Source organism: Gopherus evgoodei, chromosome 4 (assembly GCF_007399415.2).
Source record: "Gopherus evgoodei ecotype Sinaloan lineage chromosome 4, rGopEvg1_v1.p, whole genome shotgun sequence".
In the NCBI taxonomy this organism is placed as follows: Eukaryota; Metazoa; Chordata; order Testudines; family Testudinidae; genus Gopherus; species Gopherus evgoodei.
In genome coordinates, this window is record NC_044325.1 from 116047941 (window position 1) to 116261155 (window position 213215).

At 46.8% G+C, this 213215-nt stretch overlaps 3 protein-coding genes across 5 annotated transcripts; all 3 read left to right on the forward strand.

The window, feature by feature from the left end:
* The first annotated feature begins 4300 nt into the window (after positions 1–4300).
* PIDD1 (p53-induced death domain protein 1) lies at positions 4301–42827 on the forward strand. The gene is given in 17 exon segments (XM_030560673.1): positions 4301–4394; positions 6613–6978; positions 9013–9426; positions 10368–10571; positions 11711–11765; positions 12408–12609; positions 13931–14059; positions 16542–16721; positions 22360–22507; positions 27166–27301; positions 28019–28169; positions 36897–37020; positions 38271–38389; positions 38902–38947; positions 38950–39008; positions 40217–40422; positions 41015–42827. Coding segments are annotated over 16 exon segments (2664 nt in total). The 5' UTR covers positions 4301–4394; positions 6613–6713; the 3' UTR covers positions 41241–42827.
* Positions 42828–73503: 30676 nt separating this feature from the next.
* Positions 73504–204517, forward strand: SLC25A22 (solute carrier family 25 member 22). 3 transcript variants are annotated; one of them, XR_004000122.1, is made up of 11 exons: positions 73504–73591; positions 111058–111174; positions 119495–119620; positions 121150–121205; positions 130315–130405; positions 157857–157975; positions 160329–160500; positions 161737–161891; positions 164685–164760; positions 165582–166177; positions 204313–204517. XR_004000122.1 is itself a non-coding variant. In XM_030560676.1 (11 exons), exons 3-11 carry the CDS (start codon positions 111155–111157, stop codon positions 165733–165735), a joined length of 969 nt encoding a protein of 322 aa, XP_030416536.1. In that variant the 5' UTR covers positions 73504–73591; positions 74753–74825; positions 111058–111154; the 3' UTR covers positions 165736–173241. The 3 variants fall into 3 exon arrangements, 2 of the variants coding, with proteins under 2 accessions (XP_030416536.1, XP_030416535.1); XM_030560676.1 differs by lacking the exon at positions 204313–204517 and adding an exon at positions 74753–74825 and having other exon boundaries at positions 165582–173241; XM_030560675.1 differs by lacking the exon at positions 204313–204517 and having other exon boundaries at positions 165582–173241.
* CEND1 (cell cycle exit and neuronal differentiation 1) lies at positions 204515–204910 on the forward strand. Its single transcript, XM_030562145.1, has one exon. It carries the CDS (start codon positions 204515–204517, stop codon positions 204908–204910), a length of 396 nt encoding a protein of 131 aa, XP_030418005.1.
* Positions 204911–213215: the final 8305 nt, after the last annotated feature.

Below are 213215 nucleotides of genomic sequence, written 5' to 3' on the forward strand. Positions count from 1 at the left end.
TTTTCATTGCTGGTGAACCAGGTGGTATTTCAGGCTCTGGCTGAGCCTCTTGGGTATGGTTGTCTGCTGCTTCTGCCAGTTCAGGCTCGCTGGCGCCCTCTGGTATTGGGGTCAAAGATGGATTTGCAAGCACTGGCGTCAGTGCTGGCAACGGTTCTGGTGCTGGTTGCTTTTCTAGTTCCAGGTCCGGGACTGGAGGCACTGTGGCTGTTGCCATCATTTGCAGGGGATCCAGGTCCACCACATCTGTCTGGGTCTCTGGTAACACAGACAGGGCCCTTGTGGACGGTTCAGGAACAGGAATGGGTCTGGAAGCTTGCCTGCGTGTAACCATTCCCACCCTCTTGGCTTGCTTTACCTGGTTGGCCAAGTCTTCCCCCAGTAGCATGGGGATGGAATAATTGTCATAGACATTGTATGCAAGTCTACAGCTTTTGAAATGAATGGGTAAATTGTCACTTGGGCCTTTGGGTTGATGAATTTAGGGTCCACTAAGGATTGGTGGATAGCTGACACTTGTGCCCCCGTGTCTCTCCACGCGATAACCTTCTTTCTGTCCACTCTCAAAATTTCCCTTTGCTCCGAGGGTATTTGAGAGGCATCTGGGCCTGGGGATCTTTGGTGTGATGGTGGTGTAATGAACTGCAGCCAGTTGGGGTTCTTGGGGCAGTTGGCCATTATATGTCCCAGTTCATTACATTTAAAGCATCGTCCAACTGACTGGTCACTGGGCCGAGGTGGGTTACTGGAGACTGGTGAGGTGGGAGAATAGGGAGCCTGGGGCTTTCCTTAGGTTGTAGGTGGGGTCTTGGGTTGCCCTCGTTGATAGGGTTTAGTGTCTGTTTGCCCCCGGTGATATTCACTCCCCTTGACAGTGGCTTTTTTTCTTTTCAGCCACTTCCACCCATCTGGCTCCAATCTCCCCTGCCTCGGTTACAGTTTTGGGCTTTCCATCTAGGATGTACCTTTCTATTTCCTCAGGAACACCCTCTAAGAACTATTCCATTTGCATCAGGAGGGATAGCTCTTCTAGAGTTTTAACCTTTGTTCCTGATATCCAGGCATCCCAATTCTTTCCAATGTGGTGGGCATGTTGGGGAAATGATACATCTGGTTTCCACCTTAGGGCTCTGAACCTCTGACGGGCATGCTGAGGTGTTAGTCCCATTCGGATTCTGGCCTTGGTTTGAAAAAGTTTGTAGTCGTTCATGTGTTCCTTAGGCATTTCAGCTGCCACCTCTGCTAAGGGTCCACTGGCTGTGGCCTCAGTTCTACCATATAGTGGTCTTCAGAGATGCTGTACCCAAGGCAGGCCCTTTCAAAATTTTCTAAGAAGGCCTCAGTGTCATCACCTGCCTTGTAGGTGGGGAATTTCTTGGGATGGGGAACAATAACTGCTGAAGGGTTGTTAGGATTGGCTGTGTTCTTCTGCTTAGCCTGTTCTAATTCCAGGGCCTACTGGTGTGCCTCCCTTTGGAGCTGTATTTTTCTTTTGCGGTCCGCCTCTTTGGCTTCTTGCTCTCTTTTGTGGGCTGCCTCTTCCCTGGCTATTTCTGCATTTATTAGTTCCACCTTTCATTTATGTTCGTTGTCTCTTTCTATGGCTTCTAGCTTTGCTTGTTCCTATCTAATGGCTTTTTTGGAATGCATGGCTCCTGCTTTTTTGTGCTGGTTGCTCCCTCTGCTGTTGAGTGTCTGGGATGCTGCAGCTCAGGATTGCTTAGCAACAGAGACTTCTAACTATTACTATACCCCTAGAGTTAGAAAGAAAAAAACAATTAATTTGCAAATGTCTTTTGCTGGTTGTCTGCTGCTGACAGCTTAAGCCTGCTTTGTCTAACAAAAGACCCTCGTTAAGAACTTAACACCTTCTGCTTTCAGTCTGTCTACCTTAGCAGCCAGAAAGAAGAGAGGAAAAACAAAATTTCCCTGGCTGTAGTTTTAAAAATCCCCCTCTTCTCTGCTTACAAACAGCTAGCAGAGAGAAAAGAGAAAAAAATAATCCTACTGGCTTTTGGATTCTATTTATCCCACGGCTACCACCATGGGAAGGTATGAACCCCCACTCTGAACCTTAGCATCCAAAAGATGGGGTACCTGCATGAACCCCCCTAAGCTTAATTACTAGCTTAGAAATGGTAGAGCTGCCACCACCCAAAAATATAGTGTTTTGGGGCACTTTCTGGCCCCCAAAGCCTTCGGATCTCAAAACAAAGGGAAATAAACCATACCCCTCCTTTCTTCCTCCCAGATTCTCCCCTCCCTGGATAACACTGGGAGATCCCTGTGATTCAATTCCTTGAATCTTAAAACAGAGAAGAAATTCACCTTCCCTCCCTTCTCTCCCCCTCCCAGACTCTCCCTGAGAGAGACAGTAATCCTAACACAGAGAAATCAGGCTTTTCCTTCCCCCCCCTTCTCTCCTTTCTCCCACCAATTCTCTGGTGAGTGCAGACTCCCTCCCCTTGGATCTCACACAAGAATGAAAAAACAGTCAGGTTCTTCAAAAGAAAAAGCTTTTAATAAGAAAGAAAAAAGTAAAGATTGTCTCTGTAAAATCAAGATGGAAAATGTTACAGGGTCTTTCAGCTTATAGACACTAGAGAGAATCCTTCCCCCAGCACAATTACACGTTGCAGCAAACAGAGATACAATTCTTCCAGCAAAAATACACATTTGCAAATAAAGAAAACAATCAAAAGACTAAACCACCTTTCTAACTGGTACTTACTAAATTGAACAGGAGAGACTGTTTCAGAAAATTGGAGAGTCTGTATGCATGTCTGGTCCCTCTCAGAACCCAGAGGGAACAAAGAAAAAAACCAAAAAGCACAGACAAAGGTTTCCCTCCACCGAGATTTGAAAGTATCTTGTCTCCTGATTGGTCCTCTGGTCAGGTGTTCCAGGTTTACTGAGCTAGTTAACCCTTTACAGGTAAAAGAGACATTAACCCTTAACCATCTGTTTAGGACAGGGGGTCACACTCAGGCTTGCTGTGTGAAAGGGGTCACCAGTACAAAAGTTTGAGAACTACTGATCTAGACAATCAGACAAAGCACTGGTCTGTTACACGTAACCCCAAATGACCCTAGAATTTAAACCTTACTGATTGAAGTTTAAATATCTTAGGAGTTCATTGTATTAAAAATGCAAAAGTTTATATATTGCTGTGGAACTGTGTGTAATGTCTTTAAGGAGGAGACAGGACTAATGCAAAGCTTGGGAAGTGTTATGAGCTTCAAAGGACTCTCTTGAAAAAACAGACCAGACAAGATTTAGGGCTAGTCTACATTGGCAACGCTAAAGCACCAGCACTTTAATGCAGCTTTTGTGGTCAAAGGGGCGTAGCTGTGCTTCCAGCGCTGGTGCGCTGTCTACACTGGCACTTTACAGCGCTGAAACTTGCTGTGCTCAGGGGGATGTTTTCAGCTGAATGCATTTCCTAGGAAATAATTGAGGAGAATTCCATTGTCTGCCTGAAACAATGAGTCCTTGTGGCACGCTCTGCATATCAAAGACCCAAATTGGATAAAGGAGAGACTCACAGATTCATGGGGTGCTTGTTCTGAGCCAAAGCCATTGTGAATTTGTAACCACAAGAAAATCTTTTGGTGCGGTTTGAAGGATTGACTCCTACCAGAGCCCTTGCTGGAGCTGGGGTGATCTCCGGTAAGCTTATAGCAGGTGGGTAGCTTCTTTTATTATTTTTCATATATTTTCTCTCTAGTGCTTTTACACGGAGAATGTGCTTCCTTAGAAATAGTTGTGTGGTAATTTAGCTGTGAGCAATTATACTGTTTACCATCTCAGAGGGAAAAACATATGTCTACCTGGACAATAATAAAATGCCTGTTGGTCTATGTTAGCTGACTCAGGCTGTAAATTGCAGTGTGGCTGTTCACGCTGGGACTGGAAAGGCTCTGGGACTTTACACTTCAATATATTCACTGGCAGAAAGGAGGAGGATGCAAACTCATTGCTGGCTAAATCGGCTTGGTTTGGAAGTGTAACTCCAGTGGTACCCTCCTCCCACAAATATAAATGCCACACCCCCCCCCCGGTGTGTGCGCGCTGCTGCTTTAGGAGGGGGGTGATCCAACAGGTCCGTGCACCAGCGTCTGCACATGTGGCCGAGCAAAGCTGCCTGTTTCCCGCTTCCTCAAGCCGCGAACAGCCGCCTGGCGCACAGGTGCCTGGACCAGCCGGGAGGGGCCGGGCCCTAGGATGCGCCACACTTGGCTGCAGATCGCTTCCCCCCCCCCCCCCCGGACTGTCCCTTTAAGAGCGGGGCGGGCTCCAACTCGCGGTGCTGCCGGGTGCAGTCCAGGCTCCTGGCCGCGCGGGGGGCCCTGGCTGGGGCGAGCCCTGTCCCGGGCCCGTCTTCTGTAGCCCGGGTAAGAGCTGCGCGGGGCCCGCGGCCACGTGGGGCTGTGGCGGGGCTAAGGGGCGCTGCTCCGCGCCGCCTCCCAACTTCCACCAAGTACGCTGGGCGGCGGAAGCGGGGCTCGCAGGAGCCCTCTCCCCTGCCCCAGGCAGCGTCGGGAGGCGGGGTGTAGTGAGGCAGCGTTACCCCCCCGGGCTCTGACTTTGCCCCCCGATACCCGCAGCCGGGTGGCGGGGGGCACAAGGGCTCTGTTATTGGCCTCTGTGCGTTTCCTGCGACTGCGGAGCCGATGAGACCGTGTCCCGCCCCGCCCTGCTGTGGCTCATGGCTGAGCTAGTTTAGTTCCCTTCCTCCGAAATGTCCCTTGTCCCTCTCCGCAGCCTGCGTCCCCTCAACCGTAGGTGAAGCAGCGCTGGCTCCTCCCTCAAGAGCCCATCGCTGCAGCGTCTGGGCTTTCCAGAGTGTTACCAAACAGCTCTATGGGACTGAACTCCCCGTGGCTATGGGCCTTGCAGGGAGGCAGTACAGTGGGTAGAGCACTAGGCTGGGACTCAGGAGAGCCACGTTCCATTTCTGGCTCTGCCATGGGCTTGCGGGATGATCTTGGGCAAGTTCCTTCCCTCCCTGTGCCTCACTTTCCCCTTCTGTAAAATGAGGCTAATAGAACTGAACTCCTTTGAAATGTAGGGCTTAATGGTAACACCTGTGTAACTGCTAGCAAAGCAGAATGACTAGTTGTATTTCGCATTCAGATTCCACAGGTAGATCAGTGGGTTTCAACCTGTGGCCCATGTAGCTCTGGTGGGGCCTGCAAACTATGTCTAATGATTCAAACACAGTCTGCATGCCCTCTTGTAGGGGTTTGCAAATGGAATAAAAGGCTGAAAACCAGTGGTATAGATGACCACACAAGGTGAAGGGGGCAATGGAGAATTTATCCCCATTGGTCTTTCCCACTTCTCCAAAAGCAGCAATTCACCCACAAAAGCTCATGCTCCAAAACGTCTGTTAGTCTATAAGGTGCCACAGGATTCTTTGCTGCTTTTACAGATCCAGACTAACATGGCTACCCCTCTGATACTTCTCTCTTCTCCCCTCTCATAACATGTAAGGTTGTGTGTGCTTCCCCCATGGCATTCCTGGTCCCAGCTAGTGCATTAATGTGATGTGTTGGGTTTTTTTCATTGCATCACTACATAGTTACATCACAAGTTGTATTCCCTAGTCCTTATGTTGATGTGAGCCAATCCACTTCCACTTTCTCTTCTCTGCAATTTCATCTCATTGCTCCTAGTTACACAACAGTAGTCTGGCTTATTGGATCAGATGCTGGCCCAGGACTTACGCACAGAACCCAGGTCTCCTGGCTTTGCCCTTGACCTGCTGGTGACCTTGGGCAAGTTGCTTTGCCTCTGTGCCTTTGTTTCCTTGTCTATAAAATGAGAATAATAGTACTGATCTCCTTTGTAAGGCACTTTGAGACCTACTGATGAAAAGTGCTATAGAAGAGTTAGGTATTACTATCCTAAGCAAGCTTTCTCCTTTGATTACACCCTCTACATTTCTGGAGATGACTCTGTTTTCTGGCCAGATGGAGGGGATGCACCAAAGTGGCTGTTGTACCTCATTGCTATACCTAGCACATTGCTGCTAGTAGTGGCAGATCAGCTAATATTTCCAATGGCTGGTGATGAGACACTAGATGGAGAGGGCTCAGAGTTCTCTGTAGTAACTCATTCTCAGGTTTCTGGCTGGTGGGTCTTGCCTACATGCTCAGAGTCTAACTGATCACCATATTTGGGGTCAGGAAAGAATTTTCCCCTGGTTCAGATTGGCAGAGATCCTGCTGGGGTTTCACCTTCCTCTGTAGCATGGGGGACAGTCATTTGCTGGTTTATGTAAGTGGTGGATACTCTGTAACTAGAAGTCTTTTAAACCATGATTTGAGGACTTCAGTAACCCTGCCAGAATTCAGGGGTCTATTTTAGGAATGTGTGGGTGAGGTTCTGTGGCCTGCAATGTGCAGGAGGTCAGACTTACTAGATAGTCACGATGGTCCCTTCTGGCCTTAAAGTCTATACCAACTGCCCATAAAATCCATAGTGATGTACTGTATGTAAATCCCCATGCATCTTGTTGTGGTTGGAAGATGCTGTGTTTACAAGCTTCTTCTAGCTGGGCTCTGCAGAGGCAGTAGGGCTTCACTGTGTGCTTCTGTCCCCTTTCAGAGCCTCTTTTCTCGTCATCACGGCTGCCTTGTGGCACTGCCAGTGCCTGCCTGCCTGGCAAGTCAAAACATGCTCCGGCCCCAGTGGACTAACAGCAGAAGATGGCAGAGCTGCCGGAGGTTGGGGAGGCTTTGGGGGAGGGCAGTTTTGTGACTGCCGCACTTGAGGGCTGCCGCCTTGCAGGCAACAGGCTGAACCTGGATGTGTACCCCGATGGCTGTCGCCAGTTCCTCGAGCTGTTTGAGAAACGAAGGGAAGAGATGGCCCAGGTGGAATTCCTGCGGCTGAACTGCAATGAGACCCTCATAGACTCCACGCTGGGCAGCCTTCCTGTCCTGAAGTGCCTGAAGTCCCTGGTGCTCAAAGGTAAGACACAGAGAAGCATCCTTGCCCATTCATCCGGGCTTGGCTTTTTTTCTCTTCTCCTATGGGATGGATGCGCTTTATGGTTTCCATTGTGCACTAGAGCCCCTTGCAGCGGCTTTGGGTCTGTTAGCCTTAAGGGGAGCAGCATGCAGATTCAGGAAGATCCAGCATAGGGGCTGTTATTACCATCCTTTGTTTCCACAGCTGTTGGGGACCACTTTCCTCACTTGATTCAGTCTGACAGGTGCAGCCTTTTGTTTAAATGTCACTTGAATGGAGACTGGGTTGGATCTTTAGTTGTGGAGAGTCTGACTGAAATAATTGTTGGTGATTATTCCTCCCCCCCCCCCTTGAGATGTAATGATTCCTTTCACTGCATTTTGTTCTGCTGTAGCTTTCTGAACAGACCCTCGTCCTGTGCCCTGCAGCACAAGCTGGGAACATGGTTTGAGAAGGAACAGCAAAGAAACTAACTTATCAGGAGCACAAAAAGTATTGGCGTGGATTTGCCTATGACTTGTAGCCAATGGCATGATGACATTCAATAAATACCTGTTGACCATTGTATTGCTTCTTTGGCATCCCAGTTTTTGTATGCTAGGAGGCTGTGAATATGAATGGTGTGTCTTTAGCAATCTTGGAAAAATGTTGAACCACCCAGTCTTCTGGGGGGAACTGTATGTGCATATCAGAGAGGAAGGATGGTCCAGTGGTCAGGACATGAACTAGGTCTCCTGACTCTCAGGTGAATTTCCCCTGCTCCACCAGAATGTGACCTTAAGCAAGTATCTCTGGCCCGGATCCACAAAGGTATTTGAAATCAAGAGAAGTTAGAAGTCTAAATACCTTTGTGGATCTGGGTCTCTGTTTTCCCATCTGTAGAATGGGCATATTAATACTTCCTTACCTCCCATAGATTTATGCTGTGAAGTGCTCAGATACTGGAAAAAAAAGTAGAAAAACTTGGTTCGCTAAGAATTCCTTATTTAAACCGTACTATTTGCTAATCCAGGGTTTTTCAAATATTAATCTTTCTACGATTATACAACAAAAAATCCTGTGGTATCCCCTAATGTAAGTATTTAAAATTGCACTGCAGGAGGGTGGTAAGTAGGAGGGAGGATATTGGTATGTTTATGGAAGTGTGAATTTAAATCATATGGCTGCCACTCCTTTCTCCCCCCCCCCCCACCCATGGGTCACTTGCCCTGGTAGTCTCAAGCAAGTCAGAAAACCTTTTGAATGTGCTGGATTTGTTATTTGGAGCCAAACTTGCCCTTAAATACCTGAGCATACCTCCCATCAAACCTAGAACTGTTGAAGTTAGAGGTAGGGAAAGCTATTAGACCATGTAGTCCTCTGCCCTGCCAGTATGGGTTATCACTAATGTGCTGCTGTTCAGGCTAGTTTTGAATGTCCCAAGCAGTGAAGCTTCTATCCTTTCCCTTGGGGAAACTGTGCGACAGCCAAATATGCCTCCTTCTCAGGGAAATTTTCTCATCTTCAGCTAAAATTGCCTCTTTCTTAAGTGCATCCTATAACTCCTAGTTCTCCCTTCTCCCACTGTGTACCAGATAAATCTCTCCTCTCCTTGGGTGTTAAAATACCAGCATTTTAGGTGTTCAACATCCAGGGGTCAGATTGGACTGGAAAAAGAATGACTGATAAAACAGACCCCTCATATGTACAGTGCAGATATCCTGCTCCACAGAACTCCCCCTCTCCACAATTGATACAGCCCATTTTACAGATGGAGAAACTGAGATGCAGAGAGGTGAAGTCATATAGGTGATTCACCCAGTGACAGTGCTGGGAATAGAACCCAGGTCTCCTGAGTCACACTTGAGTGCCCTAGCCATTAGGCCATGTATACACCTTGCATGCACCAATCCCTGCAGCCCTGATAAACATTGTTTGAACTTCCAGTTTGCCATGCTGTTGATTTCAGAGGGAGCTGTACATGCCTATCTGATGCTAGTTTAGCAGAACCCATGTAACATGGAATCCTTTCTCTCTGCTTTTCCGTGCCCCCAGGTGGGCATGCCCAGGATGAATTCGGTGCTTGTCAGCAGGGTTCCCTGACAACCTTGCCAGAAGATTTTGGGAGTCTGCTATGTCTCACTCATCTGGATCTCAGCTTTAATAGCTTCTCCAGGTTACCCAGCTGTGTCACTAACCTTGCCAGCCTCCGTGTGCTCTTGGTGTGCCACAACAGCCTGGTGGAGCTGCCCGAAGACTTTGGCCAGCTCAGTAAGCTGACTTTCTTCTCTGCCATGAAAAACCAGCTCCGGGATTTACCACGGAGTATTGGGGAGCTGGCAGTGCTGCAGAGACTGGACCTGTCTGAAAACGCCCTGCAATCACTTCCCGACGAGATCGGGTGTCTGTATAACTGCATGGAGCTGGATCTCTCAGGGAATCAATTGATGCGTGTCCCTGACTCACTTGGTAAGAGTTGCACCTGGAAGAAAGAGAATGAATGTCCCTTGCTCCTGACATGGAATGGGTGGGTTTTAGGGAGTCTTTGAACAGAAAGACATGTAACACCTAACCTTTAAATGGGATTCAGTGTCTGTCACTGACCCCCTTACTTCATCACCCCCAAGCAGGGCTGTGGATCAGGAGGTATCTCTTGCACAACTTTCTAGGAGCAGGATATTGTCTATATGGAGCCCTGTCAATTTAGTCAGTGAGCAAACCGAGCACTTTGAAGATTCAGAAGACTCTGGGCCAGATCCTGAGTTGTTATAAGTCAGGATTGGACAATGCCATTGCCTTCAAACTGACATACATCAGCTGAGGATCCAGCCCTTTGGCAGGCTAGGGCACTGGCTCCTGAGAGGATCCCAGCTTCTCTGCAGTTGCTGATATGAGGCAACACACTGAGGGCTAATTATATTGATGGGTTGTTTGGTTTTAAATGACATCTGTGTTGAGTCCAGACCAATCCAGAAAACCGTTCAGTGCTGGACTCTGAGATTCTGAATGGGCCTATTTCCACAGCTTTGATTTTTGTATTACTGTGCCCAGGTTTCCGCTGTGGTTGTTATATTGCTGTAGCATCTAGAATCCTATGCATGGACCGGAACCCCATTGAACTAGACTCTGTATAAACAGAACAAAAGGACAGTCCCTGTCCCAAAGAACTTACTGCTCTCCCAACCTGCTAATTCTCTGAACTCGTGAGCTTTGTTCCTCTCTCATGATTTAAATATATCTATGCTTTGTGTGTGTGTTTTGGGGGTCTGGTGCAGGCAGGCTGGGGTCACGCTCTAGGTGCTTGCTAAGGGGAATTGGGGATGGATGTGTATGTTGTTGGGGGTTGTTAGAATCAGTATTCATGTATTTACCAAGGGGGGAGCAATTTTTCTTCTTGTTCTAACTTGCAGCCAATTTACAGTCTCTGCAGCAGCTGCGTCTTCACAGCAATCTCCTGGTGACTGTCCCCGCATCCCTTGCCAGCCTTCCCAACTTGTCCAGGCTTGACTTGCAGAACAACAGGCTCCGCTCCATCCCTCCTGAGATCCAGCACTCTCCCTTTGTGCACCTGCGTGGCAATCCGCTAGGAGAACCTGAGATCCCTCTGCAATCTGGTAATTGCATCTCTGGCTTGACTGGATCTCAGATAGCTGCTCCCAGGCTCTAGCAAGTGTCACAAGCTGGTGTGTGAATGTGATTGATGGAGATGAGGGGGAGAAAATGGATCATTATTGATATGGCATCATTGCAGGTGTATTTTGCACTGCACAGACAAACAGAAGAGTGAGCCCCTCGCTCAGAGTTTAAAATCTAAGTTAGATGTGGGCTTCATTGTACTAGCGCAGGGATAGGCAGCCTATGGCACGTGTGCCGAAGGCGGCACGCAAGCTGATTTTCAGTGGCACTGACGCTGCCCAGGTCCTGGCCACCAGTCCGGGGGGCTCTGCATTTTAATTTAATTTTAAATGAAGCTTCTTTAAACACTTAAAAAACCTTATTTGCTTTACATATAACAATTTAGTTATATATTATAGACTTACAGAAAGAGACCTTCTAAAAACCTTTTAAATGTATTACTGGCAAGCAGAACCTTTAAATTAGAGTGAATAAATGAAGGCATGGCACACCACTTCTGAAAGGTTGTCGAACCCTGTACTAGAGGGTGTATAAGGGAGAAGATGGCTATTCAGGAGTTCCTACACTAGGTTGCCTGTGTCTTCAATTACAGGCTGTGCTAGTTCTGTGGGAAGGATTCTAATTTTTTAGTCAGTTCTAAGGTGTAAAAAAATCTCTGGAGATGCTTTTGCTCAGCCTGATCATTGGAAAGGTGTTGCTGGTGATGCAGAGGTGGGGGTTGTGGGAAAGTCAATGGTCAAAAGGAAGTCAGCCTCTTGGGAAGGTCCTCAAGCTGCAAGCAAAAAGATCCCCAAGAGCATCTGCTATTTAGATCGTAAATAGGCAGGGGTAGGGAAGAGTCAGCGATGCCAGTACAGCCTGGCCAACGGCTGCTAAGTGCGGGAAAAGAGATGCATCAAAAGTTCACTGACCTCTGTCCATCCTCCTTTGGAACCCAATCCAAAGCCTGGGGGGAGTATGGAAAATGTTGCACTAACTTCACTGGAATTTGGATCCAGCCCCTGATGAGCACAGTGTTGCAAGAGGAATACTCCTTTATCACCTGTACCCCTCAAATCAATGGACAATCTGCATGCTACCCACCCCTGTTCATTTCATTTCTTCTGATTCACTGCAGATGAATCCAGCTCAGGAGAGCTAGGAAGAGTGTTCCTTGTACCCAGTGAGGACAGGTATTTCACACAGTGTCTCTATTGTTTTTGTTACTATTTATTATTTTGTATTGCAGTAGCACTTAGATGCCCCAGTTAAGATTAGGGTCTCATTCTGCGAGGTGCTGTACATACACATTATTTGGGATGTCTCTGCCCCAAATTGTTTCCAGTCCAAATAGACAAGTCAGAGTTTTACTCCATTACATGCAGGGAGTTCCTCTTGCCAGTCACAAACACAGGAAAGCAATAGTTGAATGGCGTGTGGTGTCACTGGAAGACAAGTTGGGTGAAGTAATATCTTTTATTGGATCAGCGCCTGTTGGTGAGAGCAACCAGCTTTCACGCTACACAGAGCTCTTCCTCAGGTCTGAGGAGTGTCACAGCTACACGCAAGATGGAACAGAGTTTTTTTTAATCAAAAGTAGTTAGTGCATATTCTAAGGGACCAGTCATGTTGAAGTGGCCCATTAACACCCCTATAGTCATAGGATAAAAAGGGGGGTTAGTGCATTACAGATTAAGTTGATCCAATAAAAGATAAGACCTCACCCACTCTGTCTCTCTAGTATCCTGGGACCCACATGGCTACAGCAACACTGTATACACAATGAATGTGAGTCATTGCAAGATGTTATTCATGCATCTCTTCTTTTTCGTAAGCTTTACTGTGACCTCTGATGGCTGCAAAGTCATCCTGGCCTGCGGCATCCAGTTTTACTTCCCCCCGGGTGCTGCCACCACCTCATTAACAATCCATTTCCAAACGCTGTCGCCTGACCCACAGTGGGTGAAACTGAGGCACCATGACATCCTGCTGAGTGAAGTCCTGGAGCTGCGGCCTCATGGGATTGTATTCCAGCAGGTAAGAATGCATGATGGGCAGGATGGGGCTGAGCAGAACTGTGTGTGTGTTTATAGCTCATCATGGGTCCATATATGCAAATATGACTGGCCAGAAAATCCTTGTTTGTGGCCTGAAAGGATCATGTGGTGGGGCTGCCAGGCCTCACTATGTTGACTGCTGGGATCCGTGAACCACAAATCACTGCTTGTAAATAGCCCCAAGGATCAAACTTGAAAGGGATTCTCAGCACTAGGGCAAATCCCCAAAAGGACAGTGTCTCCTCCCTCAGCAGCACGCTGTCCTCACACTTTTCCCGTCCCTTCTGCTATGATGCAGGCTGTTCTCTGAATGAGAACCTCCTCCCTTCCAGCTCATGAACTCCTCCTAAGGGGAGAGCTTGCTCCTGGGGGTGACCTCCATCTGCCAGGAAAAGGACCCATTGATGGACGCTTACACGAATACCCCTGTGAAGCCAGTCTTGGCCAAGAGGAGCTCACTGGCCTTTCTGGGAAACCATTGCACAACATCCCCACCTAAGCATTGTCTGGAGCGTAGCCAGGAAACTGGGGGCAGCTGTTCTAGCTGACTTCAGGGCTGGTGGGCTGCAGGAGAGATCAGTTTTCATAACCACTCCCCACTCTGCCTAAAATCTGCCTGTGGTAGATTGCACTTACTCCTGTGAGCATCCCCCAGTGTCTGGGTGTGGTGTTGCTGGCCTTGTCAGCTCCCAATGCCCCTGGCAGGCTGTCAGCCTACCTCTGTGGGTCTTCTGTGGCTTGGCCGGGTCACGCAGCTCAGATCCTTTCTAGGGTACAGCCAACTTGGATGGAAGCAGTTCCTTGCCCTTCAGGGCCACTCATAAATCAGATGGTTTCTTACCTTTCTGGGGCTTAATTCCCTCTCCAGAATTAAATCAGCAGGGTTCTTCCTGAGCTCCACCTGCTGATTTGTAGCCAGCAGTGGGCCCTGGCCTGTAGTCTAGGGAGCATCTCTCCTCATACCACCATCTCCAGCCAGGAGCTACCTTGCTAGCAGCAGGCAGCTCCTTTTCTTTTGGCCTTGATTGGGTGTTGATGGAGAAGAAGCTTTTATTGTTCTCACAATGGCTGTTCCTGCGATGCTTCCCTAGGTAAGCCTAGAGATCTAGTGCTCACTGCTCTTTTCCTCGCAGAACGCTGTTTCCAGGGGTGGTGGGTAGCAGAGCAATGGGGCCTCCTGCGGGGAGTGGAGAGCATGGAGGCTTGTCACACCCCATCGCATTGGCTTCCCCTGCTTGTCTCTAGAGTAGGGGTGCTGTTCTGTTGGTGTCTCATGGCAATACCCTGTTGTCCCCTGCCAGGAGGTGCAGATCTGGATGCCTTACGCCTCCCCTCAGACGCTGCGTGAGCGAGAAGTGGTAGTTCGGACCTTCAACGGGCAGAGCTGGAGTGACCTGCAAACCAAGGTGGAGCGGAGAGGAAAGCCGAAGGTGAGCAAGCTGGATTAACTCCTGGTCATAGGCAGGAGATGTGACTTGCCCTACAGCAGGGGCAGGGCTTGACTTTTTCCAGTCTCCAGGGCTAGCTTGGAAGCTTCTCATGAACCTGAGATGTGTGTCCAGTTGGTATAAAGGGATTGCACCTGCAGCCCTCATCTCTAATACAGAGGGATGTAGCTACTATAGCAGGGTCTCTCAGTGGTGGCCCCACTGACACTTTTTATTTTAACCTAAAATAATTAATTAACTTTAGGAAAAACAATTAAATATGCACAGATTCACATCCAAATCCCTGCATTGTGTATTTGTAGGGTTTTTTGACAGACTCAATAACAAAAATAATGCTGCCTCACCTTTTGGCCCTCCTGTCCCATCCAGGGCTTAGTGGGTCCTTGGGCTTGCTGTGAAAAGTGATATTTGTTAATATCACTGATTACTTTTGATAGCCCTCCAGGCAGCTGCTAAGTGTGCTGTGATATTAACAAACATACAAATTTCACTTTTCACAGCAAGCCCCAGGACCCATTGAGCCCCAGATGGAGAGGCTGAAGGGGGAGCCAGAGGGGGTCTGTGGCAATGGGGCAGGGATGGATGCAAGGCCAGGAAAGCAGAAGGGTCCAGGGTGTGGGGGGAATGGATACAGGACCATGGGAGGTAGTAGGAGCCAGGGACAATGGAGGTAGGTGTTGGACCCCACTGTTGCGTGGCCAGAGCCAGGGCCTGGTGTCTGCTGCCATGCGGCCAGGGCCAGGGCTTAGTGCCCGCGGCCAGAACCCAGAGCTGGGGACAGGAACTGCATGGCTGGAGCTAAGGATCGCGGGCTGCTGCCACGCAGCCGGAGCTGTGGGTCAGCGCGCAGGGCTAGTGTCTGCCACTGCACGGCCAGAGCCCAGAACTGAGTGCCAGAGCCCAGGAGAGTGTGGCTGGAGCCAGGAGTCAGCACTTGATGCTGCGTGGCTGGAGAGAGTGCTTGCTGCTACATGGCCAAGGCCAGGGGTTGGCACCCAGGGTCAGCTCCTGCCACCACATGGCTGGAACCTGGGAACAGAGCTATGGGTCAGTGTTTGCTGCCTTGCAGCTGGGACAGGGGATCAGCACCAGGTGCCAGGGCCGTGTCGCTGGGGCCAGAGCCTGCTACCGCACGGCTGGAACTGGGGGCTAGAGGCCAACTGAAGCTCCATGCTGGAGCCAGGGGTCAGCACCTGCTGCCTGTGGACAGAGCCAAGGACTGGCGCCCAATCCCAATGCTTGGAGTCCCATTGCCCTGCTTCTGGGGGCTGGGAGTTGGCATCTGTGGCCAGCGTCTGCCGCCACACGGCTGGAACCGGGGGCTGGAGGCTGAAGCCCCACACCTTGAGATCAGGGCTGTGTGGCCAGAGCTGGGGCGGGGTCAGTACCCGTGGTCGGAGCCCAGGGCTTCACGGCCAGGTTCCTGAAGTCCCACCACTGGAGCCTGCTGCTCAAATCCCCTCCACCCAAGATGGGTCAAGAACTCACCTTGCTCCTGCAGCGTTGTGTCCAGGAGCAACAAGGAGGAAGGGGAGGGTCTGATGCTTTGCCCCATCCCATCACCACCCAGGAGGCTGTCGTGGCCACATGAAAAGCCCCTGGTGCTGCATTTGAGAAATGTTGTCCTAGCGTAGGGGTCAGCAACCTTTCAGAAGTGCTGTGCCGAGTCTTCATTTATTCACTCTGATTTAAGGTTTCACGTGCCAGTCATACATTTTAACATTTTTAGAAGGTCTCTTCTATAAGTCTATAATATATAACTAAACTATATTGTATGTAAAGTAAATAAGATTTTTAAAATGTTTAAGAAGCTTCATTGAAAATTAAATTAAAATGCAGAGCACCCGCAGACCGGTGGCCAGGACCAGGGCAATGTGAGTGCCACTGAAAATCAACTTGTGTGCTGCCTTTGGCACGTGTGCCATAGGTTGCCTACTCCTGCCCTAGAGACTACAAGCTCCGGAATGCAATTTTCCATCTCAATTTAGCATTGGACTGAAAGATCTGCTGGGGTGGAACCTCATCTTACTCCTTGTTTTGTGAAGTGCTGCAGGGTACTGTGCTAAATTCAGTCTGTGCTCTCCCTACTACCCTACCAGCAATCAATCCCGGGAGCACAACATGTGCCGTAGGCTCTCATGTCCAAAATGTCTAGGCTGCTTCTGCAGTCTGTGCAGTGTGACTTACACCAGGAGTGGGGTATGAAAAGTCACCTCAAATGCCAGCTCTGATGGTGAAAAATATCTTCTCAGGCCTTTAAGAAAATAGGCTTTATTGGTGGTGGTGCTTTGCATCTAAATGTGTGCAATACATCTGCATATATACCGAAGAAACATTGTGAGCCATTGATTTATTTTTTTTCAGTGACTCCATTGACTTCAACTGGTGTCAATCAGTGTGTCTGAAAGATACTGTAACATGTCACTCAGCTGTGTTTTCCTTGTTCCCCACCTTTTTGTAACAGAAGCACATGGCTTGCTGTAGCATCCCCCATTTCTCCTGGTTCCTGGTCGTCTCTCGGCTTGTGGAGAATAAATGCAGTGTCCCATCAGAGGGGACGTTGCTTTTTTCCACTGTGGATCCAAGCATCAAAGTGACCTTCCCTCCTGGAGTCACAGAGGAGACTCGGAGCGTCACATTGCAGGTGTGTGTGCATGTTAAAACTAAAACACAAGCTCTGGTATTACTGCTGGCCTATGCTGGAGATGAGTAGGCAATAGGATACATGCACTAAATGAGAAAGAAGGATGAGCCAAGCATCAGCCTGGGAACTGGGTCTGACTTGGCTTTAGAGTGTCCCTATCTCAGTTTCCCCCACTGTGAAATGAACTGGGTCATTAGTTGTCTGGCAGGGGTTAGCACTCACATAGGCCATATGTGAAATATTTTAACTTGTTAGGTTTCTCCCAACAGATTTCGGTGGCCTCAGAATGTAGCCACCTACTCTTGTTGGTGGCCGCGATGACAATTTTCTGAAAAACTTAGTTAATTTCAGGAAAAACAAATAAATATGCGCACATACAAGTCCAAATCATTGTTGTAATAAGGTGGTTTTTTTGCAGACTCAATAATAACAATGAACAGTTGTCTCTCTTCTTTACTGGACATAAACAGAATAGAAACACAAAAAAGGTGCTTTGCATGTTCTTGTCTTTTTTTTTGTTGCTGTTTCTTTTGCTTTTTGGTTGCTGTTTTTTGTTTTTGTTTAAGAATTGGTAGCAAGTAGGTTTGCTTCTGTGAAAAGTGATATTTGTATGATTGTTAATGTCAATTTTCACAGCAGCAGACTTGTTAGCTAGCTGGGAGCAGTGAAAAGTGATATTAACAAACATACAGATGTAATTTTTTCACAGCAGACTTACTCAGCCCTGGCAAGCTGGAGGACAAATTAAGCCTTGGGTGGGGAGGGAGGCAGCGAGGGCCAGGGGTGATGATGGGGGTTGTTGAGCCCAAAGACCAGTGGCTGGAGCCTGCTGCCTGCCACCCCAGGGCTGAAGCCAATAGCCTGAGGCCCACGGGAAGATGGGGAACTCACGCTGACTGCTCTTCCAGTGTTTGTGACTCCAGATGCGGGAAGGGCCCATCCCGTCCTTGCAGAGCCCCCCATTCCTTCCGCGCCCCCCTGGCCCTCCCCCATTATTGCTCAGGAGGTTGTGACCATGATAAAAGCCTGTAGTGACCACATTTGAGAAACATAGCACATCTTGCTGAGGTAGGGCCTGGTTTAACACTCAGTGGAGTCAATAGGTGTTAGGTTGGGCCCTGAGTACCTCACATCTCAGTGCTGAATGAATGCCTGCAGCTGCCACTGGCCTCCATTTGTGTGCTGGGTGCTGAGGAGCTCTGCACTCATGCATTATGGCAATAATTTGCAGTGTTCTTCCCTTTGTGTCCCCCACCTCCTGCCACATTCTCCAAGGCTTTGACCTTTCAAGGCTATAACTGTATCTAGGCAGATCACAGTCTAGGGCCTGTAAGACAGAGGAGCTGGCAAAACTAATCCTGTACCCTGTTTAAAAAAAACACAAACAAACCTGTCTCTTTCCCCTCTCCCATACAGCCGTCTTTGATACAGTCCTGGCCCCTCTGTCCTTCTGTGGGGAAGGCTGAATGGGGTTCTGCTCAAAGCTCTGCTACTAAGGCTCTTGATAAGCCAGCAGGCAGCACTGTCAAGGGACGTGCAGCTTTAGTCTCTTGCTTAGTCTCCAAGAATGAAAAGCTGAGCTGGTCTGTCATGCGAGTGAGATTCAAAGGGTTAAACTTTACTCGTATTCATGCTGTTCTAACTCTGAAGCAGCGCCGTTAAAGTTAGTGCGAGGTGGTTGTGGTAGCTGTTTAATTAAATGTGTGACAGTAGCATCAAGAAGACTCAATCAGGATCAGGGCCCTGTTTGCTAAGTTTACACCAGTATAACTCTGAGCAGAATATGGTTCGGTGATTAGGATTCACACTCCCACTTGGCAGCCATCCTGTGCCACTCAGTCAGGCCTGGCATTTGAGCAGTTGGGGCCTGTAACCGTGCCGCCTTGGGTCATAAGAACATAAGAACGGCCATACTGCGTCAGACCAAGGGTCCATCTACCGACAGTGGTCAATGCCAGGTGCCCCAGAGGGAGTGAACCTAACAGGTAATGATCAAGTGATCTCTCTCCTGCCATCCATCTCCACTCTCTGACAGAGTCTAGAGATACCGTTCCTTACCCATCCTGGCTAATAGCCATTAATGGACTTAACCTCCATGAATTGATCCAGTTTTCTTTTAAATACTGTTATAGTCCTAGCCTTCACAACCTCCTCAGGCAAGGATTTCCACAAGCTGACACTGTGCCGTATGAAGAAGAACTTCCTTTTTACTTGTTTTAAACCTGCTGCCCATTAATTTCATTTGGTGGCCCCAGTTCTTGTATTATGGGAATAAGTAAATAACTTTTCCTTATCCACTTTCTCAACATCAGTCATGATTTTATATACCTCTATCATATCCCTCCTTAGTCTCCTCTTTTCCAAGATGAAAAGTCATAGTCTCTTTAATCTCTCCTCATATGGGACCCATTCCAAACCCCTAATCATTTTAGTTGCCCTTCTCTGAACTTTTTCTAGTGCCAGCATATCTTTTTTTGAGATGAGGAGCCCACATCTGTACACAGTATTCAAGATGTGGGCGTACCATCGATTTTTATATAAGGGCAATAATATATTCTCAGTCTTATTCTCTATCCCCTTTTTAATGATTCCTAACATCCTGTTTGCTTTTTTGACCGCCTCTGCACACTGCATGGACATCTTCAAAGAACTATCCACGATGACTCCAAGATCTTTTTCCTGATTTGTTGTAGCTAAATTAGCCCCCATCATATTGTATGTATAGTTGGGGTTATTTTTTCCAATGTACATTACTTTACATTTATCCACATTAAATTTCATGTGTCATTTTGTTGCCCAATCACTTAGTTTTGTGAGATCTTTTTGAAGTTCGCTTTGGTCTTAACTATCTTGAGCAGTTTAGTATCATCTGCAAACTTTGCCACCTCATTGTTACCCCTTTCTGCAGATCATTTATGAAAAAGTTGAATAGGATTGGTCCTAGGACTGACCCTTGGGGAACACCACTAGTTACCCCTCTCCATTCTGAGAATTTACCATTAATTCCTACCTTTGGTTAAAAGACAGGGAACAAGTTTTCAGTCCATGAAAGGACCTTCCCTCCTAGCCCATGACAACTCTAATTTATGTAAGAGCCTTTGGTGAGGGACCTTGTCAAAGGCTTTCTGGAAATCTAAGTACACTCTGTCCACCGGATCCCCCTTGTCCACATGTTTGTTGACCCCTTTAAAGAACTCTAATAGATTAGTAAGACATGATTTTCCTTTACAGAAACCATGTTAACTTTTTTGCCCAACAATTTGTTCTTCTAGGTGTCTGACAATTTTATTCTTTACTGTTTCGACTAATTTGCCTGGTGCTGACATTAGACTTACCAGTCTGTAATTGCCGGGATCACCTCTAGAGCCCCTTTTAAATATTGGTGTTACATTAGCTTTCTCCCAGTCATTGGGTACAGAGACCGATTTAAAGGACCCTAGTTAATAGTTCTGCAACTTCACCTTTGAGTTCTTTCAGAACCTTTGGTGAATGCCATCCGGTCCTGGTGACTTGTTAATGTTAAGTTTATCAATTAATTCCAAAACCTCCTCTAGTGACACTTCGATCTGTCACAGTTCCTCAGATTTCTCACCTGCAAAAGCTGGCTCCAGTTTGAGAATCTCCCTAACATCCTCAGCCATGAAGACTGAAGCAAAGAATCCATTTAGTTTCTCTGCAATGACTTTATCATCTTAAGCATTCCTTTGTATCTCAATCATCCAGTGGCCCCACTGCTTGTTTAGCATGCTTCCTGCTTCTGACGTACTTAAAAACATTTTGTTATTACCTTTTGAGTTTTTGCCTAGCCATTGTTCAAACTCCTCTTTGGCTTTTCTTACTATATTTTTACATTTAATTTGGCAGTGTTTATGCTCATTTCTATTTACCTCACTATGATTTGACTTCCACTTTTTAAAGGAAGTCTTTTTATCTCTCACTGCTTCTTTTACATGGTTATTAAACCATGGTGGCTGTTTATTAGTTCTTTTACTTTGTTTCTTAATTTGGGGTATATATTGAAGTTGGGCCTCTATTATGATGTCTTTAAAAAGCGCCCATGCAACTTGCAGGGATTTCACTTTAGTCACTGTATCTTTTAATTTCTGTTTAACTAACCTCTTCATTTCTGCGTGGTTCCCCTTTTTGAAATTAAATGCCACAGCTGAGATGTTCTTCCCACCACAAGGATCTTAAATGTTATTATACTATGGTCACTATTCCAAAGCAGTCCTGTTATAGTTACCTCTTGGACCAGCTCCTGCCTCCACTCAGGACTAAATCTAGAGTTGCCTCGCCCCTTGTGGGTTCCCGTACCAGCTGCTCCATGAAGCAGTCATTTAAAGTATCAAAAAATTTTGTCTCTGCATTTCGTCCCGAGGTGACATGTTCCCAGTCAATATGGAAATAATTGAAATCCCCCACTATTATTGAGTTTTAATTTTGATAGCCTCTCTAATTTTCCCTTAGCATTTCACAACTGAGAATGCCAAATTCAGGACTAACTTTTGAGAAATATGGCAGATCCACCAGTCTTGGAGTGTCTAATCCCTCACAGAATAACAAACTGGCAACAAAAGTAAACGTCTGCTTCACCACACTAGCTAACAAGAAGTCATAAAAGCAGTTTCCTTAGGTATTCCAGTCCTTGTATTACCACGGAAAACACTAGATTTGGAGATGAATGGTTCTTTAAAACCAATCTCTTCAAATAAAAGATTCTTCTGATCCCAAAGGACCAGCCACACACGCAGGTTAATATATAACTTAAATCTTACCCCAAAATCATGCTGGTACCCGTCCTTCAGTATCAAAAGGTTTATTCATAAAAAGAAAGAAAAATGAGTTAAAATTGGTTAGAGGAATCAAATACATGAACCTCCTTGGTTCAGGCTTGCAGCAGTGATGGAATAAACTGCTGGCTTGGTAAGTCAAGTCTCTGGCTGCTTCCAAATCATTGGAAAGTCATCTGTCCATTGGTTAGAATGCTCCCATTAACATAGTCCAGAGGTTTGTGCAGGAAAGAGGCAAAATGGAGGAGTTTCCAGGGCCTTTTATCTCTTCTGCCATGTGGCAAGAATCTTATTGTTCTTACTCTTGAAACTTACAGTAACAAGATGGTGGTTGGAGTCACATGGACAAGTCACATGTCCATGCATTTCACCTAGTCATTGCAGGAAGCCATTGCCTATACTTCAGATGGAATGTCCACAGGACAGTCCATTCAGTGTAGATGGGGGTCTCCCATGGTCCATTGTCAGTTAAGTGTTTCTTGATGAGCCACTTAATTTAAGTAGTCCCTTCAAGATATGCTGGCTAAACATCTTGTGGGCGTTACCCCAGGAGCAAACATTTGACATCCAGGTATAGAGTCAATACTCATAATTTCAAATACAAAAATGATACATGCATACAGATGGCATAATCATAACCAGCAAATCATAACCTCTTCACAGACACCTCACTTGACAACCTTTGTACAAGATTTGTTGCAAATATATAACAGTGGTTGCAACAATGATTGATATTGCCATATTTTAATCAGATAACATCACAGGGCAATTGTCTTCTTTCTGCCTCAATGAACTCCGGTATTCAGGCATCAGATGTTAAGATGATTTGATTATTGTTCAACCACCAGGTGTTGCCAGTGTCAGCAGAGGAGCTGGCAGAGATCACGGATGATCCACAGTCCAGAGCTGGTCCCCTACTCTGCCTCTCTCAGAATTCCACTGTGGATTTCCTCAGGCCAGTTAAAATTCAGCTCCCGCTACCTCCAGGGGTTACAGGTTAGTATATGCCCAGAAATGCCAATGGAAAGCTTCTGTGCTAAAATCACAGTAATTGGAAGGTTGTCTTTCAATTTCCCCCAGGGAACTGAGGTAATAAACTAAACTGTGAACAAACGTCACCTTTCAGTGTTTGTGCATTGGACCCTGATGTTCCTAACCACAAAGCTTAGTATATAAGTAGTAGAAGAACTGTAATAGGCTGCTAATGTTTCCCGCTGCTTTCTGAAGAGTATTGGTGGGATAGGTCCTCTTTCATCATAAAGGAATACTGACACCAATGCCATCCCATGGAAACAAGATATTCCTCCCTTATTCCAGAGTAACTGATCAAACGAGGTTGGGGAGGTGGGAAAACACTTATACTTTGCCATCTACAGAAAACACTCTCTTTTGATTTAATGCCTTCTGTCTCCCTAAATACTTAACAAATATTACATACTGTTTAAATGCACAAGAGTAAATGAAAGCAATGGTTTTGGTCCCTGATTCTGATCTCGGTGTGAATCATGAGTGACTCCATTGGAGTTTGAGGTAGAATCAGGCTTTCCAACACTGGCAGTTCAGGAAATGTAAAGATGTAGGTTCCAGCAGTGCGCAGAATACGGATTGATTATATTGTGAACCAACATCGGACTGACAAGCTGCTGTTTAGCTGCAACATTCGCCTAATAAAGGTGAAGCAAAACTGGACTGGGTACATCCTGGTGATGTTTGGGAAGTGGTCTTTTAATACAGGATCTAGACCAATAAGGGTGATCTCTGGTACATTTCACAACGTATTCAGCAAAAATATTATGGCTATTTTGGATTCCCAGTTCCCATTGATTTTAAGCAGTGCTTTAATCTGTTTTGAAAATCTCAGCCCATCATGGTAGCCAGGCTTACAATGTCTGTGCTCCAGTCTTCAATTGTTGGGTTTTTTTTTTTTTTAATGTGCATTTTTGTAGTATAGCCTTTGAGCAATTATTAGTGCTGTACTTAGCCACAGTTTTTCAGGTGCTTCTAGTTAACATCCATTAGGTTTAAAAGTACATGTTTAGCTGGTAACCCAATTTTATTTCATTGGAAAAAATTAACTCTCCCCAAAACATACACATTCCCAGAGCACATGGGTTAAATTAGCACTTGTTGAATCACAGCGCCAGCATTTGTCTGACTTAGTGGCACCTGTTTTGAAGAGTGGGAGAGTGATCCAAAACATCCTCTGTATGATTTTCTGCTGGATTAATCTTAAATGGAGGTCCAAGGAACAGTTTGAAGTACTGGCTAAAATTTGTTTCTGTTGTTGAGCAGACAATAATTGGCCTAGTTCCTCCTCCAATCTATATTTAATTCAAATTTGCTGGCTAAGTGTGCATATAGTGTGCCATAGATCTTGTCAATTGGAGTAATATTTGGAGATATGCAAGCAGTTCAGGTGGGTCAGAGGCATTGCAGGTATCAAAGGCCAAACAGATGGGAGATGGTGTGTTTAAGTTGGATATATTGCCACTTCTTCTTAGGCTCTAGACTGAACCTTTCTTTTAATATTGATAGTCAAAATCCCTTTCCTAATCCAGGCTCTCCAAATGATGGGGTTGCTTGCTAGAGTTTCAGGTTAGACAGAGACCAGAGATCCTGGTATGTAGAAGGGGGTTGTTTTTAAATTCAGTACACTTGCTACGCGGGGTATTTTTGCCTCCACAATAGCTCCTTCTTTAGCAGATTGGTAATTAATGTGAGTGCAGCACCATGGGGAAAGGGAAAGAGGAAAAGGAGCAACCAATTCTGCTTCCAGCTGGAGCCAGTATGGGACTCAACAGCATGAGGGAAGGAGCCACTGTGCTGCGTGGCTAAGAATGTCTGGCAGATGGTAAAGTTTAAAGTTGGGGAAATCTCAAACCACGTGTTTTGACAGGGAGCTGTACTCTCTGCAAGGCTACTTTTAGTTTGTTACCAGCATCTCGCAGAAAGGACCTGACCATGTCAATTTTGATAAAATAAAAAGGAGGACTATGGATAAGGAGGGAATTCTGAATACAGGCTCCTGAGAAGGGCATTCATTTTAATTGTTTGTTTTTTTCCCCCAAAGGGGAGAGGTAGTGCCTGTCATCTATTTAAATTGCTTATTATTTACGTGGCTAATTGGGTGAGGTTATCCTTGACTGTGTTTAATTTCCTTTGGGAATAGGATGCCAAGATATCTGAGGTTTGTCTGTTAACATCCACATGTCCCTATAGGAGAAGCCACTTACAACTAGATCTCCTGGGATCTTCACTGCTTCAGATTTATCCCAGTTTGTCCTGTAACCAGAGAATTTGCTAAAGTTGATTATTTGTAGGATGTTTGGAATGGATCTGGAATTTTTAATAACTGTGAGAATGTCATTGGCATATAGAAAGATATTTTTTTTTAGAAAATATTTTTGTCTTTTTGTTTCCTGAGTCCCTGATTTGATCCCTTGGTGTTGCTGGTCATAGAGGGGCAGCATCTCCTTGCTCAGCCATCTTGGCTGCCAGAGGGTTGTCTGACTGCTTCTGCTTTTGGGGATTTTATAGAAAATCTGGAGATGGAGCAGCATCCGTAATGGTATTTAAATTAAAAGAAGAGTTGTAGAATAATCTCTGATGAATGTTATATGTGGGGGAGGAGAAGTGATTCAGTTGCTGATGGTTATGGACTATAGGAGGTGAGGGGGAGCTGTAAAGCTATGCAGCCACCATTCCCCAGTCTAGAATGATTATTACAGTATCACACAAGAACCCTAATTGAGATTGTGCTAGGCTCTGTCCAGGCACTGTCCAGATGAGTTATAGGAGAGACAGTTCTTGCCCCAGAGCATTAACAACCTAGCTAGAAGCCAATTTGTAGCTTTTCCCAGAGTGCCTGTTGCTGGCTGCATGGGAGTATAACATAGTCACTATTCACTGAGGCTCGAACTTCCCTTCTTGTAGCTTAGGACAGGAAATGAGGCCTAATGCAGCCAACTGAAATGGCACACACAGACAATTGCCTTGACAATTTAATTTATCTTTGGTTAAATTGATTTCCTGCTCACAGAGACATTTTTCTGGATGAGATGGAGGTGGTGCCTAGGAAGGAACGCTAGCAAATGGAGATGTTTCGCTTGTCTAAGTCTATTAATTCCGGTTTTCCTTTGATCTCTCTTGGCTTTCTGGTTGTTTCTATTAGTGTAGCGCACAACAGGCTGTGACCTTCCCAGGGGTACTCAGGGTTGTGGGGTACCTCGCTTCCCCCTGCCCTTAGTGTGAGGAAACTTTGTCTGAATTTGCCATGGGTCAGCTCCCCAACTCTAACCATGGGCAACACAAGCACTTCCCTCTCAGCCCACAAGGGCTCCGCTATCCCTCTGCAGGTTAGTGATAGGCACATGCCAGCCCCTGAGTCCTCAGAGCATCACCCTGCAGTTTCCAACCCCTGTTCCACTGGAGACTCACAGAATTCATAGATCCACTGCTCCCAAAGGAACAGTACCCCCCCATCTTCCAGCTTGCCAGTTCCACCTCACCTTATCACGCAGCATGTAGAGATGATTACAGTGAAAACAAGTACAAGTGTATTTAACACAGAGAAGAGTCATATGACAGCAAGTCTCAGCTTATTAGAAACAAATAGTTGCCTATACAGTAAAATAACTTGCATTCTAGAACCTAGGCTTATTTAACTAGGTACTTTTTATGTCTTCTAGAGCTAGGCTCCCCCCAAATATTTCCAGTGTATTTCAGCCAGGCTTGGCTGCGCCCTTCAGTTTACCCTTTCAGTGAAAGATCCCGGGTGTAACTCTGTACCCCCAGTGATACCTCCACAACTCCATTGTCTTTACTTATAAACAGGATGCTCCCCATGCTGGTTTTGTTTTGTTTTTTGTTTTTGTTTTTCCCCTGTGAGATTTTTTTCATGTCAACTTCACAATCGTTTAACATTTGGTTCAGTTCTTCACTAGGACATGGACAATACACACATGACTAGACAGATACATGTCTCTTCCCTCCTTCCTGACAGGAGCACGTTTATCACCTTCTGGTGACCTGTCATAACTTGCATACCTTAGGAATGTATTTTTAAGTATGGATACATAACTCCTTAAATAGTATTTGTACATATATCTCAGTGATTAGGATGATTGCTGTGTTACTGGTTGTTGGTAGAGACTTCATGTGCCACCCTTTGGCACTCGATTATGTAGACATTGGGCCCAGGGAAGCCCTTTTAAAATCCTAGGCACCTCCTGTGCCCCCTGCCAGTTGGCATCAAGAGGACCCTGGGACACATGGGGGGGCCCCTGTCAGGATTGGGGCCTTTTTTGTGCCAGGTGCTGTACAAACATATAGGAGTCAGAGGTAGAAAAATACCTCTTAGGTCATGGAATCTATCTGCTTAGAAGGTAATCAAGTGGCTGGCACGTTAAGGCTAGGAGTCCCACTGGAACAGCAAATCAGATATTCAGGATATTTTTCAAAGGGGTGCCCTAGGTGAGCCAGAATTTGGCATTCCCAAATGTAAGCATTTGTGGCTTTTAAGGAAGGAAGAGGGGGAAAAAAAACTCTTACCTAATGCTCTAGCTGCTCTGCACTTGGATTTGTAAAGCAACAAGTGAGGCAAAAAAAATCCGTGTTCATCTAAAACTAAACAGGCTTGTGTCTCTTGATTGTAGGTCTCACCCTAAATCGCTCCAGGCTGCATCTTCTTCACGGCAACCTGCAAGCCCAGACCTGGGATGACATCACCAATCAGGTGGTTCTGGAGTTCACCCACCTTTACGTGCGGTTTGAAGTCACCCACTTCTCCTGGTGAGCTCTGACCCACTCACAGACAGTGTTTGAAGGAGAAACTAGAAGGTGTACAGCTGCGCCTTTCCCCAGACCAGGGGCCGTGCTGCTGCTGTTGCCAGTTTCCCTTCCACCACCTTCCCAGGGTTCTTCTTTCTCCTTCAGAAGGATAGAATGCCATAGCTTTATACCTCCAGTTAATACTCCCAGTTCCTCAGTACACAGTAGAGCCGCACTGGAAAAAAAAGCTGGTTTTGTGTCAGGGGACAGGGGAGGAATGTTCTATTTCTCCTCCCTTCACGTCCCACCCCGATTGCAGCGAGTAGATTCGTGGTTTCCCTTGTAGGCCCAGGTTGCTTTAAAGGGGCCTGCTCAAGCTAGTCCATTCCCACTCAGAACTGATACCCATTCAGTAGTAAAGTTCCTGGTCACCACTCCTCCCAGCTGCTGGAATCCTTCCCTCGTCCATAGGTGGCTGATGCAACCTTTGCCCCTCATTTGTAAGTTCTCTCACTCTTGGGCTGGGAATCTGCTTTTTGGAGGATAACCTGTGTCAAGGGGACAGGATGGTGCCTGCAACTAAGCTTCCTCAAAATTCAGATTTTTTTCCTAATTGTTGTCTTTTCCCCTTTGATAAAAAGGAAGTGTCACTTTCAGATCCACCCCCCCAGGTTCCCATCCTTGCCCTTGGCTTCTCTGCTGGCAGAGGAATCCCTCCCTATTTGCTCCCTTCCCCAGGTACTGGCTGTGGTATACCACCAAGACCTACGTCGGTGGCATTGCCAGGAAGGTGTACGAGAGGCTGCGCCTGTACCAGGTGAACTTCATAGCGCTGCAGAGGAAGAAGGACCCAGAGCAAGTCTTGCTGCAGTGTGTCCCCAAGAACAAGGTACTGCACGCGCTGCCCTGCCAAGGGCCTCAATCCAGAGCTGTTGGAGAGGGGTGATTGATGATTGAGGGTTCTTGTTGCAGTGGTGGGTTTTTGTGCTGGGGATACCTGTGTGAAATACACTGCTGTCTGGTGCAGTGATCACCAGTCTAGTTCAGCAACTTAAGGGTGAAAGCTGTGCTGTCCTGTTATAATCCCCTGGGCTGGTCCCACTTACATGTAATTCTTGTGCATTGGGCTCCAGTATTGAAATAAAACACATAGGTAAACACCGGAAGGGAAACTTCAAGCCTTGGGCATCAGGGGTGAAATCCTGGTTTCAGTGAAGCTAAAATAGCAAGACTCCTGTTTGACTTCAGTGGCGCCAGGATTCTGTTTTCCTAACAAGGAAGTTGGTCCCAGAGTTCACTCGTAGGATATTACAAATCCATGTGCAGGATGAGATATGCTGCACAGCATCAGCCTAACTCAACCTATCTTTGAGAAGTAAGAGTTTATAATCTTTGGGTATTTGCATGCCGCTACCCCATGATGAGGCTTTCAGCAGAGGCACAACAATCCTGGCCTCAGCTAAGTGGCATTGCAGTACAGGAGTAGTGTGCAAAAGATCTGCCCACGACTAAACGTTCAGGGAAGAGGAGAGTGAATAACTTCTTGGTTTTGAAGGGTTACTGACAGGTAAAATCAGTCTGCTCTAACACCCAGACACTACAGTTTCTAATGATGCCAAAGGACTTTGATTGCAGCATTGTTGTTGTCACGTTGGTCCCAGGATCTAGACTGTTCTCTGTGGTATCTGATGACAGAAGAAGGAGTAATGATCTCAAGTTGCAGTGGAGGAGGTTTAGGTTGAATATTAGGAAAAACTTTTTCACTCAGAGAGTGATGAAGCACTGGAATGGGTTACCTAGGGAGGTGGTGGAATGTCCTTCCTTAAAGGTTTTTAAGGTCAGGCTTGACAGAGCCCTGGCTGGGATGATTTAGTTGGGAATTGGTCTTGCTCTGAACAGGGGGTTGGACTAGATGGCCTCCTGAGGTTCCTTCCAACCCTGATATTCTATGATATGAGAGACAAAGTAGGCATGGTAATATCCTTTATTGGACCAACTTCTGTGGGTGAAAGGTACAAGCATTCCAGCTACGCAGAGTAGTTCTTCAGGTCTGGGGAAGAAAGTCGAGAGAGTCTGAGCTAAACAGAAGTTTGGCCCAACTTGTTTTTAGCTTAGACACTCTGCTTCCTTCCCCAGAGCTGAAAATGGAATTAGACCAGCCAGTTTACAATTGATATGCATCAGCACCCTGCTCATGTAAGAAAAGGAGGGCCAGCTGGACTTGGGCAGTACCATCCACTCTGGCACTGTCATAAACAGATAGCTAAGGGTTAATGTTTTTACCGTAAAGGGTTAACACAGGGAACCTGAAACACCTGACCAGAGGACCAATCAGGAAACAAGACTTTTTCAAATCTGGGTGGAGGGAAGTTTTGGGTGTGAGTTCTTTGCCTTGAGTCTGACCCTCTCGGCTCTGAGAGTGATCTTTCTATCTCCTGGCTTTCTAATCTTCTGTTTCCAAGTTGTAAGTACAAGGATAGTAAGACAATAGGTTTATATTGGTTTTTTCTGTATTTACATGTGTGTAGTTGCTGGAGTGTTTTGAATTGTATTCTTTTTGGATAAGGCTGTTTATTCACTTTTTCCCTTTAAGCAATTGACCCTGTATATTGCCACCTTGATACAGAGACTATATATTATGTCCTTTTTCACTCTTTTTATATAAAGCTTTCTTTTTAAGACCTGTTGGAGTTTTTCTTTAGTGGGGACTCCAGGGAATTGAGTCTGCAGCTCACCAGGGAATTGGTGGGAGGAAGAAGTCAAGGGGAAAATCTCTTTGTGTTAGATTTACTAAGCCTGACTTTGCATACCCTCTGGGTGAGGGGGAGAGATTAGATCTCTCGGTACTTGTGTTTCCAGGACTGGAAGCAGGGAATCTCCTAGGGTCGTCCAGGGAAGGGAGCCTGGGAGGAAGTACCAAGGAAACAAGGGGAGGGGGTTATTTCCCTTTGTTGTAAGACTCAAGGCATCTGAGTCTGGGGGTCCCCCAGGGAAGGTTTTGGGGAGACCACAGTGAGCTAGGCACTGTATAATTCCTGGCTGGTGGCAGCAATTACCAGGTCCAAGCTGGTAACTAAGCTTGGAGGTTTTCATGCTAACATCCATATTTTGGACGCTAAGGTCCAGATCTGGGAAGAAATGTTATGACATGGTGTGCAGTGGTGTGGAAAGATAAAATCCAGAAGCCAGTAGGATTATTATATTTTCCTTTTCTCTGCTAGGGGCTTTTAAGCAGAGAGGGTTTGGTTTTAAAAGGAACCAGAGAGAAATTTATTTTTCTGTTCTCTCCTGGCAGTAGCTTGCATATTAAGCAAGGAACCATTAAGGAACTATTAAGGGTCTTTTGTGAGACAATAGCACTCCGATTGAGAGTCAAGTACCCAGCACAATACACATGCAAATAAACGTGGTTTTTTTCTGGTTTACTTTACATTTAAAAGATTAGCTAGAGGAAGAAAGGGAAAAAGGCACTGTTGCTAGGCAGACCCCAGGAGGCAACAGAGAACCTGCAGTTCAGACAATAAACACCAGAGGGCACCCCAACACAAGAAAACAGGAACCAGAATGTCATGAAAACCAGAAGCAGTACAGCTGGAAGCAGTGGAAAAACAGATAGAACTACTAAGAACACAAATGGCCAGAGATGAGGCAACTCACAAACAAGAGATGGAAAGGCTACAAAAACAAGAAGACGCCAAAAATGCAGCCCACCACAGAAAACTACAAGAAGAAGAGGTGGCCCACAAAACGAAACAAGCAGAAGAAGAGGCAGCCTACCGCCGAGAAATGGAAAAACAACAACAAGAAAGGGAAGAGAGGGAAAAACAGAGAAAACATGAACTGGAGTTAGCGCAGGCTGGGCAGCATGCTCCAGCCAATCCTAACAACCCTTCGCCATTATGGTCCACATCCCAAGAAATTTCCCACCTACAAGGCAGGTGATGACACTGAGCCTTCTTAGAAAATTTTGAAAGGGCCTGTCTTGGGTACAGCATCCCTGAAGACCAGTACATGGTAGAATTGAGGCCACAGCTCAGTGGACCTTTAGCAGAGGTGGCAGCTGAAATGCCTAAGGAGAAAATGAACGACTATAAACTTTTTCAAACCAAGGCCAGATACAGAATGGGGATAACCCCGGATCATGCCCGTCGGCGTTTCAGAACCCAAAAGTGGAAACCAGATGTGTCATTTCCCAAACACACCTACTACACTGGAAAGAATTATGAGGCCTGGATATCAGGAACCAATGTTAAATCCATAGACGAACTGCACCTCCTCATACAAATGGAACAGTTCTTGGATGGTGTTCCTGAGGACATAACACGGTACATACAAGATGGAAAACCCAAAAATCTCACCGAGGCGGGGGAGATTGGAGCCAGATGGATGGAAGTGGCAGAAAGCAAGAAAGCTACTGTCAAGGGGAACGAATACCCCAGAGGGCACACCGACAATAAACCCTACAACCGAGGGCAGTCAAAGACCCCACCTACAACCCAAGGAAAGCCACAGACACCCTATTCTTCCACCTCACCAGTATCCTGTAACCCACCTCGACCCAGTGACCAGTCAGCTGGAGGATGCTTTAAGTGTAATGAACTGGGACATATCAAGGCCAAATGCCCAAAGAACGCCAACCGAGTGCAGTTCATTACACCACCATCACACCAAAGATCCCCAGGCCCAGATGCCTCTCAAATACCCTTAGAGCGAAAGGAAGTTTTGAGAGTGGCGGAAAGAAGGTTACTGCGTGGAGAGACACAGGGGCACAAGTGTCAGCTATCCACCATCCTTCGTCGACCCCAAATTCATCAACCCAAAGGCCCAAGTGACAATTTACCCCTTCATGTCACAAGCTGTAGACTTGCCTACAGCTGAACTGCCTGTCCAGTACAAAGGCTGGTCAGGGAATGTGGACTTTTGCAGTCTATGACAATTATTCCATCCCCATGCTACTGGGGGAAGACTTGGCCAACCAGGTGAAGCGGGCCAAGCGAGTGGGAATGGTTACATGTAGCCAAACCCGGCAAGCTTCCGACCCATTCCTGTTCCTGAGCCGTCCACAGACGCCTCGTCTGTGTTACTAGAGACCCAGACAGAGGTAGTGGACTAGGATTCCATGCCAACCACTGAAACAGCCACAGTGCTTCCAGTCCCAGACCAGGAACTGGAAAAGCAGTCAGCACCAGAACCGTTGCCAGCACTGACGACAGTGCTTGCAAATCCATCTTCAACCACCAACACCATAGGGTGCCAGCGAGCCTGAACTGGCAGAAGAAGCAGACAGCCATACCCAAAAGGCTCAGCCGAGCCTGAAACACCCTCAGGTGCACCAGTGGAGAGCGGTTCACCAGCAACGGAAACAACCCCATCACCTACATCGATTCAGAGGGACCAAGCCCAAGTCCCCAATCTGAGGAAGAACTGTGGACCCCAGCCTCAAGGGAACAGTTCCAGACTGAGCAGGAAGCAGATGATAGCGTTCAGAAAGCTTGGGCTGCAGCACGGAGCACCCCACCACCTCTCAGCTCTTCTCACCGATCCCGGTTTGTTATAGACCAAGGACTTTTATACAAGGAGATTCTTTCTGGTGGACACCAGGAAGAATGGCAGCCGCAAAAACAGTTGGTGGTTCCAACTAAGTACCGGGGGAAGCTCTTAAGCTTAGCGCATAATCATCCCAGTGGCCATGCTGGGGTGAACAGAACCAAAGACAGACTGGGGAAGTCCTTCCACTGGGAGGGGATGGGCAAGGACGTTGCCAAGTATGTCCGGTCTTGTGAGGTATGCCAAAGAGTGGGGAAACCCCAAGACCTGGTCAAGGTCCCTCTCCAGCCACTCCCCATAATTGAGGTCCCATTTCAGCGAGTAGCTGTGGATATTTTGGGTCCTTTCCCAAAAAAGACGCCCAGAGGAAAGCAGTACGTACTGACTTTAGTGGACTTTGCTACCCGATGGCCGGAAGCAGTAGCTCTAGGCAACACCAGGGGTAACGCTGTGTGTCAGGCCCTAACAGACATTTTTGCCAGGGTAGGTTGGCCCTCCAACATCCTTACAGATTCAGGATCTAATTTCCTGGCAGGGACCATGCAAAAACTGTGGGAAACTCATAGGGTGAACCACTTGGTTGCCACCCCGTACCACCATCAAACCAATGGCCTGGTGGAAAGGTTTAATGGAACTTTGGGGTCCATGATACGTAAATTCGTCAACGAACACTCCAATAATTGGGACCTAGTGTTGCAGCAGTTGCTGTTTGCCTACAGGGCTGTACCACATCCCAGTTTAGGGTTTTCACCATTTGAACTTGTGTATAGCCATGAGATTAAGGGGCCATTACAGTTGGTGAAGCAGCAATGGGAGGGGTTTACCCCTTCTCCAGGGACTAACATTCTGGACTTTGTAAGCAACCTACAAAATACCCTCTGACACTCTTTAGCCCTTGCTAAAGAAAACCTAAAGGATGCTCAGGAAGAGCAAAAGGCCTGGTATGACAAACATACCAGAGAATGTTCCTTCAAGGTAGGAAACCAGATTATGGTCTTAAAGGCGTAACAGGCCCATAAGATGGAAGCATCATGGGAAGGGCCATTCACGGTCCAAGAGCGCCTGGGAGCTGTTAACTACCTCATAGCATTTCCCAATTCCTCACTAAAGCCCAGAGTGTACCATGTTAATTCTCTCAAGCCTTTCTATTCCAGAGACTTACAGGTTTGTCAGTTTACAGTCCAGGGAAATGATGCTGAGTGGCCTGAAGGTGTCTACTACGAAGGGAAAAAAGATGGTGGCGTGGAAGAGGTGAACCTCTCAATCACCCTGGAACGTCTGCAGCGGCAACAAATCGAGGAGCTGTGCACTAGCTTCACCCCATTGTTCTTAGCCACCCCAGGACAGACTGAACGGGCATACCACTCCATTGACACAGGTAATGCTCACCCAATTAGAACCCCACCCTACCAGGTGTCTCCTCATGCCCAAGCTGCTATAGAACGGGAGATCCAGAACATGCTACAGATGTGTATAATCCGCTCATCTACCAGTGCATGGGCATCTCCAGTGGTTCTGGTACCCAAACCAGATGGTGAAATAAGCTTTTGCGTGGACTACCATAAGCTAAATGCGGTAACTCGTCTGGACAGCTATCCAATGCCACGCACTGATGAGCTATTGGAGAAGTTGGGACGTGCCCAGTTCATCTCTACAATAGACTTAACCAAGGGGTACTGGCAAGTACTGCTAGATGAACCTGCCAAGGAAAGATCAGCATTCGGTCACCCATGCGGGGTGTATGAATTTAATGTCCTTCCTTTCGGGCTGCGAAATGCACCCGCCACCTTCCAGAGGCTGGTAGATGGTCTACTAGCAGGACTGGGAGAATATGCAGTTGCTTACCTCGATGATGTGGCCATTTTTTCAGACTCCTGGCCCGAACACCTACTATACCTGGAAAAGGTCTTTGAGCGCATCAGGCAGGCAGGACTAACTGTTAAGGCCAAAAAGTGTCAAATAGGCCAAAACAGAGTGACTTACCTGGGACACCAGGTGGGTCGAGGAACCATAAACCCCCTACAGGCCAAGGTGGATGCTATCCAAAAGTGGCCTGTCCCAAAGTCAAAGAAACAGGTTCAATCCTTCTTAGGCTTGGCCGGGTACTACAGGCGATTTGTAGCACACTACAGCCAAATCGCTGCCCCACTGACCGACCTGACCAAAAAGACCCAGCGAAATGCAGTTAAGTGGACTGATGAGTGTCAAAAGGCCTTTACCCAACTTAAGGCGACGTCATGTCTGACCCTGTACTCAGGCCCGGACTTTGACAAGCCATTCCTAGTAACCACGGATGCATCTGAGCGTGGTATAGGAGCAGTTCTCATGCAGGAAGCAACGGATCACAACTTCCATCCTGTCCTGTTTCTCAGCAAGAAACTGTCTGAGAGGGAAGTCACTGGTCAGTCAGTGAAAAGGAGTGCTATGCCATTGTGTACGCCCTGGAAAAGCTACGCCCATATGTTTGGGGATGGCGGTTCCAGCTACAAACTGACCATGCTGTGCTAAAGTTGTTCCCCTTGGCAGTATGAAGCCACAAGAACCTTCTTCGTTGGAGTTTAGCTCTCCAAGATTTTTGATTTTGAAATTCAGCATATTTTAGGAGCTTCCAACAAGTAGCTGATGCACTCTCCCGTGAAAGTTTCCCAGAATCCAGTAGTTAAAAAGTGTTCTTAAAATGTAAAAGTCTGTTAGTTATATACTTAGTGGTATATGTAAAGGTGCATGTGTTGTATTAATCTGTTTATTTTAAAGTTCTAGGAGGAAATCGCCGCAAGTGAGGTTCCCCACTGTCTACAATATGGGGGCGTGTCATAAACAGATAGCTAAGGGTTAATGTTCTTTTACCTGTAAAGGGTTAACACAGGGAACCTGAAACACCTGACCAGAGGACCAATCAGGAAACAAGACTTTTTCAAATCTGGGTGGAGGGAAGTTTTGGGTGTGAGTTCTTTGTCTTGGGTCTGACCCTCTTGGCTCTGAGAGTGATCTTTCTATCTCCTGGCTTTCTAATCTTCTGTTTCCAAGTTGTAAGTACAAGGATAGTAGACAATAGGTTATATTGGTTTTTTTGTATTTACATGGTGTAGTTGTGGACTGTTTTGAATAGTATTCTTTTGGATAAGGCTGTTTATTCATTTTTTCCCTTTAAGCAATTGACCCTGTATATTGCCACCTTGATACAGAGACTAATATTATGTCCTTTTTCACTCTTTTTATATAAAGCTTTCTTTTTAAGACCTGTGGAGGTTTTCTTTAGTGGGGACTCCAGGGAATTGAGTCTGCAGCTCACCAGGGAATTGGTGGGAGGAAGAAGTCAAGGGGAAAATCTCTTTGTGTTAGATTTACTAAGCCTGACTTTGCATACCCTCTGGGTGAGGGGGAGAGATTAGATCTCTCGGTACTTGTGTTTCCAGGACTGGAAGCAGGGAATCTCCTAGGGTTGTCCAGGGAAGGGAGCTGGGAGGAAGTACCAAGGAAACAAGGGGAGGGGGTTATTTCCCTTTGTTGTAAGACTCAAGCATCTGAGTCTGGGGGTCCCCCAGGGAAGGTTTGGGGAGACCACAGTGAGCTAGGCACTGTATAATTCCTGGCTGGTGGCAGCAATTACCAGGTCCAAGCTGGTAACTAAGCTTGGAGGTTTTCATGCTAACATCCATATTTTGGACGCTAAGGTCCAGATCTGGGAAGAAATGTTATGACAGGCACTAGTTCACTGTGGGTTGGAATAGTTCAGACCATGCTGGTATTTGGTCCTGCTGATAGCAAGGCAAACATAAGTAGTTGCTTCTGCCCCACCACAAACCGTGGAGCACACTGTGTGTGCATGAACTCACTGGTTTTATAAGCATGCCAGGGGAGCAATGTGATTCTAGCTACAGTCACTTTTTTAATGACAGATTAGACTTTAGGGGAATGGTGGTTTTTTGTTTTTGTTTTTCTCTTGGAAAAATAATCTCTTTCCATTGAAAGTGCAAGAGAAAAATGTCTTGGACCTATGTCAGTGGGTGGAGGGGCAGTGAATGTGCAAAGCCTAAACAAACCCCCATGTCGCTTTCATCCCTGGTAGGTCGATCCTGTTCTGGGAAAGCTTCATGACCGCTACCAGGGCCCGGAACCCTCTGACATTGTGGAATTGTTTGAGGGAGAGCAGTTCTTTGCAGCCTTCGAGCGAGGCATCAACATCGATGCCGGTATGGCGGAGCCTTCTTGTCCAATCTGCCCTCCCTTTTTCCTCTGTCGCTTTCACCTTCAGTTCCCTCCCATTCTGTATTTGCTTAGTGCTGTCTGACAAATGGAGCTTACCACTGCTGCCTGTGCTGATCAACCGATGGGCAATGCAGTGGTCCTTCTGCTCTCTGGAGACAGAGTGAGAAGCCTGCAGGACATGCTTTTGGTAGTGAATTCTCCCTAAGGAATCACTGCTTCCAGGACCATGTGAACTCTGCTCTCCTCATAGCAAACCACAACAAGCCCCAGAGAGCTACAGTCTAGTGCACTGTATTTATTCTATAGGTAAGCGGTGTACATGATCTGTATACTAGCACACGCTAGCTGATCTAACAAGTTTCATCCATTTCTGATGTGGTCTACATACAAAGCCATTTCTATGGAGAGAAAGTCCTTGGAACAGTCCAGCCCAGAGAACTCCCTGTGTGGAGTTGAAATGCTTATTTGTATTGCTGGCTGTCCTCATTTTATTTCCCCCTTTCACTAACTCCGCTTACAGGTGATGGGACTAAAACTACACGACTGTATCCTGGGGCAGCCAGATGGGAAGGGGTGTCAGAGCTGCACTCTGAGCTTGCTCCTGATCTCTGATACCCTGGTGTAATTCCATTGTGACACATCAAAGACAACAGAGTCACTCTCGATTTGGCCCTGGGGTAGATGATCCCACAATCAGACCTTTTACTACTGACTCACACAGGACTCGGTAGCCTAGACTCAAGGCACCAGAAGCCCTTGCTTACCCTTTGTCACAGGCATTTGGCAGGATGGTACAGTATAGGAGTCCTAAGGCAACATGTGCAGCATTATTTTTTTCCTTTATCCCTACGCATATTCCCCCCCTCCACCTCCCTGTTAAGGAAATATAAAAAAGACAGATGGTTTATCTTGTGTAAACAAGTAAGTTTCCAGCTGGTTTCCCTGCTCAATAGTGATCTGTTCTGGGAAGGACAGATGCAATATTTAACCTCAACATCTTCACCTGCCACCTTCACACTCCTTGCAACTCCTCTTTCTCCGGTGGGTGATTTTCTTTGCTCCTGCATGATCTGCGTTCTCCATGGTCACAGGTGGCAGTCCTGTCCCAGAAGGGGATGAACCAGAAAATGGGGAGAAGTGGGTTTTGGTCTGGGAAGCGGCTGGTGTAGCCTTGCCTAGGAGCAGGAAGGTTTTCAGTGCACTGATTGATTTTGTTTTCCCTGGCTCCGCTCAGACCGCCCAGACTGTGTGGATGGACGCATCTCATTCATCTTTTACTCCCACTTGAAGAACATGAAGGAAATCTATGTGACTGCTGAAGTGGATAGGAAAGGCCAAGCAGTGAGAGGGCAGGTGAGTTTCTGGGGATAGTACTCACCAGCCCAAGAACCTTGTTTTCCTTTTTCTGCAGTCATCGGCTGTCTTGTGGCACCCTTTGCCTCAGTGCCTCAGCCTTGAGTACGTCAGTGAATCGAGTTCCTGCTTTTCCGCACCCAAAGACTGACCTGTAAAATATGCCCACAGGGGAGAGAGTGGCTTGAATACTAATGGTCACCCATTACCCAGGCTGGTGCCCTTTTCCCTTACTGCTAACGGACCAAGAGTTAATGACTGCCATTAACTCTTGATCCGTTAGCAGTAAGGGAGAAGGGGCTGGACTCTGAGGTGGATCCTTGTATTATTGTTAATGGCACCCACTCAATCAAACTGCAGATGGCACTCCAAGTGGGGATTGTGTGGTCTCCTGTAGGGTCGGGTGGGAAATGTCCTACATAATTCTTGCCAAATGGAAAACAAGCCACATAGATAGCATGGCCATTGAAATGTTATCTAGATCTTACTTTGTGATCTCCCCTGCTTGTGAGGTCTCCTTCTATCGTGGCGAAGTTCCAGACAATGTCCCTGAAGATGCCACCAAGAGAGGAAAGGGCCTGACTCCCACTGGCTGGCTACTCTGCCAATCAAACTGCCTGTGAGTACTTATTTTGCTTTCCCTTAGGTGGACCATGGATGGGGAAACACTTGTCTGTCTGCTAAGCTGAAGCCTCCCGTACTTAGCCCTGAAAAGAGTGGGATGGACTACAGCCAGAGGCGTTGTCTGCAGAAACTGCATGATGGAAAATGAAGAATTTATTTTCCTTTGAAAAAGGGAAGTGTATGTGCATGCAGCCATGTGAGTGTAAGGGGGAAGGACAGAATAGCTGTGCATTTGTTTTCATGTGTCTTAAGTGTGAGGGGTAGGGTGCTGGTGGTGAGATCACTTGAAGGTGACCAGGCACAATTGCACAAGCTTTCTAAAGCTCTTGTAAATGGCCATGGGCACTTTCTGTGCATCTTTCTCCACCAAGAGAGTGCTCCACTCCTCCCCAGGGAAGTGTGTAACTCGAATGTTCCCCATATCTCTAGTTTATCCACCTTCCATTTTGCACCGTTCTGAGCTGGCACTGATGTGATGAAATGTCGCAGAGAACAGATTGTTGCTCTGAGTGAATGAGGGTGCTCGAGGTGGAGGAAGCTGGTTACAACTGAGCATTGTTTCTGTCTTGCATATGAATACCCTGGTGAATGGGTATTTATTGGGAAGGTGGATTGTCCAGTGCATGGCAGCTCAAAGGAGTTTTGATGAAACCATTGTGTTGAAGTGTGCTGGAATGAGCCAAGGGTGCTTTAAAGGGACCTGGCTGGCCAAGCTGTGTCATGGCAAGTTTTGTTTCTCTTGAGCAGGCTCAAATCAGTAAATATCTGTCGTTCTTTGAACATCACTGTAAGGCTTACCCCAAAGTAAGCGCTGTGGATGCGGTCCCACTTCTGGTACATGCCCAGCCTCGGTTTGAGGCCTACAGCAAGAGCTCTCTGAATGCTGTGGGACATATGCTTGCAGAAACAATTGGTAATGAAAAGTGAATCTCCAAAGACAGGGCAAGGAGGGATTTCCTGCTTCAGGCTGTGGTTGTGGGTGCTCTGGGGACAGATTGCAGAGGTGCTGGGCACCATAGCTCTCACTGGAGTCCATTAAACAGTGGGTGGTCAGTACTTTGCACAATTGGTTCCCTAGAGTCCACGTTAAATCTGCCTCTGCACCTTGGGCAAGTAAAGTTCAACTAGATGACTTGGCACTGCCCCTTTAAAAGGAAATCATTTCAGCCAGGAGTATTTCTGTCATTCTCTTCCATTAAACAGAAACTGAAATCCCACTCGGGTGATCATTCAGAGCCCAAGAATGGCTTCTCCCTCCCTCCTCTGAACCTGGGGAATGCCGAGACTGGCTACCTGACACAAGCTAATCTGCTTGGTATTGCTGGGCGCATTGGAGCTGACTGGCAAACTATTGGCTTGAACCTGGGGCTGCCCTATCAGCAGATCGAACGAATAGGATACAACCACAGGTGAGCCATGTGTGCAGAGGTCAATATGGTGGCCCCAGGGATTAACACATCTTCAGGTAGGAGTATCTTCACTAGGGCTGGTGGAAAAATTGGGTTTTTCACTTAAAAGTCACATGTTTTGATTTTGTTTTAAATATCAAAAACCTAAAATATTTTGTCTGAAAACTGAAATATGTCACTTTGGAAATGCCCCTATAGTGTCTCATGGGAGTTGTAGTTTGGCTGCCTCCTATGCCCTATCTTTATGGGCAGGGGTCCCAGGTAGGATTATATCTCCCATCATCCACCATGGTTAGGGACTCTCATGATGCATTACCTCATCTCTCTTAAGAAGGGAGACTCTGGTGCATCCTGGGAGATGTAGTCTGACCAGGGAGTTGAGCCTGTTGACAATGGAAGCTTGAGGCAGCATTGTCAAATCAAAATAGTTTGGTTTTCAGCCAAAAACAAGGGTTGGGTAGTGAGAAGATAGTCCCCCTGAGGCATCTTACGGTGGCATGATGGCACTTTATAGGGTCTGGACCCAGTCACAGACTCAAGTAAATGCCATGAGGGATGGTGGGTTTGTTGTTTTTGTGCTTCTTGCTCTCAGGGAGGACCTGGATAGTCAGATCCTGAACATGCTCTTCTCCTGGGCCCAGCAAAACTCTGAGGACCACAACTGCGTGGAGAAGCTGATCACAGCCATGAAGGAGAGCGGCCGCCAGGACATTGCAGATGAGATTGAAACTGTCATCGAGCTGGGAAGGCAGAAATACAGGGCGTCCATCCGCCGGGTGGGCCTGGACCAGGAGAGCAATACTGAAGACTCTGCGTAGCCATGGTGTAGCGGCCAACAGAAGGAACTCTGCTTCTTACTGTGGTGACTCCTTCCCCTGTGCACGAGGTGGCATGGCTGCCTGGGAAACTCCCAACTAATCCACATGCCACCATCTGCCATGGGCGCTGGGGGGCACCAGCTGGATTGTGATCATCCACTACTAATCTACCATGCTCTGCGAAGGGTATGCTAATGTGTGACTTCTGTTCAGTCCATACATGCCAACTTCCCAGTATATGAGAGAGACTGGTGAGTCCTGCGTTCAGGCCCTCTGGCTTTAGATGTTAGGGACATGGAGAAATTTATAGCAGTTAATTAATGGAGAACACTGCTTTTAATAATATATTTATATATAACTTATGCCTAAACCTATGTTCTGCAAATGATTTGGGATATGAACATTCCCCATCACATCGGTTCCTTCAGCATTTCTGTAAGGACAGATTCATTTGTGTTCTGGTGTTTAATGTAAAACTTAATGGGGGAATCCCACTATACTAGCTTGTGCTGTGATCCTCCCAGATCTCCAAGCAAAGGTTGGGTCAGTAGTTGGATGGGGGACCTCCACTATCTATTTTAGGTACCAATGTGGTCCCCATTACCATAATATCTGAGCACTTCACAGTCTTTAGAGTGGGAAATTTAGCAACGTTTTCATTTCCCCTACATTTCCTGTGAAAACATGTCTTTCTTTCCACAAACAACCAAACCCTGAAAAAGAACTGTTTTTTTGGGGGAGGGAAGGGAATTTTTGTGTGTGGGTAGTTTTTGTTCTTCGTTGGTAGAAATTTTCCAGTTTTTCCAACTTCTTGTTTTGTTCAAAAACCATTTTGCAATTATTTTTTTTTTTTAAAAGGCTCAATTTTTTTTGCCCAACTCTAGGGCTCTGTGGGGCTGGAGGTCTTCTGGACAAGACCTAAAACCTGGCAGTTTTTGACCGTAGGTTCCATTTTACTTTCTGTAATAAATAAGGAGGTTGAACCCACTGTCCTGGCCAGATGCCAATTTGGATTCTAAGTTGCCTCTTTAAAGTTTCCCAGCAGTTTCAAGTGGATACTGTATTCTCCACTTCCTCTCTTACACTGTTTGTGTGGTGGGACTCTGCAGTACCGAGCAGGAGGTGAGGCTCAGCTCAGAGGTCACAGCACTCACTCCTATGTATAGTTTTCAAAGCACTGTGGGATGAAAAGCACAATATTCATGTGGCTTTTTAAGAGCTGCAGGACAGAGCAGAGCATTGTGGGATCTAGATGGAATGGTGCTGACCTCACCTTTAACCCTCCTAATCTGAGTATCGTGTAAATGAGAATTCTCTGTGGACTTTCCCAGGTCTCCAACTCATCTCATAATGGGCCTGAACTAAAGACAATAGGAGACTTTCCATGGACTCCCGCAAAAGCCACTGGAATCCCTCTTTTATTGAGGGTTCTCCTTAAGAGACCAACTTGAATGGCATATACTGAATCCTGGGAGCAATACTTGAAGGTATAGCATCAACTCGAAAAATCACAGTTCTATCTATAATTCTTATACCTACTGTCAAGGTTCCTTCCCCACTCTGAACTTTAGGGTGCAGATGTGGGGACCTGCATGGACACTTCTAAGCTTAATTACCAGCTTAGATGTGGTATCGCTGCCACCACCCCAAGCACTACTTTCCTTCCCTGGGTAGTCTTGACAGTCTTCACCAATTTCCTGGTGAACACAGATCCAAACCCCTTGGATCTTAAAACAAGGAGAAATTAACCATCCCTCCTCCTTTCTCCCACCAGCTCCTGGTGGATCCAGATCCAACCCCCTTGGATCTAAAAACAAGGAAAAAATCAATCAGGTATTAAGAAAAAGGCTTTTAATTAAAGAAAAGAAAGGTAAAAGAAAATCCTCTGGGAGAGATTAGCACACCAGCTACTCTCTCAGACAACAGGTTCAAAACACAGAGGATGTTCCCCTGAGCAAAAACTTAGGTGCACAAAAAAATATATCCAAATACCCAATTTTGATAATTCCCTTAATGGTACCAAGACAAGTTATAAAGAAAATAAATATAAACCTATTTATCCCTTTCTAAAACTTACTACTCTGATAAGAGGCTGGTTCCTTGATCTTTTTCACTCGAGCTGAAACTCTAAACAAAGGAAAACTTCCCTCCTTCCTTCTGAAACATCTTGTTCCTCTGGTCAGGTGTCCGCTGGCTAGGTGAACTTCTTAACCCTTTACCGGTGAAAGTTAAGGGTTAATGCCTCTATCTGTTTATGACACCTGCTATTACCATTCAGCTGGAAGAAGTTGGCAAAACCCACTGATTTCTCTGGGGGTAGGTTTTTAGCCTCTTTGTGCATCGTCACTTTCACTGAGTCTACCTCAGAGTCGGTCTGATTTGCATAGAAGACTTATAAATATTAACAAGGAGGCAGAAAAACCATTAATCTCCTTTGATATATTGAATGCTAAAGTTTAAACACTAACCAGTGGGAATTAGGAGAAAACTTCACCCTGGGGGAAGTGACTCCATAATTGTCCTCTTGGGCTTCTTGTATCTTCTGAAGCAACTGATACTAGCCAGTGTCAGAGACAGGATGGTGGGCTAGGTAGACCAGTGGCTTAATGTGATATAGTCAATGCTACTTTATTCTATAGAAATTGGAATTTTGTTATTGTTTGGTGTTGTTTGTATTAAGTAGCACTTAAGCCCCCAACTGAGATCAAGCACTGTACAAACTCATAAGAAGAGCTTACAATATACACAGACAAGAGGCGGGAGAGGGAACGGGCATAGAGAGAGGAAGTGACTTGCCCAAGGTCACACAGCTGGACAGTGGGAGAAATGGGAATAGAACCCAGGTTTGCAGTGCCGCTTTAAAGCTTATTTCTTCAAGTAGTATCCCTGTGGGTGCATCACTTCAGGTGCACATGTGCCTCCTGAGCCCTTGATTGGATATTTTCAGTTAGCAGTATCTGTTCGGCCCATATATGCGCCCTATGCCTCCTCATGCCAGAAACCGAGGGGTGGAGGGGGTGTATGTGTGTGTGAAGTGCCCTTTGTTCCTTCTCAGTCACGTTGCTCTGAGAGTAAGCCTGGTGTGCCCACCTTGAGTGTGCCTTGGCTCTTCTAATATTTCTATAGTGATAAACTCTCTTAATCTAGTTGTTAGCATAGTTATAGTCAGTACAGGATTGTTTTACTCCTTTCTTACCCTCTGGAGAGACTTTTTTATTTTTTTTCCTGGCAGGGTATAGCTGGCTTGCCAGGTTTCAGATGTTGCCTCTCCTGCTGAGAGGCTATCCCTGTGAGCAATGACCGCTGTAAGGGTGTCCATTACTTGGAGGAGTCCCATGTCTCTCAGAAATGCAACTTCTGCCTGGCCCTCAAATGCAGGGCACGGAAAACCAGAAAGATAAAACTCAGACTGTTAATGATGGATTGCTCCCTTCAGCTAGCTTCTGAGTCAGGTCAGGCGTCACCCCCACCCTCACCAACATACATCTGTCTCCGGACAGGTCTGGCCCTGCTTCTACCTCAGCACAGGCTTCCTCAAAGAAAAGGAAGACTTTGGAGGCTTCAGGGAAGGCTTCCAAAAAGAGGAGTGTGGATTCTCTCCTCAAGGAGCCAGCTCCAAGAAAGACCACGTCCCTGGCAAGATCTATGGTCTCTGAAGCCTCAATCTCTTTACTAGATACCGTTAAGCTGAAGGACTCTACAGCACTGCGAATACTCAAGGAAAAGTCCCAGAGCACGAAGGGGAGACACTGCTGTGTTAGAGCCTCGGGACCTTCTACAGCAAGGAGAGCAAGAATAGACACTTGGGACTGGCACCATTGAAGTCAGCCCAGCCTTTGGGACCCATAAATGCAGCACCCTCAGCACCGGGCAAGGGGCAGCGCCAGATACCATCTGCGTCTACTTTGGAATGCCCACCATCAGCAGTACTGTTGGCTTCAGCAACCATGGCCATAGCTACTCCATTGGTAGTGATTCCCTATTCGATAGCATAAGAGTTCAGATATAATAAAGACCTGTCGATAACAGAAGAACTGGAGTCTCCACTTCTTATGGGTACCAAGCATCTCCCTGTAAAGAGACCCTGGACTACCATCCTCTGGCACCACAGGACTCTCCACTGTTTTGTGCAGGTACTCCTCCCCTGGATGAGATGGAGGAGGATGAAGGAGACTTCGTCAGTTTCTTCTATTTCTGTTCAGAGTTCTGGCATATACCTTCAGGAACTCATTTTCTGAAAGACATAGGGAAGATTGAGCTCATTATCCAGGGTGGGGTGGAACCAACCTTGCATGCCACTCCCAGGAATCTGTACTAGGACCAGTGCTGTTCAACATATTCATAAATGATTTGGAAAAAATGGCAAGCAGTGAGGTGGCAAATTTTGCCTACAATACAAAATTACTCAAGATAGTTAAGTCCAAAGCAGACTGCAGAGAGTTTCAAAGGGATCTCACAAAACTGGGTGACTGGGCAACAAATTTGCATTTATCAACATTGAATTTCATCTGCCAAGTAAAATACATTGGAAAACCCAATCCCAACTACTCATACAAAATGATGGGGTCTAACTTAGCTGTTACCACTCAAAATAAATCTTGGAATCATTGTAGATAGGTCTCTGAAAACATCTACTCAATGTGCAGCAGCAGTCAAAAAAGCTAACAAATGGTTCACTCACACCTTGAATACTATGTGCCATTTTGGTCACCCCATCTCGAAACTGATATATAAGAATTGGAAAAGGTACAGAGAATGATAACACAAATTATTAGAGGTATGGAACAGCTTCGGTATGAGGAGAGATTAAAAAAGACTGGAACTTTTCATCTAAGACTAGGGGAAACTAAGAGGGATATGATAGAGGTCTATACAATCATGACTGATGTGGAGAAAGTGAATAAGGAAGTGTTGTTTAGCCCTTCACGTAACACAAGAACCAGGGATCACCCAAGGAAATTAATAGTGAGCAGGTTAAAACAAACTAAAGGAAGTATTTCTTCACACAGTGCTCCATCAACCTGTGGAACTCCATTGCCAGGAGATGTTGTGAAAGCCAAAACTATAATAGGGTTCAAAAAAGAACTAGATAAGTTCTTGGAGGAAAGATCCGTCAGTGGTTATTAGCCAAGAAGGTCAGGAATGCAACCCCATGCTCTGGGGCATCCCTAGCCTCTGATTGCCAGATGCTAGGAGTGGATGACAGGATAATTGCCCTGTTCTGTTCATTTCCTCTGAAGCATCTGGCATTGGCCATTTTTTGTAAGATGGGATACTGGGCTAGAGGGACCATGGTCTGACCCAGTGTGACCGTTATGTTCTAGATCCAGCATGGGAACTCGGTTTTGCAGTACTATCTGCAGTTCTGGACTCTGTTCTGAAACTCCCTCCTCCATCTGGCAAGACTGCTCAGAAGTCACTTGGAGTGGAACACCCATAAGGACACTCCTCAAAGAAGAGGTCACTCACTTTGTGCAGTAACTGTGGTTCTTTGAGGTGTCTTCTCTATGGGTGCTCCACTACCCATCTCCCCTGCCCCTTTCCCTCTTCTTTGGACTGATCTTTAGGTGATGTCTGGGTGGAGAAGGAATTGAGGGCAGTTCACTCGCACACTCCTGTATAGCCTCGGTATCCAGGATGAGGAGGCATAGGGTGTATGAATGGATACTGCTAACTGGAACTCTCCGATCAAGGGCTCGAGAGTCGTAGGGACACTTCTTGAAGAACCGCATGTACTGCACAAAATGACTAACCTCTTCTTCCTGTTAGTTTTATAATATGTTGTGTGTCATTTCTGTCTGGTCTGGGAAGTTACTGTTCTTTGCTCCAGCTTTGGAGTCATGCACTTGGGCATGTTGCCCTAATTTGTAATAAAAGAAACTTTAATCATGTTGTATCTTGTAAGTACATGATGGGTAACAATGCCGCGTGGGCTGCAGTGTATATATAGCAGCTAATCATGTAAGGACTTACCCTAGTCTAGCTCACAAGTCTGTTCTAGAGAAGGCGCGCTAAGGCCCTGTCTATGCTGTAGGCAAACAGTTGCATTGTGGGATCTGGTTATATCATGACTTTGTCTTGTAGAGGCGAGTGAGTTGTGCTTTGACTATGTTCCTGGTCTGCATTACAGCCCAAAGGCTGTCACATGTTTCAGGAACTCTGTTAAGTATTATTCAGTCCCCATCCCTGTAATGGGCTCCTCTTCATGAGGAAAATTAGGTACGAGTTGTGGTAACCAGCATGATGCTAAATCCCTCTTAGCAGTCAGTATAGACAGGGCTGAGTTGTGGTGAGTAAACCCTGCTGAAACAGTGTTAAACTCAACTCCTTCCTGTGTATGCTGATTGTAAATCTATTCTATTGAAGTTCTTGTACCATCTTTACCCTGTAGTATCTGAGCACCTTCCGGTTGTGCACTAACCCCTGTGATTAACATCTGTCATGTGTGGTTCATTCTGTGTCATCCTTGGTGCTGCACTCACCCCTGTGTGTTGCTAGGACTTCTGGAGTCATATCCCATGTTTTTTTTGTGCTGCAGTGAGCTAAGCTGTTCCTATGATACTTTCCCCGTGAATTGTGGGAGAACTTGTCTGTTGTATTGGGCACATGGGAATCATGTGAAGGGCACGGGAGGATTATTAGCATTTAAGTAACAGCCTGTGTCCTCCTTGCAAAACTGGTGGATTGCTAGCTTGAGGGAAAACAGAACCTGAGGTCTAATGAATCAAGCCCCTCCCCCCTCACATGCCAGCCTCTCCAGATTTAAAACACCACTAAATTCAGGTGAGAGGCTGTGTGTGTGGATGAGAAGTGGGGTTAGAAGTAATCGTTAAGGAAGCGCCTGGGTTAACTATCGAAATCATCCCCATAAGAACTGAACCATATTAGGGTTTGTGAGTTATTATGTGGGGGTTGCAAGCTGTCAGCCTCCACTCTCAAATCTCGCTTTGCCTCCATCATTTATAATGTTAAACATGAAAAAAGATTTTTTTTTAATTTATGGAGGAGAGGGGTTACCTTTCACGGAGCAAGCTGCTGAGTGTATCACCAATGCAGAACTTTGAGAACCACCACTATAGCAAATCCCTTAAAATGACAAAAGCCATTACAAGTGAGACTGCTCGAAAAATAGTAAATGTTCTCCAGGAAAACTGTTACATTAAATGAAAACTTTCTATTTTTTGAAATTTTTGTTTTTGTTTTCAAACAAAAAAAATCATTTTGATTCTAATCTAAATGAAAAATTCTGATTCCTATCTCCCTCCACCTCCCAATTGATTTTTCCACTGCTAAAGAAGACGACAAGGGAAAATAAGAGAACTGTGGGGGAAGGGGAGGGAATCCTATAAAAACAGTTTGTTTTAGAAACAAACCAAAATTAAAATGTATAACTTGAGGTCAATTTTTGAAAACATGCAAGCTTTCCTTGAACTATTTTTCATAAAAGCTATTTTTCACTTAACTTCCTCCCCCCATTCTTGCTGGAAATATGACAGCTAGCTCCAGTTAGAATTCTCTATTGGCAATGCACTTGTAACTTCTGTGCTCTAACATGCAATCATCAGCATCATTTGGCCTTTTGTAAAGTGCTCTGCTGCAGAGGACTAGTGCAGAGCAAGCATGCAGTGTTCCATATGCAAACTACATACAGTACGGTTGTGATTATCCAGCACCCAGAACCTTCAAATGACTGGGACCAGTGGAGTCTGAGGTGCTGACCTATGATGCATCTGAGCTTGGGAAGAGCATCAGGAACATGTGGATCCTTGAACCTCCCTGATCAGTTACTGAGCACCACCTCTTTGAAATCTGGAGCTTCAAACTGGGGCCTGTAGCCCTACTTCCAAAAAGCAAGGTTTGTATAATCAAGGCTGCACTGAGAGCTGGTGGAACAACCCACCTTTTTCCTGTAGGAAAAAATGGTTATCCACAGGAACTTTAAAAACAGAATAGTTAGGTTTGGGATTTTTGGTGAGTTTTATTCACCCCTTTCCTGAGACTTTTTTTTAACCTTTCTCCACCTCTTTTCAGTGGAGAAAAATGGGGTGTACAAAGGGGGAAAGGGAAGAAATCCCTGAAAGAAGAAAAGGAAAATTTTCAACATCTGACACCCAAAACAATATTTTAAGTTGAAACAAAAAATTCTATTTAGAAATTCCCCAGGGGGTGGGATATTTTTGTCATAGGAATTGAAATTTTCCACAAATAACTTTAGTTTTACCAAAAGCTCATTTTGGGGGGCAGCAAAGCTTTCTATAAACTGCTCCTCTCCTAAACTGTTGACCAGCTCTCATCGCATGGGCTGAAGGCTGATATTACTTGAAGAGCTTTTATTTTTGCTAGAGCAACAGTGCCATCTAGTGAGGTTTTATATAAACTACTTTATTGTATTCATTGAGACTGTCACCAGGCATACAAGAACTTCTACTCAATGAAATGGGAGTATATAGGATGGACGGCATTATTGATATGAAATCATTAATAATGCTAAGAGGGCTGCCAAAAACTAAAGTGGCCGTCAGCCAATTCAGGAGATCTAATAGTAGCATGAAGCCACCTTCACTCTCTCCAGGGCTTTGGGTCAAGCCCCATTCTGGTATTGGATTGAGCTCATAGGCGCTGACTCTGTTGGTGCTCTGGGGCTGGAGCATTTATGGGAAAAATTAGTGGGTACTCTGCACCCACCAGCAGTCAAGCTCCCGTCCTTTCCCCCCACCCGCAACGCACTGTATTGGCAGTATTAGCATGCTCTGGGAGTGAGGGAGAGGAGCGGGATCCTGGTGCATTTTGGGGAGGAAGCAGGGCTAGGGTGGGAATTTGGAGAAGGAGTTGGAATATTGGCAGGGAGAGGGTGGAGTTGGGACGGGGAGTTTGGGGAACGGGTGGGGGCAGGGCTGAGAGCAGAGCGTGGGTTGAGCACCTACCGGACAGCAGAGAAATCGGCACCTATGATTGAGCTGCTCAACTTCAGTTCCAGGAGCATTAAATGCATTCACCAAAAATGTCTCTGGTATCATTGTTCAGCTAAGGATAACCCCCTACCCTGTCACTGGTACCTGTAGTGGGGCTAGATTAATAGATTCCAGTGTCAGCAGAGAACAGCGTGCCCATCTAGTCTGGCCTGTATAATGCAAGCCATAGAAGTTCCCCAAAATAATTCCTTGAGCATGCATGTCTTTTTAGAGAAGCATCCAATCCTGATACGAAATGGTCAGCGATGAAGAATCCCCCACAACCCTGGAGAAATTGTTCCATTGGGTAATTACGCCTACCATTAAAAATTTGTCTTGTATCGAGTCTGAGTGTGTCTAGCTTCAATTTTCAGTCATTGAATCGTGCAATGCCTTTCTCTGCTAGACAAAAGAGCCCATTACTAAATATTTGGTTCCCCATGTAGTTACTGACTGTAATCAAATCACCCCTTAACTTTCTCTTTAAACTAAATAGATTGAGCTCCTTAGGTCTATCATTATAAGGCAGATTTTCTTATCCTTTTCTTGCGGCTCTTCTGTGAACTCTCTCCAATTTATCAACATCCTTCTTGAATTGTGGACCCTGGAACAGGACACCGTGTTCCAGCAGTGGTTACGCCAGTGCCAAATAGATAAAATAGCTGCTTTACTCCTATTTGAGATTCCCCTATTTATGCATCCCAGGATCGCACTGGGAGCTCATGTTCAGCTGATTATCCACCAAAACCCCCAGATTTTTTTCAGAGTCACTGCTTCCCAGGATAGAGTCTCCCATCATGTAAGTATGGCTGATATTCTTTATTCCTAGATGCAGACATTTACATTTAGTTGTATTAACCTGGGCACAAGCAAATAATATGCATTTTATCAGGTGATCCAGATTGCTCTGAATTAGTGACCAGCCTCCTCATTATTTACCACTCACCCAATTTTTGTGTCCTCTGCAAACTTTTATCAGTGATGATTTTTGTCATCTTCCAGCTCGTTGGTAAAAATGTTATAGGACCAAGAACAGATCTCTGCGGGACCCCACTAGAAGCATACTATCTCAATGATGATTACCCTGTTAACAATTACATTTTGAGATCTGTCAGTTAGCCAGATTTTAATCCATTTAATATGTGCCATATTAATTTTATATTCTAGCTGCTGCTTTTTTTAATCAACATGTCATGTGGTACTAAGTAAAATGCCTTATGGAAGTCTATTACATTGGCACTATTACCTTTATCAACCAAATTTGTAATCCTATAGAAAAAGATATCAAGTTAATTTGACAATCTGTTTTTCATAAACCCATGTTGATTATTAATTATATTATCATCATTTAATGCAACACAGACCCAGGCTTTAAGTGAAAACTACTCAGCAGGTTACCTGTCTCCAGCACAAAGACACCCAGTTCCCAATGGGATCCAAACCCCAAATAAATCTGTTGTACTCTGTATAAAGCTTATAGATGGTAAACTCATACATTGTCCACCCTCTATAACATTGAGTGAGAGAGATGTACAGTTGTTTGATCCCCTAGATATTAATTACTTTAGGTTAATAAACAAAACTAATTTTTATTAAATATAAAAAGTAGGATTTAAGTGGTTCCTAGTAATAACAGACGGAACAAAGTAAAAAGGAAGAGGCGTACTCGTGGAAAATTCGTTAGTCTCTAAGGTGCCACAAGTACTCTTCTTTTTGTTGATACAGACTAACAGGGCTACCACTCTGAACCAAAACAAAGTAAGTTACCAAGCAAAATAAAACAGAACATGCAAGTCTAAGCCTAATACACTTAAGAAACTGAATACAGGTAAATCTCACCCTCAGCGATGTTCCAATAAGCTTCTTTCACAGACTAGACACCTTCTTAGTCTAGGCCCAATCCTTTCCTCTGGTACAGTTCTTGTTAGTTCCAGTTCAGGTGGTAATTAAGGTTTTCTCATGACTACCACCTCCTTTGTTCTGTTCCACCCCCTTTTATAGCTTTGGCACAAAGCAGGAATCTTTTGTCTCTCTGAATCCCCACCCCTCCTTATAAATGGAAAAGCACCAGGTTTAAGATAGATTCCAGTACCAGGTGATATAGTCACATATCCTGTGAGACCCCAAGCCTCTATTCTTTCTGGCCTGACTCACATGAACACAGGAAGGCTTACAAGTAAATAGAGCCATTTACAACCAATTGTTATAGATAATGGGAGCCATCAAGATCCTAAGCCACCATTAATAGTCCACACTTGGTATAATTACAAAAGGTCCTCAGAGTAATACTTCATATTTCTAGTTTTAGATACAAGAATGGTGCATTCATACAAATAGGACGCATACACTTAGTAGATTATAAACTTTGTAATGATACCTTACAAGAGGCTTTTTGCATGAAGCATATTCCAGTTACATCATATTCACACTTATAAACATATTTCCATAAAACACTGGAGTGCAACATTACACCATTGATTTATAAATTTCTAACTGTAATAGCTGCTTGTTTAACATATCCAGAAATACCAGTGGAATGGAAAGTGTTATCATCACGTGATGAGACTATCATGTTTTTTCCCAGATCCATTACAGAAATATTTATGGATCATTTTTGCCTTTTCTATATTATTACTATAGAGAATTCTGCCATTTCCATTCTGTCAAGTTTCCACTGTGGACTCTGGGTCCCTATCCCTCACCCAGTGACCATAGTAACTCTGCGTGCAGGAATGACATCTTGTACTTGCTTCTGGATGCTTGTTTCCCTGCCCCCAGCAGTCTGTTACTATTCCTGTGAGGCCCATAGGCTCCCAACCAACCCTTCCCACGGAAACTGCCTTGTCTCCAACTAACTCTTAGGTTCCATTGCACCCTCATCTCTGACATCCATGGAATCTACCACTTTAGCTGGACATCTTCCCCATGCAGGTCAGATGCTCCAAGGAGCAGATTGGGCTCATGCCCCAAGGAGCCTCTGCTGACCTTTTAGCAGTTGTACTGTATGACTGCAGGGAGTGGAAAGATAGATCTGCAGGTTCTGGGAGAGCAGAAAGGGAATCCCCACTGAACAGAAAGATGGGTGTCAGAGAACCCATCTCTGCCCCATTGCTCAGCTGGACTCCACATGGGTTTCCTTCTGCCATAATTTTTACCGTTAAACTTTCAACAACAAAATCCATCCATTTAGTTGATGCCTGTTGGAAAAACTGCTGGAATTAGGGTGTGTGCTGAGGAGGAAAACAATGGGATCATGAAGGTATGGCTATGGAAAGGCAATTCCTCCAGGAAGAGTTAAGTGCCTCAGAATAATGGCAGTGTTACTACTGTGGTATTCACTGGAAGTAAGGATGGTGGAGATGGAGAGCTTCAGTGCTGTGTAGTGCCTTTGCATTTAACCCATTTGTACTGATGGGAAATCCCCATGTGATTCCTGTTTTTGGGGGTCAGCGTGGGGGGTGCTGGTGGCCTGGGTGCAGTTCAGAGAGAACAGGCATCCCAGTCATTAAACTTACTGTTACAATTGCTGAACTCTCCTCTGCCCCCTAGAGGTCGAGGGTCATGCTGGCTGACACTACACATGCTGTAGATGAATACAGGCCTTCTGGGGCCCTCAGTCTGGCACCTTTCCCCATCCTCGATAGTCTGCTAAGGGCCCTCTTCTCATTCCCTTGCCTTGGCCCTTTGACCGGCCAGCCCACCCCTGTGCTGTTTCTCCTGCATTTAGCTGAATTCTGTGTTATGGCCCTGCCCCTCTGTCAAGAGAGAGGTGGTTGGGTTTTTTCTTTGGGGGCTCTGCCCATTTACTAGAGCTTAAATAGGCCAGGCTTGGTGAGAGTTCCGTGCTTGGAGACCCCAGTGGTTCCCTTGTATTGTCCCTTTGACCCCAAACCCATTCCTGTACCTTTATCCCATCCCTTTTCTGAGCGGAGACCAATGATATTCCTGTGAGTGAACACTTTCCAAGGCCCTCTCTTCTTCTCTGAGGTCCAATAGACTGGCAACTTACTTTTCTGCACCACCAATAGCCTAGTTTCTATGGAGAGCGTGAATCCAGAGACAAACGGATCACTGCTATATTCACTTATGAATACAGGGTAATGGGAGAAGAGGAAGGAATAAGTTTGACTACAGTTTTTACAGTCAGCAGCCATTACTTACCTGCTACTTTGAATGTCTTCATGTAGACTTCTTATGTGGATTGGAGCCTTTCAAGATCCATTGTCACTTAAGTGCTTCTTGCTTGGGCACTTAATTTGCACATTCCTTTCTCAAGAAGCTGACCAAATGCTTTACAAAGGCTACGTAAAAATCAAGCCAGTACACAGCCAATATTAATAACTTCAAATACAAAAATGATACATGCATACAAATAGGATTAATTGATTCAGTAGATCTTAACCTTTTCAGAGATACATTATGTGGTATATGTAGCATAAAACATATTCAAGTTATGTCATATATACATTCATAAGCATATTTCAATAAAGCCTTATGGGGGGGGCACCGTCACACTTGTAACAACCTTTTCTGTACTTGAAAACTGTTATCGTGTCCCCTGTCTTTTCCCTTCTCCAGCCTAAACATCCCCAGCTTTTTCAAGCTTTCCTCATAGGTCCTGTTTTCTAGACGCTTAATCATTTTTGTTGCTCTCCTCTGGACTTTCTCCAATTTGTCCCCATCTTTCCTGAAATGTGGCACCCAGAACTAGACACAATACGCCAGTTGAGGCCTAATCAGCACGGAGTACAATGGAAGAATTACTTCTTTTATCTCTCAGAGTAGTAGCCGTGTTAGTTTGTATCCACAAAAAGAATAGGAGTACTTGTGGCACCTTAGAGACTACACGCCTGATACATACCAGACTGCTGTTTGCTTTTTTTGCAACAGTGTTACCCTGTTGACTCATCTGTAGCTTGTGAGCCACCATGACCCCAGATCCCCTTCCACAGTACTCCGTCCTAGGCAGTCATTTCCCATTTTGTATGTGTGCATCTGATTGTTCCTTCCTAAATGGAATACTTTGTATTTGTCCTTATTTAATTTCATACTATTTATTTCAGACCAATTTGAATTTCAACTCTATCCTCCAAAGCACTTGCAATCCCTCCCATCTTGGTATCATCTGCAAACATAATCAGTGTACTCTCTATGCTATTAGCTAAATCATTTATGAAGATATCGACCAGAACTGGGCCCAGGACTGATCCTTGTGGGACCCCACTCATTATGCACTTCCACCATGACTATGAACCACTGATAATGGTTTTCCAGCCAGTTATACACCCACCTTATAGTAGTTCCATCCAGGTTATATTTCCCTAGTTTGCTTATGAGAAGGTCATGGGACACTGTATCAAAAGCTTTACTCTAAAGTCAAAATATATCACATCTACTGCTTCCCCCCTATCTACAAGGTTTGTTACCCTGTCAAAGAAAGCTGTTAGGTTGGTTTGACATGATTTGTTCTTGACAAATCCATGTTGACCGTTACTGATCACCTTTATTATCTTCTAGATCAGGGGTCGGCAACCTATGGCACGTGCCAAAGGTGGCACGCTAGCCGATTTTTAATGGCACGCCAAGGTCCTGCCCGCTGGCCCCACTCAGCCCTCCGCCAGCCTGGGTGAACGGAACCGCAGGCTGGCAGTGGGCTGAGCAGGCCAGCGGCTGAGACCCTGGCTGGCAAGAGGCCAGTAGCCGGAACTGGAATCCACTTGCCACTGTGGCTGGACACCAGGGCACTGCAGGGACATGCCATCCCTGTGGCCCCTAGGGGAAGGGAGTGGCAGGCCAGAGAGTCTTCTGCAGGGCCGGCTCCAGTGTTTTTGCCGCCTAGAGCAGAAAAAAAAAGTCGCTATCTGTGGCAGCTCTACCGCAGCCGCTTCAGTCTTCTGCGGCTGGTTCTTCCCTCAGTGAGGGACCCACTGCCGAGGAGGGCGGGGCATGTCTGACTCTGGCTGCCCCAAGCACCTGCTTGCTGGGCTGGTGCCTGGAGCGGGCCTGGTCTTCTGCTGCCGCCCCCCATTTGCCTGCAGATGCAGTGCCCCCACACAGCTGGCCCACAGCTCCCTTGACAGAAACAGGAACAGCGTGGGGCAGGGACCCATCCACCATCCAAGTAACCTAGCCGCAACAGGGACTGTCCCACGCCAGCCCCAAGTCCCCGTTCCCCCAGGACTTCCCCTTACACTCCCCAATCTCCTGCCCTGAACCCCTACGCCACCCAGCCCTGATTCCTACACATCCCATGCTCCCAGCCCTGACTCCTGCACCATCCACATCCCCACCCCGTCCTGATCCCCCCCCAACACCCCAACCCCTTGCTCTGAGTGCTCCCCTGCACACATCCCAGTCCCTGAGCTCCTCACCCCCGAGGGGGGTTGAATATGACAGTACCTGTAAGAAATTTAAGTTACTTTTACCCCTGCCGGAACCAGCCTCCCTGCCAGCCAGTGTCCAGACTTCTGACCCCACTCAGCCCACTGCTGGCCTGGGGTACTGGCAGCCAGCCCAGGGTTCTGCTCCAGGCCTCAGCCACTGCCTGCTGTGGCACACATTGGAAAACTCAGCAAGGAAAAGGATCACACTAAACAGATAAGATTAGCATTTTAATTTTATTTTAAATGAAGGTTCTTAAATATTTTAAAAAACGTATTTACTTTAAATACAACAATAGTTTAGTTATATAATATAGACTTAGAGAGAGAGAGACCTTCTAAAAACATTAAAATGTATTGCCAGCACGCGAAACTTTAAATTAGAGTGAATAAATGAAGACTCGGCACAGCATTTCTGAAAGGTTGCCAACGCCTGTTCTAGATGTTTGCAAATTGGTGGTTTGATTATTTGCTCCATTTTCTTTCTGGATATTAAAATTATGCTGACTAAGCTGTAATTCCTCAGGTTGCACTTATTTACCTTTTTATAGATTGGCACTATATTTACCCTCTCCCACTCCTCTGGAATTCTTCCATCTTCCATCAGTTCTTGAAGATAATTGCTAATGGCTCAAATAGCTCCTCAGTCAGCTCCTTGAGTATTCCAGGATGTATTTCATCAGGTCCACAGGACATCAAACTTGTCTAAGTAATTTTTAACTTGTTCTTTCTCTATTTTAGCCTCAGTGAATGCCAGTGAAAATGAGGTAGGATCTATGTCAGATGTCCAATCTCTACTAACCTTTTTGGTAAAAACGGAAACAAAAAGGCCATTTTGAACTTCTGCCATTTTTCCATTTTCTGTTATTGTCCTTCTCCCCCCATTGAGAAATGGGCCGACCCTGTCATTGGTCTTTCTCTTGTTTCTAATGTGTTTGTAGAATGTTTTCTTGTTACCCTTCATGTCTCTAGCTAGCTTAATCTTATTCCGTGCCTTGGCCTTTCTAACTTTGTCCCTACATGCTTCTAGTAGTTTTCTTATATTCATCCTTTATCATTTGACCTAGTTTCCACTGTTTGTGAGACTCTTCTTTGAGTTTCAGATCATTAAAGATCACTTGGTTAAGCCGTACTTCCTGTCTTTCTTACGCAGTGGTATAGTCTGCTCTTGTGCCCTTAATAATGTCTCTTGGCAGTTTTTCAAACTCTCTCAAACTGTTTTCCCACGTGGACTTGCTTCCCATGGGATCCTACTTACCTACTACTGAATTTTCTAAAGTCTGCCTTCTTGAAATCCATTATCTTTATTCAGCTGTTTTTTCCCTCCTACTATTCCTTAGAATTGTGAACTCTACCATTTCATGATCACTTCTACCCAAGCGCCTTTCCACTTTCAAATTCTCAACCAGATCCTGTCCGTCAAATTCAAATCTAGAAGAGTCTCTCCCCTAGTTGCTTTCTCCACCTTCTGAAATAAAAAATTGTCTCCAATCCATTTGACAAACTTGTTGGATAATCTGTACCCTGCTGTGTTATTTTCCCAACAGAGGTCTGGGTAGTTGAAGCCCGCCCTCATCACCAAGTCCTGTGCTTTGGATGATTGTTAGTTTATTTTGTTTTTTAAAAGCCTCATCCATCTCTTCTTCCTAGTTAGGTAGTCTGGAGCATATGTACCAACTTTCCCCGGTGCCGGAAGGTGCTCGTGCCCCCCTTTTCCTGGCCCCGCCCCCATTCCAACTCCTTCCCCAAAGTCCCTGTCCCAATTCCCCCCCTCCCTGCCCCTATTGGACCCCTTCCCCAAATCCCTGCCCCGGCCCTGCCTCTTCCCCAAGAGTGCCACATTCCCTCTCCTCCCCCCTCCCTCTCAGCCATGTGAAACAGCTGTTTTGCGGTGCAAGCACTGGGAGCTAGTGGGGAAAAGTTGGCACGCAGCCCACTCAGGGGAGGAGGTGGAGGCAGAGCAGAGGCAGAGGTGAGCTGGGCGGGGGGGAAGCTGCCAGTGGGCGCTGAGCACCCACGGAGTCAGTGCCTATGGTCTGGAGTAGACCCCTATCATGACATCACCCTTGTTTTTTTACCTTCTTTATCCTTATCCAGAGACTTTCAACAAGACTATCTCCTATTTCCATCTCAACCTCAGTGCAAGTGTATAGATCTTTGACATACAAGGCAACACTTCCTCCCTTTTATCTCTGCTCGTCCTTCCTGAACAAGCTGTACCCTTCTTTACCAATAATCCAGTCATGTGAATTATCCCACCATGTCTCTGTGATGCCAGTTATGCCGTAATTGTGATTATTCACTAGTATTTCTAGTTCTTCCTGTTTATTCCCCATACATTTTGTATTCGTACACAGACATCTAACATACTGCTTTGATTTCCCCCCTGTGTTCCCTCTTGCCTCTCCTTTGTTCCTGCTATAACTGCTTGTGCTTCCCGCAGATTCCAACCTTTCACCAGGGCTCCGTGGTTTTGATTTATCTGCAGTGTTCTAGGTTGCAGTTTGGAGAGAAAGATAAACGTGTGATTTTTATTTTCTGCACTGAGATGAGCTTGGGTTGTTCTGTAGTTTGGGCTGAAAGTGAAAACAGTTTGTAGCACTACTGGTGGTGGTAGCACCTGCTGCCTCATGTCTCTAGCCCCTGAGGAAGACTCTCTTTTGAACTCCCAGTGTAGCCTTGCTTTATTCCCCCTCTCAGTATTGCTTAGTGAGTACTGAGCCAAGCAACTGTACAGTAGCTCCTAACCAAATATCCCTTACAAGAATAGCCCAAGCACAGAAATGAGGACATTGCTGCTTAAACAGTACATGGTGCAATGGATAGCTGCTGAGTATCAGCAATGGCTTGAAAACCAAGATGGTCACAAATGAATCCATTAGCTTCTTAAAGCAGGGGCTTGGGAGCTCAAACTAAGAGGGCATTGAAATAACTGTGGGGACCCCTTCCGTCTCTTTCCTGGGCTCACTGGGACCAAGGCTGGCTTGGAGCATCAGGTGTAGCTTAGCCCCAGAAAGGTATGGGTTACACTATTTCACTTTCAGAGGGTGCTTTAAACTTTTGCTTCTGGGACTCCTGTTTCAACAGCACTGGAGCAAACTCACCACCCTGTGCCATTAATAATGTTCATATCAAATACAAATTTCTCTCATTACTTACCAGCTGCTTGAATGAGGGATCCACAAACAAGCTCCAGAAAGGGATGGAGATCAGGACCTGGACGTCCTAAAGCCAAGTGGGTGGCTTGGAATACCAGTTTGCATAGCTCTACCCAGAATGCTTTTCAGGCTCTGTGGATAAATATGTGGACATGCATGGAGTTCTTTAATGTGCGTTTTGCAGAGTGGTACTCAGTGATGCTTCATTTGGGGCCATACGAGAGGGTAGTTAAAGGGGTTTAGGATTAGGACCTATGGGGCGGGGGAGTGTTTCAAAAGTGCTCACTGTTGGCCTAACCTCGCTCCTTTTGAAGTCAATGGGCGTTCTACCTTTGAAAATCCTCTCTCTTGCACTAACCACAGTGGAACTCAGCTTGTTCTCTCCCAAAAGGAATTTGTCTCCGTTCCTTCCCCTTCTGGGAGCCACCTCCAGCTGTGGTTTGATGGTGGTCTCCATGCTGGCTAGAGGGCCCGGATCTCTTTTTCAGAACCATCCTTCCCCTCACCTGCTACAGCACTTCTGAGGACTGGCAAGGACGTCTGGTTTCCCTTCAGCGCTGTGATGCCCTCCTATCATCTCTCCTGCTGAGTGAAATGTTGCAACACTTGACTCCCTCTCTCTGGGGTCAAGTAGGGTCGGGACAAGACAAAGTCTGGGCAAGAGGAAGGCGTTTTGGACTGCAGCTGTGGTGGAAGCGTGGCCTGTGAATCGCTAATGAATTTCTTTCTTTCCTTTCTGGTACACAATGATAACAGCTAAAGAGGGCAGGATTCCCTCTGCTGCTCCACTCAGCAACAGCCAAAGGCTTGCACTTCAGTGATCTTCATATTGGGCCTAACTTGGACCTCCTATCCCTCTTCAAAGTAATAAGCCAAATGAATGCATCAGAGGATTAGGCTTGAACTAACACCCTCTTGACAATAGGTGGCAGTATACTGCTTCCAACTCCATGCTTTGGGAATGGGAACCTGAGCCCAAATTCTCAGCCAAGTCAACTCCATTCATCAGCACTCAATAAAACAAACTGCTTAACTTCTTTATCTGGGACTGGGAGATAAGAGCACAGTGGAGACCACTGCTTATTTCTCTTTCTAACCTGCATGTGGGACTCCTTGTTGGCATCTCCCTGCATGTGGACCAATACTTGAGAATATCAAAAGAGGAAAAAAATCAACCCTTTTGCTGCCCATCAAAATTTCTATGGGAACACAGGAGTCCAACGCAAGGCAGTTGCTACAGATACTAGATACGCAATTCAAAATGGCCTTGGCAAATTGGAGAGTTTGGTCTGAAATGAACAAGATGAAATTCAGTAAAGATAAGGGCAAAGTACTTTATTTAGGAAGGAAAAATCAAATGCACAACTACAAAACTGGCTGGGTGGTGGTACTGCTGAAAAGGATACGGGGGATTATAGTGGATCACAGATTGAATATGGGTCAACAATGTGATGCAGCTGCAAACAAGGCTAATCTCATTAACAGGAGTGTTGTATGGGAGACACAAGAGGTAATTGTCCCTATCTGCTCTGCAGTGGTGAGGCCTCAGCTGGAGTATTGTGTCCAGTTCTAGGTACCACACTAGTAAAGATGTGGACAAACTGAAAAGAGTCCAGACGACAGCCACAAAATAATAAAAAGTTTAGAAAATCTGACCTATGAAAAAAAGTTTTTAAAAGGGCATGTTTAGTACTGAGAAAAGAAGACTGTGGAGGGACTGATAATAGTCTATAAATATGGTTGGGATTGCTATAAAGAGGACGATGATCAACTATTCACCATGTCCACTGAAGGTAGGACAAGAAGCAATGGGCTTAATCTGCAGCAAGGGAGATTTAGGTTAGATATTAGAAAAAAATTTCCAACTGTAAGAGTAGTTAAGTCAACCAAGGGAGGTTGTGGAATCCCCATCATTGGAGGTTTTTAAGAAGAGCTTGGACAAATACCTATCAGGGATGGTCTAGGTTTACTTGGCTGGACTGGATGACCTTGCTGGTCCCTTCCAGTCCTACATTTCTGTGATTCTATATTCATTAGCTCCATGGAGGTGTAGGTTTTTGGGGACAAGAGCTGCCTTTTTACTAATATAGCTACAGGGCCTAGTACAACAGGGGCCTTGGTCTGTAACTAGACCTATTGATGCTTCCACAATACATACAGTCCTGGAGATTATGGTTACATCTTTAAATGTTTACTTGGGTATTTGTAGTGTGCATGCTGCTCCTTCAGAGGGAGCTGCCCATTTTACAGGCCAACTTGGGTGCTACTTTTGTGGTAGTATCATGTAGATTCATAGGGAACCCACAGCGAACTTGGATCTTGCTAGTTCAGTTTTAAAGGTCACCTACAAAGGGGAGAACATTGAGAGTCCAGGCCCTTTTTTGCTGCTTTATGATCAATAAAGGAGACCTGGAAGAGTTTTTCTTGCATTTTATTTTGTTCTAATTTCTTGGATGTCCTGTCTTGTTTCCCTGTTTTGGCTGGAAAGAAGAGGAAGTTTCTCATCCCTTAATTGAATGAGGATTTCTGTTCAATCTTTAACAGAGAGATATTTTTTCTAGTGTGTTAGGTTTTTGAATTAAATAGGTAATAATAACTATGATTAAAAAAAAGAACTAGATAAGTTCATGGAGGATAGGTCCATCAATGACTATTAGCCAGGATGGGCAGGGATGGTGTCCCTAACCTCTGTTTGCCAGAAGCTGGGAATGAGCGACGGGGGATGGATCACTCTATTACCTGTTCTGTTCATTCCCTCTGGGGCACCTGGCATTGGCCACTGCCAGAAGACAGGATACTGGGCTAGATGGACCTTTGGTCTGGCCGTTCTTATGATTAATTAATAGAGTTTAAAGGCAGAAGGGGACATTTGCTCATCTACTTTGCCTTCCTGTATATCACAGGTCATTAAATTTCATCCAATCACCCCTGTCCTAAGCACTATAGGTTGTTTGGCTAAAGCATATCTGCCAGAAAGGCATCCACTCTTGATGTGAAGATCTCAAAATACAGGGAATTCACCACTTCCCTGGGTGGTTTGTTTCAATGGTTAATCATCTGAATCACAATTTAAAAAATGTATCTGGCTTCAGCTTCTAGGCATTGTTCCTTTTTATCTCCTTTCTCTGCTAAATTAAAAGAGTTCTTTAGTGCTTGGTATTTTCTACCCATCAAGGTACTGACCTACTATATCACATCACCTCTCAAGCTTCTTTTCTATAAGGTAAACACTGAGCTCTTTAAGTCTCTTATGGGAAGGCATTCTCGCCTGCCCTTTCCAATCTCTTTTTAACGTGTGGGCACCAGAATTGTAGGCAGTGCTCCGGCATCTCTCTCACCAATGCGGTATTCAGAGGTAAAATCACCTTCCTCTTCCTACTCCTCTTTTCTATATATCCATGGCTCACATTAGTGCTTTTTGCCACGGCAATGCTCTGAGAGCCCATGCTGAGCTTCTTGTCCTCTATGACCCCTAAATCCTTATCAGAGTCAATCTTTTTCAGGATCCAGTCCTCCATTCTGTGGGTATGGCTAGCATTCCTCATTCCTAGATGCATAACTCTGTGTTTGGCTTTATTAAAACACAGTTTGTTTGAATGGGCCTAGGTTACCAAGCAATCCAGCTCATGCTGCATGGCACCCCTGTCTCCTCATCATTTACCAGTCTTTGTATTCTCCACACATATTATCAGCAGTGCTTTTATATTTACTTCCAGTCACTGATGAAAATGCTGAATAGGGGCGGGCTTAGAACTAAGCTCTGTCGAACCCTGCTAGAAATGCCCTCATTCAATAATGATTCCCCATTGACAGCTACTTTTTGAGATCTGTCAGTTAGCCAGTTTTAATCCATTTAACATGTGCTTTATTGATCATGTATCATGCTAATTTTTTAATCAAATGCCTTCCAAAAGTCTAAGTCTGTAACAGCTACATAATTACCTCTATCAACCAAATTTGTAACCTCAAAGAATGAATTCAGGTTTGTCTGACAAGGCCTATTTTCTTCAAAACCCTGTTGAGGGCAGTAATTATATTCTTATCCTTCAATTCCCTATCAGCTGAATTCTGTATAATTTTTACCTGAGACTGATGTCAGGCTAAGGGGCCTATAACCGTTGCCCTTTTTTAATATTGGTGTGACATTAGCACTCTTCCAGGCTTCTGGAATTTCCCTGGAATCCCAAAACTTACTAAAAATTTGATGAGTTGTAAAAATATGAAATTGAAAAATGATGACTTCTGAACAGTCTCAGTAAAACTCCTTTCTTTTCTCAATTAATCGGCATTCATTTTGTCAGTACCTGAGATGTTGTTATAGCATTGGTTCTCCAGTCATCCATAGAGTCTTCCAGGAAAAATAGTGGGGATAAGACTTGAATTTTTAACAGAAAAAAAAAATTGAGAGCTCTTTCATGCCTTTATATTTTCTGTGAATCTCAGAGACACATGGTTTTCCCTGGTACAAATCACATTTAACTGGACTGCCTGGACCTATCCAATAGGTTTAACAGAAGGTAATTAAATTGATTTTCCCTGCAATTGCACTAGTCCAGTAGTTAGATGTCCTTAAATAACTCCTAACATGGTGCTACCCCTATTACAAATAAAGATCAGTCTGGAGGCTGAGTGAATAGTTTTTATTTGAACATATTTGCTAGTCTCATTTATTATTTGCTCCAGGGCAATGATCTTAAACACAGTGACACCTTTAAAAAAAACAAACCATCAAATCCATTTCAAGGTGCGACTGATCTTTAAGCTCTCCCTTGTACAGAATGGTTTAAAATTTCTCTCCAGGCTTTCAGAAGAAAGAATTCACATTCGCTTAGAACAGGAAACCTTGGCAACAGCTTTGGGGTTGGCTGAATCTGCATCCTCTTTCCTCTGTTTCTTTTCTTTGCAGCTGTCAGAGGAAGTGGGACACTTGCTACATGCAGGTTTCAGACCCAGCTTGAACAGGACCGACTTTTTATGTAGCGGAGCCAAAAAAAGAAGTACAGTGACTGCAGTATTGAGAGAGCACTTTAAATCATAACCGTTTTAACCCCTTCCTTGCTAGATGAAAGTACACGTGGTCCCCAGGATGGCAATTACCATAAAAAGTAATGTCCGCAGTGCAGTATGTATGCTAAGCACAATTCATCCCTAGGCTGAGTCCACTTGGCCAAATAGATTTATGGCATTTAAAGGTGCAGTGCACCTTAAGAAAGATCTCAAAGCGCTTTACATATATGAATCTAATTCCCACCTTCTCAATGTGCATCTCTTATCTCTCTCTAGGGGCAGGACTATGTAAGTCAGGGACGGGGAAACTTTTTGGCTCAAGGATATGGAAATTGTATGGGGGGCCATGAATGCTCACAAAATTGGGGGTTGGAGTGCGGGAACAGGTGAGGGCTCCGGCTAGGTGCGGGCTCTGGGGTGGGGTTGGGGGTGCAGGAGGGTGCTGTTGGCTGGAACCAAGGGGTTTGAGGGCAGGAGGGGGATCAGGGCTAGGGCTGGGGCAGGGGGTCAGGGCACAGGAGGAGGTCAGGGGTGAAGCCTCCAGGTGGCACTTACCTTAAGGAGCTCCCAGAAGCAGCGGCCTGTCCCCCATCCAGCTCCTACATGGAGGTGCGACCAGGCAGCTCTGTGCACTACCTCATCCTCAGGATCCCCCTTGCAGCTCCCATTGGCTGTGGTTCCCAGCCAATGGGAGCTGCAGGGGCAGCGCTTGGGGTGGGGCAGCATGCGGAGCACCCTGGCTGTCCCTACACGTAGGAGCCAGAGAGGGGACATGCTACTGCTTCTAGGAGCCACTCGAAGTGGGACAAGCCCTCAACCCCACTCCCAGCTGGAGAACCAGAGCAGAGCAAGCTCCAGACCCTGCTCCCTGGCCAGAGCTCGAGGGCCAAATTAAAACATCTGGAGAGCCAAATTCAGCCCCGGGGCTGTAGTTTGCCCATCCCGACATAAGTGATTGGTAAGGCTGCTACCATCGCCAAACAAATGGAGTTCCTCCTTTAGCTCAAGCAGTAGAAGTTTTAGATCCAGGTGTTCGGGGCGTAATCCCTGCATACACCCTGCTAGGGATTAACATTAAGTAAGCTTCACAACACCCTTGTAAAATCGAATATTAGCTGCAGTTTACAGAGCAGGAAATTGAGGAAGATGGACAAGTGGTGACCATTTGCTCTGTGCCCTACATCAGTATCTTTGGGCCACAGAAGTCTCTCTTCCAATTTGTAATATTACACTGTATTGTGATGTGACTTCAGTTTGCTCTGGAACAGGGCTGTCTAGTGAAAGCAACACTAAATATACCCCAGTACCAATACTCCCAGGCTGAGTCCCAGTACCCACTTGTTACAGCAACAAACAAATCAGAGATGGGAAAAAACATAATAGGTCATTGGTTTAGAAACACCATGTCCTAGGAGCATTAAGCATAGTATTGTGATTGCATCAACACCTAGTGGCACCAACCAAGATTGGGGCACCATTACACTAAGCACTTTATATACATGAAGTGAGACTGGGCTGCCCCAAAGCTCTTACAATCAAAATGGGCACAGAAGCATTATTTCCATTTTGCAGATGGGGAACTGAGACACAGAGGTTCAGGTGAAGTCCCACAGAGAATCTGTGGCAAAGCAAGACTTAAACCCAGATCTCCTGAGTCCTAGCCCCGGGCTTTAACCAGAAGGCCACCCAGCCTTAGAGCAGGGGCAATCAATTATTTTTTTGGGAAAGGTCCAAATTCCTTGCTCAAGGTATAGCCAAGATCCAGACTCCAGAGACAATAATAACAATCATGATAAGTAAATTAAAAGATGTTTACAGTCTTTTCAAACGTCTGGTAGTCCAGATTTGGCCCGTGGTCCACCTATTGACTAACCCTGCTCTAGGGTGAGCCTCTGCCTATGCACAACAGTCTCTACACTATATTTTCTCATGCTCTGCCCGACCTATGTTTTCCTGTTCGTGACAGCCTCCCATCACTTCTGCCCTTACGCCTTTTATGATAACTAACTCCTCTTGCTCTCTTGTGTGTCACCATCTCAAATATTTGCAGTCTGTTACGTGCCCACCTCAGGTCCCTCCTTCCTGCTGCCTGTCTAGCTTAGAGGCTATTTTCCTGTTGCTATGTTAGCTTGGATTTTCCCACACCGAGGCTTATTTTCTAGGGCTGGTGGAAATTTTTCAAAATTCAACATTTTTCAATAATAAAGAAGGGGCAAGTTTCTCACAAAAACGTTCCTGGTTTTTGAGCAGCTCTGTTAGTTTCTTAGTTCATGTCCCCATGTCTGACCCTTACTGGGGGCCCAGTGCAGAGCCCAGGGACATTAATGGGAAGAATTTAGAATGACTTCAGTGGGAATGGGTACAAACTCAAAGTCCCTGTGTACTATTTCTCTGCCCTCTGTTCACATCACCACTAAATTCAGCATCAACTCTGAATGTCATTAACATGCTGTTTCACTCCCTCTTAGCAAAGATGGTAAATAAAACAGGACCTGACAACTAGGCTTGCTGCAGCTCCCTTGATACATTGCTGTTTATAGCTCTGATGGCATTCGCTCAGTTTTCAATCCACGTGACAGTGCCAGCAGAATGAATTGTAGAGGTAAGGCTTTGAGAAGACACAGAGACTGATTTTTGCTCTCACTTCCACGGGTGTAAATCAGGAGTAAATCCACTGCCCATGGAGTTGCACTGACCGGTATAGCTAAGCAGAGAACCAGGCATGCAGAGGATGGAATACAGCTTGGGTCTCAGTAAGGCATCTGGTACAGTAAGCCTTTGCAATTCTATCTGAGAAAGCAATCCAATTTGTCTGGCGTCATTTGTGCATCTGAAGCAATTTGTGCTTCTGAAGTGCATGCTGCGTATGGCTCACCAGCTGAAGGTCCATCACATGATGAGGGTCTAATCAATACCTCATGTCCCAATTGTCTTTGCTCTGCATTCCAAGTAGGGTCACCAGATGTTCCAATTTTATAGGGACAGTCTCTATTTTGGGGTCTTTTTCTTATATAGGCTCCTATTACCTCCCACCCTTGTCCCGATTTTTCACATTTGCTGTCTGGTCACCCTAATTCCAAGCTGAATTTCTATACAGCCAAGTCCAGACTGCAAAAGCATTTGCAGGGCTGTATGGTGACCCCTTTCCGCCTCCTCAGCACTGATCTAAGAGTTGTTATTCTCAACACATAATGAGTGTGAGAAAATCAAACTCCATCTGTTCCGATTAAAAATGGGAAAAAAATCAACAGAAAACTTCACTTGCTAAACACTACTTACCACCATCTCCGGCTTCATAAAAGAAACCGGTATTCAGGAGAGTTGCAAAAAGTAAATCTACCTTCTTGGTAAAGTAGCCATCTGATCTGCCAGTCAGTGCTTAATTTGTGTCACGGCTGAGCCCTGGCACCTCATTACAAATTAAGCACTGTGGCCAGTCATCCCAGTGTGTCACCAGTTAACTGACTGAAGAAAAACAAAAGTCACTTCTGACTTCTACAGACCAAGAGGCAGATTCCAATGTCAGTGACACCAGTGCAAATCTGAAGTGGTCCCACTGGCATCACTCTTGGTTTACACCAGTGGAATTGACAGCAAAATTTGTCCCAGGGAGCCTTTGAGCAACGTGTGACACAGGCACATTGGTTCAGGAGGCAAGAAGTTTTTCAGTGATTGCCAGAGGTTATGAATTTTGCCATAAGGATGCTTTTATTATTCTACAGGTGTTTACAGGTTTGTTTCTCCTAATATTTGTTCTGTTATTTTACTAGGGATTGAAATTAGATTTACTGGGTAGTAGTTGACATCTGTAACACTGATCTGTGGATTTGGCAAAAGCATGACAAAATTTTCAAGACAGGTATTAAGAGATGGGTGGGCAAAATGGAGCCAAGTCTTAGCCGCAGAAGGTACTTCTAGAGCAGGGGAGGGCCAGATCCAGCCTGCGGGCCAGATCCAGCCTGTTAGGGCTTTCAAGGCGGCCCAGGGGATTACCAGCCCCATGGCGCAGCAGGGCTAAGGCAGGCTCCCTGCCTTCCCTGGCCCCGTGGTGCTCCCAGAAGCAGTCGGCACCATGTCCCTGTGGCCTCAGTGCTGTGAGAATATGCTCTGTACCATCGAGTAGGAGATCAGTGCTTCAGTTCACAACTGTAGGCCCTGATTCTGGGATGCACTTCTCAGAAGGCACAGCCCAGGCTGGTGGTGCATGTGGCAGTGGAAGAGAAGACAGCTTTGTGCTACACTTGTAGCTGTGTAATTCTGGGGCTGTCAGAGCCAAATCAGCCCCAGGAGCTGCAACCTAGGTATGCATTAGAGCAACGGCCCCCAAAAGGATCATCCAGCAGCCCAGAACAGCTGGAGATCAGAGCAGTCTGGCTATATCTCAGCACACCTCAATACCAAGGATACAAGTGGGGGAGCAGTGAAGGGCTGTTATATCAGCCCTGTGATACCCAGAGGAATTCCATGAGGAGGAGATCCAGATCCTTTATGCTGCAGCACAAGAGGCTAAATGCCCCAGGTTTGCCCATGGGGAAAGGAGGAGAAGGACTCCCTAGGTGCTCTCTTCTCTATTGAAATGGTGACTAAGTCCCATCAGTCAAGATAGGATTTGTTGCTTATTACACAGAATAAACTGGTGCTATTCAGGAACCTGGTGTCTAGGAAGTGGACCTCCCGTGTAGATTGGTCCAGGCTGAGGTTGATGAAAACACCACCGTAGCCACCATGGATGTAGAGGCTTTCTACACAAACATCCCACACACAGATGGAATACAAGCTGTCAGGAACAGTATCCCTGATGATGCCACAGCACAACTGGTTGCTGAGCTCTGTGACTTTATCCTCACACAGAATTATTTCAAATTTGATGACAATATATACCTCCAGACCAGTGGCACCGCTGTGGGCACCCACATGGCCACACAATATGCCAACATTTTTATGACTGACCTGGAACGCTTCCTCAGCTCTCGTCCACTCATGCCCCTTCTCTACCTATGCTACATTGATGACATATTCATCATCTGGACCCATGGGAAGGAAACCCTGGAAAAATTCCACTACGATTTCAACAGCTCCCACCCCACCATTAACCTCAGCCTGGACCAATCTACGCGGGAGGTCCACTTCCTAGACACCACGGTGCAAATAAGTAATGGTCATGTTAACACCACCCTATACTGAAAACCCACCGACTGCTATACCTACCTTCATGCCTCCAGCTTCCATCCCAGACACACCACATGATCCATTGTCTATAACCAAGCACTGAGGTACAACTGCATCTGCTTCAACCCCTCAGACAGAGACCAACACCTACAAAATCTCCACCAAGCATTCTCAAAACTACAATACCCGCACGAGGAAATAAGGAAACAGATCAACAGAGCCAGACGTGTACCCAGAAGCCTCCTACAGAAAGACAAGCCCAAGAAAGAAACCAACAGAACTCCACTGGCCATCACATACAGTCCCCAGCTAAAACCTCTCCAATGCATCATCAGTAATCTACTACCCATCCTGGACAATGATCCCTCACTTTCACAGGCCTTGGATGGCAGGCCAGTCCTCGCCCACAGACAACCTCCCAACCTGAAGCATATTCTCACCAGTAACTGCACACTGCACCATACTAACTCTAGCTCAGGAACCAATCCATGCAACAAACCTCGATGCCAACTCCGCCCACATAGCGATACCATCACAGGACCTAAACAGATCAGCCACACCATCACCGGTTCATTCACCTGCACGTCCACCAATGTAATATACGCCATCATGTGCCAGCAATGCCCCTCTGCTATGTATATTGGCCAAACTGGACAGTCCCTACATAAAAGGATAAAAGGACACAAATCAGATATTAGGAATGGCAATATACGAAAACCTGTAGGAGAACACGTCAATCGCCCTGGCCACACAATAGCAGATTTAAAGGTAGCCATCCAGCGGCAAAAAAACTTCAGGACCAGACTTCAAAGAGAAACTGCTGAACTTCAGTTCATCTGCAAATTTGCCACCATCAGCACAGCATTAAACAAAGACTGAATGGCTAGCCAACTACAAAAGCAGTTTCTCCTCTCTTTGTGTTCACACCTCAACTGCTAGAAAAGGCCCTCATCCTCCCTGATTGAACTAATCTCGTTATTTCTAGCCTGATTCTTGCTTGCATATTTATACCTGCCTCTGGAAATTTCCGCTACATGCATCCCACAAAGTGGGTATTTACCCAGGACAGCTCATGCACCAATACATTTGTTAGTCTACTGCTCTGAACTCTGCTGTTTTGAGTAAGGTGCCTGTACAGATGCAGCCTTGGCTGCAGAGTCCTAGTTCCACAGGTGCTGCTGATGAGAGAAAGACAGCCTTTAGCTGATTTGTGAGTCACTCTCTCCCAGCCTATGCTAATCTGGGCACCACCCACTTTTGCAGCCAGAAAGGGTGCTTTCTGGCAGGAGTACACGAAAGTGACTCATCAAGAGAGAATGCAGCGGCAGGTATCCAGCCTTTCTGATGCTGCAGGGTTATGACTCAACCCCGCGCTAGTGGGGAGTCTGAATCCAGCCAGAGTCTGACACGTGCTCCCAGTGTAAGTACAGATCGCTGCAAGCTCTGAGTGAGCGAACCGCTGCAGCTGAATCCCCCCCATGCTTTTGTCAAAGGGAAAGCACAGAATGAGCGAGAAGGAAGAGCCACTTCAAAGGAGAGAGCCCAGTCTGCCTTCTTCCCCCCGGGTGCTTCTTTTACCTCCTTGGGCGACTTCTGCTGAACAAAAAGGAAGGTTCGCTTTCCTGCAAGGGGTTTGCTCTGTGTGGGTGTGTACACACGTGTTTCAGTGCTGTTTCTTTAAGAGGGCTGTGCCCTGTGAGTGCTGAGAGGCTAGCTACTGTTTCTTGTCACTCCCCCAAAGATACAGCTTGGCTGCGCTCTGCTGTAATGGCACGGAGACCACCTAGTGTCTCGATTTTTGGGGGTGGATCCCTCTGATCCCATCCTATCCGGCTCTTAAAGGGACAGCGCTTTGTTGGGAGAACCCTTGAAGAGCCTTGACAGTGATGAGTGGCTCCAGACACTATGTTGCAACAGCAGGATAGGTCTTCTTGTCACACTCTGCAGATGTTTTGTTGGGACATGGTGGTTTTATGTCATGAAGGGTTATTTAGTCCTGCCTCAGGGCAGAGGGGTGGATTTGACATCTCTAGGTCCCTTCTAGCTCTAAGCTTTTATGATTACCTCCTAGGAGCAAATATGAGGGGGTAGCCGTGTTAGTCTGTATCCGCAAAAACAACAACGAGTCTGGTGGCACTTTAAAGACTAACAGATTAATTTGAGCATAAGCTTTCACAGGTAAAAAAACTTCTGAAGAAGTGAGGCACGGGTAAAAAAACTTCTGAAGAAGGGAGGGGTTTTTTACCCGTGAAAGCTTATGCCCAAATAAATCTTAGTCTTTAAGAGCACTGAACTCAGAGAGGGTCAGGTAATATCCTGACATTGTAGGCATTTATCCTCCAAGGGGGGAATTCGTTGCCACTGTGCACATTCAGAATTCATGTCCACTATAGATTTTTTGTTTGTTTTCCCGCAGAACAATAGATTCTGATGGGAAAGCAAAAGGAAGCTGTGAGAGGTCACACACCCTCTCCTGGAGTGGTCCCTAGTGGGTGCATCGGTTAGGGCATGGGGAGCAGTTGCCAGCAACATAAATCACTGCTTGGGGGACTGGGGCTGGGCATATGTGCGGGACTCTGTTCCTCTTGCTCGCTACCTCCAGCACCGAGGGGAAGGGTGTTTCTGGGGCAGACTCGGCTCTTGTGCTGTGTCAGGGTTGAGTGCAGCCTTGCTGCTGAATCTGTGCCCTGCGGGGGGGAGGGAGGGGAGGTCTGCAGGGTGACCCCCCATTGCTGTGGAGCTAGTGGCCTATGCTCTCCGTTGCTGTGCCCACCTTGCAGGGGCTGTATTTATTCACATGGACAGTCAGTGCAAGTTCTCCTTTTGTAGTATGTGGCTGCAAGTAGAGCGAGTGACATTTTTGGAACAAAACTAGTTTTTTGGGGGAAAAAATGCAGATTGGGTGATCCCCAAATGTTTTGCAAATTTGTGTCAAGAGCGCCACATTGTTTCACATGGAGCTCTTTGAAACAAAATGTTTTTTAATCTAATTTTTATTTTAAAATAAAAAACATTGAAAACGACAAAAATCAAAACACAATGTTTTGTTGGGCCTGAGGCACAAATTTCCTCTCCTGACTTTTTAGAATGGCCAGCGAACCGAAAAATCCATGATTGACCAAACCCTAGGGATAAGTGCTCTGCCCCTCTGAAATTCAGGCTGCATAGCTTGAGCCCAAGCTGCTGGGCCGTTCAGTAGCCTTGTTTGTTTATAAATTCCCCTCCCTTTGCAATGAACATTTCTGTCAAAGGCATTGCAGAAAAGGAAGATGATTTTCCCTTTTCCCGGAAAGGCAGCTCTTGCATAGCAAGGACCATGTGCCGGGGGAGGGGGGGGTGACGGACCATCTAATCTCATCCCTGATGCCCGCAGGTGGCGTTAGCGGCCTCGTGCTATTGCAGCAGCAGCAATGCACCCATGGTGTGTGTGTGTTAGTCATGGAGACTTTCTACTGACGTGGACGATTTCACGTGAAACCTCCTGCTGGGGACTAGAACAGAGCGAGCTTGTAGCTCTGCAAAGCGGCCAAAGGGGGCGGAGGCGAGCTGCCTTGTGGGGCTGGGAAAGGAACCGTGCAGACATCCTGCTTTGCGCCAGTTAAAGGGAAAGCCAGCGAGAGGGACACAGGGAGGCTGCTGCTTCTCCATCCCAGGCAGAAGCAGAGCAGCGGCTCGCGGGGAGCCCGGTAAGTGCCACTGAACGCCCCTCCCCACGGCTCCGCAGCCTCCCTAGGGGAGGGATGTGGGAGGCTCATGTCCGTCCTGTTTCCAGCCTCCCCTTCGCCAGCGCTGGGACCCGGCGTCTGCCTTCGCCTGGGGGAGCGCCGCGGTCAGTGCTGTGCAAATGCACTAGGGTTTGCGAGTGCCCCTTCGCTGTGCATTGGCTTGCAGCCGGGCAGGGATTAGGCTGCCGCTGTGTGTGTGTTTCTTTTCTCCCTCTGTAATGCAGAGACAAACAGTGGGCTTACATGCTATTCGCTGCAGTGAACTCCTCTACTGCTACGAGGTGGGGCATAATCTCCCCTAGCTCCACTCGAGGTACCTCCACCCCCAGTATGTTGCATTACACCCCCTTTTTGTAAATGTTGCTTGCTTTACCGTGAACTGCATCTCAACCTGTCTGCTCCAGGGCAGCAGCATTTCCAGTGAGGAGGTGTCACTGGGACCCGTCCACCTCCCCCAGTCAGTGTGGCTCACCCATGGTGTACTGGAAAGTTGGGCACATTCCTGTTGCTGCTTCTTTCCCAAAGCTGCTTCCCCTCCCTGCACTCGCAGGAGATAAGAGGAAACCAGTGAGTTGAGCATTGCATGTTCCAAGACCTGATTTGTTGCTTTGTTCCTGTAGTTTTGCACTCACAGGGTGTCTGGAAGGTACCCAGTGGTTGTGGCAGGGACTATGAGGTAAGACTCTGGGTTTCTGTTCCTGGATGTGACACTGACTTGTCTGTGACCTTGGGCGAGTCCCTTCACTTTCCTGGGCCTCAAGTCCCCCATCAGTGAGCTGGGAATGACTAATTTGTGGTCTGATCCATCTCAGCTGTGTGGTGATGAAGCTTAATTAATGAATGTTTGTAAGTCTCTCTATGGACTGATGGAAAAATACAGGGAATGCAGGAGGTGAATGTTGGTTTCTTCTGACTTCTACCACATTAAGACTGTGGCTGTGTGTGTGTCATTATATTAAACCAAACTTTCCAAAGCACCCAGCCTTTCTCAATCAAGATTTCTTACCTTTTTAATTCATACTTCCTGACAGTCTGCTGGAGTCTAGCAAGCTTCAGGGTAGAGTGCAAGGTGCATTTACTTGGTTTATCTATTTTTTTTTTTTATTTGTTTAAATTCTCCAGTGGATAGAAGCCCTGGTCTGGGACTTAGGATACTTGGGTTCTGTTCTCGTCTACTGACCTGCTGTGTCCTTGGGTGAGTTGCTTCACTCTCAGTGTCTGTTTCCCCTCCTTTCCGTTCTCTCCCTTGCCCATTTAGAGTGTAACCTTTTTGGGGCAGGGGCCATCTCTTACTAAGGTGTGTGTGTTTGTGCAAGGGGCTGCACAAACACAAGGTGCATCAATCTCTGAGCCACTACTGCATCAGTCTAGCTGCTACTGTAATACAAATAGCAGCATGGTGGTAGCTGCTATTTCAGGCTGCAGCGGCAATGATTCTGATCAATGTTACTCTCTGTAGATGGCTTTAAATAAAGCTAGCTGCAAATAGATACTCAATGGGTCATCAAAATAAAGTGGTAAATAACAGATCCTTCAGAATCTTGTGAGAGGATTCTGACATTAGCTAATTTCTCTAGACTTGCTGCCTATGGGGCTAGCTCAGCTGGGTAGCCTTGAAAGCAAGGCCATAGCAGACTCCTTACAAAAAGAGTTATTCTAACCTATGCCCCAGAAAGTAAGTACAAGTCTTTAATCGGGAATTACCTCCCTTGACAGTTGCCCCACACTGAAATTCTTATCTTCAGGATTTCAGCTGTGCATTATTTTATTTGGGTTAAAATCCAACCTGTAAGTCATGTTATCTCTTATCACTATGTGTGGGCCAGTTTGTTTTACAATGGGACTTGGAGTAAGGCTGCTTATGTGGAGAATCACAATGATTCCATTATTTGCAGGAGGAGGTAAAACATGGATCAAATCCAGACTTTAGAAGAATTGTAATATGGGAGTATGGTCCAGTAACATCAATGGTCAATTTTTAGATCTAGCAACCTTCTTAATATCCTATCAAGACACCAGAGACCAAGTCAGATTTCCTGTCACCATCCCGAAAGGGATATATACAGTGTTTGGTTAACCGATCAGTATAAATGATAATCTGATCAGGCCCATTCGCTTCCCTTACTGCCCTTCCCATTCATTTGGGTATTGGCAATGGATAACATTTGCATGACTTCCTGGTCAGCGCAAAGGACTTGAAGCTTGTGAGCATGGAAATAGGTCCCAGCTCTTGTTTTGTCTGATCCCATATTCTAGATTTCTATCTATGCAATGATAGCTTGGCATGTGTCATAGCTTGAGAGAGGCTTGAGGTAAATGTTTTGATTTTATACGTCCTCAAAGTTTGGGAGCTGTTTGGGTCTGGGGCTTTGGTTCAGGCTCATCTCTAAGGAGAACTTCACTGATCTCTAGTGCACTAGGGTACAAGCCTCATATTTCACATGCATGTACAAGAATTCTCTTGCATAACATCTGTCATGATGAATATTGTGAAATACTTCAGAGGGAGGCCAAGCAGAGAGGGAGCTTTCTGGAGTTGGGGCAGCAGAAGAGAAAGCAGAGAGGGGAAATGTGCAGAGCTGGAGTGGAGTGAAAGATGAGAGCTGACACCTGAAAATAAGTGGTCAACACTTCCTTGCTGGAGTGATGCTTAGGATGGGGTACAGTGCTTACTACATGGAATAGTCTTGCTGGGATGTGTGTCCTGGCGGTACAAAAAATTTAAAATAGATTATTAAAATCTCAGAAGTATCAAGGGATCATCTTTTCACTGCAACCAAATAACCCCAAGGAACTGGAGAGGTCCCACAGAGAAGGAGTGACCAATCGATAACCCACTCTTGGGAGGGTGCATCCAGGTGTTACACAACGTCCCTGTATATCCTCCCCTCATCCTTGCCCAGCCACAAGAGATGATGCTGTGCAAGCCTGAGGATCTGGCTCTACAGCTCAAGTTGTAAAGTCCAAAGCCTGAGTCTTTGGAACTCCCTGTTTCAATACCTGCGTTGTCCCAGATGGCAGCCATCTTGCAGACTTGGCTGAATCTTCACTGGGCTGAGAGCCCAACCCAGACTTCATCCCCTAGAACTAGCTGAAGACACACAATCTCTCTCTATTATGGGATAATTACCAAGTGCGTGGCAACTGTGGAGAAGTGGCACACTTTGGTGAGGCAGCTGTGGTGAGAGGTAGGTGGCTCCAACTGCCTTGGCAAAGGGAAGAGCTATCCACATCCACTCCACCTGAGTGCACTCTGCTCCCCTAAGCAAACTGGTGGTGAGGTTTTCTGAGGAACCCTGCCAGGCTGGCTCTCACTTCAGCTAAACAGTGCTTCCTTTTCTGGGCCCTCTGGCTCAAGTGGGCCTCACTCACTGGGTTACCTTGGGAAAGACCAGACTCAAGAGGCTCCACTTCAGCACCTCTCCACCCTTTTCCCTTCAGACAGCTACCCACACCACATTACCCAACTGCCATTATCTGGACATCACTCCATTCATCTCTCTTTAGAGCGCCTCAGGTGGTTCCTGCACAAATTCCTTCAGCTCGGTATCTGCAGCAGGACTGTGATTTATAAGCTGCACGATCTGCCAAGGTGTAGTAATTGGTTTAAATATAACTAGACCTACAGCTTCCTTTTCAGTTGACACTCTGAATTTTGGAGCCATACGGGGACCTGCCTGACCACTGGTCTAAATTAGAGCAGTCACAGGGCTACTCCAGCATACACTCTGTGTTCTGGATAGTCTGTTTCTTAGAACATTGTGCCCTGGCCACACCCCCAACATATTTCTCATCTCCTGTCTGTGTCTGGGGCATCTAGGAACAGGGTTAGTGCAGAACCCTTCCACTGACTCCTCAGTGCCAGGGAGGCCCTCTGCACCTGATGTATTTTCAGGGGGCTGTTAGCACCCACTTTAAGGTCCCTCATGTATGCTGCCAGAGTGGCATAAAAGGTCAGTAGCATAACTGTGAGTCAGGCCCCTCCAGTGTGTAAAGTCAGAGGCCTATGTTTGTGAAGAGAGAAATTCAAAATATTTTGTGAAATTGTCCCAAGCTGTGGAGATAATATGTAACAAGCTTTGGTTTGGAATGCTCAGGGCTGGCCGAACTCTCTAGTGAGCGCACTTAATATATTTTGTATACATGTTACTGCAGAGCATAAGTCTGTTCAGAATCATTGCCATTATTTCTCATTCTCTGGACCGCTTTATCAGAGACAGACACAGCCTCTCAAGGACCTACCCCCCACTCCCATTTGCCTTTCTAAAAACTTTCCCGGGGAAATGGCACTGCCCACCACTGATGTTCCATAGATTGGGAGAAAGATCCTCAGCTGGTGTAAATAGGCATGATTCTGGGAAGTCAGTTGAGCAACTCCTGTTTGCACCACTGAGGATCTGTTCCATAGTGTGAGAACCATTAATCTATATTGAAGTACAAATAGAAATCCAAACAGTATGCAAAGAGAATATTCATTTCATGACCAGGCACTTCCAGATTTTGAGAGCCTAATGTTACAATTGCCTATGTAAACTTAATTCTACCTCCTTGTACGTATCCATTATGGCAGACTTTAATTATTGAGGAATAGCATATTGTATGTCAGATGCTTTCCCTTCTATAACTATATATAAGATGCTGTGTATGCATGTAACACTTTTCAGTTCTCTTATAACTGCATTAACATTGATAAAAGGGAGGACCCATGTATTATACTAAGCTGTGGCAGCCCACTTTTCTTAGGTGCACTTCAGAGAATGGGGCAATTAACTGCCAAACTAACTTAGCTGTTCACATCTGCACAGCAGTGTTTTCTTAGGTGTAGTGCAGGTGCTCAGATACCAAGGTGATACTGACCTTCTACAAATCTTGAGATAGATCGGGGTCGGCAACCTTTCAGAAGTTCTGTGCTGAGTCTTCATTTATTCACTCTAATTTAAGGTTTCGTGTGCTGGTAATACATTTTAACATTTTTCAGAAGGTCTCTCTCTATAAGTCAATATTATATAACTAAAATCCTGTTGTATGTAAAATAAACAAGGTTTTCAAAATGTTTAAGAGGCTTCATTTAAAATTAAATTAAAATGCTGATCGTATGCTGCTGGCCTGCTCAGCCCGCTGCTGGTCTGGGGTTCTGTTCACCTAGGCTGGCAATGGGCTGAGTGGGACAGGCGGCTGGGACCCCAGCTGGCAAGGGGCTGGCAGCCAGAACCCCAGACCGGCGGTGGGCTGAGCAGACCAGCAGCAGGTCTGGGGTTCCATCTGCTGGCTCCTGCCAGCCAGGGTCCCGGCTGCCGGCCCCATTAGGCCCACTGCCAGTCTGGGGTCCCGGCCCTGCCCACATGGAATGAGTACCTACCTTCTCCCTGGTTCTGGCCCATTCTCTTTCTTTCTCTCTCCACTGAGCACAGGGCTGGAGGTGAAGGGTCTGGCAAGGAGCTAGAATGAGGGAGGGGGCTCAGGGTTGGGGCAGGAGGTTTGGGTGTGGAGCGCTTATCCGGGCAGCTCCCATTTGGTGTGAGGGGAGCAGATGGGAATGTGGGGAGTGCTGGAGTGTGCCGGAGCTCCCGTTTGGTGCTCTGGGTGGGGATGGTGGGAGTGCAGGAGTCAGGGCATGGGGTTTGGGGGGGCTTGGTATGTGTGGGGGGTGCCAGAGTCAGGGCTGGGGTTGTGGGGGGTGGAGTACAGGGATCAGGGCAGAGGGTGGGGGGGGGTGGGCTGGGATCGGGGGGGTGGTGGTCCCAGCACCCTGCCCTGAGCGGCTCATGGCAGGGGGCTGGAGGGATATACCCTGATTCCACCCCCCTTCCCCAAGCCCCCGCTCCTCCCTCTTCTCCGCCTCCTTCCCGGTCTGAGCAGCGAGGGTGCTGGGGCTCCTCTTCTCCACTCCCTCGGAAGGGCCATTGTTGGCAGGGAGGGAGAGGAGGCAGGGCACGAAGCAGCATGCTGGAGGAAGAGGGAGCTTGTCTGCTGGCAGAGCCTGCCCTATGGTAGCAGCCGGTAGGACCAAGCTTCTGCTCCCTGCCCCCGCCAGAGAGAGTGGTAGGTGGGGGGTGGAGAAGAGCGGGCTGAGCCGGGCAGGATTTTTAATGGCACGCTGCTGCCTGCCAGGGTCCCAGGTGTCGGCCCCGATCAGCCCACTGCCAGGGCCAGTGGCAGCCACAGCGTGGTATTAAAAATCGGCTTGCATACTGTCTTTGGCACGTGTGCCATAGGTTGCCGACCTCTGATATGGATGGTACCAAGGCATTTACCTGGAAAGCTAAATGAGCTGCAAACATCAGTCTGTTTGGCAGCATATTTTTCTTTTGTTGTTCTATTATTACTTTGTGTTGTGTGCTTAGTATGTAGCATGTTGTGTGTCAGTATGGCTTTCTGTGTTTGGTTGTTTTTGGTTTGTGTGTGGTTTTTGTTTTTTTTTTTTTTCCCTCATGTAAATAACTTTCAAGGACTCTCTCTGGCCTATCTGAGGTAAGACCAATTGGTGCAAATAGCAACTTTGCCTGTCCGAACTGGTGCAGCTATACTGCTGGCTGTCCTCAAGATAAATACCCAGCGTAGACAAGACCAAAATTTGTTTCCTCCTGAACTCTATATTCTGCAGGATGAAATTATCCTGTGCTTGGGTTTTCCTGTATGACTGTACCCTACAGAAGTCATAAGCCCTTAAGGAAGGGAATTGTAGTGAGATTCACCACTGCTGTCGTCATCCAACCTAGCTGTGAATTTCCATAGGTACCAGAAAGTAAGAATGTAATAATGCACAAAGTATTTAGCTGGAGGAAGAATGAGGCAGGGTGTGAAAGAGTGCAAGCATATCTGATTCCACAACACTCTCTGCAAGGCTTTAAAGAGGCTATCAATAATTAGTGAGCCCTACTGGTTTCCTGGGGACATTAAGTAATGGAATAATTCAAGCTTCTCTTGTTTCAGTGATGCCTGTAGCTCTGAAAACTCATTCTCTGGCCTCTCCTTCAGTGTGAGTCCAATCTTCAGCTGATGTGAATGTTCTTTGTGTGTTGTGGGTGTTCTTTTCCCCTGCCCCCTAAGTTGTGTGGTGTGCCTCACTCTGTCCTGTCGCAGTCTGTCTCAGTTTATTGCTGAGATACTCGACATTCAGATTTTCAGTTGCTGCCATGACAGAAGGGTGTGCTGAATGTTTCATGGGGAGTGGTTAGGACTTGCATGCACAGTTCCTAGTTATCACTAATGGTAGCCCGTAGCTGTCCCTGCTACAGTCTGAAAAAATATATATGCATAGTGGAGTTGATGCTGCAGGGGTCTGGTAATAAGCCGCAGACTTTCATCTCTGCATCATGAGTTCAAATCTAGGCCAGGTCATTAGCGATCAAGAGTTGCTTTGGATGTCAGATGTTAAATGAGTTTGCTAGTCTCACTCCACTTCACTTTACTGAAAGCATCGTAGCCAATAACAGAGCCAGCTAAGGCTATCTCAACAGAGGTGAAGGACTGAATGGGCCAGGAGACAGATCACCCTTCTCTTGTGCAGGAGGGATACCAGGTCAGAGCTGAGGAATTTTGGCAGGCAGTGTGCATTCCCTTGCAATGCTGCTGCTTGTGATTGGTCTGTGGGTAAACCAGAGGACTGCAGTCTGCAAGGCTGGGTTCTGTGTGGCCCTGCTGTCATCTGGGAGGGAGCTTCCATTGTTTAGGTGGGCCTCACCCATTACTCCCAGTCTTCAAATAGGCTGGGATCTTTTACCTGTGCTACATGCTAATAAAAATAACATGGTAGCACTTCATAAATAACACTGCTTTGCACAAACCCAGAAAACCTAACTACGAATATGTAGCTTTGCTCTGCCCTGGGCTCCCATCACTCACCAGCATGGAGGCAAATCTCTTTGTTCAGGTTACTTAAAGGCAGAGATAAAATTGAATTGCTTGGCTTTGCCAGGTAGCAAAACTGTGTGTGCTGCAGCTTGAACTTTGCAACATCACCCCAAATGAAACAATATGGATTCTGATTTTAAAGCTCTCGCTGTCAGTGGCTTGTTTTCTCCTTTGGGCAACTTCCTTTACATGTCTGCAAATATTAAACTCTTGAAATACTTACTTTTTCCCATGACAGCTGCTTCTGCAGCAATTATTGCTCGAGAAGGGGTGTGCATGCTGGAGTGCGTGTTTATTCTTCGACTTCGTGTCAGAGGATATATGAATGATTTTTTTTTTAAAATGGTGCTATTGAGGTCTCAGATTAGAGCAGCCCAATGCAGTCTCTTTGTAGGGGGGGACAGCAATGCGATTTGATGTTTGTTTCATTTAAAACCTTTTTATACTGTAATTAGCTCCTGCCCTTGTTTTCCACTGCTTGGTGCTGTTGTCCCTATAATGAAGTTGAATGACCACATGCTTTCAGGCATTCCTGTGCCAACGTTCTGCCAGTGCGGTCTGTTAGCCTGTGAGGTATTAAGATTTCCTGGCCCAACTCTCCCTCTTCCCTAGGTGTGAACAATTTACCATGTGCTTGCTAGTCAGAGGCCTACAGGAAAGAAAAGAGGGGTTGGTACCAACCAGGTTCAGGAGCAATGACCTGCTGGAAGCCCATCCCTCCACCTCTCCAACTGTTGAGATTCTTGTTTAGTGATCAAATTCAACAAAACACTAAAGCGTGTGTTTAAGTCCAATCAGTTTGTGCTTTGCTGGACAGAGGCTAGACTGCTGGACTGTGTTTAGATATGCTCTGGGCATTATTACTTTTTGCATTGCAGTGTCACAGGGGGGCCTCAGCCAATACCTGAGCCCCATTGTGCAAGGGACTGTACATATACTTAGTGAGAAACAATTTCTCTGCTCTAAAGAACTTACAGTCTAAGTAGATAATATAGACAGAGGGTGGGAGAAATGAAGGATTATCCCCCTTGTTTATAGATGGGGAACCAAGGCATACAGAAACTTGCTCAAGGTCATAAAGGAAGTTTGTCAGCGCCAGGAATCGAACTCAGATTTCCAAAATCCCAGTCCACTGGCTTAACAGCAAGACTGTTTCCTGCCTGAAAAGGAGGTGCCCAGTTAATTTAAGCCCTTGCTCCATGTTATCTGGCTGCTGTTGGAGGAGAGCAGCCCCCTCTCCTTTCCCTTCTCCTCCTCCCCCCTCCCCACCTGCACTGCATAAGGGAGAAGAAAATTTCTGTTTAAAGAGAGCTTTAATCTTGCCACAGTGGCTAATGTAGGATCACCTGAGGAAGTTGCCTACTTGTGCCTGGTAGTGGGTAGATTTTTTTCAAGCCCTGGACACGCACGCATTCTGCATCCCCACCCTGGGATACAGAGGCCACCTCTTGCTGCTGCCACGTTCCTCTCCCTCTGACGTCTCATACAAGACGCCTGCACTCACTGCATGCAGTGGCAATACAGTCTCTGCTCTTCCAGTTGGGCGAGGCCACTTTAGCTGCATTTTTGTTCTTCCCCTTCCAAGCAGATTTATTAGCTGTCTCTGAGGCACTGTGAATCCGAAACTGTTACTTTTAGTTCCAGCTCCCAGACAAGTTCTGCTTTGCCTATAAACTAGCATGGAAAGGGGGGTGGAAAGCCTGATCTTGGCAGAAGGCGAATACAGGATCTTGTGAGTAACTCAATCTATTTAAACAGCTGATTGTTCCTACTGTTATGGTGAAGGGAAGGGGAAAGTGAACTGTACAGTGAGCTCTCCGTACTGGGGGAGGAAGAATGCCCACTTTTCATTTTGCAGATGGGGGGGGGGCAGGGAAACTGAAGCACCAACCTATTCAGTGGTCACATAGGAAATAAGTTCTACAGAGCTGGGAATTGAACTTGGAGCTCCTGTGCACTAGTCCAGTGCCTTACCCACAAGTTCATCCTTCCTCTTTAGGTTGAAAAAGGGGCTCCTGGCAAGCCAGGCCATAACGTGGGGCTGTAAGGTTGTGCCTAATAGCTGATGGCGTGGTCCAAGCCCATGGTTTGGTCCAACTTGTGTGAACTGGGCCAAGCCATGTTAGAAATTGTTTTGGAGCCAGCCCCCGATGTGTGCCCCCCCCCCACTTTTAAGGCATGGTTCTAAGTTTTTTTGGGGGATTGGTCTTTAGGTGCTAGCCAAACAGTATCTACAGCATGGTTCATTAAAGACCATGTCTGAACAGCACTGTCACACGTGGCTACTGTATCAATGTAGCTGGGGTCTTGGTGTGGTTTTTTTACCAAGGCTGTTGGGAGGGGGAGACAAAACCTGCTCAGAGGCTCACTGGTGTCAGTGACAGATGTATTTGATCAGGCTCCCAGGGAGCCTTTCACTTCAAGATGTCTGGTTTCAATCCAGCTCAGGGCATTAACAACTGGAGTTAGTTACTGCGCAGCAGGAGTTTGGGGGCCGGTGTGAAGCAAGAAAGCCCACCGGCCCACTAGCATGCCAATTGTGACTGGCACTTGTGGGCACTCTTACAGAGCAGGCAAGGATTGAAAGGGGGAACGAAGCCTGAGTAGCCCTTCTTCCCCTAGAGCAGGTGGTATGAGCAGGGCCTGGCGAAGGCATTGCTGCTGTCTGTCGCATACTAATTCCATGGCAGAAGAGATTTCAGACACCTCCATTAATCTGGCTCCTTTCACTTGTCCAATGGCCAGTGCAACCGGGCCAATGACAAAGGGGGAGGTAACATGCCAGGTATGGAGCCACCTGGAGAAATATGCCCTGTCTAAGAAACATGCCCCAGGATGGCTTGGTGTCTCATGAGATATGGTAACATTTCTGGCAGTGTATAAAATCAGGGTTCAAACACTACTGTGCCATGAAAGACATTGGCAAGGTGGTTAGCACCCTTGTGCCAGGGCAGGGAAAAATCTAGCGTCTCACCCATATGATGATCTGTGTCTCTCCCCCAGTGTATACAGTAGCAGCTAGCTTGAAAAATGTGTATTTCACTACCGTATTCTCTGAGCCTTTCAAGTGTACGCTCTGCACAGTCTACAGTGGGAAACTTATATACACAGAACAGGGAAAACTGCACTCTTCCAGATGAGGAAGTCTTGCACACTGCATGAAATGGTTATTGAAGCACACTGGGAATGGGGTAGAAGGAGCAGGTGCAACAGTGCAGCTGTAGTGCCATCACTTTCAATCTTAGATACTTGTAATGGAGCCCGTTTCTTTGGTATCTGAGCCCCGCACAACGTATTTATCCGCCCAGCACCCCTGTGAGGTAGGGAACTGCTGTTGCCCTTCCATGCGGTGGGGATAACTAAGGCTCAGAGAGGTTAAATAACTTGCCCAAGGTCACACAGGAAGTCTAGGGTGGAACAGAGACTTGTGCCTGGGTCTCTGAAGTCTCAGGCTAGTGCCCTAATCACTGGACTGTCCTGCCTTTCTACCTTCAATCTACAATAATGCTGCAACCCTGCAGAGTGACTTGATGTAAACTGAGATGGGGAAAGCCTGGCTCCAAGCACATGCAATAATGCACAAGTAATGGCACTGATGCAACTGCAAGTACTCTTGTGTGTGGCTGTGGCAATAATAAGCTGTTTAAAATTTCCAACTGTTGCAGCTCCATTTGTGGGGGCAGTTGCAGTTTCAGGGTAACTGCACCTCTATCCATCTCCCTCCACGGTCCACTTCAGAAATGCCTCATCAGGTCTACAGTCATCACCTGTCTCTGGGCAGGGACCCCCATCCTGCTCTCTTCTGAATGGAGGTTTTAAGGCTGCACATCCCCCTGCCTAACACTGTGATGTCCCAATGGAGCTGTCTGCCTAACAGCCAGTGCCTGTGCTTTGCTTTCTCTCCAAGGGCTATGAATGGTGTGTTGTCAGCAGTTCCAATTACCACACAGCTCTTTCTATGTAAGCACCTTTTATCTTAAGGTAAAAGCATTACAGAGAAAACAAACTGACTGATTTTAAACCTACCAGGAGCCACCCATCAGTTCTGTGGGGCCCTAACAGGCCGAAGTCTTCCCAACCCTGCTCTAATGGCTGTCCCGCGCCCCCTCCCCTGCCCTCCTCCTCCCCAGATAGAAGGGCCTGTCCATTTTGCTGGATCAGAAAGAAGGCTCTGATTTACTTTAAAGGCAGACTTTTTATGCCAGAGATGCTCCCCCCCTTTTTTTTTGGTAGGTCACTAACAACCCTGTTTGAACCAATGTATGCAAACCATTCCTGGGAGTGGTACCTCTCTGAAGGCATTTACAACCTGACTGATGCACCTTCCACTGTTTTTTGTTACTTCAGGAGTTCGGGTCCCCCTCCCCTCTGGAGCTGTATGCAGTCCCCAGCCTACAGTGTTACATAGACTTAGTGCAATATGGCCCCAAAACATATGGCATGGGATCAGTACTAGTGCAAACAGGACCCCTGAAGTTTTGAACAGTAGTCTGACCTTCCTTCTAGCAGAGCGAAATGATGCTTTGGTGGAAACAGGAGTACTGACAGCGCCTTGTCTGAATTAGAGTTTCCAGCACTAGTATCAATGTTGCAATTTATCTAGGTACTTGTATGGCCATCTACTGGAGTATTTGTGCCCCTCACAATTAATAGATTTTTCTCCTCACAACACCCCATTTTTACAAATAGGGAGCTGAGACAGGGTAGATGAAACAACTTGGCCAGAGTTGCACAGGGGGTCTTCAATTGGGAATTGAATCTGGGTCTCCTGAGGTCCAGTATGGTATCCAGTAACACCATCCTCCCTACCCCAGCCGTGGGAAAGCTTAAGAAAAGTAGTTTTGTCTCAATGTCTGATGAAGAAGAGGGATAGTCCAGTAGGATGAAGGATGGCCAGTTGAGGGCGGGGGTGAGGGTAGGACTTGGGACACCCTGGTTCAATTATTTGCTCTGCCACAGACTTCCTGTGTGACCTTGGGCAAATCACTTTAGATGCCTAACTCCCATTGATGTCAGTGGGAGGTAGGTGCCTAAATACCTTTTGCAGATCTTGGTCTTCCAGTATCTCCAATCTCCATCTGTAAAACTGGGATAACCGCATGGCCCTGCCTTACGGGTATTCTGAGGCTAATGCACTAAAGATGGTGAGGTGCATAGATACTATAGTAATGATAGGCCAGGTAAGTACCTTAGGTCTGTTGCATTAAAGCGTGATCTCCCTTTTTGGTCGTTTCACTTCCCTCTCCGGTTTTACATTGCTCCTTCAAAACAAACCTGCATCTTGCATTTTAGAGACCAGATAGGTAAGGTAATGACTTTTATTAGACAAGCTTCTGTTGGTGGAAGGGACAAGCTTTCGAGCTTCACAGAGCTCTTCCTCAAATGCTCTACGAAGCTTGAAATCTTGACCCTTCCACCAATAGAAGTTGGTCTAATAAAAGTCATTACCTCCCATTATTCAGTCTGTCTGGTATTCTGGGACCAACACAACTACAGCAACATTGTAACCATCCCACATGTAACCATCCCGCATATTGCCCATAAGCTTCCTTTTCAATCCATTGGTGAAAAAGCTCTCAGCCTGTGTGCATATGTAGTGGGCATTCTTGTTAGCCTGTGTCATTCACTGGACCTGGCTGTTTTATGGGAGCATTTTAAATCAGTTATAAACCTGTGCCTGTGCAAAATTACACTGCATTGGTCTGACCCTCGTTGGCTGGATAATCTATGGGATCAGTCGTCTTATCATTTGGTTTGCAGTCAGAAGTTTGCTTGACCCATGTAGCTTTTGTCTTTCAGCGTAAGTTTTGCAAAAATGGAGGGATGGGGATGCACCAACCTCTCTCTCTCTCCTGTTCTTAAAAGTGCAACGGAATATAATTAAGAGTGCAACAGAAAGGGCTCAGATCCTACAGGGACAAGTGCTGTAGATACATAACCACAACCAGCCTCCAGCTCTAACTGAAGGAAGAAGTGATTTGCAGATATATTTCAACAGATGGTCTGAATTTGGCTCTGGAAGAAAAGATAGTGCAGTGACTGCTGTGCCTGGTGTGTGGGCGTATGCATGAGCCAAGCTCTGCTCACTGCTGGTGATCCCTTTGCTATGTGAAGGACGTGGCATGGGATGTTTGTACCCCTCTTGGGCTTGTATAGCATTGAAGGGATGGGCATGCTTATTATCAGCAGCAGTGCAAAGGCATCCTTGAGCTGCTCCTTCCAGGCAGATCGTGGTAATTCATATTCAGATTGTGGCAGACAGGATGACACTTTGCAAGTATGTGCACAGCCTGCTCAGATGGGCATATGTGTACCCAGGCATCTTGGTGTCAAAACGTTCATCTGTCAGCTCAGTGCAGAAGTGATACCTCCTACATATGGATTTGCTGATCCCAAAGGATTGTTTAACCCAGACCTATGGGTATGGTACATTCTGATCTGCTGGAAAGTCATAACAATTTTGTTAGTGTCACACAAAGTTGTTAAAACTAGTGCCTAGACCTCCCAGCTGAGATCAGGGTCCTGTTATGTCAGGTGCTGTACAAGCACATAGTAAGACAATCCCTGAAGCACTTGTCATGTAAATAGACATTGTGGGAGAAAGGGAGTATCAATATGCCCATTTTCCAGATGGGAAACTGAAGCACAGAGGCCAAGTGATTTGCCAAAGGTCAGGAAGTCTGCGGCAGAGCACCCAGTCTGTTTCCTTAACTGTGAGACCATCCTTACTCTATTGTTAACCCAGTTGTCTTATGAGAGCTAATATCAATTTTAATAGCATGGTTATTGTATACTGTAGACCGGGTGGTGTAGAGCAGTGTTTCTCAATGAGTGGACCAGTGCTGGTCCCTGAGAGCTCCCTGACACAGTTTAGGAAGGCAGCAAGTGGGTCACTGTTATCAAAAAGGGTGAGAAACCCTGGTTTAGAGGCTACAGCACAGGGCTGGGAATTGAGAGAGCAGGGTTCTTGTGCAAGCTTTGAACAAGGGGATAATTTTGTAAAAACCCTTGAAGATTCTCAGTGGTATGTGTAAATATATGTATTACGCAGAACCTATTTATTGAGGATCAGCAATCATGTCATAGACAAATTATTCTGGATGTACCTGGGGAATGCTGGGGGGCCCTTGGCCAGTACATGTGTAATTTCACACATAATAGTCTCATCTGATTATTGATGTGTAAAATGTGTCCCACATCTACTTTCACTCAAAATATACATATACAAAATGTGCTTAAAGCAAGAAAAGATCCTATATCCAGGACTGTCTGCGTGTTTTGTTTGTAGTTTTTATCATATACTGGAAATAGCTAAACAGCTTGTCTGCTTTAAAGACCACCAAAGAGACTGCAATTTCACAGTGCCTGATGTGAGAGAGAACTTCAATGAATCACTTTATGCTAGAGAATCCAGAGTCAACTGGATTTGCGCTGTTGTAGTCGCCTTGGAAATGACAATGGTTGGCATAGAGATAGTATCCAGAGGCTTCCCCTGTGTAACCACTAACCTCTTTAGGGAGGAAGTAACCAGTGCATCCCTGTTTGAAATGCACTTAGATAGGAGCCATTTTGTTGTGTTCCTAGGCAGCGTCAGCAAATGGTGGCGATGGGAGGGGAACCATGTGATTTGTGATGTTGGAGAGGAGCAGGTATGGCTCCTGTACCCATGAAACAAAGGGCTTGGTGGACTCAATAGACTCTTGTGCCATCCTGTATCCCCACCCCTACAGCTCTGTTCTCTGTTGAAGGGTAGAGCAGGTATGGCCCCTTCTGAGCGGTGAAGAACATTCAGACTGCCATATTGGATTAAACCAGTGCCCTATAAAGTCCAGTATTCCTCTCCATCAGTGGGGTGTGCCAGCTGTTTCAGAGAGAGGTGCGGTTCAGTTATGGGATAACCTGCCCTGTAGGAACAGTTCCCTTCCAACACCCAATTGCTAGAGGCTGATGCCTGAGAGTTTATACTCTTTCGCAACTCTTGCTTGAGTTTCCTTAACCTTTACTGGTGTTACTCTGGATGCCCTTGTTAGTCATATAAAGGTCCAGTCCTTCTCTGAATGCTGCTGAGCTCTTGGCTTCAATGACATCTTGTGGCAGAGAGTTCTGCAGGCAAATCATGTGTTTGCTGCTTTTCCAGGAGGACTGTTGGAGGCAGCTGTCAATCTCTGCTGAACCCTGCAGTGGGAAATGCAGGCCCAATGGGCTGTCTCTGGATTTCCAATTATAAGTCCTTTTATAGAGTCCAAGCTGTGCTCCACGATACCAGAATTAGTATTACATCTTCAACTGGTTTCAGAGCGGTAGCTGTGTTTAGTCTGTATCAGCAAAAACAATGAGTACTTGTGGCGTCTTAGAGACTAACAGCTGGAGTTATTTATATCCTGTGGCAGGCAGCACTACTTTCTATATGGCTGTTCTCATGCTTACTACAAGTACTTCCTCTAAAATGAAAAATTTAATAAAAATCTGTCCTTAGTTGCATCAAATTTTTTTCCTTCAGATTTCTTTATATTTAGCTCATAATGATCCTCCCCACCCCTCAGAAGAAAATGTCTCTTTTTTTTTTTTTCTTGATGCAGAAAGCAAGTACTAGGTTCAAAAGGCCTTCCTGCCTCAGGGCTTGTCTACACTTAAAATGCTGCAGTGATGCCTCTCTAGTGCTTCAGTGAAGAGACCGTCTATGCTGACTGGAGGGTTTCTCTCTTCTGCGAAGGTACTCCGCCTTACTGCAGGGAGGTAGGCTAGGACAATAGAAGAATTCTCCTAGCACTGTCTGCGCTGGGGGTTAGGTCAGTTTAACTGCATCGCTCAGGAGTGTGGATTTTTCACACCCCTCAGCAATGTTGTTACACTGACGTAATTTCCTAATATAGACCAGGCCTCAGTCTCTCTCACTTGAGGGTACTGTATTGACTGCAGAACAAGCCCTCACTTTGGAAAGCAGATCATGCAAACTAAGGCTGCCTCCTCAGGCAGTTGTGAAAAAACACTCCCCCCTCCGTCCCGCTTCTGTCTCTTTGTTGGAAGGAATGAGGGAAATCTTGGGGAGGCTGTTTCTCTCTTCCTCATGTGATGAGGTAGGAGACTGTGGGCTTGTCTACATCAGAAAGTTGCAGCGCTGGTGAGGGAGTTACAGCACTGCAACTTTGAAGGTGTACACATCTGCAGGGCATCACCAGCACTGCAACTCCCTGTTTGCAGCGCTGGCCGTACTCCCGTTTTGTCTCGGGTGTAGAGGATCCAGCGCTGGTGATCCAGCGCTAGTAATCCAATGTAGACACTTACCAGCGCTTTTCTTGACCTCCGTGGAAGGAGGAAGCCTCTGGTAATCAAGCTGGTCTCCTTCCCCGGCTTGCTCTCGCGTTCCCGGAACCCCGAGCAAGCAGGTCTCCTTCCCTGCGGTTTGCAGGGTGGTTCGGGGAACGCGAGAGCAAACCGCGGCGAAGCTGGTCTCCTTTCCCGGTTTGCTCTCGCGTTCCCCGAACCCCCGAGCAAGCAGGTCTCCTTCCCTGCGGTTTGCAGGGGGGTTCGGGGAACGCGAGAGCAAACCGCGGCGAAGCTGGTCTCCTTTCCCGGTTTGCTCTCGCGTTCCCCGAACCCCCCTTGAAGCCGCCCAACAGCGCTGCAGTGTGGCCACATCTAACACCACTTGCAGCGCTGGTTGCTGTAAGTGTGGCCACTCTGCAGCGCTGGCCCTATACAGCTGTACTAATACAGCTGTAACAACCAGCGCTGCAAAATTTTAGATGTAGACATGGCCTGTGTTGCTTTTGCTCCCCCTCCCCATGTGTATAGTGTTTTCCCTCTTAGGAATTATCCCTTCTCCCCCCCTGCCCCCCGGAGCTGTATGCTGATATAGTTATGCTGGTGCAGTTACATCTCTCTCAACTCCCCAGGTTGACACTCCTAATTGCAGAATAAAGGTGGCTTTTTCCAGTTTAGCATATATGGCTTCCAAAGTGACATAAGCTAAATCAGGAAAAAAGCCCTCTTTGGCTAGAGTGAGTGTCTACATGGGAAGTGATACCAGTATAAGATAAACCAGAATAACCACATATGTAGACAAGCCTTTAATTACACTGTGCAAGCTCCCTCTGAACACTGGGCTCAAAGGGCTGCACTGTTTGAATGTTATGGGAAGACTTTGTTCTCCCAGAGAGTTTCAGTGTGGTGGCTGTTGTGTTAGTATATAAACCTAATCGCACAACTCAGAAAGGCAGTTATTTTTAACAGGGCCTCTTTTCCCCACACCCTCCTTTCTGGAGAAGGCACCCTATAGATCTGGGGGGCACCGTGTGAGTCTAAGTGTTGTGTATGGCAAGGTCACAGGCAGGTGACTTCTGATGCACCTTCTGCGGGAGCAGAATGCAAAATGTTGTAGGCCCTATATAAACAATGGCTATTTTTCTTATTTCTTGGCAAACAGTGATGATTGTGATTGTTTTTTGTTTTGTTGTTTGTTGTTTAAACAAAGAGCACCCCATGTAAGTATTTAAGGTCAAAGAATGTCTTCCTACCAGATCTTAACTGCTTTAAGATTGGTTAAAACTAAGGGCTCGTCTACACTTGAAGCACTACAGCAGCAGCGCTGTAGTGGTTCAGTATAGACGCTCGCTAGAGCGACAGGAGAGGCTCTCCTGATGGGAAAGAGGAATTCTTCTGTCCGCCCAGTGCTGTCTACACCGGAGGTGGTCAACTTTACTACATTGCTCGGGGCATGGATCATGGGATGCAGCTGTGACCTTGCACGGCAATAGTAGGATTTTGCAAGGCAGGTCACAAACATAAAGGTGGTTGCCCTGTAAGTGCATGGTCACGCGTCCCCTCTCTAGCTTTCCAGGGAAGGTCATGTGGAGTCAGTACTGGAACTGCCTCTGTTCATGAATGTACTGCGTCATATGAGTGCTCGTTCACAGCCTTGGAACTATCGTAGTCTAGATAATAGTTAGTCCTGCCATGAGTGCAGAGGACTGGACTAGATGACCTCTTGAGATCCCTTCCAGTCCTATGATTCTGTGGTATTTTATGGGAGGGTAAATGTCAGCACTTTTTTCTTTAAGACACTTTACAATTCCTGTGCTCTGTTCCTTCTCAAGAGCTGGTATGACTTTTTTTCAGGCCTACGAAGCATCAGTTCTGTGCATAACCAGGTGCTTGTGGCAGAGGAACAAAGTGGGCCGGGGGAGACTTACTCCATTCAGTCTCCTAGGCCCCTAGGGACCGTACAAACATGGGCATGCTTTGGAAAGTGCTCTGTGTATGCGTTTCCTTGGAGGTGTGAAGAAATATGACCAACCTCCTCTGCTCTTCCTCCCTCCCCACTATTGCATGCACTAGGGGGAGGTGACAGCACTCAACAAATATAGCCCTGGTGTGAGCAGAGCTGTCAGAAACACTTCTCTAGTGATAGAGTTCATGGATTTGCTACCTCTGTATTAGAGAGAAGAGAGGCTGCTGGGATTGCCTGCTTTTCCTGCCAGGGGAGAGGAGGTGTCAGGCCTCTGCTCAGGAAATCCTGATCTGTTTTTCAAGTCTAGAAGGCTAATAAAACAATTTAATCCCCTTCCCCACCTCCTACAGATACCCATTCCCAGGTGGGCATGTGAACCGAGGTGGGAGATCCCCCCCCCCCCGGTTAAACAGTAGGGTTCAGTATAAGGCAGGGGTAGGAAAAAGGTGAGCCTGATCTGGCCCATCTAACATTTCTGTCTGGCCCGCCGGGCTCTCTACCTGCCCCTCACGATCTTTGCAGTGCAGCAGGGTGCTCAGCCATGGCCCCAGGCCGCTCCTGGATGGTGGTGGTGGGGAGGCAGCTCTGCCTCTGCTCCTGCCCCCAGCACTGTCCTCACAGCTCACTGTGGGGGCAGTGCTTGTGGGCGTGAGCAGTGCATGATGACCTGCTGCCCGCCACCAAGAGGCCCTCAGAGATGTGCCAGCATCCTGCTGCTTCTGGGAGTGGCATGGGTCTATGGTATGCATGCATGCAGCAGCTTGCCTGAGCACCCCGCTGTGCCACTGGCCAGGAATCACCTGTGGTAAGCACTTCCCGGCCAGAACCTGTACCTCACACCCCCTCCTGCACCCCAACCTCCTGCCCTGAGTCAGAACCCCCTCCTGCACCAAACTCCCTCCAAGACCCTGCATCCCCTCCATTAATGTAGTAGAAATGTGCAGCCTGTGGTGACTTACCAAAATTCGTGGAGTGGCCCCCCTGTGAAAATTATTGCCTACCCCTGGTATAAGGGATTGGGATCATTGATCAAGGTCAGTTGCCCTCTGTGTCTGTGTCTGCATCAGCCCCCTTCCTTTTGTATGGTATCAAACCCCTGAGACTCAGACAGGTGATTGGCAGCTAGCTGCTCAATGTGGAACCCTGAGGTCTACCCAAAGTAGTACTGCAGCTTATGGTAATGATGTCCAAAGGACTCCTTTTTAAATTCTCTCCTCGTGCAGTCCCCATTGCTGTATGTCTCCCAATGCCCCCTAGGATCCTCTCCCTTCCCCATCTGATAACATTGCCAGGCCTCTTTGTGCTTCCATTCCCCTCTCCTTTATACCGTTTAAAGGTGAAAGTGGACATGTCTGTGGCACTTCTGGGACCTGAGTGCATGTGAAGCGTTGAGTCTGTGTGTACCGTGGCTGGGGAGTTGAGGGAAGAATAGTGATTTGAAACTGTTTTTGACTCCCTTCTATCCCTAAACTGCCAACAAAATGACCCCTCCCTCCCCCAAAAAAACCCCTGTACCCCACGCAGAGTTTTGATGCTGAAAAGGCATAAGAGCTAGAGACCCCATTCAGTGCACAAGGGATGTGGCTAAAACAACAGTAGTACTTGTGGCACCTTAGAGACTAACAAATTTATTTGAATATAAGCTTTCGCTGTTGCTATTTCTTTATACATGGACAGTGCTCTGATACTGCAGCAGTATAAAACCCTAAGGTAGATGATAAACTGCTTTGAGCTCCCTAGTTGGAGTGCATTAGAGAAGTGCAAGCTATTAGCATTATGCTGAACATCCACACACCCTGTTACGCTGATTGAAGATTAGAATCTGCCCCCAAATTGGTGGTGATTTAAAAAAAAAAAAAAAGCATGTAGGCTGCTGCTTCTCACCCCTGGGATGGGATTTTTGAAAGTACCCAAATTATTTAGGAGCAGAAGGCCCGTTGCCTTTCAAATCACTCTCAGGTAGACACTCGGGATGGGATTTCAGGGGTAGGGTCCCCCTAGGTTTTACTTAGATAGCTCTAGTTTATAGAGGCATTGTCTAGACTAGGGTTAAAAGATGTAAGAGTTACCAAGTTAAATCAACCAGTTTAGCAGGTGCTATTAATATATAGTTGTTTTGTCTAGAGTTTTGAAAGGCATTGGCTAGAGTGCACTAGATAACATGATCTAATATCAGACCTTTAAATCCTAGTCTAGACAAGATTGTTTTACTTTTGTGTCATTCCTCGATACCACTCACAACTGGGTTTGTTCTGCCCTTTCCCTTGGGCACACAGGGATTGTTTGAATTAATATTATTTGTACATGCCTTATTAGGTCAGTAAAGCACACACAAACGTGTGTCTTAGTAGCCAGGTTAAGCAGATCCTATTGCCTAATAACGATATCCTCTTCTCTGCTTGGCAGGAGTGCACCCCAGTTGTTCCTGCCAGATGTCTAGGTGGTGACTCAGGATCATCCAGTTTTGAAGTGGGGTGTGTGTGTGTGAGAACAGAGCTCATAATTCTGGTGAAATACCAACATGTGCAAGAGATAAAGTTTTATTGGGAATTTGCTGAATAACTAATTCACAAGATATTTCCGATAACACTTTCAATATATGTTAATAGACTTTTTTTAAAGCCAGAAGGAACCAATCTGATCATCTAGTCCTCCTGCAGAACACAGACCACAGGGAGGGGAAAAAAAAAAAAAGCATTTGCTTTTAAAAACTTTGAAATAAAGAATTGAATCTTGAGCTGGCAGGGGAATGGACTAGCATAAATGATCTAATATATCTTTTTCCATCTCTATTTACATGAGTCTGTATGCAAAGAATCATGGCTTCATTGGGCCCACAGTAAGGCCATGTGTATATTAGAAATGTTAGAGCCCCACAGGTGCCACAATGCAGCTGCGTAAACACTCACCACTGCAACGCAAGAGGTTCTTCCATCCCTGTAGCAAACCCACCTCTCTGAGAGGTTTTTTCCTTGACCTACCACTGTCTACAGCAGGGCTTAGGCCAGTTTAACAACATTGCTCAGGAGTGTGGATTTTTCACACCCCTGAGCGATGGAGCTGGATCAACCCAACTTTTTAGCATAGACCTGGCCTAAGTTGTCAAAGTTGTGAAGAGGGTGGGCAATTTAGTGGAGGAGTTGGCTTACCAGCATTTAGTAGTATAAGATAGGGTGAGGCAGAAAAAATGGAGACCCATCCCTTTTAGCCCCAAAGGGAAATAGAAGTGTGTTCAGTTGGGTCACATAGGGGAACATTGTTCTCTTCCACTGCAGTGGAAATCTCATTGGGGGTGTGTGTGTGTGGTGAGTGAAATGGCATTGCCTGTGGTGGTGATCCTGTTGGAGAATGTCTGCTTGTGGGGATGGAGGGAAATGCCAGGTTTGGGACAAGGCAGGGAAAGATGGGTCCCAGAGATGTGGGTGAGGTTAACAGAAAGTATCGATCCCGTGTTCCTTTCTTTTGGTGCAGTGCTGCAGCCGTAGCTGGGTGTCAGAGCTCTTGCTGCCTGATTTGTAGCATTGGAATATTTGTAGTAATAGCAGAGACTTTCTGGCATTTGGTGCTGTCATTCAGCATCTGCCAAAAGGGATAACATAGGGGGCAAAAGGTTTTTTAAGAAGGAAAACAACTTTAAAAAGCCTTATACCAGACTATGAGATTCCTTGACTCTGGCCAACAGCCAAAAGGTGAGCTTCCTTTGTACAAACTCTCGCTGCAGGGCTCCTAGCTATCCCAGTTCAGCTTATGCCCCTCAACCCTGACCTGCACAATCCCCTGCTCTGGTCCCCTCCCACAGCTCTGCCAAAGCACCCCAACACTGATCTAAAGCACCCCCCAGCCATCCCATCCTGCCCGTCTCCACCAATGCACCCCAACCCTGACCAGTAGCATGCACTGCTAGTCTAACCTTAATACTCTCCTGAGTCAAGGCTGCCAGTTGTGTGCCAGTAGGGCCTAAGATGGAGTCTGACGCTCATGACCATTTGTAGTTAAACCCAGGACTGCAGAGGTGAAAGGCTGGTGCATTGAGCCCCAGTGCCTCTCTATGGAAGCTTACTGGAGAGCATGTAGCCCTGAGAAGCCATTCTGAGGGCGTTAGGCGCTGCTCCTGATGAGATGATGCAGGGATTCCTGCAAGAAGTGAAGTTTATTCTTCTTGACAGGGCCTCTGAAGCCGTTTTTGGAGTACAGCAGCCGGCTATGAGCCAGGATCCTTATTTTGTCACTCATGGGGAATGAATGGGGCCTTTCATTCCTGGAGATCTCAGTTGGGTGGCAGGTCGCTTCAGCATGTTCCCACTATAAGTAATGAACTGGAGGGAGACCCTCTTCATACCAGGCTTCTTGGGTTTTTAATGACTTGCTTTTATATGTCTATTGTGTGAAAGCACTGAGGAAACTTTTTTTTTTTTTTCCTGGCGCTCATGGCCCTGCTCTTCGTATACCCCTGCCAGTAGCCCCTTGTCTGTCTTTCGGTACCCACAAGAATCTGAATAAATGGTCTAAGCCACTCACTCTGCATCTATGCCAAACCCTTCCTAAATTAGCTAGTTAAAGGACCCCAGTCAGGTGGTGTGTCTGTGTCTATCCATTTTGGGTTTTGTTCTACATGGCCTGTCAGACCCTCTCAGAATATTGAAAAAGAAATGCCTTCTCTTAACAGCTTTGTTTTTCCATTTAGCAAACTTCAGTTTCACCATTCACTGGTCCCCTTTCTTTCCAAGCTTCTCGTAAATTTCAAGCCATAATGGTTCTCTTTTGTTTAGCTCCTGGCTTGTGTACTGGGACAACACTGGGGATGGGGTTGGTTAGTTTAACTTCTGCTCCCTCTGCTGGATCATCAGGCACAAAATAATGTAGGACCTTATAAACTTTTTTTTGGCCACCCTTTTAACAAATTTCATCTCTTGGCAACCATAGTGAATTAAATGTATTTATGTTTTAAAATCACTATGGTTGCCAAGAAACGGAAAAGGAATATGTATTAGGTTTTGCAATTCAGAGGACTTTCCTTACTGTTCCTAATTGCTTTAAGGTTGGTTTAAAACAAAATGCGGTGCCTCAACTTCTGGTGCTGTGTTACAGCTCTGACCTTGTGTCACAGTGTGTCTGAGTATTTTGCAAGAAGAGATGCACGTGAAATGTCCTACTGGCTCTGTAACCCTATGGTCACATGTATCATTTCTAGCTTTCCTGGAAGTCACACATTGAATCAATATTGGAATTGCCTTTGTACATGAATGGCACAACCTTGGTGTCTATAGCTCTAAGAATTATGATGTATGTTACAGGAGCATCAGAGACACCAACCGAAACCAGGGTTCTGTTGTAGGAGGTGCTGTACTTACACACAATAAGAGACTATCTGTGCCCTGAAGAGCTTACAGCCTAAATAGACAAAACATAGGGTGAGAGGAGAAAAAGTGATTTGCCCAAGGTCACACAGCAAATCATTGGCGGAGCAAAGAATAAAACCCACATCTCCAGAGACCTAGTCTGTCGTCTTATCCGTTGGACCAAACTGCCTTGCCTAGAATTTTTTTTTTTTTAATACTTCTCTTAGAATGTTTTTTAATGGGAGTTGGCACAGGTTCTGTAAGTCTTCATAATTCTAGCGACATTTCTTTTTTTGTGAGAGACACTGTGGATATTTTTACACCTGTCAAGTCTTGCTCATCTGAGGGAAGATGCTTTAATTTGTAAGAGAGCATTTAAAATGTCTCCCTCTTATGTAGCAGAACTCCACTCTGTGAAGGTCTCACTGAACTGCAGTCTCACTTGTACTTATTTTTGAAAACTCCCTCCATTAAAATTCTCACTGCTTGACAGTCCTGATTTCTATATATCTTCTTGGTGTCTTGGAGCTTGCCAGTGCTAGCAGATAGCCCTGACATGGTAATTGGGGAAGCTTCACGGGTGGTCAGCACCAGTGCAAAGTGTTGATAAGAACAAACTGGGATTTGCACCAGTGAACTGGGGGACAACACTGTCTAGTGGATGTTGGGGGAGTTCTGAGTTCTCACAGAACCCTGATTTCAAGGTTCTGTTTTCACCTCTGTCACTGACCAGCTGTGTTTGCATGCTGCTTCTTCCCCCCCCCCCCAGCCCCAACCATTTGTTATGTAGAGTATGAGCTCTTCAGGTCAGGGACTGTCTTTCACTATGGGTCTGTACAGCACCTAGCACAACTGGGCTCTGATCTCACTTGGAACCCCTAAGTGCTACTGCAATACTCTTATTAATTATACCTCCGTTTAAATGCAGGTACACTAATTTCTGGCTTCTGGTTACTGGATTGGAGCCGTTTCCCAGTGCAGTCAAGCTTTTCAGATATAGCTGGAGTTCATTTCAGATTGAGGCAGACCTGCTCTTCAGGCCTTTCTATCCTTCAGTCTGGGGAGGTATTTCTGTCCTGCAGTCACCAGGAATGATTGCAGCTTGGGCTGGCATATCTGATCTAGCTTTTATCTATCTAGCCCACATCCTGGAGCGAAGAAGCCGGAGCAATGTGAACTAGTTCCATGAGTTCTGGGTGGGTTTATACAGCCTGGGCTGAAACTTAAGCTGCTGTGGCTTCGAAGTTCTGGGACCCAAGCTAGCTTAGATTTGTCAGCTTGAGCTGCAGTTAAATCCTGTGATTGCAATATAGACTTACCCCAGACTAACCAGTCTGCGGTTGCCTGGCTGATAGGACGCCTTTTACAAGCCCTGCTGTGTACTCCTGCTAACCATTCTGGAATGTGGCTGGCCTGAAAGTGACTGTTTTGCACTGAAAGCAGTGTGATGACTTCCTCTGGACTGGGCTCCTCTTCCATGAGTTGCTGCTCACTGGGCCACCAAAAGGGGTTGTATTGACACATGGAGAAGTCTCAGCAAGGCCTCACGTATGGAGCAACAGCAGAGAAAAGTATACATCGGATAACCTCTCTCCGCTGAGGTGAAGCAGCCACTGCTTATCCTCACTAGTTCTGCCTGTGCTGAGGTGAGTGGCTTATGGGGCGCATGGCTCAGTCTTGTCCTTATAAAGAGACAGTCCCACCAACTAACGAGAAGAGCATTTGGTTTTTCTCGGAGGCTTTTGAGAAGTTTCTCCAAGGTGCTAAACAGCCTCAACTTTGACTGAACTCAATGGGAAGTGCTCAGGTGCTGTGCTGATAGATGCCAATATAAGAACATGAGTATTCAGGGCGCCCTTTCTAACCTGCTGGGGGTGCAGAGCAGCTTGCAAAAGATGGGTTTGTTAGCAATCTGGGTCTTCCTTTAGGTCAGCCTGATCTCCCTCCTTCAATGCAGAGTTTAGTTAGATTGTAAGCTCTTTGACTCATGGACTCTTCTCTCCTCCCCCCCCCCCATTCGTACAGTGCTTAGCACTGTAAGGTCATGGCCTATGGCTGGGGCGGCTAGGTGCTACCACAGTACAAATAATACAAGCAGCAGCAGTTGTTATGTGAACCATGCCCCATCTGGAATCTCTGTTTGCGTTGCTTGCTGCAGAAATGCCAGGGAGAAAAGGTCGGTCTTGGTTTCCTTTTAGAGAAGAAAATTAAAGCTCCTGGGGGGTTGGGAGGGATTGGGGAAGTATTTGTAGTGTGTCCACAGAATGGGATCTGGAGATATGTACCAGCCATTGGATCCTTGGATCACACAGAAGAAGGAAGAACAATCCAGTGTGAAAATTGTCTCCCTCCCACGTTGCTGACACCGGGCACTGTCGCGGCCCTTTCCCTCTCACAGTTCTGGACAGGGGAGAGGACCTGGTAGGTGGAATCATCAGTTTATTAACTAGTTGAGTGCCGCACACAGGAGAAATGATTCTGTCTTCATTACCCTCATAGCACATTTCATCCAGCGGTCCCAGTGCATTATAAATATCTATGAATTAAGCCTCTCAGCACCTGTATAAGCAAAGCATTCTTATTCTCATTTTACAGATGGGGATACAGAAACCAGGATTTTCAAAAGTGACTATTGATTTTTGAGGTGCCTCAATTTTTGAAAGCCCAACTTGAGATGCCTTACAGGGGGCCTGATCTTTTGGGGGTGCTCAGCAAATCACAACTCAGTCTTTAAAATCTGGGGCAGGGAGGTGAAGGGACTTGCCCAGATGACACAGTGAGTCAGTGGCAAAGATGGAATTACACTTCAGCCATTCCAGCTGCCAGTCATGTGCTCCAGCCACTAGTTTTACATGCTCAGAAATCCTGGCATGTCTGAGAAGCACAAAGTGAGTCTGCAGAACTGAATGCCTTTAGAACATGCAGGTTCTCAGCCTGGGGGTTGTGACCCCCTCTCCCACCCCTGCGAGCACAAGACCACACTTAATTTTTTTTCGTCTTTATGGCTAGATGGGAAGGGTGGGTCCCCTGAGACTTTTTGGTTGCAACATAGCCTGGAACAGGTTTAGGAACCCTGAGATAAGTCTGTTTAGAGTGCTAATGGGGGAGGTGGCGGCAGGAGATCTGGGCAAACTGTGACTTGCTGTTTTGCAAGTCTCCAGCCTCAAGTTTTGACAGCAAATCTGCCCTGACATCATTTCTGACTTGGGACTGACGGGCAGCCCCTCCCTTGTGTGAGTTCGGACAGCCTATGGGGATCGCCCATTTGAAAAACAGGGGAGAAAAGCCTTGTAAAGGAGATGAGGTGGAGAGGTGCTGCAGGCCTAGTCTGTGGTAGGAATGCCATTCTTGCAGGGCTAGGGAGCAGCCTGCTGTGAGCTGCTGATTAAGCAGCATCCCTGCAGCTCTGGTGGGTAGAGGCCTTCCAGTGCCTGCGCTGCCCCCTGTTTCCCAGCAGCCAATCAGAAAGCTGCTTGGCTTGACGCCTTCCCCCTCCCCTCTACTTTCAGGGACTTTGGTCTGTATCTGCCTAAAAGCAAAGGCGGGGAGTAGAGGGGAGTGAGATTCATGCCCTGCTTTCTGTTACTTAAAGGCACAGCCTGTACAGAGATGATCAGCCCATAACCTTTGTGCTTCTGATGACAGGTGATGAGTTCACATCTGCATCCCCAACAGTATTTTATAAATGCAGCATTTGGTGTTTGGGCTGTGGAGAGATGTGACCCTGTATTGCCATCAAGTGGTTCAGGGGGCATCGGTGTTTTATTATCTAAGCCCCGTGAGGTGCCCAGCCCTGTGTGCGACTCACTCTGCTGCACAGAGTCTACAGTCTGAAAGGCAGATGGCGCACAGGAAGGAAATACAGAGTATTTAAAGTATCAAGTGAGAGCAGTGTCTGATTCACCAGGAGCCCCTGGGAGAGATTTCTCAGTGCCAGTACACAGTGGTCTATTATACGGTGGGAGGCTAGAAGACTTCTCTCTGGAAATGTTTTCAGTTAATTTACATTCCTAAAATGTCATTGCAGTAACTATGTGGTCGCCTTACTAGTTAGTGAAGCTTGGCAGGGTATCTGCATCTCAATATTATTGGAAAGGACTTCACTTTGTAAAATATGCATATGGATACAGTGTAATAGGATACCATAACCACATCCCTAACTGCAGGCTTGGGATGGATTGAGAGGCATCAAGTGATGGGTCAAATGCCTTCAGCCCCAGGAATTGTGGGGATTAACCCAGGACATCCTTGCTTGGATAAATGGTGAGAGAGTGGGGGTGTGTGATCTAATTTAGTGCTAATTAGAGGTGCTGGCCTAGTAGCCCTGGAGACTGAAGGCCTCTCTTTAATCATAGCAGAAGCATCAGCAAAGCAAGGATCCCCAGAGCTGTACCCTGCAGGGAGGCAGGATGCTATGGGTAGCCATGCCCTGAAGGTTGTTTTCTAGCTATCTCAGTAGAGTTGGCTTCTCTGCGGTGACCGCTTTCACTTGTGCCAGTTGTGCTGAGCACACCTAGGAGCTGGGCTTAGATCACCACCTCGCTTCTCATGAGCCATTGCATCCTGCAGGCCCAGGCTACAGTGCTGTTGTGTGTAAAATCTTCCCACCTCATGGCTGATCCCTATGCTCCCCGACTGTTCCTGCAGTTTCCATCTCTTCCGCACAGTCACTCTTTGAGTCTGAACACTGCTTCTTGGTATTAAACCTACTTCCCAGGAAAGAGGACGTCTCTGTTCATAAGCTACATACAATCCCAGTGATCCATACCTGGTTTGGATTGATTCAGCTATCTGAGTGTTAGCTCTTTCCACCTGCCCTTTCCTGACATTCAGGTTAGTGTCTGATTTGTACTGGACAATTAACAGGTGTCGTTGCTGATTAGAGACACACCAGCTCAGTGTGTTCAGTGGGCTAGTTTCCTCCCAAGGTCTAGCTGCAAAACTTGTCTTGAGTAACCAGGAAAAATGAATCTGGACTCCTCCTAGTCCCAGTCTTTGCACATCACAAAACATTTTCAAATAAAGTAACAAGATTAACAGTCTCCACTCAAGTGGCCCAAAGACTAAGGCTTTGTCTGCACTATCAAGGTTTGATGACAAAACTTATGTCGACGCCCAAAAGTCAACAAAACAAAAATCACCAAAGAGTGTTCACACTTGCTCCCTCTATTGACAGATCATGTCCACATTGTGGGCACCCTCATTGACAGTGTGAGAAATGCACCGTGGGTATGTTGTGGGAAGGCGGAGCTGATTGCGTGCACACATTGGGTAGCTTTGTGAGCTCTCGGTGCTGAGGAATGGCAAAGCAGCACAGCAGTTTCCCCTCACAAACACCCTCCCGTGACTGCAATCTGCCTGCCTCTGTGTCCCATCTGGGGTGAAAACTCTGTGTCCCTAGGGCCAGGCAGAATAGGAGCATTCCAATGATTTGCTCTTTGTTCCCTAAAGAGCAGCACCCCTGCAGCTTTGAAAGGGAAGGGGCGCATGCTTGCAGGGCAGCAAAGGTCAAAACACTGAGCAGAGGGATCAGGACAGGCATTGTGGGATACTGGCAGAAGCCAGTTCTGTTGACGAAACAAACAGCAGTATCTACACTGGCTCTTTGTCGAAAAAGGGAGGGGAAAGGAAAAAAGTCTCTTGTGGGGTGGAAGGTTATTGTCGCCTAAACCGGGCATTTTTCCTGACAAAAGTCATGTTGCCTTACACTGTGTACGCTCTCACCGTTTTGTTGCCAAAAAGCAGTTTTTGGCAACAAAACTTCATAATGTAGATACAGCCTGAGAGTATGGCTACCCTACAGCTTAAGTCAACATAAGTTATGTTACTCATGGGTATGAATTAGCCCCCCTCCCCTTGGTACATAACTTATGCCAATTTAAGGACCAGTATGACAGTGCTATGTTGGCGGGAGAATTTCTGAAGATTGGGCTCTGGTTGGAATCCTCTTGAGCTGGGAACAGGTGTGCAGGAGAGCTTCCTTGGTTTAAAAACTGACTCCATGGGTTAGTCAGATGTTTGGTAGGGGCCAGGTGCAGGCTCTGCAGAAGAGACCTTGGTGACAAGTGCAGGTTTTGCTGATCTATTCTGCAACACCAAAAGTGGCGTCTCGGCCAGGTGAGACTGCTGTCTCTGGAGAATGACTGTCTGCTGTCCTCCTCACAGTGTAAAGGTGGGTTAGATGATGCCCCAAAATAGCCAAGTGGTTCTGGGGCTCTCCACAATACACCTGGACATTAATGCACTGTCCCTTCAGCAGTGTTGGTGGGTTCAGGCAGGTTCAGACAGATCAGCTGATCTGGGCCCTGTGCTTTGAATGGGGGTTGCCAAACTTGGGGCTTGGTCCTGCTTCGAGCAGGGAGTTGGACTAGATGACCTCCTGAGGTCCCTTCCAACCCTGATATTCTATGAAACTTGGCAAATCTAATGGCTCTGGAGGGAAGTGAGCAGATGGGTCTGAAGGAGACTATAGATTGGGAGCCCCCAACTCTTCAGGTGATGCAACTGTATCAACTGAATCCAGGCCTGGTTAGTGTTCTAGATGGAGTAGTGGGGAATGGCCTGATGGCAGGAGCATGGGCCTGAGGGTCGGGAACTCCTGAGTGCTGACTCCATGGTGACAGTTCTGCTGCCTTGTGCATGCCATTCAAGCCCTGCCACCTCATTTTACCCACGGGGACAACCATATTTATTAACCTGTCTCCGAGGGCTGTGGTGAGAATCAGCTGGCTACGGTTTCCTTTGAATGGGACATGCACTACACAAGTGTCTTTGATCACCTGGTAAGGTCATTGGAAGTACCTGAGGGTCCCAGGAAACTTCTTCCATTCCTGTTCCTCCCCCTTGCCTCTCTCCACATAGTGGTCTGTTTGCACAAAGAGCATTTGCGCACACAGTGGACTGTGATTAAGTGATAAAGCACTTTCTTTCACGTGATAAGGTGAAGGGAAACAAAGGTTAATAGCCAGCCAGGTGCACAGGGGTCACTTGCACCACAGGGGTCGGAGGTACTAAGGTTGCAGTCCCTGAAGAAAACTGCTCGCTGGCTTGAAAGGGTAAAATTTGATGCAAGGGGTATTCAGCTGTGGATAGTACATCAGAGATCAGTGCATGTGGAGGGAGAGAGATCGTATGAAAGGAATATATTAATTTATCTTCTGTGAATATTTCCTCCTTGTAGACTGCATGAGGGGGAGGGGGCACAGTGGCATTTGAAACCGACTGGGTTTGTGTTGTGGTGCTACCTGATGTAGCCGGGTGTGGTGGTTCCATCTCTGTGGGGCTGTTTTGGGGAACTAGATGTTGGAAAAGATAGGTTAAAAGTGAGGCACAGACTTGCTAGAGAGGTCCCCTGGATGGGGTTTGAGGTGTGGGTGGCAGAGAGAGGTAGGACTTGCTTTATTTTTTTTGAAATTGGTTTGGTGTGTAACTCCCTCTCTCTCAAAGAAATGCAAAGGGAGCCATTTGTAGCTGTAATGCAGGGCAGTGATCTGATCCAATGCAGCCAGCACAAGATGCTGGGTTCACAAGCTCCAGTTCCCATAGGGATCTCCGTACCTTGGGTTAGAGTTCTGTTCTTGGCATTAAGCAGCAGGGTGTTTCCTTGGGAGGAAGGGAGGACAATGCACTGGACAGCTGTGATCCCTCACAGGCATGACTGGAATTAGTGGGAATGACTGCAGAAAGTGTGTGTGTGTGAGAGAAGGTGAGGGAAGGGATAATTTGATCTTTGGAATGTGACCCTTGGCTACACTAGGACTTTAGCCTGAGGTGCAGCTTCACACCAGGGCAAATCCTTTGTAGACATGATTTACACCAATGTGCTGCAATATGTCAGAGTGCAGTTTTATTCTGGTTTGAAGCCAGTATAAACCAGGTGTATGCTGGGAGTTTGCCCTGATGCAGCTACGCCAATTGTCAACGAACCAGGGTGGCTCAGGGCTGTTGGGAAGTTGTGGGAACAGAATGAGCTACAGCTGCAGAAGCATTCACTAGGGACTCCAGCACTCCAGAAGTGTATACCCATGTTCTAGCACCTTAGCCTGGGTTATCATGAACACTTGCCCTCCCCAGATTGCTAAATGGGGCTGGGGCTGGCTGGAAAGGGGGTCTGGTAAGATGGGGTTGCTGTCTTGAGATGGTTCTGGCTTGGGAAAAGATTGAGAACCATTCGTGGTCTAGTAGACTAGTACTGGGCCCAGCATTGAATTATTGTGTTAACCATATACAGGCATTTATAAAATAGGCAGATGAAACTTGAGCGATTGTCTATACTGTGGCATTGGCTGTAATGCAGCATATATACCCTTAATGAGTGTGCTGTTAATGTACTGTGTCCCAGGGTCCCTCCCTAGGATTATCTGGCTAGAACTCTAGTGCATCCTCAAACAGTGAAGGATGTGCCTGTCATGCTAAAACTAATCTGCTCGATCATGTTAATAAACATAAAAGGGAGATCCCAGTGCGTGAATAATGGAGCATTAATCCATGCCTGGCTGCATTAACAGGCTAGGTGAAAATGAATACCCCATAATTCATCCCATGGGCGGTTCTTCCTACTTAATAAGGCATGGCTTGTAAAGTTTAGGAACTGCTGCTGTTTAGGGCTCATTGGCTAGTCCTGCTTAAAGGAAGGACCCCGTAGAAAACACCTCCGCGTGCTGAATGGTACACTCCTCTCTGCCATTTGAGGGGCAGGAGATGGTCTCCCCCACTCTTTCTCTGGTGTTACAGGTTAGAACAGGGGTAGGCAACCTATGGCACGGGTGCAGAAGGTGGCACGAGAGCTGATTTTCAGTGGCACTCACACTGCCCAGGTCCTGGCCACCAGTCCAGGGGGCTCTGTATTTTTATTTAATTTTAAATGAAGCTTAAACATTCTGAAACCTTATTTACTTTACATACAACAATAGTTTAGTTATATATTATAGACTCCTAGAAAGATGCCTTCTAAAAAAGTTAAAATGTATTATTGGCATGTGAAACCTTAAATTAGAGTGAATAAATGAAGACTCGGCACACCTCTTCTGAAAGGTTGCCGACCTTTGGGTTAGAGAGTTCTTGGATTTTCCTAGTTTCCTATCCCTGCTTACCTCCAGTCCTTTGCAGAACCCCTTTGTTACCTGGGCTGCAGGAAAGTGGTCTCAGTGTTTGGTGTGACTCGCATGGCTGGCTGTAGCATTTTGGAGTGACCATGTGGTGGTTTCCAGGGAAACTTTCCTTAGCACCATCTGTCTTGCTGCAGACACAATCCAGCTGCAGGGCAGGAATTTAGGGCTGGTCTGTACCAGAAAATTAGCTTGACTGAGCAACGTCGCTTAGGGGTATGAAAAATCCATACCCCTGAGCCATGCAATTAAGCTGACATAAATCCCCATGTAGACAGTGCTAGGCCACATCTGTCGACATTCTTCTGTTGACATAGCTCCTGCCTCTCAGGGAGACAGATTACCTTCGCTGATGGGAGAAGCCCTCCCGTCAGTGTCAGAAGTGTTTACACTGGGAGGCACTGTAGTGTTCTAAGCATAGATGAGTCCTGACTATGAAGGCGAGAATGAATCTAGGAGTCTGAATCCCTGAAATATGCCCCAGGAGTCTGTCTGGGCACTTGCTGTGCTTCAGAAGCTTCACTTAATTGTTTTGCGTTGTTGGTTATGAAGAGCCCTGTGCTTGACACAGATTTTTCTTAGTTCTGTTTTATTCCTCTGTTTCCCTGTTGAGTGTGTTAACCTCCTGCGGAATTTCCCAGGGATGGGATCCTCTCCCTGTGGCCCTTTTTCCTAGCCTGAATTTCGCCTTGCTCCCTGGATGGAGCTAATTAGAGGAACTGGAATCTGGCACAGTGCTGGGATCTTCCCAACCACAGGACATGGAACTTTATTTCATACCTTAAAATGAATGATGGGATTCCAGAGAATACAGTGAAGTGCACTAGTGGAGTTTAAATGGGCATTTGGGGCTGCTTTGCAAATTGGCATCAGCCGAAGCCCTTTCCAAACAAAGCTGGGATAAGCCTGCCTTCCGTCATGGTTTAATGCTCAATCGCCAGGTGTGGTTAGTCTTCCCTAACGTGCCCTTTGGCTCTGGTAGTTCTGGAGGTGCAGGGCTCCCCTGTGCTAGGTGCTGGGCATGCCTAGCACACAGACTGTACCTGCCCTGAAGAACTGACAATCTAATTGGTGGGGAGGAAGGAGGAAATAGCATCAGCTCTCATTTCAGAGACGGGGAACAGAACTTAAGTGACTTTCCCTAAGTCTCTCTCACACACACAATGTATAGCAGAGCTGGGAGCTGAACCCAGGTTTTCGATTCCTAATCTAGTGTCTTAGCTACAAAACCGTCTTTGCTCTATGCCATCCCCACTGTCTTGGGAAATCAAGAAGTTACATGGTCAACTGTCTCCTGAGCATCCATTTTTCCTCTCGACCGATCAAAATGTAAATACACCTCTACCCCGATATAACACGAATTTAGATATAATGCAGTAAAGCAGTGCTCCAGGGGGCAGGGCTGTGCACTCCGGCAGATCAAAGCAAGTTCGATATAATGTGGTTTCACCTATAACGTGGTAAGATGTTTTGGCTCCCCAGGACAATGTTATATCGGGGTAGAGGTGTGTTCAACTTTACAGTGTTGAACTGTTATACATATTATGTAGCATATCTGAAATGCAGCTGCCTCTGGAGTGGAGGTCAGCAGCTGACTAGTATGCAGCAGTAGTGGGACCATGTATTATGGGTAAAAGCCCTATTGTGAAAAGAATTTGTGAAACTAATGCCTCTGTGATGGCAACAGAGCTATATGAGGACTGTGTGTGGAATTGGGTAGGCCTCTTCTATCCATATAAGGGAACACCCTGTTTATTGTATTTGTTACTGGTGAGTTTTCATGGTTTAGGGTTTGCTTACATGGAGGTTTGCCAATTTAACAAAAGATATGAAGGTAAGCTGGTGCAAACCCCTTTGTGTGTATACACTCATTTTAGTTTGAGTGACTTGTGTCTGTTTAGCTTAGTGACTTGAGAAGCAGTTTAAGCTAAATGAAAATGTGTCCACACAGAAGATTGCAACCATTTTAACTAAATGCTACAAGTTTGGTGTGTAGTCAAGGCCTTAGTTTATAGGGATTTTTAGTATATTCTCATTTGTCATTCACTAATTTTGAAGAAGACTGGTTGTCTGAAAAGAAATTCCAGAAGACATGCAGGTGAGTGACATCAGAGCTGAATATATTAGACAAAGCACCATTCCCCAGTGGGTTAGTGCACTGGCCTTTCATGGTTTCATGAGAGTCCTGGATCTCAAAGTGCAAATGGATTTGAAAGCTCAGCCTAATTGATGTGGATGGCTGTGCAGATACCACCAGGCCTGTCACTGAAGCTAGAAGTCTCTGCCCGAGAGACACCCCCAGTTGGGTCATCAGGAAGAAAGTGGGGATTGTAGGTCAAGACTGAGGTGGGCTAGCAAAACAGTGTCTGTGTGTGGAATCTTGTGCAGTGCCTGCCTGCACTGTAGCTGGCTCCATGCAGCTCTGTGAATGCCTCCTTGTTGCAAACATGAAGAGTCATGAAATTGTACCCTGCAATGAAAATGCAATGTTAGCCTTTAAAGCAGTGGTCTCAACCTTTCCAGATTACTGTACCCCTGTCAGAAGTCTGATTTGTCTTGCGTATCCCCAATTTCACTTCACTTAAACGACTTGCTTACAAAATCAGACACACACATACAAACATGTCAGCACCCTATTACGAAAAATTGCTTACTCTCTCATTCTTCCCCACATAATTATAAATAAATCAATTGGAATATAAATATTGTACTTACATTTCAGTGAATCGTATAGGGAACAGTATAAACAAGTCAATGTTTGTATGAAATTTTAGTTTGCACTGACTTCAGTAGTGCTTTTATGTAGCCATTTGTAAAACATGGGCAAATATCTAGATGAGCTGACGTACCCCTGAAAGATCTCTGCATACCCCCAAGGTGTATCCCTGTTGAGAAACACTGCTTTAAAGTCTCCTTACAGACTATAAAGGTGTGTGTGTGTGTGTGTGTGTGTGTGTGTTGAAAGGACTCATGGGTAATTTCATTGCCAAACCAGAGAACAAACAGTTTGTTTCCGGCCTATGGGTTGCTACTCCCCAGGTAACTGAAAAGGAAGCTGCCAATGAGCAGCCCTGCATTACCAGATGGGAGCTGGGGACCAGCTTTCAGGGATGAGGAGTAGGTGGCAAGAAGTGACAAATATTAAAGGAATCTAAATGCTGAATATTTAAAATGTCCACCTTTTGGGGGTTGAGTTCCTTCCTGGGCTGGGTTCCAGCATCTCCCTGGTAACTCTGTGGGGCAGCATAATAGAGAGAACAGGCTCCTCCCTGTGAGACCAGATGGTGTGGAAGTCTGACACACACCCCCTTCCACCTGCTCCCAAGAGCAGACAGCTGCAAAACAGGCTGCTGTCCCTTTAAGCCCTGCAGGGCGCTTGCAGCGTCTGGCTGCCATCCTTCCTCCCTCACTCAGGCGCTGAAGCATGGTGCTCTTGGCAGCCAGCTAGAGACCATGGGGTGGGTGGGTGGGTGGGTGCGATGATTTCACAGCCTTGCAGCTGCTTTACTGTTCCTTCTGTGTGTGGCAGAGGGAAAGTCTTATTTGTAAAATGTACTTTTAAAAATAAGAGTGAGATCATGTGACTAATCCTCCTTCCTCTCTGAATAATCTGTGTCTGGGAACTGCTCGCAGGAGTCTCTGGGATTGGGGCCAGTGACTTCCCCAGGGTCAGGGTCAGGGGCCTGGATGCAGGCACTCGCTTAGTCTCTGTCGTTGGAGTGTGTCGTGCTGTGTGCATGAGGCACCGGCTAGGCACCAAGTACAGACTGGGCAGTCCTTGAGCGGGGTGGGGGAGGGAGCCTGTGTACTCTGCCTACTAAGGTTTGGGCTTTTGGGGGAATGTAAAGTCCTGTTCTCAATCTTGTCTCCTTGGTGTTTCTGTCTCACTCTTCTCAGGAGAACCACTTGCCAGGACTGAGGGGGATAAAAAGAAGAAGTTAAGGGACATTCAGGAGGAGCAAATTGATTTTTAACAGGATCCCGTCTGAATTAAATGGCTGATAAACAGATCAGGTAAAAAGTTTTGCTGTTCCTTTTGTTAGGAGTAACTGTGGGCCAGAGAATCTCACCCGATGTACAAGTCTAGATGATCCGATGATCTCTTCCAGCCTCTAAAATCTGTGACTCTTTTCTCCCACTTCTGTGATGGGGTTCAGGGTGCAATCCAGACCAATGAGGGGCTGTGTCACCACTTTCCCTGCAACCTTGGGTGCCTCACAATGCTTTGCTGCTGTATCTCCCAACCTGGGATGCTCACAACAAGCCTACAAGCATGCAGGTCATGCCCTGAGTGTCTGTGTGCTAGATACCCCTGGTTCAGTAGCTCTAACCCTCGCAGCCTGTCTACAGCCCCACAGTCCCACTCTGGCTTTCACCAGCCTTGGTTCATAGAACCACGGGGTTAGAAGGGGCCTCAAGGGTCAGCTAGTGTAATCCCCTGCCAAGCTGCAGGATTTGTTGTGTCTAAACCATCCAAGACAGGTGGCTATGGAGCCTCCTTTTGAAAACCATCAGTGAAGGAGCTTCCACAATCTCCCGAGGCATCTGTTCCATTCCCCTGCTGTTCTTAAAGTTAGGAACCTTTTCCTGAGATTTAATCTAAATCTGCTATGCATGTAGTTTGAACCCATTACCTGTTATCCTGCTCACTGTGGCAAGAAAGAGCAACTTTTCTTCATCTTTTTTGTGGCAGCCTTTCACGTATCTGAAGACTGCTGTCATATCCCCTCTTAATCTCTTTTTCCAAAATAAATATACCCAGTTCCTTCTGCCTTTGCTTATAGCTTGCCTTCCATCCCTTTGATCATCTTTGTTGCTCACCTCTGGATCTTTCCCATTTTCTCTACATCCTTTCTATACATTGGTCACCAAAATTGGACACCGTACTCCAGTTGAGGCATCACCAGCACCGAGTAGAGCAGTACCATCACCTCCCGTGACTTGCATGCTATGCCTCTGTTAATGCAACCTAAAATTACTGCTTGTAGGTTGACCCCAACACATTCATTAGTCCCAAATTTTCCCCAAACCCTGTGCTCTGTAATGTCCAGTCCTCTCCTGGACAGTTCAGAGAAATAATAAGTTTCATTTCTTCCTCTGAAGACACACAAGTACATCACTGCTTATTAATTTAACTGGGGTAAATACACCATGCCCTTAAAACACAGCACTGAGCTAGTTGATAGTAAAAATATAAACAAATTTATTAACAACAAAACATAGATGAAGTGATGCCAAGTAAAAGGAATAAAGTTAGAGATAGTCACATGCAAATAAAAGTGAAAACACGTCAAAAATGTAATCTAGCAAGATACAGGCTTTGTTCAAGATGATGTCTACCTTCATTCATTTTCCAGAGCCTTGGACCTGGCCTTGGCTGAAGGACCCATCTATCTCAGTGTGCCAGAGCTCTGCTTCATTGTGTCTGTCTAGTGATGGAAGCCAAAGATGGCTTCTGTCTCTCTGCTTATCTCTTCCAGAGTTCAGTGACTTTGTTTCAAGAGACAGGATGACCTCATGCTGTTTTTTCCCTCCCTATGGCCTTCCTATCCCCTGTATGTAAATAGAGCTTCCATTGTTTTGATTCCACCATGCTTGATTTACATAGGAGACAGGTAATAGCTATGACATTCCCTCCTGCCTAGGAGGGAACCTCCTGCTTCTTTTGTCTGGACAGTCTCTAAAACATAGTATCATTCAGTATCCATATTTCCTCATGTAGGGTTAGTACATACTTTTCACAATGCTCTTAATCACCAGTGTGTCTGTGGTTCACTATCAGAACAGACCTAACTCTAGGCACACAATATTACTATAGTATAAAAGTGCAATCAGTTGATTCAGTTGCTTATCACTTGGGGTTCAGTCCTCCTGTCTTTATAGACCAGTAAACCTTGGCAATGGATTCTTCTGGAGGTTCTCTCCAAAGTAAAGTTTATTCAAGCTGTCTGGTGAAGGAAGTTCCATGCTTTTTCTTCCTCCTGCTTATTAGCTCAAATACAAATTGTTCTGTTTCCTGCCATTTCCTCCTCCTGCTGCCTTGATGATCCTATTTACTGCTTATGTGTCAGTTGAGGTAAATACACATTCCTTTGTTCCCTCTGCCATACCTGGTTTACACACATTCAGTCATTATTGCAGCATATGTTTATAACTCTAGTACACATCACATACATACATCACTCAATATTATATGATCAGCGAGTTGTTAGTTTTCAAGTGATACCTCACAAGGCATATTTTGTACAAAGATTATCACAGCAGTTTGTAGTGTGTGAATACAGGGGTGCTTGGTGTCACAACTCCCCTCTCTCCTTTCTTGTGTCCTCTTTCTATTGTCTCTTCCTTTCATCCTGCCCTACACTCCCTACTTCCTGTTTTTATCTATACACCCCCCAGCCTCCCAATTCATTCTTCCTTATTTCCCTCCTCTCCTTTTGAAGGCCAGTTCCACAGCGGGTTTCAATTGGGGTCGTTCTGTTGACTTGAATACGCTAATGTCAAAGGAGCAATGCCGACAGGCACCAGCTTAGGATCTGACATTTTCTGTTAGGTTACTGCTGTGTATTGTTCCCAATCTTCCTCTTCCTATAGCTTAGTCTGTCCATCTAATCATAGGCACCTTGGTGTCCAAGCACTGATGCTACCAGGTTTAAAACAACTAGATGATTTGAGGACACAGCAGGCAGCTTGCAGACTTTGCTCCTGGCTTGTCCCAGAACTATTACCTGCCTGAAGGACACACATAATCTGCAGTATGCTTTGGATTGTTGTGGATCATGCTGTTGGCCTTCCAGGAACCATGATGGCTGTCCCAGCATGGTCCCAAGGGTGAGTGTAGCTTTGTTAGTGTGGGCGGAGTTTATACTTTCTGTTCATAAATTTTTTTCTGATGAAAGGTGACTGTCTGGCTCCAGAACTTCACTGTAGTCCCATTGTCAGTGCCCCTTTTCTAACACCTGACCTCCCCAATGCATTGTCTCGCAAGAGCACCTTTGAACAGGGTGGGAGGGCTAGCTTGGGTCAGATAATGATGTTCTCTTGATTTGGTTGTGTTGACGGTGGGCGAGAAAAGAGCTGCCCTTATTGGGACTTGTCAGGATTGTTCTATTTTCCTGCAAGGCACAGATAGCTGATGGAAAAGGGTCCCAGGCAGAGCAAACAGCAGCTAGAAAACATCATTGCATGTTTAACCCCCGAGCGGGGTGTCTCATCCATTAACTGATTCCAGGAGCATTACGGTGTTTGTATGTATTCTTTCCTTAGTCTGAATTGCAAGCCCAGATTCATCTCTGCTAGGCCACATGGCTGTTCATGCCTGATTGCCCCCATAGAGTGAATCACGTGTGTCAGCAGTTGCGGACTTCAGCCGTTGCTCCAGCTAACCAGGTTGGAGGTGGCTATGCAGGACACTTTAATTCTATGGCAGAGAGGAATACTCCTCTGCATGCTGTCACCCAGCATGTCTTCTCAGCCCACCGCTCTGTCCGTGGCAGTTCCGGCACATGGAGCACAGAACGATGAGGAACTTCTCCTAACTCTCTCATATCCCAGTCCTGTATTTTAATCCCTAGAGGCTGACGGGTCTGTTCCCACATCTGCGATCCACTTGCTGTATAAACTTGTGAAATTATTTAATCTCTGTTTATATTACAGTAGCACTTATAGTTCCCGAAAGCAGTAGGGGCTATGCATACACATGGTAAGAGATGGTACCTGCCCAGAAGAGTTTACAGCCTAAATAGACAAGACCGAGAAAGGGTGGGAGGAAGTTAGTAGTATTGCTATTTTACAGATGGGGAACTAAGTCAAAGAAATTTGAGTGACTTGCTCAAGATCACACAGGAAAGTCTGTGGTGGAGCTGGGACTTGAACCTAGATCATCCTAGTTCCACTGCCTTAACCACAGGTCATCCTGCCTCTCTGTGCCTCAATTTCCCCATCTGTAAATTGGAGGATAATACCCACCTAACATAGGTGCTGTGAAGCTAGATCCATTTGTGTGTGTAAAGTGCTTTTGCGAAACTCATCTGGGAGATGCTAGAGAATGATTATTTAACATAAGAGCTGCCATACTAGGTCAGACTAAAGGTCCATCCAGCCCAGTGTCCTGTCTGCTGACAGTGGCCAATGCCAGGTGCCCCAGAGGGAATGAACAGAACTGATAATCAAGTGATCCATCTCCTGTCGCCCATTCCCAGCCTCTGGTAAACAGAGGCTAGGGACACCATCCCGGCCCATCCTGGCTAATAGCCATTGATGGACCTATCCTCCATTAACTTAACTAATTCTTTTTTGAACTATTTTGACCATGCAAGTCTCTGTGCATGTTCTCCTCTTCTAGGTGATGATCCTGGAGGAACTGGAATAGATGAATAGGTGTATTGAGCAATGCTTTCCTGCCTTCAAATAACAGGGGTGGGGAGAAGCTTCTCGCAGCTGTCACTTGCAAATTGCACATGGCCTCATGCTCTCTGCATGTGTCAGCATGCCCAAGCCTTCTAGTTTGTCCTCTTTTGTGTGGTGGTGCTAGGGTCCACACTGAAATGCGGGAGCTTGTCATGCCTTGTGCCCGTATTCTACTATATACTGTGCTAGCTATGGGGCTGGGTTCCTCGCTCCCACTTGGTTTCTTCTTAGTGATAATTTCTCCTTATTGCATCAGATTGCCAGAGTTAGGATTGGGGCTGCCCCAGTTCCCAGTGCGACTCTCCTCGGGATTGTGATTTACCAGCAGATGCTTTGAAATCACATTTAGGTGTCAGGCTCCCATCCTTCATTAGCTACATGAACAGATCCAGGCAATAATGTCCTTTGCATCAGCTGAGCTCAGTTCACCTGGCTTTAATGTTCCCTCTTTTTCCTTTCACTGGTGTCTTGGCCTTACTTCACTAATGCTATGCCCTGTAATGGTGACCTGTCTAAGGTACTATCTTTTCTCTAGCCTCAGTGCTCAGGGTGGGTCCTACTGGAAGAATTGTGTGTGAGGGCCCTGAGAACTAGTGTTGAGAAGATGCCAATATAGCTATTGGCAACAGAGTGTCTTCCTCAGGAAACTAAAACTTTGAAAGGTGCCTCTGCTTTGTGAATGCATTTTAGTTTATATATATATATATATATATATATATATATATATATATATATATATATATATAATTTTTTTTTGAGTGCACATGTTGGAAATTGTATATGCAAGATGTTCAGCTTCCTTTGTGGCTCTGCAAATGGGAGAGTTAAAATGTCGAACTATTGATTTTTCTGTTTGCACCTCTGATTTATTGTAGAGGCAATAGGAGAGTACATGTAAACACAGAATGGGGGCTGAGGTTCAGCTGAAAATCTAGTGCCAAGAGAACAGCTGTGCTCTACAACGTTGAGTGCCTTTTCAGAATGACGCTGTATTGTCCCATACAAAAAGTGCCACGAAATGGCTCAGGTCCACCTGTCTGATCTATGGGGTGAAAGGTAGGAGAGGCAGGGCCTAGAGGGCATCTAACCCTTATTTTCCCCCCTCACCACAGCCCTAGGATTTTATATAGGAGTCTGACTCTTCCTATTGGGACACCTGTCCTGTCACATGCATCTTTCCAGCCCTGGAATCCCTCCCAGGAAGTTTAGCTTTGCAAAAGTTTTATAGTCATGTCGCTGTGCATGTATAGAAAGCCAAGGTTACTTCCTTCTATACGCTGCTATGAGGCCTTTACCATGAGGTCCCCCCAACACACATACATACTGTCTTTCATGCCCTGGACCGCCTTAGTCTCAGGCCACGTCCAGACTACCCGCCATATCGGCGGGTTAAAATCGATTGCTCGGGGATCGATATATCGCGTCTAATCTAGACGCGATATATCGATCCCCGAGTGCGCTTACATCGATTCCAGAACTCCATCAACCCCAACGGAGTTCCGGAATCGACAGGGAGAGCCGCGAACATCGATCCCGCGCCGTCTGGACGGGTGAGTAATCCGATCTTAGATATTCGACTTCAGCTACGTTATTCACGTAGCTGAAGTTGCGTATCTAAGATCGATTTTCCGCCCCCCTAGTCTGGACCTGCCCTCAGAGGGTTTCCATCAGGCCTGTAGCAGAGAGGCAGACCTTCCAGAATACCTGTAGCTGGACAGCTTCTGAAGCCTGGTCTCTGCTGTCGGGCAGCCTTCATCCATTATTGAGCCCTCTGGAATGCATCTGAGCAACGGAGGAGTTAATAGGCCTTTCTGCTCCCCTTGCTTCGCTCCAGCAACTTATCCCTTCCACTTCCTCCGTTCAGAGCAGTGCACCGCTGATGGCCCTGCCTGCTGGCATCCTGTGTGCACTGTTCTTTATTCTTCAGAAGGGAGGGGCCTCTGAGGCAGCCACGCGGGATTGGTTGTTTCTCGGTCTGTTTATCTGTGATCAGGAGTGCTTATCAGTCATCAGTTTAATAGCTGATTTATCCTCTGTTCAAGGGTCTGTATTTTGCCCTTTGCTGGACAGAAAGCCCTGGAAGGATCTAATAGGCATCCTCTGTCTCTGACATCAGTGATTCATTAGGTTTTTAAATGTCAGATATTCCAAGTAATTGAAAGAGTGCTGGACCCTTGCTAAGCAGACTGGTAGATCGGCTTTAAAACTGAGGTGCACGTAGATACCAGGGAGAGCTGCTTAGAAATAAAAAAGGCGGGTGAAAAAGCTCAAGTCAGACCCCCTCCACAATACAGACTGCTTTTGTCCGTTTTCTTTGCTATGTGTAATCTCACTCCTCTGTATCCACATGCACTCAGGTTAACCTCTGTCTATGTGGCTCCACTGACTGTTGTGTCACTGATTGATATATCAGGAATCTCATTCCTCGCATGCACAGAGTCTTCTCTGATCACAGGAGCTGTGTTTGAAATGTCTTACTGGTTCTGAAAGTATGTAGGGCTAGCCTGCCAACGAAGCTCCTTTGCACTGGTCTTTCCCACATGATGTTAGCGGCTGACGTGTCATGAATCACTGGTTAGGTGCATGTCTGATGCCAGCTTTCCTCTGCTGTTGTAAAACATTCATTTCTAATCCTAATGGTTAGTGAGACATCAGATCCTTTAAACGAGGTCAGTCTACACTGACCCCATTGGTCTGACAGGGCATTGGCTCTTGAGTGACTATAGAAAGCCTTGCACCCTGAACTTTCATTCCCAATGTTTCTATTAGTGGGCCTGGGCAAGTATTTCCCTGAATCCTGGGCCAAAGCAGGTGGTTTTCCCCAAATCTGGGCCCATGGCTCTATTTTCTGGCAGCTGTCTGGAAAAGTGGGGCATGTTTTCTGCTTATCTGGCAAAGGCTTTACCTCACTCAGCCGCTTTTGGGTTTCCGAATGAATCCCAAACCACCTGAAGCCACAGCTCAGTGGGGAGTGTTGTATGGCTCAGCAGTGCCACCTGCTGGCTGGCCAGAAGCAACAAGAGCCAAACCTGGATGGGAGCTCTCTGCTCGATCTTCTGTGCTGGAGGACAGAAGTGATGAGCACTCAATGCACAGAGAAGGCAAAGAGGAAAGGCACAGACTCTCTAGTCCTACCTCCTCCCATCTGCTGGTGGGTTCTAGATTTCATGACTAGGTTTCCCCAAGTCTACAACAAAAGGTCACACAAAGGGGGCAGCGTTGAACAGCAGCTATATATAATGTTTATTTTTTGTATTATGGTCTCATCTAGAGGCCTTCACAGAGATCAGGGTCCCATTGTTTTAGGTGCTGCACGCACACATGGTGAGCGTGAGACAGTGTAAACAGACAAGGGATAAAGAGTAGGAAGTGGGGATGATAATCCTTCCTAGTTGTGCCTCAGTTCCCCATCTGTCAGAGATTTAATGACTTGCCCAGGATCATACGAGGAGTCTGTGGCAGAGCAGGGTATCGAATCCAGATCTTCAAAATCCCACTCTGGGCCTCACCCACAAAGCCAGCCCTCCCCTGTGGAGCTGGAAGGATCCCAGTACTTTGTGACCACTTCCTGCAATATGACGGCTGAAAATGCCTCAAAACTATTCCCCCTCATTGTTTCTTAGTGGCTAGAGCATGGTAATGTGCCTTGTGTGTAGGACCCAGGCATTCTTGAGTCAGTATTTGAGCTTGGATTCCATGCGTCAGTTTCCCTATCTGTAAAATGAGACCAGTTATACCCGCAGCAGAGCACTTTGTGTGTTAAGTGGAAAGCGCCAAGTGCAATATATTGTGATTATTTGCTTGTGAGAAGCTTTGGTTTATTTCAGCTCATAGCACTCCTGGTGAAGGTCCTCGTTCTTTATTCCTCTTTCCCTTTCGATATCTTGTTGCCAATGCATCTGTCTGTTTTTTCTTCCCTCTGCAGTTTACCTGCCAAGCTGATCAATGGAGGGATAGCTGGGCTGATTGGAGTTACCTGTGTATTTCCCATTGACTTGGCAAAAACTCGCCTGCAGAACCAGCAAAATGGCCAGCGGATGTACACCAGCATGTAAGTACTGCCTTGCCCAGACGGGCTCAGCTGGGACTTCCTGATCTGGCTGGGTGGAATTCTCAACTTTCCCTGCCCTCAACACACACTTATGGTGACATCAGCATTTCTCGGAGTTTAACTCTCGTAAAATCAGCCATCCAAAGGAGCTGTAATTAAAATAAATAAATAAATAAATAAATAGCCCAGGCTGAAACTCCACAGGTAAGGTCCCTGCTGGGTGTATTTTTACTTGTGTGTCTTGCATTATATTAATTTTTTCACCCCTAGAAGCAGTGCATTCTCTTACACCAGAGCTGGGAGGAAGGCTGGGATTATGGTCAAAACATGGCCTGTGAATCAAGAGCTGGGTTCAACTCTCTGCTCTGCTATAGACTGCCCCTGTGAAATTGCCATTTAATATGCCCCTGCCTCAGTTTCCCAAGTGTAAAATGGGGATAACCATATCTCCTTTGCTTCATCTATTCTCATTACAAGCTCTTTGTGGCAGAGGCTGCCTGTTACTGTGTGTGTGAGCAGCGCCTAGCACAGTGGGGCTGCGAACACGCACAGGTGTCTTATTTGTTCAGGCTTGAAATAAACACAGAGTGACATTTAAACTCAACCAGTAACACGTTTACACTTGCCACTATCTAATGCCAGTCTGACTTACTGGGAAGGGGTCGTGAAGCTGCGGATAGGATAGTATTGTCCCTTGTTAATACTGGCTTGTTGCACAGAGGGGTAGTCGGTTTATGGCTTTCCAAGTTCTTTCAAGATAGCTCTGAAGATGACCCTTCTCAGTTCCTAGAGATCCACTCAGTGGAAGTTTGAGGTCTGGCTCTGTTCCTGCTGAAGTCAGTGACCAAATAGCCATTGATTTCAGTGGCAGCAGGAGATAGTGGATTATTCTTAACAGGGAGCCTGGGAGGCTTTTTGGGTTCAGGTCACAGTGCATGTGGATCTTGTGTTATTGGGGAAACAAGATACACCTGAAACATGCAGTTTTTGCTCAGTGCATATGAGTCTGATCCAAAGTCCACTGTAGATAATGGAATTCTTTCCATGGACTTCATTAGGCATTGGATTGGGCCCTATGCAGTAATTTTTCCACTAGTTTTGAAAACAGCCCCCAACATCCTGAGTTCATTAAAGTGACAAGGCAGGTTAGGGTGGCTGTGCAAAACTTCAGCTTCAAACCCAGCTCTTTATTTTCCTTCCTTGAGCAGATCTGATCACTGAAACATGTTGCGCTATTGTTTTGGGGCTCCCATCTGGTTAACGAGCAGCTCCTCCAATTAACATTTTTCCCTTCTGAATTTGTAGAAAGCAAATTTGTTTTCTGTGTACGAGGTGAGCCAGTATTTCAAAGCCCCTGTGTGCCAAGGACAGAAGTGCTACTGGAGCTCTCACAATGGTGTCCATGGCTGAGGCTCTTCTCCTCTCTGCCTGGACTTTGGCTGACAAACTGTAAATGCAGATTGCTTGGTTAGATTCCTCCCTCTCCACCTTTGAACTCCTGAGGTTTTATCTGTGTCTCTTGTTTGCAGGTCTGACTGCCTCATTAAGACAATCCGGTCAGAAGGTTACTTCGGCATGTACAGAGGTAAGGGCTGGAGGCAGAGCAGAAGTGCAGCATCTGACTTATCCGTCCTAGCCTGAAACACTGTTGTGACTGCAGGTGAAATAAAAACAAAGCCACTTGCCTCTCTTTATGGAGTGAGGTATTAGAGGTGCCCTGAACTGATTTAATTGATTGAAAAAGTCTCACCTAAAAATCGAGGGCTCAATATACAGAAACACGGGTATTGCCAGGCTGACTAGACTCTCTGATTCACCCAGTCCAGTACCCTGTCTGTGTCAGTGGCCAGTGCCAGATGCTTCAGAGGAAGGGAGTTATGGGGTAATATGTCCACAGTGAAAATTCCTCCTAATGCCCATAAACTGAGAGGTTGGTTCATGTCCAGAAACAAATGGGTTTATATCCCTTCCTAAGCCCTTGTTTTGTTATATTTACTATTATAACTACTGGCTGGTCTCATTGTCCATACAAATAATACCTAGCTCTCATGTAATGCTTTCCATCAATAGGTCTCAGAGCATTTTACAAAGGAAGTGAGTATGTCCCAATCTTCTCTTGGCCTCAATAATTGGCAGTGAGTTCCACAAGCACCTCTAGAGAGAACTCCACTGACAAATGTTACTTCTTTGTTTTATACATAAAACTTGGAGATTTTCTGGCAGACTGAGACAGCTATGGCGATTTCCTGAAGTTTCCAAATAAGGTCTTCCAAGGATAAAGTTTATGTATTATTATGGGCCTGGAGTGTATGTAACCTCTCGGTGGGGGGTGTGTCGGGAGAGACTTGGGAGTTCAAAAGACCATACTGAAAATGTGCTGGTTAAGTATGGACTTTTGGGACTATAAGCGTTTAGGGATTCCTCAGGAAATCCACTTGGGAGAGGTTAATGCAAATTCCCAAACTCCGGTTATGCAAAAACCCAGCCCAGAGGAGAGATCTGTCTGTCTGCTGATTACCTATTACAGAAGGCCAAGAACAAAGGCCCAAGCTGTATAAAGAAATGGCTGATCTGCCCAGCTGTGGATTTAAGACGGAGGAACTTGTAACTGCGGGGGAAACCCAGTTTGGGGTTTTGAAGGACTAAAATTTACCAGAGCCCAAGGTTGGAGCTGGGGTGACCTCTGGTGAGCTTTTTAGCATGTGTTCTAAACTGGCTATGAACAAATTCAGGCTGGAAATAAGAAAGTTCCTGACTATCAGAGGGGTCAGGTTGTGGAAGAGCCTCCCACTAAAAGTTGTGGGGCCAAACAATTTATGTTGTTTTAACAGAAAGCTGGACAAATTTGGCAGTGGGATTATATGCTGGGGTTGCTTGTGATGAGAAGGGCAAGATTCTGCGGCCTTCCAGTTTCTTATGTTCCTAGAGCTCGTGTTTCTGGGCTTTAGTTGGTCACCTGCAGGGGTCAGGAAGGGATTGTGTGTGTGGTTTCCTTCCTCTGAAGCATCAGGGATGGCCTTTGCTAGAGGTGAGACACTGCACAGGATGGGCCAGTGATCTGACATGGCACCCAGGATTCTCTCTCTCAGATGCTAGCTGGCTGGTTTTTTGCCCACATGCTCAGGGTCTAACTGATCGCCATAGGTGGGGTCAGGAAGGAATTCCCCGCCTCCCCCCCCAGTCAGATTGGCACTGATCTTAGGGGGTGGGGGATTGGGTTTCGCCTTCCTCTGCAGCATGACATGCAGGTCACTTGCTGGGATTATCTGGGTGTATCTCAATCAATTCACTGCCATTGGACATTGGTGCACTTCGGTCCCTTTTTTTTCTCCGCCTGTGGCACATAATAGCTTAGTCTCCTGTGCACGATAATACATTGCTCTAATTCTGGTCGTAGGGTTTCATGTGCAGGTCTTAGGTGGTGCTGGGGGCCTGTGATGTACAGGATCTCAGACTAGGTGATCTGGTGGGCCTGTATAGTCTTAAACTCTATAACTGGTATCTAGCTGCAAGTATATGGTGCTATATAAATACCTCAGAAATATTTGCAATCATCATAGTATCTATTCACTGGTACAGATAAAGAACAGGTTCTCGGATTACTTGATTAAGTGAATCCTCGCTCCCTTTGTTAGTGGGACTCCAGAGATCTTTGAGTTTTGCAGCTCCTGGGCATGCTATATCTTGCCAGTTCTTTGTTAGGTTACCAGGGAAACAGGAATACTGTGGTTTGATATAATAAGAACAGTGGATTGGCTGCTGAGAGCAGCATTCTCTGACCCAGGTTATTGATGGGAGGAAAAGGGGGCGGCGGGTTGGATTCTGGTTACGGATTGGCTGGTGGTGGTGGTGGTGGCTTTGGAAGCAGTGCATAGACAGGGAGGCCATTAACCTAACAGAACCTTAGCAAATTTGATCTTAAAGAAATATTCCAAAGGAAATGACATTCGCATCTCCAAGGGCTGGATTTCTAGGGTGCTTTGTATCCTTGGTAAATACATTGCAGCAAACAGGGTGATGTCAGAGCTAACTGGATCCAGCTCTAACAAAGCTGTGTATTATTATTATTATTATTATTATTATTTTAAAATCAGATGTAAAAACACGCAGAAGTCATCGTCATCCTATCAAAACCATGCAGAAACATACCGGGCCCAAACTCGCCCCCAGGTCTAAGCCTGGATTTGGCCACTGCTAGCCATGCTGTAGGCCACCGGTGGCGGAGTGTTCACTGATTGGAAGTAGGAGGTAGTGGTGTTGAGAAATGGCTACAGCTTCCCCTCTGTTACAGGTTTGCATGGGAGCAGTGTGGCCATGGATAGAGCATGGTCAGCGCAGCTGGGGGCTCAGCTCTGCCTCTGTTAAGGGGAGAATTCAACCAGAGTGGAAACAACTGAAAGAGGGCAAGGAGTGTCAAATAGCTTTACGTTCCCCTGCACCATCTTAGAGCAATCTAGCCCCTTGTTCCAAACCCAAAATGCCCTACTAACCCTCTCCTGTGTGTGTGGGAGCAGCCAGCACAGGAGGTGGACTCCTGTTACTCCCAATCTGAGTTAGGGCGAAAGGCTCCATATCCTCTCCTTGCCAATCCCTAAATCATCCAGCCTGCCACATCCGGCTGTGCTCAAAAGCATGGTGTTTACTGCTGGTATCTCTCAGTCCCTGACTGAACAGCAGGGTCCTATGTAGGAGAAAAACAGGAGCTGCAGGATGACAAGTGGCTCTGACAGGTGGCTTTGTTGACTTAACAATGCTTCAGTCCAGCTCTACCAACAGGACAAATATTATGGCAGTGTCTGGGCTGCTTTCTTGCTGCAGTTGTTTACTGGATGACTTTGGGCAAGTCACCGGGGCCTGGCCCACATCTAAAACGTAGGTCAACCTAGCTACATCATTCAGGGCTGTGAAAAACATCACACCCTGTGCGACGCAGGCTGATCTATCCCCTAGTGCAGATGCAGCTGGCTCGACGGAAGAATTCTTGCTCCAGCTACTGCCTCTCGGACAGGCAGATTAACTATAGTGATTGGAAAAATCGCTTCCGCAAGAGGCATCTACACTACAGCAGCACAGCTGTAGTGCCATAGTTGTGCTGCTGTGATGTACATACCCTAAGTGTCTCTGTGCTGCCATTCCCCATCTGTAATACAGGGGTAATAGCACTGCACTCTACCATGCAGGGGCATTGGGAGGATAAGTGCATTGAATATTGTGATGTGGTGGTGGTGGGGGCAGGGCGTAAAAGTACCGAATATAGCTAGAGAGGTAAGAGGAGCCTTTATTATCAGAGCAGTTTCCATGTGATCTATCACAGGACAGATGTGCGCTGTGACTTCTTTGACCCAGAAGTAGCTGTGTAACCTGTTACAAGGAGAACCCAACATTTTTGTTAAGGGGTCCAATGGTCTGATCCAAGCCTATTGATTTTGTTTGTTACATATGTCCTTCACTGTAACAAAAAGGAAGGTGGAATTCCACTTGCTCACATACACTCTAACATGTGGCCTTCTTTGGGTCCCGGTAGAATTCTTGGCAGCTAGTCAGATAAGCCCATCCTGTGCCTCCCAGCCTGCTCTGTTCCTGAGTCACTTTGGACTTTGAGCATGATGCTGTCGCTGTGCCAAGCTGTCTCCAAACTGCAGCATGACAATAGTGCTTCAGTCTTCCACATGCAAACTGGACAGCCTTCTGGGACTCCTGCTAAGAATACCCTCCGTGGCATCCCCTGGCTTGCATGATACCTGCCAAAACTATTCCAGGCTGCTGAGGTCATGTCCAAAAGACATTGCCTTAACGTATGCTATTTATATTTTTGTGGCTATTTTTATATTGCTCACCCTCTGTCCTCTCCTTTCCCAAGGAGAATGCAGCAGAGGTGTGCATGTATGGCAACACCCTACTCTCCTCTGACCTCCCTGGATCACCCAGCTGCACGTAATGTATTGGTTCTGCAGTACTAAGCTGGTTTGAGTTTATTTTTTTACCCTTAATTTTCCTTGCTGGAAGGTCTTCAGATGTTCCACTTCATCCAAGTTCTTTCACCTTGTTGCATTCACATAATATCTGCATGCAACAGAATGTCAGACTTCCCAAAATATGAAACCCTGCAAGCTGAATGCAAAGCAAGGCCACTCCAGTATAACATGCCTACCCAAAAAACACTGCTGGTGGGAAAGCTGAGCTGGATTTACATACCTCTTGCTAAGTTTTGTTTTTCTGATCATAAAACATCAGGTATGTAACTACTGAGTCACAGTCATGTGGGCGTTAAGACTGTTGTGGGAATCTCAGCTGTTCAATGGTTTACAGTATTAATTTTGAACTCTGGCAGATCATGAAAGCTCAGACTGAAATACCCATCGTTCCGATTACCATCATGCTTTCTTGTGTGTCACTTCACTTGGGATTTGATTTTAATGGCCACTATCTCTCTTTTCTAGCTCTGGAAACCACTGCTTTGTAGAGTTGCACCTAGTGACTGGAGAGGGCTAGATACTCTTAGGACTAATACAAACATTTTTCAGGACCAGTATATTTCTAAGCCTTGATCCTGGATCAGTGATTATTTTTATTTTAGGGGAAAAAAAAAAAAGGCAACTTGACTCTGGAGCACTTTGCATGTTGCTGCTAGGACACAGGATTTTATGATAAAATATATTTTATAACAATGCCTGGAGGATTTTGTAAATGGAAGGCCCACATAAAAGATTTATTAGGGCTACGAAAGGGTCGGGCAGTTACTCTTAATTGCATGCTGAAGTTTATGGGATTTCTCACCTTTTTAAACCTTTTTGTTTTATGGTAGTGGTTTATCCTGCCTCCCAATCCTTTGCTGTCAAGTTTTTTTTCCACAGTACACCATGAACTAATCCCTAGAGTGGCATGTCTGTGTACCACTGCATGGATGTGCTGGTATGGGTATGAGTTGTTGTGCATAGCAATACAGTGCGGTTGCTCAAAGGTGAGCTTGGAAAGAATGGGTTTGCCGGCACCGGTCACACAGACTCGGGTTTACTATGCAGTGCAGACATACCCGTAGAGATCCTGTTGCTTTATTTATAGTCCATGGACAGCTCCAACGAGTTAACTTGGGTTAGAAAAAACATCTGTGTATTCTGGATATGCAAAATATTTTGTGGGGGATGGCATATTTGGGTACTGTAGAGGTTGCTGAAGTCCTCAATTTCTTCCTCCTGTGGTGATTTGGAAGGTCTTGTGGATTACTGAGAACAAGGATTATCTATAGTCTCTTAAGCAGCTTTGCTGAAAATGTCAAAGGTTTAGCAGAAATCCTAGGTCTATTAATTTTTTACATGTAGTGGGGGTTTTCTTCCAATTGATTTGCGATTGGGAGATAATATTGATCTGAAACACCCTCATTAGTTTGGGGGGCTTCCATGTTTGTCAGCGCTCTCCCATTTCCCACCTTCTGGTGTCATTCAGTTTTTTTCCCCCAAAGCATCTGCACAGATATTAAATTGGGAGGTGGCTATTTGGTTTTCTTTCTTTTACCTAGGTAATGTTATTTAGTGACATAGGGTGGAAGGTGAGGAGGTGTATTTCTCAGCTGCAAGAATCTCTTCTTAACACTCTGTGGGTGGTGGTGGTGGTGTTGTTGTTTTTTTTAACTTGGTTAATTATCCAGCTCTTGCATTTGGGCACTCAAATAGGAACTTACCTTAGGCGCACACATCTGAGAATGGGACCTTGTGAACATGCTGCCCTGTCTTACTCTGGGGAGCGGCACTAGGGAAATCCAAGAGAAAACATTCATGCATCAGTGGTGGGGGTCAGGTGTGTGTCACCAGAGAGTCAAGTTTGCAATTATTGATCATACACACTCGCCCCTGGGATTGAACCAATGTCTGGCCTCACGAGGAGGTTGCAAGAGTCTCAGTAAGAGTGTGAGAGACCTGGCTCAGGATCTCCTGGATGTAATGCTTGTGGAAGTTACTGCCATCTGATGGTTGCTCATTGATGAGGTGAAGTGAGGAGATTGATCTCTCTTTGAGTATGTCCAGACTACCCGCCGTATCTGCGGGCAGCAATCGATTTTTTTTCAGGGATCGATATATCGCGTCTCATCTAGACACGATATATCGATCCCCAAACTCACTCCTGTCGACTCCGGAACTCCACCGGAGCAAGCGGCGGTAGCGGAGTCGACACAGGGAGCCGCGGACATTGATCCCGCGCCGTGAGGATGGGAGGTAAGTTGGAATAAGATACATCAACTTCAGCTACGGTATTCCCGTAGCTGAAGTTGATGTATCTTACATCGACACCCACCCCCCCCCAAGTGTAGACCAGGCCTGTCTCTTGCCAGGAAGGTGTTTAAGATTTTGCCTGCGAACATAGACTCATGGTAGCTGGAGAGAGGCTCGTAAGCATGTCCTATCTGGCAGGAACCCCAGTGAAAGCTCTTTGCTTACAGGGATGATTTTTCATAGTGTGGAGAGAGGTGTTGCCTGAGCACAGGACCTGGAGCCAGGGATTCCAGAGTTCTGGTCCCAGCTCTGACCCTAGTTCACTCTGTGACCTTGGGTGAGTTCTTGAGGGCTTCCATTTTCCAAAAGTGCCTGCTAATTTTGGGTTCTGCAATGTGGTTTTTGGGTGCCTACTATAAGAAACATGGGGCCAAATTTTTAGAGGTGCTGAGCACCCGCAGTTTTCATTGACTCTGGCTGAATTTCTAGGTGCTCATTACCTATGAAAATCAGGAGGTATGTCAGGTTTGGCACCTGAGATCAGTGGATCTTTTTGAAAATATAGGCCTTGACCTTTCTTTGCCTGGGTGCCCCCATCCCTAAAATGGGGATAGCACTTCCTCACAGGCATGCGGTAGGGCTTTGTTCTGTAAAATGCTTTGTGAATGAGAGAGACATTTCCCAAGTATTGTGGGTGCCAGAGAGCCTGATGGCCTTGTGAGGGTGCGTGACTCACCCCTGCAGCGCCTCCTGCTGGTCATTCAGGGAATTAACTCACCAGCATCCAGAGTGCCCCCTGCAGGCAAGTGTCCCACTTGTTACTTGGCCTGAGTCCCTCTAGGACCCCGGTGCCCCTTTCAGGCTGGGGTGCTGCCCTCTAGAAGTACCCCACAGTCTCTGGGTCTCCCCACTCGGGAACCCCCACCCACTACCCCCATCTCGCCTCAGTCGTAGTTTACTGCTAGTCCCCAACTTGCGCCCACGCACTGGGGCAGACTGCAGTGCAAGCCATTCATCATAGGCAAGGTTGGGTTTGGGTCTGCCGCCTCTGCCTACCCGTGGGCTGCCCCCTGCAACCCCAGTTGGCCTTCCACTGGGCCGCAGCCTAGGGGGTTTCCCAGCTGGAGCTCCCCAGCTCCCTTGGCCTTCCCCCCAGCCCTGCTCCACTTAAGGTACTTTCTCTCTCTCAGCTCTCTGCAGCCAGGTCCCTCCCTCTCAAAGCTAGAGTCTGTTTGCTCCTGGCCCATTGCCCTTTTATAAGGGCCAGCTGGGCCCTTATTAAGCCAGCTACAGCTGTGGCTGCTTTCCCAATCAGCCAGCTTTGAGCTGCAGCCGTTTCCAGGGCTACTTGTACCCTTCTAGGGCCGGAGCAGGATGATCAACCCACTACAGGCCTAAACTGGGTGCCCTCTCTTGAGGGTGACTTAGGGATCGATCCTGCCCTGGTGCAGGATGGGAATGGACAACATGACCCTTGGAGGTCCCTTTTGACACAAAGGTCTCTAGGAAGCTCAATGCTCTGAAGCAACAAACCAAACATTACAACTTGCTGCACCCTGGCCTGAGCAAAAACTGTTTTATTTTCCCTTTCAGAGTGACTTAAATACTGTTAGGGTGCCCCTGTGTTTCACTAATACTGGTCTCCATAGCTGTCAGTCTGAGATAGAGCAGGGCATGCCATTCATTGTGGCAGCCACAATATAGGGATTTGCCATTTGTTGCTCTCAATAATAGCATACTTAAAAGTCCAGTGAGTATGAAGCGCAGTTTATGTACCAGCTCAGAGGGAGGCAGTCTCCTTACTCCGGTTGGGACTGGTCCGGGAACTCTGATGTGATGTCTTACAGACAAGGAGTGAAGCGCAGTGGGAGGCTGCTGGAAGGATGACACTGACAATAAGGAAATATAAGTGCAACCGCCTAGCCAAGGGCCTGATCCAAAGCCACTGAAGTCTCTGGAGAGACTCTTATGGACTTCAGAGGGCTTTGGATCAGGCCCTGGCCTGTACATGTTATCTGACTTGCAGGCAAATTAAGTGTGGCAGTCTTGTTCTGGGGGGCTTGATGCTTCCCAGCTGGGAAGAGTCATTAACGGCTGCCTGCAGGGCTAATAAAATGTGTCCTTCCTCCTTGGGCGGCCTGATCCAAAGCCTGCTGGAGTCTATGGGAGTCTTTCCTTTGACTTCAGTGGGATAATTTTGTGAGAGAGAGGGAGGTGGGCTGCACCAATGCCATGGGAATTATAAAAAGTTTGTTTAAAGTGGAACTGAGATGCTTCAGGGAGGTTTTCAAAAGAGCCCATTTGTTGACTTTCAGTGGCATTTGTGTGTCTAAATCCCTTGGGCACTTTTGAAACCTTTTCCCCCTTTTGTTCCTAGCCCGGTTTTGACTTCAACTCCACTAAAGCTTATCCACTGCACTCCTGAATGTGTCTAGATAACAAGTCTTTCCTGCTGCTAGTGTTCCCTTCCTCTTGTTTCTTTCCCAGGGGCTGCGGTGAACCTGACTCTAGTGACACCAGAAAAGGCCATCAAGCTAGCGGCCAATGACTTCTTCCGGTATCATCTCTCCAAAGATGGGTGAGTGGATGGCTTGCACCACTGGCAGTGCTGGAACGGGATTTGTGCTAGGATGTGGGCTCACTGGGGCTGGTCTGCTCTGAATAACTTGGTGATGTGCAGTTGGGCAACTTGCTGTTCTAAATGTGATTTTAATTTTTGAACCAGTTCAGCCAGCACTAGCATTCTGTGTGCACTGTGTTTTAGAACTGAAAATGAAAAGCCCTTCCCTGGAGGGTTTTATTGAAGCTCCCAGAAATAGTCCCAGATCTCAGCCAGAATTTCCACAGAAAACATCTGCACAGGAACACAGCATCAGCGACTGGTCACGTAACTGCTGAGATGGTCCCACCTTCTCAAGCCCATATTGGACACTCCTCTGCTCTTCCCACCCTTGTAATGATTATATTTTTGAGCAGGTGGTAAGTCGAGTTCTGGATGGTCTCAGACCCCAATCTTAGCACCAGCTCGTGGCTTTGCATTCTCATGGAGTTTGATTTCTTTGAAGATATTTGGCAGCTGGGCAGAGGGAGTGAATTTTGATTCTCCGATAATTGGCATTTGCTACTTCACCTGCATGTAAAGGTCACAAGTCAGTAAAACAGGCTTCATTTAATGTTTTTGTTCATGTGAACCTAGTGCCAGTGGAAGGTGCCAAATTGATCGCTATGAAGTCTGAAGTCCTGTATCCATTGAGTAGTTACTGCTTGTTTTTGCTAAGATATTGCTGCTCCAGTCCAGGGGACAGTTCCGGGTCTGTGGCCCATTTAGTCCTTGACCTCTCTGACCCAGCTGATAAGGGAGCCATCTGTGGTAGGGACTTCTGTGGTGTGGATGTCCGTCCCCTGGGAATTAGATTCCTGTTTCACATGAGCCAGTAAACAATAGTCCTGTATAGGGTCACAGCTCTTGACCGCTGACTACCTGAGCTGTATTTGCTCTAGGAACCTACAGCTGAAAAGGTCCATATCCCATTACCAATTCTTCGATTCATCAGCTCCACATAATGTACAGGGCCAGATCCTTTGGTGGTGTAATCAGTGTAGCTCATTGACTTCAATGGAACCATGCTGACTTACCCCTGCTGAGGGTCTGGCCCATTATGCCTTTTACATAATGTGATTTTTCAGTGACTTAACCCCAGAACAAGAAGTTATGGATCCTCATGTATGAACATTATGATTCACCAACCAATAGTCCTGTAATTACTCATCATGGGTTTTTTTTCCTTAGATTTTAAGTTTCTTTTTCAGTAGCTGTGGCTATTCTGTGCTATGTGCAAACAGGGAGAGAATCTTTCCTTGTTCCAAGTAGCTAAATCTGAAGCTTGGAGTTGAGACAGAGCTGTGATTGCATTGGGTCTGAGCCCAGATGTTGCAGATTGTTAACTTGCTATTAACGTTGGGTTATCTGAGGATCAGAGGCACCCAAAGCCTGTGAAGCCTTCACCAGTTTGAAGGATCACGTTGAAAGGAAGGATGAATGGCCTGGGGCTGCTAGCCATTTACCCTTGGAGTATCTTCAACCAGGTGATCCAGAGAGCGATCAGTTGAGACTGGCAGAGAAATAGCATCCTCTGGCAAGCCTACACTTCAATGTACCTAGCATCCTGGCAGATCAGTGTTTAACCCTGAGTCTTTCATCATTAGGAAGGCTGGATCCTACCCATGAAGGCACTAGAGCTTTGAATAGAAGAGGAAAGGAGTGTACCTTGATTTTTCCATGCACCCCGAGACTGTCTGACTTGTTGTGACAAGCAGCCCCAGGCAGTGCATAGGCTGGGATGCAGCTGGTTAACGTGACTTGTGTTTGGAGTCATGTACAGCAGTGTAGTAGGTCTTTTGTCTGCAGCTTTGAGAGCGAACTTCCAGTTTTGATTTCTCTTAGGCTCCTGGCTCCCTTGCATAAAGGAGAAGGTGGGCAGTGCTGTGGTTGAATCAGAGTGTGTGGGGTTGTTGTCGTTAGGATAAAGAGGCCTCTCCATGTAACTTCTGCTGCTCCTGAATGCATACTGTGTCAGGGACAGGCACTGCATTAACTTGGGGAAAAGCTCCATTTCTGCAGTTAGCTGCGAGCTTTCATATTCCAACTCAAACTGTCTTGGAATCTTTCTTGGAGATAGTGAAATAGCTGGTGCAGTTTCTCACTTGGCTCCGGATAGCTTGTTTGGAGTCTGGTCTAGGTGGCATGAGAATCCAATTGCATGTGGTCTCAGCTATGAATTGCCTAGTGGTTTAGTGATGGGCGTAAACGCAAGGCAGTGGGTGGCGGGGAGTGATTTTGGCAGGCTCTGCTTGAGAGAGGCCTAGGACTAGTATAGCCAGCAGGGATCTAACTTAAGACTCTGCTGTGTTAGAGCAGGATGGGGAGTTGGGAGAGCCCTTACTCCCACTGTGTGCCTGATAGTAGCCAGTGCTACCAGCCCCTCTTCATTTTCATTGTGAAATACTGCAGATATAACACTATATACACACTCCCTAAAGTGATGAACAGCTGCCTGGCCCCAGTGCCATGGCATGCACTATAGTAATGGATCGCACGGGGACTCTGGGGCTGTACTGGACAGTGCTCCCAGTTAGATACCGCTGGGAATGAATAAAGTATGGAAGATGCCACTCAGTCCTAATCTGTTGCATTCAAATAAAAGGTCCCAGACCACCAAACACGGAGGCCGAGCTGTCGTGCTGAGTCAGTGCGTGTTGCCCCTCCCTCCCCTGCCTCTTCTCATTTCCCTTGCAGTGCTGGGGAAAGGCACTGTGTACAGTCTTTGCTGCTGGCAAAGCTCCTTCACAACCCACTCTGATGCTCAGCCAAGGTGACAGCCTTGAGCATGAATAGGCTATTGGGGAACCAGAGCTGGTCCTGCCTGTGTGAGAAATGTGAACGGTTCCTGCTGGCCCTGGATGAGCTTTGAAGCTCTGTGGGATTTGAATAGTATTTCTTCCTTTTGTGCTGACCTTGTGGATTAAGGGAGGTGTTTTTCTGCCACGCTGTCCTTGGATCCCCCTTCAAGAGAGAGGGGGAAAGGGAAGGTGCTGGCTCAGCCTGCTGCATGCCCTGCCCTGCAGCAGCGGGTGGTTGCTGGCTGGAGTTGGGGAGTGAGAGTCTAGGCCAGGGAAGAAATGCAGTGAGGTGTTTGCTCTGGAGCAGTGTGTTTCCAGTCAGCTGGAGAACTCGGGGGCAGGAGAAGAGTCCTGGTTCGAAAGCAGGAAGTGTCAGTTGATGCCCAGATGTGGTGGTGGTGGTGGGTAGTTTACCCGTGTCCCTAGAGAGATGGGAATATCTCTCCTCTCCTCTGTGGAAAGAGGGCTCTTCTAGGCTGTCTCTTACAGAATATTGACTATCCCATGTCTGTGGGAGGTGCTCAGATTTAGATCTGATTTTAAAATGGAGTGAGGTCTGGAAGGTCCTTGTATTATGTATGGAAAGCAGGAGGTGGCTGAATGGGCAGTAATGTCTCCTGGGTAGCATAAGGACCAGCAGAAGCTGCTGCATAGCATCCTTTTTGCCCTGTAACTCTTAAGTGCCTTGGGATGGAGAGAGTGCAACCTATCAAAAGAGCTTGTCCATTTATAGTGCTCTTCCCATGCTGCTGCCTTACCATTCACTGGACCTTCTCTGAGCTATGACAGACCCATGGTTAACTATAAGATGATTGACAGGGACCATTTTGCCCTGTTCATGAAGCCAAACGTATGCCCCCTACAACTCCTCCCTTGTTCACCTTGTGTTTCATCCCTTTCCTCAAACTGCTTGCTGTGGTGAATTTTTCCATCAAGGCAGCTCTATTCCTTTGGGGGGGAAATGCTGTCTCCTCTGCCCCCTTCCCTGCAATCCAGGCTTGTCGGGCAGGGCTGGCAACCCAGCAGACTGAATTACTGTGCTTAATCACAGAGCAAGGGACAGCAGTGCCAGCGCCAGTGTGAGCTGCATCCACCCTGCCCTGTTAACATGGCTCAGCCAGTGCCCCCTGGTTTGTGACTAAATCAAGAACTCCAGGGCTGTTGATCAGCAGCACCTTGGGCGAGCTCTTGATACAAGACCTAGACACGAATAACAAACTGCTATCTTGTAGAAAGGCAAGGCTGCACGCTGCATGGCAGGTGAAGGCACCTCCACTCCTGCATGTGTGATTACAAGGATTGTAAGTATCATGCGAACTCTTCAAAGGCATATGTTTGAGGTGGTTTATTCTAGTCCAAGGGCCTTTGTCTGGAGTTTAGTTTTACATGGTGTAGGAAAGTGGCCCTGGAGGTCTTGCATTAATGGAACAGGTCATATTTGCTGGAACAGTTAGTTGTTCTGTATGTGTAGCTACAGTGCTCTTAAAACACACATTGGCTTTGGCTGATGCCCAGCCTAGTGACGCGATTGCAGCTTCTCTTCTTTGTCTGACTGCGGGAGCTGCAAAGATCTTCTCTGGCAGTTTGAATTTGAAGGTCTTAACTGTAGATCTGCCAGTGGCTACCTAGCTGGAAGTATGCTCAGGATTTGCATGAGTCAGCATTGCTTGTCTGATAAGAAGTGCGCACACACGTAAATAAAGGTGGTTGTGTGTCCCCGTCCTGTATCATGGCAGATGCCATATGACCCCAAACAACCTATCCTTAAGTGACACTGCAATCTGCAGAGCACCCGGATATCTTTATTTTCCATAGAAAATTGCAGACTTACAGTAAACCTGCCTTGAGTGACCAGCAAAAATTAATTGCTTCAAAGATGTGGATTATGTCAGGAGTCACGGTTTGCTGCAGAGCCAGTCCCCAGGCAACCTATTGAGCACAGGAGGCCTGTAGTAGATGGCCTGATTGGTTAAAAGGGTTACCGGGCCGGCTCTTAAACCCAGAGCAGTTCAGTGGCTGTGCCAAGCATTTGCCTATGGCTGCGATGGGTCCTGCAATTCAGTGTTCCCAGCCTTGCCTTACCGCACTGCAAGTAACCCAGCTCTGACCCTCAGCTCCAACTTCTGATTTCTCACTTGGACTGACCCAGGGCTCTGGTTCCTGGTTACCGTCTCCTGCTCTAACCCCTGGGCTGACTCCTGCTCTGACCACTAGGCATGACTGTGTATGTCCCAGTCACTGACAGTCACAAAAGGCTGACTGAGACTGTACTTGAAATCCTGGGGGCACTTTAAGGTGTATGTGGGGGTCTCATGATCTGGGATTGGCTATTGCCGCATTTCCCTCTGTGCTTTTGTTTCTTTGTTTGACTTTACAAAAGAAAAGCTTCTTTTTACCCCTCACTGTGTCCAGCCAAGGAGTCCACCATGGGCAGCTGGGTGCAGCAGGCCTCATGCTTGTAAGATCTCTTCCAAGTAGAAACCAGCCTAGAGGATGCTGTAATATCCTCCAGGTTGCAGCTGACCTGGTTTTGTTCTGCTTGGGGCGTGCTGTGTGTGTCTCAGATGCAAAAAAAACCTTGAAGGGAATTCTGAGTCTCTTCTGATTGTGCCTCATCCCCATCATTAGAACTGATGTCATCCTCTGATTTTGGTGTCTCAGCTAGGAAATTCTCTGGGGCTCCAAGAACTATGTAGACAGAGGAGCCACATGAGGGTTCTCACTCTGCTCCTCTTATGCGTCTGTCCTTTCTGAGGCCCCTCGGACTAGGAGAAGGCAGGAGAGGGAGACTATGGGGTTCCCAGTCTACAGAGAATGGAGAAAGATGTTCTTCCTGCACCTCCCTGAAGCTGGAAGTCTCTGCGTGCTCTTTCCCGCAGTGGGAGACCCAGGTACATACACCAGTCGATAAGATGCATTTGTCCTCCAGAGCAAAGCAATATGTAAACAGGAGAGGAGTTGCTAGGGCCCCATTGAGGAAAGCACTTAAACATGTGCATAAGAACCCTTGACAGTAACGGGGCCACCAGCATATACTTAAAATGTTTCATTTGTGGGTGTCCAACTTGAGAACTGTTTTAAAGGACTGGATTTTTTCAGAGCTTGGGTGATAAGCACCCATCTGAGAATTGGGCCCCTTTAAGGTGTCTCATGCCAGGCACTCTCACTCAACAGTCACTTCTGGAAATCTTAGCCTTGAATCTCAGCCTCTACAAAGCATTTGCACTGAAAGCAGCCTTTAAGCTGCCCCACAGGTTTCATCTCTTGTCTCTTAAACTCAGCGTGCTGTACAGCTGTGGTGGGTGGTGGCAGTTCTTCGAGTGCTTGCTCATATCCATTCCAATTAGGTGTGCGCACGTGCACGTTCGTCGGAAGATTTTTACCCTAGCAACACTCGGTAGGTTGGCTGGATGCCCCCTGGAGTGGCGCCGCTGTGGCGCCGGATATATACCCCTGCTGACCCAACGGTCCTTCAGTTCCTTCTTACCGCCTGTGTCGGTTATTGGAACAGTATAGTGCGGTTTTATTGACCTTCACCTCCCTAGCTACTCGTAGTTCTCTAGTTATTTTTTTGTGTATATAGTTCAAAGTTATATAGTTCGTTAATTTTTATCGTTCATAGTTAGTGTATAGTTGAGGGGTTTGGGGATTAGCCCCTTCCCCGCACCCGGTGCCGGGGCCCATGCCCGGTTCACCGGGTTTCAAACCGTGCTTGGCCTGTCATAAGCCGATGCCGACAGGAGATCCACATGACTCCTGCCTTAAGTGCCTCGGGGAATCTCACTTGACAGATAAGTGTTGCATTTGCAAGGCTTTTACGCCAATAACAAAAAAGGAGTGGGACTTTCAGCTAAAGCAGCTCCTCATGGAGGCGGCTCTTACCCCTCCGCCTTCGGCACCGAGCGCTGGTCAATCGGCGGGCAGAACTGCCTCCTCAGCACCAGACTGCGCCGGTACTGCCAAGCCCTCTCAGCACCGGCTGTCGCTGGCACCGAAGTTGACTTGGCATCGCTGCTTCCGTGCCACTTGCACTGCAGCCAGAGAGCCCGTCTAAGTCGGATTGCCTGGCACTGACACCTGCTGTGGCACCGATGACATCGGCACCGTCGATTTCTGGTCCTACAAGGGCCGTCGAGTCCGGTGCCTGTCAGCTCCCTGGCGCGAGCCGTGGTTGAGCTTACTATTCCATCCCCGCCGGAGACATTCTCAACGGCGAGGGATCTGATTGCCATGACAGTCGACGCTGCTTCAATCCCCGGCACCGCCAGTGTGCGTAATACAGTCTATTGGCAAGTCTATCTTGGTAAGACCATCCTCTGTTGACACAGCAGAGCGGCACCGTTCACGATCACGGTCCCGCGGACGTTCCAGGTCCCGTTGGCGCTCCCGCTCCTGATGCCGCTTGCAGTCCCAGCACCGTTCTTCTCCTCCTCGGTACCGGTCACACTCGCAGCACCGGTCAGTATCCCGTTTGCCGGCCCGCTACTCTTGGCACCGTTCCTGCTCCCAGCACCGTTCCAGGCACCATGACTTCTGTAGCCGCTCCTGACTTCGAGCCTCGAGATTTCGGTCGACCTCCCAGCACCGCTCCGGTCGCAGGTCCTGATCTCGTTCCCGGTACCAGTATGCCTCCCGGTACTGGTCCCCGGTGTCGAGTAGAACAAAGTCCACTAGAGACAGAGACTCTGCCCAGGGCTTTTCAGCACCTCCATGGCCATCCAGACACGCATCAGTGTCGTCCCATGTGGACAACTCTTATGCTCAGGACCATGATTCTGAAGTGCCCACCAGAGTCTTCCAAGAGGCCCAGGACCAAGGACCCCATCAGTGGTCTTTCTGGACACTTTGGGCGTACCAACAGGACCAAGGTGTACCAGTAGTTCCGTCCCGCTCTGTCTCATCAGAGCACTGAGTGCCAGAGGCGATGGTTAGCCGTCCCCCTCCAACTGCTATGGAGGAAGCTCCAGTTCACTCATCAGACTCCCAGGTTCCACTGGAGCAGGAGGTCGTCCAAGAGCAAGAGGCCACACAGGACCCGGTCATCGCCTGCATCTCCTCTTCCTCTTCTCCAGATGAGGCGGTGGCAGGAACATCCTCTCTTTGGGCCCTCCTCCAATCAACCTGAGAGCCCATCAGGACCTCCTAAGGAGGGTAGCGCTCAATATGAACCTCCAGGTGGAGGAGGTCCCGGAGGTAGAGGACCCGGTAGCGGACATTCTATCGGCGGATGCCCCCACTAGAGTGGCCCTACCGTTTATTCAGATCATCCAGGCCAATCCCAATACTATATGGCAGTCCCCAGCCTCGATCCCTCCTGCGGCCAGGGGAGGTGAGTGTAAATATATGGTGCCCTCTAAATGGTACGAGTACTTGTATGTCCATCCTCCTCCCTGCTCACTAGTCGTCAGGTCTATTAATGAGAGGGAATGCCATGGCCAGCAGGCCCAGCCCCGAAATCGAAGGAGGCTAGGCGAATGGACTTACTCGGCTGCAAAGTGTACTCGGCAGGTGCCCTACAGCTCCGGGTGGCAAATCAACAAGCCTTGCTTAGCCACTATAATTATAACACCTGGGTGGCTGTGGGTCAGTTTATGGAGCTTCTCCCTCAAGACTCCTGCCAAGAGTTCGCTGCCCTCTTGGAGGAAGGGAAAAAGGTGGCCAGAACTTTCCTCCAGGCCTCGTTGGATGCAGCCGACTCAGCAGTCAGGACTCTGGCCTCGGGTGTTGCCATGAGGCGCATCTCATGGCTTCAGGTTTCAAGCCTCCCACCGGAGCTGCAGTATACCGTTCAGGACTTGCCATTTGATGGTAAAGGCCTCTTCTCGGGAAATACTGACCCCAGGCTGCAAAGCCTGAAGGACAACAGGGTCATAATGCGCTCTCTCGGTATGCATACGCCGGTGACCCAACGCAGGTCTTTCTGTCCCCAGCCTCACCACCCATATTCTGTGCCTAGACAAAGACAGAACTTTGGCAGGCGGTGCGGCCGAGGTGGTCGCAGATGACCGTCAGGACCCCAAGGGGGCCAAAATCAAGGTCCCTCAAAGCCACCACCGGGACCAAAGAGGAACTTTTGGAAGGTGCGCCCAAGGGCAGCGTACCAGTTACAGGCCAGGATCCCTCTCCTCCCTTCTCCAACCATCTCTCTTACTTCCTCCCGGCTTGGTCCCAGTTAACTTCAGATCGCTGGGTCCTACACACAATGGAGTATGGGTACCACCTCCAATTTATTTCAATCCCGCCTTCCCACCCTCCAACCCTGTCCCTCTTCAGGGACCCCTCTCACGAGCAATTCCTCTTACAAGAGGTGTGTATGCTCCTCGCCATAGGAGTTATAGAGGAGGTACCAATAGATGAAAGAGGTTTTACTCCCGTTATTTCCTAATCCCCAAGTCGAAGGGTGGTCTCAGACCTATCCTAGACCTGCAAGGACTCAACCAGTTTATGATAAAGTTGAAGTTCCGCGTGGTATCCCTGGGGACCATTATCCCATCCTTGGATCATGGAGACTAATATGCAGCCCTCAATATGAAGGACGCGTACTTTCACATCGCCATCTTTCCTCCGCACAGGCAATACCTCTGCTTTGTAGCCAACCGTCAGCACTTCCAGTTTACCATCCTGCCATTTGGCGTTTCCACAGCCCCAAGGGTATTTACAAAGTATATAGCTGTAGTCGTCGCCTGCTGACGTCGGATACACGTTTTTCCGTATCTGGACGATTGGCTCATCCGAGGGCCTCCAAGACACAAGTCACTCAGCATGTGGGCATCGTCAAGGACCTATTCACACGTCTAGGCCTGATGATCAATATAGAAAAATCCACTCTGGTTCCCACGCAGAGGTTAGACTTCATAGGAGCTATCCTGGACTCCAATCTAGCCACAGCCTGCTTACCACGGTTTCAGGCGATGGCAACAATCATCCGAGGTCTACAGAATTTCCCGACGACCTCGGCTTGCACTTGTCTCGGTCTCCTGGGTTACATGGCTGCCTGCATCTTTGTAACCAAACACGCCAGGCTCCGCCTCCGTCCTCTCCAAGTTTCGGCTCAGCTCAGTATACTGCCCTCGCAGGGACCCAATAGACACAATAGTCACCATTCCCCCGAGCACCCTAGGCTCCGTAGAATGGTGGCTAACTCCCTCGCTGGTGTGTGCAGGGCTGCCATTCCATCCGCCCCAACCCTCAATGTCCCTGACGACAGACCCGTCATGTCTCGGCTGGGTTGCTCACCTCTGTCACCTTCGTACTCAAGGCCTTTGGTCATCTCAGGAGCTGGCATGACACATAAATGTCCGAGAACTGAGAGCAGTCCGCCTGGCATGCCAGGTGTTCCAGCAACAGTTGCAAGGCTGTTGGTTCTCAGTGTTTACAGACAACACAACAGCCATGTACTACATAAAGAAACAGGGAGGGACACGATCCTCCCCCCTTTGTCAGGAGGCCATCCAACTCTGGGACTTTTTTGCATAGCCCACTCGATAGATCTGGTAGCGTCCTTTCTCCCAGGCGTTCAGAACACTCTGGCGGATCGACTCAGCAGGTCTTTCCTGTCTCATGAGTGGTCGATCCACCCAGATGTTATTCATTCTGTTTTCCAGAAGTGGAGATTTTCCCACATAGGCCTGTACGCTTCCCACGAGAACAGGAAATGCCAGATGTTCTGCTCCTTCCAAGGTCTCTCCCCGGGATCGATCTCGGACGCTTTCCTGATGCCGTGGAAGAGCCAGCTCCTTTATGCCTTCCCACCGTTCCCGCTGTTCACAAGGTCCTGCTAAAACTCCTCAGGGACAGAGCGCACATCATCATGATTGCTCCAGCGTGGCCCAGGCAGCAGTGGTACACCACGTTGCTCGACCTGTCGATAGCCAACCCAATTACTCTGCCACTCTACCCAGACCTCATAACTCAGGACCCCGGCAGACTTCGCCACCCGGACCTGCAGGCCCTTCACCTCACAGCATGGCTGCTGCGTGGCTAAACCAATCAGAGTTACATTGCTCTGCATTAGTACGACAAGTTCTCCAGGATAGCAGGAAACCTTCCACTTGGTCAACGCATCTAGCCAAGTGGAAATGTTTCTCCTGCTGGTGCGAAATGCTTAATCTTACTCCCACTGAGGTCTCGATCCCCTCTATTTTGGACTACCTCAGGTCTCTCAAACAGCAGGGCCTAGCAGTATCATCACTGAGGATACTGACATAACCTTATTCCCAGATTTGGACCTTAGCGTCCAAAATATGGGGGTTAGCATGAAAGCCTCCAAGCTTAGTTACCAGCTTGGACCTGGTACTTGCTGCCACCACCCAAAAAATTAGAGTGTTTTGGGGCACTCTGGTCCCCCTGAAAAACCTTCCCTGGGGACCCCAAGACCCAAATCCCTTGAGTCTCACAACAAAGGGAAATAATCCTGTTTCCCTTCCCCCCTCCAGGTGCTCCTGGAGAGATACACAGACACAAGCTCTGTGAAACTACACAGAGACTCCCCCCTCTCTGTTCCCAATCCTGGAAACAAAAGTACTTTCCTATTCCCCCCAGAGGGAATGCAAAATCAGGCTAGCAATCCAACACACAGAACTCCCCTGATTTCTTCCTCCCACCAATTCCCTGGTGAGTACAGACTCAATTTCCCTGAAGTAAAGAAAAACTCCAACAGGTCTTAAAAGAAAACTTTATCTAAAAAGAAAGAAAAAATACAAATGTTCTCTCTGTATTAAGATGATACAACACAGGGTCAATTGCTTAAAAGAATATTGAATAAACAGCCTTATTCAAAAAGAATACAAATCAAAGCACTCCAGCACTTATATTCATGCAAATACCAAAGAAAAGAAACCATAGAACTTACTATCTGATCTCTTTGTCCTTACACTTAGAAACAGAAGACTAGAAAATAGAACTACTTCTCCAAAGCTCAGAGGAAACAGGCAGACAGACAAAAGACTCAGACACACAATTCCCTCCACCCAAAGTTGAAAAAATCCGGTTTCCTGATTGGTTCTCTGGTCAGGTGTTTCTGGTGAAAGAGACATTAACCCTTAGCTATCTGTTTATGACACGCCCCCCAAATTGCAGACAGTGGGGAAGCTCACTGGCGGCAATTTCCTTCTAGAACTTGAAAATAACCAGGGTAATACAACACATGCACCTTTACATATACCACTAAGTATATAACTAACAGACTTTTACATTTTAAGAACACTTTTTAACTACTGGGTTCTGGGAAACTCTCACGGGAGAGTGCATCAGCAACTTTGTTAGAAGCTCCTGTGATGTGTTGAATTTCAAAATCAAAATCTTGGAGAGCTAAACTCCAACGAAGAAGTTTCTTGTTGTTCCCCTTGGCAGTATGAAGCCACTTTAGTGCAGCATGGTCAGTTTGTAGTTGGAACCGCCGTCCCCAAACATATGGGCGTAGCTTTTCCAGGGCGTACACAATGGCATAGCATTCCTTTTCACTGACTGACCAGTGACTTTCCCTCTCAGACAGTTTCTTGCTGAGGAACACGACAGGATGGAAGTTGTGATCTGTTGCTTCCTGCATGAGCACTGCTCCTATACCACGCTCAGATGCATCTGTGGTTACTAGGAATGGCTTGTCAAAGTCCGGGGCCCTGAGCACAGGGTCAGACATGAGCGTTGCCTTAAGCTGGGTAAAGGCTTTTTGACACTCATCAGTCCACTTAACGGCATTTGGCTGGGTCTTTTTGGTTAGGTCGGTCAATGGGGCAGCGATTTGGCTGTAGTGTGGTACAAATCGCCTGTAGTATCCGGCCAAGCCTAAGAAGGATTGGACCTGTTTCTTTGACCTTGGGACAGGCCACTTTTGGATAGCATCCACTTTGGCCTGTAGGGGGTTTATGGTTCCTCGACCCACCTGGTGCCCCAGGTAAGTCACTCTGTTTTGGCCTATTTGACACTTTTTGGCCTTAACAGTTAGTCCTGCCTGCCTGATGCGCTCAAAGACCTTTTCCAGGTGTAGTAGGTGTTCGGGCCAGGAGTTTGAAAAAATGGCCACATCATCGAGGTAGGCAACTGCAAATTCTCCCAGTCCAGCTAGTAGACCGTCTACCAGCCTCTGGAAGGTGGCGGGTGCATTTCGAAGGCCGAAAGGAAGGACATTGAATTCATACACCCCCGCATGGGTGACGAATGCTGACCTCTCCTTGGCAGGTTCATCTAGCGGTACTTGCCAGTACCCCTTGGTTAAGTCTATTGTAGAGATGAACTGGGCACGTCCCAACTTTTCCAATAGCTCATCAGTGCGTGGCATTGGATAGTTGTCCGGACGAGTTACCGCATTTAGCTTACGGTAGTCCACGCAAAAGCGTATTTCCCCATCTGGTTTGGGTACCAGAACCACTGGAGATGCCCATGCACTGGTAGATGGGCGGATTATACCCATCTGTAGCATGTTCTGGATCTCCCGTTCTATAGCAGCTTGGGCATGAGGAGACACCCGGTAGGGTGGGGTTCTGATTGGGTGAGCATTACCTGTATCAATGGAGTGGTATGCCCGTTCAGTCCGTCCTGGGGTGGCTGAGAACAATGGGGCGAAGCTAGTGCACAGCTCCTTGATTTGTTGCCGCTGCAGACGTTCCAGGGTGATTGAGAGGTTCACCTCTTCCACGCCACCGTCTTTTTTCCCGTCGTAGTAGACACCGTCAGGCCACTCAGCATCATCTCCCTGGACTGTAAACTGACAAACCTGTAAGTCTCTGGAATAGAAAGGCTTGAGAGAATTAACATGGTACACTTTAGGCTTTAGTGAGGAATTGGGAAATGCTATGAGGTAGTTTACAGCTCCCAGGCGCTCTTGGACCGTGAATGGCCCTTCCCATGATGCTTCCATCTTATGGGCCTGTTGCGCCTTCAAGACCATAACCTGGTCTCCTACCTTGAAGGAACGTTCTCTGGCATGTCTGTCATACCAGGCCTTTTGCTCTTCTTGAGCATCCTTTAGGTTCTCTCTAGCAAGGGCTAAAGAGTGTCGGAGGGTGCTTTGTAGGTTGCTTACAAAGTCCAGAATGTTAGTTCCTGGAGAAGGCGTAAACCCCTCCCATTGCTGCTTCACCAACTGTAATGGCCCCTTAACCTCGTGACCATACACAAGTTCAAATGGTGAAAACCCTAAACTGGGATGTGGTACAGCCCTGTAGGCAAACAGCAACTGCTGCAACACTAGGTCCCAATTATTGGAGAATTCGTTGATGAATTTTTGTATCATGGCCCCCAAAGTTCCATTGAACCTTTCCACCAGGCCATTGGTTTGATGGTGGTACGGGGTGGCAACCAAGTGATTCACCCCATGAGTTTCCCACAGTTTTTCCATGGTCCCTGCCAGGAAATTAGCCCCTGAATCTGTAAGGATGTCGGAGGGCCAACCTACCCTGGCAAAGATGTCTGTTAGGGCCAGGCACACAGTGTTAGCCCTGGTGTTGCCTAGAGCTACTGCTTCTGGCCATCGGGTAGCAAAGTCCACTAAAGTCAGTACGTACTGTTTTCCTCTGGGCGTCCTTTTTGGAAAAGGGCCCAGAATATCCACAGCTACTCGCTGAAAGGGGACCTCAATTATGGGGAGTGGCTGGAGAGGGGCCTTGACCTGATCTTGAGGCTTACCCACTCTTTGGCATACCTCACAAGACCGGACATACTTGGCAACATCCTTGCCCATCCCCTCCCAGTGGAAGGACTTCCCCAACCGGTCCTTGGTTCGGTTCACCCCAGCATGGCCACTGGGATGATCATGGGCTAAGCTTAAGAGCTTCCCCCGGTACTTAGTTGGAACCACCAACTGTTTTTGCGGCTGCCATTCCTCCCGGTGTCCACCAGAAAGAATTTCCTTGTATAAAAGTCCTTGGTCTATAACAAACCGGGATCGATTAGAAGAGCTGAGAGGCGGTGGGGTGCTCCGTGCCGCCGCCCACGCTTTCTGAAGGCTGTCATCTGCTTCCTGCTCAGCCTGGAACTGTTCCCTTGAGGCTGGGGTCACCAGTTCTTCCTCAGACTGTGGACTTGGGCTTGGTCCCTCTGGAAGCGATGTAGGTGATGGGGTTGTTTCCGTTGCTGGTGAACCGCTCTCCGCTGGTGCACCTGAGGGTATTTCAGGCTCTGGCTGAGCCTTTTGGGTATGGCTGTCGTGTGCTTCTGTCAGTTCTGGCTCGCTGGCGCCCTCTGGCGTTGAGTTTGAAGATGTGGTTGCACTTGCTGGTGCTGGTTGCTGTTCCAGTTCCGGGCCTGGGACTGGAGATGCTGTGGCTGTTTCAGTGGTAGGCATGGAATCCGGGTCCACTACCTCTGTCTGGGTCTCTGGTAACACAGACGGGGCCTCTGTGGACGGCTCAGGAACAGGAATGGGTCTGGAAGCTTGCCTGGTTTGGCTACGGGTAACCATTCCCACTCTCTTGGCCCGCCTCACCTGGTTGGCCAAGTCTTCCCCCAGTAGCATGGGGATAGGATAATTGTCATAGACTGCAAAAGTCCACATTCCTGACCAGCCTTTGTACTGGACAGGCAGTTGAGCTGTAGGCAAGTCTACAGCTTGTGACATGAAGGGGTAAATTGTAACTTTGGCCTTTGGGTTGATGAATTTGGGGTCAACGAAGGATTGGTGGATAGCTGACACTTGTGCCCCCGTGTCTCTCCACGCAGTAACCTTCTTTCCGCCCACTCTCAAATTTTCCCTTCGCTCCAAGGGTATTTGAGAGGCATCTGGGCCTGGGGATCTTTGGGGTGATGGTGGTGTAATGAATTGCACTCGCATGGTGTTCTTGGGACAGTTGGCCTTGATATGTCCCAGTTCATTACACTTAAAGCATCTTCCATCTGATGGGTCACTGGGCCGAGGTGAGTTACTGGAGACTGGTGAGGTTGAAGAGTAGGGTATCTGTGGCTTTACTTGGGTGGTATGTAGGGTCTTTGGCTGTCCTCGGTTGTAGGGTTTATGGTCTGTGTGCCCCCTGGGGTAATCGTTCCCCTTGACAGTAGCTTTTTTGCTTTCTGCCAGTTCCATCCATTTGGCTCCAATCTCCCCCGCCTCAGCGATAGTTTTGGGATTTCTATCTTGTATGTACCGTGTGATGTCTTCAGGAACACCATCCAAGAACTGCTCCATTTGTATGAGGAGGTTCACTTCTTCCAAGGTTTGAATGTTGTTTCCTGTTAACCAGGCCTCATAGTTTTTTGCAATGTAGTAGGCGTGTTTGGGAAATGACACCTCTGGTTTCCACTTTTGGGTTCTGAAGCGCCGACGGGCATGATCTGGGGTTATCCCCATCCGGTATCTGGCCTTGGTTTGAAAAAGTTTATAGTCATTCATTTGCGGCTTGGGCATTTCAGCTGCCACCTCTGCTAAAGGTCCACTGAGGTGTGGCCTTAATTCTACCATGTACTGGTCTTCGGGGATGCTGTACCCAAGACAGGCTCTTTCAAAATTTTCCAGGAAGGCCTCGGTGTCATCACCTGCCTTGTAGGTGGGAAATTTCCTGTGCTGTGGAGCAATAATGGGCGCCGGGTTGTTAGGGTTGGCTGGCACATGCAGCCCAGCTTTTGCCAACTCCAGTTCATGTTTTCTCTGCTTTTCCTTCTCTTCATTTTCTTTTGTTGTTTTTCCATTTCTTTTTGTTGTTTTTCCATGTCTCGGCGGTGGGCCGCCTCTTCTTCTTCTTGCTTCCTTCTGTGGGCCAACTCATCTTCTGCTTGTTTCCTTCGGTAGGCCACCTCTTCTTCTTCTAGTTTTCTTTTGTGTGCTGCCTCTTGGGCTGCCTGTTTGATGCTTTCTTCCTTTTCTTTCAGCTCCATCTCTTTTTGTTTTATTTCTAGTTGTCGCCTGTGTTCAGCTTCTTTGATTTGGTCTTCGGCCTCCATTTTTGCCTTAGAAGTCATGATTCCTGCTTTCTTGTGTTGGGGTGCCCTCCGGTGTTTATCTTCTGCACTGCAGGCTCTGTTGCCTCCTGAAGTCTGCCTAGCAACAGTGCTTTTTTCCTTTTCTCTCTCTAGCTAATGTTCAATTTAGGGAAACCAGAAAAACCACTTTATTTGCATGCATATAAGTGCTGGTACTTGCCACCTAATGGGAGGGCTATTGCATGACAAAAGACCCTCAACAGTCTTCTCGCTTAACATGCAAACCACAAACTGCTAGAGAGAGCAGAAAAAAAAAATTCTCTCTGGTTCCCTTTTAAAACCAAACTGTTTCTCTCTGCTAAAAAGCCCTTAGTAGAGAAAAGAAAAATATAATATTCCTACTGGCTTCTGGATTCTGTCTAGATCCCACCGCTGCTACACCATGACATAACCTTATTCCCAGATTTGGACCTTAGCGTCCAAAATATGGGGGTTAGCATGAAAGCCTCCAAGCTTAGTTACCAGCTTGGACCTGGTACTTGCTGCCACCACCCAAAAAATTAGAGTGTTTTGGGGCACTCTGGTCCCCCTGAAAAACCTTCCCTGGGGACCCCAAGACCCAAATCCCTTGAGTCTCACAACAAAGGGAAATAATCCTGTTTCCCTTCCCCCCTCCAGGTGCTCCTGGAGAGATACACAGACACAAGCTCTGTGAAACTACACAGAGACTCCCCCCTCTCTGTTCCCAATCCTGGAAACAAAAGTGCTTTCCTATTCCCCCCAGAGGGAATGCAAAATCAGGCTAGCAATCCAACACACAGAACTCCCCTGATTTCTTCCTCCCACCAATTCCCTGGTGAGTACAGACTCAATTTCCCTGAAGTAAAGAAAAACTCCAACAGGTCTTAAAAGAAAACTTTATCTAAAAAGAAAGAAAAAATACAAATGTTCTCTCTGTATTAAGATGATACAACACAGGGTCAATTGCTTAAAAGAATATTGAATAAACAGCCTTATTCAAAAAGAATACAAATCAAAGCACTCCAGCACTTATATTCATGCAAATACCAAAGAAAAGAAACCATAGAACTTACTATCTGATCTCTTTGTCCTTACACTTAGAAACAGAAGACTAGAAAATAGAACTACTTCTCCAAAGCTCAGAGGAAACAGGCAGACAGACAAAAGACTCAGACACACAATTCCCTCCACCCAAAGTTGAAAAAATCCGGTTTCCTGATTGGTTCTCTGGTCAGGTGTTTCAGGTGAAAGAGACATTAACCCTTAGCTATCTGTTTATGACAGATACACTTGGCAGCCATCTCTACCTTCCACCCAGGCAAAAGTGGCCGTTCCGTGTTCTCACACCCTATTGTTTTTGAGGTTCCTCAAGGGCTTAGAGCGTTTATACCCCCAAGTACGCCGCCCAGCCCCAACCTGGGACCTCAACCTGGTTTTAACCAGACTTATGTCTCCCCCATTCGAACCGTTAGCAACTGCTCGATACTATACCTGTCTTGGAAGACAGCTTTCCTCATAGCCATTACATTGGCCAGACGAGTCTCCGAGCTTAGGGCTCTTACGGTGGATCTGTTATACACTGTGTTCCACAAGGACAAGGTGCAATTGCGACCACACCAGGCATTCCTCCCTAAGGTGGTTTCCACCTTTCATGTTAACCAGGACATCTTTCTCCCGGTCTTCTTGCCGAAGCCACACTCAGCACGACGGGAGCAACAATTACACTCCCTGGACGTCCGTAGAGCTCTCGCATTTTGTATTGAGCGGACAAAACTCTTTCGTAAAACGCCCCAACTCTTTGTCGCGATAGCAGACCAAATGAAAGGCCTACCTGTTTCCTCTCAGAGGATCTCATCTTGGGTGACGGCGTGCATCCACATTTGTTATGATTTGGCTCATATTTCCCCAAGCCACATCACCGTGCATTCTACCAGAGCTCAGGCTTCATCTGCCGCTTCATCTGCCGCCTTCCTGGCTCATGTACCTATCCAGGAGATATGTCACACTGATACCTGGTCCTCGGTCCCCACCTTTGCTTCGCATTATGCTCTGGTTCAACAGTCCAGAGATGATGCAGCCTTTGGCTCAGCAATTTTGCATTCTGCAACATCTCACTCCGATCCCACCACCTAGGTAAGCTTGGGAATCACCTAATTGGAATAGATATGAGCAAGCACTTGAAGAGGAAAAGACGGTTACTTACCTTTGTAACTGTTGTTCTTCGAGATGTGTTGCTCATATCCATTCCAAACATGCCCTCCTTCCCCACTGTTGGAGTAGCCGGCAAGAAGGCGGTTGGGTCGGCAGGAGTATATATCTGGCGCCATAGCAGCGCCACTCCAGGGGGCGCCCAGTTGACCCACCTGGGTCAAATCTTCTGACGAACGTGCACGTGGCATGCGCACACCTAATTGGAATGGATATGAGCAACACATCTTGAAGAACAATAGTTACAAAGGTGAGTAACCGTCTTTTATGTAGGTTGTCTCATATTTAGGCTCTGCCCAGTATTTTGGCCTCAGTGGGTTGAAAATTGTCTCGGTTTGTTATAAAAGGTGTGCTTTGCTTACAGAATATCTGGCCGGCTGGCTTGCTGAATGCTCCTCTCCAAGGCACATTCTCAGAATTGATTACCCTCCCCTCCCCTTTGAGATAGATATATATATATATATATATATATATATATATATATATATATATATATATATATATATATATATATATATATATATATATATATATATATATATATATATATACACGATCAAGAAGAACAACAGTATGTACCCACCCTGGAAAATGAGGTTGGAGGATAAGACCAAGGCGACTCGGAGAGAAGTTAATCAGCTGGTGGAACTACAGAAGGGTGTAGAGATTAAGGATAAGACTCGGCTACTGAAAAAATACACGGGCCTGACTCCATCTGAAGCCCTAGAGACTGCTAAACAAAGGCTCACAACACTGGCTACCAGGCTAAGGAGATACACTAGAGAAACAGAGGCCAAAAAAGTAAATGCCCTGTTCTCTAAAGAACCATCTAAGGTGTACTCCCAATTACAGTGCAACAGCACAATAACAGCAGAGCCACCAGCAGCAGAAACTGAACAGTACTGGAAGAACATATGGGAGAAAGAGAAGACTCATAACACCAGTGCACAGTGGCTGCAGGACTTGAGAACAGAGCACAGCAGTCTCCCAGAACAGAAACCAGTTACCATCACAGTAGAAGACATCCAGCAGCGGGTCAAGAACATGAAGAGCTGGACAGCACCTGGACCACACCTACTGGCTAAAGAAACTAACAGCAGTGCATGAACGCCTAGCAGCACAGATGAACCAGCTGCTGGCAGCAGGCTCCCACCCAGACTGGCTAACACAAGGAAGGACAGTGCTGATCATGAAAGACCCCTGCAAGGGAATAGAACCATCCAACTACCGGCCAATAACCTGCCTCCCCACAACATGGAAAATCCTATCAGGTATCATAGCCGCCAAGCTACAGGACCATATGGGCCAGTACATGAGCACAGCTCAGAAGGGCATTGGGAACAACACCAGAGACTCAAAACACCAGTTGCTCATAGATAGAGCAGTCACCCAAGACTCAAGGTCTAGACAGACCAATCTGAGCACAGCCTGGATTGACTACAGGAAAGCCGACGATTCAATGCCGCACATGTGGATCTGTGAATGTCTGCTGCTATACAAAGTCAATAGGATACTAAGGACCTTCCTCAAGAACTCAGTGGGACTATGGAAGACAACACTGGAAATCAACTCAAGGCAGCTTGCACAAGTGGCCATCAAGTGCGGCATATGCCAGGGTGATGCACTGTCTCCACTGCTGTTCTGCATAGGCTTAAACCCCCTCAGCCAGATAATTACAAGGACTGGATATGGGTATGGGTTTAGGAGTGGAACTACCATCAGCCGCCACCTCTACATGGATGACATCAAGCTGTATGCTAAGAATGAACGAGACATCGACTCGCTAATCCACCTGACGCGTATTTACAGTGAGGATATCGGGATGTCATTCGGACTGGAGAAGTGTGGCCGGATGGTAGTGAAGAGAGGGAAGGTAATCAAGACTGATGGGGTGGAACTACCAGCGGGCCACATAGCAGACATACAGACCAGCTACAAGTACCTTGGCGTCCAACAGTCACATGGAAACCACGATGAGGAGGCAAGGAAGACAGCAACATCCAAGTATCATCAAAGGTAAGACAGGTCCTGAAGAGCCAGCTCAGTGGGAAAAACAAGATCCACGTCATTAACAGATACGCCCTGCTGGTTATCAGATACCCTGCCGATATAGTGAGCTGGCCAAAGGAGGACATGGAGGTTGCCGATGTGAAGACCCGGAAGCTCCTCACAGTGCATGGAGGTTTCCACCCCAAGTCCAACACCCAGAGACTGTATACCGGCCGGAAAGAAGGCGGGCGGGGCTTGGTGAGCGTCAAAGCCACTGTCCTGGACGAAACCCGATGCATCCAGGAGTACATCAGTAAGATGGCCCCCAAAGATGAGCTGCTGAGAGAATGCCTGAGGCAGCAGCAGACATGGGAGGAAGACCAAGCAGAAGAAGTGCCGTGGCAAGACAAGATCCTGCATGGGATGTACCATCGACAGATAGCTGAGGTGGCTGACATTGGGAAATCCTACCAGTGTCTGGAAAGGGCTGGACTGAAAGACAGCACCGAGGCACTGATTATAGCAGCACAGGAACAGGCACTGAGCACCAGATCCATTGAAGCAGGGGTCTACCACACTAGAGAGGACCCAAGGTGCAGGCTGTGCAGAGAGGCCTCAGAGACAGTCCAACACATAGTGGCAGGATGTAAGATGTAGGCAGGAACAGCATACACTGAACGGCACAACCAAGTGGCTGGCATTGTGTACAGGAACATCTGCACAGCATATGGGCTAGATCCTCCCAAGACCAGATGGGAGATTCCACAGAAGGTTGTGGAGAATAGCAGGGCTAAGATTCTGTGGGACTTCCAGATCCAGACGGACAAGCAGCTACTGGCCAATCAACCAGACATCGTGGTAATAGATAAGGACCAGAAGACAGCGATGGTGATAGATATAGCAGTGCCAGAAGACAGCGATGGTGATAGATATAGCAGTGCCAAGTGACAGCAACATCAGGAAGAAGGAATATGAGAAGCTGGAGAAGTACCAAGGCCTGAAAGAGGAACTAAAGAGGATGTGGAAAGTGAAGGCCAAAGTGGTCCCAGTGGTGGTAGGAGCACTCGGGGCTGTGACTCCTAAGCTGGGTGAGTGGCTCCAACAGATCCCAGGAACAACATCAGAGCTCTCTGTCCAGAAGAGTGCAGTGCTAGGAACAGCTAAGATACTGCACAGAACCCTCAAACTCCCAGGCCTGTGGTAGAGAACCTGAGTTTGAGGAATACACATACCACCCATAGGGGTGAGAGAGGGATTTGTTGTTTTATCTTGACCTTCGCTTTGTTTGCTGTTCTGGAGCAGGGCTGGAAAGCTGCTGATCCAGTGATTTTTGGTTCCTAGCAAGCCCAGCACAATTGAGTTAATTGCTTCTTTGCTGACAGAAGTGAATTCTGCAGGGAAATGGGTATTTTTTTCCCCCTCTTGCACTGTGTACAGAGGATTGTCTTGCTCGGTGAAGAGAAATGTGAGTTATTTTAGTTCCCAGTATGTGCTGGGGACTAATTCTTCTAGAATAGCAGGCACCCCGACCGTTCTGCTGGCTCCTGGTGGGAATACTTCTTTCCATCAGATCCCAAGTTTGACACTGACTCCTCTTTATTTTATAATGTCTTGCACTCTTCCCAAAAAGTTCAAATGTACTAGGAGTCTGATCCAAAGCCCGTGGCAAGACTCCCATTGACTCCAGTGGCCTTTGGATCAGCCTTGTATATTTTGTGTAGTGTTGATGTGTGGTTAAACAGTTGTTCTGTTCCACCCCAGAGGTGAGTTCTTCTGAGGAGGGCTGTGTTTATATTTATACATTGTGTCTCTCTCATCCATCTTTTCTCCAACCACGGAAGTACTGTCACCACTAGGCTGGAACATGACCGCTGTTTAACCCCGTGCCCACCAATGCTACACAGCAGGGTGCCAATTCAGATACTACTTGGGATATTTCTCTCTCACCCACATGGTGCATGAGCTGGTGCTGCCAGGAGTCGAGATCTGAGTGCATTCCCCTGTGCTCTGCCATGCAGGAACAGACTCCCCATGCACCAGGTCACAGCTCCATTTGGCCTGGCTGCCCCTCTGTCTGGCTGGAGAGACGGCTAGGTCACATTTCCGCAGTGGTGTGACCACTGAGCTGGAGCAACGCTTGGGACAATGCTGCCCTGGCCTCTCTCATTTCTAAACTGCATGCCAAGTGCACTGCCCTGGAGATTGCATTGCTAGTTCTGGAAGCCAAGTGTTAGTACTGCCCTAAAGGGGGGCAGATGTGGGGTGAGGGGATTAAAAAGAGATTGACGTAACAGGCAGTTGAGGAACAGAACGTATCTGTCAGAGAGAGAAGTGGTTGTAATGTTACTTTTTTAACTCTCGCCATCACAGTGCGAACTCTGCAGTGACGCTACTGTGGTTCGCTCTTTGGTTTTGAAACCACAGTTCCAGTTGCTTATAGCCTTCTCGAGATCACTGACTCAGGTTAAAAATCCTCATTCTTCGTCTCAAGCTGGCGTGTGTGCTTATGAGGATGGTGTGAAGGCCACCATTCAGCTGTTTTTGAGGATGGAACACAGTGCCTTATGGTTGCAGTTTTTATGACATACGGTATGTCAGGAAATTCAAATGGATGGTTTCCCCACCAGAGTACTCAACCCTGACTCATGCTTGCTAGAAGGTATTATATTTTTACACTAGGTGCAGGAATGGTACATGGTCTCTGCGTTGATAGGGTCAGACTGCCATTGGGGTAAATTAAGTGAGACTCCTCTTGAACTCAGTTGCTCTACCCCAGTTTAAACCAGCTGAGGATCTGGTCCACAATTCCCTGTTTACTGTAGTATTTAGGCGCCTAGGGCGATGCATAGACGGAGCTGGTGGCTTCTAAAAATGGTGTATGCACAGATCCTCAGCTGGTGTTGTCAGCATAGCGACATAGAAGCCAGTGGAGTCATACTGACATACACCAGTGGAGGTGCTGGCCCTATGCTTAGTGTGCAGGTGGTAGTGGGCGGAATCTGCTTGTTCTGGTGATGCTGATAGAACATGGAATGTTTGTTTGACATTCACCTTTAATTGCACACAACCCTGCCTGGCTCCTGAGCGACTGAAAGGGGTGAGGACCTTGCTTCTTGGGCTGCTGTACAATCAGAGGCTTGCTGAATAGCTCTCCCAAGAATTCAGAGCCCTCAATCCAGCGGTGAGGGACAACTGCCCTAGGAAAACAACCACTTCCTCACTGAGGCCTTGGCTACACTGGCACTTTACAGCGCTGCAACTTTTGCGCTCAGGGGTGTGAAGAAACACCCCCCTGAGCGCTGCAAGATACAGCGCTGTAAAGCCTCAGTGTAATCAGTGCTGCAGCACTGGGATCGCGGCTCCCAGCACTGCAAGCTATACCCGTAAGGGATGTGGTTTACGTGCAGCGCTGGGAGAGCTGCGGCAGCGCTTTGAAATTTCAAGTGTAGCCATACCAAAAGTCTCCTAAAACACCTCAACGAAGGGGAGAAAAGGTCCATGTGGACCCAGACTCTCTGCAGGTGACTGTCTAATAATTCAGCGACTCATTGATCATCCTGTGCCCAGGGGGCTTTGAGAAGGAAACTCAGTGAGAAATTCCTTCCTTCATTCTCAAGGGGGAAATCTATCTTTAGTCACTGATAATCTTCACTGTGGCCTTATGCCCATAATCCCCTCCCCTGACATCCTCCCCCGGAGCAGATGTGAAGTAGAGAAATCTGAACAGCTGACATACAGGCTGTGGGGGGATTAGTTGTGGATAGCAGCCTGACTAGCAATCCTGTCACGTCACTGGATAGGTGAATTTAGCCTTGAGGGAGCTTTAAAGGAGTGGGGGGGGGGGGGGAGAATGTTGCTTAGGAGAGGGGAGTGAGGCTATTTCTCATGCTACCTGATTCTTCCCTATGGCATAAGATGCTGACAACTCACTGGATCTCTGAGCTGTGCTAAGTGCACTGTATTTTGTTTGAAGTGGTGGTGCGGAAACAGTGTGACACCTCCATGAGCTCCTTTATAGCCTGGGCTTGAAGGATGCTTTCAAACCATTATTTGTTATTGTAAATCCAGCATTGCTCCACTTAAACCGGTGGAGTTGTGCTGAGTTTGCAACATCTGAGGGTCTGGCCCATTAAGTTAAATATGTGACACAGAGATCTGTTGGCAGAGGTTCTCCTGTTCTTTGCAAACAGCTGTAACCTAAGACCTGACAGATTCACCACGCCAACAAATCTCACAGGCTATTTATTCATGAAGAGTAGCATGTAAGGTATCTCAAGACTCATAATGGTTGCGAGATGTATGCGCGCTTAATGTTTAAGGAATAATGATGTATATTGGGAATATTGAAAGTACGTTGACTAATTTCTGCTCCAACACACACCAGGAGGTACTGTGTCTCAGTGATGACCCAGTCAAACAAAAGATAGTTGTCACCCCTCCCTAATCAGCCAGCAAGGTAATGCAAGGTTCTGTGTCTACCCTTGCCACAGTCAATAGAAAACTGTCAGAGACTGTGACAAACAATTGAAACCATGGAAAGGTAAAAAAGAAACTGCAGCAAGCACGGGTTTGCCCTGCCTGTGAATAGAAACCAGTCTGTTTTCAGTGTCACACAATGTAGGATAAGGCACTTTGTATCCGTTCACTGAAGAAAATCCGTGCCTGGATTTTGGATGCTGTTTCTTGAGAAACCAGCCAGCTCTGCAGTAGACTGAACTTTGGGAGGAAATTCCCTTTATTAGATAGGAAAGGGAACACTTGATAAGTGTAGACCCATGTTCGTGTTTTTTGACTTTTTTTTTTTAATGTAACTACTTGTTTCCAGCACTCTTGTTTCTATTTAAATTTTTATTCATAAATAAACCTTCATTTGTTTTATTATAAATGCTCACAAGTGCTGGGTGGTTTACAGCTAAACCGGGGTACATTGCACCTTTGGGTGCAGGGGGTCTGGGATTTATGTGAGTAGCCAGTGTCAGGGGTGGGAATATCACAGGGGAGCAATTCAAAGGGACTTGGGGATTGGGGTTTACCTCTTGTTAACCGGCAAGGCGAAGGAAGGGCTGGCATAGCCCAGAGAATGTCACACAACATTTATACATCTTATTACTTATAAGACTCTCTTAGAGGCTTTAAAATAAACCTGATATCCCACCCCCACTCCCCAATCACATACTAATGTGTTTTGTTCTTATTCTGCTTGGAAACTGTTCAAGATCCTCCCCTCTTTTGTAGAGAGCTGGAGTTAACCCTCAAAACACAATGGCTGTTGTTAAAGTGTTTGGGTCAATGCAGTGGGATATTGTTATGGTTCTGTTAACAAGCGAATGGGGTTGTATTTATATAAATGCAGCCGTAAGTCTTGCTAACCCAAATTTACTTTGTGTCTGTATCATCAATGGTATCAGTACCACCATGGAATAGTGTGTCAGTGAAATATTGCCATAGAGCCATCAGGAGGAGCAAAAGCATTGCTTTAGAGTAGCTCCCATTAAAAAATAGTGTTTTGGCTGTTTATTTTTCACCATGGTAGATTTTTATAGTAAATATTTAGGATACAGAGGACTCTTTATCAGATTATTATTTTAACTTTTTTTAAGGTAGGACAAATTTTGGGATAACACCTTGACACTGAGTCTCATGTAAATGTAGACAACACCTTAAAACGCTACAGCTGCACCACTATAGTGCTTCAGTGTAGATGGTACCTGTGCTGATGGGATGGAGTCTCCTGTCGGTGTAGGTAATCCAGTTGCCCAAGAAGTGGTAGTTAGGTCAGCGAAAGAGTTCTTCTATTGACCTAGTGCTGTCTACATGGGGATTTAGGTCAGCTTGACAATGCTGCTCTCACCCCTGAGCGAACTAGTTAAACCAACCTAATCTTTTAGAGTAAACCAGCCCTAAGTGAGGGTGCCTGCTATGGCAGTCAACAAACCTCTGGCTGATTTGATTTTTTTTCTTAGAAAACTTTTTGATAGTGATCTTGGGTGCCCATCTTTGGTGCCTTGAGGAGACCTGATTCTCAAAGGGCTGGTGCCCAGCACTTTGTGCACATTAGGTCTCAGTAAGGTGTCTTAAGTTGAACACCCCAACTCAGCAGTTCCTTTTTGAAGTCTTGACTCTGTTTTGTGGGGTTCTGGCTTTTTGGAGGAGGAGAAGGAGAACATATTCCTGGTTGCTGACCTCTGCAGCTGCAGGTCATTAAAGGCTAATGGCCCTGTGGTAACTTCTGGTACTTCTGACTTTCCCGGGAGCTCAGTGGATGGGGGAGCTGTGAGCTCCCCTGCTCCAGAGCAGATTATGCTGGACCAAAACACCTAGCCTTTGACACCAGCTGACTCATTGTGCCCATTACAGACCACCTCCACTTTGCATCCCATCCTGTGCATCAGTGCTGTGGCCCAGGACCATCTGTCCTCTAATTCCATCATGGTGGGGATGGAGCCTTGCATGGTGGGGATGAAGAGCGGGCGTCTCTCTGAGGAACCCAGCTGTCTGTGTTGTTTCAGAGGCACGTTACTCTGAGTCAGATCTTCTGACTGAATCTGTCTTTTGCTGGGCAGGAAGAAGCTGACGCTGCTGAAAGAGATGCTGGCCGGCTGCGGGGCGGGCACCTGCCAGGTGATTGTCACTACTCCCATGGAGATGCTCAAAATCCAGCTGCAGGATGCAGGCCGAATTGGTACCTTGCACATCTCTTCTCTCCTTGTACAACAGGCGGGCAGTGGGGGTTGGGAGAGTGAGACTGTGGGAGAAGGGGAGGAAATGAGTGTAGAGGTCACTGCTTCCTTCCGCAGAGGGGTCTTAAGCTGGAGCAGAGCTTTCCCCATGCTCTTCCTTGCAGGCTTTTTTCACTGGCCTCTTAGAGCCCCCTCTAGTGGCACAAGGAAGCACTTTTCATTACCTGTGCTTATGTCATAGGAGGGGATAGATGGGCTGCTGTGCATGCTGTAGAGATGATCGCATTCAGCTCACGAATTATTAAAACTCATCAGTTAATGCCACAGGAGAAGGGTTTAACTTCCCCTTGTGCTTGTCCTGTAATACTTCCCCTCGGTGTGTCTCACCCTGTTATCCCCTCCTCCCCCAGCCCGTCTCAAGTGGCTTGTCGCCTGTAAAAGTCCCATAGTGCAGTTCATCTGTTTTTCTTGTGAGGGAATAAGAACAAGAGTCAATCGGCTTTTTTTGAACAGCGACCGAAGTTCCCCATGTGAGGCATGCTGCTCTTGCGGGGAGGGAGGGACCATTTCAGTCCTCCTCTTCATGTGGGACTCTGTCATTATCCCTTATCCTCCTCGTCTCTCTGGGTACCAGTTTCCTCTCTGATCTCGGAGCGGAGTCTCTGACTCATGAGGTTGAGAGGAAATTGCAAACTCTCTTGTCAGAGTGAAAGGAGAACTCCTGGTTCAGGGCTAGTGTGCGCGTAATCAGCTCACAGAAAGGGACAAACAAAGGCACATGTAGTCAGGGAATGGAATTCAATTTCAGCTTAGTCTCTAATAGAGAAGCATGGTATCATTTGGCACCTTTGGTGTTCTTTGCTCAGGAGAGGCCTAGGGCTAGAATAGCAAAGGGTGCTGCAGGTAAAGGTCGAGGTTCATAGGCAGAACTGTGGAACCCAGGAGTGGAACCCAGGAGTGGGGTAGCAAGTGGTGTTGCAGGTCAGGACTGGGATGCATTTTCAGAGCTGCAGGGAGGGGAAGAGGGGATCATGAGTACAAACCAGGGTGGTGGTGTGTCAGTTCTGGGATTCGTGGGCAGCGCTGGGGATGGGGAAGGGAGTTAAGACTGTGTAGAAGTCCTATTGCAGCCCACGTGAGACGTGTGACAGAGCTGTTAGTTATGCACCTGCTGTCCACCATGGGTTGGTACTAGTGTCTTCACAGAAATAATGTAAATAGAATAATATAATTACTTAGAACAACAGAATCTGTGGAAAGGAGAGAAGTGTTGCTAAAAACCTAAATCTCTTCTGGAGTCCCACCAGAAATGCTGCATAGGTCCTAAAATCCCCTAAATGATGCCCATCAGGTAGAGTATTAATGGTGCTACTCAGCTGACCCACAGTCGCTCCCACGCATTCTCCCATCAGGAAGTATTTTTGGCTCCAGGCTGCGGCCAGCTTAGATCAGGATTCTTCCAGCTTGGCATCCATATTACCTGTAGGGTTACAATTCTGCAAAGCAGCTAAATTGTCATACCCAGCGTCCCAGGGGAGACTGTATGCCCAGTGTGATGTGTACATAACTGCACGTCCAGGGACTTTCTTCTGTGGAGGTACCATTATGATTACACATGGTAACATCACACCCTAATTGTGGGACCCCATAACTCAAACGTCCCATGAGACCAGAGAGTTATAGTTTCTCTTTTCCTCTTCCTCCCCAAGAACCTTCCCTTGCCAATTTTAATGCAAACATTGCTCTGGGGTGTGTGTGTAAACTGTTTACAGGGGGTTTGAAAAAGATTACCACTACTGTGAACAGTCAAGGCCTAGTTTCTGTGTTGCGATGCAGAGTGTATGTATGGGAGCTGCAGAATGGCCTAGGGATCGACATGTGCTCCATCTACTGACCAAAAAGTAGAAGTTCATTAGGGCTTGAAAGGTAATGGGAGATAGGTAGCATAGTGCATAGATCTAGGGTACTTTATTTCAGGGCGCTATTCAGTTTTATTTTAATGTGGTTGTTTAAGGAAAGGTATTAGGAATGAGCATTTTTTATTTTTAGGGTTCTTTGGTGGCCTTTCCCCTCTGAAGACCTGTGTCCCAATAGGTTTTTAAGTTCCTGTTGCATTGATCTCTTGTACTCAGCTTAGTCTATAGCGGTCAGTTCTCCACACCACGCAAGCCTGGCATGATTTACCATGTCTGCCTAGGAGAGACCCAGGAGTGGAACTGCAGGAGCGATGTTACAGGTCAGGACTGAGGTGTGGTGGCAGAGTTGGGTTTGAGCTTGGCACTGGTGCTGTGCAGTAATTGAAAGTTGTGTTTTTCATAGCACATGTTTATAAATAACACTGTCACTCCCATGCAGCGGCCCAGAAGAAGCTAATGGCAGCACAAGCTCAGCTCTCCTCCACCACTAGTGCTGGGGCAGCAGAGTCAGTAGTGGAGACACGGACCACGGCGACGCAAATCACCAGGGAACTACTTCGGAGCAAAGGCATCGCGGGGCTTTACAAGGGCCTTGGGGCCACGCTGCTAAGGTAAGGTTGTGCTTGCTGAAACTCAGAGCACCTTCATGTATAAAAGACTGAAGTAATCCTCCCAAACCCTGCTCCTTGCGATGGTGCTGCTGCTGCACTGGGGACTGTTTACTGGATAACTCTATTATCATCTGGGTCATTAGCAAAAATGTGTGTATCCAGCACCCAATTCTCCTCTCCCATAGATCAGTGTGATACTGGAGTTCCCCTGGTGTAGAAATGAAGTACATGAATGGAGAGTAAGGCCCCTAGTGCTTTTGTGTTGGGCAGAGAGAAAGAATGAGAATTCTTTTTAGCCTGCCTGCCTTCTAGTCTACATAGGTTCTTGTACTTCACTGATCACTGTAGTTGTGCATGCAGAGATGTGACTGATATCTGTCACATGTTGTTAGTTCTCTCATCCTCTGCCCTTGGAAAATATGTGCAGTGGAGTGTTTTGTTTTGGTAGGGTGGTTTTTGTCTTGCTTTGCTTTGTTAATACACTTGTGGCTCTGTATTCATGTTAGAGTAGGCAGGTTATAAGAAATGCACCTTGCTCTTGGAGCAGAAGGTGGTGAGCCTTGTGATGGTCCTTAGTGCCTGAGGAGTTCGTTCCCCAGTCTCGGATCAGCCCTTGGGAAAGTTCCATCTTCCATGCAGGCGAGCTTCACCCTTATTGTAGAGACTTCCATTGGGCCAAGTCTTCCCCCCGGAGCCTTAGGTGATCTTTTGGCTATCCTGGGCCCCATCCATGGAGTGCCTTGAAGATGTTAAGGACTGAAACTTTGAGCTTGATTTGATCCATAGGAAGCCAGTGTAGAGAGTGGCTCTGTCATAGCTCTTATCTTCTCAGGTGACTGACTCACTAATTACTGGTGGTAACACCCAATGGGACTCACTGGGCAGGAGGAGGAGGGACTTTAAAACTCGTTTAAAAAATGAGAACTCTGGACATGCTGGGCCAGATCCTCAGCTGGAGTAAATAGGCGAAGCTCCCTTGGCTCTGGCAGAGCTGTGCTGAATTATACCTGCTGAGGATCTGCCCTCTGACTCTTGTCTGTGGGATATAGAGACTGCAGAGGGAATGTCCTTTTTTTTTCTCAAACCCCCTCGCACGTCATTCCAGTAGCTGGGAAAGAGGCCTGGCCTGGCACCATTGTTGACCTGTGAAGCTCCCAGTCCTTCCTGCCGTGACTGGCTGCTTGGTCTGGTGGTGCAGCTTTGCTGATCATTCTTCTCCCCATCCCTCCATTACAGAGATGTCCCGTTTTCCATCGTTTACTTCCCGTTGTTTGCGAACCTAAACAAGCTGGGCCAGAAGAGCCCTGATGTCAAGGCCCCGTTCTACGTGTCCTTCCTATCCGGGTGCCTGGCGGGCAGCACGGCAGCGGTGGCTGTGAATCCGTGTGATGGTGAGTCCTGAGTCGAGGGAGAAGCTGTCAGCCTGAGGGTTGTGACGAGGAGTTTCACGGACACCCAGTCGCAGAACTCCCGCCCCCTCATGGGCAGTGGGTACGATGAATCGAGTGAGGAGGAGGAGGAACTCACCACTTATGGTGGCTGTATTGCCATGATGTTGGTGTCAAACATTGAAGTGGCCCCATGCCCCCTTGTAGGATGAGATGTGGCATGGGGAACAGGGTGAAGGACTCAAAGGGAGTCCATGTCCCCAAGCAGCCCCAGAATCAGCCAAACACTGGGGGAGTGTGGGAAGGAGATGGCTTGTGTGTTAGGGGGACATCCCTTATGCCTCCATCTCACCCATGCACCCCTCTGTGTAGTACCAGAAGAGCGAGCACTGACAGGGCCATTCTGTGTAGGGGAGGGGAAGTGGCAGGATCTCCCTTTTCTCTCCATAGAGAGGTGGGAGAACTGGAGGCTGTGTGTCCCTCTGGTGAGCTGAAGGAACTAGCAAGGAGATAGGCTCACAGCCCCATGAACTCCTCAGCCAGATTTGAAAGAATCCTTATGTCACAAGCCTGGAAAAAGGCATAAGAATACTCCTGGGGGAATTCTGTGCCACTGCGTGTGTGCAGAATTCACCTCCGCAGATTTCTTCGCTTCCCCACAGAAAAATGACTCTTTTGGACAGGGAAGCTGTGAGAGCAGTCAAGCACCACTCCCTAGCAGCGCAGGTATGTCGTTTCAGGCACCTGGAGTAGCTGGTGGAGAGGTAAATCACTGCAGGGCTGGGGACACCCCAGCCAGTGGCTCCTACTCTGAGCCGGAATCAGCTGCTAGACTGGGCTGATTGGAGGCAGGAGAGGATGGGACTTCCTCTTCCCCTGCAAGGAGTGGCTGGGGCTGTGTCAGACCCACCCCCAGAAACTTCCCCCAGCTGCAGGAAGCTCTGCATCCTCCCCTGCTTCCTGTTCCCATAGCTGCGCAGCTGCAGGGGGGAGGGGTCATTATACAGGCAGCTGCTCCCCCCATATGCCCAACCTCCATGCATCGAGACCTCCCATACCAGACACCCCGTCAAGCCTCATCCTGTACACTCAGAACCCCCTAGCCTTCCATACCTGAACTCTACCCCACTAAACCTCAACCCTGCATCTGGAGCCCCCCTACACCTGGACCCCGTGCACCCAGACCACCCCCCCCGAGCTCCCTACACTCAAACCCCCACCCTGATGAGCCCCACCCATTGCACCACCCTTAGTCCCCACGTCCAGACCCCCAACTAGCTCCGTCCAGAATCCCACCAAGCCCCTCTCCCCCAGCACCCAGATCCCCCCTGCTGGGACCCCCACACCCAGACCTCTCTGCTGAGCCCCAACCACTTTCACCAGGAACCCCCGCAATGAGCCTCTGTGTACCCAGATCCCCCACACACCCCTAGACCCCACCGCCTCACTGAGCTGCCTGCACCCAGATTGTCCCACACACAATCCTCTCATCCCCTACCTGGGCCCCACTGAACCCCTTCACATTTGGATCCTGCCTGGTTGAGCCTGCCTGCCCCACACCGGGTGCAGAGAGGTAGGGCCCTAGGGTGTTTCTGGGGCAGGCCCAGGCCTTGTGCTGTGTCAGGGTCGGGTGCAGCCTCACCACTGAGTCTGTGTCTCAGGGGTGGAGGGTGGAGAGGCTACAGGGTGATCTCCCACCTTTGTGCAGCCAGTGACCAGTGCTCCCCACTACCATGCTGGAGCCTCTGCATTTATTAATTGACAAATATAACTTGCAGAATTTTTTAAAATATTGTGCTCAGAATTTATAATTCTTTGAGCGCAGGATGCCCTCAGGAGTATAAGAGGGAGATCTCTGAGGTCAGAGCTCCCCCACCGTCCCCCGCAAACTCAGGAGAGAGAGCTTGCCCACTGCTTCCAGCTGAGAAGGAGTGGAGCTTTCCCTTTACCTCACCCCCTGCTCAATGGAGTGCTTGGTGCGTGTGTGTGCGTGTGTGTGCGTGTGTGTGCGTGTGCGTGTGCGCGCGCGTGTGTGCGCGCGCGCGTGTGTGCGCTAAACCAGATGGAGGGGGGACTCTCGGTGCAGAGGACCAGAAGTGGCCATTATCACGTCTCTGTGATAGATGTGTTTCTGTGTAGAAACCATTGTGTGTGTGTGTGCATGGTTCGCACCTTTGTGTATTCAGGCTTATGTAAAACCACTGTGAGCACCTGGGAAGCCATTACCTTGTTATCTATTAGACTGTGTATGTCTTCCAATAACACCGCTTGGTCTCGCCTCTGTCTGCAGGGCTGACCTGTGAGAAACAATAGGAAGTCATTTTCCCTCCCATAATCGTATATTACCAAGATTTAAGAATGACCAGTGACTGGGAGTTTGTTTTTGTTTGTTTGTTTGTTTGTTTTTGGTGCCTCAGTTTTTTGGAGTGCCCAATTGCACACTGGGCTGACTTTCAGAAAGTGCTGGCCTTTTGAAAATCTGGCTCCTTAAGAGCTCTGGACACCCATAAATCAGAGTCAGTGTGGAAAATCGTGTTCCTTGTGTTTTGTGTGGGGATTTTAAAATCCATTTGTAAAGGAACAGTTAAGATTTTCCCTAGTTTTCTGATATTCTGATTAATCTCATCTGTGATCATAATCCCAGAAATCTGAATTTGGCTTTGCTAGACCCTAAATGATCACTCTTGCCTACTAAAGCTTGTAATTGAATCTTTGGGAGGGAAAGAACCAGAGGCAGCCCATGGCCTGTATGAATAGGGTTCTTAAAGCTTCTTTTCTCCTTCTCTCTGTCCTCAGTAATCAAGACAAGGCTGCAGTCCTTGAAAAGGGGAGTGAATGAGGACACATACTCAGGAATCCTAGACTGCACCAGGTAAAAGGTCTCCTCAATGATTACCAGAAGATCTGGTTGCAATGTGTCTGTTACAGGCATCTTTCACTGCCTGCTGCTTGGCAATGGGAGGGAGTTGAGGCACCAAGGGCTTCTTTTTAATTGTTTTATCTGAAAGCCTAAAAGGGTTTTATCCTGTCCTTGGGGAAGGCTAATAGGGAAGGGGTCCACTTCTACCAGAAAACCCCAACCACCTCCTTCCCCAAAAAGCAATAACCTCAGAAACAAATACACAGCCCCAAGCAGAAAAGAAGAGAATAAAAGACTCTGTGGACTTGACTGGGGGTATCGCTATTGCTCTTGGTTTTAACATGAGAAAGTGCCCAGATCCTAGGATGGGCAGCACTATAAAACCCTAAAACAGTTAAGAGTGAGATCTGCAGCAGCTACCATTTCCTCTGTGATCCTGCCTTATAGGAACTCCTGTACATTGCAGGCTACAGAACCTCACCACCCACTCCTGTAATAGACTTAAAACCTCTGGCTGAGTTACTGCAGTCCTCAAATCCTGGTTTAAAGACTTCAAGTCACAGAGAATTCACCACTTAGCTAATTTAAACCTGCAAGGGACCCAAGCCCCATGCTGCAGAGGAAGGCAAAACTCCGCCCAAGGTGTCTGTCAGTCTGACCCAAGGAAAATTCCCTCCCAACCCCACATATGGCGATCAGTTGGACTCTGAGCATCTTGATTCTGGTGACAAAGACAATAAATTACTTTGGGAAATATTTGTGTTAGCACAAGTGACACTATTATGGGCAATGGGTGGGATCAACTCATGCTGTCTGTCTCTGTGCCTCTGTAGGAAAATCTGGCAGAAGGAAGGGCCCCTGGCCTTCCTGAAGGGGGCGTATTGCAGAGCCTTGGTCATCGCCCCACTCTTCGGCATTGCACAAGTCGTCTATTTCATAGGCATCGCAGAATTCTTCCTAGACATGCTTCCGAAGCGCCGGGATTAATCCTCATGCGCGCTCACTGCTGGTCAGAATTCATCCAGCATTCGTCGTCGTCGATGGTTTCTGAGCAACAGCACAAAGGGTTAAAGCAGCAGCCTCGAGGGTGAAGGTCGTCTCCCAAACAAAAAGTCCGTTCCACCTCTCGATATGCCCCTACCCCTTCTGGCCCTCCAGGACAATGCTTAATTATGCATATCTATTATTTTTAATTGTCATTCTTAAAGACACTGGTTAGCACAGACTGGGCTCACAGACCCCGGACCTTCTCCCAGCAATGGGGGGGGAAGAAACTGACCACACCTTCTGAATTACCAGGTAGTCAAGAAAGGAGCAAAGTACCAGACTTTGTTCCCCTAGTCCCTCTTCTGATGTACCAGGCCTCTGGGAAGATAAGGCCCCAGCACACCTTCTAAAAGGGGACCCATATTGTCAGTAGAGGAAGCAGGTAGATGCCGCAATCAAAAAGTTTCTTTATAAGGACCTGTCCTGAAACTCCCCTAAAATCAGCTGGACTTGGATGAACTTCTTGGAGATCAGAGGAGGGGGAAGGTTTTTTTGTTGTTTTTGTTTTTTGTTTTGTTGTTTTTTTTTTAATTTTATTTTAATCAAAGGGACTTCCCTCTTAAATAGGGGCCATGGGGCCTATGTGGAGGGAGATGTACACTTCACGTATTTGCAACACGTCTACTCTGAAAGAGTATGTCTGTGGGATCATGCGTGAATGTCTTCAGGTGCATGAGTGTTTAGCTACGAGCTACAAGCGGGAGAGGGGAGAATTTAATGACATGGGATCAACTTTTTATTTATACAGGAAAACCAAATCCAATTACATTCCTTAAATCAGTCCAGCTCTAATGTGTCAAGCAGTTGCTCTACCTAGAGTACTGGTTGTGTGTCTTTTGGCCTGTCTCTAAGATGCATTCCTCTCCTCCTTTCCTGTGGTTGTTTGCACTCACAAAGGGTCACTTAAAAAGATGGTCTCAGAGTCAGGCCTTTTGGCTAAAGATCAGGATAGGCCACGTCCTCAGCTGGTGTAAATGATTGTAGATCCTTTGAAGTCGGTGAGCTCTATTGAAATCAGTGAGACTATGATTGTGTACATCAGCTGAGGATCTGGCTCAATGTACTTGGGGATTGAGTTGCCAACTTCTTTATCCAGACCAAAATTGGGATGTGGAAAAGAAATGAGGCCAGGGCATCTGTTTTAGTTCCACAGGAACCTAATTCCATATGACTTAGGGCTGGTCTGCACAATGGGGATCGATCTAAGATACTTTGACTTCAGCTATGCTATTCACATAGCTAAAGTCAAAGTATCTTAGATCGATTTACCTCTCGTCCTAACAGCGCGGGATCAACGTCCGTGGCTCCCCCTGTCGACTCCACTGCCGCCGTTCATACTGGTGAAGTTCCAGAGTCGACGGGAGCATGTTTGGGGATCAATCACTACCCGCCAATACGGCAGGTAGTCTAGATGTACCCTTACCTTTCAAAGGCCACGTCTGGTTTTGCTATGATGTTTTCTCTGAAGTACATACAGAGAGGCAGTATGACTTCAGTCGGATCCACACTGGCACAAGAGCCTGCCTCTGTGTGTCCAGTTGTGGGATTGAGGATGATAGCCAGACTTACTGCTCACTTTGGGGTGGTAGTCATTGACTGGATAACTGGCTGGCAACCCTAGACACATACAGATTCTGTTAAAGGGACACGAATGTTTTTAAAAAACCCAAACCTTTTCTTTATCTATATTCACAATATCACTTTGAATTCTCACAAGGGAAAGAACTGAAAATCTGGTGTGCTTTGTTATTGCACTTCATTCCATTTCAACATGTAAACTAAACTGGTCAGTTTCACTTTTTGTTTATAGTCTACTTCACTTTCTGCTTCCCCATCACTAGCATCATGGTGCTGTTTGTGTTTCAGATGAAGAAGAATAATTAAAAAAAAAAAAAAGATTCCCCTTGAAATCTGTGTACTTCAACACTCTTTATTTGGGTTTTGTAAAACTTTTTTCTTTGTAAAACCTAAATTGGAGGCCAATTGTCCTGATCATGTACCTTTTAATGTAGAGAAAGTTGTTACACAGCGAATTTCTCACTTTTGCCTATGAGAGACACAAAAAATGACTCTGCTATGTAGAAAAGGGAATCTGCATAGATGACCTCTCTGTTCATAACAATCTTTTGTGATCAGTGCTATGATATCTGTGTTGCTCTGGAATTTTCTGAGTTGCACTTAAAGAAAAGCTTTTCTTTTTTCTTCCATAGGGTGACTCTTATCCTGTTTTATGGTGTATAATGAAGGCCTGAAAGGTGTCGGAAGTTTTTAAGGATTTTTTTTTTCTGCTTGGTTTTTGCATGCAAGATTCAGATCCTCATCTAGGCTGGAAGAGTGATGATAGGAGAGCTAGTGAAATGGTGGTGTCCCATGAGAGTGAAAGTTGGACAGTTGATAGGAAAGGTTTTCTTTACTAGTTTAAAATTTTTTTCTTTGTGTTAACACCCATTTAATGTTAACAACTAACTTACATTTTGGAGAAAGGAAGTTTTTGTTTAACCCTGTCAGTTATGGTATGAGATTTCAGACTAAACATCCTACTAGCTTCCCAGATGTCATCCAGCAAGACCAGGGAAACCCCCTAGCTGAAATTCCTGATATTTAAAAGATAAAGAGCAAGTGATCGTCTCTTCCTCTTTAAAGCAGGCCTTCTCTGTACATCATAAAGAATCCAAAAGGAACACCAGCCTCGTTCTTTTTTGTATTTTGTGACCAAATTTTAACGTTCAAATGGTGATTTTCTCCCCTCCCGCGCCCCCCACAGCCAATATATTACTGTATATGAAACTTACAATTTGGAGTTAAAAATACACTGCCAGTAAATCTGTTTCAGAAGGAAACAAAGAGCTCTGTGGCAAATACAGGTTTGAAGCAGCCTCTCCCCCTAAGAGATGCTGCTCTTACTATGGATATCTGTGCTCCCAGCTGTCTGCTTTGCTCCCATTTGGGTTCACACTGCAATGTGGACCAGCAATGTTGTTGCCATGGTTATTGGGCACGGAAAAGGGCCTGGAAAATGCTGCTTTATGGCCTCAGACAAAGATCCATGGAAATATCCCTTCCTTTCTCTCATCTTCCCCCGCCACCGCCCCAGTTTTTATTTTTGAATTTCAGCAGAATGACTGCACCCAGCGAGCCCTGTGTGGTATGTCAGCGTGGGGCCTTTGTGAGCTGAAGTTCTTGGTGCTGATGAACTCGCGCTGCTTCAGCCTAGTGAGGAATCCTCTTTAGTGCCAAGAGACTTAAGGAGGGACCTGTAAAATTCTGAACTCGGGAGCAATTGCATCTGCCTGAGATCTGGAATTTCAAAGGGGGGCTCTGGTGTTACTGCAGTAACTGTCTAGCTGGTGACCCTGCAGCCCGTCAAGTCAGAAACGCTTACATTAGCATTTAATTCCAACCCCCCCAAGGCTAAGCCCTGTCCCTTCCTGGTAGGGCTGCCTGGTGCCACCCATGAATGCTGCAGGTGCCTGTTTATTCTGATCATTCCAGCTGTGGAGGGGAGCAATCAGCATTGGTATTGGCAGCTGTAGCCCATTGATTACAGTGGAATCAGTTGCACTGGTGTAGATCGCGTGTACGCTAGGACTTGGCACCAGTGGTTAATATCCCCGTGTGGACAAGGCCTTAGTGCAGCTCTAGAGCCCAAACTGTAGAAGTTTCCATTAACAGAAGCGTGACTCCCTGTTAGTTCCATACACTCTGCCCCACCCCCTTCCCGCTGGGCATTACCAAAAGGGCCAGCACTTCCTTGCAGCTGGTGTAGCTAGGGCCATTGGGGAACTGCAGTGCTCAATGACTAGCTAACACCCTATGGCCACCTTGCCAAGTCCAAGTGCAGAACCCACCCCTATTAAGGGCCTGAGATTGGATTAATAGCAGGCAGGAGTGCAGCTCCCATCCTTGCAAAGCTTTGCTTGAAGAAGGAGAGCAGGATCAGGGTAAAGAGTTCAAGGCGAGTCCTGTATCTTCATTCCAGTGTCAGATTGAGTACCACCCAATGACCCAGCAGGGAGCTTGCAGGCCCATGTCTCACAAGGTTTTCAGAACATACCCAAACACTCTGGAAGCCAGGAATGTTGGGTTTATACCCAAATCCCCTTTTCACTGGCTTCATGAACTCAGCAAAGCATGTGTCTGGCACCATCATTGTACCAGTGTGTGCGCTACAGCTTTCAGCAGTGTGTTCTGTCTGTTGGGGAGGGAGAGGCCTGGGGCAGGGTCTGAGACTGGTACAGGGGAGGGGAGACTTTTTTTAAAAAAATGTATTTAATACTGTATGTTAAAAGGACCTGCTCACATCCCTGTTTCCCTGGAGACAGTCTCCTGTCACTCCAGCAATGGAGGCCTAGAATGCAGAAATGCTGACTTTTTTTCTGTATGGGAAAGCGGTGATCTATTTCCCATGATCCCATGACTTTATTTGCTGGTGATTCTTCTGGCAACTGCTTTTCTGGTTGGGAACTTGATTTGAGGTTGCAACACTGGCTGGCTCAGGGGCTCAGACAGAAGCACACTAGTGTGTTGAAGCTGAATGCTCGTGAAGAGATTACCTGTTGCAAGAGGGAGATCAGTGGCTGTGATGATTACACCTAAAATGGATTCCCTGGAACAACCTCTTGAAGGTTCCAAGAGAGTGTTAAGCCTCTGATACTGGTGTTTCTGTGGACTATGCTTGTGCATGGGCATAGAATGCCCAGCCTGTTGCTTTTGTAGGACGTGCCTGCTATTGTCCCTTTCTGATATATGCACCTCCAGGTTTGTGTGTGCCGCACTGTGAAACATCTTTGGCTTGTTTCTTTCCATCTTAGAAACAGGAAGGCTAAAATTTTCAGAAGTGACCTCTGATTTTGGCTGCTTGGTTCTTGGGTGCCCAAACTCGGGTAGTTTGGGCCTGAGGTTTTTTTGGAAGAGCTGAGCACCCCAAATTCTAATTGAAGTCATTGGTGCCTCTGGAAATTTGGCTCACGACATCTCAAAGTAGGTACCTAAAATCAGGCTACTTTCAAAAATATTCATTCTAAATTTATAACTAATAGACGTGGCTGGGATCCTGACAGCCAAGACTTTGGCTTGGGACCCCATCAACAAAAGCCAGTGTTTAGACCTAGCAATTTTGAGTATTTCCCTTGCAGATGTCTCAGAGTAGCTAAGAGGTGGTGTGGGAAACACAGACAGAAATAATTTAGTCTCTCAAAATGCAGACTCACCCGGTGTAATGAGCATCCAGCAGGCTAAGCTGACTGGTAATTGTGACTCTCTTCTAGGAGATCTGACACTGTCCTCGCCATTCAGTGTTCCTGGAGTCAGCAGGAAAAGGGCCTCCATGGTAGGGGAAGAGGAAAAGCATGATGTGTGGACCAGTGCTAGTGATCAGCAAGATAACATAAGTTTTGAGATGGTGCTTTGACATGGATTTCTGCTTCCTTTAACTGCTTTGTAGTGGTCTATGATTGAGGGTGCTTGTGGCTTTTCCAAATAGCTTTTGGGAGCACTAGTTGCTGATCACCTAGCTGTGTATGCATGCAGAGCCTCGTGCCCCATGATACTCTGCTTCAGGTGCTTGGTTGGAATGGGGACCCATGGATGTCCCAATGTCTGCCCTAAGCCTTGCAGTAGAGGCCAAGAGGTTTGGCCTATCAGGACACAGTTACAAAATCCAAAGGCAAACATGAGAGTATTGGCTCCAAAAACCTGTGAGCCAAGATCTGTAGTCCAGGTCTATTACCCCTTTGTCCCACCACAGTGACTTTTTGTAGTGCATGCAGCACTAGGAGTCTGTCAGGCTGTCTTTGCCATCCAGCTCTGCCTGTGGCCTACCCCACAAGGGCTGTCTACACTGGAGAAATTGTCTAACCAGTTAAGCTAGACCAACTTTTTTTTTTTTTTTTTAATGAAATAGCCGGGAACCATTGCCTAGCCCTGGACTGAAGCAGTTAAGGCAGCCTGACCCAGTTAGAAGGCCAAGTGGTCAAGGCTACTGCTCTGATCGGGTTTTAAAACCGATTTAGCTGTGCTGACTTGAGAGCAGTTAACAAATCTGCCCAATGTAGACAGACCCTTAATGCCAGTGTGTGTAAGATCCTTGCAGTTAAGTGAATCATTGAAGGCCAGAATTCTATGACATATGGAAAAACAAAGCAGAGGTCACAGCATTACAGTGGCTGAATGCTGCAGTTTCCATCAGCTATGGCCACTGCAACAGTCATTGTAGCTTCATTATACACAGTTCATCTGTGTGATGTGCCCTGAGCATAGGCACCTTGAACAGATTAGTCTCCTTTGTCAATAGACTTTTTAGACTAGATGATAGAATCAGGTGAGGTGGTTTGTAACTGACCCCTAAGGGTGAGTGAGTGTGGTGTAGTGGCTAATCACAGGAATGGGAGATGGGAATTCTGGGATCCACCTGGCTCTGCTGCTAATTCAAGAGCCCCAGTAAGATGGGGAAAAATCCTTGCCTACCTTGCAGACATGGTAAGGCTTAATCCGTTTGTCTCTTGAGATAATCAGCTGGAAGATACTACAGAATGCAGCTTACGGGTATTACAAGAAGGGTTGACTGTTATTCAAATATGAATTGAACTGAGCATTCAGGCCCAATTAAATTTCATGTGTCTTGTGGAAACCTGACGGGATGCAAGAACGATAATGTAAATTAGCATGGCTCCATTCTGGCTATCACATCAGCTGAGGATCTGGCCTTTACTTTGCAATGAACATGCACAAAGCAGAATTTTTTTCTTAAATCTGCACTATGTAGCCACTGCTTCTTCTGGATGTACAGATTGTTTGCAATAGGTTCTCTAAGTCACCGTAATGAGACCAGCTGGGATATTCCACTCTAGCCTGATGTTCACTTGTCCTTAGTCTCATCCATTCCTAACTAATCAGATGTACAGGGTGTGAAATCTCTTGCATTCCTGCAAAGTTCAGGGAGAGCAGAGCAAACTGTTGACTGGCCTGCAAATATTGCTGATGCTTTTGGGAACCTCAGGCTGTCTATGGGCTTTTGTAGGACATGCGTGCTGTTGTCCCCAATGGACTTTGTGAGGCATGTGACACGTTAAATGTGTGTTTTGTTGTTGTGCACTCACCAAAAAAGGAGCCGTTGGCTTGGATTTTTTTTTTTGTTTTTTAAAGCAGCCGTGTGAGTGCAGGTTAATAACAAACTGAGGCCATGGTACATGGCACTCGAGCAGGAACTGGAAGAGGCACAGAGAACTGGAGGGGGGGAGCCATGGCGCTTGAGTCTGGTGATGGTAGAAAAGGTTTTTTGGAGGGTAGGGGATAGGGAGTGGCTACAGAAGGGTTCTGATGTTCAGTGGCACTTGGTACCTGCTGTTCCCATTAACTCTAAGGTTGAAGGTTCAGCACTAGAGCTGGTCAGAATGGGCTTTTTTCCCCATGGAAAATTGAGAGAGAGTGTGTGTGTGTGTGTGTGTGTGTGTGTGTGTGTGTGTAACCAGAATATTTTGGTTTGTAAATATTGCCATGGTGCCTCATGGGAGTCAGTTTGAGTGCCTCGTGTTCCCATTGTCTTGTAGAGACTGGGCTTCTTGGTATCACTGCATCTCCCATGATGCACAACAGTCTCTCCTCATGGTGAGGAGAGCTGGGTGCATCATAAGTCCTTGGCCAGGGCACATCATGGGAGATGTAGTATGGCTGGAGAGCCTGGTTCACAGAGGAGAAAGGGGACATGAAGAAATCAAACTACAGCTCCATGAGGCACAATGGCAGCATACCCGACTTGAAATGTTTTCTTCTTTGGATGAAATAGTTAGATTTGGGGACATTTTTATTTTATTTTTTACAAAATGATTAAATTTTCCATGGACACTTAGTGAAAAACTTTGTTTTTGTGTTTTGGGGTGTGTGTGGTGGGTTTTTTGTTTTCATTTTGTTTTTTGTTTTTGACCAGCTCTATTCAGCCTCTCTGAAAATGAGACCATAGAAGCTGGAGGAGTCCATGAAAACTTCTGATTGAAAGAAGGGAGTAGTGAATACAAGGGCCTAGGGAGAAAAGTAAAGGGGGGGATTGTGTGGAAGGGACCTGATGGCGGTTGGCAGAGGGAATGTGGAGGTAGTATGTAACGTGGCACAGGGGAGCTGAAATGAGAAGAGACTCTGCACAGAGAGGAGGGGGACTGGCTATACAGCAAGTACCAGACCTGAGAGGAGGTGTATAGAAGGGACTAAAAAGACATGACTCTGAAGAAGCCTTTGCTATAGCAGCGAAGAGTTTGATCCTGCCAACACTGGGGAGTGGCAAAGCTTGTGTGGATGGGTCCAGGCTTGAAGGCCAAATGCCCTGTGTTATGGGTTCTGTCCTGCTCCTGGATGTTTCACCTTTGGTTTCTGTGGGTGCAGGAGCAGGCCCTTTATCTTCTGTCAAACTGCACAGTACCCAGTTACCTCACTGACATGAGCTGTGCAGGCAAACAGGAACTGAGTGGAGGCCCAGTGCTGCTTCAGTAAGCACAACTTCCACATGAGGGGGACACCTCTAGGAAGCTCTACTTTGGTACTGATGATCCTAGGAACCGGAGCCTGACAGCAGCAAGGGCAGGTATAAAGGTTTTCACTAAATGGATCCCTCAAAGGATAGCTGGTCTTTCCCTGGCACGTGTGTGGGGGAAGCAGGCTGGCACAAGAGAAGGGGATGTTTTGCTGTACATCTCTAGGATGGAGTGAGCTATACTATCAATGTAGGTTTGTGTGCAGTGAAAGACTTCTTTTTCCTCAAGTTACTCATATGCCATAACCTATTTTGAATATTGTGGGGCTCAGTGATAGGTCTCACCCACGAGCGAGAGGGTCTGGATTTCCATTCAGTATATTGCTAGCTTTCATGGACTATGTATTTTGTGCTACAATTGACTGTTGCCTACGCTCATCCTTCACTGAGCCTAGAGTCCACTGTCGGAATCCGCCACATCACAGGAAGGGTGTGTGTGTGTGTGTGTGTGTGTGTGTGTTTGGATTCACTTTTCTCCCTCCTACAGCTAGATTCTCCCTGACTCATGCTTTGGTGTGGAAGGGGTCCCACCCTTCTCCCATTTTCATGGCTTTTGGGGACTATGTTGAGCCTCAGGAGAAGGTGACTAATGTGATACCTGGAATGATACCCTGGGTTACGTGAGCTTTTGACTCTGCAGGCTTGGCCTCCACTAAGGTAACGGTAAAAATTGAGCTCCAAAGCTGCCTTTGAGGAACGCTGTGGGTAAACAGGGGACTCCATCCTCCAGAGCTGTCAACCCAGCACCTGACCCCAGAAGAATTAACGAAGCCAGACACAAAATGCTTTCTGGTTCAGAGTAGAACTGATTTCTCTCGGGAACTGGAGCCAGACTCCTGTTTCCATGGAAACAGGATTTCACTCCCTCCTATCCTACTGTATGTGCCATGCACTAAGCTCTCTGAGGCAAGCAAGAATCCGGGACCGCAACAAAATGTCCTGTAGCTTGTGTGTGCGGTTGTTGTGCCTGAGGAACAGCAGAAGTGCTGCTGCCTTTTGGTATCTGGAGCAAATATTTTGAATGAGAGTGTGCAGAGCAGGCTGGATACTTGGAGTCCTCTTCCCCCAAACCCTTCATGCTAAATGTGCTCCATTCTCTGTCCAAGAGTGTGTATGCTTCTGATCTAGAGCACAAACCCTCTGGAGAGACACTGCTCCCTCTGGACAGTGCAGTCTGTTTAGTGTCAGCCAGTGGCTGCTCTAGATTTGCAATTCTGGAAGGGAAGCAGGGAGTCCTGAGAGTCGTTTAAAGGCACAACTGTATCACAGCCTTTTCTGGAGACTAATATCGGTGGGTCTTAATTTCTTCAGAGAAGAAATTTGTTCCCATACTATTCTGGCCCTGTCATACTCTTCATTCCTGGATCCTACAAACACTGGAAAATGCCCATTGATGAAGGTACAGTTGAAGAAAACCACTGCCACACAAAAGCCAGTGTTTTGCATGTGTCTGTTTGTGTGCGGTCACCCTCCCTGAAAAGTGCTAGACATCCCACTATTGCTTCAGACAGTTTGGCAGGCAAGGGGTGGTCTGAGCATTGGCCCAAGAGCCAGGAATTTATAAGCTGTAATCTCAGCTCTGACACTTCCCTCCCTCTGTGATCTTGGTCAGGTCGCTTAAACTTGCTGCCTCCCCTTTTTTCATTGGTAAAATAGATAATTTCTCCTACCTCACAGGGTGTTGAGACTGAATTAGCATTTGTAGGCAGCACTTTCCAAACAGAAGCTAAGTGTTGCTGTTCCTAGACTAGACTGAGAAGAGGCAGACTTGGGATTTGCTATAGTGGAGCGATCCATAAAAAGCTGAAAAAACATGACCATTCTTGACAAAAACTAGACACCTGGAAAATCAGGAGTAGGCCAGACAGTGACTTGTGTGCAGGGCACAAATTGTGAGGCCTCATCCAAAGCTGGCTGCAGTCCCTGGAAAGACTCCCACCAACTACAATAGGCTTTGGATCAAACCCATGTGGGAGAAAGGAAGGGATATTTTCCTTGCTGAAATAAAGTAATGACGAGCAAATCCAAGGAGAGGATGTGCAAGACATGCATGACTTTGGTTAGATACTCTTCCTTTGGCCCTGCTTGTGCCTGGAAGGCTCTCCTATCCCATGCAGCGATCCAGGCACATGTCACACATCCACTTCATACACAGTAGATGTGCCCAATGAACGGGAGGTGAAGGTATGTGTGAGAGTAGAATTGGCCGGCGGTGTGCAGGTACAATCTGCATGCACGCTTTGTGTATGTGTCAGGGTTTGCACAGCTCTGCACTGTATTTACTGTGTGTGTGATGTCTTCTCTTTTTGTTCTAAGACATTTCCCCACACACACACACCTTGGAAGGGAAAGCTGAACCCATGACCCTTCCAAAGCCCACTGAAGTCAATGAGAGTCCTTCCATTGTCTTGACTGGGCATTGGACAGCGCCAAAGGGACCAGCATCATAAAATCCCCCTCTGTTTGCGTCACCTCTCTTTCCTCCCCAAATGTGGCCCTCTGTGTGGTGTCACAGTGATGAAGTGAACGATTCCTGCTGTGGAGTGCATTGTTGGTGTCTGTGGTTTGGCGTCCAAGGTTCTATCTGTTGCTCCTGAGGCATTAAGGGAGCCAAGCTATGAAACTGGGCTTCTTTGTCATTACCCAATTTGCTAATATTTGCTGTTTTATGCAAGGTTCTTGTCAAGTTTGGCATTCCCAATGCTGGCATGATTCCGTGCTGTTCTGAGTGTGCCCGGCAGCTTCTGCTAATGAAGAGCTCGTCTTTTCATTTCCAGTTCTCTTTATTTTCTTGGTGTAGTTCTTAAGCAGTAGCTAATCAGGAACATGGAAAAAACCAATAGATCCCCATATAACCTATCCCATTCAGCAACACTAATCTTGGTTAAGAGTGTTTTGACTGATTGGACTATTTTCTGTGTAGATTTATTATTTATTTCTTGGTGTTAAAAGGGGGAGACCCACATTCCATCATTTAAAAACCGGCTGGTTCAGTTCCATGTTCCGCGTAGTAATGTTTGACCATTCCATGTGTGTGTTAAAGTTTTGCTGTTCTCTTTAATGCGTACAGTCCTCGACTTTTGGTGGTTTTTCAATAACACCATATAACATTGTATCCTGTTACTGTAGGATCCTGGGCCATACCTGTACTGTTTAAAAACTGCTGCTTTAAGGGGGAGAATTTTTTTTCCTATTTGAAGAGGTTTTTAAAAATATTGTAACTTTGTGTGTATTGTCTTGTAAAATAAATATTATAAATATAACTGGATCCCCTCTGTTGCTCAGGGCGGATGTGTGATCTGTCTGCTTATCTGGCCCTATTGCCATAGTATCTGAGTGCTTCTGGTTGCTAATAGACTTTTTGAGAGACACCTGTGAGGTAGGAAAGTATATTCTCATTTAGCCAATGGGGAAGTGAGGCATGGGGGTGTCTGTGGTAGAGCCAGGAGCTGAGCCCAGATCTCCTGAGTCCCAGCTCAGTATCCCAATTTGCTAGCCCACCTTTCCCATCCCTATTGGTGCTGGCCTATGATTAGGTGTTTCTATTTCTTTTTCTGCTGGTTTTCTTGTTATGAGGGAGGAAGGGGGGTTGTGTCTGAGTGCCCAGGAAAGCCAACTGAGGGATATAGAGGTAGGGATTTGAACAACTGCAGCTAATAGAAATAGTCAGGACATACCTGCTGTGCTATGAGTGTGGTGTGTCTGTCTAGCTCATTATAGAGGTTTGACCATATCACAATTGCTCCACAGGTAAGCATGATCTACTTAGTTAATGCTAGGGAGGAGATCAAGTGGAGAGACAGTGTTGTCTAGTGGACAGGACACAGGCCTAGGAGTTAGGAGACTCTGGTTCTGTTGTTGCCTCTGCCACTGATCTAGTGTGTGACCCTGGGCAAAGTATATCTGTGCCTCTGTTTCCCCCTCAAACCTCTTACCTGTCTTGTCTACATGGATTGTAAACTCGTCAGGGCAGAGGCCATCTCTCACTGTGCACAGCACCTTGCACAATGGGCCTTGACCTCAACTGGGGCCTTTCTGTACTACCTTAATATTACTAATAAAAGGGGATGTTGTTGATCACTGGCCAAATTCTGGTCTGTTACACTGGTGTAAATTGAGAATAGCTTCATTTGAAAAAAGAAAAGTGGGACTGTAACTGGGATCAGAAGCTGAACCCAAGAATGAGGTGCATGAGCCTGGCTTGTGAGGGCCCAGTAGTGCACTATTAGGAGGTGTTTTGGGTGAAAGCTAAGATGTGTATGGGAGGGAAGTCATGCTAAAGGGGAAAGGAGGCAGGACGAGGAAAGCAGGGAGTCTTTGCAGATCCGTGATTGAAGAGGATTAGGTTAGCTGCCTAGAGATGACGTACTGGTAGTAGTAATACCACCACACTGGGATAGCAGGAGCAGTGCAGTTTGGGATAAGTGCGTTTCCAAACCTGTGCAGGGATAGCGGCATATGACGGCCCTGCACTCAGCTTGCCTCCCGGTGGCGCTATAGTCCTGCACCTTCAAGAGAACTAAAAATCCACTAGAAAAAATGACATCTCGCTTTTCACCCTGGCCATGAAGTTACTCTAACACGTTGTGTGTGCGGCAGGGCAGGCCATGAACACGTGACGTGGTTCCTTATGAGACTGTACTGCGTGAAACAAGATGTGTGCCGCTTCTATGGAAACATGACTGTAAGAGTGGTTGGACCATGTCCCAGACAGGGCCGGCTCCAGCTTTTTTGCTGCCCCAAGTGGGTTTTTCTTTTTTGTTTTCCCGCCAAGTCATCCCGCCGAAGAGCTGCTGCCGAAGAAAGAAGAGAACAGAAGGACCTGCCACCGAATTTCTGCCGAAGAAGTGGAGCGGTACCCACCGCTGAATTGCTGCCGAATAAAGAAGCATGACGCCCCAGTAACAAACATGCCACCCCTTTTTATTGGCTGTCCCAGGCACCTGCTTACTTCACTGGTGCCTGGAGCTGGCCCTGGTCCCAGAGCTGCAGCTCTACCATCTCCCTAGCCATCACCTTGCCTCCCTCCCTCCCTCCCCTTGACAGTGGGGCTGTGACATAGTACCACTGTGAAATCGGAGGCAAATCCGCCTCTTAATTTTTTGGCAGTGAGCCTTCTCGTATTTACCCTAGTGGAAATCAGGAGTAGCTCCCAGAAGCCAGTGGGGGTACAGCAGCACGAGACCAGAGTCAGATCTCTCTCCCTTCTCTGTGATGATCTCTGCAGCTCTCCCCTAAAGCAGCAAAGCCACCTTGTATGTTCTGACAAAAATGCCTGGCTTCTGTTCATTATCTGTGTGGCTGCCATCTTCTGGCCAGCTGCAGAATAGCAGGTTTGCAATCCTAGCCCCTTTGCAGATGGTAAGGATTTCAGGCTTCTGTAGCTGGGGAAGTGGCATAACTATACCAGTCTAACAATACAGCTGTAAATATACTGGTATAACACCTCATGTGGTACACTAGTATAACTATATCCCATTAATTAGACTGCTACAACAAATGGCTAAATTTTCCCCCTTTAGATCAGTTTTTCTATTCAACCCATCCTTGTGACAGCTGGGTACATGTTACAGAAACATCAAGCAAATTCCTGTCCACGGTTGGTAGGAGTCACTCCTCCCAATGACTCAGGCTCCAGAAGTACCTCTCATTAAGAAAAAGCTACAGTGAGCTAAGGATGTCAAAGGCCAAATTCCCATGATCTTCAGTGGGGCAGGATTAAGCTCCACCCAGCCTCATGCAGCTCGTAACAATTTCCCAAGGCACTAGAAGGTTTTAAAAACAGCCTTCCACTGTATGAGTTTGCCTGGAAAATCAGCTCTCTGCAAGCTACTGTGGGAACACTGTAGTGCATTGTGTTCTCTCTGACAGCCCCATCTATATGGCTGTTGTCGCTTCTAACGTGGTCAAGACAGGGCTGCTCTCTTTCCCCTCCCGCCCCCCATGACCATGTCAAAACTCAGTTTCCCAGTTAGCAGCAGCAGGAGCCCTATGCAGCCAGGAGGCAGGTACTTTTACAGATTGATCAGCAGTAGCGCATGGGGAGGGACTCACCATTCCATAGGACCTCAGCCTCTTAGTGCCTCCCCTCCCTTCGGCTTCTGACCATCCATCTGAGATTTTGTACCTCATTTTGCTGTGAATGTAGATTTCATAGGCCATAATTAAGATACATTTTAAGCTCATGGAGAGCACTGGTTTCGCCTTGCCCCTGCTCTATCTGAATCAGTACTCCTGGCCTCCACCATGCTTTGCTATTTTGTACTTCGCATTAGCAAGACGTGACCTGCTTACGGCTACTCTCAGAACAGCAGGAAATGGATCTAATTTATAGAGGCTCTTCCATGCTTCGTGGTACAAAGAGGGATTTTCTAAATGCGAATGGTGCAAACACTGTTCAAGCTATTCTCCCTTGAGTGTTCAGCACTCGAGCTTCCTCTTTGTTATAAGTATTGTTATTGATTAAATCTAACAAACTCCAAATCAGAGTAAGAAAACTGCAAGCCAGATGAACATGCTTACTAGATTCTATAGGTATCTCCTATGAAGGAGCGAGAGAGAATGAATACTGAGCACTAAACACCATAGAACTACACACATGCAGGCCAGCAAGGGGCCATTGATGGGCCTGACTGATTCTCATATACACTAAGATTCCTTTATGCTGCAAAGGAGCCTGAAAGGGGTAGAAGTGCGCCCCTGTTGATACATCCCAGCTGATGTAGAGCTGGTATAAGGGCTCTATACTGGGACCAGAACTAGTCATGGCCAGAGTGCACTGCACTACAGCTAATCTCTGCTTCCTGCATGCCAGGGCTGGGGCTGCTCTAACTTACCCAGGGAGCCAGGCAGGCGCTAGAATACAGTGGGTACAAAGAGGGCTTAAAGATATCTTTATCCATCTCGCCACCCCTGTGCGTGGCCCAAGTGTAGGAATGGAGTACGGGAATCCAGCACGATACAGCGTAGATTCAGCAAACACATTCTCCTCAGTGAGGGCTGAGGTTCCACTTTCAAGCCATTGATGTTTCTGGTAGGTTTCATGTATGTGGATTTGTATGTTCAGTAAAATATACTGCAGGAGGTGATGCTTTATATTGAAGTCAATGGAGCAATGGTGCTTTAGCATTACCAAACTGAGGATCTGGTTCACCTCGTTCACTCTTTGTGCTCAATCTCGTGACACTTTTCCTTGTTCTGCTACTCAGCTGCCCTATATAAGAGGAGAAAACAGCATGAACTTAAAAATAAAGTTTGAAATAGTCTCAGTTGCCCCTGGAGCTGCCAGAAACTATGCAGCATTAACGTAAGACTTTAAAGTGATGGTTCTGTTTTATGACTGTTGATTTGAATGGTGTTTATGCATGGGATGAGTTTTGTCCATTTTGAGGGTGAGCACTTTGGAAAGAGAAGGAAATGTTCCCCTATGCTTCTCTGAAATGGCAGGCACTATTCCTGCCAGAGTTCCCCTATTGGCTGAGAAAAGGTGACATCAGTGAACAAGGAAGCCAAGTAGAACCAGTAAGCAGCAGAGTTTCCATTTCCCAGCTGCTGGGAGGGGCCAGTTCTGTGCATTATTTGTCTGGAATACAGCAAGGCCCACATTTTCCGATTGGGCTGCCTGTGGTTAATTGACTAAATCAGTATGTATGTGTCTCACAAGGTGAGCTGACTGTCCAAGATGTTGAGCACTTGTGGTTCCCATTGAAATGTTGGCCCAGCTTGTTACAACTCTCACTGTGCTCCATGCCATCACATCACAGCAGGAATCCCATGCTCACAGTTCCATGCTTATTAAAGCAAACAACCACAGTGTCCCCGCACGACGCTGTGTGTGTCAGGGCCCTGGGAGCTTTTTAAATTAACATACTGAGAATCAATTTTCAGGGTAAGGAACTAGCAGCCCGACTGAATCCAGTGGGCCTGGCTGGAGATCTAGGAAATGGCTGGCAAAATGCTCTGCAGAGCGTCTTGGGGGGAAAACCTGGAACTGGTTTGTTCGGGACTTTCTCTGCTTTTGTCAGGAAGGTGGGGGCAGGCTCCACTCTGGAAAACTTGTATTGCTGCACGAGGGTCAGGCTCTCCGGGTGAAGGGGTTGAGAGTGAGTGAGTGGGATAAAGGACCTGGACACAGAATAAATCCAGCATAAAGAGTGCACAGCAATCCCATGTGATTTCTTCTTCCTTCCATGGAGTAAACAAAAACATATGCACCTGCACAGACGTGCAGTGAGGGGTTACTCGAACACACATTTGGTGAGCTTTGATGCGTCCTTCCTTAACAAATGGATTTCTACCCACACAGCCATACCCTTAGCAATCTTTCTTCCCTTGATACCCCCTCCCTCCCCACACTGTCCCTTAGGAATCCAGTTGTATATGACAATCCATATTGCAATGCATCCCCTGCCCCCAGCAGGCATACATGCTTGGGAATCCATTTCTTTGGTGTGGAGGATCCAGCTTTGATGATCTGGATTAACCCCCCTTTCCCCTTCACTCTCTCACACAGTCACCATGAGGGGGTCTTGTTTTATTGAGCAATACAGAATAACACTCTCCATGTACCCTCCACCACCACCCCTCAGTGTTCTTAACCACGAGGAACCCAGTTTGCTGCAAGCATGCTCGGGATTCCAAACGGAGAGAGACAATGCAGCAGCTGCTGCTCCTCATGGCAGGCAGGAGTTCAGCGCTGCGCTGTGGGGAGAGCCCCTAGCTACAGAGCCAGTCCTGGCTGCGAGCAATCAGCTGGTCTGGGAGAGAAAAGGATTCCTGAGGCAGTGACCCAGATTCCACATTCCTGGGGGAGTAATAAGGACCCAGGAGACTGAGATGACACACTCTTAATCTCCCCATTTCCCCCCTCTTGGCCAGTCCTCAGCATCTGTTCTTCCTCCAGCATCCTGGCCCCTCTCTTCTGATTGGTCCGCCCACTCTCCCTCCCATCTCATCTCCTCAGCTTCATGCAGACTGCAACGATGCATTGTGGGAAACTCCCAAGTAGCCTTTTTTTTCCCCCCTCTTCTGTCCTCTCTGCAGAACATCCAGCTTTCAAGGTGTGACTTGTACGAACAACAGTCTGGGGAGAGAAGGTAGGGGCTGCTGCTTTTCTTACCTACCCTTCCATACATGCCAGACTCAAGGAGGGAGAGAGGAGCACACAAGCCTGAGTCTGTGGAAGGCAGTGTGTGTGTGAGGGGGGGAGATGAATATATATATAGAGAGAGAGAGCTGGATCTGCCTGTTAAAGGTGTGTGTGCTCATTTCTGCAGCTCTCTGTGTGAGGGTGGTCATGGGACTGCCATGCCAAATGTGTTTGGACTGCCAGTAATTGTCTATTGATGCATTTGTCTCTACCCACATAGGCAGGGCAGTCTGGCCAAAACAACAGTGAATGTAGATGAGAGCTCTCTTTGAATGCCTTCCGTTCCCAACCCCGCTCTTCTATGTCATGCTTTGCTCCCTGAAGGTCAGATAGCGAAGGGAGACATTCACACAAGTGTGAGCGCTGCATGTGCCTAAAATCCAGATGGACAAACTGCATGACTCTGTGTCACTTGCTTATTTCCTTCCCTTGCTTGGTTTGCAGGAGGTACCCCTATTGCATAATTATTGCTGTGGATGCTCCCAAGAATTTCTGCTGTGATTTCTGAGGGGAACATTTAGCATTTGTCCTAAAACCAGATTAGAAAGGGAGAGCAGCAGCAACATGCTGGAAATACAGACCTGGGTTTAACAAAAATAAAAACACAGCTGGCTAGATTAAAAAAGAAATGGATTTCCTAAACTGTAACATCAGCTAAAATCTCTTCAATAGAGGGAAAAAATAAAGGAAATGGGGGTCTTTTGAAAACCAATTGCCAGCCTTTTGTTTTGGATTCTAGCTGTACATTTTTTTTTTGTCTTGAATGGATTATCTTGTTCATTCTCATTTGCATTCTGCATTGACTGTTTCATTTCTCTGTTTAATTAGTCATTAATCCTGCAGGCAGGATGCTAAACAAACAAATACACTTTGAAATTCCCATCAACCCAATTAGTTGCTATTGACATTTTGAAAAAAAAAATCTTTGGATCTCCCTCCCCCACCCATTGTGCTAGAAACAGCTATGTGTCAGTCTGCCAAAGAAAAGGAGATGGACTACAGATGCTAGCTACAATATAGCTTCATTTAAACTGTCGTAGCAGGTTATAACAAATGAGGGGGACATAGCAAGGACACAGACAAAGTTGGAATCACCTAGCCTGTTGGCTGCAAAGAGGCACCAATATATTGATCATTGTAGGGAAATGTCACTCTCTTTAAACACACATTATTCTTACCATCTGATTCCTAATGTACAGTTTCTGGAATGTTTTAGAAGAGGTTTCTATCTATTCAGATGCTTTTGCTTCCTCTATTGTGAGGATACATAGACAAAGAGAAGTGTGAAAATGCCTGTTGATTTGGTCTCTTTGCTCCTAATTAAGCTGTGTGTGCATATCTGTATGATCCTGGTTCTGATGGAGCCCGGAGGTAGGTAGGAGACGGTTATTATCCACGAATCAATGCCATCCTGGGCAAACTTCTCCTGCATGGAGGTAGCAGGGGGCAAGAGCCTAGGTCTGCCCATGGCATTTCCATCTGAAGGAGGGGTTGGTGTAGGGATGGCATAAGGAGACAGAGGAGGGATTGAGATGACTCAGTCTGTTCGGTGGTCCTCACTATTCACCATCTAGAAGTTTGACCTTCACGGTTTTGACCTTCATTGTTTTCTTTTTTCCTTTCTGGGTGAGGGACATGGGCTAGGCTCCCAACACGATTAGTCTTTTAACCGTGTTGCATGGTAGAGACGTGCCAAGGACAATCCCATGCTCTCATAGACCTGCACATTCTCTGGGAGTCTTGTTCCTTTATTACCACGCACTCCTCTGGCTGGCTGCCAGGGCCACAGTTCGGCTAGCGCTCTGTCACAATGGTATCTATTCTGTTTGGTCAAGCCTCTAGCTGGGAGTCGGGAAAATCATTGCAGCCAGGAGCGGGGATATTTTATTGACATGTTTATTGCGTGGGTTACAATTAACATAGAGTTATAAGGCAATGGAGGCTGGTCACATGCTCTTCAGTAGATCCTTTTGGCATTAGCACAGTGTCAGAGAAAGAGAGAGTGCAAATCTTTTGTTGCTTAGCTTGGTAAATCACAAGTGTGCATTGCCCCGGGGGATGCGTGCTCTTCTCAGCTACCAGTCCTAGCCTCAGTCTGAATCCGTATCCGCAGTGGATTCATTTATTTCAAATGCAGAGGGATGGATTTAGGCCCGTGTCTGTCATCCACGGAGTGTAAAATTTGGGATCTTGTTTTGTCCATTGAAAATCGCTCGTCCAGTCTTTTTGTCTGTCACAGCACAGCTAATAGGGGAATTGCTGGTGACACAGACAGGGCATTACATAGTCCAGAACTCAATTAAGGGAGAACAGAAGGGTCTAATTATTAGGAACATTAATAAGCTAAACAGAGCTGTCAGAGGCATTTTGTATTATTATTATATTTTATTTTGCAGTGTCTGAGATTGTCCTTCCCCTTTGGTCTGTGATTCACTGTACTTGGGAGGGAGAAGAGTCTGCTGATTCACAATCAAGAAGCAGACTTGAGGACTAGGAAGGGCTTCATGAAGGGGGATAAAGTGTTGTCAATCCCTTGGAAATGACAATTCGCAATTCAGGGTTGAGCACCCAGGAAGAATCTTATGAAATCAGTCAGAGAAGTAGCACACAGGTTACGCTGCAAGCCTGACGTGTAGATCATAATGCATAACAAAGGAACTGAGTCCCATCCTTGCTGAGTTTTGCCACTGATCTCAAAGGGAGCAGGATCCCAATTTCTGGGACACCCACAAGGGCTTGGGAACAATTCATATAGTGGGGGTGCTGAGAGCCATTGAACCCTGTAAACCACTTCAAGCTGGGGGTGCACTGGCACCCCCAGTTCCAGCACCTATGGACACCCACCATCTTGGCTGATGCACCAGAGACCTCCCAGAACTATCAGGAGAGTTTACAGCTAGAGCTAAAGAGCGAGATACTGCAGCAGGGAGCCATAACACATTCATATGCTCTGTGAACTGAATGCTGAGGGGGACATGTAACACACTGACTCTGGCTGGTAGGTTACAATTGCATCAGCACTGCAAACCCATTACTGAGCAGAAAATCTCGAGTGATTGCCCTCATCAGGCTCATGTACTGTATGAGAGGCTGGTTTTTCCCTTCTGAAGCTGCCAAAGGAAACTACGAAGCAGGGAACATAGCCACTGGTGAGCAGAGGTGAGCTTTTCCTGAGACTCTTTGAGCACCTAGCTTCCCACACTGAGGGAAACACTGAGCAGAGTCGGACACAACATGGCATGAGGCTAAAAACAGGAAGGGGGAATGACTGGCTATAAAGGAGGCTTTGCAATTGACATTGACTTAATAGGTCAAGGTTAAAAGAATATAAATGGCCTCTAATGTGCAATAGCAAAGGAAAGCTGTTGGGGTGACTCCTCAATGGGCTTCAAGACATTGGTGGCTTCTCCATCCTCCTCTGTTAATTATACCTTCCTGCAGATCTCCCAGAAATCAAGAGCATATCCACAGAAACATAAGCATTGTTTTTCTTCAGGAGTGCAAGCCTCGGAGGCTAGCGTTTTCTGGCTGGCTCTGGGGAGCGCTGGGGAAATGCCAGATGTCACCAAGAAGTAAAGAGGGTATGTCTGTTAAATAGGCAGGAGCAATCACCGTGCATAATGAAGGCTGCCAGGTAATAAGGTAACAGACAAAGCTCTAGGGGATGAGAATACGGTCAGGATGTCGGGCTGGCTCAATGGTCTAAGCCTCAGGTTTACCAGGCTGTGACCAGAGGTGCAAATTCTAGCAGGGACCATCAAGTTCCTCCAGCGTCTCAGGTAAATAAATGGAGATCCCTGAAAGTGAAGCCTTCAAGATGCGATGGCAAAAACAGAGGTTCCATCTCTGCCTTGACAATGAAGGTCCTCACAGCAGTTTTCGTATCAGTCAGTGTGATCTGGTAAAACTTCCTTCCCCTCCTCACCCATACTGCTGCGTAGCATGGTGGTAGTCTGGACTGCAGTAGCTCTGTTGAAGGGATCCATTGGGTGTCAATACACCACATTTCTGGGGTTGATAGCCACATGGTAAATATTCTTGGTCATGTGCCTTTGACTGCCTCATTTGCACTCTGCCCATTAATCCATCTCCTCTAGGATTACTTCCAACATTCCAGATCCCTGCACTGTCCAAGACAGCCACCATTTAAAAACAAATCAACCTGCGCACCAGTTTCCTTCTTTCCTCCAAATTCTCAAAATATTACATTGCTTCAAGGCTCAGAATGAGCAATATTCAGTCCTGGTCCAGGGGCAGGTTTAAAGTCTAATATCTCATGACTCTTAAGGTCTAGAAACCAGAGATTTATCCCGCTGGATAAAGGAAGATTTCCAGCTTTCCAAGGTGCAATGAAGACATTGATTCTAGTTGTGAGAGGCCCTAGGATAGCAGATGTTAAAGTAATGACATTTTTAAGCATAAAAGAAAACCTTTTGGGGGATTTTTACATCCACCTTGCACATTTTATATCCACCCCAGGTATATGGCAGCAGTGAATTGGGTCACTTCTGTAGAATTTGGAAAGTGCTTAAAGATTTGCATGGTGCTATAGAAATCTAAAAGATTGGTTGGTTGAGGTTTTGTTATAGTAATTTTTTTTTTCACATTTGTAGGAAAGAAAGTTGAGCTGAGGCTGCCTTTTGGCATAACTAGCCATATATACATTTCATGTCCTTGGGAGACCTGGTGGAATTATTTACTGCTGATATGACAGGAAATAGCCAACTTGTGTTTCCTGTTCCAGTCTCCCAAATGGCAGAGTATTTAAACAGTGAAACCCTGAGTCTTCACCTCCTCAAATTAACAGAGCAAGACTAAGAGCTTCTTTATTGCTTCTTGCCACAAGTTTATAACAAGATGGTGGAAGTGGAATTCCGTTTTTCTATACACAAAGAACACCTAAACATGTCAGTTGGAAGGAACTATGTTTTAGAATTAACAAAACCACACACACACACGAACACCAAACCAAGAAAAGAACAAAAGTAAAATCTCCATGACAGCACAGTGTGTGTCCCTCTTATGTACAGACTGTAGCCATTCTGAAAACAAAATGGCTGCTGTCTCAATTTACAGAGAGAGTGCTTGAAATTTAAAGCTGTAGTATGCATGAGAACATAAGAATGGCCATACTGGGTCAGATAACAGTCCATGTAGCCCAGTATCCTGTCTTGTGACAGTGGCCAATGCCAGATGCTTTAAAGGGAATAAATAAAATGGCAATTATCAAATGATCCATCCCCTGTCATCCAATCCTGGCATCCCAGTCAGAGGCTTAGGGAGACCCAGAGCATGGGCTTGCATCACTGACCATCTTGGCTAATAGCCATTGATGGACCTGACCTCATGAATTTATCTAGTTCTTTTATGTACCCGGTTATAGATTAGAATAATAGATTATTATTAGGGTTACTTTTGGTCTTCGCAATATGCCCTGGCAATGAGTTCCACAGGTTGACTGCATGTTGTGTGAAGGAATACTTCCTTTTCTTTATTTTAAATGTGCTGCCTATTAATTTCATTGAGTGACCTTGGGGTCTTGTTTTATGTCAGGGATTCTCAAATTGGTGGTTGGGATCCCTTGGGGGTCGGGAGGGTATTACATAGGGGGTTGTGAGCTGTCAGCCGCCACCCTAAGCCCCACTTTTTCTCCAGCATTTATAATTGTGTTAAACATATTTGTATGTATTTTTAATAAAAAGGGAGGTTGCACTCAGAGGTTTGCTGTGTGAAAGGGGTCACCAGTGCAAAAGTTTGAGAACCCCTGTTTTACGTGAATGGGTAAATAAAACTTCCCTATTCGTTTTCTTCACACCAGTCATGATTTGATAGACCTCTGTCATATCCCCTTTTAGTCATCTCTTTTCCAAGCTGAACAGTCCCGACTCCCAGTCCTCTTAATCTCTCCTGATACAGAAGCTGTTCCAGACCCTTGAATATTTTTGTTGCCCTTCTCTGTACTTTTTCCTATACCATTGTATCTTTTTGAGATGGGTTGAACAGAACTGCATGCAGTATTCAGGGTGTGAGCATACCGGGGATTTATATAGTGGCATTATGATATTTACTCTCTTATTTATTCCTTTCCTAATGGTTCCTGACATTGTTAGCTTTTTTGCTATACATTGAGCAGATGTTTTCAGAGACAATCTGCAGAAGCAACACACAGCACACATCAGTGATGAGAACTTGTATCTGTGAATGCCCATGCTGTAAAAGGCCAGCTACTTACAAGCTGGACATGAACTAATGAGGGTGCTTACTGCACCTATGCTGTTCTAATGATCATGGGTCTGCTCTCAATAGGCCTCCATTATGAAGTGGGTGGAAAAAGCATCTTGAAAGTGCTGTATCACCAGACCTGGGACCGCTGACCTGACAGACTTAAAGCAGTATGAGTCTCCATAGACTTCCGGTGGACTGAAATTGAGCTGCTCAGAGATAACATGCTAGGAGTTGAGTAGACTCAAAGGGTCTCCCCAGCTGCCAGTCCATGGACACTCAACAGTCATATAAGCTACTCCTTGTGACGGGGGAAAATTCACCTCAGAAATGGCTGCAGAAGGGAAAATAATAGCCCAAGATCTTTCCCTTCCCAGGGCCCTGCCTGGCTGCCAGGTATGGAAATCAGCCTGACCTGAGGGTAGGGCAAATAGTCTGCGCTGTCACTGAACATCCTCAGTGCATCAGCCCAGGGTATAAAAGCATTGGTAACTCCCAGAGGCAGAGGAAATGAGAGGCAGAGATGGAAAAGTCCTGCAAGAAGCCATCCTAGGAACCACTAAGCTCTGGCAGGAAGTAAACCTGCTCATTGTTATCATAGTTAAGAACACAGGCACCTCAGAAAGGAAGAAAGTACGTTTGAACCTGGTGTGTTTATTGTACTAGGAGCAGGGTAGGAATGCTACCTCCTCCCATGCGGCCGGGATTATTAATTCAGAACACTTAAGGAAACTAGGTTTGCACAATCAGAACATTTCTAGTGTGATTAAGCAACTCACCTTTCACATTGATGGAGAAGTTGCTTTAGAAGGACCTGGTTGTACAATATTCAAGTGTAAAAACTCCTGTGGCAGGTTGTTATTGGGGTCTGAACTCAAGGTCTCCAGGACCAAAAGCATGAATTGCTCTGGCTTGAGTACATAGGACAAACTTCCCTGACTGGTAGCTGTGATAATCTCTGTGGGCCAACCACTACATGGGGACCCATAACATCCACTGAATGGTGGGGGCACTGGGGAAGATGCTGGGATTTCATGGGGGCAACTATATACTAAATAAAGTCCCTTTTAGCATTTAAGAGTCTGCTGCTGAGGCCTTTGAAAGAGCTGTGAACAGAGACATCTGATGTATGTTACATTTCACTTTAATAGCTTTTACTGTCCACAGGACATTAAAAATAGATGGGGATTTAAGCAACCTCCTTTAGGGAAGTTGGGCCATTAGCCAGTGCATTAAATGCAAACTCTGTATGTGAAGTTTTTATCATATTTACAGTAACTCAACATCATCACACAAACATTAATGGCTTAATCCTCAGAAATACCCTTCTGAGACAGCTAAGGGTTAGTAACTCTGGCTTATAGCTCTCTCTCTAGCCCCCCATCACTGCAGTATCTGAGCACCTGTTGACCTTCAGTGTATTTATCCTCAAAACAGCCCCGGGAGGTAGGGAAGTGTCCAATCCCCTTTTGCAAATGGGGACCTGAGCCACAGAGCAACTAAGTGTCTTCCCCACAGTCACGTAAGAAGGCTGTGACACAGCAGGGATCTGAACCCGGGTCTCTCCAGTTGCAGGCTAGTACCTAAATCATTGGACCATCCTTCCTATCTGAGGCGCACAGATTTTAAGTGACTTTCCCAAGGCCGTGACGGATGTCTGTGCTAGAACCAGTTTTCTCCTGGAGCCCTGTCCTTTGCTCAGTCCTCTCAGCTGTTACCTATGGGCTAAGATAAGAAAAACAAGGGCCCAAACTACCCCTATTGAAACTAATGGCAAATTTCCCATTGACTTCAATGAGAGCAGAGTTAGGCCCTCACTTGCCTTTGGTCCTTTTCAGCCATATTAAATTCAGGTCTTCTCTATTCTGGGGATGACTCTGATTTCAGCAATCCATCACCAGCAACTAGTGTAGCTGAATCAGTCAAACCCGTCGTGTAGCTCAGAAAACCCCTGGCTGGCACAATGGCCAGCAGAGGTGAATTACAACACAGTGTAAATTGTGGCTTTCTAGATCTGCTAGGGGCATGCACCTGTGCGGCTGATCACTAATCACTACAACCAAGGCTAATCCCCAGTGCAAACAAAGCCTCCAAGCGGAATCGCTATTGACACCTGGTTGAGGTGAGGGAATCCTATTTCTGTAGGCAAAGCAAAGGTCTATTTGTTTTGCACACAGGTTAATGGACACGGTGGGGAACGAGGGCTTCTCTTTTTCCACTGAGCACAGCTGCTGTGTGAGCTCAGCTCCCGCACAAATCAATTATGCTGTTCATTTCTCCCCAATGCAATGCGATCTGTCTGTCCCCCTTCTCTGTGTAACTGATATTCACATTGTCTTAAGGAATAGGAGGGGCACCACATAGTGCTAAGGATAGCTTCCAGGATGCTGGGGGAGGGCATGTGGGCAGAACACTTGGCATCTAAGCCTGGGCTGGGGGGATCACAATCCTCCCCTAAAAACCCTAAGAGATGAGCACATGAATGCAAGATGAAGACACTAGGGGACACTGTGAAGCGGTATGGACTGAAATGGCAGCAAGATGCAGATGGCACCCAGCCTGGGGTTACCATTACATCAGATGCAACCACCAAAACCCTCCTAGCTCTCCAAGGGCCCAGACGGGAGCAGGGCTGAGGGGATGGTGCTGGGCCAAGGACAGCACTTCAAAGAACTCATTGTATCCAGCACAGCACTGTCCAGTGAGGACCCTGCCTCAGTGAGGATGTGCCCTCAGGTCGCTGACCATCAGGAAAGCCTCAGTAGTTACCTGGTCATCTCATTGCTTTTGCATGCCCAACGAGCCACACCTGCAAAATCTGTCCTTTCCCATCGGCAGCTCACTGTCTGAGGTGAACAGTGTAGATGGCTGACTGATAATGACGTGCTTGGCACCTGTCAGCTGTAGCTCTCAAACTGTTTTTACAAATGTGCATACACATCATCGTCCCCATTTTGCAGTGGGAGAAACTGAGGTATAGAGAAATGAAGTGACTTGCCTAAAGTCACACTGAATTCATGGTAGGGTTGGGACCAGAACCCAGGTGTTGTGCCTTCTATGCTGTTGCCCCACCTATTTGACCCCTAATGACACATGAGCAAAGGTGTCTGCAGGAGGGAAGGAATAATGTCACAAAGTGAAGGAAAAAGGAGGCAGATTCTTGGAAAAACACCTGTTGCTTTGGTTTCTCATGATATGATCAATCCCTGTCTTCTCACAGAAGGGCCCTGGAGCTTTTTGATGAAGCCTTGTGTAACCACATCTCTAATTCTTGGCGCTTGTAAAGCTTGGTGTTATCATGGGAGTATTTGCTAGGGGTTACACTTGCTGGGTTCACATCCCCAAGTTTTGGGATGAGCTTCAGTTTTGATCAAACTGTAAAATCTCAAAGCAAAACTCAGTGGAAGCCTTGACCATGCTGGTTTCTCAGCAGTCATGTGTGCTTTCCAGATTCACGTGGTTTCTCTTGGAAATCTTAACTCTGCCCCTGGTTAGTCTGAAATTGGGTCAGGTTTGCCTGAAAGGTCAGTGACCCTCTATCTCCCTTTCAGCCAGCCTGAGCTTAGTTTCCTCGTTGCTACAAAACAAAACCGAGGTAGTTTCAGATTTAGTTACGAACTAAATTTGGCCCAGGTTTACTTGCTCCCCTCACATGACAAAATGAAACGGTATCGCCCTCTGGCAGAGCATTTGGTTCAAAGCACTTTAGAGAAATCTAGTGTTGTGAGGAGGGCCACGTTTTGTTTGCTGTATTCCACAGCACATTCTGCAGTTATATTGATCAAATGCTACAGATGGTTTTCAGTCTCCTGCTGGCTCCTCAGAAAATACCTCTTTGGTGATGGTAATCATTCATCATGATTGCAATTTGTTTGTATTACTGTAGCACCTAGGAGCCCTCTGCTTTTCTACTTCTACGATGGTATCTTCCATCTGAGGTTCTTAAAGCCTTTTATACACATCAGGGTTAGCCTTGCCAAACCTCAGTGAGGTAGGTAGTGGTATTCTCATTTTTCACATGGGGGAAACCAAGACAGAGAGATTACTTGATTTGCCAACAGTCACACGGGAAGTCAGTGGCAGGGATAGGTTTCCCCAGTTACAGGCCTATTCCCTAACAACTAGACCATGCTTTGCTTTTTAGCCCGCGAGCAACCTATCTGTCCTTGCAAAGCTGACCTGATGTTTGCAGGAAGTTGTTCTCTTTGGGGTGCTTTTTCAAAGGGGATGAGTCCCAACATCCCTGTTGTGGGAACAAAATCTAAATACTTTCACCTTAAGTCCCCTGACTTGCACCTACAAAGCAGATCAAGTACTTGGATATTTGGGTGCCAACTTTTTCATGTGCAAATTGCATCCTCAAAATGGAAACAGCCCATTTGAAAATGTGGCCCTTCATGTCACAGAAGGTTAGCTTTGATTTAAATGATGGCGACTGATTTTCAAAGCCACCTACAGGATTTGGGAAGCTATTGAAATTAATTGACATTGGGCATCCGTATTCCCCTAGGCAACTGAAAAACAGCCTAAGTTGGTATAAGAGCGAAGGACGTGTGGCGATGGCTTACTTGTTTTGAAAACTACATATTGGTAACCGAGCTACTGTGAGGAGAATAAATCTCTGTTCTCAGTAGTCAGGCGATAGCATAACCCATAGATATAAATGGCCCAATAGTGCAAACACTCTCAACTCTCATTGACTTCAAACAATGAGAAATAAGCAATTTCAATGGGAGTTGTCAATGTTCACAACCTCCATGGAGACCCTCAACGTTAAGCCATAGTATTATGTATCTACCTATTTCCCTGAGAGATCACTCTTTTCCCTGACATGCCCCCATGGCTAAGGGCGGGAGCCGCATTGGCATGAATGAGAAGGGGCTACTGGCTGGGCATTCTCCGTGGGGAGCCCTGCACTTCTCTAATTTCTTCCACTACCACCCCTTTGTCTGAAAAAGCCAAACCCAATGATCTTCAGGACATGTCTTCTTTCCCAGGCATTTGGAAACAGGCTGTAGGGGCAACAAACCATTGGTGAGGAAGGCGGATGAGTTGAGTGGATAAGTGGCCTTATCCGTTGGTTGTGGGCCACGCTGAATGGCATTACCATGTTTCTGTTACTGTTGATGGTTATTCTGGGGTATTTTTATGTGATGTTGATGGTACCTGCAATGTGCTCTTCTAGAATCTGTCTAAATCCAGATAAATAAATCATTGTATAGCTCACACTCATGCCAGAGAATTTCCAATGCTATGGAGAGCAATTGTTTTGGGGAAAGATTCTTGATTTAAGCAATCTGGCTGAAATTCTGAGGCGTGGTTCTGCATCACAGAGTGTCTTAAGGCTACGCCACTTGCTCGCAGCTGTGCCTAAAGGCACAATGTAGCTCATTAGTAGCATTAATAACAAAACAATATCAGTCACTTATACAACACCTTTCATCCCAAACTATGGTCATCCTGACCCTGCAGTGTATAGCCTATGTGTGTAGCAGTCCACCCCATGTTGCACCACAGGGGATCAAGGCCTTGGTAGTGCAGCCAACTGCTGCACAGGGTGCTGCATAGTGTTGGAAGAAAGGGGTATTTTGGTGCTACTTAAGCCCTATTTTCAAAGCTTAAGTGGTGCATGGATCTCTGCACAGGGCTGAATTTTTAAGGCTCAGACTTTCTGCTTCAGGTCTTCTTTAGCTAAGGGTGAAAGTGCTGGCTGAAAAAGGCTCCTCCTGGGTATTAAATATTGGGATTGCCTGGAACTGTAGGTTCAGATCTTAGCAGCATTGATTTAGCATTTCATCCTTCTATGGAAGATAGCTTGAGTTCCATGCATCTTAATATAGGGATTTTAGGGCAAGATCTGCAAAACTGAGGTCCTTCCTGCTCTGCCTGGAGACTGACGATCCTATGTGACTTTATAGGAAGAGTAGGGGTTTGCCCTGTTGTGCTTAGCCCAGGTTTCCTCCTTTTTCCAATGCTTTGCAGCACACTGTGCATTGGTTGGCTGCTGTGTTTCAGAGATACCGTATGTACACAGGCCCCACTCCTGGATTGTGCAGTGTGCAGGCAAACTATTGTATCTTTACATTACACAATACAGAGTTGGGCCATAGCTGATCTACTCTTTGGGATGAAGGTTATTGTTCTATTAGTGATACCAGTGAACTAGATTGTACCTTTAGACACGGCACTAAGCAGCATCCCAGGAAAAGCCACGAGGGACTGTGACTCAGAGACACCCCTCTAAGGCACAATTCCTGCCCGGTTCCTCCCTCTGGGGTCATGATTGTTTGCTGGTCTATATGGGCAGGAAATTACTATATTTCTCTGGTGCTGACTCAGCTACTCTGGCCAGTGAATGGGGGTTTGGCACCAAAGCCCCACTCACTGCCCACCTGCTCCAGGGTGTGAGGAAAAGGTTTAGTAGCTTCTGACTCCCATGAGCCTGAACCTGAGGTCTGGGAAGCCCAAGTAGGGAGGCAACCGGGAGGGGGCTCTTACTCCCTTGTGCTGGTGCATAATCTGAGTCAGCGCCTGAGGATGATTTTTAATTATTCCATTAGATTATGAATACTAGCACACTACAATGGCCTGTACTAATGTGACACCATGGCCTACCCTAATATGGAAGTTGGGGCTATATGGAATTGTGGTGTATTGAAAATTGTAGGTGATCGTTTTCAGTTTCAGGAGGTTTTCCTGGTCTGTTTGCAGACAGAGAAGCATGTGATCTGGGCCTAGAAGTGGTTAGTCAGCAGCTGGCTTTGTCTCTCTCTCTGTTTTAGTCTTCTTGTGCATTATTCTGAATTCTAAGGCCTGGTCTACCCTTGATTAAATCAACCTAACTATACCACTCAGGACTGCGAAATATGTTGTGCCCTGAGCACCATTAGAATGACCTAACCCCTGGTGTAGACGTGGCTGGGTTGATGGAAGGATTCTTCCATTGACTTAGCTACAGCCTCTCAGAGAGATGGATCAACTATATCAACAGAAAAATCCCTTCCAACATGGTAGGAAGCATCTACACAACAGTGCTGTAGCTGTTCTGCTGTAGCAGCTATAGTGTAGACAGAACCTAAGAAATAAAGTAGTGCAGGGATGGCCATCCTGAGCCTGAGAAGGAGCCAGAATTTACCAATGTACATTGCCAAAGAGCCACAGTAATACGTCAGCAACCCCCCATCAGCTCTCTGCTCCCAGCATCTCCCACCCACCAGCAGCCCTGTGGATCAACGCCTCCCCCTCTCTCCCCGCACCTCCTGATCAGCTGTTCTGTGGCATGCAGGAGGCTCTAGAGGGGAGGAGGAGGAACGAGGGCACAGCAGGCTCAGGGGAGGAGGTGGGAAGTGGTGGAGTGGGGGCAGAGCTTGTGGCAGAACCAGGGTTGAGCAGTGAGGACCCCTTGGCACATTGGAAAGTTGGCGCCTGTAGCTCCAGCCCCAGAGTTGGTGCCTGTACAAGGAGCCGCATATTAACTTCTGAAGAGCTGCATGTGGCTCCGGAGCCACAGGTTGGCCACCCCTGAAGTAAGTTATGTTGCAACCTACCTGCAAGCGTATTTTATGTTTATCCAGTTTCTCTGTCTGCATGCCACAACTATAGCAAGAATGGAAACAAAATCCATGCCTTTAGCAATGGACTATCAGGGAGTCCACACAACTTGTACTCCATTCACATAGCCCCATCAGCACACTGGAAAAGAGATCCCCACATGAGCCTGTATTGCAGTGTCTACTCCACCCTGCAATTACGACTGCCTTTATTTCTAACCTAAAATCAGCAAGGCTTGGGGGTGGAGAGGTGAGAAACAGGCCTTTTATAATTTTGGCACATTACAGTAAAGCTAACAGTGACTCATCCATTCTGTTTGGTACAGGATGGATGGATCTTTCGTCCGCTCAGGCAGGGGACGCAGGAATAGATTTAGTTTCTAATCCTCTGGGGGCTCAGATGTAATTCTGTGAGCAAGTGGGGTGCTGGGTAGAGCTTCATTCCTGATACAGGCCCTATTCTATTGGCTGGGATTGGCAGTTACATCAGCAGCACTGCATGGCTCTTACTGCATTGACCTTGGAGAAGCTGCAGCATCAAAGACTGATGCTGAAGACTTTCCAGGGAGGCAGAAATTTGGAAGGGGTTTCTTTTTTCTTTGTCATTAGTGTTATTATCTTGTCTCCCACTTTGCAGACCCTTTTCCCAAGGAAAAAGCTAGGAAGCTGCTTTCTTGGCAGGCCAGACCCCTTGAAACAGTACTGGTTCTTAAACAAAGAAGTGATGAGAAGAGAACCCTATGCCTTTTGTGCAACCTGTTTGCAAGCACAGTCAGCTGTGTAGGAGGCAGAGAGAGATGCAGAGCTGGAAGGAGGAGGAGTGGGCGGAGAAGAAGAGAGAGAGAGAGAGAGAAACAAATGTCTATAATAAGGAATAAAGAAAAAAGAGGAAGATGGAGGAACAGGTAGTTAGAGAAAAACAATCTAGGAGACTGAGAGAGAGAGAGAAAGAAGAAAGCTTAAGAGATAAAGGCCCTGAGGTTTTTCTCTTAGGTACTTGCTTAAATTTAAGCCTATTGACTTCAGCTGGACAGCACAGGTGCCAGGACTGGCGCTAGGGTTTTGAGCGCCCTAGGCGGACGGCAATTTCACTGCCCCGCACGCTGGTCCCACGGCTCTGGTGGAGCTGCTGCAGTGGTGTCTGCGGGAGGTCCACCGGAGCCGCGCGAGCAGCCGACCGCCCGCCCGCCCGCCCGCCCGCCCGCAGGCACGACTGCGGCAGCTCCACGGGAGCTGCCTGCCACCCCCTCCGGACACCCTGGACTGCTGGCTGCTGCAGCGGCACCCTGACCCAGGGTCAGTGCACCTCCGCGGCAGCCAGCAGCCCGGGGTTTCCCTGGGCCAGGGGACCCCCGCTGCTGGGCTGCCAGCTGCCGGGGCGGCGCACTGACCCAGGGGACATCCTGGACTGCCGGCTGCCGGGGCGGCGCCATGACCCAGGGGACACCCTGGACTGTGGGCTGCCACGGAGGCACCCTGACCCAGGGGACACCCTGGACTGCCGGCTGCCGGGGTGGCGCCCTGACCCAGGGGACACCCTGGACTGCCGGCTGCCGGGGCGGCGCCCTGACCCAGGAAACACCCTGGACTGCGGGCTGCCGCGGAGGCGCCCTGACCCAGGGGACGCCCTGGACTGCGGGCTGCCGCGGAGGCGCCCTGACCCAGGGGACGCCCTGGACTGCGGGCTGCCGCGGAGGCGCCCTGACCCAGGGGACGCCCTGGACTGCTGGCTGCCGCGGAGGCGCCCTGACCCAAGGGACACCCTGGGCTGCCGGCTGCCGCTGGCAGCTCAGACTCCCTTTCTGTCCCAGCAGCAGCGGATGCTCAACCATTTAAAAAAAATTGGGGGGTGCTTTTTGGCGCCCTCAAATCTCGGCGCCCTAGGCAACTGCCTAGTCCGCTTAAATGGTTGCACCGGCCCTGACAGTTGCTCAAAGTGAAGCAGGCGCTGAAGTGCTTTGCTGGAGTGGGAACAAAGGAGGAGAAGAGAGAGGGTTTAAGCCAGCTCAAAGGATAGCAGGGAGCCTGCTATCCAGAAGGTTGGAGAGCATTAGAAAAAGGGGAGTTAAATTTTTTGCTGGTGAGAGAGGAGCACGGCTCTTCAGCACTGTTGAGGGCTGGTGTTCTGAGCTGGGAGACAGAAGGGCAGTGCAGGTGCCTGTAAGTGAATACGCAACTGTCTCCTCTACAAACTACCCTATCATCTTTGCTGCAGTCATCACCTTGGGTGCCTGCCCTCTTCAGGGATAAAGGGCATTTCAATCTCCTGGCTGCTCCACTCATCCAGCTGAGACCAAGGTCTGAAATGACACAGGGCAGTTCTGTGATGTGGGCCTTCTAGCATGTTGTGAAGACAGAGTGAAAAACATCTGCAGGTTGCATTAGTCAAGGAGAGGGTGACAGGCATAAAAGGAATGAACATTTTATTCATATTATTTATATTACACTAATGCCTCCAGGGTCCAGCTGAGGTCGGGGGCCCATTGTACTAGGCCCTAGTGAGACTCGGACACTACTCCAAAGAGATTACAGACAAAGGGTGAGAGACAGGATGGATGGGGCACTGATGCACGGAGATTAAGTGATTTACCCCAGATCACACAGGGAATCAGGGGCAGAGCTGGGGACTGAATCCAGCTCTCCCGAGTCCCAGTCCAGTCAGCCTCATGATACTTTTCAAACATTGTCAAATGAATGACCTTCTTCTTTGTTAAAATTCAAGAGTGGAGAGATTCCCAATGGCTCTAGTGAGAATGACTGCGGTGATTGAAACCATCACATAGCCATATCCCTTGGCACTAGTCATTCCACGTAGGCTGGTTTTCCAGCAGGAGAGAAGTTTTCTCTCTTTGTCATGAGTGCAGCTGGTTAGAACATTTCTAACCGAGTGTCTTTTTGTTGAAATATGCTGTTCTGTCAAAGCCAAATGTGTCATGGAAACATACAGATTTCAGCATTGTTTTTGACCAGAGGTTCCTGAATTCCAGGGCTCTCTGGTCACACAGAGAGAGAGAGAGAGAGAAAGAGAGAGAGACCCAAACTGAAAAACAGCTTTTCAATCCATATTAGTCACTTTAACACAATTCTGTTCTGCAAAAACATTTGCAGGGCTTTGATGTCCTGGTTTTCCAATCCACCTCCAACGGAGTGCTCCAGGTGAGTGGTTCTGGCCTTTTGAGTTTGGAGTGGAAATCTTAACTTTTTTATATTTTCAATAGTACGAGTGATCATCATTTGCTCATTTTGTGTCTGGCGCAACCATTAATATTGTGGGCTAGATCCTCTGACAATGTCAATCTGTGTAGATCAATTATGGTTAGAGGAACTATGCCAATTGACACCAGGTGGGGATCTGGCCCATATATACCTGTTACTCCAGTTTGGTAGCTGGATTTGATCTACGCTGAAAGATTATTGCGTTTTATTCCTTGTTTAAGGAGCCTGGGACTAGAGTGGGTTGGGAAATTAATAGAAGATGACCAATTATTCTGAATGTGGCCAGAATGGCTGTGAAGACTGGCAGCGGCATATGGAGCCTTTCACTTCTCTGTCACCACCAGTGTGGAAACAAGCAGAGTGGCCGTGGCCAACAATTGTATCAGCTCATGGCTGTTTGTTGACTTTATATGAAGCGAGTTTGGGGGTTTCACTCTGGTTCCTGTAGGCTGGGTGTCCACAGCATGACTAAGAACCTTAGCAGGGCCTCACGATTGAATTTGTGCGAAGCCTGCATTACATACACACCAGCTGTGCTGACCACACAAGTGGCCCTTCTAGATCAGAGCTGAGGCAGGGTAGGCTGGGGGAAGGTTACATTGCTGCAGCCTGAGCTGTACGTATTCCTTGGAAAAACAAATGTCCAACTCCAGGGCTGTCACTCTGGCACCTTTCATAGTGAATTGAAGTCACTTCAGAAATGGACTTGTGTTGATGCTACATTCTTAGTATTGTATTTTTAGCTACCTCCATCCTTTATTTTTATATATTTTTTTGCTTGTACTATGGTTAGAGATGGACTCAGACCTCAGAATTTGCATTCAGATCCAGACCTTAAATGGCCCAAAAGTTTTTATGGGGTTGATTCAGCCCGCTATAAGAACGCAGGAATTGCAGGCCCAGAGCAGTGGTCCATCTAGACTGGCATCTTGGGCATTTGGTGAAACTAAAAAGGCAGCAAATGATAAAAGGAAATACTTTTTTTTTTCCACAATGCAGAATTAGTCTGTGGAACTCATTGCCACAGGACATCATTGAGCCCATGAGCATAGCTGGATTCAAAAATGTATACAGATAACAAGAATATCCAGAGTAAGGATTATGAAAAAGAGGGGGGAAAATAGAAGGGATACAGGCCCTCATGTTCTAGGGCATAAGCCAACCTTTAATTTAGGGAGACAGGAGGAAATTTCTTTTATGGATAGTTTATTCTATTATTAAAAAGCAACAAAGAGTTCTGTGGCACCTTATAGACTAACAGACATATTGGAGCATAAGCTTTCGTGAGTGACTACTCACTTGGTCAGATGCAATATTCTATTATTGGCCATTTTAGGGTCTCTTGCACCTTCCTCTGCAGTAGCTGGTATTTGTCATTATCAGAAACCGGATACTGGGTTTAGATGAAGCACCGGTATGGCAATTCCTATATTCATATGTCTCTGACAGTGGCCAGTACCAAATACTTCAGAGGCTGGTGAAAGTTTGACCCCACTGGTCAGAGTATATTGTGTCCTTCTCTGTGCCTGATCCACAGAGGATATGGGTCTATTACAGCCTCCGGCTTGAGAAGTTTGCTTTTTAGCTCAAGCTGCAGACTTCTGCTTTCAGCTCTGGAGCTTCCTGGTTCAATCCCTGGTGTTGGCCAAGTTGATGGCTGTCTGGGTTTTGAGAAGCTCAGTGGGCTTTGGTTGCACAGAAGCTGCTTCTCTCTGGAAGAAGCATGTAAGCGGCTGGTGTTACACCTCCCACTCCATACCTGATCCACTGAGAATGTGTGCCAGTTACAGAACTCAGGATACAGGGAGGTGCCTGGTTCCATGTTGGGCAAAATGTTGGCCACCACGCAAGAAAGCGCATAGTGGACAGCTGTGGAATAGGAGGTTTCTACCTAAAACCAGGTGACAAGTAGTTGGCTTATTTTCCTTTGGTAAGCCCAGTCCCTGCACCCTTCTATATAGCTTTATTCCAACCCAGCCTCACTTTGTGGTAGGGTGTAAAGTGCTAATTATTCTAAATGTTTCCCAGAGAGGGGGAAGCACATTGCACAGAAATGTCATCACTTGCTGCAGCCCCTTATAAACAGGAGAATTAGAGGGTTTTTAACCCTCCCACACACCATCATTGATGAGATTTTTGAACTCGGTGGGTCATCTCAGAACAAAAGTGCTACAAATGAAGCCCTCTGGCTGGGGAGGTTTCCACGTGAACCTCCTCTTCTGAGCTGGCTGTGTTAATAAGCTCATATTTCACTTAGCTGGCAGAAAGCTCTCCACAGGACCCTGGAAGCGTTGAAGGTCAGCGGGGAGGTAATGAAGAAGGCTGCTCAGGTCTGACAGCTGCCTCCTGTATACTCATTATTTCCCAGAAGCATCACTGACACCAGCATCCCCGCTGCAGCTCTGGCACAGAGCTGGCTGGCAGCAGCTTCTCTGTTCCTTCCATCACATGGAAGCTGTAACACCAGCCTGAGTCCCCACTGATCTCTCTCGTGCTCTGTCCACTTGTCATTTGTGCCTCCTGGGTAGGGCTCCACCAAATTCATGGCCGTAAAAAACACATCACCGACCATGAAATGTGGTCTACCACCGTGACATCTGGTCGTTTGTGTGCTTTTACCCTGTACTATACAGATTTCATGGGGGAGACCAGTGTTTCCCAAGCTGGGGATTCTGACCCAAAAGGGAGTTGCAGGGGGTGGCAAGGTTATTTTAGGAGGCTGTGCTGCCTTCAGAGCTGGGTGGCCGGAGAGCGGCAGCTGTTGGCCAGGTGCCTAGCTCTCAAGGCAGTGCCCTGCCAGCAGCAGCACAGAAGTAAGGGTAGCAATACCATACCATGCCATCCTTAATTCTGCTCTGCTGCCTTCAGAGCTGGGCAACCGGAGAGTGGCGGCTGCTGACTGAGGGCCCAGTTCTGCAGGCAGCAGCGCAAAAGTAAGGGTGGTAATACTATACCAGACCAGCCTTACTTCTGCGATCTGCTGGTGGAAGCTCTGCCTTCAGAGCTCAGCTGGGCTTCCAGCTAGCAGCCGCCGCTCTCCAGCTGCCCAGCTCTGAAGGTAGCGCCGCCGCCAACAGCAGTGCAGAAGTAATGGCAGAAGTACTGCAACCCCCCTACAATACACTTACAACCTTCCCACACCCCTTTCTGGGTCAGGACCCCTACAATTACAAAACCATGACATTTCAGATTTAAATAGCTGAAATCATGAAATTTACTGTTTTTAAAATCCTATGGCCGTGACACTGACCAAAATGGATGGTGAATTTGGTAGGGCATTCATGGACGTAGAAGGTTTTTTTGGTTGGTTGTTTTTTTTCCTGGCAGGACTAACTCTTATCTAGACCATCATTGACAGGTGTTTGTCTAACCTGCTCTTAAAAACCTCCAGTGGTGGAGATTCCACAACCTCCATAGGCAATTTATTCCAGTGCTTAACCACCTAGCAGGAAGTTTTTCCTAAGTCCAATCTAAGCTACCCCTGCTGCAATTTAAGCCCATTGCTTCTATCCTCAGAGGTTGAAAACAATTTTTCTCCCTCCTCCTTGAGAACAATAAGCATTTTTCTTCCTTTGCCTATCTGCAAAATTTGATTATTAGCAATGGAAATATTTTTTTAGTCTGTCTGTCTGTATGTGGTGAAATCAGTGTTTATTGACCTCTACTGATAAAAATCTAATCCTTCAAAGCCCCCCTAAAATAAAAGGAAATCACTGCCCCAATCTATACAACTTGTCTACAGTTTCACTGCAACCTACAAGTAGAGTGGTTCTGACTGTAAAACGTGCTCTCAGTGGCTCTTGTATCTAGCACTCTGTGCATCCTCTTCACTCACCGCTCATTTTCTGTTTTTCTTCCAGGTTCCGTATCATGTCCTGGTGAAATATTGGCTGAGTGAGAAGGTTGCTGGGACGACGGCTACAGGGGGATCCATTTGAGGTTGATCTATCAGCCTGCCTAGACCAGGTGAAAGCAACGTGGGTACATATAACTAGTAGTAATATCTTGAGAGCTGGCCCTGTGAAGATCAGGTCACTCCCCCTCCCAACAGCACTCCTAGGGATGGAATCTAAAGGAAGCACCCGAAGTGGAAGCAAACCTGATGCCAAGGCCGCCAGCTCTGGAAAGCCAGAGAAGCCCATCCCCGGGCCTGCTATGAATGCAGACAAGAAAGAAACCCCCTCCAAGGAGCAGCCCACCCCTATGGCCACAACGAAGAAGGCAGCCAGCGAGGCCACTGCGCTGAATAACCACAGCAATCTGAAACCCAACCCTGCAGCCCCGGAGGTGCAAGAGGCCACCGGCCAGTCCCCTGACTCTGAGCACAAGGGAAACGGCACGGAGGAATCCTCAGGCAGTGTCTTTGACAACATGAAGCCATTGGCCATTGTTGGAGGCGTGGTGGTGGCTGCTGTTGCTATAATTCTGGGAGTGGCGTTCCTAGCCCGGAAAAAATGAAGACCGAGAAAGGGTTGGGGGAGAGAAATATAATCAACTGTACAGTTTCTTCTGAAATACATGCATGCAGTAAATTCTATACATATCTATACATATATAGAGAGAGCACTAGATAGGGTAACTACAGCACCAACAACTACGCCAAAAGTCTTGTTCCAAAGGAGCTGTGCCAGTTTGACCAGTATGGGTACTCCATGCACTCAATATGTGCTTTCGTGTAATATAACTTGGCTTGTACAACTGTGTATAGATTACAGCTTCTTCTGATCAGTGTAAATGCTGGTGTCCCCTCCCCCACGCTCCTCGCCAGGAGACTCCCCACTTTCCCATAGTCCCAGCATTTCCAAGCAGAGGTGTTCTACATCCCATCCTGAGTCCCTGCTCTATTCACGTTGATGTTTTTTAATTGGGTTGTGGTAGAGAAGAGGAAAGGGAATAGTACTAAGACCCAGTTCATCAATTATTGTGGTTTATTATTAATATTGTACCCCAACTTGTGCTGGGCGCTTTGCAGACATGTAAGAAGGCAGCTCCAAGCTTACGGCCTAATAGATACATGATGTTCCTAATACTTATCACCCAACCTTTAAAAACAGACAAGACAGGAGTAACCCATAGCTGGAGGTGAGCTGACTTTGTGATATAGAAGAGTGTGGACCACATGGCATTATAGAACCTTTTCTCTGTCAGAGATGCAAGCCAGTAGCTACAGTGAAGCTCAAGGAGCAAATATGTCTCACTGAGATCTACAGTGCAGTTTGCAGCTCATGGAGGCAACATACAAGGCTTGGGGTCCCATCTCATCTTTAGTCATACCGAGGATAGTTTCAATCTGCTCCATTTTATGTATATTGGGGGCAGCCCCAGGCACCCAGCCATTTGCCAATGCAGATAAGGCCAATGGGACAGAGTTTGGGCATTCCTGCCCTAGAGGGTGATAGACTGTTTTGGACATAATACAGAGTCTGATAAACTTAAACTGGCTTCAGTAGTGCACTAAGGGCCCAATCCAAACTGCACTGATGTCCATTGGAGTTTTTCCATTGACTTCAGTGGGCTTTGGCTCAGGCCCTTAATCCTGGTGTTATTCCATCAAAGGCTGATCTCTCCTTGCGTGTGGTAGAAGAAAAGGCAAACAAGAACTGGGCTTTAAGGGCGAGCAGCAAATGAAGCATTATGGGAATGACATACATGATCCCCTTTATGCTGGGAAAACCATGTGCAAAAGTGATTAAAACAGATGGTGCTTGGAGAGATCTTCTACCCCTTAATTTGAGTCTACCAGGAAAATGTGAAACATCCATGTCTTGAAAGTGGAAACAATTTCCCAAAACTTGGAAACAGCCTGGTTTCTTTGCTGGGGCGGGGGCGGAAGGGGTGAGGAAGGGGTGAGATCTAAAACCAGACTGTGGGTAGGAAAGGAGAAGTAAGGGAGAAGGTAGATGGAGGCTCCATTTACTACATTCTGAGAAAATGGGACACACAACTCTTCTGAGGGATGAGTGACCTTTCCAGACTCAGAACTTCCATTATGACCCCCATTTGCTGCTGCTGCTATAGTATGGAAAGGATTCTTTAACCAATTTTTTGTTTTAAATGGAGCCAGAATTGAAACAGAATAACCCAATGAGTCATTGGAGCTCAGCAGTAGTACCTGCTAACCGGTGAGTGGTACACAGGAATGTCACAGTTTTGCACCAATGATTGGCAAAGATACTATACAAAAGCCAGAGAAACCGGTTCAAATTCAGAGAGAGTGTAGAAAGTGGGGTGTAAGTTACATGTCTGGAAGGGAGCCTGAGCACCTGGGAGTATAAACCAGTATAAGGGCTGGATGAAGCATCAATTATGCCAAGTCTCTTAGTTTTTTACCCCAGATTTCTTGCATCTTCCACTGATACATCTAGTATTGGCCACTGGTGATTGACAAGATATTGGACTGGATAGACCACATATCTGATCCAGTCTGGCAATTCCTATATTTCTAACTCAGGGTCCTTGAAGAATTTGGCCTACTGAGTGCATGTGGCTCACCAGAATATTTGGGCACAGCTTCTTTACAAATTCCCTTCTATTCCTGCAGTTAGATTTTTCACCATCTTTTCTACAATATTCCCAGATGTATGCGGCCTCTTTGGGCATAAAATTCTATCTCCTGGTTTCCAAACTATTGTGTGTTTCTGAGTTTTAACCTGCATATGTTCTTTTCCATTGCACAGACTGATGCAATATGATCAGGTTTGCCCCATTGTTGAAACAAGTGCTAACAACCACCATGCTTAAACTTTATAGGTGCTAGCACTGTTTCACCTGTATTATGGACAGAACTTATAATTTCACCTTGTAATACAATCCCTTCTGTACTGAGAAGGCTCTGGGAAAACCTTAGTAAGAATATACTAACTACATCATGGGGGATTCCTTGTTGTTATTTATCCAGAAGGTTGTTTGGCTGGTTGTTTCTTTAATAACCTTTCCTTGTTGGGGAGCTAATTTGTCCCCATGATGTTTTGCAGATGCTGAGATGTTAATTTATTATTGTAAGCTGGGATGAGGATAGGGTGAAAAGGGGGAAGTGCGAAGTATAGACATCTGAGAAGGAGAAGAGATTATAATAATTGTCTAGCCTGTCTCATGCCAATGCAGGGCTAGTGACTCCTGTAACTTATGAAGCAGAGATTTGATTTCTAGTTTCAAGTGTAAATTATTTCAAGAGATGTTACTCTGCGCTGGTTAGGCCTCAACTGGAGTATTGTGTCCAGTTCTGGGCACCGCATTTCAAGAAAGATGTGGAGAAATTGGAGAGGGTCCAGAGAAGAACAACAAGAATGATTAAAGCTCTTGAGAACATGACCTATGAAGGAAGGCTGAAAGAATTGGGTTTATTTAGTTTGGAAAAGAGAAGACTGAGAGGGGACATGATAGTAGTTTTCAGGTATCTAAAAGGGTGTCATCAGGAGGAGGGAGAAACCTTGTTCACCTTAGCCTCCAATGATTGAACAAGAAGCAATGGGCTTAAACTGCAGCAAGGGAGATTTAGGTTGGACATTAGGAAAAAGTTCCTAACTGTCAGGGTAGTTAAACTCTGGAATAAATTGCCTAGAGAAGTTGTGAAATCTCCATCTCTGGAGATATTTAAGAGTAGGTTAGATAAATGTCTTTTAGGGATGGTCTAGACAGTATTTGGTCCTGCCATGAGGGCAGGGGACTGGACTCGATGACCTCTCGAGGTCCCTTCCAGTCCTAGAGTCTATGAGTCTATGTTTCCTTATTTGTTGCCCTCCCATTTAGTTCTGGCAGATGTGTTTTTTCCAGTGGAGTGTGTGATAAAAATCACAGATCTAGCTACTTTCTGCTCTGAACTAACCAGGGTAGACAGAAATTTAAGGAGGAAAAGGAAACACTGGATGCTTCACAGGAGCCTCTCTCTCTCCTTTTAAAAGTATTTTAATTTGACTGCATTAACTTTTGGAAAACTGAGAAAAAAAAGTTCTGAGTTGGGAGGGGCCTGAGCTGCAAAACTTCCATCCAGATCCGAACTGTTCCCCAAACCATTCAGAGATGTGATTTGTATGCAGGCTCATCTCTAGTTCTAAGCCAATAATTCCTCCTGAAATATGCCAGAGAGGTAATTGAGACATGGGAGACCACGAGGGTGGCAGGACAAGAACTCGTCATCTTGAAAAATAACCTTGCCCTCAATCATATTTATGGCCGTGAAGAAATAGGTTAGGTCTATAAGGGAATCATTCACTTATGTGATTGCTCGGTACTGTTGTCCACTGTCCATTACTCCTTCTCAAGAACCCAGCTCCTTTGCTGGTCTGAAAACACCCATTTTTGTGCGGATGTGTACAACCCCACTTCCTTCTTGAAGAATATTACATGTATATATTACAGTTTACTGCAGTCTTTGTAAAGCCACACCCCCCATATTTTTTGTAAAGAAAAATATTGAGACAACCCTTTATTTGTGCACCTGCATTCACACAAAGTGTCCGTGTTTTCTTTTTTGTACCATTCGCATTCTGCCATGCAATGCCCCAAGCAACATTTTTGGTCATGGTTTCTAACCACTAAGAGAATGTCTGGCTAGGAAACTCCTGAATGTATAGCATCCCCGTTGTGCTACAAGCTAAAAATTACTGTCTTCCCCACCTTCCCCTAATAGTCACGTGGGCTACTTGCATTCAAAAAAGTACTTCCTCTTTTGAAGTATTTTGGAATGTGTTGTGTTGTAGTGGAACTAGTGCTGGTTTGAGTCTGGTAGATCACAAGGAGGTGCCATGCAAGCTTCCTAAACACACAGGGTTTCTATGCCCTTCAGTCCTGACTTGCCTCTACCGCTTTTAGCAGATGCTGCCTGTTATATCTTTGTGCCGCACTGCATGGTGGTTTCCTGTTGAGCACAAGTCCAGTGAGAACTAGACTGAGAAGAGCAAATTATCTCTTGCTTGGAACCTACGACAGATTGAAACCCACATTTGTCACGAGGCAAAAGGCTAACGAATGAACTTGCTGTGCTAAATAAATAGTTGTCCTGTTTTGCGGGAGCACTGAGCACATGCCTTTATTCACTTGATGTTTTGTGTTGTGTTTGCTGTAATATGAGGTCCTTTTAGTGACATCTCCTCAATGAGAACGAATTAAAGCTTGAAACTGTTAAGATTCTGGCTTGGGGATTTGTAGGGATCTAGATTGCTAGTTTACTCTTATTGATGCTGTTTATAAATTAGAAATTTGATAGATTAATTATACAAACACTGCAGTAGAAAATGCAGCTTATCTTTAAAACAATAGATTCAATTACTGTATTCTATTCTGAAGAAACCACTCCTCTCGACCTAATGCAAGAATGTAGCTTTTATCTCTTGGACAATTTAGTACAGGGTTTTCCCTATCCCAAGCTCTGTAAAGCTGAAATTGACCACATTTCCTCTGATGGGGCCTGACCCAAAGCCCACTGAAGTCAATGGAAAGACTTCTGTTGACTTCAATGGGCTTTGGATAAGGCCCATGTCTCTTAATAGTTTTGCTGTAGGATAGAATCAAATCTGAGCATGAGGGATGCTCTGACAGCATTTTCAGCATGGTAAGAATGTATTCTGTCAGGTGATTTCTGTCTCACGTAGGCCCTGATTCACCAAAAGCACTTAAGCACATGCTTAACTTTAAGTAGACCCACTGTCTTCAATGTTACATGCTTAAGTGCTTTGCTGAATCAGGGCTTTGGGGGTGATCCAAAAAACATGAAGGGGAGTCTTTCCACTAATTTCAAGAGGCTGTGGATCGGGCTGTTAGAGTTACTTTCCCATTTTCTATTCTTAATTATTTGTATTGTGGTAGTGCGTGGCATGGTCCCTCCGTGCTGGATTAATTTCACTCAAAGAAAATGGAGGAAACAACCATTAGGTTTGATTCTTAAAGGATTCTACATGTGGCGCTTTCACATACTTCAGGTTCTATTCTTCGATCTCATGGACTGCCAGGGAAGCCATAAGCAGAGACTATAAAGAGTGTCCTTCTCACATAGTGCAATCAAACCTACTGCTCCATTTACATCTAGTGAATTACTCCTAGCTCAAAAATACAATTTATTTTAAAACAATCCTTAAATAATCTAAGGACTTGGATCATCAAGAAATGATGTTTTCTTGGCCCATTGATTAAAAAAACTCTTCCAAGCCAATCATGATTTTAGTTTAATCCTTCACCAAAGTCCATCTGTTGCAAATACTGCTTATTACGTTTAACAGCACGTCCAATTATGTTAAGAGCATTGAGTGTAGGCTGAAAACCTTAGCTATTATGTTTAATTTGTGGCAGAAGATGAGGTGATACCTTAACTAGACTATCAAATGACATAAATTATATGTTATGTTCCTCTCCTTGGGCTAGACTTTCCTAGCCGTGATTACACAGAGTAGCACCTTTTCCCATTGACTTCAGAGGGACTAATCACAATGTAAGGTACTCTGTAGCCTAAGGATATTGCAGTCTGGCCCATAGACAGTAGACCCACTGAAGGCCACGTGTGTCCTTCAGTCCAATGTCCTCACAGGACTACTCACTATGTCATTCCATAATGATGGTGCTTTGACCATGTGCCATTGAGAAGATCATTTCATTGCACAATTTTCTCATACAGTTAAGAACTTTTCCTCATTAGCTGCAGGTTTTTGCCCTTTTTCCAGCCATCACTGGAGAATAAATTCTGCACTTCCATTAACTATTAGGTATTCATAGGCTATGGCCAAGTTCCCTCCATTGCTCCAAATCTCATTTCTAGTTTATATGGGCCAGATCCTCAGCTGGAATAAATTGGCATAGCCCATTGACTTGAATGGTGTTACACTGATTTACGTCAGATGAGAATCTAATCCGGTACATTTGTTTCCTGATACTTAATGGCTTATTCTCCAATTTTGGAATAATACTCGCTTCCCTTCTTTGCATTTTATTTAGCATTCCTATAATCTTCCCAAGCAATTTTCCAAGTGTGCTCTCACCAAGGCTATGCTGAAACCAGATTTCTGTGCCTGTCAAAAGCAGGAGTAGAGTTTTAACAGTCCACCCAAAGAATTGCAAAAGTTATGCCATTTAATATATAGATGGAATACTCACGGGCTATATGTCACAGGTGGGGGGGAGCACAAGCTTTTAATCTGCTATAATTATCCAAGTTACAAGTAAATATTATGGCCCAAATCTGCAAGGTGATGAGTTTCCTCAACTTCCATTGAAGTCAATGGAAGTTGGGGACACTGTTAGTCTCATTCTAGTCCTCATTATTGCACACCAGTGACTCACTCTCTACATGATTGACACTCTGTTCAAGAGAGGCCCTTAACTGAAGCACTGAGGAAAGATTGCAGATCAGGATTGAGATGCACTGGCAAAGCTGTGAGAGGGATCCTAGCACAGTATTGCATGCTCTGTGCATGGCTCAAGCCAGTGCTATTGGTCCTTCAGTTATCTGAGTGCAGAGATGAAAGAAATTAAATATATTTTGTTGACAAAAGACTTGAGGCCTGATTTTGATCTAGGTTCATGGCATGGATCATAGCGGGCCTTGGAAATCTGCTAATGTGCATGGCACATGCTGTATTTTCCTGCCACAACAGAACAGGTTTGAAGTTGGTGCATCAGCTGGGCACAGAAAAGTGTGCAAGCTTTCTTTCATTTTTGGTGGACTGTTCAGATTGTGTTGTCCCATGGGGATATGTTAATGTGAAGATGCGCTCATCACATGGCAAGTTCACATTGCCTTGAAACAACAGTTTTTCCAATTAGATGAATTTCAGAGCAGGCAAACACTATGGAAGGTTACTGGTCTTAGCTACTCACAGATGTGGCTCTATCTTCCACTGCTGCATTGCCCCATCTTAAAATCTCCATTCTGTCAAACGCTGTCGGTGACTCACCTGATATGTAGTAATGTGACCCAGTTTACCACAAGCAATGGGAGCAGAATCTGCTGTTCTACACTACTTTTCACTGATAAAATAGAACTGGCTTTGCCGGCACATACAGAATTAGGATAAAATGAGGTTAGGATCCACAACATAGTCACATGCCACCCATCGCTACTTCCCTCACGTAGACTAGAGTCTGCAATCTTCCCTGTATAGCCATCTTCCCATTCCAGCTCACCTTGGTTTTAACAGTTGTATCTGGCCCACTTAGGGATTTGAGTCAGGATCCCAAGAATCAAAGTTTCTGCCTTGATCTGTCCTTGCACGTTGATGCTATGGAGCAACAGTGCCCAGCAGTGAGAGGGAAACTTTAAATTCTGCCTATCTTCATGAAGCCCTGTATATGTGCCAGACTCTATCGCTGTAGTGTCAAACAGTCCAAAGTTTCTAGGGTGAGTCGACAAAACAAGGACAGCATCTTCCCACTGCCTTTCTTTTAAAAAAAAAAGGACATTGTTTGTCTTTATTAAGTTTTGAGCGGCCCGTCTTAACCTTGTGGCCTTTTCCTGAATCACTGGTTAGGAACCTTTTCAAAGAAATCTTTAAAACGTGCAATCCCAGCTATGCAAAATACTCCACCATCTGCTAAGGTAAGTTCAGGTTCTTTGAGGTATCGGAGAAACTAAAGGTATATAAAGGAAACGTACTGGTCTGATTAAAGGTGATTTTTTTTAACTAGTAATTCTTAAGAGCCTGATCCAAAGTCCCTTGAAGTCAATAGAAACAGTCCAGCACATTACTGGGTGAAGCCATGTTAGTTTGCAACCATAGCTGAGGTCAGTGGGAGTCTTTCCATTGGCTTTGGATCAAGCCCTAAAAGTTTTCCAACT

Bases quoted from the DNA above. Each gene is read 5' to 3' on its own strand.
- SLC25A22 (XM_030560676.1), top strand. From the start codon at position 111,155: ATGGCTGATAAACAGATCAG. The intron at 121,206-130,314 runs GTAAGGGCTGGA...TTTCTTTCCCAG, and splicing joins TTACTTCGGCATGTACAGAG to GGGCTGCGGTGAACCTGACT. The intron at 161,892-164,684 runs GTGAGTCCTGAG...CTCTGTCCTCAG, and splicing joins GGCTGTGAATCCGTGTGATG to TAATCAAGACAAGGCTGCAG.
- CEND1 (XM_030562145.1), top strand. From the start codon at position 204,515: ATGGAATCTAAAGGAAGCACCCGAAGTGGAAGCAAACCTGATGCCAAG.